The sequence below is a fragment of the Cygnus atratus genome, chromosome 7 (assembly GCF_013377495.2).
Source record: "Cygnus atratus isolate AKBS03 ecotype Queensland, Australia chromosome 7, CAtr_DNAZoo_HiC_assembly, whole genome shotgun sequence".
Lineage (NCBI taxonomy): Eukaryota > Metazoa > Chordata > Aves > Anseriformes > Anatidae > Cygnus > Cygnus atratus.
Window position 1 is genome coordinate 33,009,401 of NC_066368.1, and position 288,358 is coordinate 33,297,758.

Below are 288,358 nucleotides of genomic sequence, written 5' to 3' on the forward strand. Positions count from 1 at the left end.
AAGAAGTAGTGAAGGTGGACACTAGTTTAGTCTTGCCACTTGTGGCTGATAGCTTTATGCAACAACTAGCAGCAATGCACTTGCTGTAGTGTTGATTTATGAGATATGAGTTATCTGCAGAGATTGAGGTTTCTTTCCATAAGGAACCAGTGTGCCTACCTAAAAGAAAATTTAATTTTATGTTGAAGGACAAACACAATAAGAGGTGTTTAATTTAAAACCTTCACATTTTCCTCAACTACCAAGGCATAGCTTTGCACATAATAATGTAAAGAGATGAATGGTTTCTTCAATAAAAGGGGATTTAGAACAGAGTAGATATCATCTTTGCACACAGAAATAAGGGAGATAGTCTGGACCTATTTTACCTGGGGACCATAAATCCTCATGCTTTTGCGATACAACACTTCTCTGAAAATTCTCAAGCTGAGGTACCATTGCCCTCTCTTTCCACAAGTAAAACTACACAGTCACAATCGGTTTACATAAAGATGATATAGAAAACAATCAACAAATATATGACAATCTACAGTGTAGCAATAAACTTGCCAAATGTGGAAGCTCAAAAATATGTGTTTTGTTTGGAAAACAGAAGTATCTGAGAAATACTGCAGAACTAATTTCCAAAGTCATCATACACAAGAAAGGCAACAGATTCTGCTTTTGCGTCTAACGCCTAAATCAAGAAGAAAACCCTCATGCTCTGGGGCACATCTTCAGCTGTAGTAAGATAAGACAGCTAGAGGGCACTGGCACAGAGCTAACACCATTTTAACCCCATTGAGGATCCTGAATCCCCAAAATTCAGCCCTCTGCATCTGTTACTAAGAGACTTCCCACCAGTGCTCTGTATGTGCTCTATTCACAGTGCCAACAAGGCACCAAAACATTATTCCAAAGGTTCTTCCAGCCCACAGATGACTTCCGCAAGACAAGCAGGATTGTGCAGGACTTGCTTTCTTTTGAAGGAGCTGTCAGCCAGCTGAGGAAACAGAACTGGTCCATGTGGATGCCAAAACTCCTGTTCAGGTTGACTGACCCTTCCCTGACTGGGAAGGAAGCATACACAGAGCTCCTGAACCCACCCAAAACAACTAACTCTTCTACAGCCCCCATGCCTTTCTCTTTCTTTCCCAGTCTGAGTGTCAAGGGGTATGCACACACAAGCCCCAGGGTCAAGCAGCAGACCAGGAGCCTCCCACTCCTCTCGGGGCTGCACCTGGGGGAGAACCAAACTGCTTCAGAGCAGGCAATGACTCCTGCTGTGTTGGCATGGCTGTAACAATGGTTGCATAGGACCACACAGCTATAAATTGCTGATTTTTTCATTCTGAAAGATAGCATTGCAATGTTTACCAAGTACTGAAAAAAAAACAAAACACAAACCATTTTTTTCAGATGAAAGTCAACTTCATGGATTTCTTCAGTATCTTCCTCACACAACAATTAAAACAAACCAGAAAACTGCTTGCGTCTTTAAGCAAACTGCTGCGGGGGAGGAAGGGAAGAGGAAAAGTCATATAAACACTCTTTAAATGTTAATTCCAGAGTTTAATTGTAGCTCACTGCAAGCCTGTTAAACCCTGACTAAGTGCACCTGACAGACTGACAACAGCATAATGCTAATGCATGCCAGGGAAGAACAGTAATTAGCTTTTTTAAAAGGGTGAGGATTTGGGGGAAACTGCTAACAGAACAAAAGAAAATGGGAGAAATGGGAGGAGGGAGAAGAAAAGGATTTTTTTTTTCCTGTTATACCTTTTTACATAATATGCAAATTTCTCTATAGAACTCTATGTGATAAAAATTCTGAAATAGCAAAAACCCAACAACAACAACAAAAACAACACCAGCAAATCCACCAAACAACAAAAAGCCACCAAAACCAACAAACAACCACCAAAACCAAAGCCACAGAACACCAAGACTACAGGGGAGGAGACAAGGGCTGTTTACATTTTATATCTTTCATTTTCTGCATGGACTGTGAACAAGCTAAGGCACCACTGAAATGGATGTTAGAAAAGACCTTGGAAAGAACGTTACTTGCTAGTCTGAAATTTCTGCCAACTCCATAGAACTGAGAACGTGTTCAGTAAATAACCTTATCCAATGTAACCCCTGTCTTTGCTGTGCACATCAGAATGAACATGTGTCTGGCAGTACCAATCTCATTGTTGGTAATCTCCCTCTCTAAACAGATGCATTACAGTTCACTGGACATGCAAAGTTAAAATTTGTTCAATTCTAAACAAGGATCAGATCCCTTGTCCAGCATAGTGCTCCACAGCTTCAGAGTACAAAAGGCCTTGGGGGGTTAAGTTTTGATTTTTGAAACTATACTGCAAGTATATATAACACATTTACCTATACATTAGATTTGGCCTAGTGTAATGCCAAAAAGACGGCAGATTTCAGTAGGAGCCTGAGCTAATCTTGTTAGGTAAAACTGTAAGTTTTACTAAAACTTTTCCACTTTATCATTTTATTCAAAACTATGAATTGAGAATTCCATGCTATAAATCTGGTATTTCTTTTTCTTTCTTTCTCTATTGCCCTTTGCAGCATAGCTCTTAAGTAATATACTCCCAGACTATTTAACAATATGATAACTAACAAATAACAGTCCTGTGGAAATCAACACCACTTCTGAGATTCCTGACACAAAATGTCCTGTTGGTGCTGGGACTGAACTTTGTAAGGTGACGGCTCTGTTCTGCAGCAGCATGGCCATTATCTAACAAAGACATCACTCTATGGAGGAGAAAAGCTCAGACAACACGTGGCAGTGAAGGAACTCCAAAACATTAATAAGCTGAGACCGTATGTAGAAAGCTGAGCCAGATGGGAATATCATTTCTCTTTCACTTACAGCAAACATTTTCTTAAGATCTTGAGGGCACATATCTATGAAAAGCATATACACTATCCTAAACCACAGTGAACTGAGTGCAAACTGTAGGTTTACTTTCACGTCTGCTTCCTTATTTAGCTACCTTTGTGACATAATCTAACCAATCTTTAAATTAAAACTAAAGGAATTAGATTTCATTTTCATAAACATTTTTACTCTCATTTAAACTTGTTCCTAATTTCTACACATATCAAAACAAACTGCCAACAGTGCTGTTGTTTTTCAAATTATTGGTCTTACAGATCTCTGTTGGTTCCCAGGCCCTGAGGTTTGGAAGCAAAACGATAGAGCAATTAGCTCCCATTTCGTTGGAAGTGTGTTTTGTGCACCTGGTGGGAGAGATGTCTCTTAAATGGCTGCCCCAGGAAAGGGGGAAAGTCCAAGAATTAAAGTGTCTCCACAGCAATAACTGTGCAAGCTGTTCCCTTGGCTCTGTGCTTGCTCTTTGTTAGAAATGACCTTGCAAAGGTGGCAAAGGCAGCAAGAGAACACAAAGAAATGAAAACAAGCAAGGAAACAATTAGAAAGCAAGATGTTCTAGGAGATGGAATAAGAAGTGATCTTGAAGGCTCGTGAAAGGCTACCTCTTTTTTCAGTTTCCCCACTCCTCTCAGCCATCTAGTTTTATTTCAGTATACTGTAGGGTATGAAATATCACTCTGAAATATCAGTTTCTTAATTTGTGATTTCTTTTATCAGTGAGTAATACATTGGAGTTTTGTGTGACATGCACTGCGTATTAAGAGACGCTTTTTTTGGTGAATGCAGGTATCCTCTCAGGCAGTAAATTGCAGCTATAAGTAGCGTTGTAGGGGACTGAGGCTGCCTTTTGTTGCTATAGAGAAATTTCCTCTAAGACTGATCCTTTCACTGTTGTACTGTTTGTGTCTTTAATGACCCACTGAAACTTGGAAGCATTTGTTCGCAGCTGCCTCTGTCCCCATGCTGGATCACTTCCACCATCTCCAGCTCCTCGCGGGTGGCTGTGGTAATTCGCTTGATTGCGCCAGCCTCCTCGCTGTGCTGCCATGTGGCTGTGTTAGAGCAGCCAGTGGCTGCTCTCTCACCTTGTTCAGTTACCATTTGAGCCACCATGTGGCAAACTGGCAGGTAGGTAAGAGATGCAGTGCTGAGAAGCTTGCAGTACCAGGTCCTCTCCGAAGTACCTCACTTTCCTAACAAAAGCGTGTGCAGCCACCCTCAGCTGGGGCTTGGAAGAGGCAGAGGTTTGCCGCGGGGTGGCCAGGCTGCCCACTGCTCCTTTTGTTCCTAGCTATTGTTCATCACCATTATTACAATAATCCTCTCCAGATAGCAGCATTCAGTGCCCCATCCAAAGAGCCAGTAACCAGCTTCTATTTGTCACAGTCAGAGGGTCCGGTCAGCAGGGACACCCCACACCTCCAAATCCCACCTTTGCTGTAAATTGCAGATCACCATGGCAGACACAGCCAGCCTGCTAGATCTGCAAACCCAACCCTGATCCAGTCAGCTGTCTCCCGCCATGTGCTGTATTCGCATGTAAAGCCCCAAGCTGAGAAGTCTCACGATTTCTCATTTTCTGTTTGATTTTCCCATGACACCTGGGAGAACAGCCAGGGAAATCTCGCCAAATTTACCCAACCTGTAAGCGAACAGCACTGCAGAGTAGTGTAGATCTCCAAAACATGGCTAAGGACAACCCGTTACAGTTTTCTAAGCTTGAAAAACTTATGACACTTCATCCTTTCTCTTCTCATTGAAGAATTCTGCCATTTCCTTTTAAATAAGCAGATCCTTTTCAAGAAGCTGACTTCTAGCTTTAATTTTGCAATGAGACAAACCTGATCCCAGGGTAATATACACCACATATTTATTCAGCTTTGTACTTTAAAGACCAGGAAGGAATACTGAAAAAAAAAAAAAAAAAAAAAGACACCAACCAGAAAGTGAATATTATCATACTTTGCCATGTTAGAAATCAAAGTTTATGCTTAAAAAGAATAATATTCTCTGGAGACAACAGACAAGGCAGATGAGAACATGCTCAGTTTTGGGGGAAGGCGTCTGCTAGGACCCTTTAATCACTCTGCCTTTCCTTAGTATTGTTATAATGCTCTGGTGCAATTTGCAGACAGTACTCAATCAGAAGGAGTTGTGAGCACCAGTCAGAGCAGAGAAGTAACAGTGACAGAGCCACAGGCAACAGTGGGCAGAAAATGACAGTGTGAGTTTCAATTTAGAAAAATGCAGATAAAAAACACCTCAGGAGACAGGATTCCACGTGTGGCTGGCTGCTCCGTGGGTGGGAGAAATCTCAGAAATACAAACAAGAGAGAAGTATGGGTGACAGATACACCCGTGTTACAGCAATACCAAAGAACAACACAGGCTCAGTCCAGTTGTCCACAGAGTAAAATCTGTGAAGAAGTGCATCTCGGAGCACAGAAATGGTAACTGCCTGGCCTTTGGACAGCTTTCAGTGCATGCACGCTACAAAGGGTGAATTCAGTGCAGGACATAATGTTAGCAGTAAGAGTGACAAATTGCATTGAGTTAAGACGAGCAGCAAAACAGATTACAGCACGGAAGAACTGATTTGCTAGGGAAAATTTATATAATTAAATATTTATTGACCTGCCTAGCTGAAGCTGGTAACAGGACAGGAAGACATAACAGTCTGCCTATTAATACCTGGAAGGCTATTAAAAACGGAAACAGAAGATGGATTACGCATGCCCAGGTCTGCAATGTGCTGATGCTTGGGATCAAGTTCTAGTACAAGATTTAAACATGAAGTCCTAGGCTGTTGCTCAGCAGGACAGCAAGAAGAAGTGAATGGTCTTACAGGGAGAACACCACAATTCTCAGCATATCAAAAGTTTAAAACTAGCTTGGAGAAAATCTGAGCAAAGAGGGGTCCCACAATGGCACTGACATATTTAGCAGAGTTTTGCTAATTTGTAGTGAGCGGGGGTGACCGTGCTGTGATGTGCTAGTTATGATGTTACAATAAGTTTCTAAGGATCATATGGGACACACATTCACCTAAATGCATACTTAAGAACCTTCACAGAAGCCTTAATGTGTAGTGATGGTTCCAGAAACAGGGAGGTGCTCAGAAGTATAAATCAATTTGTTTGCTCAGCATATAATAAACTTTGCCCAAATTACAGCAGTTAAGGTATTATTTACATGAACCTGCAGCCTGTGAATCCTAACATCCTTAAGCTGTCAGCTGACAATATTATTTTGAAATATGAAGAAAAAATACAAAAATTTGCAATGTGTTTTATACAACAAAATAACCCAATGATCCGAACTTATGAAAAGTAAATGCATTAGCAGCAACCGAAAAGCATACTTTCATCCAAAGAGACAAATGACTACTGTCATGATGAATTAAATCCTAGTTCTAACCAGTACAAACTTAAAGAACTATGAGCAAGGGAAAGGAGACTGTGAGGTGCCAAGGGAATAGACAAGAATGAAAGAAATTCACATGACCTCTAGGGAACATATTCCAGGACTCCATTCCTTCTTATTTCATGTTTTGTTTCACCCTACAACAAGAACCTACACTTCCTTTGCTGATGCTGACTGTTTTTCCTTGTAACGTATTTCACCAATTCTGTGTAAAAAATATGATATTCTGCCTACCTCAACTGGTTAAATAAAAAGTTTTTGCTGTTAACAAGATCAAGTGTTGGGACCTTAATTCAACCACTTGTAAAACCTCAACTTTTCCCTGTCCCCAAAAGATGGCACATCAGGTCACATTGTTGGTTTAGTTCACCTGTTTGTGAGAGATCAACTGTGTGCACAGCATCACCCAAATCCCTTCCAGCAGGGAGATTGCTTACAACAGATTTAGTGTTGTCCATACAGCTACTGACTGAAGCAAATGTAGTACAACTGCATATTTATAAACCCACCATTAAATCTCTGATCAACTGATAGCCAATACAAGAAAAACAACTTTTCCATAAAACCTTCATCAAACATGTAATTCAACGCACTAAGGGTGCACAATTTAAACACTTCTGATACTGTATTCTGCAATATTTCAACCCTTCAATCATGCTTACACTGAGCATGGTTTTCTTTGATAATTAGGTGTAGTCTCTCAAAGTATAAGACATATGGCTGACTTCCTAGGCTTCAGGTGAGAATCCACTGCCTTTAGACATAGGTCTTGGAGACAATATTCCAAAGAAATTTTGTTTGTTGGAAAATCTATCCAGGGCTGATAATATTTACCTATGATTCCCAAAACTTTCCAGGAGACTTAAATGCAATATCTGAGAAAATCAATGAGACCTGATGTTATCTTTAGAAATAAAAGGAGATATTCCTTTTTCTTATAAAAGATATTAAAAGCTTTTCTCTACCCCAAGAACTCTGATGATGTTAGCCATCACAAGTAACATGCCTTCCTAATGAGTTATATGTACTTCTGATCATCTTGCTCACTGTACAGGGGATAAATAATGTCCCAGGTCGTAATTTCCATTTTTAAAGGTTCCCCACAGATACATTCCTAAACCATCTGTTCGTTCCCTGGACCCAATGGAAATGGATGTCTGCACCGTGTGCTACCTGCTGGGCAAGGCTGACAGCTATCCTTGGCTTCACAGCACTGTGTTGGCCTCCCAAGAGAAGCATTTTTCGAGGAATTAATGACTGAGAGGAACTATTACAGAAAGCTATAAAATCATGAATAATATAGAGAAAGTGAGTAGGAAATGAATATTTACTGCTTCTCATAATATGAGACACGCAGGCAAATCAGTGCTAGGCAGCTGGCTAACACAAACAGAAGACAGCTCAAACAAGTATATTTTGAAGCTCACTATCACAACAGCACCAAGACCCAATATATAGATTGACCCAAAATGAAAGGTGAGAAATTCATGTAAAGCATGTCCAACAGTACCTGTAAAACCAATAACCTGAATTCATATCTGAATCCAACTCAGAACTGCATTATTGTTTCCAGACATTCTTCTACCTTGCTTCCTCTTAAATCTTGACTGTATCTGTTTAGTTCTCCTCCTATACAACATCTTTCTCCTTTATCATCCTCTAAACCTTTTACATACTTAAGAATTTGCCTTTCGTTTATGCTGAATATCTGTAAAACGTCAATTTCCTGACTCCAGTCATATCCATTCACCCTTGTGCTTTCACCCCACTATTCTTTTGTTTTGAATAAATTTGGTCACTAGACAGTTCAGCACACTGAGGACAGGAAAGTGTACAAAGAGTATTAATTTGGCAGAAAATATTGTCATATAACTCTACTTGTGTCTTGATAAATAATGTCATTAAATCTGAAAATACCAAATGTTTTTAGCAATACATGTATGCAAATGAATCAAAAGAATGCCTATTGTAATTTATTAATTTGAATTCTTCAATCAGTCAGGATTTACTTCTGAGGAATACATTATTTTTAAAATTAACATTTAAAAATTACCGTATATGTGTATTCCTAAGTGATACTAGAGCAATACCCCAATCTTTTTAAAACAAAGGTCATATTTATTTTCTTGCCTACGCCTAGCAATGCATTTCACTTCAATATGGAGTTATAAGACAAAGGCATAACTCCAGTTTGCATTCCCATTAGCTGCAGATGCTGCTAGGTGAGTACCATCAAAAGATGAAATGAAGATGTTAGTGTTGCTAGACAACCAATTCTCCTTTTAACCCTACTGATGACTCAAGCTGAAAGAGCAAAGAGGAAAATTCACTGCCTCATCTTTGAAACCTCTTCAGATATATTTATAGTGACTTATATTATGCTATATTATGATTTTTCTATTTTTTAAATAAAAAATAAAGACTCATGATCAGCTTAAGTTACACTACAGATTTGGTGCTTACCAATGAGAAGTTACACTTAAGGTTTATTGTTAAAAGAATAGTCCAGCTGGAAGAGACCTTCAAAGGTTATCTGGTCCAACTGCCTGACTACTTCGGGGCTCACCAAAAGTTACTGAAGGCAGTGTCCAAGTGTCCCCTTGAACACTGGCAGGCACAAGGCACCAGCCACCTCGCTGGGCAGCCTGCTCCAGCCTTTCACCACCCTCATGGGAAAGAAATGCTCGCTCCTGACCAGCCTGAGCTCGGTGACGCCAGTGCCCAGGGAGCAGAGTCTAGCACCTTTCAAGGACCTTAACATCCGTTTCGTACTGCGGAGCCCAGAACTGCACACAGCAGTCAAGGTGAGGCTGCACCACCACTAAATATAGTGAGAGCATCACTTCCTCTACCCGGCTGGCTCTGCTGTGTTTAACACGTCCGTCAGTGCAGTTTGCCCTCCCGGCTGCCAGGGCACGCTGCTGGCTCACGGTGAGCCTACTGTCACCAACACCCCCGGGTCCCTCCTGCTGAGTTCCTCATCCCAAAGTCTGTGCCTGTGTCCGGCACTGCTCCATCCCCAGGGCAGCACCCGGCATTCTCCTTCGTTGAACTTCATGCTGCTCCTGATCACCCTACTCTCCCATCTATCCAGATCCCTCCACAAGGCCTCTTGTCCCCACAGGGAATTAACAGCACCTCCCAGTTTAACATCATCAGCAAACTTGCTGAGGATGCATTCCAATCCTGAATCCAGATCACTAATAAAACTATTGCACTGAAATTTTTCTTATGTATTAAATTGATATAACAACAATTAAAATGTATTGGTTTTTAAAGCCATTTAAAATATATTTTTATTAAAACATAGATTGGACTTCTAAACATGTTCGTTTTACATCTCTCTATATTTCCAACAAACTGGCTTGCTGTTTTTTTGTAGCAGCTCTTGGGAGTAGACTGGGAAGCACGAGGAATTCAAAGATAAATTCAAATCCTGACACTCTCCTAGGTCATCACATCTATCCCCGGCTCCCCTAAGATAAAAAGCGCTGATTGACAAACCAGGTACTTGAGAGCTGTAAATTTGTGAGGGTGGTCAAGATTATAATCACCATCTTCACTCATCCCCACTTGCGCCAAATTGCTACTGGTACTATACACTGTATAATCATTTAAACAGGGGTAAATAGATCAAATAAACACATAGTCAAGGCAGGGAGAAAAATTTACACATACTGTACTATCACAAAATACATAGGTGTAGATTTTTTTAAAAATCTCAAATATAACACAATGAAAGCTCATATTTATATTCTTAAGGCTTAAAGCTTACTTATTGTGCATGAGCAAGTGGAAAATCTTCAGCATTAAAGCTCAGCTTGATGTACTTCCTAATTTTTCTGTAGTACTCATCCAGAAAAGGATCTAACGGAAAATTAATCATATATTTATAACAGAGCTGCAGAAATCTTCAGCTCTTTACAGACTGCTGAAAATTATTTAGAAGTATCCTTTTTGCCCCATCTCTATCAGAATAAATACATCCAAAAAAGATTTCATAGTTCACTTTTAACAACTTTTTTTTTTCCCTGCTTATTCCAGACTTACATAAGTATTTTACTGATTTATGGTACTGAAAATATGTACAAACATCCCCTCTCCCATATATGCATAGACACACAAGGTAAACTATTTAGGTAGCTCAAATTCTAATATAGTCCAAGCGCTGTTTTAAACCTAGATTGAGCGGCAGGTTTAAAATCAAGCACATCAGTCTCCCTCAATCTAAGCCTAAGAATGAGAAGGATTTCTACCTCTTACTAAAAATGTGACTTGGAACTAACATGTTAATTTAGCAATTCAACATGCTAATAGCATGCCTTTTTCTACTGAACACTTGCATCCAAATTCACAACACAGAAAGCCAGAAATGCCACGTGAACTATCAGAGAGAGGACGCCCTTCAACCAGCTCTTAGAGAAGTCAGTCCACAACAGCAAGAAACTTTCTTTCTGCTCTTTGGATTCTTTCCACTCTTTCAGTCAGAGACTGATTGGAAAAAGGGTCAGCGTGGCTGCAGCAACTGCCTCATCCAGTCAACAAATTCTGTATTTCAGACAGAAGGAGTCAGGGCTCTCGGCTGCCTTGCCATGCCCACCCCAAAAGGTGATAGGAGAGCCGTGCATGCTCCAGAATAACATCCAAGAGATCAAGTGTTGCACAAGGCTTACAAGTGAAGTGAAGTGAAGTGAAAAAATAGGTTTTGCACTTGTGCCATGCCTTTCCTGCACACTTTTTTTTCCCCATTCTCATTTTCGCATTAAGAATGGATTTTTTTTTTTTTGGCATTTGCAGACTCAATCTAGCAAGATTTTATCATCCTTGCATCTCATCTATCCCATGAAAACATTGAATGTTCACCTCTCCTGCTGCAGCACGCAAACTGACCCCAACAAACACTTTTGAAAAATAGATAGAAAAATACTTTCATCGTGAAACAGTCCAAGCAAAATCAATTCTGCATGACCATGTTTATTAGGCACAGGGAAACTGAAAGCCTGTGGGTTTAATCTAAGAAATTATACACGCTCAAATGTGCATCTTGGATACTAAAGCAACTTTGGCAGAGTTTATAGCAAGAGTGTTGCAGAGCAAATCTTAAAGTTCTGTGCTCCTCTCTTTTTCCAGTGAAGAAGTGTTTTCAAATTAGAATCCCAGATCCATAATTTTAATACTTCATTGCAGTTTCCAGCCTATGCTACAGAGCAGTGCAAGTTTTTTTTTTCAGAAAATCAGCTAGGAAGGTTCCGGATTTCTGTTTGTGAAGACCTTTACTATACTTGGCACTACTACTCCAAGAAAGGAGTCAAAAATTTCATCCAGCAGAGACATGCATAGAAAAAAGAGATGAGGAGAAGTCTGTGGCATAATCATCCATCTACTGAACCTCCAGTTTTTCTTTTCTTGTGGAAAAGGAGTGAAGTTTTTTCTTTTGCCAAACCAGAAAATAATTTTGAGAGGCCCTTTTCAGATCTAAATCCTGGCTCAGCCTAGGTCACCAGGAGCTTTGCCAAAAGCTTTAATAAAACTAGGTTTCCAGCTTTTGTGTTTAAACTGATCTAATAGTGATAGCTAACAAGGGTCAGCTATTGAACTGCATGACTGGGAGGATTAATATTCCAGTCTGTAGAAGGCTTAATCTCCTAAACACCAAATATAATTTTCTTTAAATATAAATTGCCCTTTCAGTCTGGAGAAAGGATTTAGATGTTAATTACTAGCCTCAATATTTTTCATAATTCACAAAGTAGCTACAGCTGCAACAGAATCTTTAGGAAAAACAAATACCCAAATAAGTGATGAATTACTGCAGTTACCCCCAAGAAGTGTGCCACATCTGGGGAACTCTTTTGGGTAAATAACCACGTGTATTTGGAAATTTGTAACAACACGAACAGGAGCAATATTTATTGCAAATAGAAATCCCTAGCAATATATTAAAATGTGGAAAGATTTTCAAGAAAGTCAAGAATATTCTATATAGTTTTCATCATGTGAGAAAAATTCAAAGTTTCATCAAAAATGTTGGTCACCTTAAAAAATATGTAATTGCCAACCATATTCAGAAGTTTTATGCTATTTTGCTGACAAAGTGGCAGATACACGTGGCTAAATATATATACACATGGTGGCTGATCTTTTGGCATAGGTTCTTCTATAGATAACACAGATTTTGGAACAAAAACAACTTAATAAATGAGCAAACCAGAACTGTCTTTACCAGGTGACAGTATTAAAAATGAATGGAGCAGACAGGTATTGGACCAGGAGCAAACAAGAGGGCAGCAGAGTGAGGGGAACCTTGAAGTCTCTGGTTTAAACAGGAAAAATACTGGAGCAGAAAGAAAAAATACTGAAGCAGAAGACCAAGACACCCCTCCACACACACACACAGCCCTTAGTCAAACGTGCTAATCGTCGAATTGAGAAATCTTCACATAGGAAACAAATGTCCACTTCTAAACTAAACATCATTTGTTGAAAAAATTAAATTGCATTTAACTGAGAAGTGGCACAGAACCAGGTGAACAACATGAGCATAAATTTGAGATAAAAGCAAAGGTGATAACTGAAATGTCAGGGACTAGAGCACAGCTTTGAGATCACATAGGCTTCCTGGATGTTTTGAATGTGTCAAGGTAGAGGAAATAAAGAGCAAGGTTGGTAAACACTGTTTCAATTAATTTTAAAATGTTGTGCATTTTAAGTTGGTACAGGTCCTCTTTCTAAAAATGGACAGCCATATTTATTGCACTGGAAAATATGTCCCTATGCCCTGCTTTTCTCTAGAAAGGCCATTATCTACAAAATCTGAAATACTGATAATGTAGTATTAATATCAAGTTACATTAAAAAAATACCATTTACTTTATTAAAATAAAAATTATGTTGTAGCCTAGAGAAATATCAGCTTATTGGAAATTATAACCAAACATAAAAATAAAAAGCAGGATACTTTGGGGAAAAAAGATTTTTGATTATTCTTTGGAAAGGATATTTTTGGCTCTTTTTTTGAGCAAGAGAAATGAAACCTTAATTGTTGAGAAACTTTAGAATATCTCCTGAAATATACTTTCTGATAAGAAATTGCAGAATCATTTTTAATTCAGATGGACTGATTCTGGCATTCAATGAAACAAAAATATCAGTTAAGTAAAAAGCAATGAAGAGCAAAAGCAATGAATTCCCCCGAATCCTCCACTGAAAGGGATTAGCCATGCAAGACATTTAATTCACTTATTTTATTAAGTAAATTTACTTTTTTAAGTAAATTGGTCACAGCTACTGGGGTCCTGTTCCCCCTGGCATGCTGACCAGGGCAGCTGGGGTGCATGGAGCTGAGCAGTGGGTTGCTGCCAGCCCTGGGGAGCAACACAGCCTGTGCTTGCTAGGTCCGCTACAAGACCGAATCACTGATAGGGATGTTTGCAGTAGTGCTGTGTATAAATATCTTCAGTAAGGGTATTAAGAGTGGTGTCAGTAAAGGCTTCTTAGTAACCACGTTTTGCCTGTGGCTGCTAACAACTGGTTTACTGTCCTGGGTGTAGCTCTTTCTAAACAGTAAATTCCCCTGAGCATCTGCTGTCCGTTCCCTGCAAGCGAAAGACCTTCTGAGAACTGATCAATCCCAAAAGAAAAGCAATGAAATTCCAGCTGCAAACACGCCAAGTGAATAACTGTTATTCTCAACTATATATGGATTTAAAAATCCTACAAATCCAGCATTAACTACCTCTGTTAAGAACAAGCAATCCGTATTCATGCAGTTGCTATTTTTGACACAGCTGCAGTTATGGGACAAACTCAGGTAGTGGGACAGATATAGGGAACAGGCTGTAAATTCTCCAAAAGCCAAGACCAGAATTCAACTGAGAGCGAGGTCCAGTGCCTGGAAAGATCTCCAGCTTGGCCAGCTAGGATCACTCCTCAAGTAGCCCCAGTGCTAACCAACAGCTACTTTTGGCCCTACACAATGCCCAGATTAGGTTTTCTGGTCTTATTTGCACGATCGCCTCAATGTATGAAGGACACAGGCAGGACAGAAGCAGAGCTGGCAGATGCCACACCTGTTGGTAGTTTCTCACACTGGAAAAGAAAGTTAATTTTGTTTGTTTACTGCATTTTATCTGCAACAGCTATGGAAATACTAATATATATATATTTATATTAGAAGATATGAATTTTTAAAATTATATCAAGAACTTCCTAAGGATATCTGCTCAGATTTCAAGTTCTGGTGATAACATAGTTAACACAGGACTAGAGAAGATGCTCCAAGTTTCTCCCTTTAGTGAGATTATCTAGATTTTTTTTTTATCATTATTTATTTAAAATCCTACAATACTAATTAAAATATGGCTTGCAGTTTCTGCAGTGGGAAAACCAAAGCAAACAGCTGCAAACCTACTCAGCAGTCAGGAGAAACCATTTATATCTAGCACCCAAATATGCATGCCAGGAATACAGTCGTACTTAATTCTCACCCACAATTAGATCAGAAAAGTAACCGAAAGAAGCAGTCAGGGTTTATCTAGCAGATGTACAGGTCTGGTCTTGCTGAATTTGGAAAGACTAACACTACCGCTTCCACTAGCTTAAATCTGTGAAAATTAAAAATGACATCCAAATGTCATAATTGGGCAAGGCTGAGAAAAGCCCACTCAGAATTGTCATTATTAATGAATCTGTCACTCCCTGCACCCTACTCTCCATTTCTGTCATTATGTCTGATTAGAGCCCTGACACTACAAACCCTTTCTGACTGGCCTGTGCAACAGGCTGGTGTGAAACCTCTCTGCAAGATTCCCTGAATCACAGTAAAAATAGCTGCACTGCATTTGGTTTAAACACTTAATTGCATAATGTATTACTCATTTTGGCTGTTACTCATATTTATAATAGAGTCATTGGTTATTATAGCATATTTCAGAGGAAGAATATTAGAAAGAGAAAAAAAAAAGCATTCTCCAAAATTCCCCCTTTATAAGACTCTTCTCCCATTTTGTCAAAACTAACCAGGTCAGCTGTAAATTTCTATGCCACATATCCTTCTGACATGGAATTAAATTTGTGTTTGTGTGGGTGTGCATGCATGTGCATACATGAAAAAAGGGGGAAATACATTTTTCCCATAGAAAAGGTAATACAGTTCTGTTGCAAACATATTCTAGCAGACCCAGGATGTAGACAAGTGACTTATGTTTTTAATTTGGAAGGGAATACGCTGCTTTGGTAAATGACGTCATTAACCCTCTATAAACCCTGCTGCTGTTCAGTTACCACAGCTCCCTTCAGGTCTGCACGTGCAGTTCCTGAGCTGGGCAGCACGTGTCATTTTTCAGCCAGGCACTGCAGGGAACAGAATTCCTGTGTTTCCAGTGCTTTTAGCTTTGGTGCTCACCAGGCCATTTGCTGTGCTTTCTATAGGTTTCTGCATGTTATTAATAAGGCTAATCACAACAGCAGGAAATAAGCTGAGAAATGAAAGGAAAGCCAATGACTTCTAGAATAAAATGGAAGCAGTAAATTATTACATGGAATGGAGTACGTGGTGGAACCATAGACCAGTGATATTATTGCAACATAAGATACACACTGCAAAAGTCTGATTTCATTAATAAAATAAAAGTGCTTCATTTGCCACTGCTCATTTCAAAGCTACTGAGGACTTAAATCGAAATTATACTACATGCATACACTACCAAAAGAATACTCTTAATGCAACAAAGCTCTCATGGTGCAGAAGAACAAAGCTTTTCAATTTGCTAGTTTCAGATTGGATTTACTACCATATAAATCAAAACTAGAAGAAAGTGAATCATTCTAATTAAACAATTTATTGATCCATTTATATCGTTCTTAAAAGATATTTTAGGAGCATCTGCAAAGAAAATCTCTCAACACAAAAGTTTATTCAAGATTAGAAATGAACTTGTGAATTTACAATGAATAAAGATACCAAACAATTTTGACTTAAATCATAATGCAGAAAAACAAATGAATGTAAACTAATACAGATACAAGTTAATTAATGCAAACTATAGGGAAAAAAAAAAAAAAACCAATCAGCCTTTTATTCTAATGTTTCAGCTGAGGAAGAAGTCAGCCAACCACTGCCTGAGGATTTAGAAATTTTTTTTTTGGATGGGAAAAGGATGCCTTAACTAAACTTAATACACTCATAAACACTCATACAGCTAATGGAAAAGTTTGCTGAAAGTCACTTTGCTAAAAAAAAAAAAAAGAAAAAAGAAAAGAGAGGGACTACTGGCATTGTTCAATACTCTCTCTTTAATGCTCTAGGTTTTTAAAAACAAAACAAAACAACTTTTTCCCCATGCCCATCCTTCCTATGTCAAGGAAGAGTGGCTGTGCTTGAGAAGTAGCCTGTCTAAATTGCTATTTATAATCCTAACATTTATTAGATTTAAAAACAAACAAAACAAACAAAAAAAACACCAACATGACTGCTTGTGAGAGCTTCTTTTAATGAATACTTCTAAACTGGATTATGGACTGTAGCAAGGAACAGATAGGTATGTCAATGTACGAAGGTTAAAATAGAATATTGCCTAGGAGAGTCCAGCCAATGGTCCCATATTTCCGAGTTTTACATCATTTGTATCTCAATATCCTCATGCATTTATTATTTGCTACCCTTATCAGCAGGTACTCACAGTGTCCAAACACACTGGTTTTCAAAACCTATGTTAAAAAAAAAAAATAATTAAAAAAAGACCATTGAAATCCACACTATAATGATAACACTCATTAGGAAGATGTTCGCTAATTTACAGTTGGAAGGCACCCAACTATGGGAAGATAAGGAAAAGGACACAAAATCTTTTAAGCAGTAAATATTTCAAATCTTTTGATAGTTGATAGGAGGCAGAAAGAGAAAAAAAATGTGACAATGGATGCTAGGATCATGGCTGAAAGGATACCAGAAGTTGGAAAGAGGAGGCAGGAAGAAGAAAGACCAAATTAACCCCGGTGAGAACAGAGAACTTTGTACTGTTACCAGAGAGACAAACAGAACCAGTATTTGTGTTGCTCTGGAAGACTATTTTTCCAGGTGGAAAAAAAAAAGGCAGCTAATAGCAATAATCCAGGTATTTATCAATGTCATAGCCAACAAATTTCTTTGCCCTCTGTTAGACTGACTTTGGTGAAGAGCAGTCGTGGGTGGGGAAAATATTCTTATGCGGAGCAACACCAAGTTGCTTCAGACAACAAGGACACTTTGGATGTCAGAAAAAGTAAGGATGAATAACAAGTATTAAAAAATATCTGTAACAGAGGTAAGAATTGTTGAAAGCCAAGCTACTTAAAAATTTGGAAATGACATTGAAACAAATAGCAGTAGTAACACTTGGAAGATTACCAGGAAAAGTTAAACAAACCCTTGCCCTTTTTTCCATACAGGGCTGATGAAACCGAAATTGAAGCATCTGTGTACTGAAATGGAAATGTCCACATTGATGTGGAAGCAAAATTCATAAAAGCATCAGGGGAACTAGAGACTGAATGACCTCCAATCCAAATTGCAAAGGAATACTATAACACTCCAAAATTCCAAATTGCAACTCCAAAAACTCCAAATTGCAAAGGAACAATATGACACTCCAGCTGCATAAGCCAGGTTTTCTAATAGTGTCAACTGATCTAGTCTGGTACTGCATGACTGGAGAACAGAAAATATAGTAAACCACATTTAATAAAGGACGCGATAAGAAACTACAAACCACTTATTCTGGCTTCAGTAATATGCAACCTTCAAGGGAAAACAGATTTGGGAGTAAATTATATAACATTCAATAGCGTGAAACATTCCAAACTAATCTAATACTTCCTCCCCAAAACAAACAAAACCAACCACCACCACAACAGCTCAGACAAAACACCCCTCTCCCCCTCATATCACTCTGAATTCAATAAATCTGTTCAGTAGGGTTCAAAAAAAATCACATCTTTAGTAACTACCTGAAACCCATACACCAAACAGGTCTTTTCCCAGTCCTGTGCTCCCTGTTCCAAAATCAGAAGACGTTAAGCAGATAAAAATAGAATCATCTGACACCAAAAATTTTCCCTTGAATTTTACCTTTATTAAAAATATTGACCCTTGAACATGATGTCATGGTGACTAGGCCATTCTGCCACTATCCTGTATATAGGATGGGGTACCCAAAAGGAAGGCAGGAAATCTTTAAAAGAAGATATTGGAGGAAAAAGTCAACAGAAACGAAGGGCAGGGCAGAAAACAGGGTTGAAATTCCTTAATATTTTGAAAATAAGGTACATGTAGTTTCTCGGCCATTAAAGAGGAAAGGCTTACTTAGAAATAACAGCTGGCCCTAAAACACTTGTGGTATTACAAAAATAGAATTCCTCCTTCCATTGGTTGCCCTATTTCTGGCTTTAAAAAAAAAAAAAAAAAAAAACAGACCCGATTGTTCCTTATTGCTGTGACCTCGGTGGCTAGACTACAGTCAAATCAGGCATCCCTGTGTGATTTCTCCAAGCTCTCCCCAAGTCTCATGCAATTAAAAGCATCAGTACTGATGCACATTAATGACAAAAAGTTAATGCAAGGGCTAATTGAGACCATCTCCCTCACAGGCCATTTCACAACATTAATAGCACAGAAAACAGCCATTAATATGCAATTAAATTTCCGAGATGCATGGGCTATGAAAACCAGGTAGCTGGAACCTTTCTCCACACTTTTTAACCTCTCACTACCGCTCGAGCCCAAAATAGCTGCTGTGCCAGGCACTCCTTTCCCCTACAGCAGCAAACTGGCCTGGCACCAAGTGCCGCCTCTGCCAGCAACCAAGGCCAGCTCAGTGAAGCAAGGTGCATCTTCTAAGCTCTACCCATCAGGGAGATCAGCAAATGACAGATTATTAACTAGTTTTTCTGGGGTACAGGTACAGAAATGTTTTGCTAACTGCAGATACCAACTGCTTGGAATGTCAAGGCTTTGAACAGTTTATTCTGAAATATAACCATATTCCTCTCATGCAAACAAACAGGTTTCATTAACAAAAGAAGAAAGTCCTGCAATTGAATTGCTTATGAGTCTTTTCCTGCAGTGCATCAATGGAAAAAGATTCAAGATGAAAAATAAATCTAGCTAGCTGGGGTTGAAAGGGGTGCTTTCAGTGTTGTTGGGAGAACACTGAGATTTTGGAGAAAGGTTCTTTTTGTGTTCTCTGGATTTTATCAATTTGTGTTCTCTGGATTTATTTATTTATCACTTGAAATTTATTTGGGTTTTACAGCAATCTAAACCCAAGACGTGTTAGTAATATGGAATAACAGTTGATATGGCACATTTCCCAGCTCCTCTGAGTCAGGGACAGTCTCTTTGTCACTCATTAGAAGACAGAATTTTGAAAATGGCTTCAGAAAAGGAGTCTTAACCATGAATACTGGCTGTATCTGAATCTATCTATCATTCATTTGAAGTGAATTTTCATTCATTTGAATAAACTGTTCCAGATTTTATTTATTTATTTATTAACCAAAACAGACACATTTGCAAGAGGAAAGCAGGAAGGTGTGGGGGGAGTCCTGCTAGCCTAACAACTGAACCAAGTGGATTTTTTTCAGGAATTTTTCAGACCTCAACATATTGTTCCACAGTGGAAACTGCAACTGAACTAAGCTAGAGTATTTCAACTATGTTACAAAATCTGTTTTCACAGGTTCATCATGCAGTAAAATCATGTAGTACTTGATATATATCAAGGCTATTGGTTTAGAAACTGGAGATCATCTCCTTGATGCTCAGGGATATTGATTCACTGATACAGCCCTGCAGAATTAAGTTCACTTGAATATTCTGCAGGAAGAGAATCACTTCTAAAGCACCTTCTCATGTGAAGATACAGTGAGAGGGCAATGTTTTCGGAGACTGGCTGCCCATCTCATGAAGGTGAGATGTGGGGGGACATAAGTGCTGCAGAAGAAGAAAGGGATTAGTCTACTCCCTTCTTTAGGACTAGGACAAAAAGTGACGACAGTCAGGGTATTGTGATGAAGCACTGCATTAGGCATCAGAAAAAAAAACCACAACTTTCTAACAACAAACATAATGAACTACTAGAACAGGTTGCCAGGGGCAACTGAGAAACGCATACCAGCGGCATATTCAGAGGCAGTGCAGGAAAACCAAACATGACATCACTTAGCTGCATTGTGGCACAGGGATGAACTAGATATATTTTCTCAGTCCTGATTTTTTTAATTTCAATCTTTTCACATCTTTTTTTTTTATTTTATTTTACTAGTTTCCTATGAAATACAAATTTCAGCTTTTCAGTCAACTCCAGCAATCATGAAATATTCTTGGCAGTTAGCATTACAGCTTAGTCATCTGCAGACCAAAAGTCTGTTCTGTTTTCCACAGGGCCCTCAGGTTCTCCCTCAGTGCCATTCCCCATATTTAAAAGTAAGCAGAAACACAGAGCTCTGCCTATAGCCAGTGGCAGCCACGTCCAGCCATCTTTTCAACTCAGGCACTCATTCATACCATTCATTTCTCTGCTTTAAAAATCATCATTTTTCAATATGAATAACTTTATGGGCATAATATCTACCATTTAAAAATAGCGGCATTAGAGTCAGTTCAGATTCTTGAATATGAATACATTTCTAACACCACATGTAATATTTCTGACTGCAAACTGAGTATTGACAAAATAAATACAACTTTTGTAATGGCTTTGCACTCGGGAATTGTACATTGTAAATCAATGATTTCTGTATCTAGCAGATCATCACTGGGGCAGGTTTGTCCTTAACAGCCAAGGTTACAGTTTCTCTCAAGTCTATATTACTTTCCAGAACTTGAGCTCCATTACTTGAACTTCAAAACAATGCTTGTGAGAGGAGATACAGAAGGTCAAGCATCAGGACCAATGCTTAGAATTCATTACCAGAGTTCAAAATAACAAATATTTTCAGCACTTAGACAGAAGCGCAAAATTTTGACATAAGTGTAACTTCAGATGAAGTCTTAGCTGCAACTAAACCTGAAAGCATAACTGAAGAAAAAGACAACATTTATTTTAAAATATATATACATATATTGTTCTATCTTTGCAGTTAAAAACAAAGAGGTATGAAGGGATGAAACTGAGAAGCAATAACAACTAGAATGAGGAAGATGAAGACACAAGTGTATGCCTCGTAGTGCTTCAGAAGAACACAGGAAAAGCAGCGATTTCCAGAGATTTCAGTCATTCCTTAGAAAGCAACCAGCTACTTGAAAGATAAAGCTAAACAGACCAACCCAACAAGTGGTTCTGCACTCAGGTGGTTTTGTGGCTTTCAGTAGTAAGTCAAGGAAAAAGACCTGCTCTAAGCCTGCTCCACTCACATATCCAGAGACTGTTTTGCACATAGGAAAGAAAGAAAAACACAGCAGCTACATGCAGATTAAAAGTGAGTTCTTTCTGCTGGATGTCCGCTCTCATGTGCCTGGGCAGTTTCTGAATGCCGCAGTGATGCGGACGCCACAGCTTCACCAGGCATCTAGGGTGGCGTGGCAGCTGCAGGCAGATGTGCTCGCTCCACAGGGTTTTGTATGCAACCCTGCCAACTCCTGCCTTACAACAGCATTTAGTTCTTGACTTGTTTACTACCTCCCGAGTAAAGGCTTCCAGTTATACAGTTATATCCTGTGGGGTTGTATTTTGACTTTTTTTTTTTTTTTTACTAAGGAGTATTCTGGCACAGCCAGCGCCCAAGAAGGATGACAAGCAACCTCCCCAGCAAACAACCATATGCGTTAATGCTGTCATTAACAGACCACGAGTACCACTAAAAGGCACCTGAGAAACAACCTTATGCAGCTCTTGTGACACCAGGCTGTACAGGTGTAACTGAAATTAGAACTGACTCCATATTGCTACTCTGATGCAAACGGTTATTGCCAAAGCACGAGCAGTGTTCCCCCAGCCCAGCTGGGGACAGACTGGGTCAGCTCTTCCTCAGTCTCCCACACAGGCTGGAATCGCAGCGGAGAATGGAATTTGCCAAGAACCAACACAGTATCCCCTCGGGGATCTAAAGGACAGCGCTATAGAAAGAAAGATTTTAGGTGAGTCCTTCTTCCTTCTTTTAAAGCATTTTTCATGTTCATTTTGATATCAATATTAATGTCCTGTTGATAACACAAGTTAGTATATAATGACATTTCTATCAATGGGAAATGCAGAATGAACCGCACTACAGAATAATCTACTGAGTCTGTGGTTCCCTGGCCATGCACAAATCCCAGTTGTAGTCACTTTAATTGCTCTAAAAAAAAAGACAATTGATTATATCCACCTGCTTCATTTTTCCCCCATCAGTCTGGGTAAGCAGCCAGTTTCTGACTACAGAAACGTTAATTGTGTGAGCAGAAACAGGTATGTATGTGTTATTGTTTTGCCAAGTGATACTGGCAACGGTGACAAATGAGTTCAATTAACTAAAGGTCTCTTCAAAATGCACAGCTCAGGTTCACACCTGCAGGGTTCACGTGGCTGCTGAGCATCCTTGACTCACTGCCAAACAGACAGAAGGGGAATGACCGGTGTGGAAGAAATGACAGCACTTTTCCACTTTTTTTTTTTTTTGTGAGTACAGGTCCTGCACACAGCTGATTCTCCCCGATGATGCGCTTCTCCACACTAACTACCCAGTATTGCCGAAGACCCCTTTCTCCTAATGAATTTACGTCCATAGAGAGTTCACATTAAACACTTTTCCACATACTCCTCATGCTGTTCACACACAGGTAGAAGGAGAAAGCTCCTGTTCATGAGCCCATGCAACATTAGATAGGGAAATTTAAGGTTAAAAAAAAAAAAAAAAAAAAGGTGCTGTGGTGGTTCAAAGTTATAGGGAAAACACAAAGTAATATTTTGCCTCCCATCAGCCTCAGGAAACTTTTCATAAGCTCTTGGATCAGGGCTGCTGTTCTGTTTCATTATGAATGATGAGGGTGGCAAACCCCTAGTACCTTCAGCAAAGTCAGAATTATATATATAATTAAATCAGATATTTTAAAAAAAAACAAAGATCTGAAGAGCTCGTATCTCATTCTCAGAGGGCCCTCCACAGCCAATAGCGCCAGAACAGAAGAAAACATTGTTCCGTGCTCTGCAGGGGGGAGCAGGCCGAACTCCTAGTGGACATTTAACTGGTGCAATCATTTGGAGTAGATGTGAAAAATCAATTCAGTTTCTAATCGAGAATGCATGCGTATTTCAGCTCTTCCACCTTTATGCTGTTATGCCTTATTTCTTTTCCTAGTTTACTTTGGGAATTGAAATATGTGTCAATTAATCAGGATTAAGGCTGTTGCCATTCACACTGCAGGAAATGTAAATTATGAAATAGCACCCTTTCAGAAGGAGGTGGATTTGACGAATATTCAGAGCATCTGAACAGAGCTTGACACAGAGGTTGTAGCTCTTTCTGATATTCTTCAGACCCTACAGCAACTATTTTTAGCAAAGAGCCTCTGAAAGCCCATACAGGCCTTCCACACTTGCCCTGAGAGAGAGGCTAAGACCCAGCAGCAAGCAGCGGGCATCTCAGCATTTCCTCTTTCCCATCCACACGCGAGTGTTTTTGGCAAACACATCCCTGTGAGGCTACCTACTACATTTTGGATAAACACGGGTACAAACTTATCTAGAGAGACTCCTGGGTGAGGGGGTGCAGTGGCGGGGCTGAGGCGCGCTTTGCGGATTTAGGGTGGTCGGAGCCCAGCAGCGCTCCCACCGGCATCCCTCCCGCTCCGCCAGGGAAGGAGCCCGCTGCTTTTCCCTCGGGGATCCCGCGGCCGGGCTCCTGCCTCCGGCACCGGCCCGGGATGCTCAGAGCCACGCCGGCGGGCGGCGAGGCGGCGTTGCGGAGCTGCCCCCGGCCGGGAGCGCCCTGAGGACGCCCCGCTCCCCGCTCCGGGCGCTGCTGCGGGCGGCGACTTTGCTGCGGGCGGGCACTCGCCGGGCTCCCCCCTCTCTTCTCCTCTCCTCGCCTCCCGCCGCCGCTCCGCCCGCCGCCGGCTGCGGAATGGGCGGCTCTGGCCGCCGGCTGCCGGCAGCTGTCACACGGCGAAGGCAGCCGCAGCCGGTGCGAGGAGCGAGCCCACCCTGCCGCCGAGGATGACTCACGGGGAGCCGGCGCTCGTCTCCCTCGTGCTGGCCGTGGACGGAGAGCAGCCGGCGAGCTCCGCGGGGCGAGGACAAGGTAAGCGGATCGCTCACCCCAAACTTAGGCGGCGGCCGCAGGGGCGAGCCCCGGACCCGGGCATCCCCCGGGAGGCATCCCGCGGGGGGCATCCCTCAGGGGGCAGCCCGGCCCCTGCGCCGAAGCCGGGTTTGGGGACGGGTCGGGGGCTGGCTTGAAGGAGAACATCTCGCCCAACAGCTGGGGCTCCGTTTCTGTCGAGCCACTGCTTTCCCACCTTCAGAGGGTGACACCGTCACAGGAACCCAGCAGGGCGCTTTGCTATTTCGGTAGGCAGAAGAGCAGCCAAGCTGGTGCCCGCTGCAGCACCCCCCAGCCTTACCCCGGGCTCTCCGACTGCAAGGGAGGCAGCTGGGCTGGTTTACAGCTTCTCTGTGCTGTGAAGGTGCTGCAATCACGACTGGATGCACCTGTGCTTCCTATGCACTGTATGATATTTTTCTGCAGCCTCTTACCTGTTGTATCTGTTCAGACCGCCTATGTGCTGGCAATCGGCTTACTAAGAGTTGACTTTTAAGTAGTGTATCACAAATTGCACTGGAAACCCACAAAGAGCTGCCCTGACATTACTGATGTGAAAAGGCAGCTCTGCCCAAGGACGATGCCAAGTCCCACTCCGATCACATGTGTGGAGCTGACAGGACAGGCACCTGCAGCCAGCCCTGGACAGCACTCAGCCTCCAGGTAGCCACCGAGACCCACAGACAGTTGGAGCGGTTTTGGAATGAACTCAGTAAGAGGATGACAGTAGTAATGGGCCCTCCCCCTAGCTGCTGCCCCTCCATCCAGTCTTTTAAATGGGTTAGGGGGACACATTCTTATTTTAGAGAACTTAAAGCACTTGGTATGGATCCTCAGGAAGAGGTAGAACTGCTTGATGTGTCAGCATGGATCCTACCTCATTTTCCATCAGAATATGGTACGTGCTTTCCATTTGGTACAAATGGATTTACCAGCATTATGCTTTAAGATTATTTCAAATCATTTGGACCGCTACAGAGACTTTGGTGTGTATATATATATATAATTTTTTTTTGAAGTTACCTTTTTTTCTTAGGACTTGGGTACAATACCTGACTGCAAGGGTATCAGACTGCTTCCATAGAAAGTAACCCTGCAATGCCCTTCCCACAACAGATTCTGGTGATTCTGTCTTGAACCTCTTGGTACTCTTCGTGCTATTTAGTTTAAAATTAGTAGCTATTTATTGCATGCAAGCTCTTTTTCACTTGCTACAGTAGCACATGTTGTAATCTCTGGGGCCTGAACAGCTGTTTTTGACCCTGTCTGTCTGATGTCTAGAATACAAAATCATCCTATTTACAAGTTGGGTTTTTCTGTTTTCTTCTCCTCTCTTCAGAGACATCAATGTATTACCAGTTCTCTTCAGTATGGCTCCTCTAGGTGGAACCTTAGTCTATTTAGACAACCCACTGTGATCACACTTTTTTTTGTAACTTGGCAACAAGAGCAAAAAATCAAGTTACATCCATCACACATGCAAACCTTGCATTGTGCTGCCCCATACTCAGCAAATTAAACCCTCGAGATAAATGACACTGGACTTGTGGACAAGGCGTTTTAATATCATTAGCTTGGCTTGACGGTTGTCCTAATTACAGAAGTCAAAGACTGCGGGAAGCAGCTGCAAAGTCAGCACACGTGCAAGGAGCTGTCTGCAAAGCAAGAACACATGCTTTAATTTGAGGCTTCTTTGTTGCAACATGTGTTATTAAGGAAAAGTATGGCTTTTAATATGGTTGTTGAAAAAAATGGTCTGGCTACTGTTCAGGTGTTAAGAATTGCATGGCTGTGTGGGGTTAGCACTCACCTTTCTGTGAGGGCTCATTTCTGACATGGTATTTTTGCTGACGTAAACAGACATGCACTTCCAATGCTATTTAGCTGTGATCAAGCTCTTGGCTCATTTATTTACTGGGGAGGACAGTGAGGGGAGATAAGTCATGGTGCTAAGGAGAGGTCAGCACGGTACTGTGCCCATCCTCCCTACCTCCTCCCAGCTAGGCAACCCACCAGCACTGTAATTGTAGGGGCGAGGGACGTGAGATGACACACAGCAGCTACACAGGAATATCAGCAGGAAACTCTCCTAAGACACAGAGGTGCTCAGCTCCAGGCCTCTGACTGAGCCTAAAAAGATTAAGCCAGCCACAGACTTTGCTCCTAAATCTAAGCCCATAGGTATCTGGGGTCAGGCAGCTGCTTCAGTGGGTGGCAGGGGATGCCCCAGCTTTGAGACCCACGTCTCTCCTGGCAGCTCACCTCCACAAACTGAAGTCAGGGGAAGCAGAAGTTTTGCTGTAGTTAGTTAAATGGATTTCATTCCATAACTGGTGCCATTCAGAAAAGATTAAGGTTCAGCCAAGTTCTTCAGCTTAAAAAAAAAATCAGCCTAAGTAGAAGCTGCTTTCAAGAGAAATCCACAGAAATAAGGGAGAACTGAAGTGAAACAAAATCCCATGCAAAGATGAAGAGCTCCAAACAAATCAACAAGGTTTTTACACATCAGGAACATATCAACACATGATTACAGCCTCTGGGAAGGTATGTCCTTCATCTCAGCTATTCGATCAAGCATACTGTCCCTGCACACAGATGTGCAAAGACGGGTAAAATTTCATTCTCCACTGCAACAAGCACACTTTGCCCCTTTTATGGTTCACTGTTAATGGCACTGTAACTCAGGCAGCTGTAGCTCAGCTCATTACACACCGAACAGAGTTAAGGTTACCTCCTCCTCTTTGTGTAGTACTTTGTTAAAAGGTAAGCAAACAGGACCTACTGGTAACACTTCAGAGTTATTATCACTATCAGAATGGTATTTTAAGTTGGATTGTACACAGGCACTAGTTTTAGCATGGGACATTTCACACACTGGCTGTATTGCTTTCCAGCAGCTTCTTGTTACAAAGGCTCAAATTAAGTCACCAATTAAGATAAAATCTAATCTTAGTCCAACACTGAGGTGTTCATAGAGATGAAAGAAAGGTACACACACTATGCAAAACATGCATCCAACCCTTATGATCAGGCATTATATCCTGACTGGGCAAATCAGTTTTCTATGAAAAATTGTATTATTTTTTCTTTATTTATTGCAAAGAGTGCTCTTTATGTTTTCTCAGATAAAACACAGATGGTGCAGTTTCTGAGGCACCATTTTAGTCCATTCTTGCTCAAGCAAAATAAAAACAATACTGTGTTTACCACAAAGTAGCTTTCCCCATACTTTTGAGCTTTGCCATATAATTTGAATTTGTGGAAGCTGATGTCTTTCAACTAATGAAACAACAGAAAAATACTTTTGTCTTATCCTTCCTTTCATTAACATGTGAAAAGTCTTTTCACTCAATATCAGTTTGTCTGTTTTCCTGTGATTGTAATTCAAATTTCCAAAATGATAAGGAAACTAAGTATGCTAGGCACGTATTCCCTTTAGTTTTTAAGGCAATTTAGTTATTGAGTTATTGGCTAGCATAGGAATGCAACGCTAAAGAAACTGCATGAAGAAACTAACAGTTCAAGAAGGGAAACCCGAGAGCAAAGAGTACATTCTCTAGAGAGGTACCGGTGGATGACACATCTGAAATTGATCTTCGCCATAATATGAACTTTGGGCTTTTCTCTACAAACTATGCATAACATTTACTTACTACTTCTCCTTGTGTCTTTCCCAGCCTTGCCATATTAATGCTGTGCGTTTGAGAAAAACATGCTTATTCTGAGGGCACCAGAAATGCTGGGCAACATCTAGCAAAGCGTGTATCACCTGAGCGATTCGTAGGTGACAGCACAATACCACAATTCGCAGGCTGAAGCAACCAGAACGAAAGCCATCCAGGAGCAGTACACAGTTACTGAGACTGTTGGTTCATAAGGAGTCTGTAGCAATATATGACTTGAAACCATACAGCAAAGGACAGATTTGCATACTGCAGAGGTACAGGACAAGACCAATGCATCAAGATGCACAACGGCACAAGCAAAATGTGTGCTGGAAACAGCAGATGAGATGCACAACTCTAGCAGACTTCTTTCCAGCTTTTACAGTGAAAGGACTCAAGTTTTTTCTAGGTTCCAAACAATACAAGTTGAAAAAAAGATAAAGCACTCAAAAATCATATGAACCTGTGTGTGCCACGTGTATATACATGTGCATGTATTACAACATAACAGTGCCAGATATTAAAAGCAGAAAACAAAATAAAACAAACAAAAAAACCCACAACAACCCAAAACAGAAATAAAACTGCAGTTCCACAAATCATATGTGGTCATTCTAAGGCAAGTTTTCACGTAGAAATAATGAATTTAAATAGGCATCCTCAAATAAGTAGAAAAGAACACAAGCTTTGAGAATTCTATCCTGTCTGAGCTCCTAAAGCAGCTGCAAACTCTGCCTTGGTTACAAACACATCCTCACAACTTTACCATCACTGCTGCATCATATCTACTATATTGAATGAGAACATATAAAGCAGGTTTCTAATCTCTTTAGATACCTTTCTCATCTGGATGCATGAGGTCATCTCTTCCTTGCTGTTAATGAACATGTAACAAACCTACTCGTAGGTTATTCATGTGACAATTCCAAGACCAGAGTTTAAACATGGTTAGGAGTTTTTCACCTTGATAGTTCTGGTTACACAGAATAGTACAAACCTAGCTCTACTTTGTTCCCTGTGGTCTTGCAACCAATGAACACAAAAAAGCACTGGGTGGACCAAAGAGAAGACACAACAGAATTCCTTTCCCTGCTTTTTTGGTTGGTCAAATTTCCCTTTTCTCTTCTTCCACCTCCTCTTCATGGTGAGCCCAAGCAAACTCCATTATACCAGATGATTCTCAGCCAAATTACTCCATCTAGAAAATCACCCCATAAAACTCCAGGGCATAGTTCAGGTCATAAGACACCTACAGACCCTGCCATGCCCAGGCATGGTTCAGGTTTCCTTCTCGGGGACACCGCTGGGGTAGCACGCAGCAGAACAATGGCATGTACCCCCAGGAGGTGCTTGAACCCTGCATCCCCACCTACTGTCCTTGGAGGTTGTGCCCAAACAGAACTGCAAACAGACCTAAACATTAGGCGAAGAAAAGATAATGTACACATCACCGGGAACTGCAGAGAACACCTATCAGGTTATAGTTAGCTTAATTATACAGGAAAGGAAACAATACAGAAAGCCATGCACTTCTAAGAAGGCCAAGTAATTCTACAGCTAGTTTCTTCACCAGGGAAATGGAAGAAAGAGTTAATTAAACCTGTTATCTGTGGTCTGAAATATTAACCCTACAGCCGTGTTTATCTTTTCTGAAACAGCTTTAATGATGTTATTTGTGCCTTTACATTTTTCCTCATTGCTTTGCTCACTGTCCTCTGATGCTACTAGTATTATTGCACTTTCAGTATTAGTAATAAAACAATTACCGAGTCTCTCTGCTGTTTAATGGGTTTGAAACCTCAGGAGTTGAAAATAATTAAGTTGAATATTTTTGCTTGCAATGAAGTTTGAGATTTGATGAAAAAAAAATTAACAGATCCATAAATATTAAAGTCAAATGGGACTAGTGAATAACAGTCTGACTTCCAGCATACCACAACAACCATGTAATTTCATCCAGTTTTACCCACATCATATTTACCCTTACCTTGTGCAGATAAGTCTATTGTTAGAAAAACAGATTCAAGATCTTGAAAATGATAATACAGGCTGCTGGTGCAGGATGTTACAACTGCAGATCACACTTGAGTGGGATTGTTCCCTTCCGGCCCCACAAGTCACTGAAGCCAACCAACCCTACCTCTCAACATATCCACTGTCTAAGCATGGGAATTTAATCTCAAAATGTATTTCTCACAAAAAGCTAAGAGAAACTTAAAAAAGAAAGGGAAAGTGATGACAGAATATGAGCTAGGATTCAATGCAGGTGACTGGCACTTCTACCACCTGCTATCCAAAAAAAAAAAAGAAAAGTTATTATTTCAGAACTCTGAGGAGAATTGCAACAACATCCCATTATTACTCTTTTTTTTTTATGCCTGAATCATTTAGATTTTTCTTCAGCATATTGTTCTTAGATACCATAATGGGGAAAAAGGAAAACTACTAAGTTTAACATTAATCAAAAATTTATCGGTGCCGTAGCTCTAAAGGTAAATTTAACCATTAATTCTCTTTTTGCGCTTTTTCACAAAGGGAGAGAATAAAGTTGTCTGGAGCCAAATGCCTATGTACTGTTATGGATTCCAAAAACAAAAAGACAGCTTTTATGCAATAGGAGAGAGGGAGAGCAGGAGAGACAAATATTCCTGCACAGCACCGTGGTAGGATTTACTGACAGGGCAAACTCAGTTCCCTCAGCCAGCCTCTGCATTCCTTGCTGCAGCCTGAAAAAGGCATTTGCAGCATCACTGATGATGATGATGATGATGAAAATGAACCCTGCTAAGGAAAAAAGGCAGAGGTGGGTTGGCAAATGAAGGAAAGAAATGAGGAGAGAGAGAAAAGAAAGGGAAAAAAATATAAATAAATAAATAAATAAATAAGCTATTTGCTCCCCTCCTCTACTTCCAACATTTCCCACATTTGTAATGGATCTAGGGAATATTCAGTAAAGAAGTAAGGATTAAAATAGAAATGAATACAAAAGAAAAAGAAAATAAATGCAAATGGAATGAAATGAAGTGGCAAATAGAATATACAGGTGTTGTTACAGATGTCATCTCCCCTAAACAGGGTTGTCCAATTGTCCATGCTGTGGGTGGGAACTAAAATAAAAATCTTGAAACCCAAATCTTCCTACAGGATGTCTGCACCTTCAGCTTGCAACCCTTGTGCCATGAAAGCAGGTGTAATGCCTGCTGGAGACGGGGGGAGTAAGGGAGCAGATACCATAGCAAGAGAGGGTTCTCTCTGTCACTTTAGTTTATCATATGTTACAAAATCAATTCAACATCATTCATGGTCTTGTCAATCACTGTTCTGAGGCACTGCAGGACAAATGGATTTTTTTCTGTGGAAATGCGATAGAGAACATGAATTTTGAACCTTAGAGTGGACAGTTCAATATCCATAAAGTTGTCTTGTCAAGTCAGCAGAATCCACACTGCCTTTTAGTCTCCTAGTGCTGGTGCACGAGGGTGGGCAACCAGAAGCAGCAGAAACAGCGCATTTTGTGATGTGCAAAAGGAAAAACCTAGCAACAACCACTAAAATAAAAAATACATGGTGCTAACACCTCCTTAAAATACCCAAACTGGAGAAACCTGTAGTCTACTGAAGAAAAGGGAAAATGAAGGGAAGAAGTGTGGATGTTAGCGTATCACTAGTGTGAAAACTGAAGGCTGTAGAACTAGGTGGGGACTTGAGTTTCAACTGCTGGGACTCAGAGCCATGCTAAATTGTGCCAATCTCTTTTCCCTGAACACTTGGGATATGTGAGATCCAAGCCTTCTACATTAGTTAACTGGCTGGGGATGGGAAGCTGATATTTCTGAGCAAGGAAAAATAAAAGTCCATAGAAAAAACAACTAGATACCTATGATTTCATCTATCATCAGTCTATAGTTAACTAACAGCATTGTTTGTACCTTCAGATCTGTACTCACAGTAACTAATATCCCATTCATATACCACTAATTGATATGTTTTGACAGGCAGAAAATTGTTCCTCCACCAGAACTTAGGAAACAATTTATTTTATTTTCTGAGGTGAAAATGTAAATATAACAAGGCACTGCAGAAATATCCCAGTCCTCCTCTAGTAAACAGGACAATTAGTGGTATGAATGCTCAACCCTCATTCAGAAACCTCTTTCTGTGAGTAATAAAACTGCTTGGAGGGTAGGGCCTAAACGAGTTTACCTACTTCTAAGTTGTCAGTAACTGTTAAGACACCGTGTGTCTGAATTGTTTCTCCAGGACGACTTCTGTGGCTGTTTTTTTGAGAAGGAATGGGGAGCTGGTTGCTGTTTTACAGACTCACAAGTTATTTTATAAAATGCAGACACCATCTTATTTTACAACTCTTAATCAGCACAGATTTTTTTTTGTTCTCCCCCCCCCCCCCGCCTTTTTCCTCTGATGAGTAGAACCATGAAAACAGTTAATGAAGAATCTCAGTAAAAACCCTTTTTATTAACCTGTGATCACAGCTAGAAAAAACGCACGGTACCTTTCTGGCAGGTAGAAGCTCATTTAAAATCCGTAAATGAATTTTCCCTTCTCCTTCTCAGTCAACAACAGATCCTTCCAGGACAACAGCTCTAAACTGGGAGGCATGAATTTTGTCTTAGTCAGGAGGAAGCTTGAAAGCATATGTCATGTCTTACCCACAGACCAATGTTGACTGAGCTTGTGAGACCCCAGTGAGACGCGTGCCCATGGCCTGTGTTAAGCCCTGGCACTCATGGCATCACGGGCACATTGACACTTTGGTGCTATGCACAGACACAGGATGGGATGGGTGCAGGAGGGAAGGGAAGTGCAAACCAACCCATTGACAGATTGCAGGTAATGTGTACCAGAAAGAGGGTGGGAGAGGTGAGGACACAAATTTTAATGTCCCGTGCTCTGGAATGTGGACCGATGTCCTGCAAGTGGGATCTCAGCCTTGTGCAATCAGTGCTGTCTAATTGCATTTTGTCTAAATACAGGGCTTTCGCCACCCAACCCTCACCTCTGATCATCATTACAGTTCAGCTCTGAAAACTGCCAGCTCTTGCCTAGGCCTCTGCGAATACAAATAATTAAATGTCTGCAATAAGCCAGGCAGCTGACTCCAGGGTTTTAAAGGTCAATAATTTCTTTGTAAAAATCAATATATTTGTAACTAGCTAGGTAAAAGCTTCCAGCCTGAAAACATGCTTAAATGGACAATCCAATGGGGCATTTTTCCAAGCTGCATGAATTTTAACAATGCTCACACTTGTCAGTTTTCCAATTGTCAGAAGGCCTTTTATAAGGGATGGAGGATTCTGAAGATTAATTCTGCTCCTTTCTAAGAAGTCACCATTTCTTCATCCCCTATTCACAGCTTATCACATACAATGGATACTATTCAACAGTGACAACTCAGGTACATTAAAACAGGACAAGTGTGTAGGCTATAGCTGAACAATGGCATTTCACTGTGTCAAAGGGAGCAGGCATGGCACTGTGTGTAGCTGCCCTGAATGGAGCATTTTCTTTTAGCTCATTCTGTTCTCCAGCTGTTGCTGCTGGAATCATTGATGGTTCTTGTTCAACTTTTTTTTTTTTTTTTAAACGAGGGATTGTCTGTGATCTGAGGAAAAGGGCTGAATTTAACATCCCCCCATTTGCATAAATGTTTGTGCAACTTATAAGGATGTGAGTAAAATCACCTGCCTTTCCTAGAAACCATTTGGTTAGTTAGCTATGATGTATTTAATTTAATATTTATTGGCTTGAACTGTTACATCATAATGACAGCTACTCAAGCGGGCCTGTATTCTAGAATTCAAAACAAGCATGATTGGGAAATGCATTTGATTCAAAGGAATTCAGATTATTTGATCTCCCTTTGTGCGTCTCACTGTGACTTCAAGCAGCAATAAACCATGCCTGAACAAAGAGATACAAAACCTCAAGGAAAGGTTATGGCAGGGGACATCTTTCATGCAAGCAAGTAGAGCCTAGAAGAAAATAGCTGTACATGTTGCTGTTGCCTGTCATTAAGGTACTCTCAGACACCAAGGCAAGTCTTGGCTATTCCCTTGTAAAAGGGGCTCGCAGAAGATAGACTAGGGAGTCACACAGGCCCCACAGGAACCCAGCTTCCTAAAATTAGGTCAACAATGATATAAAATTAGATTCAATGTTCTGCTGACCAAACAAAAAAGGGGAGGAATGATTTTTAATCAAGAATTCTTCAGGGTAATGTTATAGCTTGCTGGAAGTCACCAAGTATGAGCCACAAACTTTCACACTGGTTAGCTCCTTTCTCTTGCCAACATCTGCTAGCACTCATTTGAAGCCCAAGCACAAATGAGAACTTTTAAATTAACTATGTTGCTTAAAGTCAAAGCATGCAGTATTATTGAGACAAATGATTACACTCTATCCTTAAAGGGCATTCAGCGTAACAGTTATCTACTGAAATTAATTTCTCAATTAAATTGCCAGATGAAATCACTCATGTTTGAAAGAACAAAAAAAGGAAAAAAAACACAACCACACACACAAAACTACAAAACCCAAACTCCAAACCAAAATCTACTTCAATTCTAATCAAAGTAAACATTCAAAACATGTCAGTGAAGTGGTGTTTGTATTTATATAAAGTATGATTTAGCATCCTTGGAACACACTAAACAATGATCTTGAACAAAAATTTCCTAAAATCAATTCTAGCCATCCACTGTCTTACCACGCAGTACCTCTGAGGCTTGGGAACCGAATGTCAGGGAGAAGGAAATGTTGCTCTCTAGTAATGAATGAACTGACTTTGACTTAGAGAATCCTCTAAGTAGAAGGACTGGACTAATGAGAAAGGAGAGCCCACAACAAACAACACTTAGTACTGCCTACTTAGTAGTTCAAGACTGTTTCAAAATATTGCATTATAAACTTGTTTAAACAATAGCCAGTATCATTTTGATTTGGGGTAGACTGTATACCTATCCAACCCAGCGTCACTCAGGTTGCATCCACTGTAATTACTGTTTGGAGGGTTAGGCGTACACAGACTGACCAAGAGAGGTCCTGCTGGCCTTACCAGCCCATACAGCAATTCAGAAGGACGTTCAGAGAAGCATCCAGTGCACATCCAATGCAGAAAAGCCCTTTTGGGGATTGCAGCAATGTGCAAGGATGCTGGAAGCTGCCAAGAATGATATAAAGCAGGTTTTGACAATTCTTTGACAGAATTTCTTTGTGTACCTGGGGAATAGGCCAATTAGCGCAATGGAGGATTTTGTTGTTTTGCAGACATAGTTACTCCAGAAGCTCAGCATAAAATCATCCAGCCTGAACCTACTGCAGAACCAGACAAGAAATTTGTCCCACTCCTTCAGCATCACATTCTATAGCAGAAAGCTCTATCCAGTATTGAAGTCTATAAATTATCTTCCCCAGGCCCTCCAGTATTGGCACAGGTTCATGGTTAAATAAATGAGAGCTTGGGAGATTAACTCCTGGGCTACTAGCCGGGAGCAAGCTGGGACAGAAATTTTTAATACTAGTATGAAGACTGTTTACCCAGAGCTGTAAATTGCAAGGAGTACCGCTCCGTCATTCTGCAGCGCTTGTACAGCACACCAGAAGGTTTATGAACACCAGTGTGGGAAGTACTAATGAGATACCTAACAACAGTGCTTTGAAGAGGACTGGCTTTTTGGAGCTAGAGAAACACGTATCTTCTTTTCATAATGATCACTGACCAGGAGCTTTGTTCCCAGTGAAGCTTCTCCTGGGGTGCTGAGTTATGGAGGAATTCATCATGCTCTGCCATCCATAGCATTTGAGGTTTTACCATACAACTTAAAATCCAAAGAGATAATCATGTTACTTTCCTTAGGGTTCTCCATGGGTGGTACAGTGGGCACTTGCAATGCTGATGCTGCTGCATCCAAAATCACTTTTAAGCTATCACAACAAACTTCTTGCGCAGGCTTATAGCCTGCTGCGCTCCAAATAGCATCTGTGAAACCAGAAACAAGCATTTACTTATAGAGGGGACGTAACTGATTCATACAAACAAGCAGCACTCCCAGGAATAGCATCATCATATGTATGTGCATTTATTGCACATGTGGCAGTCTTAATGAGTAATGAATTGCTAATATGCATGCTGTTTTGTGACAAACTGCTGTAAAGCATATTGTTCTCGTATGTACTGGGGTTTTGAAGTGCCAGTTGTGCTTATTTTCCAAAAGTTCTTGGATGAAGACCTTGCCAATCTGCATGCGGTATTTTGTGGCTGATTAATTTTATAGATTGTGCTAGGTAAGAACTCTCTGACTTGCTGAATTCAATATCAGTTTTAATCAACTCTAGTTGCTTGCTAATTTGGAGACGCAGGGTGCCACTTTATTGGTTTCTGTAGATTGCTTGCTCTCCCTATATATAAATAGTTCAGAGAATCCTTTTGGCATACCTATTCCTTTCCAGATGAGTGGACCAACACGATTTTTTCATCATAAATTTCATGGTTTCATACAAAAAGTAATGTAAGAATACTGCAGCTAATTGATATACATTAAAAAAAACAACAACCAAACAGAAAAAAAACAGCTAACATAGCAAATGGAAAAACAAAAATCAAACTGAAATATGAAATATAATACAAAATTCAAGCTTGACAAAAAGCCAGAATACTACTTGCAATATAGACCACTGACCGGGTCCTGGAGAGCCACAAACAATTCCACCCCACAAGCAGTCAGCAAATACTGAAAAAGATGCGTGAACCCATGCCTAACCCCACAATGAACTGTGGAACTGAACAAGGATTAGTAGGAGGTTCTGTTTCAGTATCATGCTCAACATGTAATACTCTGTGGGGTCCTGGGTCTGCTCCCTTTCTGTAATCTCCAATCTTCTATAATCTCATTGTGCAATTTGACAACAGCAGCTTCTGCACCCCTGTTCACAGTATGCTAACAGTAGCTACATGGATCCAGTGAATCTCTGAATATCATTCTCCACAGGATGATTTCCTTTGGCCGCCTGATGCTGCATCTCTGTGGCCAGGCTCATTTGAAGGTGTCTATTCTTAAAATCATACAAAATAACTGTACAGGAAAAGAGTTCTTTTATCCCCATTTTCAGAGTCAAAAAATTATTCTCTGCACATTGTCTGCACAAGACAAGTCCACAGAGTCTCAGGATTTTACCCTTTTTCATTTGTAAGTTTGAAAAAAAAAAAAAAAAAAAAAAGGCAAAACAAAACAAGATAACTGAATACTGCAAGTTGTTTTTTGTTTGTTTTTGTTTTGTTTTTAAAGGTTCGCTACTTTTTTTTTTGTGGATGTGTCAAAGACATAAAATTAGGTTCTCTGAGTTTTGGGTGTGGTTTTTTTGTTTGTTTGTTTGTTTTTTGTTCTTTTTGTGAGTTAGGCTGCCTGCTGAGGACACACAGCCTGGAGCTCGTGAAGTAGAAGAAAGCAGTTGCAATCCAGGACAATGATTATTTTTGCAAACCCGGAGAATACACAGCACATTAACAAAGGGCTTATTTTTATGGCTTAGGCTGCTTTGCCAACTGGCTTAACTAACCAGCTGCATGACAAATTTGTCAGAATCACCTTCTGGCAAATCGTAGTGGGTGGAAGGTCCAGAAGGAGTACTGACAAGCACTGATAAGCTGTGAAGTCAGTGGTGTTTGACAGACACACAGCAAACGACTTCATCTACTATGTAGAGAACCACAAGAGAAGGAAGGAAGGAAGGAGGGAAGGAAGGAGGGAAAAATAACACACTTTTTAGTGATTTTTCTTTAACACTGGATATTCAGTAGCAGCCTTGCAATAAAACTGAAAAACTTAGAAAATCCTACCAAGAGCAGTGGACTTACTGTTTTGTTGGTAAGCTCTGTAGAAATAAACAGGGAAAAGTCCTTGTGCTCATTAAAACTGACGGATATAGCTCATTAATGAGACTATGCCACCTTCCACAAAGTTACAATTTCCTGAACTCTAGGACTTTCCTTAAACAACACTATATGAACCGTGAATATTTTACGGATCATGACAATGCTTTAGAAACATTAGCTGATCTTCCTTGACAACTCCCATGAAACGTGCGGCTCTGTGATTGAATTTAGTTTAAAAAAAAAGTCCAAATGATTGAACATTAATTAGCCTATTTCATATTGTCATACACAAATGCATATTTCAGATAATTGAGGATAGGGAATTTTGTGAGGAAGGGTGCTGAGGCAAAGCACAAGTACAATGTTGCGTGCACCAGGAAGGCCCTCTGCCAGCGCCCCTCAGCAACCTCCCTCTGACAGCCAGCAGAGGCAGCTGGTGCACATTTGCCTGAGGATCTGATCACTCTGTTTTTATTTTAAGGAAACACTGTGAGCCTACAGGAAGCTTTAAGATGACACAGTGGCCAATATATTTTTTAAAGAAGCTCGTCCAGCCATAGGGGTGGCACGGAGAGACCCACGCATGCAGAAATGCGAGCTACAGGTCATGAGACTGGCGCTAGGCCCCTCAGCCATGTGCGCAGTGATGGCAGCGAAGGGCCGCAGGCCTGGGAGGCTTGGCTGTAGACCTGGACACGAGGGGCCGTACTGCCTTGCCTGTAGTTTTCTCTGAAAGCACGGCTAACAAGATCAAGTCATCAGGCTAATGTGTATTAGTTGGCTTTATGCAAGCGCTGGTAATGCGTGCGCTGGCTGTGATAAGCCAATTAGAGGCTTCTGAGGCCTGATGCCATCTGTCAAAGAAACGGCTGGCGGTCCAGCAGGTAGGAGTCTGTCAGCCCCCGAGTGGGTTTCACATGGTACCCCCTGCTCCTCGCACTTATCCTTCCCAGTACCAGAACGGGCAAGAAAACGAAGAGAAAAGCCTTAGGCATTGTGAGAAGAGACAGGAGAGACAAAGAAGGTGTTTGCATACGCGTAAAGTTGGTCCTTGCGCCTCCTCACTTGCCGCACTTCCCACTTCACCTCCAGGAGATGGAGGTTTCCTGTTGCTGTAGCAACTGTATTAACAAATATCAGCATGGACCTGGCACAAATGATGTGATTGTCAGCAGCTGGGGGGTAGTTAACAGGTTTTTATGAACCTTTTTTTTTTCCTCTACAATACATGCTTTCTGCTAACTTACTAGCTAACATAAATCCATCACTTTTCTTTCCTTACTGCACACTTCTCATTTTATAACACCAAAGGTTTTTATTTAAGAGAGTACACCTATATTAGAAGCTTCTAAATAGGATATACCTTATCTTTCATGTCTGAGAAAGGTGTCACACGACTGCAGCATTCTTTAAAAGGCATAGACTAATTTGCATTAAATGCTTCTCTCAGCAAGCTAACTGGGGGACTATAAATACAGCTCTTCTGTCTTCAGGATTACTTAGCATTTTTGCTCTGAAGGGGAAAAAAAGGGCAAAAAATATTCTGAGACAGATGGGAAGGGGGAGAGAAAGTTCTGTGCATTATCCAGAAATTAATGATGAATCCGTTGGTTCCTTTTCAATGTAAAATTTATAAAAACTGAATTACACCAACTTCAACACTTGAACATTTCTCCGGCATGGTTTTCAAGGTTCATACGCATTTTTTGAATACATTACTGATACTCCACAGGATTAAATATTAACTTTGGCAGACTTTCTTTCTAGAGAGAACAAAATTTAATTTTAGCTGAACTATAATAGTAATAGCCTTTTGCATTTCTGTACTCCCTTCCATCTTCATGCTTCTTTCAAAGCACTTCAAATACGTCAAAGCTATTAACTTGAAATATGATCACATCTTAAGGATAAAGAAACTAAGATCCCATCCTCAAAGGAACAGGAAAAGTCAGGGGCATGATAAACCACACATCACGGTTAACACCAAGAGCTGATTAACTATTCTCTATGCCTAAACATTTGCTCATCTTTCTATCAGCAAAATAAGACAGATGAAGTTTCCCAAATAATGTCATATAATAAGTAAAGAATTTATGGATCTGTTCAAACACAATCACAGTGTATGTGTACAAACATAAAGAAAAAAATTAACTTTGCCAGTTGAAGGCTTATTTTGTAGTCACAGCGAATTTCCTTAGCCAAAGCAATGGCTTTCATCCTGCACTAAATTTGCTTTCTACTTCACATAGGTATTACACTGGCTCCAGAACTGGCTTTCTTCCAAACTCTTAACTAGTACCATGTCAAAAACTGTTCAGCAGAAGTGCACTCTCATGGCAGCTGGCAGCCAGAATTTCAGATACCTACATTACACATTTTCACTCCACTGGCCATTCCTACCTGAGGAAGATGCTAATATACTGAGATAAAATTGTGTAGAAGATTCTTACAGAAGGTAGTTAAGAGAAGCCCTTAAATTCTGTTTTTCCTTATTTTGTATCAAACAGATGTGCTTCCCACATAGCTGTAACAGACTACTATTATCTGGAAAGACAGTGAGGTACTACTATTTCTACTTGCAATTTACTTTTACCTCTGCAATGAAGCCTGTTTCCATTGGACATCTTTCATCAGTATCTGGTTGTCTTGATAATGAAGCCATAGATACCCTTGTGTGCAGCTAGTTAAGCCCACAATTCTCTCTCCATTTTTTTTTAATTTTTTTTTTTTTTTTTACTAACACTGAAAACCAGGTTGAAACAGGTGCTGCTAGGAAGACTTCTAAGTGTTTTCTCTTTCCCTCCCCTATTAGCTTCCCAAGTAAAGGGTTAGAAAGATTATCTTTAACATGTAACAACTGTAGCAGCAAATATTCACTGCAAACAGAAAATGTGACACAGGTGCAATTTTCCCTTTTTCTTTGCAAGCCATATCACCTAGCTGGGATAAGCAGCTGCTTATTTCAAGTACCTTTAAAGGAGACTGAGCTCTTTATACCTTCCGTATGTCTGTGGCAGGTAGCACCTTGGAGAGCCTGAACCAGCCAGTCAGGCTCTGTACTAATTTCCACAGGGAATTCCCTCCCAATATCTCTAATTATGCCTAAAGCATTTATAGAACAGCTCAGTTTCAAAAATAGCTCACAAGATTTATATAACAGAGACGATTCACTTCACCTACCCCAGGCAGACCACATGGCAGTCTGACAGTTCTCAGCGCTACCACACTCCACATTTTAAGGAACGCTGTGCAGGAAGAAATACATGCACCTAACACTTCAGGGAGAATTTACATAGATGAACTACAACCGCATAGGTTGGGATGATATTCATACTCTAGGGTTAAAAACTCTCAGGGCTGTAAAAGCTATCAAAGGGATCTTAAATGTCCATCAGCTTATGCAGTATTGATTTTACAACTCATTATATATAGTAGATTTCCCAGACTGACATTCTTCACCAACCTTACTAAAAGATTGTGATTTTTTTTTTCTTCAAGAAAATTGTCACTTTTGATAAGACATTTCCTTGGAAAAGAGTGAGTCCGTCCCTCCCCCCCCCCTTCTGGTCAAGAAGGGATGTTCCCATTTAAAACAGAAGGGTCATCACGATATTTAGCAGTAGGCAAGTCCCTATCTCAACCCTCTAGGAACTATTTTGGAATCTGTATTTTCTGTTTTTGGAAAGTCCTCTGTATAACATGACAAGTGAGAGAGGTCTACTACCAGTGCCTATCTGTTGAGTGGCTCAGGTTTAACGGTGCTTTCTGAGTTCCCGAGAGTTCTCCCAGATGCTGAGAAGTGCTGAGATAATGCTGCAGGTAGTATGACCGAAGGTTTTTCCCTCTATTTTAAAAAATTATAAGGAAAATGTCTGAAATAACAGCTTACAGTGGCAGGGAAGGCAGACACAGTCAACACCTGCACGAAAAAGATCTTTCTGCAGCTGACTATTTGTCTATACTTGACCAGTCATGTGCAGAAGAGCTGCTGCCAGAGTTGCAAGCAAGACCTAAATAATCAGATTCCCAAGTTCAAGCACAGGTTGTCACACATTGACTAACATAGCTCCTTTTTCAGTAGGAAAGGAAGCCAGGCAAAACCACAAGAGGACCAAGAGTGTAGTCTGACAGAAAGTTACTCTTTAGAATTATCGTGCTCTGCCAGTACCACACAATGTAATGCTATGCAGAGATACCCAAACAAGCAAAAATATGCCAGCTAGCAAAGTAACAGACCTGCTTTAATGTAGTCCTCCATCCAGGCTCATTAATCCTTTTGAGAACCACCTTGCCACAACAGCAAAGCAAGTGCAGGCAGCTCTGCATGACATGGCATTATGTCCCAAAGATTTGGAATCTGCTAAAACTGCCTTCTACTCCAGGTTAAAAAAAAAAAAAAAAAAAAAAAAAAACAAACACAAAACTGACTCTTGTGACTAATTACTACTTGCCTGACCACTGCGTTAAATCACACTCTGTACAAGTAGTCACTTAACATTTTTTTTTTTTTTAAATTGAGAGATACTGTTTTGGTAATTAAGTAAAAGTGCACGTGTGGCATCTCTGAGGAATTTTTGTTGTGCTTGAGAAAGGTGCCAGACTAATACAGGCGTGGAAATTGAACCACTCCATTAAAGCAGAGACAAGTACAGCATGGGCAGTAGCAGTACAAGCTGCCTCCACAGCTTTCACAGCCAAATTACATTAATCACAGCCACGGGAGGACAGATTTAAGCATAGGGTAGTACTGAATATCCACAGCTAGGCAAAATTTGGCCTTCCTGAATGACTCCCAGAGAGTGCCAGCTGCATGGCATGGACAGCTGCCCACACACCAGACCCACCAGACTTTTGAACACAAAGAGCCAAACAGCTGTCAGAGTAATAAACTTTTGTCATATTAACCAGATTAAAAAAAAAAAAAAAGATTCTTCACGCCACTACTAATCTCATGAGCCACTCTTTTGTTTCATTATTTTAACAGACACTCCTGTTAACAGATATCCTGGCCTTCAGTATCGTAGTTTCTTGATTTCAGTTGTAATTCATGTGCGGATAGCAGCAAGTTATTGAATCATGCGTAGGCTGAATCTTTAGTGCTATTGGTTGCTCATGGGAAAGACATTACCCATTAGAATATTAGTACTGTCTGATTTATACTATTCTAGATTTCTACACTAAAAAAAAAAAAAGGAAAACACCTATGTTGTATGACTTCTTGCTGTGTTAAGAAGATACAAGACCCTTTGAACCAGACAAAAATGATATGATGAGAGAAAAATAAATAAATAAATAGCTTCCTTATCATATTACCATTTTACCCTTTTTTTTTTTTCCTTCTCATATGAGAGGTGTTCCTAGAAGAGTTCCTTTCAGAGTTTTTTTTAAATATGGATTTTAAGACCCTTGCTGGAGGCCATGAAAGATTCCAGTAATTTGGAAAGATTCGGAAGTGGAATTTGGCATGAGAGGCGGGTACACCATCCCGCTAGTTTCAGAGTCTCTCACAGCCAGAACTCTGTTGCAAGTTACCCCCTGCAAAATATTGTGATACTCATCAGAAGAAGTATCTTGAAAATGGGAAAAAAATTCTATAGGAACAACACGGAATGGCTGCAGTATTTGAATTATGATCTGAACAGCTAGGTTCAGTTTCCAGTTGCGTGACCTTGGGCAGAACACTTCTATGACCATTTCCCTCATTTATGTGGAAATGTGGCAAAACATGAATGTTATGCTCTTTTTATGCATTAATGCTCTTCTTATCTAGAGTGTCTTTGCCCTACTATTAAACTAAGTTCATCACAGGCTTAGTGTAGGTTTATCAGGCAGCACAGAAGTATATAATACTAACTGCCCAGTTAAAACTATGCTTGAGAAGCACGCAAATGTTTTTCTGCCTTTAAGCTAAGATCAGGCATCACTGCACAGCTGTAAGCACAACCAGCTCAAGTCACTGATCAGAAACAGAAGGATACACTCGTTCTCATTCAGGTCAATTTGGATGACAACGCAGGTAGACCATCAGTCTACAACTAATATATTATTGCAATATCTTAGTGCAGGCACCAGTGTTTTTCTGTTTGTTTGTTGGCTGTTGTTTTTTTGTTTGTTGTTTTGTATTGCTTGCAAATTACCAGTTAATTCAAAACAATTAAAAAAAGGAAGAGTAAGGCAGTAAAAATGAGTGTTTTTAACACTCATCCTTACCTAAAGTGACAGTAGTAAAGTAATTCGCATGACATGACATCAGAGAGATGTAACAGCTATAATCTAGGGGAAGGCCAGAATAGCCCCGTCTGTTGCTTTTTATATCTGGAAGAGAACAAACAATCTTAAGACAAGGAATATACCTAAGAAATTTATCAAGGTGAAGCCAGCTTCTTTAAAGTAGGTTTTGAAGGGAGAATGGAAGACAAGGGGTATAAATTGGGGAAAAATAAAAGTTTTAGAGCATGTATAAATAAATTTTTTCATCACAAAGAGAGACATATGGCACTGGTTGCCCAGAGACATTTTGCCATCTCCATCCTTGGAGATTTTCAAGACCATATCAGATAAAGCCCTCAGCAACCTGGTCTGACCTCACATCTGACCTTGCTTTGAGCAGGAGATTGGGCCAGAGACCTTCTGAAGTCCCTTCCAACCTGATTTATCTGATAATCCTGTAACAGACACTGCCAAAAATAACCCAGATGTTTAAAGGAAAACATTCCATGCACAGGAAAGACCAATAAATAATGGAGCCAAAGAGAAGAAAAACAGAGCAAAAGAGAGAGTAGGGCTTTATATGTAACTGTTTCAGATGCTTATGGAAATGTATTAACTTTGCTTTTGCAATCTACATAGGTTTCTGCATGCAGAAGAAATACCACCATATTTGTGAAGAAAATTATAGTGACAATATTTCTCATCGAAATTCTCATAGTACAATAACCTCCTTACAAAGTACAGTGTTAATGATGAATATATTATCGTTTTTATAGACCAAGACCATTTTTACTTCTTCCTCGAGAGAACATTTATTTATAGGGAAAATTGTCAAGTTTCAAGACTAAACAAGATGAACAATAGAAATCTTCTCTCCATATCAGCAAAAAGAGAAACTAGGAAAATTCTGTCCTACTCACTCAGAAATTTACTAGTTATTCTACGTCCCTGCAATATTCACCAGTCTTGTGGGTAAAAGGCAAGTTGCACATTGCTGTCCTGTGATTCATCCTGAATGCAAAAATACCCTTTTTGTATGACATGTGGTGTTAATCACTGTCTTCCTCTCACTTGATGTCAGAGTTGGCAATTTTCTAGCATCTTTGCTGGGTGGCCATGTGTATATCATTTCTGATTTTTTCATTACATCCAACAGTGGGCAGCAATTGCAACTAAGCTAAAATCTCTAAGAGATGTTTTGGACATATTCAGCATGTCTCATTTTTAGGCAGTGTTAGATATTAGAGAGATTAAACTACCCTCAGTCCCAGTGGATATAAACGAATGTTTGTTTTTTTTTTCTTTAAACATTTTTTCTTTCCTCAACTCATGTTGCTGTAACCCTCTCAGTTATTTATAGGTGGGGAAAGCCAAGTACATTTTTCTACCCCCTGCCAATAAACTGATTGTTCTTTGGCTCAAGCTGTTCAATATATTCCAGATTAGAGCAGGCAAGTTATTTGTCCTCAACAATTTGGCAGTGTTGTGCTATGTTAAACAGATGCTGTGTTTTACACCTCATCCGTAACTACTTATCACTGGTGGACGTAAAGATCTTTGTACATCAGCTCTTCTTTGTTCCCAGAGACCAAGATGCACATTATTATATCTCATTCTTTCCTCCATGTTCATACTGTGTGTTAATTGTATTAGAAAACTTGGTTTAGCTCAGTTTGCAGCATTAGGATTTGCATGTGGTTCTTGGAGTAGGTCCTTCTGAACCTTTAAGGTTTCACGGGCAATTGCACAAGTAAATTCCGTGTACAGTAAGTTTCAGTTCTCACCAAGATGCAAAGTCAGTAAGAGCTGTGAAAACTGCAAACAAGTAACAGGAATATGTCACATACTTGTGAAGGAAATTCTCACTGTTACAACAGTGTTTAGTTCATGGAAAACTGTCTGTGAAATGAATAATTCTACATTTCCACACGTAATCCTGCAACTAATAAATATCATCTTTACTGTAGCAGCAAGGGGCAATGCCAAATCTACCATTATGTCATAAATATTCTTCTACAATAAAAGCCAAATTCTAGAAGTGTATGTTGTTAGGTTTTATGCATATGCCACTCCTTTACTCATTCTTCAATTATGCAACTTCTCAACCACCTAGCTCACTGTACTCTTTACAACATCATACATTTTAACCAATTCATACAGTTCTTTCAGAATAAATAAGAGATAAAATAAATAAGATACCCTAGCGTTGAACATACCAGCCTAAAAAGTGATAATTATTCCTCAAGCACAGGACAGCATAGACCCATTCAAGATGTCCATAAATGCTAATCCCTGCCTACCCCAGTAAAACATCTAGCAGTACACACAATATGTTCATAATCAGCGTTAGGTTAAAATCACAGTTAATACAGAGTTATTTCCTATAGACAAGTTTACATAGGAAATTTAGAGTGTAGGTATTGTTGAAAATGAATGAACAGAGCTAAAAGATAATATGAAGGAGGCTGGGGAGTATGGCAGGAAAAACATGACACTGAGAAAATGTCAAAACAGACAGAACAAATAGTCAAAATATGAGCATTATTTGAATAGAATTTAAAAAAATGCACTCTTGAACTTATTAGAAGATTCACTAATTCCTAATGAAATAGCTCTATTGAAATAAGTATGATTCAGCAGAGAACCTTTTTCAAATCTGTAGCAATTATTTCTTACAGTAGGATCCCTAGCAATATATCCTCTGATCTTAGCAACAAAAGAATCAAAAGAAAAGAGTAATCGCAGAAAAACCTGGATTCTTCCATGCTTTCACACTAAATTTACTCAGCAAAACAAAACAGAGACGGTCCATCTATGGAGGAAAGAATAATTTAGGTAGAAAGATTTATTTATAGTATCTGATGAAAATCCATGATCATGAGAAAAAAATCCTTGGTCTGGAAATATAAGTGCATGCCGTAGGATCGAGATAAAAGTTATAGTAGGAACTTAGATGATGATCAAGCAGGTACAGAAATGATGATGAACGAAACAATTTTTTAAACAAACAAGTAACTAGTTACTTCAGCATTTAATAACATTTAATGATATAAAATGATTGCTAGCAGTATTTTTTTGTTTCAGACTGAAGTATAATTTGTGCGTTGGGGCTACTGTATCCCAAGAAACTGCTGCGTGTGTGTGCATGTGCAGGAGGGAGAGCAATTGCTTCAGTAGATGGCACAGAAGATACACACAGCACTGATGTTGTCTGCACGTATGTTAACAGGCACTTTGCAGGAGGAAAGGAGGCCAAAAGGGCAGAACGCAAAAATACTGGCATGGACATAACATTGGACCACTTATTTTATGTGCAAATGAGCATGTCTACTCTGACAACAGCTTTCTAAGTGTCAAGTTAGGGAGGAAAAACTATATATATTATCCAAACCCATTTTTTAGAACTAGCTTCTTGCCTTTATATACATTGCAAGATATACACTACAATATGAAATATGAACACTAGTGTACTCCATTCAAGCTAGCAAACCAAAAATAACCCAAGAACTCATTTCCAGAAAATGAGCCTTTAACTGGAGACTTTCAGTGTGACGTGAGCTCTCTCCTCATGTGATGGATAAGACTACACGACTTGTAGCTGGAAAATGGCAGGTCAGCTGCATGCCACGTAAGACATAAATTCAGTAATGCCCTGTCATTTCCCTTTTGTATTCACATTCAATCCAGAAGCATAATCACCAACATATAAAATACTTTAAAAATGAACTTTTCTATGAAAAGTTCATTCACTAGAGATGAATTCTGACAAAAACGATACTGGTTTTCTGAACACATAACCCTATTGTCCAATAGGCATGTTGAGAAAAATTCTCACGACAAAAGTTTCCGGTACACAACATTTCTATAATGCACAGTGGTGCAAAGCAATCACATTCTCCCTCCCCTTATCCTTCCCAAATTTATAAGCTCCATGACAAAAAAAACAATATAAATATGAGTGACTGAATAGCAGAAGGTTGCAAAGTCAAAATCGGGGTTAGAAATCTGTTCCCAACTTCAACTATTCACATTTTATCGTAGCAATTTAATGTAAACCACTACTTTGCTTTTTTAAAGTGCCAATCATGTGGGTGGCAATATCTTAGTTATTTCCTGCTATTGCTTGAAAAATTTATAAACATGACCTGTGTACCAAGAATTGTTTTTCATTTGCTGCGTAGAAATTTTCTCCCACTGGTGATAGATAAACTCTGTATTTTTGCTTTGAAAAAGTAGGTAGTATTTACTTGTCCTTTGTTTCCAATCATACAATGTATGTTCTACAACTAGACACCGTCTTGAATTAATAATTAGAAGTAAGTGTAATGAAAAGATGCAAATTGAAGTACACAAAAAATTACTGTTCAGAAGTATAAAATCTGCATCTACAAACACAACCTTTCAATTGATACCCTTTTTCATGAAAGCCTGGCAGAGCCACACGCAGTTGTCTGATGAGTCCCATCTGTGCTCTCATCTCAAACAAGGAGCTGACGGGTAGCATTATCATACAGGGTAATTTGCTTTCTTGCATGCATTACTTGCACTTGCACTTTGAAACCAAACCCATCAAGGCATGTGGTTTCTCAGAGCACTGCCCACAGAAGACGAACTGTCTCATGAACCAGGTGAAGAACCTATTGGCATATTCCTCTGCAGTCAGCAAGCAAAGCCTATTGAATTAATCAATAAGAGCAATTTAATTTCTCCTCAGAACACTTCATTTTCAAATAGTTTTATTACTCACCTAAGACTGGGAATAGTACTTGACAAATAAGCAAAGTAATAAAGACTTACTGCTTTAAGAATATATTTTTTTTTTTCCCTATCAGCTGTGTTGGGTAATTGTGACAACCTTAGACATTATCTAACTAACTCTATTTGCAAATCATTAAAATAGTTCATAGTTTTTTTTTTCTTTTTTTTTTTTTTCCCAAAGTGAAGTTACTTAAAAAAAATAGGAAAAACAGCTTAAGGATCCAATCCAGCTTGGAAAGAGGTATGGCATCATTAAAGAAATCCACCCAGAGAGCATTAAAGGGAAAAAATTACATTCAACTATCATCAGACATAACTGCACCATACAGAAGCTTTCCACTTGCAACATTTTTGTGATAAATATACATCACTATTCTCTTAACCCTAAATTGTGGCCATCTTGTCAATGGCCCTGCGAGCAGCTATACATAATAGGTGGAACAAGCAATCACAAAGGACAAAAAAAAAATGTACCTGGCTGACTTGAGAAAAGGTCTTGGAGAGCATACACACAGCCTATAATCTCTCTTTTTTATCTTTCCATTTAAAGATGGAGAAATATTGATTCCTCTGCTGGACTTTTGAGTAGTGATAGAACTGATCTGTAAAGCCTGGAAAACATCAGGGGTGTTGGCAGGGACTGTTTGTCATAGGCAATGCCTAATAATACAGGCAACATCTCTGTGCAGATATTAAACTGTCATTGGAAACAACAGAAGCTACAGACAAAGAGACACAAATAGTACTTTGATAGAGAGGTGTTATACCCAGCTTTTCTCCAAATGTTCCAGTACTGACTATTAAAGAGTAATTTGATGCCAGGCCACCGCCAGATTTTCATTACTGCTGTTTTAATGTCTTTGCATGGAAGCATGATCTCCTATTTGATAGTTGTCAAAAGTGTTATGAAAATAAGTAAAAATCTTGTTCCTACATGTTGAGCTCTACATTTCAGTGTAGGCAGTGTATTCCAACAAGATATGCTTGACAAGGAAACGTTTCTTTTGGCTTTCAGTTGCTTATTCATATAATACTTTATGTACAAAAGCAGATGCATTTTTCATGGAAAAATACATGGACCAGATACTTTTATGTATGTATATATATATATATAAATACAAAACTGAAGGGTCCACAGCAGATTTTGTATGCCCAAAGCTTCACACCTGCAAATTTTCTTTCCCAAAATGATCCAGCACATGTTATTTACAATGTCAGAAGAGGTTACGTGAATCCAGGACTTTAAAGCTTGCAGTAGCACTTGAATATAGACATTATTGAACCCAACAAAGTGACTCACGCACCAAGATTCTAACAACGTGTGATATCCCAAAAATCCAGCCTACAAGAGATTTATATTTTTATGCAGTTCCCTAATGTATCTGCTTTATTGCCTGCAACTATACCAAGCTGTGCTTTCATCCTATCACACTTTCCACACAAGCAGGATAAAATTGCCTCGTCACTGAGAAGGAAGCATAAAACTGATTTCCATATTCAAGGAAATTGTAGTTTCAGTAGATAATGAATCAATAATATGTTGTCTCCTGGTTATCAAAGTCCCATAACACTTTCACAAGTGGAAGTCAAGAGCCTGAGATCAGACAGTGTCCTGGTAAGACTGTAATTTGCTTACCTCTTTTCTTTCCTCTTACCTAGTTTTGTCTAAATCAGATACTTCCCCCAGGTAGAGCACATTTGTTTTTAAACTGGCCTTGATCACTCTTTCCTGCCAATTGCTTCCTAACCTTTGTCAAGCCCTGTAATTTCCCACCAGTGCTTACATCACCCAGTACTCCAGCGGGAACGCCAATATTAGGAATGCTGACCTACGAACAACACCATATGGCTGCAGATGTTCCCAAGTACCATGCTGTCTAACCCACCTCACTGTAAGCCCAGATATCATCGTAATTAAAAGCTGGATACAATCCAGAGGCTAGTCTACAGCACACTCCCATCATTCTCCAGTATGCTGAGATACTCTAATTTTATTAATAGACAATTTTAGGAAAACAGATTTAACAAGAGTTAGGGCAACATACACAAATATAAGCCAGGGTATGCATTTATAGAGGGGAAGTAACTGTGAGTCTTTTCTTGCCTCCATACTGTTGGTTTAGTTAATATTTAGATGTTCTCTAACTAGCTATAGTACACCAGAATATTCTTGCAGGTGTATTTATTTTCACTTATCTTTTACACACTGGATTCCAACTTTATTTCTGTAACATTGCCAATAAGAATTCTTAAAAAAATATATAAGCAGAAGTATGAACATTTATGCAGAAAAAGCTTAATTGCACAAACATTAGTACTAAACAAACCTCAAACTGTCCACTATCAAAGCAACCTCATTTAAACATTTAAATGCACACTCAAAGGAAATACTTCTATAACATTTCTCCTGTAGCTCTGGGAACCTAGAATATGCATCATCCAGGCCTTTTAATCAAGAATCTTCATGATCATCAAATTAAATTACAAATACTACAAAATGGAAGATTCCACACAGTAGCAAAAAAACACTGTGAAAAGCACAGTATACTAGTCATTTATTTTTTTCCCCCAAAAGTCAAGGCATATTTTCTCTGCATGAAAATATTATCCCCATTGATTATCAGTACATCTCCTTGAAGATTAAAATTACTAAATGTTGTTTCTGCATTACAGAACACTTATCTTTGACAGTCTATGAATACCCTCAACAGATATCACCAAAAAGGAGCGTTTACAAAGAGGGACATATCATCTCTCTCTTTGTAAAGACGTGGAACACACTGTCAACCTATAGAGAGCAATTGCATTTAACATATAATTAGCTAACTATGCACACCCTTCACTATACATTCAAGCTAGCCTAGAATGGCATTAAAAGCCTATGTGTTTGGACACAGGTACAACAAAGGACAAAGGACTATTATTGTTTTCAGTTTTACTGCTTCTTTCACTTGTATTTATTGCATAAAGATTATAATGTAGGAAATCAGAAGCAAGAAGAGTCTTCAGACAAAAGGATGATGAAGATATCTTTAATAATGTAGAAAGGCTGTTTTGGGCAGGCAACTATCTCTCTCTTTAATGAGAAAATGCCCCAGTGCTAGAAGAAGTATGTTCATCTTAACTAGCAGCTTGATGAGCGTAATTGTGTGCTACTAGGAAAAAGGACCGACCTAATGTATATGTTGCTTGACCAGTCAAAGCACAGCTGAGAACACAGCGTCCATAAAATGGCCTTGGAGGTCTTGGAATGCTTCCTCATGAGACTGAGTATTTTCTGCTTCTAAGAAGAAATGATCTCTCTAAGAGTATTCCGAATATTTCCACACATGAAAATAACAATGCTGCAACCATCATAGGTCTATGCTTGACCCAAATATATAAATGGAGCCCCTAGGTCACAACAGCCAAATTATCACCTATGTTATCTCAGTGAGTGCTTGGACTTTGATCCCTCTTTTGATTTCTATGGAAATAGGAAGCAACTCAAAAACAAAACACTATTTGTTCAAGGAAACGTAAGACAAGATGAAAAGGGTTAAAAAAAAAAAAGAAGTGCTAAGGACATAAATGCAAATTTTTCTGCCAAGCTTTGGTAGGTCCACTTGTTCCAAGCACCTGCCCTAATTGGGAGCAGGTGAAATGGCTGTCCAGAAACCTTCGTCTTAAACTGATTTAATCAGTGTGCATTCCTCTGATTTCACAGGCAGAGTTTCTTTCTTTTTGAGTTTTCTTTGTCTGTTATGGTAATTTGGAGCCTTGCCAGTCTGATTAGTTCATCAGTAAAGGTGCAGAAGACAAAAACGCACTTTTAAAGAAAAGAATTGGCCGTTTATTCAGCGCCTTAAGCTAAGTTAGCATCATCGCAACCTTCACAACCTTCAGGTAGGCCTCCTTTAGGAATGAATTAATGCTTTTTACTCATGTAGAAGAGATCATGAATAAAAATAAATAAATAACAACAACAACAAAAAACAGACATGCACTAGCACAAGTAATATTAAACAGAAATAAATACCGCATCCCTCACTATGGCACTAAGCTCCTTATGGAAATGGATATGGTCATCATTGCACATGAGTGTTGTATTAACACTTTTACAACACTTTGCAAATATCTCTTTAGAGTCATACACTGGCATCCTGGGGCTCCAGAGTCCCTGCCCCTGCCCCTGCCGTCGGTTACACTTTTTTAGTGACTCAGTGAAAAGGCAAACAACATAAGCATACAGGAGGTAACTGGGGTCACGATACAGGCTGCTCAGATACTGTGAAAACAGAATCCAGATAATAATCTTGGACAGATTCATTTGCCTGGACAGAAAATAATATTCTCCCATAAAGATGGACGGATTTATTAATGAGAATATTAACTAGATAGAAAAATAATTAATTTCCCTTTAAGCTAAAAGCAGAATTTGATCATTTATTGGAGGGCACAAGCCTGGCTAGCGTGAACAAAATAATAGGGTATCAACTTTGCAATTTTGGCACTGACATTTGGCTATGCTACGCACACAGCACAATCTAAAACAAGAATAAGAATAAGGAAAGCCCTTTCAGTGTTTTTCAGATCACAATGCACAGGTGCAGATGAAATCATGCTAGCATCATGGTTTGTGGCAAGACCATGACGGTAACCAAGACAACAGCACAACCGCATACCACAAATCCCTCTTATTAGGGCGTATAGAACATGGTAGCCAGTCTATACTTTACTCCATATAAAGCCCAGTCATCTGTATTAGCATAAAATCTCATTAAGAGCAAAGCTTCTCTTCACTTTGCATTTATCATGCCCAGATTTAGTCAGCTGCTGCACCATCAGGGGTTCAAATCGGGAAGGAAATGAAGGAATCCCTAAACCATACAACAACACTCAGCAGAAACAAATCTTAAATTCCCTATGGCAGATATCAGTACAAGGACGTGCCTCTACAAGTATATAGACCTACTGTCCATACCGGTCTGCTGCACTACACTGTAGTCACTTCAGTGCACTTCAGCATACATGCTGTTTCCCTGTAGTTAGACCCAGACACACAGCCAAGTGCTCCAAGTATGCAGAGTGCCATTGGACTGGGAATAGGATGCCTTCTTTACAGGGAAGGAAGGAAAAACTTTTTCATATTAACCAGTCTTTAGCTCTAGCAACTCCAGCACATCGTGAATGCATTTCTGAACTTTGAAATAGGTTCCATTAAATTTCAACACACCTCTGCTCTTATTGCTTTATAGTCAGTTGAACACTTATCTGTACAAAACCTTCTGAATTATGTTCATCATTACTTTCAGGTTCATGGCTGCTCCAGCTTCCCTGACAGGATCAGAATGACCTCATTCTTCACATTCATTTGTTCTTCCCATAAATAAATTTCTCAGGTTACAAAAGTTCACTTCAAAGAAGTGTTTTCTTTTGCTAAGCACCGTGACACGTCAGTCATCAGGATGTGTGATGGTCCTTAGTTGCCTACTTCATCATGGACTGTCTCAGCACACACCTTTCCTCTGCACTTACCCACAGGCTTAATCCAAACCTTAACGAAATCAAAGGGCTTAAGGGAGCCTTTTCCTTTTCCAGTGTCATTCAGATCAGCCCTATTTTCTAACCTGCAGTTCTTGATACAAAAAAATCCCATTCAACAAAACATGTGTCTGTCTGTTCAGGCCACCGGTCATTATCAAATGTAAACTAATTCTTCCCTTCTGAAAACATACGTATCATCTGGGGGGAACAGGAAAATAATTCCACTAGTTGTGTTTTGTTGTTTTTTTTTTTTCTTTAAGAATTACTGTTGCTAGTATCTTTTATTTAATAAGCTCTTGAATCACCACAAGCAGCATATTTCAGCAGAAAGGCTACAAAACTCACCCGTCTATGATTTATCACATGTGCACTAAGAAGACATCATAAATTTGGGACCCTTTTCTTACTACAGGTTCCACATTTTATTCAGTCACTGTGACACCACAAACAGCAAGAACAAATATCAAAACTCTGTTTCTTAGATAAAACCATTTCTGTTTACAGTGCCTAAATTTCTGTATCAATATCAAGTTATTATTGTAGTACAGAAACTCACAAGTGCACTTAACTTTTTTTTGCAAGACTCCATTTATTTTTATATGCTGGTAATATCTAAACTACTTAGTATTTTTTTAGATTTGTTTTTCAGAACTTCCCAAGCTTCTCAAAAAACATCTGCATTATCCCAGTAGGGTTTGTTTGTTTGTCACCGTTTTTGGTGACAAATGGTTGTCACCATTTTTGATGGTGAACAGAGGCAACAGTGAGGTTAACTAAGAGGCACAGAGCATCTTCTGGGGGAAATACAGGGTTGCCATTGTAACCACATGGCAGTACTTTTTTCCTCCTTTTATTTATAAATGAACTTTTAAACATAAAGATTAGGGTACAGAGCCTTGAGAACTCGCTGTTAGATTACTACACCTTTGAAGATTCTAATGGTGGACTTAGAAAGATGCCAGTCAGTAAAAAGCAATTACAGGAGTCGATTGGATACTGAATTAGAAATGGAGTTGATTTGTTATTTAACCAAGAAACCTGTTGCTTAGGTTTACATTTGTTTTCTCTCGTATTATTCTGCTGCAATTGCAATAAAATTTAACGGCCCAACTGGCAGACAAAATATAATGAGTTTTCACACTCATATTGCCTGGTCTGGAAATTAAAAAAGGCCAAGTCTTTCTGAGCACAAGTGAGGTTTTCTAAGAAAATCACCCACAATTCTTTCTGAAAAGAGAATTTGAATATCAAATACTCATTAGCTTTGAGTGGTGGGAACTATTTTGGAAAAGGTCAAATCCATATCCACTTTCAAATCCATTAAATGAAATACTTATAACTATACTTCAAAATAATTCTAAAATATTTGAACAAAGAATATCTGGCTGCTACTTGCAACTATTTAGCAAAATCTCCTGGGTTTAAATGTGCAATTTTGAACTTTTCCACGGATTGCAAGCAGATTGAGAAAGACACATTTAAACCTCTGCAAGACTACAAAAATGGAGTCAAATGTCAGAAAGGATATGAATAAAACCTTAAAAGTTAAATATGTTAGGAATTCCCAAAGATGACACAATAGATAATAAATAAATTTTCTAGATACTGTCTCAGAGAAGGGTATGTTGATGAAACTGACTCAGGTAGCAGGTAGATGTTTTAAGGCTTATTTAAAAAAAAAAAAAAAACAGGTCCCTCACAATTCACAGTACAGGGAAATAAAGCTGATTAAGTACTTTATGTGGGGGGTGGAAAAAGGCAGGCAACTTGTTGATAATGGCAACATGTTTTTAAGATAGCTGCATCCTTTGAAATAGCATTACATGAGAACGGTTAACGTCACCGCAGAAGAAAACTATGTATGCCTTACAGCAGAAATGCTGAGATATGGCCATTACTATGAGCAGATTAGATGCTTTTATTATGTCATTAAAAGAATCATCTTCCTCTTCATGCATCAAAACCAAAAGCATCAGACACCAGGTTGAATTGTCAGGTTGAATTCCCTTCTGCTTGTTGCTAAAGCTGACTCCTCAGCACATTTAAGGCCTTCACCACTTTCTGTCCTCCAAATTGTTACTGCTGAAAGTCCCCCACACGTCAAACACCTCAATACTGTCAGCCTTATTTTAGGGTATGTTAGACTTCATTGTGGAAAGTTTTGATCCTAAGAGACATACCAAGTATAAGATCTCTTCTATGTGCAGGTTCAAAATATGATTCACTAACAGCAGTATAGAAAGGTTGTGTATATGAACATCTACAAGTAAAAAGTTGTATAGATATGTACTATATGTACTATCTCACATGTATCCAGTCTTTACTTGGAAACTAGAGCATTAAGAAATGTGTTTAATATTTTTGCTCAATTCACTGCCACTAACCTATGTGGCTCTAGCTAAATTTCATGCCAACTTCGCCCATACCGAGCAACGGCCATAACTACTAATAGCCATAACTACAGTTAGCATGTATGGTTTTCTATACCCATTTTCTTCTTACATATTAACCTTTTCAATCAATATGCCACTGGTCTGTCAACAATAGTTTAAAGATCAATGAGTTCTCACATTGCTGTAACATCTTTATTTTTCAGTCAGCTGTAGGCTGGTTCTTTCCTTTGGTTCTCTTATTTCTTTTTCTTCCATCCTTGGCTTTTCCTCTGATATGCCACTCATTTATGATTCAAAACAGGCAAGAGTCTCCATATCAGCTATAATAAATAAATCTCATAATCATTCATTCTTCTATTTGCCAATTATTTACATCCCTTCCTAGCCCTTCCCCCCAGTTTATGTTTTTAAATGCCATTATATCTAATACTTGAAAGGCCACCTTTCTTCCAAGCTCAGGACTCTGTACCAACTGAATCAAGAGCCTGTACCCCAAACAGGATAAAAGGTCTTTGACACCAAATGCTTCTGTTATCGCATACATCAGTGATGGGGCTGACAAGGCTACCCGTGCTCATCCACAGCCTCTGCCTTTCTGAGCACTTTTGAAACTCTGTGTGCTGCTGCAAGATGCAAATAGGAATTGTGGAGGAGCATATTGCCATGGAGATACTTATGAACGCCTTCCTTTCTGACTCACACTACCACAGGGAGTTTCCAGCTTGCTGGGAATGACTCAAGTGTTTATCTCCCATTCGCAAATTATATCCCAATTATGTCTGGATTCTGAAAGTATCCCCTTTTCTCATGATTTTCTCCTTTGAGTTGAGCTTCATAGCTCCTGCTCCATTAAACTGTTGTGCTTATTTCTTTATTTTGCTTTTCTATTTTCTTCTATACATAAATCTGATGAGAAGTCATGGCTCCAAATATAGATTATTACAATAAAAACAGCCCCTTGCACAAGTATCTTTTGATCTTAACCGGTATCTAAAAAGGCTCATAAGTTTCAGAAATGTTCCCTGTACTTCAGTTCCTACATGGACACTTACAATCAGACCTTCATGAGAAATTATCAGCCACTTTCAATACACATTAATAGCAAGGCAACAGTGTGCAGCTCCATTCATTCCCATCAGCTCTCTGATGCAAATTAATCCTTTTGTTAGGACATACGTTACTAGATGTTATTTGTGCATTATTTATGGGTTTCTGTTCTATGCAGTAAGTTTCCCCCAAACTAAAGTATGCTTAGTACATTTCCTCAGCTAATATGCAATCAATTCCAGACCTTTCTGCAAATTCAGTGAGCACAAAATAGGAAAATTTAGTCTTGTTGAATGGATCTGCCCAAGAGAACTTATCTTCCTTTGTTTTCAAGTCTGTGAAATCTGGACTTTCAAATAGTTGTTCCATGTTCAAAATGTAATATATAATCAAAATACCTTTGTTTACATTAATCCTATCTACTAAGTGTTTTGAAAAGGAATTTGTAACAGATGTCAGTACAATATCATACTATTAGCCTTTGACAACTATTTTGTCATTATCAGCATATTTTCTTGAACATTTGTTTTTTGGGTAAGACATAGATTCTCTTCACTTCGTAATAGTGGCAATTGGCAAATGACTTTTAATATAATGAAGCAAGAATAACAATATAAAGGCTAATCCTTTGCAGATAGTAATGAGCAGCAGTACAAATTTGCAACTTAACCTTGGTTGTCAAGAGAAAATCAGACCTATAATTATGAGTTGCTAAGCAGAACCTATTCACTCTGTCCTTTGGACAAACTCTGATAAGTTATGCCTGATTAGTAAGTTCTCTAAGCAAAAAAAGAAGTGGCAATTCAAGGTGCAGCGGTCACCTTTACAAGATTATTGCATAAATCTTGCATCTCAGCTTGTCTCTGTAACACGTCAACCTAAATTCCCTAGGTGCTATCAAAGCAATTTCAATTAGAAGTACAATAGTTATCATTAAGAAAGGCAGGCTTGCATGCTATCGATCCACTCATGGCTTTGTCCTATCCCTTCATGCCAAACTGTCCCCCTCTCAGAACACTGTTGCTGATAAAATACTTGCTCACTTAATTACTTTTATAAATGATAAACTTCAAGCTTCAAAACATGCAACAAGGACAAGAGACTAATTAGGTATTGAGTTGTCTTTATCAGATTAAGTTCAGTTAATCCCCAACCATTCCCATTCAATTATTTCAGACCATACATTTTTTCTTCTCAGATGGGGATACTATCCAGTGAAAAAAGTCATCTTACTGAGCCCCAGTACAGTATAGTAGGTCATCTTATGATGAGATCTAGAGGAGATCTAGAACTGAAATGGGGTTTCAAGCCAAATTAGCAGGGCAGTGAGATGGGAATGTTCTCAAGCAATTTGTACCTCCTCCAATCTATGTGGGAAAAGTACAGAAATAAGGGAATAATAATAATAATAAATATATTAAAAATATATATATTATCTGTCCTAGGAATTACACAGCACCTATTGACATTGTCTGACAGCATCCTGTATAACTCAGTGCTCTGACAATCACACTAGGTTAGTAATTAGTAGACAGAATTAAACTCAAATTTCTTCATCTACCTTGGGTTAAGAGCATGACCATCTATCAGGCATCAACTCACTTCAGTCACTTACTGCATGTCTGCACTTTATCCCACTGCATTGCGTAAATGGAAAACCTCCAAATTAGTAAACATGATAGGAGCAAAAGGGCTTCCCTTGTGGGGAAGAAAAAAATAAAAAGGAAAAAAACGTTAATCAGGTGAAAATGCAGAATGGTTCCTACCATAGCCTCATCTAAATGTGGCTATGTGTAGTGCAGTGAAATCAGGCAGATAAAACTTAATTTCCCTGCATTTTATTTGTCCTATTATTCATATTTTAACTGGTCCTATCATGGAAACAGCTCTCTTTTCAGGGGCTACCCTACTTAAGGCATAATATGCATATGAGGCTCTCTTTAACCACCACCACTTAGATTACTCGTACTTGTTGCTATAAACACATCAAACATCTGCTGAAATTCTTCCAAGTTAGCCAATGTGTGGAGTTTATTTCTGCTATACTTCCGTCTATCCTGTTTTATAGTCATACTAGCAATAAGGCACCTTTTTGGCTTGGCAGCAATGGTGATTTATGGGAATATTGTTGCATAGTCTATAAAACACAGCAAAAATCACCTCTCATGAGCAAACATCTTAGAAACCCTCATCTGTTTTTATAGAAACAAAAAGATATGGTTTGTCAGTAACTGAAATCATGTTAGAGGGCGTAGCCTAAAAAGACAGCCTAGAACAATGTGAGTATAACTTAGGAGAGTTAAAGAAAAACAAAACAAAACCCAAAAGACCCCCAAACAAACAAAAAATGTCAAAAAAACCACAACTAAATAAAAACAAACAAACCTTCCAAGAGTCTAGTCATAATAAATTCAGGCAGCAAATCAAAAACTGAAAATGGGATACACATGAATTTTTCTTCCTTTCAACCAAAGCTGCAGGGAACAGTTCACCAGAAATGCAAAGTCTGGTGAATAAGCCCCTAAAGACTCACTTGGAAAAGCTTGAAAACTGATTGGTGTTTTCCCATCAGGCTTGGGATGAAAAGCAAACCTGAGAGCTGCCAATATTTATCCCTCTGCAGTTGGAGACTGTGGTTTTTATCTGTGGAGGAAACCAGCTGGGGAGAGGAGAAGCAGAAAGACTTTGTGAAACCAGAACAAACACTTTACAGTTCCATTTTTTTCCCCACAGAGATTTCTCTGCTGACATTAATTAAAATTTCTTAAGGGTTATGCACTTGGAGAGCTTGCTTTCTTTTCATTCTTAAATAGCTTATTCACCATGCAACCAATTCTGTTCTGCTTGGTGCACTAAATGCTGCAGGAGAGGCAGAAATGTGTATGGGAAGATGATGTTGCCAGTGGTTCCGAGCACACAGGCGAAGCCTAACTCAAAAGTCAGCATAACAACATAAAAGATCCAAATATTGTGTCACAGAATGAATCAAACCCGTTGCACAGGCAGGAAGCTCTTGCACAAGTCATTACAGTTTATGGATGGCACGCGAAGGAGCTGCACAGTGCACATGTCAATTCAAAGAGCACAGCTCCATCATCTCCAGAACTTGCTTCCCAAAAGCAAGGGCTATGACCCACCAGCTCTAGCACATTTCACTGTCACAGGTTAAAATGCTACTAACCCAGACATTTTTCCTGCTTCTCTGCTCTCTCACAGGGTAGCATTACAAGAGTGGTATATGCATAACTAGTAGCCCTATTTATACTAACTCAAGTGAGCTGTGCTTCACAGATCAATCCCACAGGTTGTCCTACACAAGCCAGTCCCCATCAACCCCACAACTGGCACCAATATCAAGCCTTCTATTGTAGATTTCATCATTTAAACAGAAATTTTTGACTTTACAAGATTGATCTTGGTCTACTCATTTATATTTTTTATTTTTGTCACTAGGTAGCCAAATTAAGGCAGAAGTAAAGATGGAAGCTTATATTTCTTCCATGCCATTATGACTTTATGAAGAGAGAAACACAGCAACATTCTGTCAGCATCATGTGCTGACAATAAGGCATCATTTTTTAATTTGTAATGAGACTGGAATGAATAGATTTTTATACATGATTCTCCTGAAAAGTGGAGAAAATTAGACTAAAATCTTTGCCTCATTCTCTCCCCAGCTAGAAACTTTGTTGTTTAGAAGTCCTGCTTTCCTCTCTACTCTTTTCTACATTTTCGCTTCATTTCCCTGTGCAGTCACAGAATTAGAATTCTATGGCTTTCTATGACCGACCTCAGAACCCCTTGAGTTTTGGAGTTATATATTGACTTTATGTAGGGTCTGCATATGGCAATAGAAAATAAGTGAACTTCCAGCTTAGATGACAAACCAGGTTTGTTATCTATCAATTTAGTGAGATTTCTGGTTAGAAAAACTAGATGCCTGTCTGGGTGCTAACCACCAAGAGTTTAGACTGCTGCTGGGAGTACCTTAAACAGATCATGTGTCTGAAGTTGTTTGGAATAAGTATTAAAATATAAAATAAAATCCCATGTTTCTGCAAGTTTCCCAAGTCTGCAGAACTTGGCAGAAAATCATGTGAGAAAATCTTTCTTAGCATTGCCACTGTTTCATATGTCCCATCAGATTGAACACTTGAGGATTGCCTTATGCCTAGCACAGCACAGCTAGTTCTTACAGCAACCTGCAGACACCGAGTTTACACAAATGCTAATGAAATGCAGGTTTTCCACAAGATTGGATGAACAAGGATGTTTTGCACTTCACAGCTGGGTTTGCCTATTTAGACATTAAAAGGAAAGCTGAAATACAATGAAAAGAAATCATGTCATTTGATTAGTGGGGGAATTCTAGCAGCACTAATTGTAAGGCTTACTGGCACCATAGCAAACCTCTAAATACGTGTCTAAAACTGCCTCAAGAATGACTAATGCAGCAAGACCTAGTTGAGCAAAATAAGTTGGGAGAGCAGTGTAAAGCCATCCCAGCACATCACAGGCAAAACATTCCAACACAGGTCTGAAAAAATAATAATAATATATTGTATTTTGAGACAAATGACTAACTAAATAGAACAAAAGAGCCTAGACTGAGAAACTAAAGTTATAGAATCATTCTTCTGCAGTCTGCCACACTAGTTAACTCATGCCGATTCAATCACTGGAAAGATTTCCCAGTCCAGTGCTATTTTTCTGAATCCTCTAATCAGAGGTTATTTGCATGTAGTGGGCTCTCAAATGATGATGGCATATCATATAGTCATTTATTTTTCCTTACTAAAAGGGATCCCTGAAACCCCTGTTCCACTGCAAAGTGCATTGAGCGCAACATGGTTAATGTCACCGCACAGTGACACCGTCACCACAGTAAGGAGCATGTCACACACAAATTAAGGTGTCTATGTATTGTTCTTTAAAACCTACTTTGATCAAACCTCAGGAGATGACAGATGAGCATTACTCTGCCCTGACATACAACACATCGAGTGGAGAAACCACCTTCTGCTGATTGTTAAAGGTGTCTGAACAGAACCCACCCGAAATGCCTGGAGACACAGAGCTCAGTGGAAAGCAAAGTTTGTGATTACTCAGTACGTGCCTGTAAATTCTAAACACAAATGCAATCTAAAGTCCGCTCAAGTATACTCTTAATTGGCCAGTGCTTCTTCACTTCATAACTCATTTCACATTCCCACAGCATCATGACAGTCAGTACCTATGGCATGCATGAACTGAGATGCGTTAAAGACAGAAATGCTACACAGTTCAAATTCTCATTAAGTATTATTATGCTGATACAGCTATCCAGCCAACAATAAGTGAGTTTTGATAGAAGGTAAACATGGTGATAGTTACTTTTCTCTAAAGGAGTACCAACCATCAATTAAAATGGAGTTCTGCAAATCAAAATCTGTAGAAAATCCAGATTTAATTCTGTGAGCTACAAGTGATTATGACTTGGGTATAACACAACCTAATTGTGCACTTAGGCAGCCAGCTCTTGGAGACGTGTTAAGGTATTTACTTAAATAATGTCAATGTCTTTATAAATCATTATTAGATTACCCAAATAGAAAAAGCAGATGAATTCTGTAAATTTTTATTTAATTTGCTTTTAATTTAGCTGTAACCTTCAGAAATGCAAAAAGCATCACTGAGAGACAAAAGAAATATTTTTAAATGAGTTTACATATTCAAAAACATTTTCTTCATCTATTGGCTCAAAAAAATAGAGAATGCTTAACTATATTATCAAATAAAGCTGACTTGCAAGCAGATTTTCTTTTACCATCAGTATTACACAAGTCACAATGCTCAAGACCTACTCACATACCAGCACATACCATTCTTAGCAGATCCAGGCTCATCAGCTTTCCCTTGGTATAACAGTGTTACCTGTTGTATCTGTTTTTTTCCAGTACCTATTCTACAGAATAATTGAGCTGTCATTTACATGTATAGCATAGTTATAAAAGTGGGCACGCAATCCCCACTGGAAACACTCAGTAGAAAGAGCTGAAATAAAACAGAGAATTTAAAATATCTTTTGCTGAGAGTTTAAAAGAAAAAAAATAATAATATCCAACTAACCAGTAGCAAACACACTCCTCCTTGTATTTTATATGTATTTATGCATTGGGCAAATACTTGTTTAACAAGCAGAATATGGAAAAGTACCTTTGGTGGGTTCTTTTGTGTGTTTTTTTTTTCTTTCAAATTTCAGAGGAATTTCACTATATATTATTTTTTAAATGCTTGTGAATTTGTGGAAGAATGACAGAACAGAAAATGCATGGAAAGCAGCCATCACACCAAGTGTGATCTGGGAGTACAACCCTAAGAAGAGACTCAAAAGAAAGCTTTCCAGGCTGAATGATAGATCAGGGGGATTTGGAGATAAGAGAAGAAAAAAGGGGAAAAATAAGTTACTATTGAATTAATTTCTGATATTTTTCATAAAACAGGATACATAGGTTACCTGTGAATTAATTGCACACCATCTAAGTAATATGTAGGTTTATCTTTTTTTTTTTTTTTAACCTTAATTGAGGTGGCAACAAAAAAAAAATGTTACCAAATTAATTATGCCACCATCTATATCAGTTGCAAAGTAGCTTACCCTGCAGAGACCAATCTTAGGTTTGAAAAATTATCGTCATCTAAATTATTCCCCTCCTGCATCAAACTGATGTGAAGGAGAAGGAGAAATCCATTCTAGAGAGGAGCCAGGCCGTGCACATTAATAACATGGTAGAAGAGGGAAAAATGTAAGAGCAAATCAAATAATAATAATTTCAAAAAGCCTATAATTTAAAACTTCCAGTGTAGACAAATGAATACCATGAGAGGATTAAATAACTAAGTAAATAAAATCAATTAAACACTTCCATAATATTGCCAAGTCATTTGCTTTTGACCAGCTATTTCTGTTTCACAGTCCCATGGTTCATAATTCACACTCACGTAGCATTTTATGGAAAGTGAAAAATTGAAAGGGGGGGGTTGCTCCATCATTGCTAGTGAGAAGACACACTGAATAAATTGATTTCAACCAGGAAATTGCCCAATCACGAACACAGATTACACAAAAAGTCAGTCCCAGAAAGCAGTTCTTGAGACCCCTGCATGATGAAAGTTGATTAGACAGAATCATTTTTGGTACAGCCACTGGGAGTTCTGAACATTCAGCAGCTCAAAGGGTCAAGCTTCAGCTAAGTTTTGTGGAGACAAGCTTTTCCCTGTATATCACATTAATCGAAAATCAGCATTGCAATCAGTACCATCACTACAGACAAAAGAACAAGGATAAAACTAAGATTAGTCAACACATTGTGCTAAGATACAAATTTTCTTCAGTCATCTACAACTATTTGTCTTACTTTTTTTTTTAAACTGCTATAAGTGGGAGTGGAGGAAAATCGCTGGTTTGTGAAGGCCACAGCCAAACCCAATTCCTTGTGCAAAATCCTTAGCTAAGCCCTTCTTGAGTACATCTACAGGACGTGACATGAAGGGCTTTTCTCCTCTCTGTTCCTGTTCATATTGTATCACTACTTATTTTGTGAAAATTATCTCCTGATTAGATGGCTTGAGAAACAATTCCCAGCTCATGTGACTGCCCTAGCTATCAGATGATGTTTGCGTTCCTATCAGCAATAATTAACTTTTCTTCCAGATCTTTATAGGTGAAAAAAAAAAAAAAAAAAAAAAAAGAAAAATCAACAATATGGCAGTCTAATAAAATTGCTACCACTAACCTTAAACATCTGCTTCTAAATAGTAAGGCAAGAGCTCCCTTTCTCTGCAAAGGCTGTTTTCCCATGATAAGCTGTTGTTCCTTCTACTGTGGTGGGTGGGATTTAGGTTAAAGCATAGATTTATACCAGTATTTCTGTTTTATCTTTCTCAAATAAATTCATCAAGCACAGGACTAAGGTAGACGTGATTTTTTGAAATTTTAATTACAGCAATGTAACTCTCTGTAGATCTGACCTGTGATTATATGGGCATGTTCTTGAGGCATGAAGTTAGACACTAAGCCTCTAACATGCATAGCAGAGCACTGCATGCTTGCAGGTCTTCCTTTAACCACAGGACCGGTTTCTCAGAGAAGATAAATCTGTCCCTGTGCAAATTAAATTAAGAGGTGCATAAATATCTCTTATCTAAATATTGATTTAGTTAGAGGGATTTTTATTTATCTTTATTTTTAAACAACTATTGTAAGCAGCAGTAGAGGAAAACCTCAGCATAATTTGTTCAAGGAATAGAGCTTTCAGACCTGCTGGTTTCTTAAAACATAAAAGCTTGTTGGAACAGAAAGACCATCCTGACATCAATAAATTGGGAAACACTAATCCAATAATCCCCTGCTTTGAAATGCTAAACCAAAAAAGAACGAAAAAGAAAATCCCCAAGCTCCACCCTCACATAAATCCACCAATCTGGAATGGAAACCATAATCCAGCACTGCTTTCATCAGTTAGCAGGTTTACACCATGTTTCTCTCCAGGAGTAAAAATCTGAAACTTGTTAATACAGAGAAATTAATACTACAACTGATGTAACTGAGATCTGTTTTCTCCTGATCTATGAAACTGATATCCTTCTCATTATTTTTATTTCTAGTCTTAACCCCACACTTGCCTGAACCTCCTTAAAATTAGCAGCCAGTTTGTGTGTAGTAAAGCATGTAGAAAAAGAGAACTGCCACTATACAGAGACAGCGTGTGATCACAAACTGTACCACATGCTTGTGGGATCATTTTCCACTTTGGAAGCTTCATTCTAAATCAAAAAGACTTGTGTTATTATTGAAGTCCTTCCTAAAATTTCAAGCTGTTTGGTTGGTTGGTTGGTTGGGTTCTGTTGACAGACTCAGGATTTCTTTGCAAAACTCAGGTCCTGCTGCCTAATGTCTCTGAACAAAACAAACAAATAAACAAAAATCACAAGTCAAATGACAACTTCTCTTCTGCTTTTCTCTCAAAACAACTTTTCAGAGTCCTTACAACTGGTTAGCATGAAAAGCCCTGTCATCCATAATTCTCTCAAATCCCAAGACAAGGTTGCCCCAGCTGCCCTACGTATGACCGTCACGATGAAGTAGCATGATAAAGCTCATAGTTCTAGAACATAAGTGACAGATACCATAAAAATGTATCTTCTTCCAAATTTCCTTTTCTAATAAGTTTCTGCTGTCCAAATCCCCAAAGCACTAACACACTGTCTCTGAAGCCTGAAGTGCAATTCCTAGTTCTGCCACTGCATTGATGGGTCAGCTGAATCAACCTCCTTTGCGCCTCAGACGTCACAGGGTTAATAGGAAGGAAAACATACAACTGCATGGATTTCAAGAGTGGTATACATAACATCAAGACTATTTTTAATTGTTAAGATTATGACAATTTCCTGTATTTTTATGGCAAACACTTTTCTATAAAAATGATACTATATTGTGTGGGAGACAAAAGGATATGGCCAACCTCTTTTCAGTAGTTTGTGGGGACAGGACAAGGCAATGGCCACAAAATGGAACACAGGAAGTTCCCCACCAATATGAGGAAGAACATCTTCTTGGTAAGGGTGACAGAGCACTGGAACAGGCTGTCCAGGGAGGTTGTGGAATCTCCTTCTCTAGAGATATTCACGACCTGTCTGGATGCCTACCTGGGCAGCCTGCTCTAGGGAACCTGCTTTGGCAGGAGGGTTGGACCCAACGATCTCTTGAGGTCCCTTCCAACCCTTACAATTCTGTGATTGCAAAATGCATGGTTTTGATTTCAGATACACTAGCTACATCATCAGCATTTGACTAAAATATTACTCTGTGGTTACAAACTGCCTTTACCCCAAAGGTTTTTTTAATAGGAGTTGATAATTACTGATAGTGCTTGGTAGAAAATGATAATTAGCCACATTTACATGAATGCTGTAAAGAAATTTGAGGGGAAAAAAAAAAAAAGAGAGAGAGATTTAGGAAGAAAGAAAAAAAAGTTGCTTTGACCTGCATAAACACTTAAAAAAAAAAATCATTAAAGGCTAAACATTTTGCAACACAACTAAATGTAATGAAAACATAAGGTTCATTTCTACTATACAGTTATCCATACTGTTTGATTATAAAAGGAACTGAAGTAAATCTTAAAGATGGCTAGTGAATTTGCTTTTAAAATTACTTTAATTTAACACTTATGGGAAATTCCAAGTATTAAACCCAAACATGCTTAACGATGAGCATTCTCTGAAACCAAATATAGCAACCTCTGCTCGAACTTAAACTTCATTTAAAAATTTCTTCCTAATTATTTTTCCATGGCATAGAAAGGGGGAGAAAGGAACGGTAAATGGGATCTGAAGAGCCATCTCTCCCTACCTCCTGCATAACACTGCAAGTGTCTGGAATAAACCTGAAAACCACTTAAAGATTTCTCTGCAGAGTACATAAAGATTGGCTACAGTAAGATTTGTATTACAGAGTCCCAGCAGAGTCTCTCCAGGAGTAACCCTAGGTCATGGACCAAATCTCATTAGCATTCCTCTATATCCCAGCTGGTTTTCAACCAGGACCACCCAGCTGTTCGCCGACTACTGTCTCCCAGCCAGACATACACGTGTCTCCTCATCAGACTACCTCCATGTTACACTTTCCCTGTCCAGAGTCTTTTGGGAAAGTATATTCCACTGGACGTAAAAGGTTTACTAGATGTTGCCATTAGAGTAGAACAAAAATTAGTTTTATTTCTGTTTAATTCTGGTAAAAGAATTGTTAAGTGGATTGAAAGAGTAAGAATTTCTTAATGAAAAAAATCTAAAAATATCAAAAGTCCACTGTTGTTACATTAAACTACTCTTATTTTGATTCAAACCCAATTAAAGAAAAAATAAAAATGAGGTAATACTTATTTTGAAGTGAAATATCTAACCAGTCCAGCCTGAAAGATGGAAACACAGAAGCACATTTTATTTGGGGTGTCCCCTCAGCAGGATATATTCCTGAATTTTTTGTATTTTAGGCCAACAGAAAAATGTTATGTCAGACCAATTCCATTGTGCTGGAATGTTCATACTTTATGGTCTCCGGTTGCATTTTTGCCTTCACATCCAAATCCTGAAAACTTTCATTTTTCAGCCACCTCTGCTGATCTTCACTTCCAGCATGAGATGTTTTAATGACATTTTTTAGATTAAAGACTTCACCAGAAAATTACCTTATCTTCAAAGCAGTTTAATTATTCTCTTAAGTCATTCTAAACACATAATCAAAAACCAGAAGAAGACAGACCACTTCAAACTTAGCCAAGGCAGACTAACTTTGTCTTAATAATAAGACTTTTTTTCCCCAGTGCTACTCATTACTACTTTAAGCATGAACGTTTTGATGAGTTCCTTCGTAATACACCATATTACATAGACATCCATTAGCACTTTCTACAAAGATTTGGATTAGAAGAATGGAGATGTTGAACTCAGTACAGTTTTTGAAAGATGAATTAAATCTTAGAGTAGATCACGTCATCCAAAATGTGGTAAAATACACAAAGGTACAATCAGAAACCGCTAAGAATTGATCTGTTGAATAATCAGGAATCACTTAATACCGTTTTTAATGTAGGTTACTTATTAAAATCAATTTAACCACCAAGTTATACATGCTCACTTTAGTAACCTGAGTAACTAAGCAGAAACACAATAAAAGAGTTCAAGTATAAAAGAATCAGCAGTAAACTTTGGAAGCTGTTCTGCTCCCTTCTCCCTCTATTTTTCTAGATACCTTTGAGCACAGTGTACACTAAAAGAATGAAGTGAGGTAGTGTTAGTTCTTCATCAGTATTTCATGTCTACATGTAATTAATTTCATGACTCTCTCTAGTGGCAGCAAATTGCACTACTGCTTGGTATTAGCTGTCAGTTTTGCTTTGGAAACGGTTTTATTTACAGGTTACTAGAAAACAAATTTATTTGCTCCTTATGTTTCTGCAGCACATTTAAAAGTTAATTATAAGATGAAAAAACTAAAGCTAGTGAAACAATAATACAGTCCTGTTAAACAATGGCAGACCATTGAGAAAAGCCATTTTTCAGCAAACTGTGATCCATTAATATAACAGGAACTGCAAAACCAAGGCAGCATCTGTCACCACTGATAACTCAAATATTTATATTGGGAGAGAATTCAAGAACTGTGAGGACAAACCATCACAAGTTTCTCAACTAAGTTCAGAAAAGGTGAGAGACCTGTGAAATACTATATATCCCCCTAATACTAGCTTTTAACATAAATCACACTAATACCAGACAACCGTTTCCTTCAAAGGACCACCCACACAATTCATTTTGCTATGTCCAGACTGCAGTGATGCAAATTAGGTTGCTTCAGGTTAAAAGCATAAAATGAGCGTGTACTAATAGAAATATTCCAGAGATCTGAGAGTCCTGATGACATAAGTACTTCTCTGGGATTCAAAAAACAGATTAAATTCCAAGCTATTCTCTGCCTCTTTTCCCAATGCTTACTTATAGAAGAGTGTAAATCCTTTGTCTGCTTAGATTACTGAACTTTTTAAAATGAGGGATTGCCTCTTTCTTCTATATTAAATCTCCTGAATACACAAGATAAATACTGAAATCAAGATAGCTCTAGACAGTGACATAACTAACACACATCTTCAACATCTATGAGTCCTTAGGTATTTGCAGAGTATCTCACTATTTAGAGTGCAGTTGGAAAAAACTCTTCTAGTCAACACAGCACAGGCTGATATACCTCTCGGTACTCAATAGCATGACAGCTGCGTAAAGTGTTCACAGTGTCTTCTTTCTAAGACTAATTCAGAAGGACAGGGAAAAGACTTAATTTACTAACCTCTTCATGACTCCCATTTAAGAGACTGAGCAACCCAGGTCACCCACTTGGTTTTCAACAAATGCTTGCTGACTTTTAGGTTGTTAAGGGATTAATGTGATATATCTGTGCTAATTGCATGACATGAGGCATTTAGCCTTATTCTTATCAGCTGCATAGAATATATTCTACACAGATGGATGATTTCTCCTGTCTGATGGGAGATTTGGGGCTGTATGGGGCTTTACTTCATATGGTATCATTTATTATTTTATTTATACCATTTATATATGGTATCGTTTATTATTTTGAATATGTCATGGGCAATGAGGTTTGCTTAAAAAACAAACAACAAATAAAAAACACCACACAACTAATTGCAACTTTCCTTTCTAACACTGCTGGGGAAAAAATATGGGGAAAAGTTGGGGCAGGGAGGGAGAAGGGACAACAAACAGCTCAGAACATTTAGCAATATTCATTTATGGCATGAAAGTGCTGGCTACACCAAAATTCATTTTATATTACAATTGTGCACACTGATTATCTATTTTGAAAGAACAACATGACCCCAACATCTTCTTGCCTTTATTCACTGCTCGTTTTGACATGCAAGCACAAGATTTAGTAATAGGATTTTATATATATATATATATATATATATATATATATATATATATATATATATATATAAAATCCATGATTGGATTACAGTTCCTGATCCCAGGGATGTTTTTCAGCCCCATTAGAGATTTTAAGTTCTGCACCTTTAATGACCAGCAATTTCTGTCTATGAACATTTTAGCTTGAAAAATAGCTACGATACAAGTAGATACTGAATAAGATAGCAGAGATTACTATAGCTTGCACACATGCTTATTGTACTAATTTTATGAGTTCTGTTAATATAATTTACTTTCTTTATATTGTTACTCTGTCTTTATAAGCATTATTCCAAGAAATTAAAAGCTACCTTTGGCAGGCTATTTTTCAAGAAGCATAGACAGGACACTCCAGAGATCAAACCTACAGCATCTTTTCCAATACTTGTGATCAAGAACAATTTGCCTCTTCTACATTCCTCATCTTGCATATTAAGACTTTATATTGGCTCTTCCTAAGAGGAGTTAACTTTTATTATAATCAAAATATGGTCTGAGTTCTGTCGCTGTCATATTTATGGATTTACCTGTTTGAGCCATGGAAGTGTTGTTTCATGGAGCATGGGGTGGCAAGAAAAGCCTTCACTATTTTAGTCTATATAGTTGAATAGATTTTACAAAGTAACATTAATATTCACTACATTCCATTAACATTCATTATTATAATTATATACTCTATATTATATAACATTATATATTAATAACAGTGCATTTTTATATAATTTATAACAACACATTAACATTATATATGTTATATATTAATATTATACCTAATATTGTATATATTATTATTTTATTAATATTCACTACATTTTAAAACCTCCTTGCTATCAAGATTGTGTTGGCAAGACAGAACAGGTATAAAACGTCTTAAACCTGTTTGGTCTGACCTGTCTGGAAAGCACCAGTTTGCTATAAGCATCCTATTGATCTTGCTGTAAACACAATTTTTACAATGCTGCAGCACAGTGATGCAGCATTGCAGTCATGTGATTTCCTTCCATTGACTGGGGTTACGGGAGCAATTGCAGCATGACTACCAGGATGGCTTTGCTTTTACAAATGACTATTTCATTGCTTTCATGGTCACCCTGAAGGAAACAAAGGGAAGGGATAAAAGCTGATATAAATCTCAGTGTTGCCCTTTCTGAGTCAGTATTGAAAATAGGTCTGAACTGAGGACAAGGAAACTTCTTGTTACACACCGTAAGAAGACTCACAATTGATTACTCGTGCTCATATTGCCATCACGCCAGTAGTTCCCCCCGTGGCTCAGACAGAAAGGTGGTGCAATTTCTCTTCTGTTAATTCCTAGTCAATTTATTGTGGTGATATGAGGGGAAAAAATAGAAAAAAATAAGTGCAGATGGTAAAATGTGTAACTTTTACCATCATGAATGTTGATATAGTTAACAAGTAATATGCACAGACATAAATAGTGACAGATTTCCAAGCTTATCTAGCACATTATGCAAACAGATATTCTCCTATTGTGGTACCCAAGACCCTCTTCCTTCCAGTTTTTATTAGGCTTAAATTTGACTAGTGAAAATGAACTAATATACTCTGGCAAACTTTGTCTCAGCCTTAACTTAAAGGAATACCAAGTACAATCTTCTCCTCCCTGAAAACAAGAAAAAACTCTAAAGATTTGTAAAATATTCAATTGTGCTTTACAAATTTTCCAACCTACAATAAGGATTAGAACCTTTGATGTTTCAAAGGTGTATCTATCAAGCAATCTAAAAGACCTATACTCTAGTTTCTAGCTTTAAATACCTGAAAGATAGTCTCATGGAGCTTATGCTTGAAATTAAGATGTATTTGGTCTTTGCTTAGGGCTTTCATGAGCTTCTTTACTTGACTGTATTACACAAAACTATAATACAATAATAAGTGTTACATAAATGCTTTTCCAGTATTATTTTTTTTAAATGCTAATCACTTGCCATTTCTAGTTTTGTCCCATGTAGAAGGGTTTTTATTTATATTTTTAAGGAATGTATATGTTTTGTCATATGATATGCTATGTTTTGTATATGTTTTGTCATATGTTTTGCTATATGATACACAGAGAGAAATAGTTCGTGCCCTAACAGTGGGACATATCCACACAAGAAGAGTTTGATTGAAAGTCTAGTGAAATAAAAAGAAGAGGGATCCACAAAAGGATTATACGCTTGTGAAAGTACCTAGCCTCTGCTGGCAGAGAAAAAACGGGACCAAATTTTCCCTGAGAGCAGTGTTCTGGCACTATAGTTAATTGAACTATTATAGCTCAACTTTTTCTTTAAAAATTTAATCACATAAAAATTCAGAATCCAGAATCTTCTTTTAAATTCAGAAGCATTTGTTTAAAAATAATCACACTGCTGATGAGATGCAGACTAAATTTGCAGTCACTGACAAATTTACCCATCTGATACTTACGACATTTTGCTTAAAAAACAGTAAGAAGTTGGTGAGCTGAGAAGTCAAAAAGCCTGCACAGCATTCTCAGCTTACGTCTGCTTCCCATAGTCTCAAGCTGTGAATTGGACACATGATGTACATTATAAGGTAGCAACTATAACTTGAGAACAGCACAGAATCAGGTCAACACATTTTGGGGGGAAAACTGCTTACAATGCAGAGCAGCCAAGTAGCCATGATGACTTGCCAGATGTGATCCTGCTCACTGTAACACATTCCCCATATCAGCACATATTATTAATCAAATGTTATAAGAAGCTGCCTGCTGCAGCACTCTGCAACCATGATTAATTAGTCAGGGGCTTGTACAGGGAACCAAGTCACTTTTTTTCACAGACTAGTCTCTAGATCAGAAAATTTAAGTACAAAGGTAGGACTGCAGCATGTCAGCCACTCAGCTGATTGCATGTGTCTTGAATGGCAGAGGTGCATATCAGGCAAATTAAATGTTCTTTCATTGCACATCCAGCAGTACTGTAGAGAAGCATCACTATATGGTGCTGAGTTGTCTCTGACCAGTCAATAAACAATGATAAAACTTGGTTTTCCATGAAGCATGGGCTCTCTACTGAGAAGGCAGGGCCAGAACCAGTAACTAGTGACAAATAACTGCAGTTTACTTCGAGTCCTCAGCTAAATTGTGCCACAGGAGAAAAAAACTTAAGTCTGAATAAAAACTCAAACATTTGCACTTAACATATTGCTGAGTAGACATTCTCCACTGGAAGAAATTGTTGGTAGTTTTGTCTTGTATACTGTAGGCAACAGCAATACACATGTTCTAAAAGTACTGCTTGTTAGTGAAGGATAAAACAGTTGTGCCACATCCAGTTAACTATTAGCCATTTCATCCCAATCTAGTTCCAAAAGTTGATTACATATCTACCTTCACGAGAAAACTTTTTGCTCTGGAATTATATTATTCAATGTTACACCTAATTATCATAGTAAATACTACCTATTTACTAAAATATCCAGGAGTGGTCAAGATTTTAATTAAAAAATCAATTAGAATTTGAAATAACTTTTAGTTGCTAAAAGAGAAAGTTACTGCAGTTCAAGTCTGAAAACGTTCCATATGTAATCAGAAAGGGGGAAATACAATGTGATCTGTATTATTGAACGCATGTACCAGGAACCACCAAAAGAGACAAAAACATAGAAAGATGAAATAAATGACAAGTGCAAACAACAAAACATAAAAAGAAGAAAGGAAGGGAATAACAAAGATAAAGAGTTTAAAACAGCAGAACGGAAGTGTTGTCTTGGGAAGCTTTGATTTCTTACTAGCCTTGACCTTCACAGCTTACGGTAGCCCATAAGCCCTTAGGTACTTCTTGAGTTAGAGCATTGAACATATCCAGGCTTGGTTAAAGTTCCAGTATTATTATTACTAAAATAGAGAGATGAACTCTGGGCACTGGACTACGACCTTCAGTATGCAGGTTTAATTCCTACCTCTGTAAAATACTCTCAGCAATAGGTCTCAGATTCCCCTCTACAAATAGAGCACCATACTTTCTTTCTCATCCTTTCATTTCCTTATCCCATTTCACTCATCCATGTACTACATCAGCCCTTAACATTTTAATATCCATATACCCATCAGCCCTTAACATTTTAATATCCATACACCAAGATTTGGCTAAGTCCACTGACCTAGAACGTGGTTAGGGTTTCCAGAAAATAGAAGTTTCCTAGGAGTCAATATGAGGTCCAACCCCACCATGCCGACACAGAGCAAACAGGCAGGGGCAGAAAAGCACCGAAGAGCACATGTACTAGTGTGATAACACACTAAATGGGTACAGAAGTGAGCAGCTACTGGTGGCAAGAAGGGAAGATATAGTAACAGGAATATACACATAAAATAATACTAAAATTCCTCTTCTACCGTGTGTGCAAAGGATGGAGGAACATATACAACTGCAGTAGTCTTGGAAACAAATGGTCTATTTTGAAAGCTCACACTTCTTTTTTAACAAGCCCCTGAGTGAATGACATGGCCCTGATTGTGCTGAAGGCAAACACTTAATGGTTTTGAACACATTTTAAAAAATGAGTAACTGATGTTTGCTTTGTAGCAGAAGTGTCAACCTGCATATGTTAAGAGCTGTCAGAGAAAGATATCCAACAGGCAGCACCAAACAATCTCTGTTTTTAAACCACTATTGATTGTGCTATAATCTTCGTACTTTCTTGATAATAGCTGTTTCCAAACTGGCAGACATCAATTATGACTCACATTGATGTAATGCAAAATAATACATTTGCTGCCACTGATTACAGCAACTTTAAATGTTTTATCTGCAAGCCCAGAACATATGGTATAAAACTACTTTGTAAAATGTATAGCAGTAGAAGTAGCTCCTATGTACCAGCAAAGAATTAAGCAACAGGAACCAGAAGACCAGAAAAACAATTACAAATTATCCACTTCCCTTTTCAAGTTGCAGTTTTCATTTATTAAGAAAATGTGGACATGCAAGAACCAAATATGTGCCCTCATTTTTTAAAAAAATGAACAGTACTTGTTAATTCATTGTTGCAGAATTCACTGAAGGGCCACCACCAGCATTTCTATGAAACCCTAAAACTAGAAACTCAGGTTGGAGAATGACTGCTGTGGGGCAGGTAGGTAAGCACAGCTTGTGCAAGCAGTCAAATAAAGGTGGCTTGCACTCAGCCACCCCCAGTCTCATATCCCCTTGCCCTACCAGCGCTGTGGAACATGTGCGAAACAAAAAACCTGCCAGGGTTAGGGCTGTATTTGATGCCCTCGGTGAGCTTGACTCTGGCATCAACGCTTCAACACAGAAGTCCAGGCTTTTATACTACTATCTCACAAATAGCAATCTAATCTTGTTACCTTTTTTTGGTACTAGCCCAGAGGATCCTTGAAGATCCATCTTTGTAATTATCACATTGAATTTAAGAAGCAGTGAACTATTCTGACACGTCTTGATGTAGTATCCTAATTGCTGCTTTGTAGCCCTGGATATTCTACTATCATTCTGTTTCTCATATTTATGTGGACATGTTCTTATACCTCTCAGAGTCCAGAAGTGTTTTCACCCATCAGAATTGCTTAAGAACATTTTGAAGGAGAGGGAAAATGACAAGAAAGATGCTTTTGCCTGCAAGTCATACTGCCTTATCTCTCCAGGAGTGGAAAAAAAAAATTCAACAGCAAATCCCCTGAATAATCTTATTCTGATACCCATACGTGCATGTAAAAAAAAGCATTCATTTTGACAACTGACCTCTACTCCATAAAAATGGGATCATCCCCACGGTGTGCAACTGCAAGGCTAGCAGCCTACCCACCCCTAGGCAACACACAGCACCATAGGCAGCCTCACTGACCTCGGTGGCAGTTGGTACCATGCTAATTGCTCAAGGCATTTGAAAAATCAAAACAATTAAGATCTGGAGTCAATCAGAACCCCAGTTTTTATTTTTTGGTGGAAATTCTGAAAAATCAGAATTTAGGTTAAGTTGATGTACATTAGGATTTTAAGACACCTTTCCTTATCAAACATACAAAAAATCTACTTCTCCCCTGCTTAGTTTCAAAAAAAAAAAAAATGTTATTGCTACTTTATCACATTTCACAGTAGCAGTGCATCATATGATGTGTCAGAAAGGACATCAGTCACCATGGTATGACACTGGACATATTTGATCTTTCCTTCATTTTCTATACAAATAAATGACAAGGGCTACATACAAGTTATATTTTCTAGATTCAAGTGTTTTGTTTTGTACCTGAATGGAAGGATTTGACATCAAAAAAATGAAACCTGTACTGACAAAGATATTCAAAGATATTTGACTAGCTCCGGATTAAAAAGCCACTGCTATTAATATTTCATTTTCATGGGAAGAAACCAAAACCCAACCCTCAGAGAAACACGGCATTGCATAATTTTTCTGTTCTCCTGCCCACTGCCAGTGGGTGTAGTGCTTTTATTCCCCCCATGCAGAAGAGAGCGCCCAGCCTTGGGTCAGCCCGGCCACATGCTGGGGGTTCTGGGGCTGCAGCGGGGTGTTCACAGACACTGCCATCCCCGAGTCTCGCCAGCGTGCTGCCTCCCTGCCCGAGCTGCCAGTGCAGCTAGTACCTTGCCTTACCCGTAGTAAAATGGCAATGCAATAATACGTGCAAACCAAATACTAAGCTGAACACACTGTCACCTGAAAAGAAAACCAAATCTGTGTGCTCACATCCTTTCCATCCCATATGCCCCCAGCTAGTTGCCAGGCAACCCAAAAACTTGCCTTGTGCGTGTGAATCAGGAGCGGGGAAAGAACACAAGTGCACAAAGGGAACGCCGCAGATACAGAGAACAGCCTGCATCTGAAGGGTTCCTGGGGCACGCGTCCCGAGCCGGCTGCAGGGCAGTGACACACTTCGGCTCCTGACAAGTGCTGCAATGGGCGTTTTTTGCAGTCACTGGTTGAAAAAGGACATGGATCAGGCAGCTCAAGTCAGTTAGGTGACCGAGCTGCTGCACGTGGCCAGGGGGTGCAGCAGCGCTTTCAGAGCAACTGCAGGAAGTCAGATAGGATTTGCTTTATTTCTCACAGGCAAGCAGCACTTTCTTGCAACCTGTCCACTCTGGGAAAGGATAACTCCTGTAAAACGAGCACTGGTGAATTTGGAGCACTACACCAATGCCCACATTCTGAACAGTAACTAATGTCACATGAATACTACACATGCTCATCTTGCATTTTTGCCAAAGGGAATTCTGTGCCATGAAACAACCCTGCCTACCAATTTGTTAAGTGGGGACATCTCGTGACCAAATTCCAGCCTGCTTTTAGAAAGGACACCGCAGTGGCAGCAGGCTGAAAACATGGCTCTAGGCAGAACCAGGCAGGGGAGAAAATGGCACCGGCAACAGGATAGCTGTTTGTGAAGGAGAGGCAAACTTCTTCTGTTAAAGGATGAACCCTAAATCTTCGTAAAGTTATTCCAAATCATCCATCACATAAACCAATGCTTTCCAATAACAAGGTTTATCATGGAACCGTAGAAATGCTGACTGGAAGAGACTACTGATGGTCGTTAAATCCAACCTCGCATTCAATGCAGGACTGTCAACAACATCACCATGAGTCAGTTGTGGCACTGCCCACCCGAGGCTGAAAACCCCCAGGGATGCAGCCAGGAGCCCCGCAGGCAGCCTGTCCCTGAGCGGAGCCGTGTGCCCCAGTAGGAAGCATGTTTCTCTGATGGCTTCTTCATGGAAGGGGCAACACGGCCCTATGCAGGAGCCGAAGTAGAGGTTTAAATATGAAAGGCACAGGGTCCTACTCCCAGTCTCCAGAGACACTGGGTTTATTGCATAATCCTTTGCAGCTGGTGAACAAAAAAGGCTGACTAGAAACATCCCCTCTCTAGACTACGGCAGTACTAGAAGCTGGCACGCTCTACTTTGATTGAGATGTTAGGAAGACCATAACAGAAACTGGCTTAATTTCCAGTTGGACTGAACATGGTTCGACTTTGATCTCTTCTGCATCTTTCCCTACACATACGCTGCATCTGGGGATGAATTTTGGTGATAAAGATCTCACATTCATGTTTCAGTAAGACAAAAATGGATTTGTATCTTGAAACAGGCCAAGCAAAATCAATTCTTTATAGATCAAGTTTTTAGGCACAGGAAAGCTAAAAGCATAGGTTTAATCTGTGAAATTATGCACAATTGAACATGCACCTCACATAATAAAATAACCCTGCAGAGCAGCAGTCCTGATTTAAAAACATTCATCCACTGTTCTTAACACTTAGCTGGCAAGGGGGAGGAATGATATATACTCACACATCCGTGCACAGTACTTAAAAGGAGAGCACTTTTTTTTGACTCCTGACCAAGAGAGAGGCAGAGTAAAGAAATAAAGCACCGTATGGAATTCTCTGAGCTGATCTTCACTCGCGTTCATCTTGTCTGTACATGACTCATTCAGATGGGTATCAGCACACCATTTTTGAGTATTCATTCCCAGAGAGCCACCAAATTATTACAGTCCTAGGCTAAAGCATCCATAAACGGCACAGGGAGCTTACACAGCCTGTGAGGATTTATGCTCCTATCTTTCAGGCCTACCCTAACAGCCCTCTGCAGAACCCCCTGTTGAAAACTGAACCCCATAAAGACCAGACCCAATCGTCCATGTTATAATCTTATCTACAGTAAAATGCATCTATGTTTTGCCTTTTTTTTTTTTTTTGATAATGACAATGGTTAAGCCTCCTATATAAGAAACATACGTAGATTCCAGTTTATCTGATTTTTATTTTATTTTTTTCTAACAGCAACCTTGACACTATAGCAAAACAACTTGCAGATTTCCTCTAGAAATCTATCTCTATTACCTAGAATCAATACCAGGACTACAGAAGATTACTTGCAAAGATAATTAGCTCCCATGGACAAAACCACTTGCAAGATTGTTTTTGTAAATATTGGGTGGCAAGCTCTTAACACCTATTAGATGCACATCAGTACTACTGGAAAGCTAACCACTACACAGCTGCTTTGTTTAACCACCAATTAATCTGCTGAAAGATTCAGTTGCCGCCAGCCTGGCTACTGTATATCTCAAAGTGTTTTGCTAAGCCAGAAGCTCAGATCCAAATACATTTTACTTATTAATTTCTTTACCTGAGAGCTACAGCAAGTATATGGAAGACATCCTTTTTCCCAGAGGTGACAGATTTCCTAGCAGCTTTACTTGCCAATTCTTCTATTTTAACAAACTTTCCATTGGGATTATTAAAAACATCTGACATTACCATGAGCTCAAATTGATTTCAAGGGTCTGGTTTACAACAGCTCTGACTTCAACACCTTGTTCATCCTCAGAGCAGATCTGAGGACTTTACTGCTTCAAGCGCAGCAGCCTCTTGTCTAGCCAGCTTCCAACACAGGCAGCAGCTTCTGGTTCCAGCCCTTAATTAACAACATGGAGGGGGCCTGAGTGTTGTACATACCTGACTTCTAAAGAATATTTGTTCCTTTCCTACTCATTTTCCAGATCATTTTCCCTAAGAAACATTTCCTCCCACGATTATAACATCTCCCAGCAAGCACTACCAACAGCCTCGTCTGTTTCATGAGGCTCCTCTCTCGAGCCAGCCCGCAGTCAGTTCTCATCCTCCTCAAGTACTGCGGAAACGAGAATCCCTTCCTTGAGCTCATTATCAGCCTGCTCTAATGCCAACAGCACCTTCACGGTTTTCAAGGTAGTCTACTCAAGAGAAAAGTAATTTGTCTTGCACACTGACATTTAACTCTCACCTCACAGGCAAGAAAATCATCAAGGCAAAAAACATGTCTGATGTAGAACAGATGAACTAAAGCACATAAAGAGAAGTACGAATTTTATGCCAAAATGCTGAGAGACTGAGAGAGGCAGAAAGGTTTTCTTCTTCCTATGACATCTGCAAGAGAAACTAGAATCAATTTCCAAGGAAAGAACATAGTATGGAAATCAACTTATATATAGCACTGTGCCCTCAATATAGCAGCACTGGTCGGGTACTAAACCAGCCTGGAAAAGCCACATCGCATTTTTCCTGTCACTCCTTGCTAGAAGTCTGAAGTGAATGATCAGAAGAGACAGCTCTGCTCCTGGGTCTGCTTTGTAGATTAATTGGCACTTAGTAGTTACCTAATAAATGAGGTGTACGAGTAGGTAGCATTGACCAGGGAAAGGGATTAAGTACAAGAAATAACTTTGAGAATGACAATGTGCATTTTGGGATTGTGTCATTTGCTCTGACAAAAAAAAAAAAAAAAAAAAAGACCTTTATTCAGAAGTACTGAGGCATGTTTCAATACTTTTTGACAACACCTTTTGTTTCTATTCTTTCAGGAATTTGTTGTCAAATTTGTAGTAGCAGTGGTAATAATAATAATAAAGTTTGTATTTGACTTAGCAAGAAATAACAGACTATTTCCCCTGCATCAGACAAGTAGTTTTGGGGTAATATGACAAGCAGGCTACCCTCCTCCATAAGGAATGGCAAATCTATGTGCAGTACTGACTGTGTAATATGGACAGGCTGCCAAAAGTGCTTGGCAATTCAGTCTGCAGTGACCCGTTTTGAGATCTGCTGAGATGAGGAGGGAGGTTGTCAGTGGGCTCATCTCCTTGGCAAGCCTGAGACAGACCCTCTTTCAAACAGCAAGCAGTGGGTGGTGGCATAGTTTATGTCTAGGAAAGCCACTGTGTGCTACGAATCCTCTGAAAAATAAAAGCAAATGTCTATCATCTTAAATAAGCCTACCTTGAAGGTAGCAAACCTAATAGTTTATAGTGCCTTTTAAGAGCTACAAAGCAATAACATTTTAGATCCTACTAATCTGGTATTTATACTACAGTATAAATAGCTACCATGTCCCTGTTCACGCACAGGCATGATTCATTTCAGTTCTTCCACTCCCCCTTCCTTCTTCCTCCCCTCAGCCATCTACTTTATTTCTGAATATAACTGTAGAGATGTGAAAAAAAAGCCTGGCCAACTAGAGAACTAAAATACTAGTTATGTAACAGAAAATGCAAACAAAAGGTGGAAAAATCCCAGGATAAGAATAAAACTGCCGTCTGTGACTTAGGTTATAATTCAAGTCTGCAACAGCATTGCAAAGACTCGAGGACCATAAAAAGGTAGTACAATATTTGCAGTACTGTTAAGAGCTGTTTCTAGTATATATGATCTACAGAATTACTTACAGCTTCTGTTCTGCAAAGCAGTTAAGCACGCAATTAACATTAAGCGTATGCTTAAGTCACAGTGATTTTGAAGCAGTTTAGACACAGATAGGCACTCACAGAATTGGAGGTGTCAGAGCCAGCCCATCAGCTGACTGCACAGTTCTGAGTGAGCTACTACACACTTCAGATGAAGATCTGCATTTAACTCCTTCGTTTTGGTCCACTGCATCAAGGAAAGCTTTTGTTAACCTTTTCTTGCACCAAAGGCAATCCATATCTTTAAAAAGAAAATCACAGAATGTGACTGCATGAAGCAGGAGAAAGCCGAGAGAATTCAAGGCCTTCTGTACCAGAATGACCCAGGAACTAAATTGTTGCAGCAACATTTTTCCCCAATTTACGTCACACACAAAGTATTGTGTGAGCCTTTAAGCACTAGTATACAGCCCTTACTGCTTGTTTCAGATGATCAGTTATTTCACTATTTCTACAATATACGTGGGTTTTTTTTTCCATATGTAACTAATATAGATTTATATAATGTAAATGTGGTTGTATAGATATTATGTAGGTATATAAAATTAACTGACTTCCTGCTGGTGTTGCTACAGAAGATAGTTATTACAAGAGATATTGAATAGGGAACAAATAATGAAGGGATGCAAGACACAGACTCCTGATGGCTCTTGAACAGGAGATATTTATTGCCCTTTTTCACTACTACATATATATACTTTCCCTTTAGCCCCACGTGCTGTCCACGCGCCCGAATCTGTCATACAATTGGTTAGAGACCCTCAGACACGCGCCTTGAGCCAGCCAGCAATTGGCCGCTGCCCAAAGCTCATCTTTAACACTGTAGCCAATTTACTTTATCTCGACCTTGCTCAAGTTTTTGTTTCTACCGCTTGGTTCCTCGTTATCTCTAATTCAGGGACGTGTGAAACAGCGCAAAGCCACCTGCGAATTCCTTCCCCACAAAATAACACCTTTGCAAATTCTGTAGGGGAACTCCCCACACACAACTGCATGAAAAAGAACCGGAAAACACTGGGGATAGATTTTTCAAGTCTCCTATACCAAGACAAACTGTACCTGAAATAAACCTCTAAAAGTTGTCAGTCGTGCCAAATGTTTGTTCCCAGGCATCCCATTAACTTTCAACACATGCTGTCAGTACAATTGCTGCAGAGCACCATTAGTGAAGGTCTCAATACCAAGCTACGGTTCTGGGTCAAGTGCCTGTTTAGCAGAAGTTATTAATAGAGCATTCATTTTGTGTATTATTACTGCCATACCAATTACATCGCTTCAATGTCACAAAAAGCAGGGCAAGCCAAGATTTCCTAACATGAACTGCATCCAGAACCTGCCCCTACTTTTATTGCTTCGGAGGAGAGATAACACTGAGCACCGTGCTTCCCTGGCTGTGCCATGCAGTTGAAAAGTCTGCAGAAATCATCAATTTACAGCCGCGGGAGCTGTGGGCAAGGCAGCAGCAGGAGGTGGCCACTTCCCAAGAGAGGCCCCTTCAGCCCACAGTATGGCAGGGGGAACAACGAGGGACAGGCAAAAACTGGGGATGGATGTCTGCTGTGTGCTACTGACTGCTTGCGGTCCCAGATGCATGCTCTGCTCTGGGCTTCCTGAAGCAGCAGCACCTGTGCCTGCTGGAGCATCGGCAGGCTCTGCAGAAGGCTGCCTTGGTGCAGCTCCTATCTGCCTGGCAGCCCTCTCTCGTCCGCTGGCTGTCCTCACACGAGCTACATGGACCCTTTTTTCTTGTAAATACATTTACTGCACTACTTTCCTGATGATAAGGGTTTTTATTGATGTGTGAAGTTCTAGTACTTCAATTATCAGCCAAAAACGGACATTTTAAATCCTACAGTATTAGGAGTCATTCCCAGGTGTGCAACACTGATCAAATGTGGACACCCAGAAACATTTGTGGCGATCGCTACGAAACAGAAATACAGTGAACATGCAGCTGATGTACCAGCAGTATCACAGACAGCACTAATAGGAAACAGTTTAGTAAAATGCAAACAGATGAGCAGTGCGTCCACATTGCTCACTCTCTTCAGTCACAGCCAAACTGATGTTGTCACAGACAGAGGCACAGCATCCTCATTTAGTCGTAGCTCTAACTGCATTTTCTGGTGTGATGCCTGTGGAAAGCAGAGCTCTGTTCTTTTCAGCACATCAGAAATTTACTACTGGGCTGATACTGACTTAATGGAGGAATCCTCCGAAGGGAACACAATAAAGCTTGATTTTAACTGAAAGTGCAGGAAAAGACTACTTCTGCTTAAGAGCCATCATAATCAGTGAAGACATTTCCTAAACACAATGGGTGGAAATCCTCTCCTCCCCTTCTCCCCAGTATCTGGGCACAGATCTCTCCTCTCCTCCCGCACATTCCTTCCTCCCAGCGGCACCAGCTCGCTTCTCAGTGCTCCAGATTACACTGGCAGAGCACGCAGAGCACTCGCTCCTATAGCGAAGGTGCAAAAGGTGCTGTGCCAGGGTGCTGCTGGAACCCCAGTCCCACCACGGCCGGGTCCTGGCAGAGCTCTTCCTCTGAAAAAAAAGGAACTCCTGGGTGCCTCTTCAGACATCTACCACAAACATCAGGGATTGAGGAGAAAAGCTAGTAAGGGAGTACTCCTTTCATGGCCCCCTCCTGATTTTTCTACCATGAGAAGGAATGGTTTGGGGCCCAGATACTGCAGGTATACGAATAATACAGCTGTGCTTTGGGGATTGGGCAGTAAGCATGTCTAATTAAAATGAGTGCAATAATTCTGACCATGTTTCTAAGGGGTTAAGTTTGAAAATGAGTGATTATGAAACTAAATGTATGTCTGCATATGAGAACATTAATTACGATATCTCAAATGAGTACAGAAAAAGCCACACATCTTTTAAAGAACCATATGTTTCTGCTTTTAAAATGAAAACAAATTAAAATATCCACAGGAGCTTCTCTAGTGATTAAAAACTGCCAACCAACTGAGCTAAGTAAGTTAATTAGCACCAAAGAAGCCTCAAGTGATCTGCAGTTTTAGGTACTATTCCTTTGTCTTAAATTTAGACAACTAACGTTATTTTATATATATTTATATAACTTTATATATATTTATATCCAGAAAGATTTAAGCAGCATGGCACAAAAGACAAAGAGTAACGTTGGAACAATTTTTACCTCATTTCTTTTCTACCATATTTCTTATGCTTGCTTAGTTACAGCACAAAGCTCACATCAGATAATAGGAGGCTTTGTGTAATCACTGCTGTATCAAATGCAAATGCCATGAAGAGGAAATTCACTTTTTGTAAACTCAAAGAAAATATCTGATAGAGCTAAATGGCTCAGCCATGGCCAAATTTAAAATGAATGCAAAAAACGTCTCCTTTTTGTGCTTTTTGGGTCTCAAACTGTTTGAAGGTCTTTGTACCATTTTAAATATATCTTCTAAAAGAGTTGATACTACAGCTTTTCCTCAAAAAAAAATAATAGCATGACATACTGAAAATCCCTGACATTAACTTATTAGCTGCTCTCTAGCTGTGGCTGAGAAATACACACAACACGAGTTGCGCCCAGTCATAATGTAACAAACAGAAAAAAATAATTTCTATTTTATTTTTGCAAATAGGTCTGCAAAAGTACTGAAAACAATTTTCTATGAATACTAGTTGAAATTTTAAATTAATGTGCCATTGTATGTATGAGCATCTGTGTTTATTTTCTCTGAATAGTCTGAATCTCACGAATATTTACTGGCAGCATTTCTAAATGAATAAAGTTACTGGCAGCGCAATTCATGTAAACAGAATTCACTTCTTGCAAGCACCCACAGCAATCCTGATTCAGCAAGGAGCTCTTCCAGTGAAAGAACAAAAATAATAAATGCAAAGAAATAAAAGGTGATGGGAGAAAATGAAGCACCTCCTATGTCAGCACAGGATCCAGGCCATGCACAGACGGGACAGGACATTCGGCCAGTTTTCCTACGACCAATATCTACAATTGCTTGTTAATGAGCTGATGAAATTATTTGATAAATTCCCCTGTGAAATGCATTTGGGAAAAATGTCATCCATCAGTGACAGTTTGTAGACATGAAAAAGAAAGAAATTAGTCAAATAATTAGTATCAAATTACAAATAAAGAATGAATTGAGACAAGCACTTCAAACAGGCAGTGTGCACAAATGGAGAGCATTAATGATCACTGTAGAAATGCAGTATCTGTGCATTGTGCAGGTGCAGTGAACCAAATGGTTTCTATGAACAGATCCTTTATGTTTTGTCCTGTTCTTCAGGACTAATAATAATAATAATAATAATAATATAATGGCCTGCAAAAGAAAACAGGTGAAGATGGCACTGCAGTCCTCTGCCCTTTGAATGCTGAAGTAAGGCTGCAGTGGGCACGTCAAAGCTCCCCCCGCATGCTCTCAGCTGCCGTAACTGACCGCTACCAGGCATTCCAGGCTGGTGTCCCCAGCTCACCCAATACCCTCAAATCCTTTGGTCAACTGGCATGCAACAATTCAACATGTTTGCAGATTTTCCCCCTCCCTTACAACTTCTCAACACTTAATACTAAAGTGCTGACACAAACCCTGTTTTTCTTGACAAAATGGGATTTCACTATCATACCCCAATCAAGCTGTACTTTTTTATTACTATTACACCACAAGGGAAGAACATATTTCTAATTTCACTGGTATCACAACTCCTTTTGCAGGGTTTCCTTTGCATATATATAAAATTGCCTTCTTCCTTATTGCAAGTCACATGGTATCTCAGCAGTGTAGCACCTCATAGTTCAGATGCATAACTTTTTGTTTTGTTTAAGTTCATGAATGGCAGAGCCTTGTGTAAAGACCAAAGATAGGAACAATATCCATTATTATGGAAACCTAATCAGGATAATAGCAGTCTCACAATTAGATCATTAAACCTGTGGAGAGAAGTGACAAAATACTTGACTAACTCCTACGTTTTTCTGACTGTACATTTGTTTTATGGATTTTCAGCAAGAAAGCTTGATGCTTTTATCACAAAGTGCTTCTGATGATCTTCAATGAATGATCTGAGGCTGGTGATCTCTAGGAACCTTCCATGGTACTTACTGTATTGTAAATTAGGTTAGTCTTGCATGCCTTGTGGGGTACTGTGAATATCGTTTTTTTTTTTTTGAAAAAGCTTAGAGACAGCTATGGAAGCACAGAGTATGGAAGAAAGAGTATAGCAAATGTGGGGGCTTCTTTTCCCAAGCCCAGCCTGAGATGCTGGCTCAGAGAAAGGGGCCTGTGTATGAGAAAGTGCAAAGTCTTCTGCCCCCAGAGATTTAGGGGTTTTGGTGTGGTTATCCACAAAAGGAAACGATTATGCATTTGGAAAACCTGGCAGTAATGGGCATTTCCTTCACCTCAGCAAGATTAGAGTAAAGTAAACAGTCTGTATTAGGGGTCACTAATGTCAGTTGTACAGTGGAAAAAAATGTATAGTAAATGAGACAACCTTACAGCAATACAGATCTATTTATTTAAAGTTAGACCAACAGATATTGCTGGGAAAAACAGGTTTTGTCCCCAATAAGTTCTTCCTCAGTCTGAAACTGAAGCGATAACTTTAAGTACCAGCTGAGATGAAATTATCCTGTCAGTTTGACTTGATTATGCTAACTGATCAGTTTGATAGAAAGTAGGTAGTAGCATAAGGAGATAGCAAAAGCATTTTTAACCTGTTACATTTTGTGCTTTCATGAGTTACTGTGCAGATGGGCAGACTGAAAGCTTTTCTAACCATGCAGCAACACAGCAAAACTAGTAAATCCTGGCTTAGTTCATCCACTAGTCAGTTTGAAAGAAAATGTTAACGGTAATTAATTTGCTTTGTTAAATCAACATCAGGGCTGTTACCTTTGGCCATCAACATGAGCTTAACCAGCATGTCATGAGATGCCAAATTAACAAATATTGAAAGATTTTGTTTGTTTGTTTGGTTGGTTGGTTGTTTTTTTTTGCTAACAGATTAGACTTTTTCTGATATTTGGTACAATAGATATTGGGTGTTCTTACTATTTTTTTTTTGTTTTCTTTTATAAACATACATAGTTTTTCTGCTTAAGTAGAAGGTCCATGCCCTGCCCCACAATATGACCATGTCACAAAGGTTTAAATCTTAGGCAAATCAAAACCAGTGCACCAAACTCTAAATTTGCCAGAAAGCATAAATCTGTGTATAACAGCTGCAAATAACAACTACAGTCAAGTCCACCTGCACAAAGATGTAGTACTGAGGGGATGTAAAGGTGGGGTTGCTATCAAGATGATAACACCATTTAAGTCCTACAGTAATGTATAACTTTTTCTGAACTGCTACTGTAAATTATCATAAGCCACCTTTTATCTACAAGATATGACAAGTGGACATCACAAATGTCCACTAACTTAATTTTTGGAAGTAGTATCTTTTTACAGTTCTCTCCTCCATCCTGGCCCATATTTCAGGACTGTCACCCAGCAGAGACCTAAAACAACAAAGACAAAATACTTCCCGAGGAAAGAGAAAATGAGGTTACAGAACCCGTTCTCCAGGGTAGAGAAGACATTCATTAATTCCGACACATAATAATTTTCCAAATTTGTACAGCATGGGCATGATTTTGGAACTGAAATGTGGATGTATGGTCATTTGTAGTTTGAGCTAAAACATTACATGATTCTGTCTTTGTGAGAATCCGTAATATTATTATAATCTACCTGTAGATCAATGCATCTTTTTCTCCCCTCACTCTTATTAAAGTCTAAACTGTGATTGCTATCCTATTGGAATCAAGAAAATAAATTAAATATTTCCTTTGTCTAGGTAGCAGACAAATGAGTTGATTTAAATGGAGAATGGATTGAAACATGGGAAATTTGAGAAAAAAGGAAGGGCGTACTAACATAAGCAAACATGCAGTCAAGTCAGAAGCTTTGCAAAAAACTAAGTACCTTGTGGGAAATACAAACAAACAATTTTCAAGAGTACAAGATATATATATATATATATTACAGAAAAGGAAAAAAGTGGAGAGGAGCAGCAGCACAAGTGTTTCCCCTTGGCTGCTGTAATTCTTTCTCCATCTTTGGATAAATTTGAAAAAAATCAGACAACTTACAGAAGTATTAACTGGGGAAGACCCAAGGCAGCATTTGAGCAACCTACATTCCCCAAATATTATGTGCTTAGGGTGAAAACAGATTGGAAACAAATTGCATACATTCTCCAACCGTATTCTGAAACTGCCCATTTCATTAAGAAAATAAATTGAAAATCGATAGTCAGTGACTTAGTTTGAAATTACACATTATATAGTAACTATAGCTCCAGTCAGCCTAAATGGGTCACACAGCTAAAGCTCACTCCATTTGAGTTCAGGTTGGTCACTTCAGCTTGTTTTCAGAATTATTCAGCTGAGAAATAAACACAATGAGTTTGATTTGGTTTTCTCCTGAGTTAAGAACAATGATTACATGTGAATTGCACTATTAAAACAATATTGAAAGCTGGACACAACAAGGGATGTTCAGAGTTTACTTGCAGTATAAACTCATCATTTCTCCAATTACCACAAATGAGTGTGGCAATGACATATGACCGGATATTTTGATTTGAGAAAATGGTGATGTAGTCAGCAATTTTTTATATCATTTACTTGTATCCATCTTCTGCATTTACAGCATTACAGTGTGCTCCAAATGTAAAGGAATCTTCATTCAAATCAGAAATTTATATACAGCAGTTTATGGCAAATACTGACTATTTCCAAAACCAAGAAATTAACCTTTATACATGTTATCAGGCATTACTTGCCTTTACTGCAGATATTTCTGATGTAAATACTTGTTCAGTAGAAAACGTGGGGAGCAATTAATGCTTGACCAATACTTTGAGTTTCTCCAGCATTCACTGTCACAATGTTGTCAGGTAACAGCCATTTACACGATTGATTTCCCATGGATTTTCTGCTATACTTTAGTTGCCAAACAATAAAACCAAATGCTTTGTCCCAGACAGTCTGGCAATACAAACTGCAATTTCACATAGCTTCATTTGGACATTGAAGAGAGCCACTCCTATCAGAATAACTAATGCAGTGAATTTCTTCTAAAAATTACAGAAATGTAGCAATGCACAACTGAAAGGGAAAGGTGAAGAGATGATCTAAGCTAACTGCTGCTTTGAATTAGTATCCTTACAGATATCCATCTAATCCATTTTAAAATATTTTCAAGAAAACCTATTTTGCAGTTTCATAAGGAGACAAGTCTACAGTTTATTTCTTAATGTAGAAAATTGCATTCATCATTTCTTGCTTAAATGTCCCTTGCTGCAGTTAAGTAACTTAGTATTTGACCTGTCCGTAGTGAGAGTTGCCATCCTTATGACAAGATTTTTCAATTGTTTCAAACACTGATGGGTTTTTTTCTCTAAACTCAGTCAAACTAGCTCCTCAAGCCCTTCCTCACAAATCAAATTTTCTAAAGCTATATTTTTTCTGCAGTTCCCTGGACTCTCTCCTATTTCTCTGCATTTCCCTTAAATGCAGTGACCATAATCAGATCAGCCTCACCTCCTGCATGCCCTGGAAGCAACCAGAGGCAGATGATTGCCTCTCATATTTTACACACAATGCTATTGCTATCACACTCAAACCAGACTGCTATTTCTCCATGCCATCACACTGTTGGCTCGCATTTAGCTTGTCATCCACTGTAAACTTCCATACTGTTTTGTGCCATACTGCCTTCTAGCCAGTTGTTCCTGTTTTTTTTGTTGTTGTTGTTTTGTTTTGTTTTATGAATTTGTGGTGTTGCATCTCAATGCACTACTTCACTACAGTCTTACTGAATTTCATCGTGTTGGCCTCAGACCGTCTTGCCATTTGCCAAGCTCTGCTCTCACCAAGCAAGTTGACCTCTCTCAGCTTGGTGTCGCTGCAGGTTTTGCATAACCCCAGTCACGATATCTAAGACACTAAGAAGTATAAAGTGACCTGGAAATACATTCATCACTTCTGGGAAATCAGGTAAAATGATCTCCCCATTGATGAATTTTACAGGTTGATATTTTGAAGTGCCCTACAGCCACTTGGTAATTCACCTCATGGAAAGTTCACAGATACCACCACTCTTCAAATTACAGATTCCTGTCCTAAATACTATTATAAGCCACTTTCTGCTCAGTCACAATACCATTGGTTTATTTGAAACACATATATGAAGTGAAGCTCACGAAGTAATCCTTGTTTTCAGAGGAAGCTAAATTGAGAAGAATGTGAGATCTGCCAACCTGAACCCCATTTCCTCAGCTGTGGCAACGTCATGTGGAACAGTCAAAACTGTGACAGAAATCAAAGCAAAAATTCAGCTAATTCACTTTCGTGCACTGGTCCAAGTTACCCTGTCAGTATAGAAAATTAAAAAATCTTGATTTTACCTAAGTGTACGACTTACTGCTGGATTAGTCTCCAGCTGCTTACCTGTCCAGACGCACCAGCAGGACGGCTGGGGCTCCCTGTGGTGGCAGGGCAGGGCAGAGCCCGGTAGCCAGGGCCCATCCCACCCCTGCCAGGATCTGGGGACACTGGGGCAGCCCCAGCACTGGGCACCTTGCTGGGGACAGGGACAGGCTGGGGTGACAGCCCGCGGGTGACAGCCTGAGACAGGCCTGTCTCAGTGTGGCCGCAGCCGGGCTGACGTGGAGTCCTGGGCCAGGGGCTGAGGTGAGGGTGAGGTGAGAGGTCAGTGAGGGCTGTGGTGCCCCTGGCATCAGCAACTGAGTGCTGAAACTTGCTCTCGTGGTTTTTTCAAGCATCACAGTTATAAATTATACGATAGATTAACAGACTTACAATTTTTTCTTTGCATCTTTTCCCACTTTTCAAATTTCTAAGCTCTATGTTTGCACTCTGGTTGGCTGGGATCCCATCCATCCTCCAACACCTCAAGAGAAGTCACTAACATTTCAACAATATTGTTGCAGTTAGTTCATGATTTGTAATTAACTAACACAGAAACTTTGTATTTACTAACACTAGTGATTACTTTAATTTCTTGCTATGTCAATACTATCATCTAAATTGCAGTCTCCCTAGTACCTGATTGCAGTTAGTCTTTTCTGTTTTTAAGACAAAATAAAACACAATAAAATCCATCAGACGCTTCAACCTTAGTCAAAGACCATGAGAGATCTTAGCCAAGCTTTCACATAGGCAAATTCAAATCAAGGATTTGAGAGAGTTTTAACAACTCTTTGGATTTAGACTTTTTTTACACATAGGCCTTTAGCCCTCGGTACCAAGATGAAAATCTTTAAGTCAAATTTAAAAGCAAGTTTTATCCTAGTATCTAATTCTTTCTTTAGTCCTTAAAATATGTAATCAGAAACATTCATTATTATAGCAGCCTACATTTTGTCCCCAAATATTCATTTTTATATACAGGATTATCACATACTTTCACAAATCAACTCCAAGGGAAGACTTTGAAAAACTTCTACTTTAGAAAAAGAGATCTTTGTACTTATGTTTATGAAAAAGTTTGTATCTTCACAAGGAGAAGGAAGCACAAGGAGACCATGCACGCTGTTCTGAATTAATTATAGACTAAGATAACATATTAGGACAAAATTGAATTATTTTGGAAGAGTTGTGTTGTTAGCAGAAGTGGCGAGTTATTTACTGCAACCAATCCAACAAAAGTAGATGTCTTCTTGTCTGCTCTTTATTCACCCTGAAAGACCATGCATGTCATATGATAATGAGAGCAGAAGAGGAGACATCTCCGTGTCAGTCAAAGCTTTTAACTGCTATATCTCTGAGGTCTAAATCTTCCTTAAACAACAATAATTAATACAAAAGAAAAAATTTAAAACATATAGAGAACAATAAGTAATTTTAAGGAATAAAGGTTGGAATCAGAATCAGGGTTAAAGCTTCATCATTTTCCCTACTGGACTGCTTCAGTTTATCTATATGTTTTTATTCCAGCTGCTCTTCTTACTAGAGCTGCCAGTTCCTACTTCTGGTTTATTAAAGACAGCACTATCAGAGGGTTTGTGCTTTATGCTGGGCTTTTTAATTTGCTCCACAATTCCTTCTTCTGAATCTTAAATTCACTGCTACCATTTAAGATGCCATCTAAATTCAGCATCTTTTTTATATAGAGAATTTACTTCCTAATATTCAGCTTCATATTTAGCTCTTCAAGAATGCTTCAGTATTATCTCATTTCTAGTTACTAGCAGAATCTCACTTATCTGCAAGGTAAATTTAATTTAGATTTTCCTGCTTTATTCAGAGCTTGATTTTCTACATCTGTTAATGAAACCACTTGATACAACATTAAGCCTTTCAGCCGACCTCCATAAAATTAATTTTGTTTCCTGTTACATACGTTTAAGGTTTTAAGATTTGTCACTCATCAATCTGCCACCAGTCTCCTAAATTTATGTCCCTCTCCCTTGTACAAAACGTTGTCAGTGGGGAAGGTAATATCTTTGCTAATGCTACTCTTGATACAGAGCTAAGTTGCCTTTTGTGTGTAGTAACAAAAGCAAAAATGTGCTTTGTGTCATTCTTTCTCATCACCTATTGACATTTTAATGAATTTTCCTGTTCCAGAATCTCTCTAGCACCATTCATATTCACCGGAGAGAGCTTCCTTTGGATAAACTTTTCATCTTGAGCAGAATGTTCTTCCACTTTGCTGTCTTTAGCATACCATTAGTTTCTACCCTTTACCTATTGTATTACTTCTTAATCATAACACTTATAGAAACTGTGCTTTTATCTGTAAGTTTCAAAGCACCTTAAAATAGATATATATTAATAGATAAAAGATCATATAAATATGCTGGAAAGTTAGGTGAATAAAAACTGCGAGAGGGCATGTTTAGCTCTGCTAAACTTCTAACTACCTGAACAGGTAACTCCATAACTTTGGACAGCAATAAAAGATAATTTTGAAAATTACTTCCACAGTTGTGGATCCTGCTAACTGAGTCACATTCATGCAAGCCTTCCCAGATTACAGAGTCTACCTTGCCTGTTTTCAAACAATTAAAAATCTGCACCTCTAAAAGCCAGGACAAAAAAAAAAAAAAAGAGTTAGACCAGACCCATTACCAATATATAAAAATATGTCCCACTAGGGGAAAGCTTCACATCACCTCAAGTGTTATAGGATTTGATGAATTATGCATAAATAATTACTACAGCAGAAGCTACATCTCAGCCTTCACTGAATCAAATATACCCTGAACAGGGTATGCTAAAGCCAAAAACTAAGACACACTTCAAGCTACCAGTCTAGCACTGCTGTTCCCTTGCACCCCTGCACAACCACCACTCTTCTCTTGTGCTAGCACAGGCACTTGTGTTGTTGCTTTGCAACTCCAAAGTCTGGTTTACAGCTAACCATTATGCTTGGGTTTTGTTCTGTGGGCTTGTTTGGATGTTTGGTTTGGGTTTAGCAACACTTGATTTAAAAACCTCTTGCTAGTATACATTGCAGCTTAAAATAAATAATTCTGGCTGATTCCGAAGGTTATGAAGATACTGAGAACAGGAAGCAATATACAAAGGTCAAAAAAATATTTGTTTTGCACACTTAATCACTGTTACATACGAACTTCAGTTTGACAGATAACAAACTATAATGCAGATAAGTTATAAAAAGTTTCTAGCAAATATTTTGTCCCGTGGACCACCCTTTCCAAAAGCCCACATTTTGGATAAGTCAAAAACTAATTGGTTTCTGCTCAGGGAGCTCAAAATAAATGCTATAGCAAAGACAATCTTTATCATCCCACTGAGCTAACTAGAATACAACATGGTTTAAAGCAGAAGAAGCTGAAAGAGTAATACAATATTTTGTTTTTTAATACATTGGAGTGCAATTCTTTTCCCACCCCAGTTGTAATTGACAAATGGCAGTGTTGCTCTAGTATAAAACAGAAGGAGGCAGAAAACCCTGTACTTTGCATAACTAATGGAACAGATTGCTCTAAATCAGAAATTAGCTCTTTGTAATTCATCTGTTAAACTTGCACCCAAGAAGCATTTTCCTTAAAAAAAAAAAAAAAAAAAAGCAGAAATCTAACTGCCATAGAACATTTGCTTCTATAAGTAGCTTCTTTTGCTAGATATTTTGGGGTTTTGATAACAGAATCAGAATTGATTCTGAACAAATGGGGAAAGCAAATTTTAATTAGGGAACTGAATATTGCTTCTCTTCCATTTTGTACAATCGGAATCATTCATCTCGGCAAGGTGAATGGATACAAGGAAACAGTCACAAGTTAAGCCAAGGGAGGTTTAGACTGGATATTATCAAGTATTTCTTCATGGAAGGGGTGGTCAAGCACTGGAACAGGCTGTCCAGGAAAGTGGTGGTGTCCCTATTCCTGGAGGTATTCAAGAAGTATGCGGATGTGGCACTAAGGGACGTGGTTTCGTGATGGGTCTTGGTAGGTCAAGTTGGTGGTTGGGCTTGACGATCTTGATGGCCTTTTCCAACTTAGATGATTCTGTGGTTCTAAGGCCCATACTTCACTACTGACAGTCTTTTGACTGAAACGAATGTTCAGTTTCTGCTCAGTGGAGGGTGTAAGCTCCATTCAGAAGTGGAAATCTTAGAAAAGAAGTCTAAGAAGTAAAAACAGCTGTGGACATGGCATTCACAGTGGCAGAGAAGAACACAGAATGAAGCAACAGAGTCAGTCATAAAAAGGAACAGGAAGATCTGCACTGTCCAACCTGTGGCTGCCTACACCTGATGACTCAATCTGAAGGGTAGCGGTGTTCAAATACAGCATGTGCACAAAATTAGTGAGAAAGCAGAAAGACAGAAAATGAGGCAAAGACCCTTTCATAAGCATTGGTTTATGACTAAAACCAAACAAAAATAAACAAAATCAACAACAACAAAACAAGGACAAAGAGGAAGATAATGTAGTCTGATTGAGCTTCAGCATGCTCCAAAAACTGCACCACTGTTATTTAGTAATATATTTATGAAACAGAGATAAAAGGTTTTGAGGGAAAGAATGGAGTGAAAACACCAAGCTCTAAAAAGAATGGACTGAAAATGTAGACAAAGTGCACTAGAGACTGCAAAATCAACATCCTTACTTTTACTCAGTAGCTAAGCACACATAATCTAATGGCGTCACCCTGTCACCACAAACACGTCTCAAATAAAGTTATCATCACTTTAGCATATCTATGAACTCTAAACCAAGGAACTTCAAAGTACTTCCCTCCCTGCTTTGGATCTCACTACCAAGTCAAAACACTGAAGCACATTCATATCTGGGAATTTGAGCCTGTCCGTCTTCCCACAAACAAGAACCTATTCTAAGAGGTTCTGACCGTGACTCATTTCTCAAGTGCACATAATGGGCCAGTTTGCACTCAAAGCTGGCGCATCCTGTTCTTGATTACACAAATAAAGGGGCCAATTTAAGTCATTTTTTTCCCCTTAAAGTGATTGCTGTACTAATGAAAGATGCCAAAATGACAGCTCCATAAGATAAGTTTCACCATTAATCACTGGGTGGAAACAGTTCAGCACAAAAGTCAGCAGAGCAGACTGCAGAAGCAGCCGTGGCATTTCTTCTCTTACTGTCCTGCCAATACATCTGAGCCAGCAGTGATTCCCCAGGCAATTGCTTTCCTTGCTTTGTCTTCTCAGTCTTCTCAGCTGATATTCCAAAGCATGTCAGCCAGGGTTGTTTCTTTTTTTTGTTGTTCAAGGTGGAAAGATACTTCAATAATTCCAATATCTCACCCCAAACTGATAATCCATTTCATGTAGATTAATCAGACAACAGTCAATTGTAATTACTTCATTTTCCATTGAAATCCGTATTGCATACCTATTTTCAGCTCTTGAACTGATTTCAAGTCAGCACTTCTAGGGTAGTGTGCCAAACTAGCTTGCAATCAGTAATAAATTCATAAACTAAACTTTTAACAATGCTCATGTTATTAAAATGGGCTGGCGATGGGAAGTGAAATTTGCTGATTTATTCAAATTTCATTGATTTCTCTGTAACCAATTACCATTGAAATTTCAACCTGCTTTTCAGCATCCCAAATGACAGAATTTTTAAGGGTTACTGAAGGACTTACTGAGAGCTCAGATGGAAGTCTTGTGGTCTGATAACACACAGGGAATCTACAACTAGTTGGAATGCAAAATAACATTAAACTGCAATCATCCTCTGAAGAAAATATATGAAGCAAAATGTTAACTCACAATCCATGACAAATTTGTCTAACTGATGAGCAGTTCCAGACCAACAGCCTTAAGCTTCCAAATTCTTTTTGCTCACAAAATTAAATGAGACATATGGAAATGGAAAGCAACAAAAGCTGCAAACATGAAAAATGGGAACAAACACACAATTAAAGGCATCTGAGAGTTCACGTCCTTTACTGCCTCCTCAGAACAGGCTGTCTGGAAAACTAGATAGATAGCAGTAATGACAGATCATAACTGAAGAGCTGAAAAATAACAATATCTCCCTGGCTGGGCCTGATGGTTACCCCAAACAAAAAATATTCTTTCCCTGAATTGGGAAATGGGTGCCAAATTTTAACCAGATCTTGAGATAACAGCAAGTACATTAATTTCTTAATATTAGAACACAGACATCCAGGAACTTTGCCTTGTGAGATCCCCTAAACGCAGGAGTTTTGCAGAGGTACTTCAATCTCAAGCGAGGTTAGCAGCTTGCCTGTGCTATGAAAAGCTGCTGCAGGCAGCCGGAGCATGGTGCTGCAGGCTAGAGGTTGCCAGCTTGCCATGGAGAGGTCCCACTGCCTGGCAGTGTAGAAACCTAGCACTGGGACTCACAGGGTGGAGACAGGGCACAGGAATCGGGTTCATAATTTTACCAAAGCATGTGAAGAGGCTCACTACAGAAGGACAAGGGGTTTGTGAAATTCCCCAGGAGCAATGCAGGTGAATTTCACTGTTCTGCCCTAGCAGACAGGCTATCCCTCTGCTTTCTCCTTCACCAGTCTAAAAGATACCTTGCTACTTTGAAAACGGAAAGGTTGAGTTTTAGCCAAAGAACAGACTCCCTTTGTTACCTCTAAAGGGACCCCTGTCATGATTAACCAAAATTCCCATTCCCTGTTTTCACATTCTTTCTACCATATCATGCAACAGTGCTGTGCCTGCTTACTTCTCCTTTTTGCCAAACAATAGCTGCATTTCAACGATGCTTTCCAAATATATTCTTGGACTGTGCAGCCCTTTGAATGAAATGCCTTATACACATGTACAATATGCCGTGAGTATTGTCAAGGAAACCCTAGCTCTGAAATGCAGTAGTTGCTAAGAAACACCACAGCAGAAGGGGAACAGGGCGGACCAGCAACTTCTTTACTGGAAAATATATACATATTTAAAATATTCATCATTATTATTTGGGGTATTTGTATCTCAAACCAAACCTATACATTCTTAACAACCAGTTCTAATTTAATTTTCTTCCTGAAAAAATCCATATGTATCTTAACATTTCTGAATCAACAGCCCCAATTTCCCCATGCTTGCCATAGCTCACCACCACCCCCAAGGAGCTGACAGACCTGCAGGAGTTTACTTCCACTCTCCATGGGCTCCAGCAGATTTTGTATCAAGTATTTTGAAACAGAGAGATGTTTTCCAAAAACACAGTTTCTGTTTACTTTCAACCAACAAATTATTTGTATAGCTGCTTGAACAAAACACCTAGAGGAAATCAGCATTCCTGAAACTTTTGAAAGCAATAAGCAACACAAGAATAGGACATACTGTATATGTAAGCTACTCAGGTTAATAAAAAAACGTTGTCAGAAGCCACACACTCATCCTCTGACTTTATTGCAAAATGGAAAGAATTTCCTCAATGTAACTGAGACAAATGAATAAATGAGATTCAAGTGCAGACAAAAAGAGAGCAATACAAAATTTTTACAAACACAATCATCCAGTTCCAGAACAACAGGAGAAAGCACAGATTAGGAAAACTTGACTATAGTTGCCAAGTCAAATAGTTAGAAAGTGCAACATAATATAATAGAAAGCAAATACCCCCCCCCCCCCCCCCCCCCAAAAAAAATCACCACCACCAACAAAACTATACCACTTGAATTTTGTTCTTTTCTACACATATATCATGTTAGGAATTGTGTGATAAAGACTGCAAGAAAACCATTTTTTCCAAGATGGCATTCAATAGCTTAAAACATTCCATTTTTCCATGCATTTCTCCAAGGCAGTAAAATTCCCAATTTGTAACACGTGAGCCAGAAGTTTCACAAAACTGCCATGCTCACTAGAAAGAGCTATCCTGTACCTAAATGAACCAGAGAACCTGAGGAAAACACTGCAGTAATTAAGGAGTAAAGAATAACACACAGAAAAAGGCAGAAGCTGCAAAAGCTATAAAAGCAACATCAAAATGGAAGCTCTCGATTTATTAACACTTGACATTGCACATCTAATAATATTCATGTAAAATACAGCCTTTGTGCATTAGAACAAATGGGAAAAAAAGGAGTTTTAGCATCTGGCTCTATACTGGCACCAGTGTGAGTCTGCAGCAGAATCAACCAGTTTGTTGAAAATGTTGATAACTTACTCCCATTGTAAAACTCCACAGAAACAATTTCAAAAACCTTTCATTCCAAAAAAAACACATTTCATTAAGATGAATTTTTTTCTCCAAAGTTCATTTTTAGACTGCAATTTATATCAAAGAAAGCAAACCGAAAACCCAACTGTGAGCAACCCTTTCTGATTTAATGGAAAATATAGCATTTTGACTACAAAGGCTAAAAAGGCAGCTAGGCAGCTAGAGCTGTTGTCATTCTTTCAAGGGGATAAAAATACTCTTAGCTGGACTCATATGTGGCCCCAAATGGGTTGGAATTGCGTAAGGAACATTTGGATTAGCACATGCCCAACATTTATTTTCTTGTGCCCAGGCACAAGATGAAAGTTTCGTACATCATGTGCATCCCACAGCCCAGCTGCAGCCACCCAGGAGCGGCACTGTGCTCCCAAAAACCACTCTGCAGCATGCAAAGTCCCTCTGTCACTCAGGCTACCCGTGCAGCACCTGCCCAGCAAACTCAGTGCTTTCTGCTTTTAATGAACTCATCAGGTGCAGGATGTGAACCCCCCGCCCCTCAAAAAAAACACATTTCCATCTGGGAAATCCCCAGGAAATATGACAACAACCATCTTCTTGCTGCATTATAGAGGCCTGCTACAAAGCACGCTAATATTGAAAGAAATGGCCACTTGAATGTTTTACCAGAAGAAAAAGCCTGTATTTGTTTCTGAATTTCTTATGCAAAATAGCTGAGATTAAAAGGAAGCACTCTACAAAAATAGTAACACAAGCCAGAGGAAAAAAAAAAAAAAAAAAAAAACCTTAAGAACTTGTAATAGGAAGTGTCTGTAAATTTTACTAATTCAATGGTGTTGATCTTGATATCAATGATACCCGTAACAACTATCACTGGAGTAGAAACTGTCCATTAGCAAGTACACAGAGACCCATTTGTAAAAACTCCACTTGCCAAGTTGAGATTTTGATGTCATCATAAAGAGAATTAGATTAAGAAAATTGTCATGAGCCCAATTATGACTCCATTCCATGTTCGTTTTCAACAGTAAATTAAAAGGTAAAAAAAATACAAATTTTCCATCATCCACTTTTTATAAGCTTGATGCTTCATCATTATATTGTGATTATCTACGCATAGAAATTTTATAGTGAAAAGGTTGCTTTTAATATTACTGGTCATAAGAAAGTGAGTATGAATAATAGGATCTTGAATAGCTGAGGAAAAATTCATTATATCTGTTGGGGACAGATAAGCATTCATGAACAGATTCCTAAAGTGCAGATGAGTTCCAAGGGAACGTGATCTGTCAATCACTCCGGTGGCTTTCGGAGACAAGTCTGCTGAATGGACATGTTATCTTCCAAGTAAGCGGTTAAAAAATGTAGATGCTCTTAGACTCTATTAGAGTTCACCGGGTAAAACCAAGATGACATTTTTAATGCTCCACAAGTTTGTATAAAAATATATAGTACGGATATCTACAACATAAAAATTACTTCTCATGTTAATAGTCATTACCCAAGCAATAAATTGGCATATCTGCTAGGACGGAACAAATATGGTCTACTGTGAACTAATTGAAGTTTCCACCCCAGAGCACAAACCAAACCTGGAGAAAAGAAATGAGTGATTTATCTCCACTCTTGTACGGTAAAACCAGAAGCAGAGAGCAGGAATGCTGGGAGGCTTTTAGTCAAGAATGAAGATGAAAGCCTTGTCTAAAATTTAGGGAAGTATCTGTGTTTTAGAGTCCTTCCCCAAATAATTGTGCACAGTTACTTGATAGTAACTTGAACACCTCAGAATTTCTGTCATTGCTTGCTTTCTTAGGAAATTGATATAAATCTTTGTGATTTTAGAGTTTTAAATGTCCAAGGAGGTCAGAGGTTTTAGGGATCAGTCTTTTCCTTCACAATATTCCTTAAATGTGATTTGAAAGAGTTCTGGAAGCCTTGGTTTGAACCATAAACTACATAGGAAAATGGTACATGCTCACTAGATCTAGTATATTAGATGTATTAAACCACTGAATTCATTTAGAGGCAATTAGGGACAGAAGACAAGAAACACAGGTATAAAATTAAGAAAAGTTTAAGTGACTGAAATTACAAGCTGTGTGTTATGGAAATTAAGGTGACACTATTCAAAGACCATTTGCTGATGCCTATCGATAAAGAGGCATAACAGATTTTCTGCCTGTGTGGATTTATCTTTGCATCACCTAGCCAAAAGTAAGCTATCAAGATAGTTGGCACATTAGCTGTTAGTTTTCTGAAAATTGCTTAAAAATAGGAATCCTTCAGTATCCAGCATGATCTTCCCAGCAACTTTCTTAGAGCTGTAATTTACTGATAAGAGCTACATGGAACCAGTATATTATCATGCCTCTTCATCAGTTCTGTAGCTTTAGAAACATTTATTTCCTGAGGCCACTGAGAGAATCTCAGCTTCCCCCAACCACGTCAGCAGTCGGAGCTGCAAGTTGTGTACCCGACAGCACCTGGGACATGGCCGCCTGTGTCAGCTCTCTGACTCCAGTACTCGCTCCTGCAATGCTGCCGTGGCCTGAGGCAGGCCAGGGTTGAGGGAGATCGCCCAGGGCATCATTACAGGCTGTGTAGTGACTGCTCTGGAAGTCAGAGAGCTAACATGGCTGTCAACGAAACCCTTGGCTGTTCTTAGGCCACCTTTGGGTTCCTTGCAACCTTAGTCAGAGCTCAGCATTTCTCAAATGTGGTAAATATATCTTATTAAAGTTCACAACGTGAGTAGGAAGGCTAGATCAGAAGTATGATCTGCTTCAGAGATGGACAAAATGTACTTTTTATTTCTGAATTCCTTTGAGCACTTTACTGCTATGGTTCTTGAACTGCAGTCACAGAAGTGTGACGGACCACTGGAGTCAGATATTCTGCTCTTGTCACGAACTGTACCTATGGCCATGTAGGCCCACAGAAATTGCTTCTGATTACTCAGCTAATTGTTTGGTACCGTATATGATAGATAGACTGACAACAGCATGCAGATTTAAAGAAATATTTCTCATTTTAGCTCTCGCAAGATTTCATGAAGCTGCCTAGCATTCAGATTATATATTCAATACTCTTATATTATTCCTCAGCTGAAGCATAGGGAAAGGGGGGCACAAAGTTTGAACCACCTACATGAAACCACACAAGAAATCTGGCAAAGCAAAGAAATAGAACAAGGGAGTAGGAGGCTGCTTGATGACTGCTTGAGGTCCTACCACAAATATCCCATAATCCCACGAACCCACCATTCCCATAGCCTTTTGTACTAGTCCTATACATAAGTATAATGCCATTATGGGAAACCTAGCTGCAGAACTTCTTTTACTGAAAAAAAAATAAAAATATAGACACAGCCTTGCTTTGTGTTAGTCATGTACTGTATTAGACTAGTATTGAATTCAAACTTTGAAATAAGAACAAAATCTCAGGGATTAACTCTGAGATTCACACTTGCTACCTGTATACTTCATTCCATAATCTCCTCTTTTGGACTGCTTTACTTGCATCCTACACAGCACTAACTCAGGCCAGCCAAAGCTGAATGAAGGGAATTGATGAACAGCAGGCACAGAAAAAGCAAGCAAAATAATCTCAGGCTTCTTAAACTCACATCGGCCAGGATGATCATAATGTCTGTCACCAATCTTGTTTTTCAGCCTTTATTAGGCAGACATTGCGTCCGCTGTCCAAGGCTTCAGCTAGTGACTTTGTTCTCTCATTTTATGTCAGACATGATATGTAGCTATGAAGAATGATTACTATAGCTATTTTTCAAGTGGATCTTCAGCTAATACACATACAAATCCTCAGTTCAGCAGCTAAATGATGTGTATGTTTGCATGATGAACTAACAGCTCAGAAGGGGGCATTATATACTGCAACACAAAGAAAGACGAGTTTCTTAGTCATCTGTTTACCTTTTCAAATTATTGCTGCATATCATGTCAGTATACAATAACGATACCATACAATGTTTTGAGATGGCAGGCACCCTTCTGAGCAAAATAACCACCTGCTTAGCAAGATCCTAACAAACACTGAACGTAAAACCTTTCTTAAATAGACCAGGCTAAAGTGTTAAAACATGCAACCATAACACACACATGTAAAATTTTATTTACACAGGGGGCAATTCCTTGCAGGCTGTGTTTCTTCAGCCACTCTGCAGGGGCAGCAAGGGAAGGAAGTGTTTGCAAAGCAGCTGTGGGGGAACAATGGGAGGAAGAAGCCTCCTGTGGGTGTCAGCCCTGCGGGATGTCTCCATTGTGTCACACCTTCCGCAGGGGTCGGGGGCAGGAGGAACAGCAAGCCTCTAGAAGCGAGGACAAGTTGTGCAGTCCTCACACAGTCTCTGGTTTCTTACAAAATTAGGAGCACAGCAGCCCACCCCCTGCCACCGCCTAAGTGGTGCCTGATGGCTTATACTGGCCTAAGCCCCTGTCAGCTCAACAAAATGATTTCCCTACAGTATTTACTGTTGTTGCCACTGCACACAGCTTACAGATGCTTAAACAATCTCAGAAAAGTTATCCTTCCTTCTGCAGACAGTTGCCATGGCTATTTAGCATTCCTTTAATACACATTTTTGTGGCACCTATTATACAAAAGCTGGGACTGAGCTGAAGCTGACTAAGGAAGGTGGCTGCTTGATGGCATTTTCACGGATTTCTCTTTATGGTAGCAATATTCAAGAAAAATAAATAAATAAATAAAAAGCAGCTCTCCACATATTTCAGCAGTTGATGGCTTCTCAAACCCTAAAATCATTCTTGATAGAAACAGAAATTATAGTGCAAACACGGAAACATTTTAGACATAAGTGCAGGCACAAAAAACAGAAATTACTGACGAGTAAAAATTGATTCCTTTTACTAAGGAAAGGCAAACACTTTGAAGAGATCAGATTGTGCTGTGTTATGCCATTGGAAAGCTGATGAAGTTTGAAGCTCTGCAGAGGCAGAAGAGCTAGTTCTGACAGAAACATGCTGACTAAGAAAAATCCCCTTCTATATTTAAAAATTGCAGCAGATGGTGCTAGCAGTGGGATGCTGCACCAAGTTGTTATGACTGTGGGCACTCTCATCTATCACGGGAAGTCTTGAAATGCTGTCACCCTACTGTAGGTCTCAACGTGAACTCTGCAAAATGCTCCGAGTATGTATATGATTTATTGGGTACCAGGTGCCTCTGGGTCAGGCTTCATTGGAAAAGCTTCAAAAATTACATTCCTATGGCCTGGGAGAACTTGAGATGTCTTTAGGATAGCCAGGATGCTGGAGAGCTGTACCCTGTATTCACTACACAAAACTGTTTCCCTCCTAACCACGTAAAGCCAGTAGCTTTTGGAGGTCGGGGGTATCGCTGCATGGCATAACAGAGATGCTGCAGCCCACAAGCATGCCAGAAGGTGTGCAGGGCTGCCAGATGGGGCCTGGCATGGAGAGGATGGTTCATGGCTGTGGAAGGTGCCTACCAGCAGACACAAGCTGCATCTTCAGCCTTCCTGGTGCCACGAGACACTTGGGTTTGGGGGCCTTCACCCAATGTGAGGGGGCATGAGCACGGGCTTTCAGACACATCAGCTAGCAAAACCATCCCCAGCCTGAATGTGCTGCCAGCCTCTCCTCCTCCTCCTGGCAGAGGGAAAGGCATGAGGGATGCTTGCAGCCTCCCCGCCTGCTCACGCCACCCACGCTGCCTGCAGCAGCACAGCTCCCTCCCACACCGCAGCCCTCCACCGCAGTGCCAGGGAGCTCAGCTCTCTCCGCATGAAGGTGTGAGCAGGCTCACGCCCACGCCAAGGCTCAAAATCACACCGTCATGCAGCTACCCCTCCCGGTCACCTCTGCTCTCCAGCAGCATCTACAATCATCTAAACAGAACGAGCCAAATCAGTGGAGAAATTCCCTCCCTGCCTTCTGAAAAACCCACAGTATTTTTTTATGAGTTATTAAGCACACAGCCCTGCTGAGTGATGATTTTGGAGTTACAAAGGTATTCGCTGCAGGAATTTTTTATTCTTTCTCACGCTTGCCATGGCAACCAGGGTATCGAAGTGCTTCAGAGTAAGACAGTGCCTCACAGTATCTAAAATAATGTTTGTGGTACAACTGACTTGTTTCTTTTTTCTATAATGGATTAAACATTTTTAAAGCTGTCTTAGAAAAGTGGCTGAAGAAAACAAAGCCTACAGAGCACTATTTTTTTCTGCCTACTTTAACAAAAGAATGTGAATATAGCCTACGTTAATAGAATTAGAGGACCAGAACTCTAATAAAGAGAAAGACTGCAAAACAGGACCCAGCGTTTTTTTCTTAAAGCTACAGGGCACCTAAGGGAACTGGCAAAAGTACAAGAAAAATCTCTTCATCTTTTAAATGTGATTTTGTGTAGGATTTACGGCAATGCATTCACTCAGGTTTCTCTTTTGGGGGGGGTGGAAGGGGGGGCAAAGCTCAAAGTTCAGGATCCTGCCCTTCTCATATCTTATCTGCACACCAGCAGCTGATGCCTCTCCTCAGGTGTACAAGACAACAGAGAAATACAGGGGAAAGATGACATACCTAGAATGCTGCACATTTGTGGAGGGAGGGAATAGATAGCTGAAGGACTCCCTTCACCAAAGTACGGATGAAGCCTGTAGAATTTATCTCGTACCCAATCACAATAAAGCAGGATATTTTCTCATTCCTAAAATAACATAAATTATTACTGTAATATTAAGAATTTGGTATACCTTTCAGAATCAGGATACAATTGATAGACATGTTTCATGTTTCTAGAGATGAACCTCTCAGATTAGAAACTCTTCTGAAAAAAGAGCTGTCAAAATCAGACTGATCTCCATGAAAAGAGGCTACGCCATTAGCAGGCACCATCTTGCCCTTCTGTTGGTATCCTTGTTGAGGAAACAGATCTGTCTCCATAATTCTTATTTGAGCAAAGATAAATTATGTGCCCTAGGTAAAATCTTATGACAGTGCTTTCAACCAGTTAGCTAGAGTAGAAAAGTGTTTCTATAAATTGTTTATATATACACCTTCTTTTGTCTCCATTCATTCCCATACTGTAGACCACAGAAAATGGGATGACTGAAGTCTCTTTTTCCATTTTAGGAAGCTCAAACCACAAACAGGCTCTTACTCACCAGAAAATTAAAGAATAAGATAGGACACATCTCCTCTCTCATCCTTCTTTTGGTGTTTTAGGATGAAAACTGGTGGTGAAATGAAAACAAAACTCTTAAGAATTGTCTGGAAACAGCTTTTAGGCTTTCTGAGCAGTGTGACAAAAAATTAGGGAAAGGACTCTATTCTCAGCTATTAATAAATGTAATTTCCAAGAATGAAAAATAATGAATACTTCCACTAATGAGCACTTCCCAAACACTTTCACACTAGCATTGATTCTATTATTCATTTGCTGTAGAACTACAGTTATCTACTCTTATGCAAATTAAAACCAAAGTGAAGAACAAATAGGCCATTTCTATACAAATCATGACAGATTCTTAAGTTACCAACAGTTATTATATTATCTGATACAAACAATTCAAATCCAGGGGCAAAAAACAAAACCAAAAAAAAACCCACCAGACAGTATTGAAAACAGATTTCTCACACACCGATTTTACGAAACGAGCCACAATGTGCCAAAAACAAAAGCAAATTCTATCTTTCTGTACCAACTAAATTTTGGAAACCAGTCAATATATAATCATCTGATAATTGTGTTACTTCCCATTGCAAAACAAAAGCAATTTTGCCATCCAACCCTAATATCTTGTTTCATTATCCTAAAAAACATTTATTATTGTCTATTGCTGGAATAAGTTCATTTACTTCTTTCTCTTTTCTTTTTTTTTTTTAAAATATTGTTTTAGTAGTCCATAATGTACAATGGGAAGGAGGCTTATTACTTCTGAAGAACAGTATTTCCATGGCAATACCAATCATCTATACTAACAATCTCCTACCATCTTTTCCCAACACCTATAACTGTTGGAGCTTTGCTTAAAATAAGTTAATAAAATACTCTACAAAGAATATATTCACAATAGAGATTTCATTACTTCCTTTATGTATCTTAGATATTCTTGTTTTTTATAAGAACATTTGGGTCATAACATCTCTTAAGCAATTAGAAGCTCTTTAATTAGATGCAGGTCCATGCAATGCCGGCACACTTTTTCAGAAAAAAACCTCAACTCTGTAGACTCTTACTGAAGCTACAGGGAGCAGAGGACCATATCTACAAGACCAAAATATTTGCTCTCACTTCTTTTTTATATATGTTAAAAAAAAAAATCCTGTTGTAAAACCAGTTAAAATTAGGGGTTTTGTTTTTGTTTTTAAATTCACAGTAAGTGTGAAGAATAGGCACATGGCAGGACTAGCACTATTTGCTAGTGCTTTTAACCTTAATACCATAATACTGGCCATAGTTAGAAACACATGCCCTATTCCCCTGTCCACAAGGCAAAATCTGCCACCAATGGCAAGGAAAAGGCTGAAGTTAAATTATTATGCTGTTGCTCTTAAACCTGCAGTTGATTTTCACTGTATCAGAAAGACAGCGTGACTGACATAAAAATGAAGATATTTTGACACAGCAAACTGATTATTTTATTTCTACCCCTCACTGATAATTATCCGACTTTCAATCTGATCCAGCGAAGAAGGAACACAAAGGCCCATTATAAACTCAAGCATATGGCACCGATCAAAGGAATTTAACTTTCTTTTCTAGGCTAAAATTATTTTCTTTGGTAAGATCAGAAAGCAGCATCGATCTGCTGCTTTCATCTTCATGTTTCACTTCAGCAGGATAACAGCAACTCAACTTCATTGTCAGCAATAGACATGGTCCTCAACAGACAGACAGCAGTAGCCAGTGAACAAAGTCTCAGACTTCTTCTGCATCCATGTGCTCTCATACATGCGTTTGCTTCCTCAGAGAACACAGAGATACAGAAGAATTGCAATATAACTTCATCTCATTCTTTCATAACACAAAAGCAGTCTCAGAATTCAATAAAAACAGAAATCTTAACTGAGAGCATCTCCCAGAATTTTCTGTACAGACAGAAATCTAGATGGAAAAGGAGGAGGAAGAAGGAGGAAACCTTAAGAGCAAGTTGATGAAGGAGGCTCTATGTGAAAGGAGCAGAAACGGCCTTGGAGAAGTGACAACTGTCCTGGCTTCTCTCCCTGCAAACTGGGGTGTAGGCCTCCCGTGCCCCGAGAATCCTCACAATTTTCCTCCACACAAGATGCCTTTTACACCATCAACACTCTCTTTTCCCCTTCAGATACAACTGGTTCTGATCCTTTGTAAAAGTTGAGGCTCAGCAAGAAATAAATCCCTAGCAGATAAATCAGATAGATAACCCTGTGGCACATCACAGCCCACAGAAGGAACCAAGTATTACCTCTCCCCAGAAGAAACTGCCTTTCCAGAACATCATACAGGCAGCTAAGAGTCCCTTTACTCCTGCCTACATGTAACTGTGAGAAGTCAATACAGAAATTCCAACCTATTAATACATATTCCCAGATATCAGAAACTTAAGAAAATAAGCCTAAAGTCTTGCATTGAATTTACAGTGCTTTTGCATGGCAGCTACAGCCATCAGTTTTCAGGCTATTCAGAGGATATCCTTCCATAGCACATTTTGTACGGGGAACAACTTAATATTAGTAGCCTCTATGTTAAATTGTTGGAAGAGTAACATTGCATCAGTAAGGACTGGTACTGTGCATTTATTTTTCAGCAGGCAATTCCAAACAACATAAACCATTAAACAAACCGTAGCATTTTGAAAGATAAAGACACTGTGTAAACTGATGGTGCATGCCGAAAAATCTCCTCCCCTGAAAAATGTGAGGAATTTGCATTGATGGCTTCCCAAATTACATATGGTTCAGTGACATCTCTCATTCCATAGCAATCAAAAGTTGTAGGGGGAAGGGGCTGAAGAGAGAGGGAGAAGACAGATGACTAATTACAATGACTGAAATAATACATACTAATGAGGATTTACTCTCTTGATCACTTGCACATGCAAATATATACCTGAATCAAGAATATATACAAATACTTCAAGATCTACTATAATTTTTGTATAATTTTAGTCATGGTTCCCTGACTACTTTTTCTTGCTCATTTAATTTAATTGGGAAATCTGGAGTAAGTTATTATTAAGCAAAATAGAACATATACCTTTGCATGTTTTGGATGAAGAAGAGATGGAATATAAAATAGTAATCAAAAGACAGTGTGCTAAGGAGAAGGTTATTAAGGCTGCAGAATGATTTGATTAATCATTGCATGTAGAAGTAAAGTATTCCAAAGCTAGGAAAGTCTGTGATTAAATAGGTCTGTACAGTCTTGACTTCATGCTCTGGAGTGTTATGAACCAGTCCTCTAACAGTGTAACCACACCTTGCTCACTGCGTACACAACCACCAGCACTCGGTGAACCAGTCGTCAATTAGCACTTTGGTTCAGTCTCTCTGTTTGGTGTAAACTGCCACATACTGATGTAAGAGTCAATGACAAATTGCATACTAACCAAAAGCTGCTTTAAGACAGAGCTGCCCCTCCATAGCCACCACTTCAGTACCCGAGTGCTTCCCCAAGTCTTTACTGCAGCCTGCTCTGGGAGGGGGCATGACGTTTCTTACTTTACATCAAACTCTGCACTGCAACTTTGAGATTCATCATAGAAAATCTCTTAAGGCTGTTTCTGTTACAATGGTAGCATCAACTAAAACATTCCACAAATAAAAAGCTTTTTTTTTTTTTTTTTTTTAATTGATGCTATCCTGTTCAACAGCTTCATCCCTAACTATTTACAGACCCTTTATAGAATCAGGGACACTGAAATCAGTTTGAACCTGCGTGACCCAATAAATCTTAACATGCTGTCTTAAATTGTCCTGTCTCAGACATCTGCTTCAAAGCTCTTCTTTTTCTTACCGGGTTGAAATTAAGAAGACCACACTGGCCTTGGAGGACAATCATACAAAATATCCTTGAATTTCCCCATAAGTTTTGAGTAACTTTTATCCTCTCCTCTTCCATTCTAAAAGGGTTTGTCATGCTTGTGTATGTTTCATAGTCCTTCCAATCCAGCAAGAATTAAGAAAAGAAAGAAAACAGCACATTACATAGGCTTCTGAAGGCATTAGGTTTAGTACTTTGTAATTCCTTCTTTTGCTAAATATTTTAATCAAATGGTTTGAGCATTTTTAATAGAAAACTGTTCCCTCTGGGGAAAAAAAAATCAAAAAAAAATCAAAACTGACAAGTTACTCCCAGTTTAAAGAAACAGAGAAAACTGCACAATGTTTCTTTAAGAAAAAATACCACAACCTTTTTACAGAAAAACACCTCATGACCAAAACATCAAATGTGGTGTTGAGAGACTAGGAGGGATGCAACTGCTACCTCAGAAGTGTACAGCCACACTTACTCAGCACATCTTCTTGTTCAGCGTTTTATTATAAAATCTGACTTTGTAAAGTTTGAATGACTTTGTAAAAAGAAAAAGGATAGGAAAAAGCTTTCTAAACAGAAAAAAGAGTTAAAAATCCCTTTGAAGGACGCAGAACTCCCTCTTTTGACACTTTTCCCACTTTTCTCTAAGTGACAATATGAGACATACCTTAACTTTTCTAACACCTCAAAAGAGCTGTAAAAATAACTTATTTACGCATTCATTCATTGCTGAAGGAAAGAAAGTCAAATTGTTCAAACCAATAATATCAGGGGAAAAAAAAAGAAAAAGAAAAATTGTGATGTGTTTTGTTTTATCCAATGCTCAGTTTCTCAGTGAGGAAACATTTGGGCAGAACATCTCCACACACTTAGTCTGTTTTTTTTTTTTTTTTTAACGAGGTAGGAATTCCACCTTTTTAACACAGGCACTAGATCAACCAGTTTTATTTTGATACTGGATGGTCACCAGGCCATTCAGCTGACATGGCTACTTGAATTCAGGGAGCATGGGCTTCCCTTTGCCTAGTGCACGCTACAACAGTTTAGTTCTGCCCTACAGGTCTTGCTGTTCCTGAACCTAGGACAGCAACATGAGTCAGCTGCTTTCCCAGACCAGGCTCTCTCTCATCTTGGAAGCCTTCTTTACAAAGTCAGGCTTTTCTCTTATGGATGACTTGACACACTGGGATGCATATCTCTCCAGCACGCACCACTACTGAGACACTAATTCAGACGAGCCAGGGCAGCAAAGCCAGCTGCAATGTGAGCCACAAGAACATTTAAAATAAATAGTGAGGATAGAAATTGAGTCCCTCAGAGCAGAACAATTCTTTGGTGGCCTCAGTCTGGTCCTGGAATTGTCTTTATGTCAGCACAATTTACATATTTCTTTTCTTTGTTTATTGCAATCACAGAACTGCTTCAAAAATATTTAGATACTGGGAGCTCAGAGGAGACATGTTTACATAGCTGACATTGTGAAAAGATAGAGATTTCTCTGGTGTACAATGATCCAAGAGGTTTTATCCCTTGAGCAGGAAATACTAGTACCCTAATCAAGATAAATTATGTTTTACTAATGTAGACAGACACTAAAGGATATTTTTCAAACAAGCAGTATAACACAAAGTCACTTGCTGATACACTACGCCATATAACATTTAGGCAACCAGGTATTTCAAGAGAAAGAAAGCAACAAGATTAAACATATTAGGACCAATTTTCATAGCAAGTTAAGCAGCAAAATTAGTCAAGTGGCTGCTAATGGAATACACTCACATTAGCAATAGATAATAAGCCTCCAAGCAAGAATTCTTAAAACCTATTTGCCCTTTTTCTGCAATTCCAGTGAAGTAGCAATTGTGTACCTGCTTGGTACTTTTGCTATCACAATTTCCCAAGGAAAGCAGTAAGCCAGACACTCCAGCACAAACTGCAATACATATGAGGTATTTTGTTAAAGGAATGCGTGTGAGCTTGAATGGATCATCTTTGTAAGGGATAACAACTCAGCTTCCAGATCTACATAATCTAATTTTATGATAAAGCTACCAGTTCCAGTGATCTATGGAACAAACTCCTAACCTTTCAAACAGTGTTGAGGCAATCAGCAATATACTTTACGGCAACAAGACCTAGTCATTTTGATACTGGGCCCACAAGCAAGTGCCTTGCATGTGAAAAATGCCATTCCTCAGCCACATCTGGCTCTTCAAAGCAGCTCAGCTGACCTCATACTCACATATACCTCTAACATGAATAGCAACAAAAAGTCATATTTATTTTACAACTCAGATTAAAACTAACCATGTCCATGTTACTACTTACAAGCAGTCTCTCTTGGAAGACTAGCAGATACCCCTAGACGCACCTTTAATGTCTGAGTTTTCCAAAAGACAGGAAATGCTGGCAGGTATAGGGTTTCAAAGCTCTGGAAAGAACACTGATAACTCCACACAAATGTTAGGATGGGCGCGCTTTTTCAAGGTTATCTAAGGAGGAAAAGATTTTCTGCAGATGAGGCAAAACATTCACATGAAATTGGTGTGACATTTCTGTGAAATTAATATTTTTAAAAGCCTCCAAACGTTCCCATCACAAGACATAAATTGCTTAACAAATCACTGGGGCTGAAGACCCACAGAGCAATTTTCTTAAAACTTGTCCAAACCCTGTGGTTAAAAATGAATAATAAATAAATATGCCCATAGCACCAGTAACTAGCACTGTCTAGAGCAATAACACAGAGCTTGAAAAGGCCTCTCCAAAAATAACTTTGCGGAATACAGCGTTATGAGGGATATTTGTGCCCTGGGGGCTGCTTTAACAAACACTGTTTCTGTTAAGGGGATTATTACTGCTGGGCAGTCATAAAGCTGATGGCTTCTTTAAAAAACTAAAGCAATCACTACACAAGTGCTGAAAAAGGTTTACTGTTGTCAACTTAACAAGGGGTCAAGAGCAAAACTAACACAGAAAAAAATGTGACTCAGAGTCTATCCAGAAGACATAGATAAGACTGAAGTCAGGAAGACTTGAAGTTATTTATCCTACAGTTCTCAAAGGACTGGACAAAGAAGTTACTGAGATCTGCGCACTTGGGATGTGGAGAGCGCAAAGTAAATTTGATTAATTGGATTAAAGGACAGAATGTAGCATCCATTTCTAAAATGTGGAGGAGAACTAAGACTTGCAGAGTTGTCAGCCTACACAGCAGCACTGCTGAAAAATATCAGTGCTAATATGAATCACAGCTGAGTCAGTTATGTAACACTGCACAAAAAAAAAAAAGCCATTCTGGGAGGTAATAAAAGGAATATTATATGCTGTACGCAAGATAGGAGAGGTAATTATGCCTTTCTTTTTATTATGTTCAAATGGGAGACTAGGCTCAACTGGAGTTCTTCCCATCAGAAAGGACAGAGACAACATGCAGTGCCCAGAACAGGCAAGCAGAAATGAAACGTTGTTTTGGGAAATGCAGCTGGATTGTTTTGTTTAAAGAACACCAATTCTAATTTGCCAATAAGTAAAAAATTTCCACGCAATCGACAACGTTAATTGTTCTCAATGGCCATGTACACTGGGGGTTAGGAAAGGGAGGAAAAAGGAGGTTACAAAGAATTTGCGGCAAGAAACACTGAGGCTAAATATTGTGAAACTGTTGACTTGTTCTTACTGAATCACTTGATCAGGCCAGGTGTTCATGAAGTCTTGGTCTGACAACAGAGTGCAAGCTTTGCACAATACAGAAATGAACTCACCACTGGACATTATAAAGGGGAAAGAGGAGTGAGCAATAAGAAGAGGCTCCTTGCAAAAAAAAACAACAACAACAAAAAAAACCAACAACTAACAACAGCCAAAAAAACCACCAGCCCCAAGTTAAATGAAAACGTTCAACAACATTTCTTAGTACAGTGCTTTCTTAATATTTGAAAATAGTTCAAAAAATATCCACCAGGAAATTTGCAGACAAATCTGATCTTCCTCAGTGTATGGTGTTGCAGTAGGTAATCTCCTGGGGAGAAAAAAGCCTTCCTTTCTATTATTCTATTTTTAGATGTAGGAAAAAAAAATCATTTTCAAGAATAAATTATAGCACCTAAAGCACAGCTTTAGCTGAGGTTATTAGGAAGAGAGTAATGAGGCTCAAGTCCTAATGAAACTTTGCCGTAACATGGAGACCTTAATGTGGTTTTGGTTGGTTTGCTTTCTTCTGATGACTAAATAATCTACATAATTTAAAGTATTTCAGAAATAAGACAGTCAAGCACCAACTACGGCTAACATATTTTCCCTTTTTGTATGGCTTAAATTTTACTCCTTACCTTGAACAAAACCAATCAGCTAAAGATTTTAAACCAAAGAGGAGCTAGTTTATTAGGTTAATCTGGCTTGCAGGAAAATTTAGCCTTCTTCTAAATTCCTGATTATCTCAAAGTATAGAAATAGCAGCAGATGCCAAACAGGCTGCATTTAAGTTGCTGGTTTCCCAGCAAGTGTGTTTCCTAGGACTGCCTCATGCTATGCTGCATTTCAGAGCCATAACAACCCAATCCCATTATAATTAACACATTGCCTATAGCCACAACATTTTTGTGCCATGAGGCAGTCACTTCAGCCAAAGAGGTGCCCGGTATTTCTGTGATCCTCAATGGCTTCCTGTCCAGCTTCTGTAAGAATTTGGGCAACTGGAAAAGCAGAGTGCTTGCTCCTGGCTGCTAACCCATGTTTCCCGCTTCAGCTTCTAAATGAACTTCTTGCACCTTTGCTACTTTAAAGTATCTCAACATTTTGAACCGGTCCTCATTTCCTACGCAGGTCCCCCAAGTGGTGCTGGTAAATTGGCTATCAGTGGCTCTCATGCCTCCCTGAAATAGACCTTTTCCTTTGCCAATGAATGAATGGATGGCATCCCATATTTTGCAGGAAAACACTTTTGCAATGATTTAATGAAGCTCTGAGAGGAGCAAGTGCGCCAGGAATAGCTACCGTTTGATCTACCTGAGAGTACCCATTACCAGGAGCGGTGAGTGACCTTCAGCAGCCCACTGTTGATGTGCTGCCTCCTTTGGCTGGTTGAAGCCGTTTTCCAATATGCCCTGACACTAAGAATTACAGCAGCACGTGTCATGAGTGGTTCTCTTGTCTATGCAAGTTATCACAAGTGAAGCATCAAGCTCCATGTGTTATTGTACTTATTGTACTCTGCTGCAGCTATTTTTAAATAGATCGCTCTGCAGAGAGAAAGTTTCTGTGAGCACCTGTTTTCATTCATATTTTATGTATTTACACACACAGTATTAGGTTTAACACTTATTTTATACCTTTCCATTTTTCATTTATTTTCAAAATAACAAATTATATGACAGAAAACAACAGAAAGCTGAAACACAGATGCAGTCAGTAATTTTATGTAGATGTTCAGCTGATGGTGATGCTTTTGAGATTTATGACTTCCGCATTATCTCTCATTTCCAATTACTGCTTTGTGTGCAAGTTGCAGGGTATGTGCTACGCTTTATCACTGCCAGATGGTTCTGAGTTTAGTGAATGAATCTGTAAGGTTTCCAGGCAAAGCACTGATGTTGGGAGTAACAGGGAAGACTCTGTTACAGATTTTTAAGCATCTCCCACGTTGTACTGATTCAAATAACTTGTATTTACTGTGGACTGCCCTCCATGTCGAAGTGAAATGCTTGGTGGGGAGAAAGCATTTCCTAGTCCACAGCAAAACACATGTCATTAGAGATGCATTTATAATGGAATTTGACTTAATAGAGGTGGAGGCCCACAGACACTGTTAATGCTTTACAACAGTAAGGCTGTAGCAAGCTTTTAGCACAATATAATGATTTGCCAGGCTAAAATTATACACAGAGCAGCGCTCGGTTGAACTAGCATATTATGTTTTCACTACATACTCTCACAACTTGGCAAAACACAGCTCCTTCAAATTGAAAACCATTTATAATAATTGGCAGTATCATCCAGCTATGCTGGCTCCAGAAGCTCCAGACAAAAGGGGGTTAAACTATCCACACTGTCATCGTGCAACTAGTTTTATGGCTCCCCTCACAGGGCTCAATATTAAAACCACAGATACTGTTGTTTATGGGAAATTCTTAATTAATAAAATCTAAGTATAATGTTGTTTTCAGTAGGAGACCATGTACAGAATACATTCTTATCAGCTCTGTACAAAATCCTTTTAGATGTGCTTATGGAATGCCTTTGTGGAGCAAGAAACACCAAAAATTACTATGAGGTTCCTTGTCAGAGTTTATTTTGCATTAGCTACAAATTTTCATTTGTAAAGGCATTACATAAAATTATCAGAAGTGGTTCTATGACATCTTTTAATAAGAGCAGAACATAACAAATTTTCTTACACTTCTCTCTCTTACACCTGTGGAATTTTCCAGAGCTGATAAGAATATTTTTGGTTGTATTTCAAGACGGATTTTAATATGCATAGAGAACGACAAACTGATGGCTCCTGGGAGTAAAGCAGCCTGTTTATCTGAATGACAGATGCAGCGCAGGCAACCCAAGGGCACGTTTCCCTTACACATGCTGCCCTCCCACTGCCCTGAAAGGATCACCTCTAAGTTGACAGGGGATATCCTGGATCTATGCAGCGTTACTCCTTGGCCTCTCTGCCAAGACTATGAGCAAAGGTCTCCTCCTGCCCGTGATGATAGGGACACCTTTCCACCCACAGGTGACTGGACCCATTACTCCTCAAACCCAGTCTCCTCAGATAGAAAAGGCATGTAGAAATCAATGTCAGACAGCAAATAGGCTTTCCAACCCAGAAAGTATAACTGCCTCACTGGTAAACAATCTAATATTTTCTTCTGTTTTAGTGCAAAATGGCAGCCAGACAATTTTTGTATTTGAAAATAGTTGCATTAGTTTGCATCAAACTGCATTTCTTAGCCTCTTTTAATTTACTAAGCTATAATATCTAATTCATCAGTCTGAGCTGAAGGAAAAATATGCTTCAAACTACAGCCAACTCTACTAGGCAGCCAAAAATCAGACTTCAGTAACAGCGAAGTCGGATATTTTCCTTTCATAAGTTTCCAAACAAAATATCTTTGCAGAGACAGTTAACAAGTGAGAAAGGGAGCTGGAAAAGCAAGCCAATAATCCCCTAGAATTATTGTGCATATCCGTGAAATGCACTGGTATAACTGGGAGCATCTAGACAAAAATGTTGAGGATTAATAACTGAATGGAACATTAGTATAGGACTGGAAATATCAGTATTCTTTGTCTACATTTCCAGACTACAGTCTTACTACACCAAAAGGCACATCAAGATTTACACACACAGGGACTGTACTAAACTCTCAGGCAAGCGGGGATTTGAGATACATCACTAAATCCCAATACTTTCCTGCCGTGTATTTTGTCCCTTCTTTCCACATCAGTTCCCAGAACAGATCACAGTTTTCACCCATCCATGTCAACATACTAAATCTGTAGGAAGCTAACCAAACGATCAGAAGTCAGACAACTTTCTCACAACGACAATGTGATGACAATGAACACTGAATAGATCTGAAAAATCATGCAGAAATCCCAGGTCAGGCATCTGAGTTGTAACTGCTGCAAGCTGTGCACCAGGGCTCACCCTTCCTCTTGGCAGGCTGAGCACAGGGCGATCCCTCCTTCCTCCTCCTGTCCACCCCACAGCCCCAGGCGCAGGAGAAGAGTGGGAAGCGCACTTACCTTGTGAAGCAGCTCTAACCAGAGGCCTGTCAGGTGTGAAGGCAACTCAGCAGCGAGGGTTTCTCTTATGGTATTTCCCAGAAAAGGAACTGTAAAAACAAAACTGATTGCTTTCACTCATTTTATTCCTTGGGACAGCTATCAAGAGCAGCTCAAAGCATCTTTAGCAACATCTACCCTTTGTTACTTGTTACAAAACATCAAAATAGGTACAGTAGCAGTACATTTTACAGAACCAAAATGCTCTCACAGCAAAAAGAGCACTTGTTCTTGATAAGTTGCAAGCTAAAAGTATACGTTGGTTTGTGGGTTGTTTTGTTTGTTTTTAAGCTTTCCTAATGAAATACACAGAAGAGCAAAGCAAAGTGACTGAGTCTCTATATTAGTCCATTTGCTAAAGGCACAGGGCATGGGCTTTGGGTTGGAAGACCAGGGAAACAGCAACAAGCACTACTCCATAAACACCCACCAAAGGCAGACACAGGAATAATAAGAAAATTAGCATTCCTTTAATAGAAATACTATAAGCTCCAGCTTGAATTCTGGATCCAGATGGTTTTCTCTGTACCATTTGGAAAATCGTTGCTTGATCCTTTGCATTGATATGTCTAGCAGAGAAAAATGGTTTCATGTATTCAACGTCATATCTACGTTACAGAAACCTTACAGTCAGAGACCACTACAGCCCCACAGCATGGCAGTCTTCAAAAGGCAAATAAGATCAGCTTCAGAGACACCTCTTATCCTGCCCTGCTCTGTGCCTCTTTATTCTCCCCAGCCTGCCACACCGCTGAGCTTGCTGGGACTGACAGAGAGGTCTGCAGCCTGTCCTCCCGAAGCACAGCCACGGGGCTGCTGGCAAAGAGCAAGCCAACCACAGGCTGCGGGTTATTTCTAGTGCTCGGGCTGTGCATGGTCCTAGAGAATTAACTTACTGACAGATATTTGCACAACTGGTGGTATGCTCATCTCAAGTTATGAGAGTTATGAAGTTATCAAGACTCTGTGAATACAAACTTTTCAGTAGCTATTGCATCCACTCTTCCCCTCCCCCATCCTAATCACCACCAGCATCTCACATGCAAAACCACTGAAGTACAATTAAGTAATCTAAATGAGATTATTGCAAGCAGTATACAGAGTTGTTTTTTTAATTAAATAATGCAATTACATATGTATATATATGTACATATAGACACAAATTGATATGCATACAATTTTCACAGAACTAGCAAGTCTATTACACCAACCTATCTAACAATCAATCTTCTGTATTCAAGGGGCCAGTCAGCCTCTGCTTGAGTGGAAAAGGCCGGGAGCAAGACAATATTAGCTGGTGCTATTGGCATGGAGGCACTACTTTATAGTTAGCAGCAGAGCTATTTGGAATTATTATTCCACCACAACCTATAATAGAGTATTAAAGAAGCACAAAGAACTGAAATCTTGCATGTTTTGCTCAACAGGCCAATGACAGCACTTTAACAGTGCTCTTGTTCAAAGTCCTTTCTAACTCTCAGATCCCAGAGCACTAAGCTGTTACTGTACCCCTACCATCTGTTAAGATAAACTGGCCACCTTCATACTAGTTCAGATAAGCCTGGTATCCCAGTTCAGAACCATATAGTTATAAACCCAATGGATGGCAATGCTTAAGATGCGTTTGTGAATGGGGATCTAAATGAGAGAACGAACATATTGACGCCACCTCCTGCTTTCTGAAGTATGAACAATTTCACCAATGACTTCTTCTTTTGGATTTCCTCAGCACATTATTTACAATTCAACCGCATCAAAATTGCCAAAGGTGACCAAGAAAAATATTATTATGGCTTTGTAAAAAATAAAAAATAAATAAAAGTCACCGTGAGCCAAATCTAAGAGTTAATTGAAAAAGAAATTAAAAATCTGTTTATGAGCTAATTGCTTTTACCTTTAAAGATCATCATTACTACAGCACAGAGAGATTAAGGTTTACAGCTGATTTAGCAAGCTAAAAATTCCAAACTGTCAAATAAACTTTTCTGAAATAACATATAATGGCAATTTCCATGGAGAAGAACATTGAAATAAATGCAGTCAAATTAGATTGCAACTATCTCCAAACAAATAATGCTTCTTTTCTAAGCTGACAAAAAAAGGAGAGACATTTAACTGTATAATTACAAAAAGCTTTATAACACAAAGAAGTAAATCTAGATCTGAACATATGGAAAGTTATACTTAGAATTGATTAAGTGTGAACTAAAGCAATGCTCCAAAAGGTTAGAGTGGGAATTTGTAATCTCTGAAAGACAAAAGCTTATTTGCAACATCAAGCACAAAATACCTCTCTTTATGCACAGTATTTTATGTAGTAGTTCTGCCAGCTTCCACAGGCTCCCCTACCCTGCCTTGCACGTATGGTGAAGGACCCATCCATAAATGTTCTGGGGAATAACGCACAGTGTATTTTTGCTTCCTAGCAAGCTCATCATTATTTTCAGAGTACTCCAATTAACTATTCATTTTTTCCTGTTAACACTAAAAATGAATTAGTACCCTAGAAAGCTTCCTCTGCTCACTAGATTTGGGAATGATGTTATAAAATCTCTGCAAACAAGTCATCACACGTCTGTTGTTAATGCCTCTGGTCATTATCCCTGCACAGAAAAACACTTACAAAAGAACAGAGATTGTCTGTGTTTAAATCACACAAACAGGCCAAGGATTACCCTGTTTAGCATAGGCTGATGGCATTTACATGAACTTTATTTAGTGCACAACAATCCTGCTAAATTTGTGACTATTAACAGGATCTGTTCATGAGATATCTGATGAAGTTTCCCTTGATATCAAAGCTAAACCCAAGAGATGAAAGATTAGAATAATTTGCTAATTTTTCTGAATCAGATGCTTTGTTGTTATGCCTCAATATTCAATGTAAACTGCTTCCCCTCTGGAAACAAGAGACCATGTCTCCTTGGCTGACAGGGACTCCTTAAAAATACACAATCTGAATGATAAATTGTACTTGTCTGTATTCAGGACAGGGTTTTTCACAGCTGGCTTGTAAGGTGCTAGGAAGATAGCTGATGGCTACCCTCTACAAATTCAGTTCTAAAATAGATTTGACACTAAATGACACAGATGAATTCTTTCTGCAAACATAACCCAAGCAGTTTACATCCAGAGAATACCTTATCTTAATGGTTTTACTAGAACTAATGCAGCCAAAGTGTCTTTTTTATCATAACTTGTAGCCCTGAGATAGATGGACACTGAGATTTTGAGGGTTAAAGACTGTGGGTGAGCGTAATGGCAAGCGAGAAGAGGGCGTACCAGCCCGAGAAACAGGAAACCCGAGTGGGTAGCAAAGAGACTCAGAGGGGTTTGCTTTCTCAAATGCCATCAGTTGAACTTGTGATAATGCTCAGAAGAAACATAACAGATTTGCTGGAAGCAATACTTGCAGTCGTGTGACTTCTTGGAAGTATGCTTAATGCTAAGCTCATGAATAATCTCTTTGACATCAAGGAAATTTTAAATGGCTACACACATATTTTGTAAAGATCTGCAAAAGGATGTCAAATACAGCAACAAATGCTTTGCTACACAATGCAGCTATGGAAAAGGGGGATCCCCCTGGATTTTGACACTTCAATTACACCCCTGGTTTGCTCTAATTTTTCTGCTTCTTTAGGTTGGAGGAATGCAAATGGATCAGCATCAGTTTTGGCTGTTAACCCTTTTTGTTAAAGATAAGCAGACATATTTGAGCAACTGTTGCTAAGGTGGATTGCAGGCATGCTTCTCTCAGGAGTTGTTGAAAGGGCTCAAGTGTCTATTTGGAGCAGGGCAGTTAGTGTGTTGGTGTAAAAATAGCAGAAGTTTTCCTGCAAACTAGCTGTACTGTACCAAGGATTTGTTGTCGCTGAAGTTTGTGTGCAAAAATCACGCCAAGTTTAGCATAATAGTATTGTGCATGACGTAAAGCTGAAATATCCGTTAGCTGTAAACATCTGATGTTTGTTCAAGCTAATTAATCCTCTAATAGCTGCAGTATTCAGATGAGAAGCTCATGAGAATAGACATGTAATTAGTTTTCCATTTGTGCCAACTCCGTAAAGTTCTGTTCTGTAAGCATTGCGGAGCATAGACGGGGAGACACTCGAATACTGGAGAAAGACAAATGCAGTATTTTAGGAGGTGGAAATGGGTAGGACTCGCTGTGTTAAGTACAAGGACGCTAATTGTAATGCTCAGGCAGACCCAGGAAGAAAATCAGTCAATCTGTAAGCTCCTAGAGCACAAAAAGCCATGAGAAATAGCCCACACGAACTTGTCAAGAACAGATCATGTCAAAGCAATCTAATTTCCCTCCTTGACAAGATAACCGGCCTGGTGGCTAGGAGGGAGCAGTCAGAGTGACGCATCTTAACTAGGTTAAAGCTATTTGCTCTGTCACAGAGGGCGTTCTTAAATGGAGCCAGAGAAAAGTTTCCTCCGCAGGGAACGACCGTAAGCAGGACGCACAATCAGCTGGAAAATCCTAATGGAGCCACAGTGATCAGTGTCTGGTTGTCCTATTAGCAAGCTGTCTCCAGTGGGATGGTACGGGGGCTGCGCTGTGTGCTGCCCAGTGCGTTCAGGAGTCCATTAACACCACCATCAGCGGCATAAACGACACATGAGAAACTTGGGAAAGTTACCAGGGTGGGTGGAGACGTACTCAGGAAGAAGGCATTAAAATTCAAAGTGTTCCTAACAAACCAGAACTTAAAAATAACAGGACAAAATTCAGATTAGACATGTGCGCGATGAGTGGAGAACTGCAAGCAAATGCGCTAACACAACCAGGAGAACTCATTAGGCAGGAGGTGCAGTGGATCATGATAGGAGCCAATAATGTGACTCAGAGCGACTGCTAAAAAAAAAAATTAAAAAAAAAAAATTAAGAGATGACAGGAATGTTATATGCAAGCAGTGGTGGCAATGATTCCACTAGTTTCAATGCTGGCATTTATCCAGCTGGAAAAGAGCCCAAATTTGAGCTCCAAACTACAAAAACCCAGGAAGTGCCTAGGAAAAAGCTAGAGAAATGAAAAATACAGGAAGACATCTTACAGGCAAACACCATGACTGTTTTGTTTACAACACACATACAAAGCAGAAAACAGAAGGGGTTATGATAGAAATCCCTCACTCCTTCATTAAAACTTTTCAAGAACCATTGCAAAACTATGTGCCAAGAATATTGGGCACTTTATCTTTGGTGGATTTTAAGTGAGAGACCTCACTTTTCAGAGACCTCAGGTCTCTTCCAGGCCCCATTCCTATGATGCTCTTCCAGCAAGTAAAACAAACCCCACCACTGAAAGCCTTTGTTGCATAAAATAGATGTCAGTCTCCTGACAGTCAGTCTCCTACCTACTTGGGAATGAAAACAATTTAATGAGTTTATCTCTACAATTCGGAAGTCAAAATGAAAAATCTATTTAATCTGTAAATATCTAATCTAAACTACAGAACATTCTTGTCAAGAGAAGCATGCTCAGTGATAAGATAATACAGCAAAGAAAAAAAAAATCACATAACTTCCACCCACGATATTAAGAGAACAACCACTGCTAATGTCCCTACATACTACAGTAATTGGAAAAATTACAAAAAATAATAAATAAATAAATAAATAAGATGAAAGAACCCTGTTAGTAATTCAGTTTTAACATCTAGTAACTTCTTTTTCAGTTACTGGGAAAAAAAAAAAAAAAAGAATATAAGTACCTGCCTTCTACATCAGCTAAGATGTATTTAGGATCAGAGAATGATGATAAGGGAGAACTTAATACTCAGAAACGTATTGGAAAATATTTTGGCATTCTGGCACTGACCTCAGTAGATAGAATTGCATTAGGCTCATTAAATACAGACTAATCAGGCTTCCCACAGGAGATCATATGCTTATGTTAACTATCTATAAGAAAATAGAACTCACTTTCATAGGGCTATGATTAATTATGAATAAGCTTTACAAGACTATTTTATTTTCCTTTATGAAGCCTCCTTTGAATTCAGTGCAAGTGAAGAGGCACCTGAAATGACTTCTTTTGTACAAACTAGTGTTATCTTTACTGGAAAGCTGCATGGAGAAAAGTCCGCCTACACATACCTGCAAAGCAGTGATGAAAAGCCAAACGAGATAGTTTTGCTCTGGGTTTCCTGGTGGGTTTGGTACCAGTAAATTGGCTGAATGGGTCACAGGACTGGGTGTCGTGGGAGCTGGGCTCTTCACCTGGCTCTACCTTCAGCCCCCGACACTTTCCAGGGACCAGGGCAGTCTCCAGCACTACTACATTATATGCCTGGCACTTCAGCTCATTCTGGCCACCAGAATTAGTTGACCAGGTTAAGTTTAAGCTAAATGCCAACACTGGCTTTCAAAGCAGTGTAATCTGAACAAACTCCAAAAACCCAAGAAGATTTTACCGGGCACTGTGGGGAATCCTAAATGCACGGAACTGCTAACAGTGCTGTTGCTGGCTGCAACAGAGGTCAAGGGACTCAAAATTGCAGGTCTTTTCCTCTAGGGTCAGATGCATGTATTAATAATCATTTTTAGCACCCAGTTGTGAATTTATTTTTTTCCTGTGTCTCTGTGGGGATGACTGTCATTTCTTTAATTATCAAGGACAACTTTCTTGCTCATTGCAGAAAGTGTGTGAGACATTTTTTCCAATAAATAGATGCTGTCATTTTTTCAAACTGTAAACTAGGATGGAGACATTTCAGTAGGGAGAAAGGCTCAGCAACAATCAGCATCAGATCACCAGCTACTGTCGCCCACCGGCTATGAGAAAAGGGAGGTAGAGAGATGCGGAGTTGCTTGAAGGAAAGGCAATAGGGTGGGACAGAGTTTCCTATTCTTTCTGCTTTTCTCTCTGTGTGATGTCCACACCCAAAGCACTGGAGCACAGCCAAACACTCACTGTTAAAAATAAATAAATGAAGCACCACAGTGGTGTGGGACACTAAAACTATCCAAAGAAGGAGAGGTGGCCTGCGCTTTTGGCAAAGAAAAACCCCTCCTTGTTAACCATGATGCTCTGAGCACAGTGTTCTTCTCTGGGAAACAGGATTGCAGGCACAGCATCTCATAGTAGATGACACCACTGTCATCTGCATTTGGTTTGTTTTAATGTAGGTGCTCACCCCCAGGCAACTGGAGTTTTCTCTAGCAATCTCTAATCTGTCTTCAGATAGCAACCACTGCCAGCCTTTATTATCGGATTCATTCCCTCTTAAAGCAATTCACAGATTTGGAAACCAGAAGAGAACAAAATCATCATCTAAACTAACTTCTCACATAACAGGGAACACACAATTTCACCCACTAATGCTCCCATCAATCCTCTCCACACTTGCAGCCACGGGAGAACAGAATGCCACGTGGCCCCTGGCCAGCACACCACAGCTCAGGGCTTCATCACTGCTCCAGTCAGCAAGTCTACTGCCAACACTAATACTGCCTGGGGAGCCCTCTGATATGGAAACACTGCTCGCACCTTGCTAAAGCATGCTAGCATTGGTCTTCTCCCATCGTCATGCTCTGTTCTGACAGCTCCATCCAGAAACTTGTGAAAAGCCAAGGATGCCTCTACCCAGTATTAAGTAACAAATGAAAACACGCTCAAGCAAATGCTCGGGAAAGAAAGGATATGACCAATAAAACAAACCAATGGTATTCTGAAGCCAAGTGTCTAACATTGCCCTTACCGCCACATCCTGATAAATGAGCCGTGGGCTTTCTTCTCTACACAGCGTGCAGCTGTGAGACAAGAACCTGGCGGGAGCTTCTGGCTGAGCCTTCCCTGGACGTTTTCTACAGAGTGATGTGACATGGTGACCAAGCTGCAGCAGGGCTGGTTTGTTGTTTTCTTTGGTCCCATTTGTCACAGCAAGCTTAAGTTATTCATTCAAGTCAATTTTCCGTAGAGCGCCCTTTTACATCTACCAAGAAAACGACATGTCACTGAGCAAACCAACAACACCACCATTCATTCCAGAAGCCAAGGTCACCGCCTGCTGGCCCTCAGCCCAGATCCTGGAGTATCCATGCTTAGTTTGTACGTCTGTATTACCAAAAGGGCAATGCTTTATGAGCAGAGAATTTCAAACTCCTAATTTCTGTCAGGCTTTTTGTGGCTACACGACACATGCCGAGCCCGAGCTTTTTTTCACTTCCTTTTCACCTAAATCCAATGAAGCATCCTGGCTACAACACCAGCCATCCTCTTTTTCCAAGAAGTATTGTGTCTCTCCAGCTCAAATTGCCTTTTTTCTTGGAATAAAGTCTGCTTCTCAAACCTGTTCACCTTTCACACGATCACTTTCAAACACCTTTTGTAACAACTCCCATATGGTGACTGTAGGAACCACTTTGCCAGCACAGAGTTTGGAATTGCCTGTAAACGAGAAAAATGCTGAAGATTTATGTGAGAAATCTTTTGGTGCTTTCCAAGCTGGATTTTTTTTTTTTTTTATTTTATTTTCAGCTGAGCTGCTGGGCATTTCCTTTCAGAATTAGGGATAGCTGTTTTTTCCGCAGCTTCTGCTTTGGTCACGAGGTGACCGCCTGAGGTCTCACACCCTTCTGAGGATCCTCATTCTATTCTGGGACCTATTGGGGGACATCAAAAGCACAAGACTGTGGCCATAGGGAGTAGCTGAAAACATCAGGTCATACACTGATGGCTCCCTTTGAACAGGCAAGCTACAGGGAGCTACCTCAATACCAATCAACTAAAACACTGCCCTTACAATAACACAAACCAAGGAAGTCCACTTCGTTTTAACACAACTTTTCAACCAGAGAGTGTTTAGTAGTAGACAAATGATGGTTCATCATGAATGCAAATCTGAAGTGATTCACCGGTTATGACACTTGTTTTTGGAGGAAAATAATCTTCCAGTGTGATCTGAGTATAAATATTTGTGCTAAGAAAGATGATCAAAAGTTGAGATAGCGTCCGCTGAAAATTTGGCTCAAATCTTGCAAACGTTGAGCCTGTGCCAGGCAATCCGCTTCACCAAGGAAATCCCCAGTAAATAGCTTATTTCCTAAAAGTGCACAGCAATTCTACAGCCAGAAGTTCCACTTCTGTTTTGCAAGTAGAAATCCCTTTAAACAAAAAAACAGCAGACTTAGTACAAGTAATTTAACCCCCGTATTCAACATCGTAATGACTCCTACATGATGAAACAGTAAGGCATAGCACAGCCTTACCAATCAGGTGCCCATTTCCACTTTTCAAAGTGAAAATGAAATCAAAATTTTCATTAGGACATGGATGAAGGTGAAACTGTTACTAAGAAATGGAAATATATATATATATTCCATCCTTCATTACTCCAAGTTTTCAGAAAAAAAAGTCAATGCCAACGTAGCCACACACATACCAAAGCAGAGACTAGGGAGCTGACACACAACCATACTGACCTATCCCATTCCTCAAAGGGATCCAGAATCTGGTCTCGGTCCCAATTTACATCTTCAGACACTCCCAAGATTACACTGCTGTAATCAGATTTATAGTACCGGTATATATACATAAACTGTCCGTGTGCATGTGTGCCTTAGTGTACGTTCTGTAATTATTACAGATAAACACAGCCAACCTTAATTTAGATCCCATTATCATGGTTATCAGAAGTAACAAAGAGGCTTTCTTTCAAACACAGATGCTGGTTTCAAGCTCAAAATCCCTCTTTCTCACCAAAACTCTCTCTAAAACAACAAGTTACATTGGGTAATCAAAGATAATATTTGGAAAGCCACAAATCAGACATCAAGTGATGATATTCTGGGCCTTTTTTAGAGTGCTTCCTCTTTCCTACTTTAAATAAAACTGAAGAGGAACAGTTTTATTCATCATGTACAAGAAATAGTTCAGAGGAGATGACAAACATTCCTCAAAATCTTCTCTACTAAATTAATCATTTGAAATAGAAAATACTAAAATTCCTGCATATTGAAAAACGCGTGACTGTTCTCTTTCACTTTTAACTCTCCCAAGCTTACTTTCAGAATAAGACACAAGTTTCAACATCAAGTAATGCCCAGTAAAAGCACTGTTCCTGCAATCCTGACAGCCCTGTTTTACAGTGATGGTGGAGCAGTAGAAGAACAGAGCAGCCACCACTTTCTGCAGGCTGTGTTGCTACCCGCCCCATATCAGACCGTGCTCCTGTAGGCAGGATACCATGAAACAAGCCCCATGTGTACAAGGAATGGCACAGTTCAGCCCAGCCACAAGAAAATTCTCCTGCTATAGGTACAGGCCTATATGTATCCGGACCTTTTTGAACCACACGTGCTCAGACTTCCTCTGGGCTCCTTCCAGCTGCTGGCAGCCGTACGCAGCAGCAGCCACCAGCAGGGCATGCTCGTGTCCACAGGTGCTCTGCTGCTCTGCTCCTGCCACCACTCCCATTGCTGGTGCTGATGCCATGGGCACCTGACAGTCAGAAAACAGGTGTAGCTTTCCTTTGTGCAATAGCATATACCCATTACAAACACAGCAACTCCATCACAGAGAAGTCTGTAGACTCTGAAGGTTCACTGGCTTCCCCAGTAGCAGCCAGACAACTGAAAACGTCTCGGCACCGTGTTCTGTGACCTCTCCATCCCTCAACCTGATGGACTTTCCAAGAACCCATACCATGACAGCTTCCTACACATCAAACTATATATCTTTTTTGCTAACCAGCTACTCACCGCCCTCAACTAGTATGGAACACAAAACTGTTAAGCTCCATGGATTCACCATCCCTTTGTAAAGCTTTGCCTTCTTTCCATTTTGCTAACAACAGAGTCAATGGTGCTGAGTGACAAAAACAAACTGGTACTGAGCAGGAGGTGACACCAAGACAACTTTTATCAGCTTAACAAACTATAAGTCAAAATACAGACACTATGCAGGTACAAAGAAGTGAAAAGAAATCTATATTCATACGTTGTTGTGGCCTTGACATTGCTTAAAGGTAACACTCCATCAAAACCAAACTGCAAGAGTAACGTTCAGACAGGGACTCTGCTGCCAAGCACTTGGAGCCGACCTTCGCACACGCAAACAGAGGGAAAAAGAAGCATCTCCTCCCAAAGGCAGTCACCTCCAATGACAAACAAAGGCTATCTCTGTGATTGCAACTCAACGCGTTAATCACAACCTGCCTCCAAAAGGCACCTCTTTTGTTCTACATGATTCTAACAGATTTCTTGGGAAGTAAAGCTCTTCTGATTTTAAGCCTGCAGCATGTATGGGTCTTTTATATTAGGAAAAAATGCAACTGTTTGCTCTCAGCAATAAGTAGTGCTAGGACATTTAAAAACTGTGTTTGGGAAATTATTTTTTTATCTTGCCATCATATCTCAGGAAGGAAGATGGAGCATAAGGGACATCACTATTGTATTCTCTAATGCCAAGTATGATCTTCAGTTCTTCAAAAACATCCCCCAAAATTCAACAATTTCTTTGGGACTTTATTAGCTTCTCTTTTTTTTTGGTCCTTTCCCCCAAAACAACTATATTCAAGTAAGTGGGTGGATGATGAGAAAAAAAAAAAAAAAAACACAAGAAATTTTCACTCCCACAGCAGTTTCCCACTTCTCCAAAAATAAACGCGCCGTTTGTTGTGTTTTTACACTTGCTGTAGGTTCCACTACATAGCACTGAGGGGGATGGGGGTTTCCATGCTCTGCACAGGGCTGTACTGCAGTCTGGGGCTGGCAGGAAGCTGCTCTCTTTACAAAAAGGGAAGCTGGCTGCCTGCGTTTTTTGAAGTCACAGCCTGGCTTAACCCTATATGGGCAACCCAGCTTCCTTCAAAACCGAGCCCCATCCAGTGTTTTCAGGGGTGAGACGTGGTTGTGAGAAGTACGGTAAGAAAAGACAGAGCAAGTGTGGATCGCAGCCACACATGTGCCCAGTTCATAACTCAGCAACTACAGCAGGTCACATCTCACTAGGGCTGAAGGTCAGGAACTTCACGTGGATCCCATTTAGGCTACGGTGTTATGAGGTTTTCTCTGATTCTCAGGCAATAGGTCCTGCTCTAGGCTTTTTGTCATCCTCACAAGTAGGCAGGAAAAGCGAGAGCTGCCCTTCCACGGGAAGTCCGTACGTGTGGCATTACAGCACTGCAGGCTTTACTGAATGAGAAATCTTGACAAGGCAGCTGCACAAACATAGCTGGTTTCCCAGAAACTGTACTTACTAATAATGCAACCTAAATACAGATGTGGGCTCTTAACTGTGTTAGGTTCTGATAGCTTCTGCAGCCGGGCTTAGAGAGGCCTGCCAGCAGATCTCTCAGTTACCTGTACGGAGTCATCCTCATCCTCAAAGTCCTTAGAGAAGCTCTCCCGAATCAGGAACATAGTTATTCATTGATTTTTATTTTATTTTTAAGTACTGCAATCAAAACAACATTTTCACTTCAGTTTCAGGCAAAATCTGCAGCTATCAGCATGGAATTGGAGCAACATTTTTTCACTGATCTTTTTAACAAGGAGAACCCTTGCATCATATAAAAGTAACAGAACAATACATTACGTCCAACTCAAAATTGCATTTTTCTAATTACTTGCTTACTTATATTTCCTATATTACCTATATTTCCTTATGTTTGGATAATGAAAATCAAAGAAATATCAAAGAAATATCTATCTATCAAAGAAAATCTGGTTTTGTTTTGAAACCAGAGAGTTACTTTGGATTAAAATTGCCAAAATTGAGACCACAGGAGCCCTAAAATTTTTGCAACAGTTGGTTTGAAGTAAAGGAGGTCGAACAAGTACTACTTGAAAGCAAAATTAATTGGTGACATCGAACTGCTGTGAAACATTCAGGCTTGAAGGTGCAAGTGTATGAAGATTTTGTCCTTAGTTTCTTATGGCTGCCAAGTCACTACCACAGCATTAAACCCTTATATTAATATGAGCAAATGTGCACTCAGTACCAGTAAGGACCACGCATACAACAGGCACATCATAGGCACAACAGGGATCATCTGACAGCAGCCCTCAATCTCCCTTTTCAGTGGTTGCAGCTATAGGCACAACCAGTTTGTGCCCTACTTAAAAATAAATGACGTTAAAACACATTTTCCTAGCTGTGCTTCCTTAAGAAGGGAAATTTTAATTTTTCAGCCACAGCAATTCAGTACCTGTCAGCTATTTGGATCAGGAGAGGACAAAAGAAAAGGTTATCCCTAAAAAAAAAGGCAAAAACCCTGAGATTACTCTGACACAGAAGTAAATTGAGCTTTTTTTTCCCCCTTTCGTCATGCCTTTCTTAAAGCTAAGCTATTTTAATTTCATTTTGAGGAAAAAATAAAAATAAATAAAAATAAAAAGCCTTAAAGCCACAAACAACAGCACCCAACTCAGAATCACAACTTCAAATTCACCTTAGTAATTCAGCAACAATGGATTTCCTGTAGAGAAGAAAAAAAAAAAAAAAAAAAAAGAATAAGAAAACCCAAGTCCTACTAAAAGCCTATGGGACTCTGCTCCAAAATTGGCCTGTGGCAAATTATCTCTGAATACTGTGTACTCAAATTTGGATTCTCTTCAGTACATTTTATCTTAGGTGTCAAGAGAATGGTTGCCAGTTTCTTTGTATCTTTATTTTTATGTCACATTGAAGACAGTTTAGTAGATATTAAAAATATATAGTTAATGATTTACCCATCATTCTGATGAGATATGATTGTGTTGTCACTTCCCTTTGTGCTGCCATAGTACTTCTCAAGAAGAAAGATTTATAATTCTTCTATCACCATAACCATGCTAAGGAACAGAATTTTAAATTCCAAAGCTTTTATTAAACACTTTTCAGCACATACTTTTATAACCAGTCAATTTAACAATGTAAATATTATTGATATTATTCTAGATAATGTTTTTCAAGGACTATTACAAGACTAGGGTGTTTTGTTGGTGGTGTTTTGTTTTGTTTTTCAGGGGCGGTGGGAGGCATTATTTTTACCCCAAACATGCTCCCAATTCCTTTCCTATTTCTCTTCACCTAGCATCTGAAATTTTGCCTTTATCCCTTTTTTTGCTATACCAGAATTTGTGCTATTTCCTCCTTCTTATGAACCTCACCTCTTTAAAGCTACACGTCAGATCTTATTCTGGTTCTAGAATGCATTTTCAGTTTAAAATAACAGTCTGTTCTGAATAGTAATCCATTGCACCCCTCATTTTAAGGGGAAGGAGGCAAGACACATGACAAAAATCATAGAGTGAAATAGCTGGAAGTCCACCCACTGGGAAAGGCTGGATGGCAGAACCACTGTGCAATGCTGCTGTAAAGAAATGCAAAGTAAGTATTATTTTACTTCTTATGATTTTTATGTAAAAGTTTCTTTCATATGTGAAAGCACTAGCGTAGGCTAATTTCTAGTTAGAGACTTATTTTGTTCAGAAATCATATCGGGCAGTCTTATACTTCAATAATTCCATCCAATTCCATAAATTATGCCATCCTCTTCAGCAATCGCCTTTGGACCTTCTTCCTCATTTCCTATGACAATTTCCCAGTTTCCCCATTTTCCTTATTTCTACATACTTATTTCTATATCTCTATACAAAATCCAACACAAATAAAAAACAACAACAAAGCCAATAGCATGCCATCATTAACTACAAACTAGCACCACCTATATAGAAAATTATTTTTGCTATTTTCTGCTTTGCCTCTTCTTGCAATAATTCACAATGTGGACATATATGTATACAGAGAATTCATTCTTTGTTATTATTTTATTTAGCAAAGATGCAATACCATGCAGGAAACCCATTCAGGTTTCCATCAAAGTACATCTAGTATTGTTTCTGCATGATTTAACTGAGCTTCTGAAAAGTACTGGGCATACTGCAGATATTACTGGGCAAAAATTAAGTACAAAGAATGGTCAACTGAAAATTGATTTTGAAAAAAAAAAAATCCCAACAAGCTTAATTCTAGAGTGTTGGTTCCTAGCTGCCAGATTTCCATGGGAAATACTGCAACTAATTGCCAGATAGATGTGTAGGAATTTTGTGTGTTCCCCCTAAAGACAATCAAATTGAAACATCTCGGAAATGTTGCTCTAAAATCACACCAAACCAAACCAAAGCCAGAGAGATTCTAGCAGCAATGATATTAGCAGTGGGCCAAACAGAAATTCCTGCCCCAAACCTTCTTCCTCTCCTTGACCACACTGATACTCTGCCCTACCCAGCATATGAACTCCTACGGACCTATGTGCAGGGCAGATAGTAGAGCAGCTGTGCCTTGGCTGGAGTTCAAGGGAGGCTGAGGCCAGCGTGGAAGTTCCCAGCCCAGCTATCACCAGCTGCAGCACATGACACCTACGTAGTGGAAGGCCGGGGCCGTCAGAGTTTCCTCTCACGCGCAACCCTCAGCAGCACTTTCAGTTTTCCTGGGGTATAACTGGCATGGAAACCACAGCACCCACCACAGCCAGCACGCTCTGCCTGAGCGCAGAGGGGACACGGAGCGGCGGCACGGCAGGGAGGGCCTCGGGCACCAGCAGAGGCCCAGCTGTGAGCAGAGATGCTCCTGCAGACCCCGGTAAGTTTGGCACAGTGCTCCTCTTACAGGGGACGCACACGTCTCTGGGAAAATGAGGGTGGGAGCAGATCCTGCTCCTGCAGTGATGACAGCAAGTTCTTGGGCAGCTAGCTGTGCATGCAAGTGTTTAATACGATGGTACAGGGAAAGCATGTTTAAAAATGTGATGCAGTTTGTATATTCACTGGTGGTTCTGTGTGTTACATCATGCTTGAATCGTATGTAATCACAGAATGATTCAGGTCGGAAGGGACCCTTGGTGAAGGGAGTCTGTAAGGATTATGTGGCATTGGCTTTGTGCAATACTGTTGTGGAAAAATGGAAACAGTGGTTGATATTTCGTGCTACTGCGGTACATGAGTATTTCTTCCTCTTGCTGCCAGTGTGGGATACCAGAAAAGACACAGGAGTGGTGTGAACAGACGTTCACCAAGTGCGGTGGGTCAGAATTGGGCGGGCAGGTTTGAAGCCAGGCAGTACTTCAAGGGGTGTTCAGCTCCCAGGGTTGCTTCAATTTACCTTTGGGGGTCCACCCATCCCAGACCCGGAGCATCAACCAGCAGGTTTCAGATATTCAAGTCAGAGTTAAGTATGTTGGGGCAAAGACTTCATTCTCAGTCCCACTTTTTCCTCTGGTTAATTAATTAAACAAATGAAGAGCAATAACAAGCAACAAAGTAATCCTTCTGTTAGATACTACAATCGAATAAATATTTTCCTTAAGACCAAAATGTAGCAGGTTTTCATACAATAAAATGAAAACAATTAGAAAGTGAGAGCTCTTATTTTCAGATGTGAGAATTACCATCCCCAGAAGATGTTGTTTCAGGGGGTGTTTGCAGTGCAACTTCTGCTAGACCAAAAATGCTATCCTAGTGCTTTACAAGGGGATGGTTCTGCTGCAGCCAGCAAAGTCCCACGTGGAGTTTCTCAGTCCGGTGAATTTAAGCTTTAAGTGGATTGGTAGGGACCTGATGCACATAAGCCATGCAATCCCTTGAGAAACGATTTTCAAATTAACTAATAAGATATTGGACTGCTTATAGCTTATTAGAGAGAAACAGTGAGCAGCAATACTAATAGCTACTATGCCTGGGATTTAAGAGCTGGATTTAGCTGTCACGTCCATAATTCTTATTGCACTGGTTGTGTAAAGGAGTAGGTGAGAGGAGGGTTTAGTTTCATATTAAGGAAAGTAAAAAGGCTCTACAGCAACGTAATTGCAGGATTAGTAAAAAGTATAAGGCAGCTTTGCTCCACTATTTACACATCAAGGCAATTTATGGAAATCCTCACACAGAAAACTTTAGTAATTGAAAATAAGAGTAAGCTGTTTCTGAATCTCAAGTTAAAGGGCAAGCAATATTATTTTTCATGTTAAAATATAATGCGTAGAGAAGAACGGTAAATTTTCACAAGATACTTTAAAGGTCATCTCCCCAAGGGAAAAGAATAAGATATGAGAGCTTCTTGACCAACAGTAATTGCTATGATAGTAATCGATCTGTAAGCCTGTAGATATCGAAATTACAAGTTCACAAGATTTCTGCACGAGACCATTTTAACACTAATTGCCCCTCATCCTGCAGTGGAAAGTTAAGGCCAAAGGGACAGAGCAACCAAACACCTTGAGAATAACCTGGTACAGGAGCATCACAGTATATGGACAACATGTAAGAACAGAGAAACCATAAAGACAACAGACAACATGAGTCAAAATAGGAAGGGGCTCGGCAGACCCAGCAGGGCAGAGATACTAGGCTGATTAGAAATGGGGGTAGAAATGGTCAGATTTGATAACAATATATAAAACCCTAAGCACAGAGAGTGAGGTTATCATAAAAACAATCTTTAGCAAAGCCATCATCTCAAAACTAGAAAAGCACAAGATTTTGAGATTGCACACTAGAATGCATCACTGAAGATGACCAAGGTAGCAAAGGGAAGAAACCAGGCAGCTAAATTTATGAGCAACTGGTGGAACAAGTAATCTAATTGCATGTGATAGCAAAAAGAGGCAATTCACAATAAAATAGAGCCATTACAGAGGACCAAAGTTACAGTGCTCTGCCTGGAATACATATGAGGCCAGTGACTACTGCTTTCTAATTCATGAAGCCAATTTCAGAACCTTACCACCTCTTCTAATACAGATGACATGTTAGAGGAGCTGAAAGATTAATAAAAACATAAACTGTTCACATGAAAATGAGGGTTATTAAAACAGCTATTTGATGTTTGAGGCGTAAGTAAGGAAACCTTTAGTTTCAACCTTTACCTGCGATCTAAATGGAGATGGATTACCCTTTTGTGACAAAGCCATCCTTGCACAAGCCCTTGCACAACTTCTCTCCTATCCTAAGGAGGCACAGATCAACCTCGCTGTCACATCCCATTAAGAGCAGAGCTGATAAAATGCGCTGGGATTCCAAGGTGACACAGCTGCTTTCGTTACATTTGTCACAATATTGATTAGATTAGGTCTGAAGCCCATCTTTGGCCTGCTGCTGACCCATCGCATCTCTAGGGAAATTCTGTGGAGTGGGAAACAGAATTGAAAACTACTACAACAACAGAGATGTTCAAGATGGTTACAGCTCATGGGACTGACATCGGTGTGACAAGTGCTGATTTTTACTAACTATGCATCCTAATCCATTAATCCCCAACTAGACAACTAAATATTATGTTAGCATCCCTTTCACAGTAGTTAGCTTTTGGGAGCTTAATAGCATCAGAATGACACATTAAATATTTTTCCTTCATTCACTGGAGTAAATATTAATAACAGTGCTGCCTCGCTCATTTTACCCACCAACCTTTAAAAAAGCAAATAAAAAGCACTAGGTGCTCTCTCTGTGGAGCTTTATAGCGTATCATTTGTCTTCTGCAGGATGTTCAGTTGTAGATATTACACTGCACACAGCATAGCTGGTGATGTTTCAGCTTGGAGAATTGTGCAACTGAGCTGTGCGGCACCCAGTTAAGCCCAGCAGCACACAGCTAAGCACCCTTACGTCTGTTCTCATGTTTTCAACAGGCTTTACTTACTGCCATTAAATATTTCTAATGTAACACACACCCTTTCATTGATGTAGCCTTTGTATGTGGCAGATTTGACAGTTCAGAAGGCACAAAGGACTACTTTGAATTGCTAAATATGCTTCATGTTTTAGACAGCATGGATACCAGAGAGAGATTTTTTATTTTTCCTTTTTAAGCATGAGATCATTTTTTCTTCCCTTTCACATGGGGACTACCCTTATAAATACCATCAGCAGACACGTCTGAACTACAAAGAGCCTGAGCAATAAGTTCAGTAAATGTCATCCCTTTTCCCCACGCCTTTACCTCCCACATGTAACATCCACTCCTCTGACAGCACCACGATGGTTTCGTTTTTCCTTTCTTCCAAGCATTCCCTTCTCATGATCTTCATACCGCTGTACAAAATACCGCAGCTAAACAGTTGGCACCCTGTAAGTAAAATAAACATTCCTATCTGCAGCGGGGAAATTGCAGTACACCCGTCATGCTCTGTAACAGAGTCTGAGACTAGCTGAGAGACAGCCTGCTGTGGACCACCACTGTCCAGAGCGACTTCCGCACACTCTGAAGGATGCAGCAACATGAAGCAGACCAAGCATTGTGCACTGTTATGTTTAACATAACAGGGTGTTACAGCTAGATCCTGCATTTATTTTATTTCCATGGGGGGGGGGGGGGGGAAGGGGGGGAGAGAAAAAAAAAGAAACCTGGGATTTTCCTCTACATAAAACTTTGCAATCTCAATGTACCTGTGACAGTACATGTTTCAGGTTGCTATTTTGATCCTTTTCAAAACTGTTAAACTTTCTTCAAAATTAAGTCCAAGAAATTGTTTTGCCCTGTTCTTAACCTGGTCGTACTTTTTTTTCACTCAGAAAGAAGGAGCATAACTTTTCTTAATAAAATCCTAGATTTTTTTTATATTAATATTAAATTAATATTAAATCTTCAAGAAGCTCAAACAACTGCTTTGCAGAATCTTGCCTGTTATTACTGTGCTGACCTCAATTAAGATTCTGTGAAAGCCTTCACAACCTCAAACTATGGTTTGCACCCTAAGAATATGAAAGAACCAAACTTCTAAGAATTGCCTGGTGACAGATAGGGGCTCAATTTTTTCCACTTTAAGGGCTGAAAACTTTGCAGGGTGGTTTCAGCCAGAATTAGAGTTTTCCTGAAAAGGGTACAGGTTATGTCCCAAAGAAATACGTTCGGAAGATCCTCTCCTGAATTGTCAGACAATATTCTCTAATTATACTAAACGTGTTCCACTTACACCTTTGCTCTCACTTTTAAACAAAAGCAGTAAAGCAGCCGCACCCCTTAAAAGTTATACATCAAAAATTTTCTGAGTGTAGACCAAAAGGAAAGTGACCGTCCCTTGATACAGTACATAATTTTAACATTCTTTTTTTGTTGTACGTTTTAAACAGTCATTTATTTTTATGCAGAATAGATCCACAATCTAAGAGGACATTGTCTTGAAACTCTTCGTTCAAATTGACATGGGAAGCACCTTTCTCTCCTCTGAGAAAGAAACAGGCTGATGTGTGGGTGGAGAGAAGAAGTTCTGACAAGGTTTAAATGGCCTACTTCGTCATCCTCTTTTCCGCATCCGCTCCTTACACACAATCCTTCCCCAGCTCATCCATCTCTCCTGCCGTTCCCCTCACAGCATGTTCCCCTCTCCCTGCCTCATCCTCTTCTCCATGCTAACCTGGACACGCTGTCTTGTGTCCCATTCTTAATTCCATTCCTTCCCTATCAGTCTCTGGCCCCCTCATCACCACCGCTGGGTCTGGTTACGAGAGCAGGATCTATCCCCACCCACTCCTTGCCCACCCCTCTGCTGGTCTGTGTGGGCAGGTCAGGCTGGAACCACGCACTCAGCCTTGACAGAGCTGCTCCTGCCAGTTGGGGGTCTGCATCCCAGGAATGAGAAATGTTAGTTGAAGGCAGACTGATGGCTTTTGCAGTTTGGGTTTGTAGATCACAGACTACACCAGAAATGGACTTGACGTAGTTGGTTCTGTTTGACAGTTTCTAACGGGGCTTTCCACTACAATAACAGAAAGCTAAGGCACCCTACAACTCAGCTGGCACTCCGCTGCATCAATTTGCTACTAGCATACTTCAGAAGGAAGCCAGAAAAAGAGGGTGGAGATGCAAAAAGCAATGTCATTCTTCTGGACTACAAGCAGCTCGCTTGTGTGGGGTGCCCTCCTCTCCCCAGTGACCATTTCTGCTGCACACAGTCCAAGGTGTAAACATGTCCCTGGCCCACGCTCCCTTCTCACCTGCAGAGAGAGCTTGCAAGTCAAGCTTAAAGAGTACAGCAGAGCACATGAAAAGAAGTGTGCAGGAACCCACTTCTTTGAAAGTGCTTACACTTTGGAGGATGAAAGAGGCTTGAAATCTCCAGAGTTCCAGCCTCACGGGCACTAAAAAAAATCCCTTGAAAAGAAAAGAAACAGGAGAAGAGAAGAAAAAGTGCACATCTCTGTATTTAGAAGTTCATATATTTAAAGTCTCTTGAGGAAGGAAATAGGTTAGGAAACTGACAGCGAAAAATACCAGATTTGAAATGCTGAAAATAAATCTGATTTTCTGATACAAGTTTTAATTCTTTTTAAAATGAGAAACAGGCCTTAAAATGTAATAAAAACAATTCACAAAACACAAACCCAATACGATTTAGCCACCAAAGGGCAAAAAGTTAGGAAAACACATGCTAGGAATAGTCTGGCCAAAATTTAATTTGCTTTCAGAGACTACATGCTCATCATCAACAACGGGCATCCCATTACTGTTCCTGCCACCAAGCAATAACGGGAATGAATGCCGCTCATTTTTTATGCAAGACACAGATGGCCTTATAGTGCAGAGCAACTGAAGCTTTAACCTTGTAACGCAAGTCTCTCGGTAACACGTACAATCATTTTAGCCAAACTGGATTTTTTGAGAATAATCTGGAAGAACAGCCATAATGCATCTTGGATAGCATTATTTATCTCATGTGCTGACGATGCCTGCAGAGATAGTGCTGAGTAACACGTACGGATCACTTTGATATTTATTTGCAATGAGAAGAGCAAGTCCGTGCTGCTTGCAGGGAGGGGGCAGTTGGGACAGGGAAGCAGCAGCCTCACACGTTTCATCCTGAAGGCCTTCAGGGAAGCGTAAGGATGCACAGTAAATAAATAGCTGATGTTTAAAGAACAGACTAGAAGCAACTAAAACTTTGCCTCCTGCAAAACAATAGCATAATTAATGGTTCAGGAATTATATTAGAGTGCAATGGCTTTTTCTGTAGACTAATGACACCCAGAAGAAAAGAGTCTCTGCTTTGAATGAGAACATCAAATTTGATTTGTGCAGCCTAAACAAATAAATAATGATCTCTTAATTTAGATAAATCTCTACAAAAACAGAATCCTCGCATTTTAATTGCGGATGAGACAGTATAAAGTAAACAAAGAAGTTGGGCAGTCCTCGAGCATATGAAAGAAGTGGAGAATCTGCACGAGGCAGACCTCTTGGGTAATCAGTCATGGCAAATTGACAGGCATTGCATCTGCTTGGCATCTTCCAGCATCGTGACTCAGAACCGCACTGTGAAAGCCGCTCGCAGCTCCTTTCTTAAGGGGCGGTTTGCAGTGAAGGGAAGGGCGACTTGTCAGCAGGCCGAGGGCAGGACTTAGAGCTTCAATTACTGCTGGACAAAGATAACATCTCAGAGACTTTCTGGGTATCAGAGCTTGCCCTAGCCACTTGGTACTTCCTCAGCACGCAGCAACAACCTGACGACCACGTCTGTTCTCAGGGAGCTGAGGCCAGCAGAGGGGAAGGCAACAGAGGCCACAAGCAGGCGCACCCCAGGACGTGAGGGTCCTGCGGCCTCCAGGCCTGGCCTCACTCGTGGCCCCGTGCCCCTGCAGCAGTGAGCCCAGCTCTCACTGTGTGCTCACTTAGCGGCTCTGTTCAGCACCACGGTCACTGGCGAATGCCCTGACCCCTGACTCGTTGACCTCTGCAGCAGCAGAACAGAAGGCAAAGGCTGGCAGAGCCCAAGTTTTAGATTGGGTTAAGCAAGGACCCTCCTGTATGGCAGTACGACACCTTGCAGAGCTGTTCCTGTGAATAAACACAGGCCTTTCCCCCCTGAAGATCCCTGTTAGCCTTTTCTCAAATTTAGGAGTAATAAAAAAGCAAGCAGGTAACTGATCCAACACACCCATATATAATTCAAAGGATAACCTGAAAATCCAGAGCAGCCCACATGGCAGTAAAAGAGTTTTAATCAATTCTAAAAGAGTGAGAATATAGAATAGAGATAACAGTAACATTTAGTTCAGTTTCTACTGGACAGAATTTAAAAGAGCCTGAACCCTTTTCCCTTAGAAAACTGAAATAGGAGAACAAGTTTTAACCACACTTCTGTGAACCGCTGGGGGTCAGGGATCCTTGAGACACACCAGTGCTGTTTTAGTTACCATAAGGAGCTTCGGCTGTGCCTAGGAGTTTTGTTCTTCATGGCGAGATAACTGGAAAAACCCTGAGAAAAGCACAACACTGCACTGTCAGGGCCTGAAAAACCTCTGCACTTTCAGAGGCAGGAAGCAAAGACAGACTGCAAAATGGTTGATGAATGCTGGGATGAAAGCTGGGGTTTGGGAAGCAAGAGGCAGCGGGTCAAAGGCCAGGGCCACCCATGCTCTCCTTCCACCCCGTGCGCTGTCCCTGCTGGCTCTGCCCACACACCAGGCTGGGGCTGCCGGCTGCCACAGTGATGCCAGCCAGGGGTGGGCACTCGCGGCCTCAGCACCTTGCTTGGAGTACAGGGGAACAGCAAGTCTATTTCAATGTGCTGGCAGTGCCAAGAGAGGAGTTTTATGCATCGTGTTTTGCAAAGGGCAGCGTATAGGCGGAGAGCGAGGCCGGGCGGCTGAGGGGCACACAGTCCCCAGGGAGGCAGGCGGCGGCAGCGGCAGGCCGCAGCTCACTCCTTCGGTTTGAAAGGACGGCAGGGAGTGAAAGGGCATTCTTTTACACAAATACCAGGCAGAGAAAGGTCCTGCAAGCAACTCAAACCCTGGTTGTGAGCACTCACAAGAGCTATTTAAATTAGCAAGCAGTCAGCACCCACAGGAATTAACACCACAGGCGCAGAAGCTCAGATGCACACCCTCTAGATGTTCTTTTCTACCAGGGAAATATTCACTGCATGCAGCTTGTTTTGACAAGTTATCTGTTTTTAATTCAAGAATTCTAGGTACTAAGATTTTCACTTTCAGTTACTCTGTCCTCAAGGTGTACGTACTATTAACATAAAATAACAAATACAGCTCAACAATCAAAATATTATTTCCTCTTTCTTACGTATTATGACTTTTTCCTCCTCACTCCACCAGGGAAACAAATGGAAAGTTATTCACTATAACACCAGAAAAAGTTAACTTGGAGTGGGATGGGTCTAAAGACCAACAGAAGCCTGAATTTGGCCATTCACCATAGCTGCTTGCATATTATAAGAACTAAATTGTCTGATGTCAAGGCACTATCAAAACCTAAGTTGATAGTCAGCTACACCCAGTCTATAGAGCACGCGTTCCTCATCAATTCACATTCCCACATACAAAGCATCTTCCTGCATACTTGTTGCAAGCAAAGTCATTTACATTTGCATGTGACCATAACAGCAGCGCTAACAAAACTCTGGTCCCCAGGCTAAGGTATTATTTATGAGATCATCCACCGAATAACAGCTGGGTACTTGCTCCTTGCATCTTGGGACCCAGCCAACAGAAGTTACACATGATGCCTTTCCTCACCGATTTGTCCTCTCATTGACAGTAACAGTTCCTTTAACATTACAGACATAGTTTAGACACAGTCATAGTAAAAATATACGTATATGTTTTGAAATCCTGACAAAGACTGCGTTTCCATTTCTGACAACACGTGACAATATATATAATTGCTGATGTGGTGGGGTGCTGAGGTCAGATTAATATTTATGATTAAGAATTAGTGGGGGGGAAAAATCAGCTAATAAATCCCCCCAAACCAAGCAGGTATCGTGATTCATTTAAGTTGAAACATGTTAGGCTAATGAGGTATTTACCAAACCAGGGCAAAGTTTCAGGAGCTAAGGATGATTTTTAGGTGGCAAAATAGCTTGGACCAAAAGAGACAACAGCAGCTCTTCCGTTTGGAGCTTTGCATTTCATTTTTCAGGGTTCATTCTAACCCCTAAAAACTCAAAACAAAACTCCTTGGGTGTGGACTGAAACAAGAGGTTTGAGTGAAAAGACCGGGCGGAAACCACTGAGCCTGAGAGCCAAAACAAGCGCTTGGACCTGTGCTGTGCACACGCCTGACGAGCCTGACGCAAACATTCATTTTCCTTGTCTGTAATTCTAAGCCCAACTAATTTACCCTAAGAGCTTTCACTGTAACCAAGGGTCTGGGGGCCAGGGACAGGAGGGAATTAACCTGAAGTGGCACCTCCTAATGAGCAAATAAAGATCAGAAACCTTGGGATCTACTTGCGCAAGAGCAGGGAAATTACCTTTGAGCGTTTGATTTTCAAGAGATGAAGGAGAGAAAGAGAGAAACGGAACTGTGGCCACAGGGGGGAAATTTATGAGAAATGCAAGTTGTGTGGTTGAGGCAGCCTCAGGGACCGCTGAAAGGTTTCAGAAGGTGGACAGACTCCTTTCTCATTAATGAAGGGGCCCTGAGTCTGGATCCACTGAGCTCTCTGCGAGTGGAGGGCTATTCAGCAATCTCCTTTGATTGAAAGCGTGAGCCTGCTGCTCGAGAGCTCCTGGAAGCTTTCCTTTTAATGAGGAGCTGGGGGAAGGGGGGGCGATGGCCAGAGGAGGGGAAGGAAAAGACGGGTAGCAAAAGCGCTGGTAGCTGGACATGGGACTTGAAAGGATTTGCAGGACGGGCCTCTGGGGGAAGGTTAAAAACTGACAAGGTAAGTGATGCCTTGCCCAGGCTGACTTTTTACTTGCTGTTCACTGAAAACTTCTCTGCATCTTCGATCCACCCTCAGCCTCCTACTTTCTCATAGTTTTATCAAATCAGTTATTCTGCTAGCACTGAACTTAAAAAGAGAAAAATGCTGATTTTCAGATTTTGCCTAGTTGATATAAGCTATTTGAGTAATGTTTAAATATATACATATATAAATAAAATCCTGATCATCTTCACTGCTGCAAGAGGGAACATGCAGCTTGCTGTTCTGACTTGTGCACAGCCGTGAGCTCTCATCAGACTTTGTGTGGGCTTGAAATGCTCTTTTAGTCCTCTGCAGCTGAAAGCTGAACACACATTATCACTAAAAAGGATATGAAAGATGGTGCTGGGACATTTGCCATAAATATACAGGAATGCTCCTCAAAGCAATGAGGAATGTGAACAGATTAGTAGCTACCGCAGTTCTCAGGATTGTAATGCCAGATAGCTGTTTCTGTTAAAGGTTACAATTTTATATTAAAAAATTACAAAAAACACTTGAAATAAATTCACACCTGTTGCATGTGTCCATGATATTTACTTGCTTGTAAGTGAGCTGCAACAGAGCAACGTGTTTAAGCACTGATGTGTACTTTAGAAGGACAGAATCTTAAGTCACATATTCAAACAATTTGGGCATAATTGCCTCAATGGATTTTAAGATATTTAAGGCATAAAAGAGCCTAAATTAAAAATAATATGAAATGTCATTATAATGACTATACCAGCAGTGCAAGTACTTCCAGTACTTCCTTTGTGACGCAAAGTGTAAAGTATTCAATTTTAAAGGCCCAATTGATGCTTTTACAAGGTATAATGTTATTAGTGTTTGACTTAGTATTCAAATCTTTCAAAAGCAATATAGCTACAGAAAATGCTTTGAACTCACTCACTTGTAGCCAAATCTGTTGAAGCCCAAAGTCTTCAGCTATTTCAGTATTTGGACCAATCCATAACGGGAACTTCTGGGAATGGTTATTGTCCTCCCCAGAGACAAACTGTACATTATTTTAACCTACTGTGACATTCCAAACCACATCTCAGACCAGAGTTCGCAAACCCAACTGAGGATACAATTTTATTTGCATTTATAAAACCAGCATGGATTTACCTCATCGGCTCCCCAGCTAGCACACAACAGTGCACTAAGTTAGAGTCTTCTCAGACACAGCTCTCAAAGAAAAGCTGAACTGTTAACTGCTGGAGCTCTGTGGCCCTACAGATGCTTGTGTATATAGGATTGAGCTCAAAGTCTGATAGAACCCAAGATGACACATAATTTACACGAATTAAAACAGTGTCACAGAAAAACTAAAGCTACCACTTTCAAAAGCATACTTGAGAACAGTTGAGCATAATTAAACATCCCTCCCTTTCCATTTTAACCACTTCAGTGCTCCAAAAATCAATTGCAAAAGATCTCATTTGACTCAAAATGAGAAACCAAAGTACTACATAGGAATAAGTAAACCTAGCTAATTAATAACTATTTTCTAAAAACAAGTAGGTGACTTTTAAGCAATTACTGCCCAAAAGGTATGGTAAAAACCATTCTTGGTAAAGGAAGGAAGAAGAAAAAAAAAAAAAAAAACATTTTCTATTATTTATTTATCAACAATAAGAAAAAAAATGAAAGGTGCAGAGAAGAGCTGTGGTACATTTATAAAGCAAGGGATTAAATTTTCAGTTATATCTGCTAATGCTACTGGTGTCTATAGATGTGTGAATTCAGTTTAAACAGCATTTTGCTAGCTTTTATCAGCTGCCAAGGAGGATATATCAGCCCCTTGCAGTCTGCAATCACTTTGTTGATTACTTTCTAAACTGAGCAGAGATCTTGGTGGGAAACTGAATGGGAAGTTCAAGATAAATCTAAGCACTATCTGTGTGTGTTGACTTGGGGTTCAGTGCTGTGATGTCTGGAGTGCTATGATCTCAGTTTGGTGGAGGTCCTAGGTGTGTAGAATATTAAGTCACATTGGCAGACAGTATTATCTAGGGAGTAACAAAATATGAGCAAAATCTGTTTTTTTTTTTTAATTTTATTTTTCTAGGCACATTAATGAGACGGTTTGTGTCCACATTTAAAACAAAATACATACAGAATCTGATTTTAAGAGTTGAGCATGTCATCACTAAGAGAAATGGTTTATAAGGAAAAATTGTAATGAAAAAAGATGAGGCCATTTACCTCAGTGATGAAAATAGTGACTTATGATTGTAGAAAATAATGATATGGGTTATTACTAATTATACAGTAGAGCACTTGAGCGCTTAATATGATAATCCCCCCAAACCAGTTCTCAACATTTCATACATTGCAAATGTTAGGAGGCAGATGCTAGTGAGAGGCTGCTCGTAACTGCCACTACCTTGCAGGACAACGGTGCGCTGTAACATTTGTGAGGTTGTATGAAGCATATAAATGAGTCAGGTTTTAACAATTGTACTTATAAAATATTTAGAAAACATCAAACAGGAATTAGGCACACAATGTTCTTGAGCCTCTGCAAGTTTCCTTCATTTGATGTGATCAAAATCAAACCAAGCACAACACAAAGCAGTTCAAGCAGCCATCCTTATCCCAGGTCTAAGCCCTGCTCTCCCCAAAGTTTCAGATGCTCGTTTATCTCCCATGCCTGCAGGAGAACCCATGCATCTGATTACTTTCTCAGCTTCTTGGGCAACAAGTGCTATTTCAAGCCATAAACTTTCTGCCCATCAAAGGCTAATTGGGCAAAGCAGGACCTCACACTCTGCTTCCTACCAAGCAAATCACTCAGCAAATCCCGCAGCTTGAAAAGCAAATATCTTCCAATTCTCGCTGCGCTCCTCACCAGTCCACCTGAATTTGGGCTGAGCTTAGAGAGGCAAGGAGGAAACAGGTGCATGCAGCAGAAAAACAAATAACAGATACGTGGAGGTGTTGATGATTCCTGCTAACAGTCTCGCAGCACCAAAGGGAAAGGAGTGATTAGATAACTCTCATGACCTACCTTGACTTGGGGCTTTACCTAAAACCTGCTTAAATTAGTTCTGTTGCCTACAAGGAGTTTTGGACCAAGACCCAGATATGCAGCATTGGACACGATAACCTAGGTCACCACTCCAATGAGATCATTGTGATTTTTTAAAAGTCATTTATTTTTGAAAGAACCGGGAATGTCCCAACATCACTAGCAAAAAAAGCACCTCCTCATGCTTTAAAACACACGCATACATACACTGCAAGAACAATGCTGTTTGCCGACTTCGCGCTCTTTGATGTGTGAACGTATGAGACAATTGGAGACATTCCAATTATCTCCAGTTCAAAGTTATGCCAAAATTAGAAGCAGTTATGAATAATGTATTAGGTTTTAGTGGAAACAGCTATGCTGAGTAGAACAAAGATGAAAGTTTAGCTTACCTGTGAATATGTGAAATAGGTGAATATGTGAAATAGGTAAGCAGCACTGCTGCCTTAGACAGAGCTGTTTGGAATTGCACATCCTCAGAAGTTCAATTAACAAAACATATGTCAAAACAGAGTTTTGTGACAGGTTATAAATTGCTTTCAAATGCACTTCTGATGTTTTCAGAGTAGAACTGGAAGCCTAACTTTCCAGTGAAACCTCCTCTAACTTCTTTATGTGGCTTTTCAGAAGAAATAACCAAGTCAGACCTATTATCATTTGCCGCTGCAGGCTAGAAGTTGTTTCCTGGTCAGAAGGTGTATCCTGAGAGGTTCCTTAGCCAGTACTGCAATACACTGAGACAGATCCTCAAAGGGTGCTAAGCAGTCTCTTTCCATTACTTTCAGCAAACTTAGTGATTTCCTAAAAATCTAGTATTTTAAGTAAGGAATAAACTACTTCCAGGTAGAAAAGCTTCTAGATAGATAAGCTGTTCTCGCTTGGATGTCTACATTATGTACCAGATAGATGTCCAGTAGGTATTCCAACATCGCCTTCTATTATAGCAATTCTACTTTGTGGACTTTGTGAAAAAGATTGAACCTCAGAAGATGATCACGAGAGTGCAGGCTGTAGAATGAGAAGATAAATATAGGTACTTCTTTGGTTTTGCATTCTAAGAAACCTGGTTTTCTACTCATTACCCCACATCCTCATGTTCTTTTTGAGTAATTGGAAGGAAGCCTTTCTGGTAAGGCAATGGTTACCACTTGAGCATGGTCAGCAATAAGGACCACACATCTTTGACAAGGGTATCTGACAACAGGCAAGAGATTATTTTTCTTTGTTTTACGTATAAAGTTATCTGTACCGTTATTTACAGATGCCCTTGCTGACATCCTGTGTTGCTTTCCTTCACTGACTTCAGTTTAAGTTTGCTAGTGTTTTGCAAACCATAAAAATGAAGTCATTGTATAAAACAATTCCACATTCACTAGGTTTTATTAGCAGTAAACAAGCTTTAGCAACAATAAAAATTGTATCAGTCAACACACTCACTGGGGATTACAAAACAACAAAGAACATATTTCAACAAACAAATTTGTAGTACATCTTACAAAAGTTAGTTAATGTACCAGCTAGTATGAAATATTTTCCACAAATAGCATGTAATGCTAGGGCAATTCTAGGCTTTCATTTACTTTGGAAAATAACTACCAATACAAACCATTAGTGTACAGAGTGTTTTTCCTCTTTTGTCTTAAAATTTCAATTCCATTTCCCAGAACCAAACTGTTCTACTTGAGCAAACCCTCCTTTACATCACCAGGAGTAGATGGTAGATGATGTCAAATGCCTACCCCTCTAACAGGAGCATGCAGCAATTCCTCCTGCATCACCCAATTTTTATGCCGATGAAACACAGCAGATCCAATAAGCAGCACGGAAGTAAGCACAATGCCATTTATCTCCTTTCTGGGCTTGTCTTGCACAAAGTAGAATACAACAAGGAATTGTACAGCCTACATATCTCAGTGATGTGAAACAGACTGGTGTGTAATCACAGGAATAATTTGCCTACAATGTTCTATATTATGCTCATAACCATTCTTAGAAAAACATAAAAGGGAATATAGCGTCTCCAGTTAAGTGGAGTTCGTGTCTATAAAAAACTTAGGTTGAACACAAAGTGTTTCTGCATCTCACTGATTAAGATTTAGGCTAGATTTCATTCATGAATTTGAAAAGATCACTATTCAAGTAACTTAATGCATTTGCAACACTTCATGTGAACCAAGTTGCATTTTTCACTTCAGGATTAGGCTGCCTGATACCCTTTCAGTTAAATCTATAGCACAACTAACTCCCAGCGGGATGGCTTGTCAGTTTAGAATTTCTAGCTCATCTTTGCCGTGCACATATCCTGTGGGAGAAGCTAGTGAGAACAGAGCAAACTAGGAAATGCTTATAAGGAATTATTCTCCTACACAAGGAAAAATAATCTGATTTTCAGTGTTATAAATCACTACTGCAACACAGTTAAGTCATTATTTTTAAATAGCTACATTTGAACGCAAGGCATCTGGACATCAGTTTCCTGCATATAGATCTGACAGAAATGTAAGAGTACTGTCTGATCAAAATTCCCTTACCACTATGAAAATTAAGGCTGTCCAGGAAATCTGCAATAGCACAGAAAAGCATACAAAGCTTTTACTTTTATGCCACCAGCTCAAGTCTCACTCAGACAGTAAGCAACCATGTACCAGTTCAGAAGACAAACCAGCACAAGGGAAGGAATGGAAAAAAATCCCTTCCATTCTTGCTATCCAAAGTAATTTAAAACTTACTTTTGGCTATGTTTATTATTATTATTATTATCATGCAATGTGCATGATTGTATGAGCATGAGTTTTACATAACATTTCATATTTTGCATGTATAGTGATGTCAATTTGTTTTGAAAGGTTACAGAGAGAGAACTAAATAACAGAGATGATAACTATATTTTCCCAAACTAGTGGAGGCCACTCTTCCAAACACCACTTCATGATTCTTCATGAAATTTATTTGCATTGCAGCCATTTCTTAAAGATGGCTACCCATTTCACAAGCCCAGCCTATCTCTCTCTATAGCTTGTCTCCCCAGACACATCCACGATCTGGACCCATTTCTGGCTTGTCTAGCTCTGGAGAAAAAAGGTAGTCAGGAAAGCTGCATCAATCACGGGAGTGTGCTGTGAACTGTACAGAGATTACAGATGCAAACTCAAGTTCCTGACTCTGATATGACTGTTTATTTCAGGGAGATTTGTCATCCCCACCGAAATGACAGTATTTAAAAAAGCAAATGTCCAGATAAGTTTAAAAAAATCCCCAAACCTGAGCTAGGAGACAGCTAGGAGTAAAACAGGCTCTGCTCATGCCATGTACAGGCTTTACACACCAAGAATTTTGTCTGATGAGGAACACCAGTGAGCACAAGAAAGAACAAGCTTCCTCCGGGGAAACGACATCAGCTTTATGTTTCCCACATGTTCATGCCTGGGGAATCCCCTCTGAAGTCGCTAGCTAAGTGACATCTGTTTCTCACCACTGGAGCGAGGCAAACAGCAGCAGTAAGGTTCAGTCTCGGGCACACCAGAGAACATACAGGGATCCTGAATTTACTCGATTTGTTTTATACTATCCAATCCTCCTTATTCTGGTGAGGGGGGAAATAAGAGGGAAGAATATAAATTATAACATTCAAATAAAAAAAAAAAAATGAAGTTCCCCAAAAGGTCTTTAGTGTTGGTGCAATGAATTTGAAAAGGCAAAGGAAAGGGAAACAAGTTTGATAAATTATTATCCTACTGACAGTGAAATAACTAAGTGTTCCACCTCACCAAAAAAGACAACCTATGAATATGGAGACTACTGTAACTAGGTAGCCTGTGTAATAGCTAACTTTTGGATGACTGCCAGTCCCGAATGGTAAAGCCAAAAAGTTCAAGGCGCACATTGTTTATTTGTTGTCAGTTATGTGATTTGTGACCTGGTCAATACAGAGCACAGGGAAAATGTGAGTTCCGGGGAGAGAATAAATCTCTTTTATTTGTAGTTCACATACATTTATTCTCTTATGCAGACATTGTCATAAAGGGTTGGGCACAGCAGCTCAGTCATATTAATTCTTGGACCAATTCATGTCAAGCTCCTTTAGCAAAACAGAAGACTAAGTAATTGTTCAGTTAATTTCACTCATGAAAGAAAAATATATAGTTTGTTTCTGTTTTACTTTCAACATTTATGCATAGATAGTAAGGGGGTGTTCACCAGCAGTTCAGTCCTCAGTTTTATCCAGTGCAAAAACTGACCACAAAGGGCCATCATGTTTCAGGGTTCCATGTTTGAAGTTTATTTTGGGATAGTCTGAGGCTGCATCCCATGATAAATAAAAAGGCTAAACTCACTTGTAGAAGAGACAATATTGTATATTCTGTACTACTCAGCATCAACTCAATATACATTTGTTTATTCACTATGCTTGTGATAAAATAGGACACGTCCTTCCCATGTGCCTCAAACTATACTGAAACATACTGTAGCCAGTCCATCTACACACACATTTCTCAGCAGGCTTGGGGACTCATCCATCTGTTTGTCAGCTCCCGTTGTTCATCAAAATGTTTTTTTAAAAATAAATCCATTTTTGAATGCTTAGTATTTTGGTGACAAGTTTCTAAAATCAATCCATATTTATTTTCTCAGTGTTTCTCCTTACCTTTTACTTAAGATATTAATACGCATATCTTGAGGTTCCTAGTTTGGTTCTATCCCAAATAAAGTCATCAGAATTAAACCAACAGCTGTTAACTGCCTGTACACTGAGTAGAGTTTAGGCCACTCTAAAACTTCCCTAATAATTGTTGCTGAACGTCTTATTGGTATCAGCAAAAAGAATCCAAGCAATAGATGTGCACAGGAACTGAATTACTAGCGGTAATTCAGGTAAGAGATACATTACGTGTCCAACAGAAATTTGCTTGCAGCAGTACCGATATACAAACAAATTACTGCAAGTGAGCTCATCCACCCAGCATTCGCACCATCAGCTGTAAAATCAGATTTGTAAAACCAAAGAGACTGAAAACAGGAAAAAAAAATAAAAAATGATCATCTCACTGACCTTAATAAATCTTCCAAAATACCTGTGGGAATGCTAACAATGTTGCTGTTATAGGTTCTGCTAAAGCAAACAGAGGGCTGACTTCTCAGATTGGCAGTTTTGATTTGCTAATTGTGATACCCCAAAGCCTATAGCACTAAAAATAAACTTCTTTTTTGTTGAGATGGTTTAAAAAAATAGCAACCCACGTGCATTTACAAAAATACCATATCAAGAAGATTGACATCAGCACACATGCAGATTTTTTCTTCCCCTGGGCACCAAATTGCTGATGTATGTACATGCTCCTTTCTTGGCATAATTGATTTTCGCTTTCTGCACAGTGGCACATTCTTGGAATAGCTGGTGTCGCAGCAAGCATGAATATGCAAGTGAAGGACAAAATAGCTAGGATTAGACCAAAACTCCTTCATTTTGAACCCAAGCTTGAACCCATTTAAAATAGAATATTGGCTGCCTTTAAAAATTCAGCTTAAAAAGACCCTAAAAAAATAATAAAAAGAATGCATACTACATTGACATGCTTCTGTTCTTTCACATTATAGTCAAAATCACACTGAAGCACTCACAAACATTAAAAACAGCCTTTATATGTTTTTTATGTCTTTTCTTTGTAAACAAGACACAAGCAAAACCGAGCAGATTCCAACATCTCCACAAAACATACAACAAGAATAAGAAGGGAACAAATCTACACCTGTAGTAGAAGCAGCTGTTCAGCTACACCCCAATTGCCTAAATTGGCATTTATGCATGACATGTTGTCGCAGTTCCTTTAAGCAGAGCAGGCTAAGCCAACTATCTTTTTCCGAGATCTTTTTCTGTCACTCACTCTCTGACTAGCTCTCTACGCATTTAAATGACCTGAGATCATCAGACTTGTAAGATGTTCCTGTTGCTACATCAGTGATTCAAGGAAGTATATCACCCCTTTTTAATCTGCTTTGTATGCGCGTGTGTTTGTTTTTTAAACAAACTTGATTCATCCGTACCACCAAGAACATAAGGACACCCATGATACGTTACAGCGATGTTTCCCAACTTGATGTACCCTAAATCTGAATTAGCAGGCAAGTTAATTCCTAAAAGGAACAGAATTCTAAGACCAGAACACGTATGAAAACTGGGAAACAAACTTACTATTAGCGAACTTCTTTAGGCGACTGTGCCAAAACAGCCATTAGCATCTCAGTCAGTACTGAGCAGCCACACCCCAGTATCATAGTCAACGTGTGTCACGTTATGTTAAGAGTCTGCTATGTTGGCACCAGCACAAACAGCTGGAAATAAGCACCATGCTCTCTCTGAATCCTGGGGAAGAGCATTTCTTTCAGTCCAACTGCAAGATCCAGGCCTGAGCATCAGCAAAAGATTAGTTTCACAGTGCTCAACAGTTATTCTCAGTGGTGTGTCACAGGGCTGACCTCATGGCAATAAAAACATTGTTCCCCAGATAGGTAAGTGAATTTTCACAACTAGCTTTCCATTTCCAGTAGCATTGAAAACATACAACAATGAAACATATCTTAAGTTGTTCTTATATTTTCAGCTTGGTTTGCTCTGAAAATTGCTGGATATTTCAGGGGTAGAGCTGGTCAAGACCTCTTCAACACAACATTTTTAAAATGGAAAATGCCATTTTCAAACTACAAAATTAATTGGCTCTGACAAAACTATTGTGTGGAAATATTCATCATGTCCCAGGTCAGAGAGAGAGAGAGAAGCGTGGTTAATAGTAACCACAGACAGATAGAGCTACAGCTTTCAATCCCACTTCAAGTCCCAAGCTTAAAAAGCCTTGCTGAGTTCAGAACCATGATTTGAAGCTCTTGTCTCCCACTCCCATCTGCTGCCAAGTTATTAATGTGCCATCAAATTATTCTGCAGCATGAATCTCTGAAATTCAGCAATGTTTGAATTCATCTAAAAGCTGCCTGAGAATAGGTTTCAAATCTTAAAATTTGTATGCGACAAGGAATCCTGGAACATCTGTGCAGCCCAACAAATAAGTCTAAAAACCTATTGTTCCCTAAAGACGTTTGCCTGAGGCTTTGAAGCTGCACCTCCATTCTACTCCTGAAATTGTAAGTTCTTACACTCCATACTAGCTTGTTTCCATGCAAAAGCCCCACCCGAGGCCGCTGTCATTACTGCTTGTAGAATTTGATGACATTTCCTGGACAAATTCCGTATTTTAGATCCAGATAAAATTGATTGGTCTATAACCAAGGCCACTGATCAAAAAAAAATATGTATAATAATGTGCATTTTTAATTCACCATTTTTTTTCCATGCTCTAAATGTTGATATTAGGCTATATTCACAAAAGCCTTCTGAAATGTAAAAACCAAGAATATACTGTTATAACTATGCTTGTAATGGGCATATCAAAATGGTTTCCAAAATCATGCAGCTCTGTAGGGGTAACACACTGCTGGAGAGGGACATAACATGCTCCTCTCTATACCCTGGCCACTCTCAACATCACGTAGATCCCCGAGTAACAGTTCACCCTCGGAGTAAGAAACAAGGCTATGCAGTAACTCAGGCTTGCTTCAAAAGATGAAGACGAAGGCTTTGTCCCATTTTGTTATTTAATCAGCACTGTGAAGAATGCCATGCTCAGTTAAGTCCCCTTTCCATGTCTTCTCCTCTGTTTTTGTGCCTCTTTACTTCCTTCACTGCAGATGCTGGGCCTTTAAATCAGGTTGGCATACTCGGTTACGTGAAGCCAAACAATAACAACTAGATCCCTATGCAAGGTGACCAACAAGCGTAGCTTGATAACGAAAGCTACAAAGACAGCATTTCTGGGAGAGTCCCTTTATACTTGAAGTTATAGTCTCAGATCAGCATTAATGATATTTGTAATTGCTTGCTTCTCTTAAGTACAGTTACATTTTAAACATACACAAAGGCACATTTGAGTCAGTAGTTTCCAAAACGCTGGTTTATAAGACCACTGAAGGAAAAATATAGATATTTTTTTTCCTTCCCTTACTCTTGTTTTATAATCTTAGCTCTCAAAACAGTTTCTCCTTCACTTTCACCCATTCTTCTTTGCTAATATTCCTTAATTTTCCCAAGTTATCAACTAACAGACCCCAAGAGAAGATGTGACTATATAAGGAAATTCAAACAGTAAAACAAGGACGTACTGTCCAAATATAAAAACGGACAAAGTAATGCAACAGTGTGAAAACACATCCTTATCGACATCTCACAGATGAACACCGAGGCTCAGTGGGATCAGACAATTCAGACAGCAAGTGTGCGGCACTGGCAGGAACAGAACCCAAATGGTGCAAATGCCAGTCCAGTTCATTGATCATTAGGCAGCAGAAGGTGTTATACTGTGTTTGCTGATGTTAGCTGGTATTAGACAGGCTGAAGCAGCCGTGGAGACTGAGACAGGCAGGCATTGCTCTGCTGACTCACGCTGCAGCAAGAGAATCCCCGACCGGCCCGGCTGAACCAGCACAGCGTCGCCTCAAGTTGTTTTTGCAGCGAGCTACAGAACAAGTACAGACTGCGCTGGTTCCCGTCGATCTAGGGTCCGCCCACCAGTAACATGAGGCAGTGCCTAATGAAAACATCTTCAAAATGCAAGCAATTTGTTCAGGAACAGAACTTACATAACTCCAACAAAACAAACAAGCAAGCAAACAAAATAATTATTAAAAAAAAAAAAAGGAAAAAAATTAAACCTTAGGGAGTTTCTGTACCTACAGGATTCCAACGTTCAGAATACAGATAGCTAAAGGTCACCATCCAGGCTTTACAGAAAAAGAAATGGAAATGAAATGATAAAGTGATTCATCTGTTGCATGCTACATGAGCTGAATTTAGGTCCTCAGCTTCTCTGTGTTGTAAATGTTACCTCCCAAGACTACGTGATACAGTGCTCCAAAAAAGAGCATCGTGCATGCTAGAAAAGGAGCAGTACACCTCCCTCAATTTGTTTTCTGACACGTGCCAATACATATCTACATACACATGCATGCATGCAAGCACACGCACGCATACCTACATTTATAAACATGAAATACGCAGATGTATGTCCTTTATACAGACGTACAAAAAAAATCTAAACTGTATCTGACTGCAGAAAGGAGTAATAATACGGAGACCAGAAAGAAGCAGGGGTTGCGTTTATGACTGCTTGAATTTGTGACGAGAGCCCGATTAGCTCCGCGTGTTCCCCTCACACGGGTGTGTAACGCTGCGAGCCGCAGCAGACACTGAGCAGGGCAGGAAGGCAGAGCAGCACGGACGCAGGATGACACCGGGTATTTATGTGCGTGCGTGCTTATCTTCAGACCTGCTGGCGCTCTCAGCTGTAGGCACCCGACGGGTTACCAGAGCGCCCCACAGCCCTCCACACGCAGCACCGCCTCACGCCCCCGAGTGCAGGGCCCGCACGCGCGCCCCGCTGCGCGCTCCCGCGGGCACGCGCACCGGCGGCCCCGCCCCCTGCCGCGGCGGTCGCCATGGGAACGGGGAAGCCGGGCCGAGGGGAAGCGCGGGGACAGCGCCCGGGGCTCCGGGCCCCGAGCCCCTCAGGCGGGCAGGCACCGGGCGGGCAGGCAGCAGGCGCGCGCGGCCCCGGCCGCCCCCGCGCCGTTGGCCCGGCTCCGTTTGAACGGGCCCCGGCTCGCGCCCAGCCAACGGGCGCCGCGCTGGGCGCTGACGTCACGGGCGGCGGGCGAGGGGCCGGCGGCGCGGCTCGGCTCGGCGCGGCGCGGCTCAGCGGCTCGGGAAGATGAGGGTGAGCGGCGGGACCCGCGGGGGGACCCGGGGCGGGCGGGCGGCGGGGCGCGGGGAACTTTCCCCAAGGCTCCGCAACTTCCCCGGCCGGGCTGCGGGAGGGCGCGGGGCTGGGCGCAGCGTGCGCGTCCCTCAGGAGAACCCGCACGAAGAGAACAGCGGCTCGAAGCGCTCCCTGAACCCCAGTCCTTGCGTCACGGGGAGTTGCGGGTTCCTAAAGGGGTTCCCGACGTGCTGCCCCGACAAGTGCGGCGGGAAGCAGCGGGCGGTTCGAGGTCCTGCCCTGCCCCGTCCCCTGCATGCACACCGGCGCCCCCCGATCGTGCGCCGCCGCCTTTGTTGGGGCCGGTCCGGCAGCGCCGCTTCACCTGCTGCGGCTCGGCACCGGGACACCGCCGGTACCGCTGGTCGGGGGCGCTTCCTGCCTCTGCATACGGCAGCAGCGTTCTGTGTCTAAGTTGTAGCCAGTTTCAAACAAATAAACAGAAAAACCCCGGAGTGTACACTCACGGTGGCGGCTGCAGGGGACCGATAGGGCTTGTGGCCAAGGGGAGGGAGGTGGAAACCCCAAACCTTCGTGTGGTTTGTGTGTTAACGACAGCAGGTTTGTTTCCTAAGCAGAAAGCTCCAAGAGACTGCTACCAGAGCTGCATATTTCAGCGTATATGACAGCACGCCCTTACACCCAGCCCGTGGTGTCACATACCAAAAACAGGCAGTTTTGTTCAAATGGTGTGAGCCCCCCAGTCCCAGTGACACCGACAAGCAGGAGATGCCCTTCTGCAGAGATCCTGAATCTCATCCAGCTACAGGAGTAGCGAAGGATTTATCATCACAAGTTCATCAGTATTGTGCCCAAAGATCTGACTTCAGAAAAGTAAAAAGAGGGGTATCAGGCCAGAGTTTCTGTTGTTTGGTCAGTAAGGCAGAATTCAGAAAGCATTTTACATATCATCCCTGTTCAGTTTTAAGCATAAGGAGCAGGGGCAAAACTGGAGAGAAGGAAGAAATTATGTGCAGTGAAAAGATCTCGTATAGCTTCTGCAGCTACAGCCTTAGTGACATAGTTTCACGTGCATTTCAAAGCCAAAAGCCAACTCCAAGACATGCAGCTGGACTCAGAGCTTAGCTCAAATGCCCAGGCTGCAAGCAGTCAGATATGTAATTGTGTGTAATGTATGCCTCTGTGATACCCGTGCATAAGACAAAAACAGAGCTTAACCCTTTTTCTTTTTCTCTCCCCACTTCTGCAGGAAACTATGCCCCAGACGCCAATATTTTCCAGTATGCTTGGTTCCAGTTGTAGTGGGCAAGTGCAGCCAGACATGGGAGAGAGGTGCATGGACCCTGTTTATCAGGACGGGAACATTGTTTCTGGATCGCTGGAGGCCTTGATAGAGCGCCTGGTGCCCACCATGGACTATTATCCAGACGTAAGTAGGCACTGAAGAGGGTTTTTTTTCTTCTCATGGTTTCCTGGCATTAGGATCCAGATTGATGCATCCTCAAGAAATTCTACCTCCCCCTGATTTGAGATTAAGATGTAGGCTAAAGATGCATTGATTTCCTTTGCAATATTCACTCCGTAAATATGTTGCTCAGTGGGGGATACTCTCCTTTGTTAATAAGGATGCCTGTTAGAAAGGTAAAGCCATGTTGAACCCAAATGGGTGCCTTAAGAACCAATTAAAAGCAGCATTAGCCATAATTTTCAGTCCTTCTAAGCTGCTTTACCTCTAACACAGCCAAGATTAACTTTTAACCAGCTCCTACCTAGAGAAGTAGACCAGCTCTTTCAGCTCAAATCAGCTCTGGCATTTTTTTTACTGCTTAATTTTCTATGCATCTCCTAGTTAGACCATCAGAAAAAAAAATAGATTGTGATTATAACACCGTCTTTCTCAACACGTTTAATGGGCGAGTGCTGTGATTATGTTTCTGAGCCTGAAAATGATTTTGCAACTGATTAAATGTCCTCACTGCAGTCCCCTGAAGTAAATGTTACTGATAACTGTAGGGCATGCGGTAAGATTCTGAACTTAGGATATCATTAAGAGATCACTTTATCACTTAAATTGACCCTTTGTACCCATTAATGAAAGATGTTATTTAAATCGGTTGCCAAAGATCTGAGAGGTTATATAGGTTATATTCCAAGTATGAAAAAGCAGCAGCTGTGGCAGAAGCAACCCCACTCTTTTTAAGACTGATAGGGCAACAAGAAACTGCATTCAGTACTGACTGGTATGTTGAACTTCCACTGTGTTAGTTGCCCATGCTAGAATCTATACTTTGCAGTATGTCTCTCAGTCTGATCCGTTTAGAACTTTTTACTCTGGTTTCACATGGGTCACGATAAAATCCCCTCAAGCTCACACATACACACCACACATCTTTACAGTTACCACGCACAAAAAAGGCACCCTCCATATGGGTTTAGTGGGTATAAGCAGCAGAATTTCCAGCAATGATCAGTGAGAGATTAAAACAAAAAAAGCAAAATGAGGATGTTTTAATTTTCCAATTCAATTCTAAATCTCTCATTTCAATATGCACTACCTTCAGTGGATGCTAAGTACCAAGTCCTTTATAAGACACAGAGGAATCACCATAGTTAGGCATTAAACCCCTGTTGCACCCCAGACAAACGCATAGTGTAGAGCAGATGCAGAAGTTCGAGCTTGAAGAGAACCTTGAAACATGGCATACCAATGAAATAGTTCCAGGCTGCAATTGCTAAGCTTTCCAAGGACTCTGCTCCTTGGATTTTGTTTAATACCAGAATGTAGTTATTTGCTGCTTGGATTTCTGGAATATAGCTAAGTTTTTTAAGTAGCTGCTAATGCACATCCCTTGTTGTAATATAGGATCTATTTATAACACAGCCACTCTGAAAATGGTTCCATAAAGCGAGCACTACTTAAGGGGTCTGTGACTTATTTTGGAATGCTGCTGGTTTCCATGGTGCTATCCCATACCCTGTGCAAGGGAGCATCGCAAACCACGCAGGCACAGACCCCACCCTGGGAGGCTGTAGTTTAAATAGACAGCAGCGAGCTGACAGCTGGGAGAGATACAGCAGAAGCAATCAAGAGAGCTCCTGGGAAAGGGAGATGAAAAACAGTATTAAGACAAGTACATCTCCTCTACAGCAGCACACATTCTTTTAGTTAAATCAGATCACCCAATTTAGCTAAAAGGATTCATTTTAAGACAAGTAGATAAATAAGCTTTGAATGACATGAAGAGGGAGCTGTATTGAGTCGGTGCAAGTTTTGCATTTCATTTCAGTTTCATGTTTATGCTTAATTTCATGCCCACTTCTATTTTTAGGGAAGTTGCCACAAAAGGTTAGTGTGATGGCCACTTAATGCCGATGTCCTGTCAGAAGAAGGGCCAACACTGTTTGTTCAAGAGAAAGGTATAAGCACCTCCCAATTGCCTGTCTCTGGCCACACAGGCAGAGAAAGGGGGCAAGGCATCACCCATTAATTCTCACCAAGAGAAGCTATAGGTTACGTTTGCAGAGATTACCTTTAGTTTCAGAGTGACACATCTACAAGTTGCTGTACTCATCCAAATTTTTGGATCAGTACATCTAAGCGCCATGCTTAGAAAGCATTCCTGTCTCTGTCGACCTTAAGCTAAAGATTGCAGTAACCTTCCAGCTGGAAAAAAAGGGAGTGGGGAAGAAAGCAAACACAGTATCTTTCTGTGCTGGTTACAGAGGCAAAATAAAAATGTATTTGCCATGTTGGCAGAACAAGAGACAGACACGGGAGGACAGGAAAGATAAGGGCCTACATTTGTGTATGCTCTTTTGAGGTTTGTTTGTGTACAGGGACTTGTTCAGCACACAGGAAAACGTATACTCGTGAGACAGAGGAGTTCGGGAGGTTAGGAATGGAATGTACCAGTCTGCAACCCTTGTGCCCAAGCAAGAAAGTGTTTCAAGAAAATGTTTCACAAACAAGAAGTTCCAGAATGAGCAGTGAGTGCACGAAGAAAGTATTTTTTTTCTCCTCCTCAAGACAACATCAGTACATTCTTGGGTCAGAGAGTAACAATTCCTTCTTTAGTCTTGTGTGCTTGCCTTTTTTTTTTTTTTTAAATATAATTCAGCTCATCTCTTAGCAACAACTTTAGGCACTAGAGGAATCTGGCTTCGTTTTCTCTTGTAAAGCACAAGACCCTTTTGTGTCAGCTAAGTTGTTCCAAGTACAGAAAGATTTTCATATTTTTTTTGCCTCTCTTCCCAAATACCTGTCACTTCTGTAGGATGAGGAGCTTAACTTTCAATCTCATAGCTTACAGAAGCATTTTTAATCATTTTTTGTCAAACCAGCTAGCTAAGTTTCCTTCTCCAAACCATCTTCTTCATGTGTTGGGGACTGCCTATGAGAGAGTGGGGGTCTTTACGCTGTTGTAACATCTAGCCTATATGGGTGTAGGTGTACAGGTGTAATAAATCACAGAAATCCTCAATCTGGAGAAAACATCTGACATCAGTGTGAAATATTTCCTATCCAGAAAAGCTATGTTCCTAACCACCGAGACCTACCGCTAAGCTGATGTGTACAGCTTAGTTCAGCCTTGATTTTCTCTATTGGACAGGAAGTGGTTATTAGCAGAGGCAGGGAGACAGGGCTCAGCACTGCTGTCAGACACAGAATTTTTAACTTGTTTCTTACTTGCATTTACTCCCTTGTCTATGCCAGCATAAGCAAAAAGTATCAAATCTATGCCAGCAGTATCAAAAAAGAAACCTAAGTAGTAAGACCGGACACTCATATATTGTAAACCAGCCTCAGTTAAGTGACTTAAGAAGTGGCATAAATACAGCAGATGGGTTCCAGAAGAATAATAATTTGTTTCTACAATTTAGCAGTTCAGTGTTGTCCGGAAAAGCATCGCATGGGTCCAGTACAGATACTGCTGATTACAGAGAGACACTAGCAAGCCTGAAATGGAAAGCACGCACTTCTACGGCCACGTATCTTCCTGTATCTTGCCACTTCAGCACTTTTTTGAACCTCATACAAAACAGTACCAAAGAGACCAAACACAAGTACAGGTCATCTGGGTCACTCTTTTCTTACAGTATAACAACAGGGAAACGATACTCTGAGTGGGGCTTTCTTAGAGTCGCTCTGGACAAACATTGTCCCACATCACACAGACTTCCACCAACAAGACCTACACTAGAATTAGTACGAGAAGCAAAATTATATCTTTCCTTAAAAGAATGTGTTCCAGCTTATCAGAGCGAAGGTCACCAACAGGGCAGCACAGCTTGCATTTTGGTTCTTTGCCACTTATGTGTACAGGCAACTTTCTCGTGGGCTTCCAGACTTCCAAAAAACAAGAATGTGGGGAAGGGATGAAAAAGTATCAGAGTTCTTTTTTTTTTTTTTTTTTTATTCCCCAGCTCTCTTAAATGCAAAATAGGGTAAAAGCAATAGCTGCTTCGCATTTCCAGAATTAAAATCTTCACACTACCCTGTGACAGCTGACACACCCAGCAGCTAAATTCCTTTCCCAGATGGGCCAGACTCAGTTTTAAGCTCAGAGACAGTGCTGATAGAAACAAAGACAGAAATTGGCTACAAAAAATAAGAGAGGACAACCAGGCATAGGTTACCCTCCCCCCCCCCGCAAAACCAAGAGCATTCTGTCTCATGTTTTAATTCTTAAAAGGAAGTGTGTATCAGTTTAAGGATCATTCTCATGTATATAAGCATACAACAAGTGATATGTTGTCCCCATAACATAACCAAGTCCCCTTTTGTAACCAAGTCAGCTCTTCAGCCCGTAACACATTGCATGCACTACTCAACATTTTATATATAAAGTTTCTCCAAAGCTAGCACAGTGTCATCAACTGTTTCCAGATGCAGGTGTAAGAGCTACATTAAATTTCTTGTTAAAATTCATAAACTTTTTTTTTTTTGTCATGTAACTCTAATTCTGAAAATTCTGAAGAGACATAAGCAATGTTGGGCAGAAGCCCAGTTTAAGTTATCACTATGTCCATTTTTGGGATGTTTGCAGCCATGCCACCATGAAGGGAAACTGTGCTGTGTCCTGCCACTGTCCAGGCCACCCACTTGAAGTCATTATGAATTATGAAGTCATTATGAAGATCATTAGGTGGCCCCAGCTGTCTGTCTCTGGTAGACAGTGGAAGTGCTTCTCAAGAACCCAACCCAAAGTGCCCATCCAGTTAACCTAACCCTTCTCCTCCTCTCTTCCTCTATTCATAAGCTGTAGAGGAGGCAAAACCTACAGATGAATTCGTTTTAATTGCACAGATTTAATACTATTCCTAATTTAATACATGATCCCTGGTGCTTATAAGGCCTTCAAATCATAATTTATATTTTAAATGCCTCTGCAGTGTCACACTTCACTCTGTTCCTTCATTAGCTTCCTCTGCAAGCTTGGGAAAGAGTTGGATTTTGGATTTTCCATGGATACATACTTAATCTATTATATACTTCGCACACTCTCAACACTCCCAACTCTCAGCACACTGACCTCTAGTTAACTTCATTTATATTTTAAAAACACTCCTTTTTCCCTGTCTGATATTTGGAAGTATTTTAATACTAAACTTACATTCTAGGGCACGCTGGATACTAGAGAAGTGGAAACATTTTTCATTAATAGCACATATTACTGTAATTAGAGAGCTAAACTCCATAATCTTTTTGGATTCGAAGATACCTTTGTTGTTTAGCTACAAGTGTTTTAGAGACTACAAGCGGCAAAATTCAGTAGCAAACAGTAAAGATGCCATATTTTAGACAACTGGTTTTAAGTTTTTAGATGTCTCAATTTACTTGCCCAATCCATGGTGACACGTGCACATCGACTATTTGTATGCACAGCCGGCTGTGGCCTGCCAAATCACATTTCTAAAAATATGGTGCAAAGTAACAGTACACACTGCAAACATAGCATAGGGTAATTGAAATCCATAGCAAAGGAGATCCCCTGCAATTTCCTAACTACAATTTTTGTCAAAAAGCCTCAAGGAAAAACGGAAGTCCTTATGAGATGCTAACAACGTTACTCTGGAGATTACATCCAAATACAGAAGCCAAGTTTCACACACCAAAGCAGGACCAGGGCACAAAGGCATTCTCACATCAGTGTAATTGCCCAGAGTATGATTTGGAATACGATGCATTACAGTTTTTACAAGGCAAATGGAGAGGCTCTTTCTAATGAGAAGTAATAATTGTTGACACATACTGGTAGAATTCATGCGAAAGGAGTCTGAAACAGGCCCACATAGGTAAAGTAAGCCTAAAACTGAATTACTGTCATATGTCCTCAATCTACGCTAAAGCTTGTGTCAGTGACTGTGGGAAAAAGGAAAGAAAAAAGATACATGAAGAAATTACAGCTGTGGTTTGGAATACACATGAAGCAGTTTTCTGCAGCTCAATGAAAAACAGTCGTTCCTGCAGAAACAAAGCAGCAAAAATAATAGCGTTCAAGTGGCATAACATCCTAGACCGGACATATTTCATTTGTCTTTTGGTGAGTGATGACTAGTTAGGCATATTAAGTTGGCCATTTTAAAGAGAAATAATTTGGCAATCTGGAAACACCACCACAGTAGCCTTAAAGCCTACAACATTTCCTCTTAACAGCGCTAGAAAAGACCACAACCTCTCTGGAGGAAGGAAGAATTACATAAAGTTTAAGAGAAGTAAAGCTACATTTATATTTTATAGAATAGTTTTTGTTATTAGTCTCCAGGGAAGACAGATGATTTTTGCCAAAGTTATTCAACTTGCTTTCTTTCCTCTCTGCTCCCACAGAGGACTTACATCTTCACTTTCCTGCTGAGCTCCCGAGTCTTCATTCACCCCCATGAGCTCCTGGCTAAAGTGGGGCAGATCTGCATCAAACAGAAGCAGCAGCTGGAAACGGGGGCTGAGGCAGAAAAGGTAAATGAACATTTATGTCCCGCACTTGGCTGTGCTGCTGTCATTTATTTCCCACTCTCCTTTTCATTAAAAAGCTAAATAGATGGATAAAGATTAAATTGAAATTACAATCAGCATGTATTACTGAATGTACTTTTATTTGGGTTGTCTTCCTTGAAGCACTGTTGCTTCTTTGCTGACTACAGCTGTAGGTTACGTAGTACCTTATCAGGCCGGTACAGTGGCCAGAAACACAACTTTGCTTGTGAGCTCCAGGTCAGTGCCGCGTGCTGGAGCAATGCTTATCTGCTGTGAAACCTGGCCAGCAACTCGCTTTGCACTTTTGGGCTTTCGCCAGGCTAGGTCTGTCTGCAATCTGAGTCCTGTCATCATGCTATCAGCTGCGAGCTCTGCTAGAGGTACACTAGGAACCTGTTATTGCTGGGGTGTTATATATAGCTTGGTGTAACAGTAAATCAGGAAATTTCCTCTCATGAAAATAAAGGGATGCGTTACTTGAAATGGTAGCCTATGCTTGCACATATGAATATGCAGTTTTACTACAACTAATTAGACATAACGGGGACAGATTATGATATGCACTGAAATCCATTTAAGTCTCACCATTATGGAAAACATGTATTGAAGGACTTGACTGAAAACAAAGTACCAGAATAGTCCCAGCTGGGATGCAAATATAAGCAGCAGAAACAAGGATGAAGTCAGCAAATACTTAAAGATCTCAACTCTTCAAATCCTGGGCATATTTTAGACCCATTCTTCTATAATGAGAAATTAGAGGCTCACATTCCTAATTCTCAGCACTTTGATAATCCCATTTCCTTTTCTCCTTGTTGCATCAGGAGTCCAAATGGGAGCACAAAAGGTAACCCTGTGCTTTGGCAACACAGGCTTTTTGACAGCAATACTGGCTTAAGGGCTTCTCTCCCCCTTTCTATTCCTGGTCTTCAGTCTCATATTATGTCACAACACTCCTCCACAGGGAAAGCTAACCACTTGGTGCAGGGTGACTTGCATCCAGGTCAGTCCCCTGCTCCACTCCCCAAACAGCTGTGTAACTAGCTGTGCTAGTGCTGGGGAATTGGAGGTTCTCAGGGAAGGCAGATGTAAGAACTACTGCATCCACATTTGTACAGAGGTGATAACAGTTCCCATCACCACCCCGAACTAGTTCATGACTTAGCAACCCCACGCTGCTCCTTTGTAAATTGTAGTGTTTAGTTAGACAGAGCTGAGGAACCATCAGAGGTAGGAACTTGTAAGAGATGCTGGGACTGAAACATGTCTGAAACATGGGGTAAAGCTGTCTACAGATATGTGATGAGTGACTGCTGTCAGTAATGTCAAAATATGTACGTGAAATGCTTGGATTTAAAAATAATGGAATATAAGATGAAACTCTTCTGTGAATAATAGTATACTTAGACGAGTGTTTTTTAAAACCAAAACAGTAGCTGGAGACTGAATCACTTGACTGTTAAAGATACGGCGCTAGTGGTAAAGTAGTACAATTCTGGCTTTTCAGCAGATGCATTTAAAAAATCATCATGACTTCCACACTGAAATGAATTAGCATTACATCCTAACAACAGGATGTGAAGTAGAGCTGCTCATATTCCAAACACCCACACTCTTACACCTTCTGCTGACAATTTGGAAATGGGCCTACAGGAAAACCAGCAGCAGGGTGACAATAAAACATGAGTGTTTGGGAGGCTGCTTTAATTTACATGCTTTTCTAGTTCCTACTACGCCCTTGATCCCTTCCATCCCCCTTCATATGAACTGTAATTTTTTCCAGCCCACTGAACACAACATTCTTGGTAAACACTACATAAAAATTCTGACATCCCTCTTGAATGACTACTTTGCAGACCTATACTACAAGCACCTGTATCTTTTACACAAAAACTTGGCCACTAGCGTATGCAAACATTTGTTTTTCTATCTGGCAACAAGTAAAAGCTCATTTTACAGGCAGCATGGAAATTGTCAACTTAAGGCGCTCTACCTACTCACACTCATAACCCGTCATCAGCTGTCCTTACCTTCTAATAGGGGACTTCATAGCAGGAAATAGCTGGCAAAAGTAGTTAAAGCAGCCCTGATCATGTCTGATAAAAGATTTGCATAAACAAACTCTAAGACAAGAAGCTGGCTGACTTGTTGCCTGGGTACTGTGTGAGCTGAAAAAGTGGCAAGGAGAGACGGGTGTTTAGGTTAGGCACCACAATACTGATCGTTCCTTTGTTTTTGACATTTCTGGCAGACAGAGGAATCCTGTAGAAAACAAGCCGAGAGAAAAGTAGATTAAGAAGACATATGGGATGTCTTAGAGCCCACTGAGAGTCTTTTTGGCCAATCATAAAAAGAAAGGGTTTCACGGTTTAAAATGCCAGTTATACTATAGATGCAAGTAGTTGAGCTTGACCATAAAGGATAAAATTTAACCTTCCAGAAGCACATTGGAAATTGGAGACCCAAAGAAGATGGCCACAGAAAAAAAGCACTTGTGTATAATGTAAAAGTTAGCTCCTATTAAGCTTGTCTTACCTGTCTCAGAATACATAAGTCCCTTCAAAAATACTAATCTCCCTCAGTTTCTGTCAGCAGTAAGATCTCCTTTTTAAACCAAAAAATGGGAACAGTACTTGTAACCAGGTCAATGTCATTAAGCCTCCCTTTCCTGCAGCCACTTTACGGCAGCTGCCCTCCTTTCTAACTGGGAGCTGGTTCTCAGGCCTGCCTGTCTTTTGCCTCATGTAAAACAGGGCTGACCCAAGTACTTAACAGAAGTATTTTTCTTCTCGAATACTTATGGGAGAGGTGTTCCCACTGACTCCAGAGAATTCAGGCCTTGCAAGGAGAGGCTGACATCTGGAGCAGGACTACAGAAAGAGCAGGTTGGTAGGTTTATTGCAAGCATGACAAAAAAGAGAACGCGTGTTGCTGCTGCCCACGTATCTGTGCAATTTCTATCTAGGTTATCGCAAACCACGTGCGGCCAGCCTGTCACGCTGCTCTGGGTTTCATTAGAGCACACATGAAACCGGAATCTCATGTTTTGCTGTACTGATGGTTTTTAGTGTTGCGCTCAAAGCATGCCTCCTTTTCATGAGCATTAAAGCATCAGATAAAACAACAGGTTTTTTACACCTGTAATCCCAAAGACAAAAATAGTTTGACGTTGTCTTGCAAAAGATGCCCAGCTTTCTACCAGAAAGAAAGCAAACACTAGTGACTCCCGAGTACAGATACATGTGATGGGAAGTCAGAGTTCACATGGAGCTGCTCACCACAGCCTAAGGATTTTGGAGCCTTCCTTCCCCCGTCCCTCCATGCTAAGTTTCAAAAGTTTTAAAAAAAAGGTCAGGATAACTAATACCAAAACCAGTTCTATAGCGGCTTTCGGTGACCAAAAGGGGAGTAGGCATGTACCTGTTAACTCTGATGGAATGGAAGCACGCTGCCTCGCTAATTAGTTCCCTCATCACCTGCAGGTTCTTCTTTTAATAATGGAAGGCTCCATGCGTTTCCTAGCAAAGAAGCCTAAATTGTCTTTTCCTCAAGGCAGATGACAGTGGGAGCTCCGAAGACAGACAACTGTAATCTGGAGCTGTGTTGCCCTCTGTTTAGAAAGACCTTGAAGCTGGGCTCCACAGGAGCGTCACCAGCAGAAACTGAACTGTCAGAGCCTTCCTTTCCCTATCTGTGTGCTTTGCAGGAATGCCAACTGCTGGCAAAGAGAATGTTTTCTTGTTGCCATCACTACCTAACTGTTCTGTGCATCCCGCACTAGCAGGATCAATTAAATACTGTCAATAAAAAGAGCTAGGAAAAGCATGCTAGTGGAGTGCAGTTTGCAACTCTGGAAAAAAGGCAAGAAAATTCCCTTCAGATTCCCTAATTATTTATTAATATTCTGACTGCATACCTGTGAAGTGTACAGAGTACAAAAAATAGTTCAGTTTGGTTGACTTTAGGTTTTGATTAAGTGATCCTGGGAGATAACTATGATCAGAGGATGTTTTGGGGCAGAAATTCCTATCAATTCTTGTAAAGCATCATCTGTCTTAAACTTCCTATAGCAATATTCCCATACTAAAATCACCTTCTGTAGCCCCCAAGCTTCTGATCGAGAGTGCAGTAAGGAAATTACATTGCAGATGAGAAGAATGAACAGCTGTTTAATGGGACTTCTTTAGCTTACACAAGTAGGAAAGTAAACAGATGAAAACTTCCTCATTTTCCCCTCAGTGCATCACAGGTTGGGTAGAAAATAAACATAACTCAAACTAAGTTTTGATTCTGGCTTGTTAAAAGTCTTCCTAGTACACCCACCCAGTTTTGCATGAGTGCTCCTTCAGATTTACTGATGCTGCTCTCTATTGCTATGATACTGGTGTAATTGACATCCAATTCAGGTCTAACCGATGAAAAGCCTTTGAAGATTCGTGAGTAACAGAAGAACTTTGAAAATAAAAAAAAGTGTTGGCCCTTACTCAAAAAGCTATCAACCACAGAACAGGGAGGAAGAGCTATTTTCTCCGTCCATTTTGATTTAGATGTCACGGAGAGAACACACACATCTTTCCTGTCATTCATTCATTTTAATACACAGCTCAATCTGTAGGGCCTGATAAATTCTATAGAACAGAAGCGTCTTTGTGAACATTTCTCATGAAAGATACCTGGTACAGTGCTGCATTTGGTATGCATTTGAATTGTAACAGTAAAGGTACTGCTGCTTCAGATGGCATAAATCAGCTTAAGTCCCACGGACTTCAATCAAATAAGACGCTTAAACTATCCTGTCATCTTCCTGGCTTTATAAAGCTAACCTTGAAAATATCTTCAAAGAGTTTGGTAAGAAACATTGCCAAGCTATCCTGAAAGGAGGGTAAGTCATCTTATTTAGGAATCTGGCTCACAGTTAAATATGCTCTTTTTTTCTCCCCTTGACCTACCACAGATGCAAAGTGTATTCAAGGGCATCTAGTTTTATGCAAACCGTCATCAAGTATTTACTCTGCTGTCAGAGAGGTCTATGGTCAGTAATTAACACACTGCTTCTTTCTAGGCAAAGCTGAAATCCTTCGCTGCCAAAATCATTCAGCTCCTGAAGGAATGGACTGAAACTTTCCCCTATGATTTCCAAGATGAAAAATCCATGAAAGAGTTGAAGGAGATCGCTCACAGGATCACACAATGCGATGAGGTAGGGGAGAGGGGAAGTAATATTTGTGTCAACCTCTACGTAGTTTATCGTATTAAATTAGAAACTGTTGCTCCTACATGCAGTATTTTCTAAACGGACTACAGCAGCAGTTGCTAAGCTGTCAGCATAGCTGCAGGACACAGGCTGAGGGATGAACTTAATGGTCTATTAGCAGAAACTATGTATAATCACCGAGTATAAGATGAAGAGACAGAAAATTCACAGTGATGAAAAATAGATGTATTGCAGAAGCAGAAAGAACAGTGACTATAATGGCACAATATAGTTAACTCTCATGATGACTTATGTCCCATCCTTCGTGCTTTGCTACTACTCAAAGACTATCAAGTATGTTGCATCAGTGTACTCTAGCTCAAGATGAAGATGCTTATGAGTGAATGGGGTTTTTTTGCTACATTTAAGGTGCCCCTGCAGTATTTCCACAAAGGAAGTTTGAGATCTGCTAGCTGGTCAGTCACCAGTTTTAGCCTTGAGTTTTCAGTCTGTGAAGAAAACTAGCTCTCACAAGAAATGTTTCTGAAGTGATCAGATAAAGCAAATTAGAAGATAACTACAGAAGTTACTCTTTTTTTGTTTGTTTGTTTAAAGAGAACACTGACAAAACCTACACTTCTTCCTTATTGAACAAGTCACTCTAACTACCAACAGACAGAAGGCAGGCTATAATTGAGAACTGCAGGGGAATTAACTGTGGGGTGTTTGTGTGAACATGAAGGGTTACTTATATACAAGGAGAAGCTTCTCCTTGTTTTGAAAGCCAAAACTTCAAGATTCTTTAGAGAACAACTAGCAGGAAACAGGAAGACACTTGTGTGCTGTTTTCATTGATTCGAGTACAGAGACAGCGAAGAATAACAGGTCTGACAGCACAGTGTGAATCAGTGATAGGACGCAACGCAATTAGGCGTTACCAGGTTGTCAAAAGGAAGTATGTCAGTTTTGTTACATCAGCAGAGCTGTTTACCTGGATGCTGCTATGAAAATGTCAGTGCCTTAGTAGGAGGGGAAAAGCAGATAGGATTATAAGGCGCCTTCTATTCCCTTTGTAAACAGGGCAGAGAGGTGTATGGTGGCAGAGATACTACTGTGAAAGGGGACTTGGCAAAATTGCAGAGGTTTTGTTTAGCATGTGTATCTTGGTATTTATTTTGTCCATTATTTTGATCTAGAAAGAAGTTGTGACCTTTCTTTCTCTTCCTCTTCCTCCCCACTCTTACATATGAATGAGTTGTCATTTGCGAGAAAACACATCTCGCAATGGCTCAGTGCTCTGATGTCTGAGGCTTCTGATGACATCTCTTAATTACAGCATCATAGTATTTATATCATAGTATTTATCCCCTTAGCAAGGCTACAAGTCAGGTTTGATCAGTGAAGAGATATGCCACATCTGACCCCTAGGAGATTTAATATGACACTGACAAAAAGCAGCTCTTGCTCTCAGTATTTGTTACCATCTTTCTGTCCTAAGAAATTACCCATGCCATGCTTCAGCAGGGGATTATGGCAACGGTTTAGATTTTTATTTTGTATTTTAAAGCTTTTCCAAATCCCCCTAGGACACTGTTCACATATATAAGATAGGAGTTAAATCAAGAACTGACACACAACAGTCACGTGCTTGTGCCAGTGATAGAAGGCTGCATAACAGATAGCTATAGCTACGGCCAGGACTAAGTACAAACATCTCACCTGAACTCAAACAAGGACGAGTTATTGTCAACTCACTGATGCTGGAAACCAAACTCAGAGTCATACCTCTCAGATAGCTGAAACTTTCACCTTTATTTTCCAAAGTTATAAGAAAATTTAGGACAAGATCACTAAGGAAAGGAAACTGCTAAAACTCTCAAAGAGCCTTTGTCTGAAAATTAAGATACCAATAAAATTACAATAGCTTAAGCAAGCCATGGTTTTTAATACCACTGCAGTTTCTTTGTACACCTTCAAATAATGTCTGATAGCCTCACCTACCCTCACATTTGATTCCCTGTGATCCGCATCTAGAAACGTAAGGGGGTAGGCATGGGTAAGTGAGGCACAGTGGCTTAAGTCAAGTGGTTCACAACAAAAAGCTCAGCATACTGGGGAGCAGAATTAGCTCTCTATTTTAGTCCCCCCACCAAGCTCCCTTGGCATTTCTAAGCACTTGTAGCACAATATCCGAAATGGCTCCAGCCAGCTGCTGTTCAGTGGTAATCTAGTTGCCTCATCAAGATGAGCTACACTGCCTTCAGCTTTTCATTTGATTCCACTTGGGAGTCAGATTATTGCCTTGTAAAGCAACATTCTGACACTATTATTGCTTAATTATAGCATGCGATATACAAGTATTTGGTAGTCATCGTCTCTCACATCTGCTGCATAATTTCAGTCATCACTGCACATTAGTGGCTTCTTTGAATGATCAGAGCCATTGCAGTTCTTTCTACTACATCCAGTTGACTGGTGGAAACCAACACAGTGTGCTGTAAACCAACAGTTAACCTTGTGGCTAACTTCAACAGAAATAATTTGCATGAAATCAAGAGAACAATAGCGTAGTGGAAAGGAGGACTGTCTCATAAAACTAGTTTTTTTGTTTTTTTGCCTTTTTTTTTTTCCCAGCAGCAGGGAGAGCAGAGTCAGAGAATTTGTATCGTTTCAAGTAGTAATCAGAGGGACTGAGGAATAGGAACTTGATCAAGGTAGCTCTTTGGAGTTGACCTCAGAGGGAAACATCTATAGGACAAAAAATCCATGGCAGAAAGAATTCAAATGCCTTAGTTGTCAAAAAAAAAAAAAAAAAAAAAAAAGACTGTGGATTGTATTTTTATTGGTTTACGAGTATAAGTGCTGGATCTGTAAGGACACAGAACCTGCACCTGGCAAATAGAAGGGCGTTTTAATTCTCCTAGAGCGTTTTAATTCTCCTAGAATCAAAGATATTGTGCTCTTACCTAGATCGTTGCATGCAGTGATTATTCAAAGCCACGCTATGGTATTTTATGGGTATGTTCCTGGATACAATGTACATTCCCTGGATTCTGTTGGGCTATGCGGTCTTACTTGGTCATCAGAGGGTCTGCTCGGAATGAGAAAGCTTTTGTCACTTGGTACACAGAGGATCCAAGAAGGCCTGTACAAGTAGCTCTGCCACCTTTCACTAAACTCACTTCTAAGCTGTTTACCCAAAGGCCTTTGAAATGGGGTACTAGTCAACAACTGCTGCAAGGAACAAACCAGCCAGGCAGTGAAACAGGGCTGCGAAGGCAGGCAGGCACAACATAGTTATGTGGTTGTGTAGGCTGTTCATTTGTCACAGGATGCCCAGCCCAGATAAGATGGAAGATAATGGATTTATTTTTCCCAGTCAAAAATTGTTTGGTGATGTGTCTGCAAGAATTAAAGGTTTTTAGCAATCATTGTTTCTGCCTTTTGCTTAGGAAAATGGCACAGTGAAAAAGATCATTAGCCAGATGACACAGAATCTCTTGATGGCCCTCTCCGCACGGAGCCAGTACCAGGAAATCAGAGAGAAATTCCGGCAACCTGTTACTGACAAGGGCACCATCCTCAAAAACAAGCCACAGTCAACTCAAAAGGACATCCTGAGCGTGTGCTGTGACCCTCTGATCTTGGCACAGCAGCTAACCCATATTGAACTGGTGAGACATCAATTTGTGTGAATTATTTCATTTTCCATTTACTAAATATTAATATACTCATCAATATGAATTTTGCTATAGGCTTCGCTGAAAGCCTCTGGTGTTCTAATCCAAAAATACAAAATGATGAACAAGAACAATAAGGTACACTCTGTAGAAATGTTGCATACTTATCAGTAAAGAAAGCTTAAGGAGATGAAAGTTACCAAAACAATCTCACACCTTTGGATTTATCGATGCATTTTTAATTGATCTCCCTGTCTGCCTGTACAGTGACAATCTCTCATCTCTCTGAACACAGGAACGGGTGAGCAACATTTACCCAGAGGATCTGATGCAGATTGTCAGCCACATGGACTCCCTAGATAATCACAAGGTACAGAGGGAAAAGAAGCTGTAAGTAGGATTTGAGTATACTCTGTGCAGAAAAGGCTGCCACTTTCTGATCTTTGTTAGGCTCATGCCTTAAGAAATATCCAGTAAGATTTCAATCAAGACATGAACGGAAGTTTATCCTTTGGTGTGTTGTCTTTATCATAATACAGGATAGGATTAATATGTGGCCTTTTCTCTTGCAGTGCCGAGGTGATGTTACCAAAACCTACAACTTGGAGGCCTATGACAACTGGTTCAATTGTCTCAGCATGCTGGTGGCTACAGAGATTTGTAGGGTGGGTACTAGTAGAAGATAATATAGAAAAATAATCCTGTCCTTAAGGACAAATGGCAGGCAGTGGTCTAATAGATTTAACCATGAGCATTCCAATTGAAGATAATTGCATTATTTAAGCATTAAATTATTTGCGTGCTTATGTGATTAACAGCTCACAGCTACATTTGGCTTTGCATATATTCTCTGGTTTTGTGTAGCTTCTGTAGTAACATTAGTCATGCCGTGAAATGGAAGTTGTGTGGCATTTCAGTTGGGAGTTGTTTTTCTTAAATACATCCATAAAGTGTTAAGGTACTCACTATTGAAGCACAGAATTACTGATAAACTGCTCTCCTTCCACTGTATTTAGAGATCATTACCACAGCCATACGTACAGTTTTGTTGTAGAAGAAAAAAGAAATAAGGAATAAACTTCTTCAGAAGTATAGAAGGAGAAAAGTTAAAAAAAAAAAAAAAAGAATAGCCTTAGTAGAGGCTAAAAGTAACTTCTGTCATACAACTAGCAATGAAATGGAAGATACCACTCCAGAAACCCTTTCTGCATGTGTAAACTGTCTTTTGAGATTACTAGTAATATGTACCAATTCTATCAAATGGTACATTTCCTCTTTATTCCCACACATTTGGCAACCTCGTGGTGGAAACCCAGATGCCCACAGCAGCTTCATGCTGTCCCGTTTTATCAACCCTAGCATCTTAAGATTTCCTGCTCTCACAGAACTTATTACAAAACATACTAAGTCATCTTCTTCTAGAACTGGCTGATATAACTAATACATTTATTAAAACAACCACACAAAAGGTTTCAGCATACTGAGGGCTAAGCTAACTTGTTGACTACCAAACCATTTTCTTCTGAGAGATCCCTGGTGAGGCAGTCTGCAGTCACCACTCAGAACCCATTTTGGATAAGCCAGACAAAACTTCTAGATGCAAAACATGGGAATGAACGACTGATCTAGGCAAAAACAAATAAAACTGATGGATTTCTGAAACAAAGTTTGGAGACGATGCTATATATTAATTTTGCTTCACTAATTATAAAAGCAAATCTGCAAAGCAGATGTCCAGTATCACTGCTAGATCCTTCGCATGTTTGCATGGATGAGGATAACGTATATTCACGTATCCCTATCTGCTATTAACAAGTCATTTAAGAGTATGCAGAGCATAATGTGAAAATCAGAACATGGCAATTACTCTTTACTCACATCCAGGTTACATGTCCCACTCTCAAGTCCCTCCACTACTTCTCCCCTTCTCTTTCTTTTTTTTTCCCCCCTGTAGTCTTCTTTCTGATAGCCACTTCATGTTTTCTCCCTTTTCCAGTAACAAGAAGTTGCTTGAAAGTGTCTGACTTGATCATACAAGTTCCCTAAGACACTGAACTTCATGTATAAACAAGAAGTTACACTCCCCCACAACTGAGCAGATAATTGATAGCAGCCCCAAATACTGCTTTTTTTTAAAAAAATAGATCTGAACAAAATATGCTCAGGCCTTCATAATCAGATTGCTTAACTGGATAACATCTTGAAATGTCCCTTCAATCATCTTATAATAATGCCTTTAACTGAACATCCTATTCAAAGTTCAGGCCACCCCTTCCCTCTTAACAATCTTTTTTTTTCAGGTTGTAAAGAAAAAGCAGCGTACGAGAATGGTGGAATTCTTCATTGATGTGGCAAGAGAGTGCTTCAATATCGGAAACTTCAACTCAATGATGGCTATTATCTGTGAGTATTCTCAACACAGATGACAAAAGGTACTTCATTTCACAACCTGACTGGCAAGACTGTGCTCATACTTGCCTTAAGTTGGCTGACCACATCAGCACTTCTACAGCAGCAGCGTGTTCCAGTGACAGATTAACGTGTGGGTGGGCAGCATTAGCTACCACTTGTGGCTGTCAAGCTGAACTGCCTTCCAAAGCATAAGCATGGTGCTGAGATACAAGCAGAGAGTTGCATTAGCCCTGTGTTTTTTCAGCTCAGTTGTTTCTGTTTTGGTCTTCTCTTTCTCTCTATTTAGCTGGCATGAACTTGAGTCCTGTGGCACGGCTAAAGAAAACTTGGTCAAAGGTCAAAACAGCCAAATTTGATGTTTTAGAGGTATGTATAAGGTTCAGACTTTATTTAGAAATCCATCAAATAGTAATTCCACAGCAGATGTTGGGAAGAATCAAAGTCAGAGATCACAGACACCTGTCAGTGGTCACCAGTAATATAAATATCAGGCAGAGCATTTCCCAGATTTCAAAATGCCTTCTTGCCTGAGAAGAAGAGCTAATACAGGTTTTCTGTAGGCTGTTTCTTCATTCCATATCTTTATTCCAATTCAACATCACGGTACTTTTCACCCTTCATGCAAGTAAATGCCTTTTTACTAACCATAAAACTGATTAGAGTGCGCCATCTAGTGGCGAACTGAATCAAAACACAACTGAAAGCAAAGACTGGTGACAGCAAGTTGGAATTTTTTTCTTCCCCCAATAGTCATTTATTATTTCCTTTCAACCTCCCATTAGCTGTTGAAAGAAAGTATAGATGTAAAGCCAGTGCAGAACCATCCTTTCAAGCAAGACAGGAATTAGATAAACCCTGAACCAACCTGATCAGTGTAAAGTACTCTATCTTGACAGTTTAAAATGGTGCTGAGATATTCAATATACTATATACTCTCTGATAAGATCACCGTTTAAAATGTTTTAAAAATGTGCATTACATGATTACCTTCCTCCCAGCACCACATGGATCCTTCCAGCAACTTTTGTAATTACCGCACAGCCCTGCAAGGAGCAGCACAGCGATCTCAGACTGCCAACAGCAATCGAGAGAAAATAGTCATCCCAGTTTTCAATCTGTTTATTAAAGATATCTACTTTCTGCACAAAATACATACGAACCGCTTACCCAATGGACAGATAAACTTCAAGGTAGGGCTTCAATTTGTTCAAACTGTAATGCTAGTTAAACATTGTACATTACAAACATTTGCCACTTTTAAACTTTAACTTGTTATATTGCTGAGTCCCTTAGATTCTTCAGCATTGCTGTAATTTGGCAAAGTGATATCGTTATCTAGGGGAAGCAATTTTAATGTCTCAATACCATGTTTTTGTGAAAGATAGTGCTTTTGCAATTGACATGTATATGTTATATATCCAGCAGATCCACACACAACTATGCATACTGAAGAGAGTCCATAAATCTGCTGGAATGTAACTGCCTTCAGTTAAAAGATTACTTTAAAAGTATACTGAAATAGAGATTAATTCATACGTTTTATGTGAAATAGAACAAACTGACTGCAAACCATAAAATGTACATAAGCAGAACTGGGTGTAATAACATTAACTTGTAATGAAAACTGACGCGCGAAAGGACAGACAAGAAAATAAGAATTTCAGAAGCCATAACTCACGCTTTAAAGTTACTTAAATAAAAAATGAAATAGTCTTATACTAGCCCACTGGAAAGGGAAATCTCTTCAAGGAAGGTTGTACTCACGCAAACTTGAAAATTCAGTAAGAACCTGAAAACAAGTACTAGAATTTTCATGTACCAGCAATGATGGCGGACAAAGATTTGACACCTCAGCCCTGCTCCTGTCTTATGTTCAAAAGGGACTGGAAGACGTGTGTGTGTATGGGGGAGAAAAGTAAGCCCTTCTGTGGCAACAAGCCATTGTATCTGATCAAATTGTAATAGGTAAACTTCACCCTAAATCTTCAGGGTTGCTCTCATCAGGTTAGCTAGCTACGAATACCACACACAACCAGCTAATGGTATTTAGCAGGTCTTCGAAGGAATTTCTACTCTCTGAAGAAATGCATGCTTGACTCATAGTAGGTGAACGAAAGGGAATTCATGCCCTATTTTTTTTATAAGCTGACATACATTTATGTTGTAAAGATTCAGTTATTCAAAGATTCTGTTATTCAGAGTCATTTTCGAATTCAGAGCTAATTCGAAGGTGACAATACATGCTGCTACAGAGAAAAAAATGGCAGAAGAGTAATGATCTCGCAGAGTTGGTAAACATGAACGGTTTTCACATCACCAAGCATACCTTATTTGCAGCAATAGATGGAAACATTTGGCCACCTGGAGATACATGAAAGGGAACGGGGAAGGGGTAGCACTTACAACAGTATGTCCTCTAGTGTTACATGTCAGATTTGGAGGGGCGGAAAAAAGTCCAAAACTTTCAGAGCTGTATAAAGGTCACAGAAATTCCTTTTTTACATTGAGTTCCTGAATATGAAGGTTGAAAGGCTAACAAGGAAGAAAATGGAATAAGAGATACTCAGAGTAGAAGTGTGAATGAGAACAGTGAACGAGAACAAGGCTGAGAGGCCCTGAAATTATACAGAATAACTAGTATTTGAAAGAAAAATAATTGTAACATTCTTTTCATTACCTCATGCAGAAATTCTGGGAAATTTCAAGACAGATTCATGATTTCTTGACATGGAAGCAGGTCGAGTGTCCTTTTGAAAAGGATAAGAAGATCCAGAGTTATCTACTCACGGCACCCATTTACAGTGAAGAAGGTAAAATCCCTTATTGAACATGATAGTGAGTGTTCCAACTCAAAGTGCATAGACCATACAGATGAAAAAACATGCAAAAAAATTGATAAGCATGTATTACCACTTCCATGTTGGCTCCTGATGAGAATAAACCTCACAAATTAAGGCTTAGGTTGCACCTGCTATATAGCAATTGTGTGTATTTTTTTCAGTTACAGAACCCATTTATCTGATTATTCTTATTGTATTTACTAGCTCTGTTTATTGCATCCTTTGAGAGCGAAGGTCCAGAAAACCACATGGAAAAAGACAGCTGGAAAACACTCAGGTATGAAGCTTCCTTAGCACATGGGGCTTTTGCAGACATACACAGGCATGTGATTGCTTCGTATGCACTTTTGTGCACTCAACTCACAGTCTTCTCTGAGCCCTGAGCACACAGGTACAAAGCTGTCAGCTTCTTCCCTCCTGTTTGCAAACCCAACAAGTAGCACCATTATGACCTAAATGTAATTTTTTTCCTTCAAAATACAAATGTGGAAAAAATGCAGTAGGATTCACATACAGCTTTCCCAGCCAGTGCAGGCTACAGGATCACTGCTGAGACTATTAGAGAGAATATGCTTGGTTTAGACTATGAAATAGAGTTAGAGTATCCACATTCACAGCAGTTCTCAGACATGCTTTTCTCAGGGGGACAATTAAATAAAGATACCAAGAAGGTGCTATCATTTATCACACTTATGTCCTTACAGACGTTATAAAAAGATGAAATTTTATACAAACACTCTTATTAAGGTAGAAGTTCTCAATGACTCTTCCTCCCTCTTTTAGAGTGAGAAGCACCTATTCCACATACATGAGATCAGTTAATTCAGATGAGAGATTTAGACCTTTGCAAGTCATTACAGATTTAGATCTGAGGTAACTGTACCAGATAATGAATGAATGATGAATCCAGCATGTCCTGAGCTGCAGTCAAGCTACATCGTGACTGCATCATGAGTAGACAGCAATCCCAGAGTCTCCAAGGAAAGCCACGTGAACTTCACGCTTAAGACACCTGTGCTCTCTATGTACCTTGTGCTAAATCCAGGGCTGTTCTAAGCAATAGTATGTTATTTGTCTGAGTGCATCCTAAATGCTCGAAGGTTAAAGAGGTTATATTTTCATTTAAAGGCAGCATTATTATTGGAATTTAGAGTTAGGCCAGCTTATAGCAGTTGAAAAGTCTGTCCTTTGAAGAAAGGCTTCCAGCTACTGATGCAAGATAGTTCTATTGCCAACCTCTACCAAAACTATGAAAAATGTGGTTGTGATAGAAATTTTTTTATTACTTTTTCTAGGACAACTCTGCTTAATAGGGCCTGAGATTTTTGGATCCGATCTGCAGACTTTGAAGCACACAGAACGAATGTGTTTTTACAACCTGAAAGAATTGGACTGAGCTAAGAAAGACCTCACTGGCTGAGGTCTGTTTTGTATATACAGTACCTTTTATGAAATAAAATGTGGTAAATATTTCACATGTCAACCTTGAGGCACTTAAGTGAAGGATTTTGTTTTTTTATTTAAAAAGAAAGAAAAAAGGGCAGGGCCCTGTTCTCAGAGATGAAGTGTATTGCGGGAGGTGGGATCCCTGGGGAGATCTTATTCTATCAGCATCCAAATTTTTATTTTTTATTACTTCCGCCAAAATAAAACAAAATTAAAACACATCCCAGCTACAGCCAGTGTTCAGGTTACATACTCCACTGGACCAATAGCCTACAGAACACTCAGTACGTCTCTCTATCCTTGTGGTTTTCATTCAAATCAGCGAGACTGATCATACATGTGAGTGTTTGTAGAGCCAAGGCCTTAGACATCTGCAGTAAGCCTGTTCCTCTCCTACATCAGAAATAGTGCCTTACAAGGTACTGGTATTGTTTAGTGTACCTTCTATTACGCTGGATTGGAAGCAAAGAAAATAAAAATATGGATGTCTCAAAACCAGCTACAATGTACTTTTTAAATAAAACAGAGAATATGGCACATGAGGTAGAGTATACCTGCCTATAACATTGACGGTGCAGCAAACATATTTTTGTTACGTGACTTAAAGAGAAGGTGGGGTAACTGCTGGGGGATGTGCGTTTGTGTGCGCGTATGCGTGTGCATGTGTGAAGATGCACACTTCTAAGTTTTAATACTTCTGGGAACTATCCTTTAAATTCTGGCTGTCAGAATAGTTTGTGTTTTCCTTTTTAAAATCAGGGATTTTTTTTTTTATTTTTTTTTCTTTAAGAGAAGAATGTCTAACCTAGATTATCTCTGCAAAACAGGTTCATTGTGTCTTTCTGCAAACAATTTATGTAAAAAAAAAATCATACATGAATTAGGGAGAGGGAAGTATACTCAGATGTCCAATTTGAAACTAAGGCTGAAATTTCCAAAGAGTTCATCTCTACTGACTCGGGCATTTAAATCCCTTGGTTCCTTTGAAAATGCTAGCTTGGACTTCAAGACAATTAAAGCAGAGACCAACTTGCATCATAAATGTTTTTTAGTATTTTGCAAGCCATGATTAACAGTCTGGACCAGAACCCATTGAAATACATCAGAAAACAACATAAGAAATTGATCAAGCCTTTGAAGCCAGGTCAGAATCAGAGGTGATCTGTAAATCCACTGATGCTCAGCATTTCTAACTTCTCCTTTAAACTTTGATTTTACACCTAATTTAGCTATCCAAATGAGCATATGAGAAAGTTAAGATTCAAGCTATCCATTTCAGGAAAAAAATTGATACATTCCAGGATTTTCTGTCTCCCCTGACCACGAAGTTCAGAAAAAGAGAAAACAGGCTCAGATTTAGAACTATTTTGTTTAATGAACTATTAGCCATGAATATTTACTATACTTTCCAGTAACTGTTCTCCTAAGGCACAAGGGCCAGACATTTGGAAAGATAGTGACTTGAGCCAGACAGTTGTATCAGAATTTTTCTTCCAAAGAAAGCCCTCTGAAGTTTGCAGTGGTTTCAGCCTCTCTCATAGAACCTCGCCAAGGACCTCTGCGCAAGTTTCTTTAAAAACAATCAACTTCAAGTAGACAATTTGTATCCTACTCTGCCCTGTGTTGAAGCCGAGACAAGCCTCGCTGGACTGAGCATCAGGTTTATTCCAGTCCAGCAGACTATTCTTGCTGAGTGCCTACAACCTTGAGCAGCACCACTGTTGCACGTAGCATCAACATTCACTTCACAGAAATTGCTAGCTGTGTTGGCCCTGTAGTACAGTGAAATATTAAAGAGCCTTCCCTCTCTCCCTGTTCTCCCTCCTGCTCCCTGACAAATACTTAAAATCAGAACAGTAAGTTGGGGTAAGGGAGAGAGACAATCAACATTTTGCTATTCCCATAGCACTGAAATCAAAGAGAATCAAAAGCGAGTTAGGCCATGGAGAAGGAGGAAGAAGTGGAATACTAACTGTTAACAAGAACAGCCCAGAGAAGGAGACGGGATAATTCTTATGATCTGCTGCTATTTTTCCTGTGCTGAAGTACAGACCTTCAGCCCTGAACTAGAGTAAGAATATTTATACTGTATTATTACAGTGTTTTGCACTTTCAGAGATGTTCTAGCTAGTAACATTGTTGGACACTATAAAAGGGATTGTATATCAGCTTTGTTTATGTAACTGAGATTTAAAAGGGATGCTTAAAATTTAAGAAAAATATATATTTGAAATGCAATTTTAGAACACTTTCTGTATATGTATAAAAAAAAGCTTTCACATGAATGTGCACTTCACTGGTCAATCAGTCCTAGTATATACTTGAAATCAATGCAGTATCCACATTGGTTCCTTTTTATTTTTCTTCCCTCAGTTTGATACATTCTTTAAATTCTGTGTTTTGCTATTCTGAGCTGAAATGCTAAATATAAAGCTGTACCATAAAGCAGGATATTCCGTGTTTGACTGGATGTGCTTGCATTAATAAAAAAAGTTGCTTCAACCAGGCTTAACTTTTTCCATGGTTATTTTTCGCTTGCAAACCGACCAAACCACAAGCCTGTGGCTGAACGCAGTGAACCAACCATAGAAGATAATGAAGTTGCAATGAACCAACCGGTTTCTTAAGTTTAAATCCTGACTTAAAGCTGCATTATAAAATATTTAAATATCTTCCAGCAAAAGCTGAGCATGACACTAAGCCAACAACATGCTGCCAGTTCTGATGTGCTATCTCTGTGCTAGTATTACAGATTTGATGCAGAGCATCTGCTCTGGAATATTTGAGTACCTCAATGAATCTGGTTAACAAATCCACTGAACAAAAGCATTTTGTGTCCTAGGAGTTGAATTTTGATGTTCGTTTGTTTTGTTTTTTGTTTTTCCCCCTCCCATACATTTACCTTTTAAAGAGGAAAGCACAGAAACATTTGCTGCTGGCTGCAGCACACTGTGGGATTTCCTGTAGCAGGTTTCTGTTAACATTTCAATACTCCAGGACCTTCGGTTGCAACTGCTACCCTTTTTCATTGCCCTAATTTACAGAAGCAAAGCCACTTCTCCAAGGTCACACTGCAACCAGGCCAAGCACTGCGCTGTGAGGTAAATCCAGCCTTCCTAACGCATTGTCCCAGGCCTACCCACGCTACCTCCTTTATCTGGGATATAAGCCTTAAAAAAAAAAAAAAAAAAAGCTGAGCCTTACAATTGTGGAAGCTCTGGAGATACCCTAAGCATTTTAATCAGTTTAAAACTCTGGGGACATTGTTTTGGTAACCAGATGTCCACAACAGACTCACGGAGTAGAACAGTACTACTTTCAGTCATCATGGGTCATTAGGAAAGATAACGATGCTTACCAGTGTTAAGAGGATCAAGCAGAGAAAAGTCTGATGGTCAGTTCACACTCATAATTAACACGCATATTACATCCTTGAAAACTCACTTCCAATTATGTCCCATCCAGTCATTAGGATAAATTACCTATTTACACAGGCATAAGAGTAAACAATAAAATTGTTTTCCATCTACTTTACTTCCATCAGAGTACAACCAAACTATGATAAGCAGCAACTCAATACCAGCAAGGTGTTTTTAGTGGTGTTAGCAGAAACTTCATTTATTGAGGTAATAGTTCCCAAGAAACAGTTTGCTACCTGAGAATTATTTGCTGAAAGAAAAGTTCAGTTGACAACAGATATTAGTACATCTTTATTGAAGGGAAATCAATAATTCTTCTGAGGACATGTACAAACAAATCTTTCCTCTCCAGCCTGCAACATATATCAGGTTATCAAGGCAACCCCAGCCTCCCAACTAATTGGAAAAACCTGCAAACAGCAGTGTATGGGAGCAGATTTCGCTCATAGCTTTCTCTCATAGCCATTAAATAAGGCAGCACAGACAGTGAGATAATTCACCAAAAAAAGTTTTGTTTCTTAAAATAAAATTGCAGAAAGACTTAATCCTAAACCATTAGCACAACTGAGGAAGTTTCCAGATGAGTGAGCACACAACTATTAGCAAAAGCTGCTTTCTAGTTCTCCCTTACATGCCTGTCCCTGGAAACAGACCTAACTGGGCACACTGAGCTTTCAGCACACCTCCATCAGCCTCCAACAGAGGTGCCCTGACCCTGCAGAGACTCCTACCCCCGCTTTCCAAAAGCCTCTTCTCTTTGCATTGCGCTTACATGTGTGTTCCAAGCTGAGTGTGGAAGAGACAACATCTGGGAGTACATTCTGGAGTAGTTTAGCAGTGCAGCTTAAAATGAGTCCATTTCTGAGACTTGGAATGCTGAAGGATTTGAATATTCCTATGATTTCTAACCTTGAAACCAATCTCTAATATCACCAGTTCTGTGGCTTCTTGACGCCACATTCAGCTTTTACACAGAAAATGGATGCAGCTAGTTGTTGCAAAATAATTCATGTTAGCCTATTTTTGTAATAAAATACTAAATAGGGATTAAGTTCTACATCACACAGAGCGTGCTGATACAGTTTCAGATAACTATTCCACCTTCTATTCCTCAGATGTTAGAAGAAAATTCAAACCACCAGGAAATGCAACGAGTTTAAAAACTGTAACCCAATAAATATACTGTTTCTGATTTACTAGGATACACAACTTACAGTATTAAGAATGGTTAGGCTTCTAACAAATAAGACACTTTACATAAAAGTTCTGATAAAAAAAAAAAAGTGTTTGGTGAAACCAGTACACATTTACTTGAAACTATTAGTAGCACCTACCAGAAATAAACAGGGCTGTTGACATGCAGAGAATACATGTAGTGTGTTTGATAGAAGCCTTTTGACATTTACAACACTCAGAAAACTTAAGATATTTAAGTATTCACGTTCATCACCGTTAAAGCTCAGTGCTGAAGAACTTGGCCCACTTTGAAAAATCTCTCATAAATTTTTTTGAAGACATAAAATCCAAGCAAAATAATGAATCTACAAATCCAAACCCTTTTCCCCATATACCTCGTTTCTCTTCTCAGAAATTTCACAGTATCCAAATATCCCAAGATGAATTTCACAAGAAGTCAATGGCCAAAAAGTTACTTTCAAGAAAGTTACAAAACAACCACAACAATAAATGGGGAAAACAAAACAAAAAAAAAACACACACCCCAAATCCTCCAAGTATTCACAGTCCACAACAAGATGCCAGCTGCCTCCAATAACCGCCTGGCCCAACACAGGTGCTGCCCATATTCAGAGTAGCCAAAGCTTTATCTGTCTCTAATATTGTTTCCAAAGCATACCTGAACACAAAGTAACCCCAAAGGCTTTACTTTTCATATTATTCCTTTAATAGTCAAAGTAACCCTTTTCCCCAAGGCCTATAATGAAGATGGCGGAAAGCCACAGTGGAGTTTGCATAAGGTCACAGGAAATCTGTGCAAGAGCTCAGGCTCTCCTGGGCTGCACAGCTTCACCTCATGCTTCCTCCAAATTCATCACACTCTGCAAATGCACACTGCTGTCTCTCACAAGAGAAATTCCCAGTTTGTTTCACATATTCTCCATCTTCAAGAACAGCACTGCAACAACCCTACTGCTGGGGCATAGCTGTTGCTGCTTTTAGGAGGAGCAAGGAAGATCTTACATCATATCTGTGAAAGCTGTTTATAGCCTCTACATCAATTCACAAGAGATTTTATTTTACTCCAGATGTGGTTTTGTTTCTTTTTGATGAGCTTTTTAAGCATAAGCCTAAGAACATTTATGTGATAGCAAAGGACATACATACCCTGATGGGCAGGCAAATGGCAACGCAATTACATAAAAAACACTTAGTTGCTATAATTTTTACATCAAACAATGTCACAATCATAAGTAAGATAATACTGGAAAAATGGCGGATCAATGACATTGAAAGTAGCAGGAAGAGGTTAACATGCTTGTTTACATACAATTCAGGTACAGTTTGCAAAGCATTCTGCCCACAGAAGAAAACAAATCTTAGATATGTTAATTTGCATTGCCAAAGGTGGTTTTATTTTCAGCAGTTAGTGAAAGCTTAGAAAACTTGAGTCAAGAGACCTCAGCCATACAAGTCCCATAGTTAAAAGGCAACACTACACACAAACCTACAGCAGCTCCACCAAATCAGCCAGATCACCAAAAACTCTTATTTAGGTGTTTGGCTTCAAGCTGAGAGAGATTTGCTTCATTTTTCACAGAACACAACTATGCTAACCCAAATACAGCTGTATTTTAATACAGCCCTATCCAAACATCTAGACTTAAACATAGAATCAATTTATTTAGCATTCCACCTTAAATTCAGACGTAGTTTGGCTCACAGTAATGCACCACATATCCCAGCTACAACACCAATTCCCCAAACCCAGCACAAGTCCTTCACAGAACCACACAAGATCCCCTATTAAAAAATGAAAACCATACCCTTTTTCTGGTATAATCCAAAAAAAACACTTACCTTAAATTAAGCCACAAAGAGGTAGACCATGTTGTCCAGAAGAGAAGCAGAAGACCTTCTCCAGCTTCAGATACCTACTGAGGGCAGCCCATTCCTCCACACAACCGTAACTACACACACAGCTGTCATCACTATGGCAATTACCACAGCTGTGGCAACAGCCGCCCATCATGGCAGGCTCAGGGCAAGGCCTCACCACACAGACACAAGCCCTTCTGGCATTGCTGCCCCCACTCCCGAAAGAGGTCTGGGGCCTGTCTCCAGCTGGTACAAATTCACCTGACTCTAAGAGCAATCCAGAAGCCATCATTTGGAGCAGTTGAAAGCCTGGTTCCTCAAGAGCAGGCACCATGTGGCAGGGGCTGGTGCCCTGCAGCCCAGCCAGCTCCCAGGCACATAGAGGCCTGTAATGGAGGCCACGGTTGGGCCTGAGGAGATGGGCCTCACAGGCACAGGGACCAGTGCTGCTCAGTTTTGGCTGTGCTGTGCCCTTGTGTTCCTTACTCTGCTGTGCCATTCAGTAAAGTCCTAAGTATTAACGTCCTTCAGATGGATTTGGGGGATCACGTGCACAGCTAGTGCACCCCAGCCGAACTAAAGCTTAAACCACCTTTGCTGAACAAAAAGCTGTTATCGTTACACTGACACTGGAGTCAGTGAGTCACAGCATTTATCTTGAATCATCAGCTATTTCCAGTTCTTTTCCTCTAATTTACTGATCTGACAAAGGAAAATGTTTCATTTTATTCTAAATTTAATGCACGAGCATGCAGTAAAACAGTAGCTCAGATGCTCATCCGCACTCACAGTGCTTCACCACCTTCTCTTTTTCCCTCCATATGCAATTCTTCAGTATTAAATGCTGAGAAGTGCTAACACTCATCAGCACAAGCTAACCAGCATTCAAAGATATTTCAATAACAGGTGCACGTATCTCAAAGTCCAAAGGATCACAGAATTTCATGTAGTGAATCAATACAAGTATAAAGCAACTAAGTATTTTCTCCTGGACCCAAGGAACCCGGAACTATGTATTTCCCTGTAGATTTTTGTTTTTTCACCTGTATTTTCTGATTATTTTCTGATTATTTATTTTTCTAATTCAAAACTGCGCTTGTACCATAGCTTGGCATATTTTAAAATGGATTCAAGTCTGCAAATTCAAAAGCACGTTCTGAATTCATCCTTATATGGGGTCTAACATGAAAGCGTGTCCATAGCTAATCTCAGTTTGACTTCCCTAATTAAGAACACTTCCCCTTCCCTCTGCAGATGCAAGTTCCTTGAAAATGTTTACAGTTAATGCATATAACATGTAACAGTTAAAAAAAAACAACCAAACAAAAAAAAAAAAACTATTACTTCTCATTCCAGCAGAGCATGTTGGTATTCTATATGTACTGCTCCAACAATAAAACAACTCCTCCAGGAAAACACAGCTGGCTTTCCACACTCAGACCACAACTTGAAAAAAGGAACCTGAGTGTCACATAAACAGCATTTACTATGGCCCAATGTGGCCCAGTGCAGGCACATGTCTGGCTCAGAACTGCATGCTGTGGTTTCCTTGGGTCATGGCCCAGCATTTGTGACAAGTCGACAATCCAGGTACACCGTTCAGCTTTAAGCCACCCTATTGCGGCCATCACACCTCAGTCACATTACATACCACAGACCCAGTTCATAGCCATGACCCAATACCGGAACTAGGCTAACAGTGGTATGTATTTGTGGCAAAAAAGTGCCGGAGAAACAGGCAGGTGCCACTACCACACCTCGCCCTCACCTGGCCCTGTCCGGACTGCCACTGGAGCCTGCTCACACCTTTGGCCCTGAGGAGAGGAGTAACACAGAGGCAAATAGAGCTGCAGTATAGCCAGGCAGAGGAGGGTTGAAAGCCCCTGTGGCCTCACAGCTTTGCTCTCTGCCAGGATTCAGAGCTGCTGAACCCCTAGGGTGCAAAATGGGACTGTGAAGCACACTGTAATGTTATCTCTTCAGTCCCATGGCAGGAGTTAAGAGGTTGAGACTAGACACTTAGCTAACATTTTCCAGCCATGTAGCCAGATGTATGCCTAAAGCAACATGCGGAGATTTCATGTTCGAAACATGACTAATTTCCTCCCCTTCTTGGATGAGGTTAAGAAACACCTTCAAAGAAGAGTTGCATGTTTTAGTGGGAAAGAGCAAATCTGTCTCATCTGCACAGCCGAATGCAAACACATGCACTCATATCACAGCCTGGTGACTGCAGAATGCAGCCTGAAGTTCAGTGTACTCAGATAAATGAAATAATACTTAAGATCACTTCATAATGAAGGAATATCCTACTATTTCTAGTTTCATTACAGAACAAAACCAGTCATGTGCAATCAAACTTTGAGCATTAACTCTTAAATTACTGATCTTTGCTTTGAACCACATGTTGTCATAATATATCTTACTGTATTTCAACATGAAATACTATGACAAATCAGAAATAAGAAAAGGTTTTAAGACAGATTTCAAAGCCAGTAAATGGCAGAAAGCAATTCCTGTGCACCCTTGCTGCTCCTGTCCTGCTTACAGGATCCAGACTTTCCTTGCCACTCATCACTGCTCTTCCTCCCAGCAGCTCAGTTAGCTCCAACTCCCAGTGGCTCCTGTGTTGCTCAAAAGCCAATACTGGAGCTTATAAAAGGCTGAAGGCTTCGTGGCACAGTGTTTTAAGAAATGAGAAAATCCATATCAAAGAAAAAGAGAGACTGGGCTAAAAAGGAAGGCAGCAAGTACACTACTGTGATGAAAAACAGAGGACAACACAATGCAAGGCAAAGTGGTGAAAAAATAAGTTATCCAATTTTTCAGGACATGGTATTATTTACACAGCACATACAATTTGTTTCAGGTACGCTAAGGAGTTGGGGAAAGCTATTTGTGCTCCAGAGTTGTACATTTTTACGCCTACTATTGGTCAGTGACATAGCATTATGTTAACTGCTCAGGAGCATAACTGAAGCATCACTAATATCCATAGCCAGATAGAAGATAGTCAATTTGTTAGCTTGGGATAACGCAGTGGTAACAACTTCAAAATCTGAGCCCTGAAAGGGGCTTCGCTCATTCATTTCCCTAAGACTAAGGCAGAGGAAGAAGTGAAGCACTTCTAGAGAATGTGTAGTCAACAGGCTTCTGTGGAAATGGAGAAAGACCCAAAGAATGACTAAAAGCAGAACAGATCCAGGAAAGCAGCAGGTAGATGGTGATCTGACATAACTGTACAACTTTAAGTAACTTTTGAAGCAACACACTGAACAGAATCATTCTCTCTGCAGTCCACAGGTCTCAACCTTTTCTCTTTTTATTTTGGGATTACTAGGGATATCTTGTCCTCTTCTGGAGAATCGTTGTTAAGATAGACAAAACAATCCATCTGTGCAATATTCATCAATCAACTCCATTCAGTGAAGGCCATTCAGTGAAGGTCATTTTGAAAAATGCTCATTAATTCACTGAGGAACAATCATTATCTAAAGTATAACATTGTTTAAGCTAACTACTTAAAAACATTGGTAAGTTCAATAGCAACATTCAAAATGCTGCAGAACAAAAAAAAGAAAAAGGCCTATTTTAAGGTTAAATTAAAAGCTGCAAGTTTAAGGCAGTTATTTATAATCTAATTCCATTAATGAGAAAAATTAAGTGATAAATCATTAGTGAACATGAGGTATACATGATTAGTAGTAATTCCCTGGAAGTACAAACTTTAAATCATAACAGCTTTTAATTTAAGTAACTGATTTAATTTCCGCTGTCACCATTGTTAATAAGCTACCCCACAAACTGTAAAAACACCATAAAACACTATTAAAGCTATTAGAATTGAGCATTTTCCTGCTGTAAATGTTCTACAGATTGCGAGCAGTAAAATCATCTTGCAGAAGGGCAGACGAGTTGTTGGATGTGTGTACTGTATCCACTATTTAGCAACAAAATGTATCTGAGGAGATTCCATATCCTTGTTATTACCATTGTAGAGCAAGTACCTTGCAATGACTTAACATAGCACAGAGCCCACACTAGTCTCTCTGCATTTCATAACACAGCACAAACACACTCTTAATGAGCTGATATGCCATAGCACATGTTCTCACACAAGCAGTTACTGCAGAGAGCAGAACTAATTGTGCAGAAGAGAGAAGAGAAAGGGCCAGGCCTGCAAGGGCTCCAAGAAGTTCACAAGTCCTCAAATCATTATTTGGACTGCTTGTGTCTATACCCAACCCTGACATGAACAAATTCTAGTAGTTCTGACTTCACTTAACTTCAATGCCTTCACTTCCACATTCTGGGGTGATGAACAGAAAAAAAGTTCAAGAGTAGTTCCTATTGATTGCCTTCCAGCATCTATATCAGACCAGTTTGAATTGCACAGATGCAGGGAGGTAAAATTTTTCTCCTTCCTCATTTCAGCCACTTATGATAAGCACAACCACCGGAAATAGAAGATAAGAGATCTGGCTATCAGCAGTCTGCTGTGTGCAAAACATGGGAACTAAATTGGTTGAGTGATAAAAGCTGAGCTGCAGCAGCATGAAACATGTTCATACAATCCCAGCAGTCATGCCAGTGTGTGAAGTGAGAGGCATTTGATGCTTATTCTTGCACCAGCAGAGCCAGAACAGCAGTAGCTAAGTGTTAAGGGTTGGAGTTTCAGTAGAAGTTCCTACTTAAATCTTACTAAAACTCAGCATGCCTACGTACTTACTCTTTTTCTCACTGGTATGTTATTTTGTAAGTACCCACCACCAAGGTATCTTACAATAAAACATCTGGTATATATGTAAGTTTTATATCTGGTCAGGGTAGATGCTCACTTGAGCTGCAGAAGTGTGCTGGTTGAACTTCTCACTGCAAATACTATTACTTGAATCTGGTGTGTCATCTACCTGGTAAAATATTATAAACATTTATTTCAAAGAAACAGCTTAAAACGATTTCTAAAATGCAGATATTCCATTTATTATACAGAGAATCAGTTGCAAGAAGTCTTGCAATACATTCTCTTCACTCTAAGTACAATACAGGAAACTGTTCTCCACAATAAGTTACATAAAGGCAAATTTTATGTACATATAAAAGCATCAGTGCCTGGAACTATTTGCACAGCATATCTGCTATTCAGAAAAATCAACCATTTAAATTTTTAATTGCCTTTAGAATTCTTGAAGTAAACTGAATTCATTAACAAAACTTAATTATCTGGTTTGAAAAGGTTTGAGAAGGGTTTTGGCCTAGTTTCTAAATTCTGTGGAGACCATGCAAATGGTATAACCACTGAATTAGCATTCTCAGCATTAATTTTAAAAACAAATGTATTAAAAATGAGGCATGCCATATGGTAGCATAAGACAACATGGAGAAAAGTGACCTGCCTGCATTTAAACTGCTTATGCATCCCAGAACACCCAAAAGGGGAGTAGGAAAGTAGTAGTGCCATTGTACAAGACACTCATGAGACTGCAGCATAATTCTGTTCACACATGCTTGACCCCTTCCACTCCCTCCTCCCCAAAAACAGAAAAACTGAAAAAGTGAAGAATAAGGCTACTGGGATAAATCAGTAGAACAGAAAGTATCCTGTGACAAAAGACTGTAACAGCACTTGCTCTTCCAGTCTGTGAAACAGCTAAGAGTATGTGACTTGCTTCCAAAAACACGTCAGGAAAATGACAGAAGGAAAGAAAGGGACAACACTGGCATAACAGCAAATGGGTCTCTAATAAATTTAGATGGCAATTACATGATGGTTCCTCAGCTTAAAGGCTGAGATGCACAAGCAGGGCCTCTGAATAAGGAGTGGGGCCAAAAATCCTTAAAAAAAGTTTAATAGCATAGCTCAGTTCATAGAAGAGATTCTATGATGTGGTATGTACTGTGGGAAAAGACTACATCCAGAAATGCCCAACTGTAACATTCCCACCTTCTTTGATCCATCACCAAGATAAGGCGGTGGTGTCTTTTGCAGTGTGAAATTATATTAAACACTCTAAAATTCCACTTAACATTATCATTCCCCCGCTCTTTCGCATCAATTTCTTTGTATTCAACAATGTGCACGTCTGTTAATACAGCAAATGCAGCATCAAGCTATTGCTGTGAAGTCAGCCTGAACAGACAGCGTACCAATTAGCATATCCTGTACATCTTTTACAGCAAGATTCTTTTTCACACCTCATTTCCACAATGGAGTGTAAGTATAATAGCCTTCTAACATCACAGTGCAGTGAGCCGTACAGACTGAAAATACTCAGCACAAGATTTAATTTAATTCTTAAAATAATATAAATTTAAGAATCAAAATGTACCATGTGGAGAAGAGTTGAGTTGTACGTTCCACTGATCTCTCCAATCGACACTGAAGACACTTTCCTTGAACTACATATACTTTCCAATTTCTTATTTGAGGTGCTTCAACTTGCAAGATATGTAGGTAATAGCATATCAGTCAAAGAGTTACTCAGAAAACAAATACCAGAACCAAAACACCCTAAACTCTTCCTCACTGAAAAAGAGGCACTGCATTTTTGAGCTGAATTAAGGCTGTAAAATGATGCTGGTTCATTGTGAACATGAAGTCATCAGTTTCACCCTGTCACAGGGCTCCATTTAACCCACGGCTTCGCTGTTAGTCCTGTAAGCCTGTTTACGGAGGTGAGTCTCAATCTCCTCCCTGAAGACCAGCATCCCAAGGTGCGAGTGAGAGGCTTCATTCATGGCTTTGGACTGGATACACATGCGATACTGCTCTGGAGTGAGTTCATCTGCACAATGTTTCTCGTGCCAGAGGTGAAACAGACCAGGGACTGGTGTCCTGATCACAATAAGGTCACCATGCAAGTACTTTCTGTAAAGGTGAACGTCCTCACCACCCCAGCCTTTCACTTCCAAGTCAAAACCCCCTATAAAAACAGTATCAGAAAACATGTTAGCATACAAGCTAGATCCAAGGTAAAAAGGAGCAACACTCCTCATATTAGACAATCTTCTATGCCATACCAGAAATTATGGAGCAATTAAATTAAACTACTGCATGCCAAAGCATGCCAAATTGAGGGAGAGGAGCTTCAAGCATTCCACAACTTTTACAGTGGAAGCTGTCCAGGACATAGATCATGCACTGCTGGCTTCAGAGAGTCTCTTACAAGAGGGCATCCAAATCACATTATGCATGACACCCCATGTGACAGCTGCAAGAAACTGTAGGCAAACCACACTGGGTATGCTTTTGTGTTTTTAGCAATCATAATGGATTTTAGCAGCTGGAAAATGAGGCAGTCATGTACCATATGAAAAGCCCTCTCTAAAAGCATCAGCAATTACTCCATAGGTCATAACTCAAAAAGCTTGATTAAGAAAAGTAATCTATTGCACCATTTTAAGGTCTCTCTTGCCTTTCCAGGACCATAGTGAGTATCAGTTCAGATTGGGGTATAGATTCAAAACTCTAGAATTATGAGGTCTTCATTTAGCATATAGCATACACATGCCAGGCAGTATGCCTGCTATTGGAAATCAGCCTGCATTCAAATCATCATATAGCACATGAACTATATCATATCTTCTGGCACATCATCTTCAAGAGAGTCTTCCAACTTTAAGTACATCAAGTTGTTATTTTTAATAGCATGCCACAAGAGGGTGCCAAAGCATATTTGTAAAACCTTGGAACAACTATATTAAACTTTCAAGCTTATTTGAAAGAAAGGATTTTAATGGTTTTTTTCTGCTAGCTGTTTACTTGAGGAACATGCTTCTTAAACTGTTCATTTGCTCCACGCAGTCAATATGAAATATGAAAGAGTAAGCTTTGTTAACACTAAAAAATATTGAAGCTTTTAACAAATGCTCATCAGGTGGAACATCAAAAACGTGTTTTCATTCATTGGTCCAACTTGGTAATCAGCCAGTTGGACTTGGGAAAAATAAAAATTAAAACATTACTTCCCTGTAGTTAGATAAGAAAACAGGGAACACAGGAAACATCTTTTGAAGACCTCCCCACAATTTTTATGGTATAGTTTCGTCTTACCAACAGTCAGGAAGTCTGTCCGGTATTGACAAGTCATCCCAAAGCCAAAATCCCTCCAGAAACCAGAATCCTTTTTGTGTACCTACAATTTTAAAACAATAGCTTTTTGAAATGCAAGATACACCCAAGGACATACATTGCACTTGGTTTAGTAGAACCCTAAACTCTTCTGATCATTTGCTCAATGCGGGATACAGCATATAATGTTTCCAGTATTGCTTTGACATATTGCACATGTGGCCTTCCTAATTACTTGCTCACTTTGCCCTTTTCTATTGGGCTTCAAGTACTTACTCCTTTTGCAGTTTGCACTTTTACCTTTCAGCAACACCACATCTGTTTTCTATGTCATCTACTCAGACCAATCATTGCATTTTTGATAGTTTATTGCGAAGTCATCTGTTCTTGGTAATCCACTTCCTACCCAGTTTCTAATGGTACGTTTGCCTCTCCTTATTCTGATACAGTAAGGAAAGTACGCTTCATTAAGTCAATCATAGAACTGTTGGATTCAAATAAGCAAATAGCATGGCCTTCAGACAAATAGTTCACTCCTCTCAGCTGTGACTACCTGAGGCCATATGCAAAAGCATCCCTCCTACAGCATTCTAGCAAAGAACTTGCAGTGAAGGGAGGGAGAATTACATTCAGTGACTGCGTTGCTTTTTGCTTTTGCTCCTTCAAACTTACATACTTCAACAGTCCCAGCTGCTAAACCCCAATTTCACTTACACAACCTCTTTAAAGAGCGTACTGCTGGATATTCAGTGTGGCCATTCCAACAAAGACTCAGAAATACAGCACTTCCAGGTTATCCTTAAACACGTTCTCTCGAATGTTTGAATTTTGTTTTTATTTTGCCTAAAAGTTCCCCTAGAAGTAGTGTTTTTCATTAAAAAAAACAAGATAAAATTAATGATATAGCACCCAATTTCATAGATTTGGATAGCAAAGGAAAATAATTTGCAGAGTACAGCTGCATACTCAGTCTGAAAAAAAGCCAGACATCTTTTCCTATCTTGAGTTACACAGCACACTTCTTGAACCACCATTTAGGTAGTTAGCAAAGAAGTCTACATTTAGAGAAGCTTAGTGTTCATAGTTTTCTCCTTTCACTTATTCTGTTTGATGGAGCACAGGATCAGAGTTGCTGCCATGTTATTCCCCATCCTCCTAAAATACTGGCTTTCCAACCCAGAATTTGGAATTAAGCAATAGATTAAGAACTGATTAAGAACTACCAACTTCATTTGTTTAGTTGCACATTTTTTAAATTTAAGAAGAACTCCAGGCTTATTTAAGAATGAATTTGGTACTGTTTAAGTTTGTCTTCCAAAATGCTTTGCCTATAATGGAGAAGAGTGTTTACATATACACTGCCAAAAGTTATAAGATATCCCACATAAGACTATTAAGTTACAATTAATTCTCTTTTAATAGAGAGCACAACTAATTCTATTCTGAATAAGTCACACTACTTACCAACTGTTGTTCTACAGGGGGTGGTATATCTTGGTTGGCATAGACAATGGCAGGATTATAGAGGCTGAATACCACAGGATAAAAAACCTTTTTCCCTAGAAGTCAAAAAGGAAGTTGTTACTCACTGCAGGCATCCTTTCTGAAGGAAAGGGGAAACTAGAAACTAGTCTAAGTGAAATAATAGTTATTAGCCATCTAATGAAAACAAATAAAGTGTCTAACCACTAGGATTTTCCATTCAGGTAACCCATGGCATCTTGTGGGCCAGAAGCTACAAGGGCAGAGGGAATACATACACAAACATTCTTAAACATATGTTTTATATATATCCACATTATATTTGTATATATTGACATGACATTAGAAGACAGTGAAAAATCCCTGCAACAATGTTAAGCAGAAAAGCAAAAAAATACTCAAGTCCAAGTAACCACTCGCACAGCTTGAGTTTTACTACCTTGCCTCTTTCCACATGCACAGAAAGGCATGTACATCCAGGATGCCCAGCAAGAGCATTAAGCATCTTGAATATCCTCATTATGCTGTGACACCAGTTCTATGCCTGTTCCAGAAGCTTGATAATGTTCTTGCTGTGCCAGTAGTGCAAAGGTATCAGCGATAGCCCATGAGAATACTCAGTATCTTGATTTGTGTATAAATTTGAACGTGTCAAGTGTTTTCAGATCTCACTTGAAGCAAAGGAGACAAGTTGTCAGCATGAACTGCTAAGCAGTCTCTCAAACTCTTCCTTGTACAAGCTCACAGAACACTCCTCTCCCAAAGTTTTTCCAATTACATACGCAACTCACTTCATGAAGCACAGAGACAGAAATAAAAGAAATAAACAGAACCAAAATATCTGCCTTATAGCAGTCTCGTCTGTTTATTATGTGAAGAAAAATATCTATGAATTCCAAATGAACTAATTTGAATTTGGAGAATCTGTTTTGGCATTTGGAGAAAAAAAGTTTCCTGGCTGCAACAAATCTGGAGTAAGAGTAAGCATTAAAGAATAAAACAAATGTTTGACAAAAGAAGGCCTTCACTAGCATGCTTGTTAACTAAAGAAAGCTTTATCCACTGTTACACAATCTTGTACAAGTAAGTTTCATGAGCTTGAGTAAAATGGTCAGAAGAACTCTGAGCTTGGCAAGTAAATATAGAACCCTAGCTCCGTCTCTGTGAAGAGCACACTGTTTAGCTCTACTGAAAACCATTCCTGTGATGCATCTTGGCCATGCAATCGCAAGTATGAGAACACACAAAACGAACTTGTTTGTTAGAGATTTTGTTACAACAAAAGTCACCTTCTGTAAAAAGTGCTGCACTGAGTTTTGTTACGCAAGTTTACATGGTTTGTTAAAACAATTAAGCTGTACAGCTTTCTTTTAGACTTCCAGAAGTTAAGAGAATGTGAAAACTGTACTTATTGTGCAAAAATACAGGTTCTTAAAACAAGTTACACTAGGGTAAAAGTTATTTCTCAGTCAAAATAGTGTTCTCATTTCCACACATAGAATTTCATTTTCCTACGTGTATGGGATTAATCAACTCCACCATTGAGATTAGTCTTCTGTATACACAACTCAGATCAATTTAAGCCAAACAAGAAGATAAGACTCAATTTCAGCAGCTTTAAAGGAACATACCAGGCTCAGCATTTAAGCGACAACTGTTGAGGAACTCAGCTGTGAAATAAACATCAACATCACAGAAGAACATCAGGACCTCGCCCTTTTCCCAGGCTCTGGCACCCATGTCAAGTCCCCGGCCACGGTTAAATTCCTCATTTAAAGAGACGAGTGTGTAATTGTGGAAGTTAGTTTCTCTAGAAGAAAAACAGAGCCAAACCCAAAATAAATCCGTGTGTGGAGTGGAAGGGACTATTTATACTCCTTCAGCATTTTACAGTAGTGTCGCTCCGGAAGCTTTTTAACATCCCATTATATCATCAGGATGAGAAAAAATATCAGTTCCACTTTGTCTATTTCAAGTACCGGAGTTTAGACATTGCAAAGAGGTTAACCTCAGTCTTATTCCATAACTTCACAATTAATCATTTAAACAGATCAAAAAGGCCTTCTGGCAACTGATATTAAAATCACCAGGCAATAGCTGTCTGCTCCTCTGAAGCCTTTATCAAGTCTGAGAAGATGGCACATGAAGCCTGAACACCAAACTCACATGGCAAAAGGTCAGCTGTATATTTATGCCACCATAATCCAGTCAATTGGCTTTTCTTCACTGTTTCACACCAGTAGTACACATGGATGTACTCACTGTAGAAGAAAGGAAGAGTAGCCAAGGAAGGTTGGAAATACACCTGAGGAATACCTTCAGGCAAAGTGTCTCATTCAGAGACATTACAGAGGACAATTCTCAAAGAGAATGGAATGAATATATCTAACAGTAGCACCACTAAGAAGATTCAGATAAAGACCCAGTGAGTTTGCTGCTCTAAGCCTGACTAGATGTTATGAGAACAAGTCTCACAGGGAGCACAACAGGTGGCAGAAAGTACCCCAGGAACAGAAGGCAGCAATCAGCAAGTTGTGTGTCACAGAGGCTTTACGGGAGTAAGACAAAAGCATTCCTTGCTTCCCAGAAGATTTCCATGCATGCCAGATCTACCAACCACGAAATTTTAAGCCAGCAGCATATCTGTCCATGCCCACTCCTGGCTAACCAATGTCATGGGCTCACAGGGTTAAGAACAAGGGCTCAGGCGGAGCATGAACTCCTTAGAGACTTAAAGACACTATTGCCTGACCCAAAGGTGAGCTGTTGTTTAATTGTGAGGTATCTGTTGTTTAGTTGGGCAAACCTGTTCCTGGAGGCAAAAAAGCAACATTTGAGAGTTTTATACCAAAGCTGCTGTAATGCTACTTGCTGTGACAGTCATAAAAAACACTTGGTTTCAAGTTATTTTTACAGCAGAGGGCAAGTGCTGGACTCACTATGTATTACCTAGAGGACAGAGGGCAAAGCTTAAACTCCTTTAACAGACTCAGCAGCCCACCAGCCTTCCTTGGCTATGGAAGCCAATCACTTCTCTTCCTTATCATTAAATAAAATCAATTCTCTAGTAAAACAACTATCAGCACATAGATCCCAGTTCAGAAGAACTTCAATTCTTATCAGATTATTAGCATGATTGAATACTCATGGCAAAGTTCACCCCTGTAAGTTTTTTTTTGGATTGTCAAACTGAAACCTCCAAACAACTACTGTTAATCTTTTTTGGCCTCTAAAATGATTTAGAGTAGTTTTCAGGAGACTTTTGCAACTTCAGCTGTAAAATGCCAACCAAAAAAACTGTATAAGGCTTACTTTTCCTTTTAGCCTGTAACTGACTGTAAGATTCTTCTTTTTATTGTTTCAAATTTTTTTTAAATAAAATTTTAAAAGTCAATCAATATTATTTGTATTGACTAACAGCATATCAACACACTTACCTAGCTACAGACTCCAGGATGTTTTTCACTTCTGATAAGCCATCTTGTCCAAAATATACCACTGTGAGGTGGATACGCTTATCCTGATGAATACACACATCCCTATAAACACAAACATAAGCTGATATTATTACTTGCAACATAACAGAAGCTTCAGGTACTTTAAAGCTATTGTGTTTAGAAGAAGTATTAGCAGATCTAAGTATTCTGGTCAGACTTCCACCAGCTTCCAAGGAAATCTGAGAAAATTTCCCCACTTTTCACATCTTTCTGTTTGAACCAGAAGGCTCCAATACTATGTGTCTCCATCACACACCTTATTTTGTAAACAGAAGCTCAAAAGCTCATGTAAATAGAAAGTTTTCAACATCATCTGGGTCCAGACTCACAGTTGCCCTGGCATTCACTCTAAAAGGGATGGTGTTTGAGAATCTCTCAGTTCCTTTTAGAAGGAACATCTCCAGACAATTGGTTGAAATGACAAACATCCCAAGGCAGCTGCACAAAACACTGTAATTAGTTTTGTCACAAGTCCATCAGAACAGCAATTCATTCTGAAAACAAATCAAAATACTAAGTCACCAACATAACTCACTATATTATCTCATGCACCTACCTAAAGTTTTGCATAAATTGTGCAAATGCCTCAGTTCTTCCAGCAAGAGGTACAATAATGTTTATGATTGATCTAGAAATATCAACCGTTTCACTCTTCACTTTCATGAGGGGTCCAAAAGGTCGGAACAACGTGACATGTCTGTATTCCATGCCATCCATCTTCTTATAAAACAGCTCATACTGCGTCCCCTTATCTCTTTCTGTACGATAGTAACCTGAAGAATAAGTCACACAAGTAATTTATAAAGTCAAAGATGCCAGCAGTTGTATTTCAGAAACACTTTTTCCTGAGAACTCTGAAGTGAAAAATAGAACTTTTGAGAGCATTTGAGAGCAAGTTTCTGCTTTTTCCTAATACAAGCAAAAAATATCATGCTCACCCTCCTAGCTTCGTAAAACAGATCTGAAAAACACTTAAGTAATCTCTGGGTCCCTCTGTTTCTTAGAGGTCACATTGGGCTTTATGGCACTTTATCAATTTCTCAGAGCCCTCCTTCAGAAACATCCTAAAATTTTCATATCCTTCTTCTACCATGGGGCCCAGAATTGCACACAGCATGTACACCATCTTACCCCAACTTCTTCCCTCTATACCTTATGCTCCCTTTACCTCCCTCTCAGTTGCCTAAAAGCTTTCCCTAAACCTTCCTCTATGTTATTCTACCCGTTTCCCTCCACAAACGGAATCCAGTTTCATCCACCAATTCCCCCTCCTGCTGCCCTTGTTCTGTATTCACCCAGTCTTATAACAAACTCCCTATTCAATAGTGATTTGTCAGACCCCTTCAGCTTTCCATTAGACAATTCCCCTTCAGCTCTTTGTAAGATGCCTTCTTGCAGGTGTACATGGACACTGGCAGAATTCACAGGAAATGCCCCTTACTGTGCTAGAGGGACTGTGGGAAATAGGCTGTAGCAGAAGTTGGTGCTGCAACTGAAAGTAAATGGTAACTGAATCTAACTTTTCTAACCTTACAAATTAAATGTTTTTCACTCTTTAAACAGAGTTTGTAAAAACTCCTTTAAGACACACAAATCCGTATTTATTCCTTGTGGAACTGAGCTATATAAAATATGCACATCTTAACGCAGAACAAAAGTATGACAGCTTCAAGTCAATATTAATTGGAAGTACCAAAAAGGGTGGTTTAACGAACAAGGAAATCCAGTGTTGACTGTTAGAAGCAGATAGGTCACAAATCCCTCAGTCTTACTTCACTCCAATCCTTTATGCCTGGTAGTCGAGCAATGTAGCCTGAAAACAGCCTCCTGGCTATGAAGCAGCTGAAGCACCAGTATTCTCACATCACGTTCTCACATGATATGCAGCAAATGCATTATACCACTATTCCTGCATATGTTAAAATTCAGTACTGTACATTATATACCTTTTTCTAGCATCCAATAGCTACGTAAAGATAAGTACCCTATGACTGGTAAGTGAAGTATTTAAAAAGCAGAGTTGCCAATAGCTTATCTTTAATCAAAGGATAAACTTGTATGACACTACAACAGAAGGCTGGGGTAGGGCAGAATTAAAATTTCTAGATTACAGTAGCTTGATCAAGTTACAGCAGCATTTTTTCAGACTCGAATGAGAGTCTAAATTTTGAGCATTGCCTTTTCAGCATTTAACAATTTCATATTCCAGCAGTTGACTTTTGAATCTCATCATCTTACCAGTTCCATAATTTTTTTTTAATAGTATGTGATTCTAGAGTTACTCCTCTTGCTATGAGCTAACCTCCTTTGGCAATCTACTAATGTGAATATTTTTATGGGATTAGAACTTCTATACACAGAAGTCAGAATTGAGATCAGCCAGAAAAAAAAAACGACATCTGGTTTACTACTTAGTTTTGATTACATGAGCCAGTCCTGGGTGTTAAAAAAAATCTGAATATACTATCTCACCTTCCAACTAGCATATTCTGGCTGCCATCCAGAAACAGAGCTTTATAAGCAAAGAAATAAAAAGCAGCAGAAGTAATTTAACAGTTGCTTTTCCTGGTCCAAGAAGCTTTATCAGCTTTGCAGAGTTCTGTTTCTCACCAAACCTAATCTTACGAATATTGGGGATCAATTGTTAATCAAAGTCAAAAGGTTTTCTTCAATTGCCTTAAACTCCCTTACTTGTTTCGCATCTATCAGGAAAGCTACCAAGCATTTGGTCTGTGGAATGCAAGATATATGTCTTGGTTTTTGTGTATTAAAGTTACCTGTTGACATTACCTGGGTGCGGGCCTATTTCTGGTCTTAGAATATACTAAAGGGGTTGTTTGCATGACAAACAGTTCAGTATAATAAGGATTCCCAAGGAGTTTCAACTTTGAGCTTAGAGCACTGGGATAAACAATTTTTACACGCTGAGGACATTTTGGGTAGGGAGTCTTCCCTTGAGTTTCAGATCAAAAGACCATTTCTGTCCTTGGCCCTGTCCTAACCAGAAACACAAAAACAAGGAAAGCAGGCCCCAACAGCACTCGGTCTGGCAATCACACAGTAGCAAGACCTCCATTAGATACTAACAAAGTGCTCATTAACTTCTGAAAGTATGGTAAAGCCCCTGTTTTCCAAAGGCTATTTTTAAGTGGCTATTCAGTGGAAAAGCTTTCAATCTGAAGCACTCCACATAAACTTCACTGGTTTATTTGTGATGCATCAGATCGCACACTAAAGAACAGATGACTACGAAGGCTTAGTTTTGCATCACCATTCAAGATTTAAATACCACAGGCTCCTGAAGAAAGGGGATGGACCAAAGTAATACCATTATGCTCTTCCCATCTTACTCACCCCGTGTTCTCAACCATATTCAAACATGGATCTCAATGAAATTGTCTATTTTAAGCACTACCTTAGAATTCAGCACTTAGGTTCATTGCTTGTAGTTGCAGACCCCTTCATTTGTGAACATAGGTGTACTGCAGCTTCATCCTCTCTAGGGGTGCTTTGCATGCAAAGGGAATAGCATACTCTTGGTTTTTCTCATACTCTCAAGAGTTCAAAGACCTAATAGCAATAATAAGAAAAATACTTAGATGAAAGTGTTTCTGAAACAGCAGCTGCAGAAATAGTTTTTTTTTTTTTAAAGGTCAGATCTTTGTTAATATTAGAATTCTAGAAGTTTCATTTGGGGTTTGATCAAAGCAAAAAGGGTAACAATGCAAAAAAAAACAAAGCTCTATAGATCTGAGAAACTTACTGTTTTTCTCCTCAAAAAAGTCACTTGAGCTTTGTGCAAAAATCATTTCAAACTTTCAGAAAGGACCTCTATAGTTGCAATGCATACTTGCAACTTCTTTTATTATTTTGTTTTTAAACTTCATGTTACTGCACTAAGCTGGGCAATACCCATGTCTTTGTAGACACTCTGCGTAAGCACAGAGGGGAAAACAGCAGCAACAAGAAAGCTACCATCCATCAGCATGTATTAATTTTTTTTTTGTCGTCCTAAACTTGCTAAAATTTCTCAAACTTGCAGGCATTCCTCAAAACTTCAGTAAAATCAGCACACCTACATTAAAATGTGATGGTTATGTATTAACTAATGCAATATCTGTTTTCTCTTCTTTTGCCCTAGAGCAAGAAAAATCCAGTTTCTCAGCCTCCTGTTTCAAATTGCATAAAACTCTAGTCTCAGTCATAAATCATTGATTTTCAATTATTCCTATCAGCAAATAGGATGAGAATACAGTACTTAAATGACATATTTGTTTAAACTGAAACTTTAACAAACTGTCTTTAAAGGAATAGTTGCTTGATTAGCATTGTTAAGTTGTGCTCTTTGCACATTTACACAAATTGTTGTGACAACTTCAGTCAGCACACTAAGTTTGCAACAAAATTTGAACCAAGTAGTTTATGATAGCTTAAGGCAGCAGTATTTTCTAAATGGGAAGGCATCAACTGCCTACCTGGACTTCTATCAGACACGGTAAGTAACACTAGAGCATTGGTCACAGCTCTACAGTGCAAGGGACCTGTAGGATGTGCCACCAGCTGGTTCCATTTCTTAGCTCTACGTTTTCAAACAGAAAACACAATTAACATTCAGAAGCTTTTGTTTTCCTGGCCCAGTGTCTAAATTAGCCAGTAGTATTTTCACATACACGAACACAAAACACCCACACAGCCCACAGCTTGTCTGAAACAGTACAGTGGTATATAACACTATAGCTAGCTGCTAACACACCCATGAGCTACAGCATGAAAATCTTTTCATTTAAGTACACTAACTGCAGAAAAGATAGGCAGAGTAACCTATGCTTGAAGGGACCGCCTTTAAAACAACAGGAAACTAGTTTGTTTTCCAAGAACAATTCTAAATACACTGGTGTGAACAGAGGCCAAGGTATGAAGTACAATTCAAAGGTCCTAGATCTGCTTGCTTGGACATCTGCAGCCATGAAATGCAGTACCCTAACAGAAGTGAACATTCATTTCAGTACTGGTTAAAAATCCACTACAGACTATGCACTGTCCAAAACAAAGGAAAAGCTGCTGCACACTTAAAAATAAGACACTGCAAGAATAATTTCCAGACAAAATAAAGTTTTAAATGAAAGCCCTTATAAGAGCCTAACACTGCACTGGCTTTGTTATACGGCGAGTGAAGTAGATTCTATACCCAGCCCCACCTTCCTGAACAAAGAAGAGCTTGGCATTAAACTTAAAACACAGTAGCCATCAAAAGCAGAGACTGTTTCTGAGCTACAGACCAATTACATCATCTTAGACTGAAAGAACTGATTATTCCAAGGCCAACAGCACCTTTCTCCAGCATGTGTTTGCTTAATAGTGTAGACATCAGTACTGCTGATATCCAGAGTCCCTTTTATAGTAATGTTCTCTCATTTATAACATAGTCCAACCTATTTTTATGGCAGCATGAACTGTATTTAATATTGTAAACAAAAAAAAGGTACTGGGCAGTTTTTGATAACTCATCTCCACCAGCATTACACTATACCTTGAAAGCCAACTTCTACAGGAATTATTGCTAATGCATTTTTTAAGCGTCCCAGTAACTGCTGAAAGCATAAATGCTATTTGTTTTTGCATGTTGTATAATTAAATTTACAAGCACTGAAAGAATTGATGAGAGAACAAGAGAACTGAAAGAAGTGCTGGTATTAACAGTCCCACGTTTCAGTGCAACTTTGTTACATGCGTTTCCCCAGTAAGCCCAGTTCAAAGATGCACAGCCTGGCATACCTCATGACTAGTGTATCACAAAAGGTCTCTTCAGAACACCACATTCTTCAGCTGACAATCTTACCACATTAATCTACCTTCCAACATGAGTACGCCAACTTGATGAAAGTCCGAAGCGTGAATATTAACTAAAGGTGGTAGTATATGGATGTGTGAAGAAAAGAACCTGTACCTTCTTAACCAAGTAGCTTAATTATACTGGAGCAAGAGATTCAATCAGTTTCTCCGCAAGTCTTTCAGTTATTCAAAAACATGCAGTTGCATCACAGACTTGAGCCAAAATCTATTACGAAGGCCTCTATTTTAAGCAGATACAACTTGCCCTGCACACTTCTTCTGAAAAAGATGTCTTCTGAAATGAGTATCTTGTTCCCTACTCAAAAAACATACGAGGTATTACTCTCATCACCAGAAACAGAAGCTCTTGCTGTATAATTACTGTTTCAAGACTATCTTCAAATAGGTAAAAAATAAAAATACAAACATCATTAAATGCCCATTGTGATATTGTTCTATTAATTGGCTGGAAAGCATCTAATACACATACCTTCTACAAAATCATTTTCGCTATACAGCTGCCTCTCTCCTACTCCATCATCATCATCTTGACCATCTTCTTCATCTGGATTATTGATAACTTCTAGGCCAGCCTCAATGACTTCCACCAATTCATCTCGTTTATCCTTTCTAACGGGTTTCTCTTCTGGATGCCGAGTGAGACCCATCTCCAACTGGAATACTTTCATGGACGTAAAGCTTTCGAAAGGAACGACGCCGTATTCACTAGGCAGTTTGGCCCCCATGCTCACCTCAGCTTTGTCAATCTGGGAATGGAGGAACTCTAGGAGATCATTCGATGCTTGTTCTTTGGTGCCCTGGTAGTTCATACCATTGACCTTGGGGCTCTTTTTTTCCTGCAGGGTTTTCAATTTATCACTCATCTCCTGAAGCTCTTGCTTTAACTGGGCAATCTGACGTTTCAGACTGGTAGCTCGGTTTTGGTAATGCTCTTCTTGTTCCTGCAAGAGAGCTTGATAGTACTCTTTACCCATGTTCTCACCTATAATGCCAGGTAGAGATCCATTATTATCTGTTTGTGGGGTACACTCGAGCAAATACATGAGCAAAACTAAACTGAATAGAAAGGCAAGGCCCACTAACAGCCAGCGAGTCCTGGCTTGAATTACTAAGCCTCTTCTGGGCATTCTCGTATTATTTCCGTTTCCAAACAAAAAACATAAGTTATCTGCTCATGCCTTTTTGGGAACATCACCTCAGAATTCAAATCTCAGGAAATGAAAGAAAGCATGACCTTAACTGTTACTGTAAGCTCTGACAAAGTAGCAGATAAGCAATTTTCAACCTCTTCCTTAATCGGGTGTCATTGGAGAGAGAAATCTGAAGTTCCTGCATCAGCCATGACCATCAACTGTATGTTTGGCTGACTCCATACAATTTGTTTAGGATTTCCTACCCCAGACAAAAAAAATGCAAAGGGGGGGGGGAGAAGGAAGACACCAGTGACAAATCATATTCCCCTTTCCTAACAGAAAGGCTTAAAGAGTTTTTAGCCTACTTGAAATTCAGCGACGAAAGTCTGCAAAAGTCATTTTTATAAACTTTGAAATCAACAGCATCTCATTTTCCCACTGTGAGAACAGTCTACTGTTTAGTAACAGTAATTGTCATTGGCTAGTCTGACATTTTCCTCTGGCACTTCAGTATTTTATTTCACTTCTCCCTCCTTTCCTTGGAATCTGTGGTTTGAGTCAGCAAATTGAAGACAGAACCTAAAATTAAAAGAAAGGTGCATATTAGAACTACAAAGCAGCTGATCATTTCAAAAACACATGAACGAAGTTATAACATATGAGTACAAAGGATGACAGTGGGAAGGGGTAGCAAAAGTGAAAAAATATTTCTTTCCATTGCAATACCCAGTGATCCCCTTTGACACAGGGTCTGGAAAACAGTAGTAGAAACAATCCAATGAAATGCATTTTTCACATAACTAACTGCTTTAGCTAGCTCAGAGCAATGGTTCTTCTAGTCTCATCAGGTTTTATTTAATTCCCCTGCTACTTTTTTCCCCTTCCCACTGTGGGAATAAAAAAAAGGGAGCATACTCTTCTTATCCCTCTAAATAAAAATCAAAAAAACCTTTAAGGCAGAAGTTTGCATTTCCATCTGCTTTTACTTCAGTAAATATATTTTAGAGAGTACTTACTTATTAATAAAGTATTGCAGACTTAAACTTTGAAGTTCACAGAAATGGCATTTCAGAGTAGTACACACAACAGAATTTGTATTTCAAATCTAGATTCCCAGGTGAGGAAAAGGAGCCTCAGACAACTGGACCACTAACATTTCTACCTTTCAGTTTGGATAGGTAGAGTAAAGAGGCACTGACATTTTGACCTGGTCATCTCCTTACAGCACTGACCGAGCAGACTACGAACTAAAGACCCATGAAAAGGTCACAGTTATATAAGAGGACATCCAAAATGACCATCAGCAAAATGGTTCATGGGCCTATTTCAGTGACAGTACAAAGAAAAAACAAACAGGAGGGATGCAGCAGAAGCAAGCTTGAAGCAGGTTATTCTGCTTCCTAAAGCTAGTAAAACACTCCATTTAAAATTTGGTTGTAGAAAATAAGTGAAGTTCATTAAAACTTATCCAAGGGATCTATTAGTTCTACCTCCATTTTGAACCATGTTGTAAAATTGTCTTGGGGAGATTCTGGAACTTGACTAACTTCAAGTTTTTTTTCAGTATGCTTATTAAATTGGAAAAAAATGCTTACTCCAATCCTCTTTATACATAGGTTGACCAGATTGCTATCTGACTGCCACAAACCAGAAAGCCGGCCTTCTACCATTCTTCCAAATAAAGCCAGTGCCACAAAGCACTTCATGCATTTAGAATACAGCTTACATCCTTGCAACATCTTTCTGATATGTCCTTGTAATATTTCTCACTTTCCATTCAGCTTCCAGCACCAGGATAGTGCTTCAGTGAGTATCAGGTACCATGCATCAATGGTAGCACGATATTCAGCACCATCATTTGCAAGCGAACTCCAATGACAAAGCCTGAAAGATTAAATAATTTATTTACACCACCAATACTGGTGATCACTGATCCTAAATTTGCATGCATACCATGCACACCAAGTCTTGCAAGAGCTGCACACCTTGTAGTCATCCAGATGAAGCCTATGGTACTGCTTGAAACCATTATAGTACTTCTAGTGCTAGCATCCACATCTGTGACCCAGTCACAAGTATAAATTAGATACTTTATATAACGATTCTATATAAGCAGTTTAAAAGCAACAGTTATCTGAAACCAGAGCTTGTTCTACTCATGTGAAGCTACTGGACACTTTGGTACAAAATAAGCTATGTCAACTGAACTCCAGAAGACATTTTAAGCCCAAATAAGACAGACATTAGTCACTTCTCACTGAAGAAACATTAAGGCACTTTACATGCATTTATGTAAAGTGACCAGCACCAGATGTATCCTCAGACAGGTCCAGATGTGGTAAATCAAGGCAGACAAAAAAAATAATCTACAGGCTAAAGCTAGTTAACAAAAGTGATGCAATTTCCTACGGTTTCTTTAGTTGCCCATATGATGTTTTTGCACATTTCCCCGTGAATTCTTGTTCTGTTAGAATGCAAGAGGTGAAGCCACAATTAGTAACATGAAGAACCATGTATTTCTTCAAATATACAGAAATGCTAGACTAGCAAAGCCCTTCCATGCAGAAGCTTGGACATCTTACATCAGTTATTGCATACTGAGTAATTGATCAATGCAAAAAACACTGAAAAATCCAGCTCCAATTATTTACAGCACAGCCTTATTACTATTGTCAAGAACAACTGTTTGTATATACAGTGATGACAAAATGCTATCACATCATCACAGCAATCAGGTTTTTAAGAGATGCTTTTGGTACTGGGAACAGGGTAGGCAACAAGGCTAAGCCTTACAGCTCAGCAGAACATGAAGAGCACTTGCCGATTTTCCCTTTGCATTTCTCTTCCCTTCCACAGGATAATTAAAAAATGAAGGCATGCAGTAGAAACTAGATGCTAGTATTTCTAGTGAAGAGACTGTCTTAATCGCCTACCATTGTGCAGTTCAATGATGGGCAGTGCAGGCAACTGTAAACCACTGCTAGATTTGGTTCATCACAACCCCTAGCTTCAAACTGCTTAAGTCATACGACCTCCTACCACCACAGGCTTTGAATAATCACTAGTTGTTGTAAAGTGATATGCAGAAACCCCTGAAGCTGGGGCATTAGCATATGAGGCCTTCATTCAATTCTCTGATCAATAAGCTGCCTTGTGTTCAATTTTGGCGAGTCAGTAAGTTTCTTAGGTCTTATTCTTCTTTTAGAAGAAAGTGAAAACACACTGCCTGATGTGGTGGCAAGAGGACAAAGTATACTAGGAGATTAAGACTCCCTCAGACAATAGCAAGGGGCCATGAAAGAACAACTCTAGCCTTAATTAGTTCCTTTACTTTGGCCCAATGTACATCATTATGGCAATCATGAATTGAGTCATCGCGCCTACACAGGGACTAGCCATTTCCATTGCATCATCAACACAAGAACAAAAGATTGAGTAACTACAAATTTTTGAGTCTTACCTACTGGCACTAGACATCTGTTTCATGGAGCACTGCCTTTAGGGGTATTTAAAGCAGAGAAACAATAAAGCCTTTGCAGCAACAGAATGTACTCATGGTGGGCTGTAGAGACCTCACCAGTTCTTTTCCTTATTGGTTTTAATTATCCCCTCATTAGTTGAAAGCCTTTCCTAGTGAGCTACTGACAATCTTATTAAGACAGACTTTTGCATAGAGATGGACTTCGCCTATTTGTCTTCAACAGTTTTAGTGCAACACCTTAAAGAACAGGCATCTTCCACACTATTGCTTCCCTGTGGCCTTTAAAGGCAATCAATGTTTGTGCAACTGATTGTCTTAAACGTTAAGATTTTAAACTGCACATGGAGAGCTGAAGGTATAAGTTAGTTTGCTAAAATGGTGGGGGACTGAGCCTATTCAGATATCTTGTCTTTTTTTTGGTACTATTACTGCTCAGAGAGTCAGAGGAGTCAGATATTGAGATTTTCCCCTCAAAGAGCTTGAATTTTCCTCATTTACTACCTTCTAAGTGTGCTGCCATCTTTGGAAAAGGTTCCAAAGATCTAATAGCTACCAGTAAGTAATGGGACTGAGCCCCCACCACCACCCTGTCTTTGTTGTTTCAGTTGTAACATGGTACATTCTAAAGTTTAGAAAAGAATAAGATACCCGAAAAAGTAATCATGGTAGTTCCTGTGATCAGCATCCTACCATTTAAAGATCAAATTCCAAAACTTTAAATGGCACATATTGGTATTTCACTTCATTTCAATTCTTCAAAAGAAGAATATTTGCAATAGTCCCCATGATCTCCAAAGAACAAGACCTCTGAGGCTTATGCAATGCTCAGGAAGATTTGCAAGTTCTCTAGAAGCCACTGGTTGTTATTCTTCCTGCATTTCCAGGGCCTTATGTATATTCAGCTATGGAAATGCTTCTGTTCCTTACAAGAGAGCTCATTGATTCTCTAAGCACAAGGGGATAGACCTGCATGCTAATTGAAAACACTTTTAAATTGCTTTTTTATTGTATTAGCACTCTGTTTTGGTTCCTTGTTGCAGAGGATGAGTACTTCTTTCTAAACAGGGGAAACATTCACACTTGGAGCAGCGGCCTAATTCAGTATGCTTCCTTCATGCTAGACTGTACAGACATTCCTCATTTTAACATGTTCTACTTCAGACATGTCCTTTTCATTCTGCATGCCCTAGATGGTCATAGTTAAGCTGCTTAGGAAATTCCAGCTGATTTTCATAGTTATTTTGTTTGTAACTTCACCAGATGCCACAGACATTGTGTCTTAAATCCCTCCACACAAACACTTTTCTCCTTGGTGAGTTGTATAATGAAAACTTCAGGTCCAGTATCATCCCCTGAATATTTTTTTCCTGTTCAGTGACACCCTCCTCTCAGCATTGCCTGTGAACACTGGAGAAACACTGCACAATCAGTTCATTTCTCCCTTGCTGAAACCAACAAAGTTCAATGTTTCTGCTGTCTCAGAGAATCTTTGCATAAAACCCTAAAATGAGAAACCTCAAACCATACCTCCAGTATGCAGAAACACATACTGTGCGCTTAAGTCCACTGAGGTACAACCTCAGAAGAGACGGAGGAAGTTGTTCAAAGGCTGCGTTGTACAGTTCTAGTCAAATGAATACCAAAGTCAGGCTTTTCTGCTGTTGGGAACATTACTAGGAAGGTAACAGCAAAGAAGAACACATCCAAGAGGAGTTAGTGGCCAGTTTCCTGAGAAAGGTGAGAACCAATCTTCAATCTGGTACCTCACTCACCCTCACTGGACTAACTATGGCCAACGTTACTATCGTCTGACTTGCTTTCAGCTACATTTCTGCTCCAGGTAGCCCGAAGACAAGAAAGAAGCTAAAAACCACTGTCCATTTATGGAAAGAAAGCCAGCAGGAAAGTGAAAATAACCACAAAGTATTTGGAAAAAGAATTTGGAAGTTGCACATATCATAACCACTGCCCATGCACATCACAGTCACTTGCACTGGGCAGCAGCTCATTTGCAACATTTTGAAAGCTTAGTGCCTAACAGTGTTCCAATCCACCACAACAGGCAAACTTAGTTAAAGTACAGACCTTAACCTTTGCAACTCGTTATCTGACTGGAATTCAAGTGGTTTTTCTTCACATTGCCTCTTACAATCACCCAAGTTTCCTAGTGACTTCTCATACATCTTCCAGCACTCCCACTGGAAGTCACATTACCTCGGCATGCTCACATGGATACTACTGTATAGAACAAAACCTGTAAAAGCACACACCACTGTTCTCTAAACCAAACAGGACAGTTACTGCAGAAAGTTGTTTTCCAGACACTGCAGATCGAAGCCAGAAGTCCAGTCGAACTCCAACCTAAAAATCAGTCAACCTTAACACTTATAAACTCATCAGCTCCACTTGGCTGATAAATAAGAAGTGGTTGCATTCAGCTGGAGGCCATAAGCCATGCCACAGACCTGCAGCAGTAATAGATACCTAACCTTTGAGGTACTGCAGCCTCACCTGGCTGCTCATCAGCTAACAATCCAGGATAATGCTGAGCTGTACGTTTAACACCACTCATTCACTCACAGGTGAGTTATGGTCTCCCTTTAATTTCTTTGTTATGAACTCCCACTGGCAAATCCAGAGTCCTGCAGGGGAAAGATGACAGTTGCACACTGATCACTGAAGAGGATCTTCCTTCATTTTTAATTGAAGATGTGAAAAAAAACATCCAGACAACAAAAGCTACTGCATACATTATGAAAAGCCTGTAATGAATAATTAAGTGCTTGAGCATACCTGCAATAGCTATCCTCAGACATTTGTTTAGTTCCTAAACGGGAAGGAAAACATCAGACCTTTGGCACAAGGATCACAGTAGTACTAGCAGCATACCTGCAAAAAGTTCAGACATGGGAACCACTGGGAAAAAGTTACTTCAGTGATGCATGACAATCACAGGATTTGTTACTGAAAAATACAGGCTTAAGGAGAACATCTGCATGGATATTCCTTATGCTAATGGTTTACTTGAACAAAAGCAACACCATGTTTTGTGAGCAGACACTGATCTGAAATAAAATTAAGACCAGCCTTCCACATGTTTCTACTTCCCTATTACAGAAGGGAGTACACAATGAGGATGTACGGGGTCTCACTTCCCTTCTTTCATACAGCAGATAAACTCATGTCCAACACACGAGGCTTTATCGCTCGGACATTTTGCCCTTACCCACTTATAAACAAGGTTCTGATGCTGTATCTTGGTTGCATCTTTTTAGGAGATGCAACTGAAGCAGGGCACTTTGTATTAGCTAGAAGCTTCTTTAAATAGAACAGAATAGAGTATGGTTTCATCTTAATAGCAAGTTCAATCATCATAGGATTGAGAATACTTACATTTATCCTACGAAGGACAAATAAGCAAGTCTTACTCATCACACATTTCAAAAAATCTCTTCAATTTCTACTTCAGTTTCAATGTGTTCAATTCCATGTATTTTCACAATTGTCTCAAGTCAATACAGAAATCACAGCTGTGAAGTTCCTGTCCTCTACCACATTCCCCCCTTCCCATCCAACATGGACAGACAGAAGGACAGACAGAAGGTAAATCAGCATGCCAGTCCAACAGAACAGAAAATCTGTTTTCCATAGTGTGAGTTCTCATTGCTACAGCTAAAGCATCAGAAAAAAAACAAGCAGAAGATAATATACAATCCAGAAACGGTGCTACTTTTGCCACAACAGTCCCTGGAAGAAAAAAGAACCCTGCTGTCACCCTCAGATGAGTGATGTGCAAACTGTATTGAAACCATTTAACCCAATTCTTACATGACTTGCTGTGAAATGACAAGGAAAAAATGGCCTCTTGATAAAGTGGTTTTATCTTCCTTAGGTGTGATAGAAGGAAATGAATTATTGTTTGTCCTGGCAGCTGCTGCTCCTACACAAAACAGAGTGCATTATATAGTTAAGTGGACAATGAATGAATTTGATTCATATTACTTACTTTATACCTAATCCAAAATAAACAATGAACTCATGAAAGTGAGTCCTATTTTGGCTTCAGTGGAGGCTAGAACAAGCCCATTTATCTGGAAACTTCTGAATGGAAATGAACTCAAAACCCAAACAGCTACACCTTAAATGACCTGTTCATTATTATCCTCATTGTAGATTACACCACGAAATAGAATCAACTCATGGCTGCTTAACTGTTTTAATGAAGACAGGCATCTTCTTGGCAAGAAGCCAGTGACGAAGCATCCCATGTAAGGCTAGTTGAAGGGTATGGGTTTTTTCCTTAGTTTTAGAATATTGAGTAGCTATCCTGAAACAATCACTAGCTCCCAAAACCTAAGTCGCTTATTTTACACAGCTTTTCCTATAGTTGATACTAATTTGTTGGCTTTTGCATTCCTGTAGGCACTATTCCCCTTTTTAAAACTGACAAACTCCAAACTTGGGGAATTGAATCTTCTTACTCTTATTGCAAGGGGATTAAAAGAAGAGCAGCACTAATATGACTAGACTCATTTTGCATACCCTGTATTATTACACTTAAACCTAGAAATAGGAACAGAAATAAGTCATAACCTTAGTACAAGTAGCAGTGAAGCACTTTATCATCATTCCTAACATCTTAAACAGCAAGTCATTTTTTACATGAGCATTAAGCAATACAGGCCAAGAGCCTGACCCACTTGTACCAAGTGCTTTACAAGAACCTTGTTAACAACCTATTCTCCATGAGGGACTGTATAAGCTGCATGGGAAACTAACATTACAGCAAGTTGGTTTCCAGGTCCAGAAGTGCAACTTACTCAAACACAGCGCTCAGGTCTGCTCACTGAAGGCTGCCAGTTAGAAACAATATTTTGGAACACAGATTCTGGAAGCTCCAATGGTAAGGGCAAGGCTGGGAAGGGCTGTCTGTCTTCATTCAATATTGATTATGCAAGAGCCATCAAACATACCCATGGCAATTCAAGGCAGTCTGTCCACATAAGGCTTCAATATAATTTTTTACTGAGTTGTGTGCTACATGAAAAATCTACTTTGGTTCAGTACCCTCAACATTTTCTAAGCATATTGAATTGATACCTACATAATTCATGAATAAGTATTACACTTGACCAATAATTCTTCTAAGTAATACTGTATATAATTAGAAGAAAACACTACAGAAGTACTGATGCACCTGTTAATTCTTAGAATTTGTAAAGGAAATTATAAGTAGAAACATTATTCTACCAGCTGAAAGTTGCCATCCTTCACAGTCACTACCTCATAACAGTACATGCAACACTACAGTCAATCAAGGATGAAGAGCCAGGTGCATTACCAGGAAAGATAGCTCAAGCAAAACTAAGTCACCTTTTTTTACAGCAACTTCAGCTTGTCCTCAAAAATGCATAGCAGTCTGTTAGAGTACATGCAGTGCAACCTCTACACACCTTTCAGTATGATGAAGCAACACATGTTGCAAGGAACATCAATAAAACTTCCAACATTCGGTAGTCTTCAAAACAAAATGCTGTAAAAGGCTTGTTGTACAGGAAAACAGCCTATCTGGGGAAAGAAAAAACAATTACTCTCATCACATCATCTTACAGTGAAGAAGGAAAAGTAAAATACACTGAAAATGTTGCATCACTTCAAGCATCTAAGGCAGTGACAGCTAAGCATTCCTCTCATACAAGACAAATATGTTCCAGCAAGTGCTACGGAGCCCTAAAAGGGGCATCTAACCCAAGAACATAGTATTGGCACAGCATACCTATATAGAAAATTGCATCAATACAAGTATATTAAAAAATAAAAAGACACAACAACTGAAGTTGTTAGTTGTGCGAACAGTAGCAGACAAAGTTGAAAATCACGTGCTTTCTGGAAATGGGGTATGCTTCGGTAAAAGAAATTTGTTATCAAAATCAAGCGTTCTTCCATTTTCTCAGTTCTCCTAATCATCAACCAGTTCTCTCTGTGTGGAAATCTCGACATGGCAGTTATGATAGCATACGCATAGTAAAATGTATGTATTCCAACATGTGAACTCTTGTGCTATATTTAAAGGATAGCTGTCATCTGAGTTCATACACAGAACCAGTGGAACGTTTCCCACCGTGGGAGGTAAGGAGAGAAGTCAAACACTGTTCCCTTACAGTTGTAAAACAGAACTAAAATGCTTTAGAACAGACCAGATCCTCTCTGAAGCTCTCAAAGACAGTTAACAGGCAGTTATCATAAGCTGTTTTCTTTTTTCCCCATCAAAAGATGAGACTGAAAAGGACAGTCCTCAGCCAGGCTTTCCTTTCTGACTGTTACACAGCTGATTATAGCCAGCATTTAAAAAGACAAAAAATCCAACTTGTCCCCAGGATTGAGTTTACCTTCAATATTTTTTCCACAGTACGAGCCATATTACTGTTTCCACAGAGTTACAAATCCAAGTTATGATGAAGCTGTAGCAGTTAAAAGGAAGAGAGTGAAGTTAAGTTCTCAAGTGCACCTGAATCTTGCTTAAAAAGACTTTGAGGCTTCTATGAATACCAGCCCTAAAAGCTGGAACATAAAGGCATTGATTTAAAGTTCATCGTAATGGTTTAATTGGAAAACTGAGGGCTAAGTAGTATCACAGAGGTGTTCCCAAAGTTACAATTTATTAGTGAATTTGTGCAGTACCCTGAACTAACTAGTATTTACCTAGAAATCTCTCCACTGTGAGTCTGAAGAGGAATAAAACCACTACAGCCACCCACTGGAAGACACTTATGTCCATTCCGTCCAACTGCTCTTAAGACATCCAAAACACCTAAAACCTGTTTAAAATGCAAATAGATACAGAAATTGAGGAAAGGAACGATTCCACAGGATTTTTGTTTTTCTTTTTAAATAAATAGGATCGGCTAGCTTAAGTTGACATGTGGTATCAGAACTGGGACGACTTCACTATTCCTCAGCCCATGGAACTAAGACAAGGGGAACACAACCTACAAATATTTTGAAAATAGCTCACAACTACAGTGGTTTAAGTTCTGCTTTCAGCACAAGTCAAGCATGAATATGTCACCAGAAATGAAAGCTGGATGCCAAATGACTGAGAAACATCTGGTGCATTCCAGAAGCACAGCTACATGTGCTTATACCATCTATCATTTCTCAGTTTGACATTACAACTGAGGAGAAACTTACTCTCAAAGGAGTTGAAGCAGAGAAGCTAGCAGCTTGTCAGAGCTATTTATCTTGGTGTTTCTTCTCTAAAATGTTGTCTTACATTGGAAAAAGACATCTGTATGAAAAAATAGAACTCTCTCAGCACTTAACATTACCCTGCTCCTTCCCCTTTTACTTATCAAGTGCCTGAAATCAGCTTTTGGGACATTTGAACCATCTTTCCTCCTCTTCCCATCAACAGAGGAAGACCACCATTTAGAGGGGAGAAACATCAGGAGTTTCTGAAGTGTTCTCTAGTTTTTGCATGTCCTTCGTGCAATTCTTCTACTGCACTGATATTCTCCAATTATTGTTGCTGGTTTTGTTGCACAGCAGGGAAAGATTAAGATGTTACTACAGACACTTATCACAATGTTTATTCAAAGTGACATTTGACACATGGTACCACTGGCAACAACTTCTGTTAAGCTATTTTAACACCTCGAGGGTTTTTTTTTTTTTTTTTCCTCTCCTTTCTCTTCTGGTCCCTTCAGAGGGTGACTTAAACCTCTATCACTTCTCACCTCTTCATCTAGCAAGGTAAAACTAACAGAGGCTCAGCAACTTGCAAGACTGAAGAGCAGTACTGAAAGGTTAAATGGGAAAAATTCAAGGTCACTGGATTACGTCAAAAGAAACCTGCAGGACAAGCTGAATAGCACCTACTAGCAGAATCTAACAGAGCAATTTGGAGGCAAAGCCTCAGCCCTGCTGCCAGCAGGGGCAGGAGGTGGCACCGTGCAGGCTCCTTCGCAGGGCAGCACCAAGCCAGAGCCACCAGCTGCCCAGCACATCCTTCTGCTCTGCAAGCCGCGGGTCTGAAGCCTTCTCTCTGTATCAGAAGCTCACACATCATGGCAAAGATGGACCAAGACTGCTAAGTGATAACAGCTTCATTTCCACTTTAACAGAGCACCAGCAGCACAAAGATGCAAGCCCTCTGCTGCCCACAGGGCTGCAAGAAGCAGAGACTGCTGACAAGTGTCCTATCATTTCTTACACCACTGCTTGGATAAGCCTTTTACGAGACAGCAGAAGTGCTACTGCAACTCATCTGAAAGCTACCACCCAAACCACTCTTCCAGGACAGACTTCATTATAGAGAAGCTAATGACTTAGCCCTCTGTATAACTCCAGAGCCCCTTAGTTATGTTCAAGATGAGCATTTTGGATTTTCAGAGTTTGCTCTAAAACATGAGTTAGCTTGCCTCATATCCTCAGCTTTAATATACTTGCACTGCTTTAATGCAGCATTCCCTGTTGTTTAATTTGCACTGCTGCTGAACATCTGCCCCGCAGCAGCAAGAAACTCAACCCAGACAAATCACCCACCTATTACTGCTGTTTCTCCACAGAAGATACAGGCATGCAAACTCCTGAGACTGCATGCTGAATTAGGAGAAAATCGGCCTCGTTAGCTATCAAGTTGTAACCATAACAGGATATCCCCACAAACCAAGTGTCAAACATCTACACACACGGTTACTTACAGCACCTCTGTGTAACAGCACCTCACCCACCAGTTTTAAACTCACACAGCTCTATGTAGCTGGACACCTACAAGCTGCAAACTGTCCTTCTTTCAAAACTGGCATCTGAAAATTTATTAGGGTCCTTTTTCCCTATGAGATTATCTGGGAGCAGTCACCCTAATTCCCAAATACTAATATTAATACAAAACTAGCATAGCTTCATGTACGACCTTCTGAATGTATCCTACAGTTTTGATCCTTCATGAATGTGCTCATCTACTGTCTTGCCAAAAAACATGATTAATAGTGCAGCCACATTAACCTCCTTCTTGGGTGGATATTCATTAGCCACCAAAATTAAATACAAGAATCCAGTACCTCAATAGGGACAAAAAATCTGAAGTGTTTAGTGGTTTTACTTGGAAATATTATGTGCTAGTCTTGCATTTTAAGTTCACCTTTAGATCATAGCTGTCCTGCACTGTGTTGTTTTAACTTCGAACACACAAAGACAAATCTTACACAGTGCTCGGCTCCATGACTTCTTTCTGTGACAGCCACTAAGGATGTGGCAGGATCCATCTACAGCGGATTAATTAGCCATGAAAGAATTTTATTTCTATTCTACAATTGGAATATCCATTTCATTTAAAAGCAATTCCTTACAGTAAGCCAGAGGAAGAACAGTAGAGTTATCTCCCATGTTTTGGGAGAGAGGTTCCAAGTGTTTCTGCCCACCCAGCCCTCCCCAGCTTCAGTCCCACCACCTGTTGCCAAACACCCCACCACTCCTGCACATCACATTTTTTAGTCACCTATTGGGCACCTGCACTCAAATGTGAAGCCTCTCACCCCTCCATCTATTGAAACAGTTAACTGGTAACTTGGGTCACTTCTTGCCATAGTAGAGAAGTTACTGGGGGCACCTGCTGCAGACACCAGAAGCACCTGTACACTGGCCTCAAGGTGCTTTCTGGACAGCTGCCCTGAGGAGAGCCCATCAGAAACCCCAGTACCATAAAGGACCATAAAGGAAATTGACCCTCTTCCAGAAGTGGCTTTACCAGCAAAACAGGACTGCTTAATATGAAGGAAGTAGGGGAAGAGAAAAACAGACAAGCCCTCTACCATCCACCTCACCAGTGAGACAGCCACATTTAATACAAAGGAGGAAGACAGTGAAACAAAAGCAGGGACAGACCTGCCCTTTGTGTCACCTGCCAACACCACTGCTGGCAACAAAAGCCTCCCATGTGTCTACTGAGGAGATGCCCAGCAGCCATAGCAGGGTGAGGAGAAGCAGCAGAGGGCTGAAGACCCCGAGCCCCAAGGGAGCGCAGCGGGGGGCTAGGCCCAACATGCGTGGGGCTGGGTGGTGCTTGTGCCACAGGCAGAAGTCAGCCAGTAAACACACCAGTCACCATGGTTATTTTAAATTTCGGTTGGAGATGACTGAGGCAGGAAGTGGTTAGATTAAAAAAAGTATGTGCAAGATTTCCTCAAACGATAGCTTCCTCACCTAAGGTCTTATTTGGATACTTGGCCTTGAAACAGTGACACGCCATTTATGCTCTTTCCAACTCTCATATTTGCATTCACAGCACCCGCAGTGGCTTCCCAGTTTTACCAACACACTAAAACAAAGCTTTAGAGAACTTGGTGAATGGGATAAGCCTTTAAAAACCGTTAGGGTAGAAGATGGATTACGTATGTATGAGTTCCACCATACTCCACCCTGCAATAGCTATCAAGCAAGCATCTCCTGCTGGTCTCCCAACATGCGAAATACAAACAGTATGGACAGCATAGTGCCAAGGAAACAAGCTTCTCACGTCTGCTCTAATGTGCTGTATTTTCGATGCAGCAAAGTCCTCCAGGATTAGGAAAACAAGCTCACTTTTCTTTCCCCTTGAGCATTTGATCTATATTGATTACATACAGCTTCCATCGACTATTAGTTATTTTTGCTTAAAAAACATTCAGTACGACATTTTAAGACACACACAGCCCAGTTTAAGACTCCCAAGAACTATTAAGCTAACTGACCTGTCCACATTTTTTAGTGGATGCAAGATACCAGCAGGTCTACTTTAAAGGTGGTTATAACAGGCTTAGATGACAGAAGCAGCTAGATGGCCTCAAAGGTTCAGTCCGTTCACACCTAACGACACTCGTGACACGAAGAACCACAGGTTGCTGAACTGTTCCTACCTTGATTATTTTTTCAAGAATAGGTTCACAAAAAAGAAATTAAGAATACAAGTCAGCTCCTACTTCCAGACTTTTCTAACAAACAATATTATTAATGGGAGTGCCGGGCTTTTTTAATCATACAAAATGAAGCTGGTCTGGCAAATAGTTACAAGTGCCTTCCTGCAAATGCTTCTTATAAGCTGCAGTCATAACTCAGAAGTAATATTATATTCCCACTCTTCTACAAAAGCATAACATCTCTTTGCAAACATTTTGTGATTTATGATTTCACTTTCCCCCCCACTTCCAGCACCACGCTTGCAAGAACGTAAGTAGTTGCACAGATAAAACCCAAAAATATTTTTTTAAGAAAACCCACTACACTCTTGAAATGTTTTTTCATTGTGCCCTTTGAAAGCTTTTTCTTTAAGAAATATTTAAAGAAATAAGAAAATCTTGTACTTGAAAACCTTGTCTGTTTGCTATTTTATCTCTCCAGAACCCAGATCATTATGCTCTCCTCCTGTATGTTTACTCTGGTGGGCTAGTCCTCTATGAGAGCAGAAGACAGATGAGGTAACTGAAAGCAAAACATATTATTAGTTCCTACACCACCCAAATCCTTACCCAAAATCTGAGCACCATCCCACCTCCACAGCCCTGCTCCAACATTATTTAATGAGAAAATACTGCAAGTCATGAAGTTTGCTTCATAATGACAGACTGTTACAGAGTTAAGAAAAACATTGTGCAATTCAGTTAAAAAATGGCATCGTATTTCCCACACCCTCCCTCCCCCAAGTTCAGTTTTATTTATTTAAGATCGTGCCATTTTGGTGGTCCATTTTTACGTAGAGGTCAATTGAATGCTTCTGACAATTAAGAAAATAGCTGACTGTGGTGAATGGGTAGAAACTGTTACACCAAATATGACGTGGGTTCTCTTGGCAACAGATCACAGCTGCTTATCATTCAGCTATGCCCTCAGATGAGGTTTTTCACTCACTTGGGAAGACCCAGATCCCAGGGCTAGAATTCAAAAGCAAAGAATTTAAATTCACAAATCACTTGATGCAATTTATACCATGATGCAGCAGCCTCTATAATACCTTTGGGGTTTTCTCTTTATTCATTTGTTGGATTTTTTGTTTTTGTTTAAAGCCTGAGAAGGACACCGAAGCAAACTCACAGATGGAAGAGACAAAGAACCATTCAAGCTCAACAGATCTTAATCACAAGTTTTTGTGGGTTTCCTCCAGGAACAGGCAAGCCAAACAATTCCTATTTGTGCCGTGCAGCCCTGCACTTAATAAACGTGTTCCTCATCCTACCCTCAGGTTATCGATGGCTCAGGACAGGGGTCCCATAGCACCACCCAGTGTGGTCTCCCAACGCTCACGATACAGACCTACCAGCCAGAGGCTCCCATAAAAGCCTGCGGGTGTAACTGAGGCCCTCAGCTAACAACACTCTGTCAGCAAGAGCCATCTACCTCCCCTGACAGCTGCTGGGAACACATCCAGGCTGCTGTCTCTGCCAGTGCCTGGGGACTCGCTATCTCACTAATAAATAAAGGGAGGCCAGAAATCTCCTTCTACCACACTGAAAGAGAACTCCAACTTAAAGCCAGCACAAGCTGGGAAGTCTTGCTCATGGTAGTTACAATCTCTCAAAGGAAAAAGAAAAAGTTCGAGTACACAGCCTTAGCCTGAGGACACTGCCTCTGTGCTAAGCCGCCCTCACCTGCGCTGCCCATGGGGCAGGATGGCACACGGCTCTCGTCACTTACCTACAGCTCCGCAGAGAGCCCTGCATCTCAATTCCTACCTGACAGAGAACTGGGAAAAGAAAAAGCAGCCCAACAAGCCACAGAGCCACAGATTAAAGTAAGTGCTAAAGAAGCAGATCTAGATGATTCCTCACCGATGTAAGTTCAACGTTTTGTATGCCCAGCTTTAACAGTTACCTTACCGATCGCAACCCCCCCGGCTCTGCTTTGTATTCCTGCGATGCACGAGCTGGTTTCAGGGTTAACAGGCGCTAACAGGACTCGAGGTGACCCGATGCCGCCAGGCAGCCCCGAGGCGCCCCCCCACCCACCACTACCACTGGGGTTCCACGACCAGCGGCCGGCCCGGAGCGGAGCGGGGGGCACCGAGGCGGCTGGAGGGACCGCGGCTGGAGCCTGGCACGGCGCCACCGCGACAGAGCCACCGCGACAGAGCCCCCGCCCCGAGCCCCCAGCCCCAGCCCCAGTCCACCCGGCCCCAGCCACCGCGGTCAGGGCGGTGCAGGGCGAGCACGGCGCGGCGGGCTGCCCACTGCTCCTGCCCAGCCGCCGGCCCCGGGGCGCCCCGCAGGGAGCGGGGCAGGTAGGCGGTGGGCGGGTGGGTGCCGGGGGTGCCGCGGTGCGGTGCCGGGACGCCCCTACTCACCCGCGGGCCCCGCCGCCGAGCCGCGGCCCCACTTCCTGTGCGCTAGGAAATGAGCGGGCGGAGCGGCTCCCGGCCGCCCTTAAAGGGGCTGGCGCCGGCCCCCCGACCGCCTCCGGGGCGGGGCCGGGCCGCAGCCGCGCTGTGGGGGCGCCCCAGTTCCGCACGTGGCGGCGGCAGCGGGCCAGGGATCCCTCCGCTCCCCGCCGCCGCCCGGGACCCCGCCGCGGCCCCGCTCCGTTAATGCTCCGCTAATGCTCCGCCTGTCATCAACACTGCGCGGCTGTGAGGTGGCCGCTGCGGACAAGGCACTGGTCTTGACAAGGAGACCTGGTCGGAGTCGTTCTCCACTCGCCCCGGTGTTTAGTTACAGCTCTGTATCAGTTCGTTAGTTCTTTAGTTCATCAAATAAAAATAATAATTATTAAAAAAAAAAAAAATTTGTAGGTCTTAGCTTAAAAGGATGCCAGGTTTAGGATCTTGGGCACTCTTCAGCAGTCCGTGTGGAGGGTAGTCTGTAACGACTTGAAAGGGTACAGCCAAAACCATGAAGCGGGTGAGATAGCAATCATAGAATAATAGAATCATCAAGGTTGGAAAAGAACTTAAAGATCATCTGGTCCAACCATCACCCTACCACCACTGTCACCCACTAAACCATTTCCCTAAGCACCACGTCCAACCTTTCCTTAAACACCCCCAGGGACGGTGACGCCACCACCTCCCTGAGCAACTTTTTCCACTGCCTGGCTGCTCTTTCTGAGAAGACATGTCTCCTCGTTTCCAACCTAAACCTCCCCCAGTGCAACTTGAGGCCATTCCCTCTAGTCCTATCGCTGGTTATCTGCGAGAAGAGGCTGACCCCCAGCTTCCCACAACTTCCTCTCAGGTAGTTGTAGAGAGCAGTGAGGCCTGCCCTGAGCCTCCCCTTCCCCAGACCAAACAACCCCAGTGCCCTCAGCTGCTCCTTGTAGGACTTGTGTTCCAGGCCCTTCACCAGCTTCATAGCCCTTCTCTGGACACGCTCCAGGGCCTCGAAGTATTCTTGAAGTGAGGGGCCCAAAACTGAGCACAGGACTCGAGGTGTGGCCTTCACCAGAGCAGAGCACAGGGGAATCATCACCTCCCTGGTCCTGCTGGCTACATTCTTTCATAACTATATATGAAATATCTCTGGCCCTGTTCATCATAATCGATTCATAAGTGACCAAGGATCTGTTCTGTGAAGATCCATGCCCCGCACTCTGCTGGTTTGCCCACAACACCGTGGCGCAGCATCACCCACATGAGGGAGAGGCAGGCATCAGCACTCTGTGGAGCAAGGCCTCGCAGGCTCTCGGCAGCGGACACTGCCATCCCTGGCACATTGTGGGTGCATCAAGTTCCTACCCAAACCAGTACAGAACAGCCCTTTGTCTTCAGGCAGGCTGAAACTGGCCCCTTCATAAATAGCCCTTTGCCCTGTGCACTGCACAACCTGAGGAAGGGCTGGATGCTGGGGAGCCTGATCTGCCCGGCCTAAATTCCAAACAGTGTGAACAAAGAAGGTCTTTCCAGAGAATGCCTTGAATATGCTGTGGTTTTAAATAGGCAGGGATTTTCCATGCAGACTGGGAACTCTCTCACTACTCTTCGCTGTCAGGCATTCACTTCACTGCTCTGTTCCACTAACAGCTGGGCCGGACCTCATAGCAAACCAGCATATGGGGAAAATGTGTGAGGCTGGTGTGACTGGCAATCAGCGGGGGCACTTTCCTAAACTTTGAAGGTTGTCGTGAGGCTGGATCCTTAAAAGATATCTTCAAAATATCTTTAAAGAAACTCACAGAGAGGAGAGCAAGTTTTAGATTTTCATATATGCGCTCCTGAAACTAGGTAAACGTGGGTTCTATCTTTCAAAACTATATGTAAATATACTGCTATTTTAAATCTGACCTCATACAGAGTTTCAGTATTGCTTATTAGGGATGACTCTCGAGTACCGCCCCGCTCCCGTTTGAGCTCTGTGTAGTGATAAATGCGTCGGAGTTTACTAGATGCCCGTGTTATTTTACTGAATCTGGAGACTGCAGAGTTCTGCAGACATAGTATTATCTGCAAGTTCAAGAAGATAACGGAATGGAAATAACCACTGCCACCCAGCCAATTTCATTAACCAATACTGTGAAGTAGGTCTCAAACAAATTGACAGCCCTGTGTCACACGCTGGTTGGTCTACAGAGAGCAACCAGACTGAATATTGTCCTTCGAGCTTCCCGGGTGCCCCTTTTCTGTGCGAAGGCTGGTTGCTGCTGTGTGCTGAGATCTCCACAGAGATGGACTGGTGATTGCACACAGAATGCTGCTTCTTCTTTAAGGGATGCCTTCCTCTACTTTAGAGTTTCTTCACTTCCAGAAAGATTAGTTTCTTTTTCTTCAGCTTGAGAGAAGGAAAGAATAGGTTTCTTAAATTCTAGTAAAAACAACTTCGGTATTCATAGTCATATCTGTATAAGAGGTGTACCACAACAGGAAAAAACGTTTTTGCAGTTACATTTATATATAACTTCCTGACTCTTCTGTCAAAATGAGCCATTCCAAGAGTAGACGTTCCTTCATAACTCAGACCTATACTCATGCTGACAAATGTTGTTGTTTCTATTTGATCTTAGTCTTACAGCCCTACAGAGGAATTCCTGTTTTGTTTGTGAATAAATAATGCAATAAAACATTAGGAAATGTCTGTTTTAAGACAATTCATTTCAGCTGGGGGAATTTTCCTTAAGAGAGGTGTTTGGAGACCTCCTAATACCTGAACGCAGTAAGTGTGTTTATATGGGTGACAGCTTTGAATTTTACTAAAACATTATGATAGGATGATTATGTTGGAGACGACGAGACAGACTTTTAAAATATTTTGCTAAAACTTTGGTAAATGGTGTTCTTAAATTGGTGCAGCTAGGGAAAAGGAAGTGGCTGGCAATAGCTGATCTCAAAAAGAAGTTTTCCAGAACAGCATTAGCTCTAGCGCTTTTTGGTTTTTCTTGTCTTTGTATTTTTTTAAGCATATGTGTGGGCTGGAGGGGAAGAAACAATAGAAAAAAGAGAGGAGCTGATCTGAGAACATGATGCCAAAGTGAAGGAGTAATGCAAATGAGACCAAAGGGGAAATTAAAAGAGAAAAAAAAAAAAAAAAAGGCAATCCTTCAACAGTAGATATTTTTGTTCTCTTATCCTCTCGAGCTGAAATGAAATGTGCATGTAGAATAAGAAAAATGGTCTGTTATTTTGCCTGAAATTTCAGAGCTTTAATTGCCAAACAATAGTCATTAGTTTGCCGTGACACAAGGCTTTTTGTCAAATACTACAGCTCAGCCTTACTGCTGGCACAGTTCCAACACTGATCCCATGTGAAGCTGCTTTTTCTTTATCCTTGTTTTAATTGTTGCAAATTATTTGTAACAGATACTGAGCAACAAAACTAAAAGCTTAATTGTCTTGATTTGTATATTTTCCCCTGAAAGTCCTCATTTTGAGCTTTTATGCCAAATTATGTTCCATAACCTTTTTGTCACTCGTCCCGTCCAAACACATCTTGTGCTATGGGCTATGAAATAAGGGGTCATAGAGGAGGTAATTCATTACCGCAGAATTAACAACGCGAAATTCTACCTCAGGCGCAGATAATGATGCTGTAGCGTGAGCCTCAGCCAAGTCACCGAGACACTAACTTAGTGCTCTTTGTGCGGGTGTACCTCCCAAAGTAAAAGGGACACCATTACTGTTTTATCGTTATCACGGGGCATCTGTGATGAATATTAAAGGTGCTTTGAAGGTCTGCATGTTTCACTTCACTGCTTTAGAGGCTGAAATCATCTCTTGAGTTATGATAGGTTTAGAAGAGAATGTATGTGCAAAATTACTTTGTACCAACACACTAGAGCAATTTACTATGCAGTAATCTTCCTTTATTTATTGTTATTGTTCCCTTATTTTGCATTTATTTGACCTTTGACTTTGCAAAGCTCAGGCTTTTGGCATCTACTTCTTTGAATGTTGAAGGACTGCCTATATTTATATACTGTTTTAGTATCAAATAAATGCTGATTTTTTGGTACTATAATATAACCGATTTTAAACCCACTGTTTGGGATTGTTTGGGAAATGAACTGCTATAGATTGTTCTGTTTTGTGTTGCTGCTGCTCTGGGATTGCTAAATTACTTCCTTTTAGAAATTCCCATTAGAAAATAGAGTTTGTACAGACTGGCTACAGCATCAGCCAACTTTAAATTCATATATTGTCTCCTTCCAAACATTAAAGCAGACAGTTTTTATACTCATGAAAACAGAAGGAATTCTCTTAATTCTTATTGGAAAAGATAACCAATATAATCACAGTAAATTAATATAAATCAGATTTAATAACCACCTCATGTCTGAAAAATATGGTGAAAGCAATTCTTATTTCTTGTTTCTCCTTTGAGTTGTGACAATTTAGTTTAACCTTATCAATGGCATTGGCAACTATCAAAGTGTATGGAACAATGTATCAGAATTGTTGGGATTTAAAAAAAAAGTGTATATTTATTTTGAAATTAATATATAGTCACTGTTAGCAAGAAACGTTTGCTGAGCTCTTTAATGATAGAAAAAGAATTCGGAAAATGGTACTATACGGGAGCACGCATTTTTGGTTTTTGCTGCAGAGGAACAGGCATGAAAGTGAATTTCAAACAGTTAAGTGCCCAGACTCCACTCCTTGCTCCGGCTGAAGGGAGCGTGCCGTATTCCGCAGCAGTAGCTGATCATTTTCCTGGCTGCACGGCCTTATTTTTTCTGGCAGGCACCACGGCTCACATGCCCACGGCTCCACTGCTCATTTGCAATTGCGGTGGGATGGGGGACCAGAATAACCAGTAGTGACATCGTGGAGCACAGCAGTACTGAATTCTGCATTGGTTTATTTCTGAAGACTCCGAGGCACCTTTGCTATATGGCTTCTTTCCAGTGTCGCCAGGAAGGGCTTTAGGCATTCTTCTAAAAAGGGATGACAATTTTGTCACAAATCTGTTGACTACAAAGCAGCTCTGAAACAAGGTCCAAGCAGCTGTATTCTGTACCTAGAATGGAAAACAGATAAGGAGGACTTTGACTAGAAGACATAACACTCTATTTTGTGCAAAACATACAAAAAAAATATTTTTTTCCTATCTCCAGTATTGCAGAACAGAAACTCATTAAAACTATGAAGTAACATATTTAAAATCAGCCCTATTAAAGTACCTTTTAAAATGTAGAGTTCACTCTCTAGGATGCAAAAAGAAACATTAGATCATTCTATATATGAGGCAATATTGGTCGCATTTAGAATAAAACAGGATATATTAAAATAAGATATAAGCCACACAATCTTTCATGAGCACTCTTTGCCTCAGAAGATAACTGTAAATTATCGAGGTCTTTTGGTTATTTATCTGGTTGGGTTTCTTTTTGTATTTAAGAATCTCATTTACCAAAGCTTAAGTTGCTGAGATAAGTATTAAGTATCTACAGTAAATACAGTATCTTTAGCGAGGGAATTATTTAGGCTTCCTTAATCTGAGATGTTTAATGTTTTATTCAGTATATCAGTATGTAATATGCTTTACTGAATAATCTGTTGTACCCTTTGTTCCTGTCCTGCAGACAAAAGAAAACAACAACAACAAACCACAGCCTTCCCTACAAAATAAAAACTGTAGAGAGGTACAGTATGGAGATGATCATCGATGTTGACAAATTAGCAAACAGCTAAGTACAGAAGAGTTGTTCATTTCTTTGTACAATAGACGGGATCAGAGACAAACTTCTCATGTGCTCACTTGTCTGTACCATGCTGGCCCATTTTTAACAATAACTATCTACACCAATCTTTTTTTTTTTTTCTTTTTTGGCAAGTGTTAGCTACAGGCTTGTCTGTAACAGCCACAAAACCTTTCCCTTCCTTTGAGTCCTAACTCCAGTCAACTTGTAAGTTATTTTTGTTTCCCTTGTTACCATTACCCCTCATGGTTGCGCATACATCATTGAAAAGTTTTTAAGTGCAATGTTTCTGGTATTCGTAAACTACTCCTTCAGTTGATTGAATCTTTTACTCAGTCTTGCCCATGACACGTAAGGAAATGCTGCTTAATTGCTGGGAGGAAAGTGAGATTATTGTGCGCTTCCCTTAGTAATGTGGGTTACAGGGTCAATATGCAAGGTGCACTACTGTACCTGTTCCCTCCGGTCCCCTGATCCATGTTCAAATCTTGTATGACAAGGCTTTTAACCATATTCTTGAATCCTTTTATAGCAAGAAAGATATTATGTGCTATTCATATTAGTGCATTTTAAGGTCTAATGTTGCTACAAGCAGAGTTGTTACGTGTTCCCTATTACGTATATGATTATCATTTGAAATGGTAACTCTTACAAATAATCTCTAAATTAAGGCTTAGCTTTTCAAACCATTTATTTCAAATTTCATAATTTCAGTAAATCATCATGGAGACTCAGTTAAGCAACTCAAAATAACTGGATGAACAATTTCTACGTGATTAAAAAATTGTTTCTGATGACAACTCATTGCAAACCAATTTGCTTACTTTATCTTTGTGCATGTAAAAATGGTGATAAATATATTTCAGTATAAATAAAAACATTCTCAGTATTTTTTTTAACAAAACCCCACATCATCTGTTTCTGCTCAGTATTTAATTGTCACAATTCCTTTTAACAAATAATCCTGGAAGAGCAACACTGGATGAGATTTCCAATTGTCTTTTTTTTTCTTTTCTTTTTTTAATAAAATCCTTATAATCCACATAAACTTAATACAATTCTATTCACTATGTGTGGACCAGGCCCCTGTTCAGAAAGCCTTCCTGCACAGGAAAACCATTTAAGTGAATGGCTTTCTGACTCAAGGCTAGAATCTCTCTCTCAATTATTTATACCCTGTAGCAGAAAGATTCGTTCTTGTCTACCGCTGTCAAATCAATCACTGACACTCCTGACCAGAAGAAAAAGAAAAAAAAAAGGAAAAAAAAACACCTTGGGAAACAGGGAACTCTGCTTGTATCGTGCTGGCTGTTTTTTGAAACTGTGCACACAGCTATACACATGGGTAGGGAGGTAGGTGTCTCCTGCATCTGAACCCACACTGGATGTGGTTCATCTCTCTGAAGCTCACATCTCTGACACAGAAGGTTTATTTTGGCATTTCCGAACCTTCTTTTTGTTGCTGGGGATTTGATAAAATTAAAAACCCAGATGTTTCTGGCTAGCTATAATTGTGTGTTTAGAGAGCATCATGTAAACCCATGGGTTAACTGTGAGCACCCAGCATCAGGTGTGCCAAGGGCTTTTAATAGCTGTTGGCTACAACCCCCTACGAGCCAGGATAATTGTCTGTTTTCAAAACATCACAGCTCTGGATGTATACAATCACCAACCATGCTATGCTAATTAGCTACTAACCCTATCTTAACATCAGTGGGTACCTGTAAATTAACTTTTCAGTTCAGGTCGGGAGGATGCTTTTAATGTGAAGCTCCTTACAGTCTCTGGATACCACACTGCAGTTCCCTTCACGGAGCAATCCATGGCAAGCCAGGTTGTCTGCTGGCCAAAACGTAAAGTGAAAACTAAGCAGTATTTACTACGCCCCAACGACTCATGCATTTTCACTCTGTAAGACTGCACTTCGTCTTATCTGAAGTAAAGCACACACTCAACTTCAGATTGCTTTTGTTGCAGTGCATGCATGCTCTGCGGGTGTAGGGGTTGATCAAGAGGGGGGGACATGGGGCTGGGCTGGTGACTTGCAGTTGCCTGGCTGTACCATGCCTCTGCACCTGGCCAGTGGGACAGAGGGCTTCTGCCTCTTCCGCCCCATTAGGAGATTCTCAAGTCGCAAGCTTAGAGGGTGAGAAGGTCAGGGAACCCATCCTGCAGGACATGAGTGAAAGCAGGCGTCTCCGTCTTCTCACCAGCACAAATCCTTTTGTCCCTGCAGGCTGCAGCATATGGAAATCTCTCCCATGGGCACACGCATTTTCCTCCCCAGATCAGATCAAGTGGTAAGGGAATAGTGGGGTGAAAGCAGAGAAGAAAAGGGAGAGACCACACATGTGCTCTTTGCACTTTTCTGTTGACCCCTTGTCCAAAAGACATAGTGCCAGCGTGGTATACAGTAATTCACACCTACTCTTAGAATCAGCGTTGTGAATGATTAAAATCATATGTCCCTACAGTGCTCAATAATAAACTATTCTGCAAATATAAATCTAAAACTAGGTCTCTAGATGTGTTAGTTTACATTTTCTTCCATCCTCCACTTACAGAAGATTACTAAATATGCAAAAACCTTGTCCCACTACAAAGGACATTTTCCAGCAGGGCAGCACTATTTCCCATCTGAGAAATGCCAACGCATTTCTGAAGAAATAATCGTAAGGTCTGTTAATAATCATCTCTTGCAGAGAGCGGTAAGAAAATGACTTTTTTTTTTTTTTGCACAAGTCTCTAACGTTTTGCTTTATTTGTATGTCAACTTAAAAACAGAAGAGGAAATTCACACAAAATACTTCGTTGAAGTGACTTTACATGGGGACTTGAGTGGATACAGGGCTGACTGGACCGGCCCCGTACCTACAACCTAGGTGGCAGCAGTGATTGCTGTTACCTTTATGCCCCACTCACATTTTAAAACATTGCATCTATGTACAGACATATTCAGTAATTCCAACCATGCAACTGGTGGTTCTTTCCACTATATCAATATCATGATGAAATAAGCATCTTTGATATTTTGAGTCAAGATTTGTCCATTGGCTATACTTTCTCCATTAAAATAAGCAGAGGTTTATCAGGGACATAATTGGAGATGACTGAGATCAAAGCTGAGTGTTTTTTGAAAACACAATCTATTTTTATTTTTAGGAGCAAACAAAACTAACAAACACGTACTGCAAAAATGACTATTCAAAATATGCATACTGCTTGCTATCAGTGTAATGGTTTGAACCTCAGCAAACTTCTGTGCTTAGCTGAATAAGTGGAAGGATTTTTTATTGTGGCAAGTTAAAAATGACACTTAAATCACTTATCTGGTATGTTAATGCACTTTTGCTTATATCAGCAAGGATATAGTCACTCTCATTCTGATACCTAATGATATCGTTTTGTCACTGATTTCAAAAATCACTATTTTTTTTCACTACCTTGGAGATGAACACACTTTTCTTGCATTCTCTTTTCTAACAGAGAAACTTTGATGGTTAATTCTTGACATGTCAAGTACAACTGCACTACTTTGAAACTGTTCATATCATTTTCGATTGGCTTGTAATGCAAATGAAACAGCTTCCAGATGAGGTGAAGTTGGGTTATATAAAATGTACCTTGTTAGTACCTAAGTAAGGAACTAATTATTTCAGATGAGCTTAAGGGGAAGTGTACTTGTCTGTAGTCAGCTGGGCAGAATGATTATACTTAATTTCAGAACATTATCGGTAAAATGAACTTTCATAGCAGCTCAAAAGAATGTTTTTAGCAAGAAATTCGTTGTATTAAGATATCATACAGCTCTTTATAAAACCAGGTGAAATCAAGAAACACACCATGAAAAGAACTATTAATCTTCTCAAAATGTATCAAGAATATATCTGTCTATCTTAACTGGAAGACACAGGTTGCTGTCCCACAGGATTAAAAATGAAAACAAATGCAAAACACAGGTTACATGATCAATTCATCTTTACTGAAAAACTTGATAAATACTGAAAAATATTTCATTCACTTTCACTTCTGGGTATACATAGAGGTATAGTTGTGCTTACTTGCCTTCTAGTGTATAGTATAGTACCTACTTCTAAATATTGCTTCTAGACAGATGAGTTACAGTATTGTGCTAGGGATGGGTAAATCTGTGTTACTGCTACTTTGTTCATTTTTTGATAATCCTTCCACATTTTTGCTAGCAACTACTGGGTTATTTGATTTTAGATTGGCAACTATTCATGAATAATTTATTCATGAACGATCCCACTAACTTCAGAGAGGTACTTACAAAGCTAGATCCAACAGACTAGAACAGCTGACCACTTATGTTTTCTAATTAATATTTTAAATACTTTTATACCTCTTTAGAGAATGAGGGGTTTTTTTGTTCTCCCCCACCACCGAGAAAAAAAAAAAAAAGATAACTTAAGCAGAAAAGGTCAAACCATTCATCTCATTATGGACAGTCTGCACCTTTTTTATGGGGATCACTGCCTAGTGCTACCTAGGATTTGGTGCTGCTAAAATTCATCTTTGTTTTACCATACAACTGTAGGTGTAGCTGCAGTGAGAGATAAAGGGATTTTAGGTGGGCCAATTTTTGAAACAGCATTTCACAATCATAAGTAACTTTGTTTGAATTTTCTAAAAAAAAAAATCCGTAGAAATACCCTTTTTGAAATATAGTGTGAGGCTTGTATTATTCATATAAGACTATATATAAAATCAAGACATAGAAATTTGCTTTTGCTAAATATTTTTGAGAACTACTAAAAAAGGGCCATTTTAGTGTACAATAGAGATTTATGCACATTTTGCATGAGAACTCAGGTAAAACCAAATAACGGCAATATTATGTAACTCAATTCATAGAACTTTTACAATTTGTATTATATTAAACAGGCATATGTCTGCACATTAAAATATGCAAGCTCACAGTAGATTTTCTGAGAATCATACCTCTGGAAAAGTTTGTAGAATTAATATTAAAATAATCTCGTGCTGCTAAAATTTTCTTGTGCTGACTACAATGGCACACGAGATTGACCCTCTCCTTCACCTGTCACAACACAAAGCACAGGCCAGGTAAATCACTTAAGCTCTGCTGGTATTTAGAAAAGGCTGGCAGAAACTTCCAGAAATATTCCCTCCAACCTGTACATTTAGATTAGTCACTCGTTCCCTTTGAGTTCACATTCCTCAGGGCAGCCAAGTGCCTAAGTATTTCTGGCACTGATGGAAATAACGGTCTGCATATCACTTTTTTCCCCATGTAGGAAGTATATTTACTCATGTAATTGGGAACTGAAACAAGATTGCCACCGTTCTGACTAATAGAAACACAGAACAGGAAACACTTTAAGGGAAATTTTTACAAAACAATTATTCTGAACCCTGTATGTATTTCATATGCAGAATCTGTCAGGTGACATAGGTGGCAGTAGTTATTAGTGAACTTTTTCATGGGAATTAATGGTGAAACAACTGTGGCTTATGCTGGAAGTCTAAAATAAAATATGCCATATGCTGTGCATTCACTGGTTATTTCAGTAGCTCTGTCTCACTCACCTACCGTAGAACAATGTAGCTTCACATCTCCCAGTTGAATATTGTTGCTGGAAATAGCTGATAAGAAGAAACTTAAATTAAGGAAGAATTAAAAAAAAAAATCTTAGTGCCTTGATTGCTTATGGCCAATAAAGAATTCCCATTTGCAGACATAAAACACAGGAAAAGAACCAGACAAAAAAAAGTTACCAGAAATGCCACTTTTTTTTTTCCATAATCTCTCAAAAAAAAAAAAAAAGCCCATATAATGGGCTTGTCGGTGCCATTTATTTTACAAGTATTCATTCTGACAGTGTTCTGAGTTGTGTCGTGCCACTGAAGACCACCATTACATCACAACTGAACCCCTTTTGTATATATAGCTGTATCTGTTTGCAAATTACACAACACGGTAATCGTTGGTACAAAGAAAAACTCACTCTGCTTAGTGCTTGTCTGAAGCAAGGACAGAACAGAAGATGATATCTAAAAGTGAAGTTGTCTAAATTCTAACACAGCACTTTATATCCCACTTCTTGTAACATGAAAACCTGTGTTAGGGTTTTGGCAGTCTGACTCTCTTGTTTCTGAAATCACAAACTTTAATGGAAACAAAGTTGGTACACAAAACAACATCTGAAAACAGCTAAATTGGATTGTAAGTGACAGGAGTAAGCTTTGGTAGGATTGGATTATTTAGAATAACCATCACAACGTTAACAACGAGTCACTCGGGATTTACATCCCAACATTTGTAGCAAACAAAAGTTATCTTTAACCATATTAGATTACAAATAAAGACAAAAGTAGTGCTGATCATTTACTCTTCCACATAGAACACATGACCCATAGTCCGATCATTCTCCTAAATATCAAGTCAGTGTTGTAAGAACATTTTTATATTTCACCGTAACAAATTCAGATGACAATTCCTTTGTATGGGTTCATTAAGAGTATTGGACCACTTTTGCTGTGCAAGTGTTGCTTACTCGTACCTTTCAAGATAACAGCTTTATTTGGAACTATGTCATGGCAGTGTCCTGTGCATGGCAGTGTATCCAATTTTGAGCTGAGAGGAGGGCTCCAACCCACTGAACGTGACTGCAAACAAAATCTCTACTTTAATTCAATCTAAAAAATCCTGTACAGTCCAAATTGAACTCGTAAAAGGAACTATGATTGTACAAGACTGTACGTTTTAGCATTCAGCTGTGTATGATGGAAAGTAAACCGTCAGATGAACACTCTTGATTGCCATCAGTCTATACAGCATATCTCGTATCAAATTTATCTCCATTGTGCTAAAGGTAAGAGCAGTTAAGAATAATAAAACAAACTCTCTTCTCATTAAGACAAGACGATACATTTTACAAGACTTCAAATGTTGAATCTCAAGTCCTCTATTGAGTTACTAAATGTTTGCTTCCAAACCAAGATACAGGCTTCATTAGTGCCAACATCATTGTAACACTTCTCATCTGATAGCAAGCTCAGTAGTTTGGGAGCGTTATTTCCCCCTCCCTTCCATAAATTTGTGCTTCCTGCTTAGATCAAGTGGTCGTATGCTAACAGCCACTATAAAAGTAGCAGTTCGAGTACATTTTCCCATCCAAGAAAGCTGTAGTATAGGATGGTTAATCTAAAAACAGTGAGAATGAAGTGCAGAGCCATTTGCAGTAACAAGTTGCCAAATGGAACCATATGCAAGTGGCAATCTAAAAAGAAGTACTGGAACTACAACTCTTATCCAGCCTGATATGTTTTCTGAAAGGGGAAATCACCAATTATAGCCTTCAGCATGAATAACACACTTCAGAAACTACCAATAAAAGTTTGCCAATCGAAAAGTTGTTGTTTGTACAAAGAACGAGCCAATGGACTTTCCATTCTTTGCATGTTTGTTCCCCTCATGAGTCCATTACCTTTCACAAAGAAAATTTTAGCTATCAAACTTGTCCATAAATTTTGCCGCTGAGTGTGAAACCATCCAGTTAGCATATACACTATCATTTGCATATCTTGAAAACACAGAGTTAGTGCCATCGAATCTTGTGAGTGGAACGGGGCTCTCCTCAGGCCAGTTCGGGTATGACATGCCTAAAAATGAAAACAGATAATTTTTTCTGCACTGAAGAACCATAACTTCACGTGCAGACAGTAAGGCCCTTGGCAAAACTCCCTTCAATATTTCAAGCCAGTCCACTGGATTTTGTCCCAAATAATTAATATAAATGACGTTTCACAATCCCTGAAGCATAAATTCAGATGTAGGCAAAATTCTGAAAAAAATAAAGTGCTTTCTTGATAAAAAAAAAAAAAAAGTGCGCACGCACACGTGCATAATAAAAGCTAATAATTTTTCTTTTGATAAGCCTCCAGCTTTCCGTCATTTTATTTTTTAATGTTCTTATAGCAATGTATTGCTTTGCAAGAGGAAGTTCTTGCTGTACAGAAAGTGCTCCAAGAATTAATAAACCTATTTGGGACAGGATCCAAAGTCCATTTCAATCACTGAGAGTATTTCCACTTTCTTAAATAGGTGTCTTTTTCCTTTGCCTTGAATGAGTTTTGGGGGAGACTCTCATACCCTTCACCAGGGATCCCCTGCTTAATTTTATAAAATCCAGGAGCACAACTGTGTAAAGTCCAACAAAGTCCTGAGCACTCTTGCATTGATTCAGCATTTAAGCGTGTATATAAAGCATGTAATTATTTGCATTGAGTCCAGTGATGTTTCTCAGTTGAGGCACAGGGGATCACCAAATCGGAAACAGAGTGCTTAGCACCATGCCAACCCAGCTGTGCAAGGAGTCAACTACACCGGGGTCAGGATTTTCAAAAACAGAAATCTTTTGTTGCTTATTACATATTCAGCATCTGCCATCAACCTCAGTGGCAGCTTTTCCTGCTACTGCATTCTTTTTACAATCTGGCCACTGAGCACCCCAAAGTGAATGTGAGTTGGGGGAACCTATTAAAAAAAATTATAGCTAGGGTACAGATAAAAACAGACCAAAAGCCAGGTATTAATGGCAACTTTTACGCTACAAGACCCAACTTTTCAGAAGTCATACTGCTTGAAGAATAAAAAAAATATCTATAATGTTAATAAATGTCTAAAAACATGTAGAATATTTAATCAGGAGACAAAATGTAGGAGTTTTGGCAAGAACCATTTTTACTGTCCATCTCACCATCACAATATGAAAGCATATGTTCTTTTTAAAAATGCTACATCATTCAATCGGGATTTAGTACTGACATTTTTGTAATAAATCAAAGGACGTGAAAACAGCTGAGTACTTTCAAAATGCCTGTTGTTTAGTCATTTTTTAAAGGGCTTTACATGTCGATTTAGTCTTTATATAATACTTATATAGGTATTTCTACCTTCTGTATATGATAGTGATTTCATTCACATTATATAGACATCTCAGCTTACAGATCCAGAATGCATTAACAGCAGCTGAAATTTAGAAATCCATCTCTATAAAATAAAAATGTTGCAAATGGGTCCTATCATTTAGCTGTGGCAAAAAAGAAATATATATATATTAAAAAAAGTCTATTGCTTAAATTAGAGGTGCAGATTCTAACATACTTTAAATGTTCCTAGTCCCCCCCAACAGGATAGTTGAATTAGATACTCATAAGCATTTCGTATTTCCCCTGAGAATACTTCCCTGATCTTTTTTTTAAATGTATTTTACTGTATGATATCTAGTCGTTTTACTTATTTTCACATCCTTTTGAAAGCTTTTATTTTAAACACAGCTGCAAAATGACTAAAGGATGTTCTTGATGCAAACTTCAACATTTACCAAAAGAAAAAACAAACAAACAAACAAAAAACCCAAAAGAAGCTTCCAAGCAAATTTTGATTGGCTTCATTCAGACAAGAAACACTGCAATGGGGTTACAGAGTCTGAGAACAGTGCAGAAGAAAAATCATTTTTGTGTTGCTAGAATCTAGTAAATGCATGTGAAATTCTACCATAGAGTTTGTTTTCAATCCATGTGGAAGGGAGGGTTCGAGGGAGGGGAGCATTATTACAGTCCACGAGAGGTGTCTCCTCTTCTGAGAGCCCATCATCATAAAGTAAGGAATCAGAAGGGGTGGAAGCCGCAAGATCTAAGTAGTCCTAAGAAGCGAACACACAAAAAGCTGGGTTAAAGTACATAGCAGTGTGGCTGGTTGGGTATTAAGGCTAAACGTGCATCTGGTTTCTTTGAATCAAGTAACTACGGACCTCACTGTATTTGTCTTTGGATCATACTTCTAGCACCAGACTAGGCTCTCCCTTTCTGAGGCACCTTTGGAAGTAACCGATTTGCCAGCACACTAGACATGCTATGTACATATTAATACTTCCTTTACTTAATTCTGTGTATCAGTAAGACAACCAAGAAGTTGGTTGTGCCAGCTGAGTTGTCTGACCTTCAGTTTCTCTTATGCCCAATATCTGTGTATGCCTCATATATATATGCTTGAAGGAGAAGGTACTCAGATCTCCTCATCTTTGTACACAAGGTAAACGCCATCAAGTTCCCAACTGTCCTAACAGTCGGTGCATTCACTCTGTTTCTCATTTGAATCTGTGGCCTACACCCCAAATCCATCACATAACTAGTAGATTTAAAAAAAAAAAAAAGTGCGTACGTACAGGTAGGTATATATATATATATATATGTATATATATATATATGCTTCTTCTACACATATGTAACTTGGACTTATTTTCAGACCTCAGCATCCATTTTTCCACAAAAATCTCTACAGGGTTATAATGGTTTTAAAGTAACTCCAACTGGTGGAATCATACAGCTTTCATATCTCTGTTGCTATCATCATATCATTAAACCAGATTCACAGAAATACTGAATTCTTTTAGTTCTAGGCTTTCTGCTCAGGGTTATTCATCCAACAGTGCAATTTAGGAATAATATTTTACAGCAATTTGTTTGTTCATTAAGGAAGCTAGACAAACTAAGGATAAGTCATCTTCTATACAGGTTTGAAATCAAAGCCACTACATGAGGTAATACTGCTTTCAAAAATTGGGATGCATTTGGAAGAAACTGATTAAATGCTTTAAAACTTTTGAAGAGTAATCGTTTTTAAAGAAAAAACATGTAATAAATTCTGTATATTCAAACTCTCATGATCAGAAAAAAACTCAGAGTTATGCTTGCTCACACTTACCCTACTCTTCACCATCATTTTCTCTAGTTCCTTGCTGATCTCAGCAAATGTTGGTCTTTTATCTGGTTCTTGCTTCCAACAGCGCAACATCAAGTTGTACCTGTGATTCCCACAAGGTAGAAAAAAAGTATTTGTAAGAAGTGGGTCAAGCTTCTGCTCAAATAATTTATAGTATTCAAGTTCAACCACACCCTGAAGGCCACACACAATTTACATCTTTGTTTTCTTTTGTCATGTTTTCTGTTAAACATTCCCCTGAATTAATGACTGACATTCACAAGAATGGGCTTTTATTTTCATGAGCCTTTGTAAGTTCAAATGATGATGCACTTGGCTGTCCTTGTAGGACTGCAGTCTGAGGTTTCATTATTTCTCAAAGAACCACCTCATGTGTAGGCAGCACACCAGATTTCTAAGTGATTTTTTTTTTTATTTGCCAACAACTTTAAAGAAATTTGTGTATCATCACTGATGTGCATCTCACAACTTGGAAAACTGCTGTTATGTCAGAGAGTTGAACTTTGCTGCTTATGCACAGCTGTGGAGAGGAGAAGATTGGCTTTGCTGTACACAAGAGACTGCAAATTATCCTTACTGTTCTTGCAGAAACACCCCCCTCAAATGTTTACCATCTTCATTTATTTAAATACTGAAAAGTTTCTGTAAACTTTACTTTGAAGTGAAATCTTGAGGAAATACCATACCTAAGACAACTTGTACAAACTGATGTTCTTTGATTGCCTTTTTTATTATTATTATTATTATTATTCTGCCTTTATTTCCACACCAAACTCTATAGAAGGCAAGTTAAAAGGAAACAGAATAGTCAACTGGCTATTGGACATATGCTAAGTTCTGGACGTGTAACTCTCCAACCCAGGGTGCCATTCTTGTTATTTTTCTAGCTCAAGTATTTTCAAGACTAACAGATCTACATCATCACAAAACTGTTCTGAGGAAACAGTTGACTGCAAGAGCTACAGAAAGCTCTTGAAAAACACTACATTTTCTGCCTCATCCATGATTTCTTTTTTACTTGACTGTTTGAGGTAGAGAATACAATTGAAGTAAATGGTCCCCAAAGTGGGCTCAAAGACGATCACTAAAATTTTCTAAGAAAACAAAAAAAATAAAAATAAAAAATCTAAACGAGTCAGAAAACCATGATACGGCTTGAATAGAAACTTAGACATGGTCAAGCTCGCCTAACATAAGAAGCATCAACGCTGTAACATATGTTGGAAGCATAAGGTCTTATTCCCTTCTGAGATGGAATAAACAAAAAAATTAGATTATATCCTGGAGGATATTTACCAGTGAAACTTGTAAACTTCTACTCTGTTCTAGGTTGAGAAGTTCTTAATGTTTTTCTCCATATGCAGTATTAAAAAAAGATAGTTATATTATTTCTACTGTATTTTCTTTTTCATGTGGCCAAAGCATCCTTCATATTAAAAATCAGTCAAGGTAGACACCATAATGATTATAGGTTGGTAACTTCTTCAAAACAAAACAAAACAAACAAAGCAACAAAAAAACAGACCACGACCAGATTTGCAGGCTGAACATAAAATCATGCCTCATCTCCAAGTGCTATGTGAAGAACCAGCGAGAGGAGGTATATCACACAGAGAATTTTAATAAATCAGCCAATAAAATGTGAATTATCTCCAAACAGAAATTGTAATGGGCTTATCAAGTCACAGAAATATTATGTAAAGACTTCCAGGCCAGGATACTTTTTCTCCCATGTAATGCCAGGACATTCAGACAATTAATACCAACAATTGTGGATGGAATGTTTTTGTTATTTGCTGAAAAGTACTCAAATGTTTTCCTGAATATTTTAGCTAGCACTGATTTATGAAAATCTCCTCTTTACCTCAGAAGTTTTGAATATTCAAACTGATTTCATTGATTGGCAAGTGTTATTCAATAGGCCACAGATATTCGGGAGGTAGCTGCAAACATTGAGTTGGTAATTCCTTTCCTGTGCTTTACTGTTCGTTAATTTCATTACCTTCTTTTGAGTACTCCGTATTTTGATTATACTTCTGAGATATACAGAAGAATATTTATGTGGTGTTTATTCAAACCATTTTTTTATATATATTTTTTAATTTAATAGATGTTTAATGAATCTAATCAAATCAAGAAGTACTTACATTTCTTCACTGCAGTTTTCTGGTCTCTCCATTCTATAGCCTGTTTTTAGGAGGTTAAAGAGTCTTTCAGGAGCAATACCTGGGTAGGGATTGCCTCCCAAAGTTACAATCTCCCACAGTAGAACTCCAAATGACCATCTGAAAAAGAGAAAATGAGCTTTTATATACAGCAGTAGGTTTTAAGAGCTCGGTGTGGCTTTCACCCAACAGATCTCTTTCTAGTGTTTTAAGAAACCAACCAAATTCAAGATGTTGCTGAGACAGAGGGGCCACACAGGGCCATTGTTTTTCTCCAATACCATTCATTACAAAGATTAGGAAACCAAGAAAGTAGAAATAAGGGCTGTCCCTCTTTTATCCTTTGACAAAAGCTGTGTCCTGGGAAGTCCCATCTTCAGCAGAAAGTCCTCCCTCCACATGTTGTCCCAGCTCAAAGGCTGGTTCTTGTTCTGTGCAGTGCTCCTGGAGATGCTTTTTCCATTGGCTATCCCCTAATTAGCACTTACAGTCCTAATCAGACATGATTGTCTAAATTTACAGAGGCTGGCTTAACCAGTTACCAAACTGAAGACAGTTTGCTGTCTTCACTGTGAGGTTGTTTTTCTTTATATGTGCAATGAGTTTATTTCAGTCACAAGCAACACCTTTGATGTCAGCTGCTATGTTTGGCCCATTCACTCATTCAGGACTTAATTTACTACTTGGAGATAATGAAAGAAGAGGAAATAATCCATTGTGGAAATAACAAATGACTAAAACGTAGTTTAACATAGAACAGAAAACAGAATAAGCTGTTTTCCAAAATGAACAGAAAAAGGAATGACTTTTTTAACTCATTTTATTGATGAACTCGAAGAAAATATTTTTTTTCAGTGGGTTGGAAATATTTAGATAGATTAAGTTAGTCCATCTTGGAGGACAAACTATGAGAAAAGAGGCAAAAGTATTTTTTCTTCCTTTAGTGGAAGCCTTATTCTAGACACAAAGAAGCTACAAATTACTGGGAATCTGCTCGACTGGGAGAACTTGCCAAAATTTACATGTTCAAAATGAAGGAAGCCAGCCAACACTGTCTGTTTCACTCAAAGGGGATACTCAATTGGATGCATCTGGAAGCAAAATTACATATAATTTATGACAAACGTTAGCTTTTGTACTCTCATTGGGTAATTCCTCTGAAAACTGCACTTTCAGTAAAATTTTGGGAAAGGTTACACATTGAATGGCAAAACAAGGGGAACGTCTAATTCCCTTTGAAAATTCCATCTCAAAATTTTAGGAGCAGAACTCACTTCTTTGTGCGAGGACTACAGTCCAACTGTACTGCTCACATTTTGAAGAAAAATGGTAACCCAAAAAGTACAGCAAAAAAAGGCAGAGAATCCAAACTACCAGTTTCACGCAGTCCTAAATGGTTATGCAGCAGCTATTCTCCTTGATGCCATTCATTGAATTAATTTTTAATCACTCTGCACATTCTTGAAAGCTAGTGAATATTTATAACATTTTAATATACTTTATTAATATACCACCTCATACCCTTTTTAAAGTCAATTATGCTCTAGCATCAGGTTGTAATACTGTCCATGATTAATTCAAATAAACTCTGTAGCACGGCAGGTTTTATTTTTAAAATCTCTCTCTTCTGCTTAAGAGGAATTTTTCAGAATGTGGAAGGAGGGATCACAATGAGTACCTTACAATGAGTAATTTCTTAATTAGCTCATGTTGTTTTTTGTAAATGGGCACACTAGAACAGAATGCTGTAGAATGCTGCAACGTTTTCAAATTGTTATACAAATTGAGCAGTATGGGAGGAGAAATATGATATGAAAATTTTCCCGCTGTGCTGTATATCAATGAATAAAAATGTGATCAGAAAAAGCCAGAAAAGAAAAAAAAATAATGTGAACAGGAAGACAGTAAGCTAGCTTTCCGCTGATGTCACCAACCTCTGAATCAAAAAGGGATTTTGTGAATGCTGGCAAGTGGTACTGCTATTAAGCACTGCTAACCACTAACTACATAGAAATGCTTTAAAAGGAAAAAGCTGGAAAACAAATAGAGTATGAGAAAAAAATAGCATACTGGAATGGCTGTTGAATTTATTAACATATGTTCACCTCAAATATAATTGCATCACCACAAAGACTAAGGAATATTATAAAATAATCTTTGCAGTGAGTGTGATTATCTAAAACTAAAATCAATGCTGCAAAGAAGTAATTAATTTATCAGTTTGCTATGCTGTTGGAATGGCAGTCATGGAACCTTGTACTGGAGATGATTTTCTTTGCAGTTCTGTCTCTCTCTCAGTAGGGAATTTGCTAAATTAGGTGCTGCTATAAAATAGTCTTAGATTACTGACATGTATAATGCCATGAATAATGAAGGTGACCTCACCAGTGAGTCAAAGCTGTGTGTAAGTGTGGCAGCTATGTAGACCTTTGGTGCAGTTGCACTGAAAAGGAATTACAAAGCACAATGCACACTGTTAACACCCAGCACATCTCCAAGAAAGCTGCTGCATCTGCATAGCAGTGCACAGAGGTAAGATCTGAGAAGTTGTCCAGTTACACAGCATCACTAGGCTACCCTGGGCTCTGAGCTAGCCTGTTTGAGACCAGGTGGGCATCATCTGTAGAACTGTTCTATCATGTGTATGAGAGAGGTACTCCTGAGCTTGATCACAGCCCATCAGGAAAACAAACAGGGAGGTTTGGGTGGTGAGGCACTGGAACAGGCTGCCCATAGAAGCTGTGGATGCCCCATCCCTGGAAGTGTTCAAGGCCAGGTTGGACAGGGCTTTGAGTAACCTGGTCTGGTGGGAGGTGTCCCTGCCCATGGCAGGGGGGTAGGAACCAGACAAACTTTAAGGTCTCTTCCAACCCAAACCATTCTGTGATTCTATGAATCTATCAATGGCAGTGGATTCAGGAGATCAGTCAACAGTCCACAAAAAGGCAGTTACATTGCAACACAATCTCTTTCTGGCCCTAAACCATAATGCAAATTGCAGAAAATGGAAAAAAAAATAATGTATGCTTGGAATTTTTAAAAAGAATTTTTTAATTGTCTGGGAAAGGTCACTGTAAAGAAGCAGGTCAGCACAACCAATACTCTGAGGAGGAAAAAAAGAAATCCAGAAAGACCTGTAGACAGGCCTTAGTAAAATTCATGTTCTCCTGAGAATTGCACCTACTTTTTTCTTACTCCAAATGAAACAAAAAAAAATGAAAGTATTTTGCTAATTCATTTTATAGGGAATTTTCAAGTTAAGCAAAATAATTCATTTCACTAACACTGTTCTGACCTGCAGAGAGAAGAGTAAAAACTGAATAAAATTATTTTAAAAAGTAAATATCGAAATGTTCTGAAGTGAAATGCCCTTGTGATCAGTATGTTTTATGCAATTTGAGTTTAATGAAAATATTGCTTTAGTCAGATTCTCTTTTAAGGGGTGTTTGGAAGGTATCCAAAATGCCACCTGGCAGAAGATGAGGCATAAGTACTGCTGCTTTTGCAATCCCTTAGAGGTGTTTGGCTTAAATAAATAATACTTGGTTTTACAGTGTCTGCCTGGTGACTAGCCACAACCACTATTCATCCCAGAGAGAAAGGAATGTGAAAATATGTGTTCCTGAGTTAACTGTATAGAAACACTCTTCTGCTGGGCTCCTTCCTCATCAGGAAGTGAAAAACAGCTTTGCTGTGGTAGTTTTGCAACCTACTCATCACAGATGAGGTAGAAGCACATCTTCAGAAACTTAGTTTCCCTAATGCTGCAGACAAGCTTGCATCTTGGCACTGGAACCAGACTGTTCCCCTAAGGTGTGAGCTGGCTGTCATTAAAATTAATTGGAATTATGTCATTGATTGCAATAGGAGTGAAGTCAGACATAACATCACTCCTCTCTTCCCACTCCATCCTGTATCTGCCAGCAGGTGTTATGGACAAGTGATGAACGAGAACTGGGCACTTTGCGTACCATCATTATCATTAGCAAAGGTTAATGATTTTTGTCTAGATCTCCAAAGGCAATCATCTCACATTTACAGATCCAACCCTTGTTGATTTCAACAGGAATTATGTACCTAAATACCTCTCAAAATTTTTCCTTCAGATTTGATTCAAGAGCAAAAAACTCAGATATTACTGCCAGCAAATTGTGCCATCCAGGTTGTGTTCTTTACATCTCTGTCTAAGCGTAACAGCTTTGACTACTATGTAGACTATTTTATTTCCTCCCGTCACCTTAAACAAATGCATAAAGTGTAAAGAAAGCCAGAATTTAAACTTACACATCACTTTGTGTTGTATAGATATGATCAAATAGGGATTCTATGGCCATCCATTTAACAGGTATCCGACCCTAGGAGGGAAAAAAAAAAAAAAAAAAAGGGCAATTACTGGTCAGAAAATTAAGCTCCCAAGTGGAAAAACAACTTTTTTTCCGGTAACGGATACTCTATTCATACTCATATTCTAATATTTTCCAATGGACTGAATGATTTAGCATTTAATAGGAAAAAGTGAAGAGAATAATTGTAAGAATTTTTTTAAATCACTGAATTTCAGACTCCTTTCTTTCCTTCCAAACACTTCAATAATCTAATTAAGTACAATACTACTTTTTTTTTTCCCCTGGATTGTTATCAGCTTAAGCCAGATAAACTCAACTCTCCTCTAAAAAAAGTTTCATCCAAAAACATATGTTTTTCAAGCATGAATGTTTTTCTTCTAACAGAAAATACTCCATTGCTTTTAGGAAATGGACAAATGCAAAAATGATGGGAAATGATGATTAAAGAAGAAACCTTTGGTTTCAGAACCGTAGCTGGACAATCACAGTCAATTATAGAGTACTAAATTGAGTCTGTAAGTTGCTACTTTCCTTTGGTAGGGATTCACTGTTGAAATCTGAGACATATCCATGAAAAACTCAGCTTTGAAAAATTTCCTAAATGTTTCATAACCTTAACAATATCACTGGCATTAATATGCCATACATTCTCCTTATTGTCATGAAATACATATACATATATATATACATATATATATAACAACTGTTTCAGTAGGTTTTAAACATATGCTTTTTCCTTGCTCCCGATTGCTCATCTTTTCCTCTTTTCCCTATGCAAGAAGACAGATGTTCTGTTAAACTCTATGGTGACAAGTGTCTCTGAAGTAAAGACAAAATATCCATTCAGTACATCAACACCCCACCAAATAAAACGGAACTGCATTTAAGTAAATGCATCATTCCTAAAACATCGAGCAACTGGTATGTAAAACACATGCATCATAAGACAGCTAATGCATATGGGAAAGACCTTTTTATGTATGATCATGTCTTCCAAAAAGTCTTTTTCTTTCCAACTTATTTTACCTTATAGAACATTCACACAAACAGCACTACTGGCCTAAAAACAAACAAACACACACAGAAAGCTAAACTTAAAATTCACAATATTTACACAAATATTTTCATAAAATTGTAAGTTTAAAAAATATAGGTATATTTACAAATGAGGAGAATGAAGAGAGGAACTAGTAGTGACTTAAATATGATTATTTTTACATACATTACTGTCCTGCTAGTTAAGCTTATCATTTTGTTTCATCTTCATTCTTTTAAATTTAAGAGAATTATTCATAGCTAATTGTTGTCATTATTCATAAAATTAGCTATTATCTTTTTCTTCTGTGCTTAGGTCCTGCAGTATAAATTCTCTCTCTTGATTAGGCAATAATTCTCACAACTCTTTTTAACATTCACTCTACCTTGCTCCTCTTGACATATGAATCTTCTTCATATACATCACGGGATAGGCCAAAATCAGAAATCTTCATTTTGCGCCCTTCTGCCACCAGTACATTTCTGGCTGCTAAATCACGATGAACAAGCTTTTGAAAGAAACCAACAATAGTGTTTATGCTTCTTGTGGAGGAACAAACTACTGCATGTCCATCTGTCACAAGGACATGCTCAGATCACTATTACATACTCTACCTTCATTTCCGCGAGGTACTGCATTCCTCGAGATATCTGCCATGCAAATGATATCAGATCTCCCATTGTTAAGGCTCTCTCATCAGGGTTATCCAAATAACTTGAATTTCTGTTACCATCACTACCCACATAGCTTGGTCCCACTTTTCGACTTTCCCTGAGAAAACTGCGCAAGGAGCCATATTTAGCGTATTCCACAATTAAATACAGAGGGCCTGAAAGAAGCACACACATCGATAAGCTTGCAATTAATAGATAACCATTTTTGATTTTTTTCAAAACAGTCTCTTCTAATCAACATGTTGTTTTTAATAGTCAGTGGCTCCAGAAACCTTTGTTCTTCACATAAATGGCACTGAGTCAGCCACAGAATTTTTTTCTAGCTTACATCCTCTATGCAAAGCGAGTGAGTTTCAGCCTAAATCAAAGCTAAATTCAGGCTCTAGCCTATTCTCTCACCTGGATAATTTGAGACTGAAGAAATACAACCTTCTTACAAATCAGACCTGTGAAACAACCTGAGTTAGAGAAGCTTTAAAAAAAAGCAACCCAAACCCAAAACACTTTTCTGTAGTGCATGATACTGAGCTCACAAATCATCTTCTAATTCCAGTGTTGTATTTAAGGTGCCTTTTCAGAGCACTTAAAAACATTCTGACATTTCAATCCATTAGCTTCTCCACCCTGTTACCCACATGAATAATATCCACTCAGCATGTTAATGCTAAATACATTTGTCTGCTCTATCAAAACCCTCCCACCCCATACACCAATGAATTAGCTTGATATTTATTAAAAGCCTGTGACTCAGAAACAGTTCACTTCCTTAGGGATGAAAAGATACATTGTACTGAGAAGAAAAAAAAATCCTGCCCTGCTGGTTCATTACCTTACTAAAACTCAGAGATGACTCAATCCTGAGTTACATTCTCTGTCTACAACTAATAGTGCCATCTGCAACAGAACTGGGTGAGCAAAGAAGGCAGGCCTTAGCGCAAGGTTGCCACATGTATACTGTAATTTTAGGCTGCAAAAATCACAAACTCTTTAAGGGAGAAGGACCACAATTAGAGACACAAAAGGAAGAGGATGTTGCCTTGCATACCCATTTAACGTGAACAGAAATTACCCAAACTGATTCCTATGCACAGCAGTGAAAATTTGTTCCACTGGAAGTTTTAATACATAGATCTGAAAATTTCTTTCCCCTTAAAACATACCTTTCAATGACTATGGCTTTTAACAAATATCACTGTAAGAGAGAGACAATAGTTTTGTGACAGAACAGGAAAACTGTGTGTCAATCTAACCATCAAGCTCTACTTTAACAAAGGGATCTGTAGTTGTTAAAAAAAAAAAAAAATCACCTCACTCCCTGACTCAGGCCTCAAAGCACTGTTATAGTATGAATAATAGTAAGAATAATGAAAGCTCCATTAAACTTTAAATATAGTCCGTATCTAAAAGGTTTACTGAGCAATAGTATTAGGAAAATACATACTGTTAGGAGACAACTAGTAGTAGAACGATTAGTTTCCAAATAGTTTCAGAATCAAAATGAGTATAGAAAATACCCTTGGGAAGAATGTTAGTTACACTGAATTTGCATTTCCTCATCCCTTCAAAGTTGCTTGTCGTATATGCCCTCATTTTTTCAGTCAGAAGCATATTTAAAAGGTGTTCAATGTTTTTAATCAGTAGTCCAAACCCAACAATGAGCTGCTGTTTATTTCCTTTTTTGAAGTTTTCATCTTAATAATGAGTTTCTAATATTTACCATCTTGACTGCAGGCTCCGTGAAGTTTGATGACATGAGGATGGTTCACCTGTTTCAAAAGGTTGAACTCTGACAGCAGATCTCGCAGCTCGCTCTGGGAAGCATTTTCTGCAGGTGTCCAAAAACATAGTTGTGGTTAGGAAAGCATTATCCGAAAGTTCTCTTCATACCATCTGAATTTTGAGATGCACCATTTATCATGGAGTTGGCAAGAACTTAGAAAACTCTTTCCCACAGGAGAGAAATGTCCACCGTCCTGCAGTCACTCATATCGGAACCAGGCAAATGAGACAGCTGCTGTTCTGGCTGGGTGAGCTGCCATCATCACCCCTCTGCCCTGATACAAAGGGCTACACAAAGAGCAGGTCAGCCAGCAATCAGAAACAAGAGTCTTCAGTGTCTTGCAGATGCCATGAAATTATGACAGATCTTTTCCTGTGTTCTAAAGCTATTTCTAGGGTGAATCAGAGCAAACTAAGAAGCATGTGAAAGCCTTTTTTTTTTTTTTTTGGCTGAGCAAGCAAAAAAGACTTGCTCAGTTATCTCCCTAAGATTTAATCCTCTTTCTCCGAAATAAGTTTTCCAATGGAGTGAAAATCCACTTATCTACTGGCTTATCGTTGTAGCACACATCCAGATTTAGAGTTCAGAAACTAAATGTACAGATCAGATTGATTTTACTGGGAGACATATCTGCAGTCTTTGCTGATGTCAGTGACAGTAGTATGACATTATGTAGCCCCCAGAGATTTCCTTAGTCTTTCAAGCATTTTGTTTTTGCCAAATTCATCTTAAAATCTTCCTCTCTGAACACACTGGGGTTTGAAGGAGATCTTACTTATAAAGAAACCACAGGTCAGAGCTAAACCTTTGTGTGCCTCATCCTTAATGTCCTTGACACAGAGAATCTCCCTGTATTGTTCCTATATAGTGTTATTATCAGGCAACTTACAATTATGTACTGGCCCTTACTTTAAGTTAATTTAAAAAAAAAAAAACACGTCACTTTCTGATTTTTGTTACCACACTGTTTGCTTTCTGTGAAGGTAGTAAGCACCAAAAGGATACATTTACATATCCATTTAAAATGTGTGTGCTCATAGTTTGCCCTGGTTACAATAATATTTGATTCTGTTCTACTGTATGTTGGTATTGGTCTGCTATATCGTCTGCTTATATTATCTTACTGAGAACCTATACTCAGACTTGAGTCTTCTGCCTCACAGGAAGTGCAATATTAGATGATCACTCACTACTTGTAAGGGGTACAAAAAACATTAATTTAGCTAAACCAAAACCAAACAATATGAACATTATGCCTGTGAAAAATTTATTTTTCTAGCTCTGGGACTGCATAGTATGTGCAAGAAGAGAAGTTCCCTGGGGCCCCTGCTCGTCTGTATTCTTGAAAAATCACCTTCTATAGTTGACAAATGGACATTATTAGCTCTGAAGCTTTATGCCCCTTGTTTTTAGGGAACAGTGAATGATATCTATTTACTTGTTTGCAGGTATTGCCCACTTCAATTTTATTCTGAGGGCTTTCATTATCATGCAGGATCCGTATGAGTAAAGTGCTAGAAAAGGACTGAAAAAAATTCTCCCTCTGTTCCTTTAAACCTCCATCCACAGCTCCAAGACTATTTTGGCTCAGCTAATTCCTTACCTCTCCTTGTTCCCTCCCCAGAACATAGCACCAAATTGACAAAGTAAGCAAAGTCCTACCTCGTTATGTTCTTAACCACAGGTTGTGCCAAACTACACAGTTAGGAGGAAATACCAGGAAAGAGGTATCTATTATGAAATAAGCAGGAGGCTTTCTGTGCTAATTTACTGGCTTAAGATCAGGCAACGTAGAGTCCCTAATGCTAGGATAAGTAACCCTTTGCATCTGAGTATAAATCTGGTTCTACTATATGTAACAAGGATAGGATGATCGGTGTTGGCCTGATCCAAAATAACTGTCCCTTATCCCTGGCAGCATTTTATAGACCACTTTGGACTAAAGCAATATTTCTTATACTTGTCATGTGTTAACAGTAAAGTTAAAACAGTAATGGATAAATATTTCCAGTAATGACAAATGTTCTCCACAATCAAGTTGGAAAATGTAATTTCAGGTGACTATGTTCAATGTAATTTACATTACAAAGGGATTCATTAGAGCCCCAAGTATTTCTGTAAATGTCAGACCAATTTATTAAAATAAGGTGCTTAAAATAAAGGGTTACTCCTTCCTACTGTCAATTCTGTACTTGGTAATAGCTAGGGAAAGCTGAATGTTAAATCATCTGCAAGTAAAAGCAACATTTTTACCACTATGTCTTGGAATCTTAACTCAGTCACATGTTGTTGTTGACAATGTGCTAGAAAATCAGTAATACTGAGTGCACAAATAAATATGAAATAACGATCATGACAAACCCATTTACAATGATATACAGGTTGTTACTTGAACATTGCAAGACTTGACTAATCTTCACCTCTGAAAAGACTTAGTTCTAAATTTTTTCCATATGACTTATCTCCACTGAACCTCTTGCAATGTGGGCATGCACTTCGTAAACCATTTACTCTTTTGGTAAAGTAATGGAATATAAAGCATCTTTGCTTTAAAGCAGCAGAAGATGGATTTTTTTCTCTTTAACCATATATATATATATGTTTTTAATAATAAGCAGCAGCAAATAGTTGAGGTCATTCAGATAAAGCTAGCTACTCAGCTAAAGGAATCTTCTTGTATCCATAAGCCTTTCTGAAGGTTCTTGTTTCCTATCTTCATCCTCTGCTTTCCTAGGTGCCTGATACGTAGGGACTACATGCACTTATGGATTAGCACACAAAACAACAGAAAAGGATACAGCTGTGTGAATAACTGACCTCCTTCACCACCACTGCGTATCTAGTGAAGTCATCAGGCCCAGACATTAGATATGTAAAATCTACATTCACATTTAACAGTAAAGGTGGCAAAATGTATGGATTACAAGCCACAGATTCAGCCTCCGCCTGAAATGTACACTAATACTGGAGAACTTCTACTTCAGAGACCAAAAAACAACTAACCAAACAAAAAAAAAATCATCTTTTTCTTTCAATATCATTTCTTTTTCTGTACGGCAAAGAAACAAGTATAAATGGGGCTTAAAACTAAACAGAGACAGGGACAAGAGCTCAAGGTCTCATATTATCATCCTAACATAACATAGGAATACATTTTTTCCCTATCTTTAAAGTCTTAGGCAGAACTGAAGACATCACAAGAAAACATTAGGCTCTTCAAACCAGTTTGGCAGAACTCCTGGTAATCGAAAAGTAGATCAGAAAGTACAAAAGTAGATGGAATTCTCAATCAGAAAAGTAACTTAATAGGCCTATTCTGTCTCTTGCCTTGCTTATAACACAATTTATTTTAAAAGCTCTGCCAAAGATAACTGCAGGAGGGGAAGGGAGCATCAGAAAGCTTTAACATGCCCTTGCAATATTTCCATCAATGCAAACCAAAATTAAATGTATTTGCCCTGTTAAGACAGAGGATCCTTGCACATCATGAATCAGAACCACTTGTGGAAGTCACTTATTTGTATCAACATGATGCTAGCTGCTAAAGTCAGAAATCTGTCAGAATATAACAGACTGCTGCTGGAAGAAATGAAGGCTGTGGTACTGGTTGTTCATAGCTGACATTTTACTTTCATGTTAGCCCCTTTTCAAATCCATGCAGAGGTTACAACAAATAGTTTTCAAAACATTTCAGACGCAGATGGGAAGGTACCTTTTAGCATTTTCACTGCCACAGTAGTATAGCCAGCTCTTCCCTTGAGTCTGAAAGCTGTTGCCTTGACAACCTTTCCAAATTCTCCCTCTCCAAGAGTTTTACCAAGAACCAAGTTCTTCCGAGGGAATTCCCACTTCGGATCTTCCTGCAGGAGAGAAAAGGAACCCTATAAGACAAGTAAGAACAGAAGTAGCTAGCTACAAGAGAAGCATTAATGTTCAATAGGAGATTATTCTTCAGGAATAGGTATACTTTGGTGTACAATTTTGGTTGCTCCCTTTTTTGTCAATGAGTGCATTGCTATGAAAGCTTCTGAATCTCTAAGCATTTTGCAAGTGTTTTTACATTACCTTAAAATCACCTCCTTCAAAAAAGGCTGAAAATGCAGCCTGTGGATAATAGATTATATTTACAGGACTTAGAAATTGTGTACAAATGAAACACGAAGTGATACAATATAAATACTTGCTTTCAGAATAACTGTGAATATGTGACTGTAGACTTCACTGAGAAGTAAATCAGTTTTACTTGAGGAATAAGGCTTTCCCTGAAGAGTTCATCAGACACAACAATCCTCCTCTTAGGAAATGAGCGTTATTGAGCCTTACAGCTGCAAAATGGTGACAGATGTACAAACCAGACCAGAGATGAAAGTAAACAGAGCACAAGGTCTGTGAAGATGTCAATATCTAACATGCAAATAGAGCTGGTGTTGCCACATGTCATACAAAATGGCAGTGTTTCTTTACTATATTGGTCCATGAAAACACACCAGCTGGCAGGCATCCTGAATGGTATGTGATTTACCAACACAGAAGAAACTAGATTGAAGGTATGATAATATGACTGGACAAAAAGCATGGGCACAATTCCCACATGACCTGACACCTACAGTGTGTCTGTATAATAGAAATCAGGAACAGATCTCAGCTTCTTTTTTTTTTTTTTTTTTTTTCTTTTTTTCCACCCTAAACTTATCCTCTGTGGAATACTATGGCTTATCACAGAGATTACAAACCTGCTGATTATTAGACTATTATTTTATTTTAACAATGTTAAATGTAACAACTTTAACAATTATATTACTTTAAAAATGTTAAAATTAAACCACACCATCAAATGTAGAGTTACATTTAGAAAAAAATGGCTTAAATTTGACCCATTGTTACAGTATATTAAAATGGAACAAAAATGGAAGAATACACTGGCCTTGTGCAGTAAGTTATATGATTTATTCAATTACTCATTAAGTATCTGTCCCTCTATACATCACTTCTGTTTTAATCATTTGATTTGGGTGTTTCTATGAGCAGACTGCACTTCTGTAACATTTTCTGCATGCATAAACACCATGCTTTAGGAACAACACAGACATGAAAAAGTATATGCAAAACGATATCAGACTTACTGGTATTTTAAAGGTGTCTACAGACACCTGGTTCTCCATAGAATCTAAAGAAGGTCGACGGACATTAGTAGAAGAATAGCTGATGGGATAGGACTGGGCTGGGCGCCGGAATGTCATTTCTGCAGAGGCAATAGGTGGCTTTGGAGAATTCTTGTGGTAGCGATGGATGAAATAGGAAGAAAGCAGCACAGAGATGATGAAGGACAACAGCACTGCCCCTGCTATGACAGTCTTGCACACATCATCACATAGTTGCTCTGTGGATCAAGAAGAATTTATTAGAACTCTGTTGTTTCCTATTTCAGCTTGGGCAGTTCACGTGACACAGGTATGACAAAGAGAATTCAAAAACATTTTTAAAAGCTACAGGAAAACCTAATAGCTGATTTTCTCTTTTGGGCACCAGCAGGTAATCAAATGCTTAATTGCCTGTGTAAAATGGAAGGATAGCTAGCTTGAACCCATATTCCTTGTCTTTATAGAAGTAGCTACTTCATAAGACTCTTCTTTAAGGTTCAGCCTACCATATACTGATCTTCTGATACTACTTACATCTCCAGAGACCTGTGACTAGATTTCACTTGTGGAGAACAGTTTGTGTTAGAACCATTCTGTCCAAATAAGATCATCTTCACATGTTAATTTTACTTCATTATGATGCCAATTGTTGGACATAAGAAAAATACTTCTCTTCATCTTTTTGGATTCTAAAGAAAGAGACTTAGAATATTTCTGATTTGTATTTAACAAAATTTTTTTTGTGAAGGTATTTCCTTATGCTGCAACTGCATGTGTAATATGCATTTTTTCCTCCACATTTACTACTTCTCCTTTTCCATAAGGACTTTTAGTGTCTTTCTTTGGAAACCAAATTATGTAAGTGCCCCTAAACATCATTCCTCTAAGGTTGCATGTTTCTCTCTGAAGGAACTGAGAGATTCAACATACTGTCCTTGCACTACTTATCATGAGATAATTCCGACCCCAGATACACAGTTAAGTTAATTACATCTGCAAGTTACATCTGCAAGCTGTACCTCAGAAGTAAGTGAAACAGCATAATATTTTTCTGGAACGTAAGGGCAGGGGGAAAATTTATGCTTCCTCTTTTTCTTTTTATGCCTATAAAAAATTTACTCAAGAGTAAATTGGGGTATATTCTAAACAATTTAGTTTGAGAGATGTAAAATATTTGACTTTATGTTTCTTATTAGTAATAGTAAAAACAATTTTAAAATAATAGTATTTAATCCCCATTAATCTGCTTTAAAGAACTGTATAAAGCTTTTTATCTTTAAACACAGCTCACTGAATAAAGTAATCCACTCCTCTTCCTAACACTATGGGTGTAGGCTATATGACATTTTAAAGCTGAGATTTTCAAAAATGATTAGGAGGCTGGAATTACTTGAAAGTAATAGAAGTCAGTATTCTAATTCTCCTAGGTGTCTTTGCAAATATCAGGTGAGCCTCACTGAAATGCAAATACTGCTGAAAAGCAAAGGATGGCCAACCTGTTTTTCATGTAGTAATGAATAAAAATGAATTTTTGCCAATGACAGAAACAACCCCCTCTGGAGATTCTCAGTCTCCATAGCCAGAAGTCAAGGTGCCTGCTCTTAATTAATTTTACATTACCAATAATTATAATTATCTGAAGATATTTTTATTAAGATATCTTAAAGATACAACAAAGAACCAAATACATTGCTAATTAACGTGTCCACAAGTTCAGATTGTTGCATGTATATAAACATGGAAGATGGAAGATACAAACAGAGGGAAAGATTAATATGAGAACAGCAGATAATGTTTAGACTTACCTTTGATATCATCTTTCTCACAATAACAGTTCTGTCTTGGGAAGCAGTAACAAATCCCATGTCCTGACTTAATTCCAAGATTTCCAGTGCCTTTCCCATGACCACCAATAATGTTTCCACCTAATTAAATACAGAAACAAGCTAAGATTCGCATGTAGTTAAAGAAAAAAAAATAAGGTTCAAAGTTTTCCATGGGTTTATCCCCATATGCATCTGTAAATTGGCAGCACAGCACAGTGCAATGATAATGACAGGGATTCTTGAGAATTAGGGTAGATTCTAAATGCTGAAATTTCTGAGGTCCTGAAATGAGGGGATCTTGGGTGGCCTGAACATCAGCCCTGATTAGCTGTTCTTCCTGTTATGGAAAACTCTTGATTAAAATTGATCTTTTATACAAATAAAATAGTTCTCTTTGCATTCCATTGTTATAATATGTTCCTAATTTCATGTACACTTTAAAACTCTATGTAAAATCCCATTATTTAGTGCCAAACTTCTACCTCAAATGATCATCTCGTGGCTGTCCTTAGTTTTGTCAAAAAACATTATGGTTCTGTATCAGTGAGGTCTTCTCACATTTTAAAATTCTCCCTAAAATATCTTCTCTAATCTATTTATTTTAGTTTTTCTCTACCACTGTCTTCAGGTTTTTTTTATGCATGAGATGATGTACAGAGCAGTGTTAGAGCATACAAATCCAGCAGTCTACAAGTTGAGTTCTGTTCCTGGTTCTGATGCCAATTTCCTCTTACCTCGGAAAAGTCAGCATACTGTTCTATATATTATTTGTTCTATTGCAAATGTAGATAATGATACTGAATCACTTCTGTAAAGTGCCACGAAATAATCTAGTGAAAGCACTAAAAATAAGTGTCAAGTGTTTAAAAAAAAATTTCACTACTAAAGAAGGCATTGTTTAATAATAGGAAACACTTACAGAACTACTTGATTTTGAGCAGGAAATGATCATGCAGAGTAAATGCAAGGTCAGGCCCAAACTGTATTTCCAATTAAATATATATTTTTTCTGTATATAGTATCAAAGTGACCATTAGGTGTCACGTTTTTCATGTATAAGCTGCCTTTAATCACAAACAGCATTGCATTAAGAGATATAGAGAGCAAACCAGTCAAGTTCAACAAATTTAGCTGCCGTTCAGAAGGATTGTCTAAACCATAAAGGGATTCAGAAGGTTAACAAGATATGTTCCATACAGTCTTATTACTTCAAATCATTTTCCTCCCTCCTAATTCAATAGCAGAGTGAATGACTGTTTCTTTTCTTTGGATACGTAGCAAAAACTGAGGAGGAGGATATTTTGGCAAAAGGAAAGCAAACATCCTTCTTTAAAAAAAAAAAAAGTGAGACTGGGACTTGGGTATCCAAGCAAAATAGACAGATTTTGACCATCTTTGCAGAGAGACCTACTAAAATGTACGCATCTCAGCACGTTAATTTGGGAAGAGACTCTGCTGAGTCACTGCCCTCTCTGCTGACACTTGTTTTGAGAAGTGTGGGTGTTCCCAAAACTCTGGCTTATCCCCCCAACCAGCCAACTTTCTCTGTTGTGAAGAGGTGATGAAATAAAGTTTCCATTAGCCTTAGAAAAAGCATATTCTTTTATATATATATATATATATATATATATATATATATATATATATATATATATAAACTGTATCTATCTGTGTTTGAGGACCTGGAAGAAAGGGGGAGCAGTAGATCCTACCTAAATGGCTACTGAGCAAAAGATTTGAAGACAAAGGTTTTTTACACAGCAGGGAAAGAAGGAACACATCTTTACTGTGGTTGTACACTCGAAACACGGAGCTTCCTATATGTATTCCAGAGGTCCATAAATGTATTTTTCACCAATGTACTGCTGGTAGGGAAATTCCAATACTGTTTTGAATTGTGGGGTATTTTACGTATTCGCATTTTAAATCATCAGCTGTTTCCATTGCCTTGTGGTGGGAAAGAGCTTTCCCTGCTTCAAGATAATTTGGAAGAATGAAAAACAGTAATCCTATCCCACACCACATAGAAACTCCAGAAATTCAAAAACTAAAAACAATGATTTTCAGACAAAACCAAAGGCAGTGAACAATTACTGCCAAAAACATAGCAAGGTAGAAGCCTAAGAACTGTATTTTCTTCCATTATCAGAAGGTCAAAGTTCAGAGGAACCTACAAAGATAAGTCATTTACAAATATTTAGTTAGATTCACACACCCAGCCCTGAAGCAGCTTGTTATGACAAAAAAAGTGCCTCATTTAGAATGCAGTTAGGTTGCCTCTATTTGATAGGCACAGCCACAGCACCAGCTGTTTCAGCTGACTGCCCTTGAATTTAATATTTACAGTGTTAGTGTGAGAAAGCAATTCTGGGACCCCAGCACGCAGCTATCTTAATGACAGATGAAGTATAAAAACAAAGTATTTTAGCAACTGTGTGTACTTAAAGAATATCCTTGATCTTAATGCATCTGGGGCTTTTCTATTTATTACTTGCCGTTTATTTCCAAGAAATGTCCTCTGCCAGGAAAAGCTGAAATAATGGTACTTCTGCACGTCTGAGCTCCTAAAACATGCTAATTTCTCTGTCTGTAAACATACTGGTTTTGGGCACTATCCCAGGCTCTGAATTGCATCAAATTACATATAAAATTATCCAACTCAGGCATTAAAAAGGCATACATAACATCTTGAAAGCTTGTCTTGCTTGCCTGCTGCTATTATCTAATAAGACTATTTCTTTCAGGCTTCTGTCACAAATATTTCCACTTCTGGAATGGCAACTAATTCCAGTTATTACCAAAATAAAAATAAAAATCAGATGATCAGAGTAGTTACTTGCGTTCACTTCACTCATTTCTGCCACTTTACAGATTGTTTTTTATGCACTCTAATGAAATAATGTCATAAAAGTCATTTAGAATACACAATCACATTCTTTCATGTGAGAAATACAAAGGTGCATATTTATTAATTCATTTTTATAGAATAACTTCGGTTCTAGCCCGTAATATACTAGTAGCTCCTCAAAAACTTTTTAAAATTTAAACATGGAGTATAGAATGCCAGAACCAGGAGAATTAATCAAAAAAACAGTAAGGTGCTTACATATTTATTCATTCATTAGATACTGAATGCTGTATAAATGGATCAAAAAATGATCATCTCATAGAAGACTGAACTTGCTCAAGTATAGTACATTATTTTGCTAACCTTGGTATCTTCAGGGTGATTTGTGACCCTGCAGGTATGTGTGTGTGAAATGCAAATAAATGTGTTGAAGAAAAACCTGTAAATGTATTTCAGTTCTTCTTTTGTAAATGCTGTTCATGTGAGTCTCTGCCTGTACCTTCAAATAGATAGGGTGTTGGATCACTTTGATGGTTACTTGTCAAATAAGGCCAGATGCATTTCTGAAAATGATCCTTCTTAAGCACATGTAGTTTGAATTGAAATTTATTTTTTTTACTTATTTAGTAAATAGTGAAATAGTTCAAAGAGACGTGGTTTCTATTTCAATGTGCTACAGTTTGGAAATACGGCATTATCCTGCCTAAAATCAGTTTTTGTTTCAGCAAATATCTCCAATGAAGAACACTACCTGCAAATTAACAGAGGGAGCAGAATGAGAATTACTGAGAAAACCTTATCTTGCCATCACTGAGAGCCAACAGGTGTTAAGCTGACTGGCTTCAAAAATAACAAGTCTTCATAACCATAACGTTCTTTCATGATTCATCTGCAGGTATGACAATGCATATATGGTAAATATGTGGAACTTGTAAAAGTATCTGGGCTTAAGAAAGTAGAACTTGATGAACAGCGATCAGCTGCGACACAGAAAAAATAATGCTAAAACATTTCCATACTTGTGCAGTCCTGGGGGCACACAGCTGGATCTTTGCTCTCAACCACATCACAGGTGCCATCTGGGCAAGTCTTGATACTTGGGGTGCATGTGGAATAGTTTGTGGTGATTCCTATTAACAGAAAAACAGAGTTATACAAATACCACGAGGCTTTGAAGGAAAACTTACTGCATCTGCTCGGTGCATAGTGACACACCAAAATACAGGTCAACCTTATTTTAAAAATAAACATCTGTGAATAACTATAAATACTTTCCCATATTCTAATGTAATAGGACAGACAACAGCTAAAAGCAACTGGAAGGAATATAATTTTCATTGTGTTTTCTGATTTGTGTCTTTGATAGCACTTTGGGTAGGTCACAGTTACAGTGAGAATTACTTGAAAAAGAGGTAGGAGACCATTTTGAGACTGACAAGTAGTTTTTAAAGCTAAGGACATTCCTACACAATTTTACACGTATTTGACTACAAAGGTTGTCAAAGAGAATTTGAAATGCTCAATGCAGTTTGACAGGATAAAGAATCAACACAGAAGCATTGTTATGAAATAACCAAAAGTACTGCCACCTATCAGATCTGTGTCCAGCTAGAATAAATCAGTTTATAGAATTCCACAGATCAGTTAGAACTAAACACAAACTTGATTTCAGACAACAGAAACGTACCTTTCCCACTACCCTGTCTCCACTGGCATCTTCCTGTTAGGACTCCCAGGCCACCACACTCTTCACATTCAGCATAGCGCTTACTCACAGCGCAAGAGTCTGGGCAGTCCTCTTCTTTTTTTAAAACTGTTGGGGAGAATGTTTGCTGTCAGTTCAGTAAAAGGGAGATGAATACAGAACAAGTTAGCTCAAACCAGAAGGAAAATTCCTTTCTTTGGGGTAGGAAGAAAGGAGAGATGAGGGAAGAGAGAAGACAGAGTGAAGACTGACTGACCTGACTATCAATTTGTTTAAGTAACCTTTTAAAAGTCCAGGCATTTCTCTTCTGTGAAATTAAATAGTAAGAACATGATGGCATAGTCATTTTTTCTTGATGGCACACTGTCAATGCCTAGAACTGTAGAAATATGCTAACGTATTTCTGGTAACACAGCAATAGGGACCATAGGTCACAGTTTCATACAAAACTTTTAATTAAGCAAAAATATTTTGTACTTGGGCTAATGCAGTAGTAGCCCAAGAGCGCAAGTTAGGAATGTGTGATTTCAGACAGCACGACGCTCTCACAAAAAGTAAAGTTGAGGCTTTTGTTTATTCTTCATCAACCCATTCCCTCCTGACATAGGAGCTATGATACAAAAGAAGGAAACTGAGGAAATTATGAGGTAGAAGTTTCAGGTTCTGCACAAAGTGAGATAATGGTTTGGAGAGAAATGGTTACATCCCCTGTGTAACCCTCCTCTGCTGTGGCTGTTAAAGAATATTTCTAACACTCTGCCCTTACGGCGTTTTCAGTAAAATGAGACGAATACAATTGTGTCATTAATATTGAGCAAAATGTAAGACCAAAATAAATAAATAAAAATGGAGAGGAAAGTTGCGAGAAAGATGATTAAATATACTCAGGCCAAAGAATTATGGTTTCATACACATATGAGTGTGTGTATAAGCATTAGAAATTACACATGGTGCACCACTTTATCTGCATGACGTCCTCAAATAAACTTCTGTTGCAGTTAGGTCTGAATCAAAACTAATAAAAACACAAACTGCAGTCTGTATCTTGTAGCTCAACTTCATGCTTATTGTTAATGCCATCAGTTTATGGATCACCGAACTAACTCATGACCTAATACCAGTAACACATGTTAAAAAGGAGATTGTTTTAATTGACTCAGGTACTTACGAGTTCCTTCTAAAACAATAGTGAGAAGTGTTTTGGTATGTTTCCTGCTCTGCTTGTCTGTAGCTTGAATAGTGTATTGTATTTCTTTGCATTCAGGTCTGCGTAGTACAGAGGAATCATTCACATAAAGGCTTCCATATTTGTCTTCTCGCCCTTGAAGTATGCTGACAGCGTAGCAGCTTACATTGGGGGACAGTAACTTGTAGGTGATGTTCACACCACGGAATTTCATGCAGTTTTCAATACAGATTTTTCCTATCTAGGCTCAAACACCAACAAAGAAGTCACAGACAACACAAACAAAACTGTACATCAAAAATATTCTGTTCTTCCCCAAAATATCTTAAAGAAAATGGAGAATAGTTTACCTTCCACAGCTTAGCATTTATACATGATTTGATATTTTAACACCAAAACAGAACCTGAACCACAGAATCATCTAGGTTGGTAAAGACCTTCAGGATCAAACACAACCATCCACCAGACCTGCCAGGTCCAATCACTAAACCACATCCCTTTGTGCCCTGTTTATACGTCTTTTAAATACCTCCAGGAGTGAGGACTCCAACACTTCCCTGGACTGCCTGTTCCAATCCCTGACCGCCCTCTCCATGAAGAAATTCTTTATAATATCCAATCTAAACTCCCCTCACAACTTGAGACTGTTCCCTCACGTCCTATCACTTGTCACCTGAGCAAAGAGACTGACATTCACCTTGCCACAGCCTCCTTTCAGGTAGTTGTAGAGAGCAGTGAGGTCTCCCCTCAGACTCCTCCAGACTAAACCCTCATTCCCTCAGTCCCTCCTCAGAGCTCATTTTCTAGTCCCTTCACCAGCTTTGTTGCTCTTCTCTGCATATACTCAAGCAACTCAAATATCCTTGTAGGAGGGGACCCAAAACTGAATATTTGAGATGTGGTCTCACCAGTGCTGTGTACAAAGGGACAGTCACTTCCCTGATCTGGCTGGCCACACTGCTCCTGATGTAGACCAGGATGCCACCGGCCTTCTTGGCCACATAGGCCCACTGCCAGCTCAAGTTCAGCTGGCTGGTGACCAGCGCCCCTGGCTACTTTTTGTGATGGGCACCTTCCCAGCGTGTCTTCCCTGAGCCTGTCCTGCTGTGTGAGGTTGCTGTGAGCCAAGCACAGCACCCAGCACTAACCCTTGTACATCATGCAATTGGACTGGGCCTGTCCATCTAGCCTATCCAGATCCCATGCAGAGCCTTCCTGCCCTTAAGCAGAGCAACACTCCTACCTAACTTGGTATCATCTGCAAACTTGCTGAGGGTGCACTGGATCCCCTCGTCCAGATCACAGATAGAAATGTTAAACAAAACTGGCCCTAGGACTGAGCCCTGGGGAATGACACTGGTGCCCAGCCACCCTCCAGACTGAACCCCATCCCCTATGACCCTGAGCATGGCCACTCAGCCAGTTCTCCACCCAGCCAACTGTACCCCTGTCCATGCCTTGGGCAGCCAGCTTCTCCAGGAGACTACTGTGGAAAACAGCACCAAATGCTTTACTAAAATCCAGGCAGACAACATCCACAGCCTCAACTACTAAGCAGGTCCTTCAAATGTGATTTATCCTCAGTAAAAACAAGAGGAGAAGGATTACCATTGTCTTCTGGTTAACAGTGGAAACACTAAAAACCTTGGCCCAGGGACTCAGCAATATTTGGTGCCTACTGCTGGTAGTAGGTCATGTTCAGTGAGAACATAACCCTATGATTTGGGAAAGTCTAGGTTCAGTCTCTGCTCTGTCCCAGGCCGATCTGTGAGAAAAACTTTGTATTTGCTTAAGAAAGCAAATGGTTCAGCGTGAACAAAGCTGAGATTCTTTTCAAATAAGACAGAAATAGAAATTGCTAATGCATAACTTTTGTAATACTACAGTCAAAACTTTCTGGCCAGCAGAGCTTTCTGAAAGCCTTAAAAGGAAAAAGGAACTCATTGTTTCCCATTTGCAATTTTTTAAACATTTTCATCTAAAAATGAAAATATGTGGATTTGCCATACATGAACTCCTGCCTGCCAAAATATCTATGCTAGAGCACCCGTCAATCTGAAACAATCTATCTAAGCAGCACAGGAATGTAAAGCCCTGTCTCCTGTCCAGCTCCTATAGGAACTGATCCAAAACACTCTTTGTTTTTTCCATTTACTAGAGTGGGATTTGGATCAGATCCAGACAAACTGGCTTTCCTTGCAGAGAAAACCACAATGTGAAGGGTGGGGTATTATTTAAGGAGACTTGGTGATGGATTCTTTTCAAAGGCTTCAGTTAAGATGTGTTTTCAAGTAGCACTACTGCCGGTTAAAAAAAAAAAAAAAGTTGATGGACACATCTTGTTTTTAGCATTTTTATTCAAGAATGTAAGAAGAAAAAATGTTTGTTTGTTTGTTTTTAACAGTAAGCCCTCCTCCTATGAACCTGGACTATTTAGTCAGACAGGAAGCTCTTGCAAGTCCTAGAAGCATACTCTGTCATGGGATAATCCTACTTCATCCAACATTTCCCTTCGCGTGCTAACTGGTCACTTGGCACCATTTGTTTTGTTGCGTTTTTTGTTTTTTGGCATTTTTATTTTTCTTTGGTGGCAGGGTAGCATACAAAGACTACTAAAGCAAGCAGAAACTAGGCCATTACTGGTAGTCAGCTTCCATGCTGTCTTCTCCTGACAGCATGCTGGGACTGGCAAGAAGAAAAGGAAGTGAAGACAGGACTGCAACTGTTCATAAATTCTGTCTAAACAGGCTCCATCCAGTACCATGTCATTTTAGGTTTGGTGTTGTATTGCAATTGGCAGTATTTTGCAACTGTTCCCAGTGATGCTTCTTTGATGCAGTAGAACATAGCTACATCCCATGACATTAACCTTTATATAGACCAGATAAAAATTGATCTTTCTTGCTGTCTACTCTGCCATAACTGTTTTGTCCAAGGACCCTTTTACCAACAAAAGTTTCCTGCAAATGGGATGGATGCAGCATAAATTTAGAGCTCCTGAAGAACAGATTTTCTCTATAGTAGAGCAGGGGCCAGTTTTGCTTTTTTTTTATCACTTAAGGAGAAGCTAAAAATGCCCCTCTCAAACGTTTTCTGCAGGAAATAGAGAAAGACCAAGCTTGTAATTTTGCTCTGTCTCACAGGTTCTGGAGACAGCACAGATCTCAAATGCAGCAGGGCACAGCCCCAGGGGAACGACGTAGAAGCAGGAAAGCTCCTCTTTGTCATGAGGAAGGTGGAAAAAATCCTGATAATCAGGGTTGACATCAAGATACAGGGAAGGAATCTACAAAGACGCAGTTTTTAAGACACACAACAGTTAACGCAAAAATATCATTACCAGCAATAGGAACGGAAAAAATCTATCTTTTGAGCTCCAGAGTTTAATAAAGTCTGGATAATGACAATGTTCCTCTTCACTGAATTCCAGGGACATTTAGACATATAAGCTCTTTAAAAATCTCAGCCTATGTTATTCATCATTTATCTCAGTAAATGTCAATAGGGCTTTAAGTCCTTTGATAAGTTAAATGCCACTGGGCAAGCCTGTACCATCAGGCCATGCTTCTGTTATTCAATTCATTTAGCTGCTCAAATAGACAAATGGCATCAGCCCAGCAGTTAATCATTTCTTCACGCTCTTGTGTTTTCCTTAGGGCAAGAGACAGTTCAGCCTTCATATTGATTTGGCTCAGTACTTTTTCTCACTGCTCTGCCACATCACAGCTAATTATGCAGCCAACTTTAATAATGTGAAGTGCTGGGGACTAAGCTGCTTACATCAACTTGTACTCCAAACCTGACCACACTGTAAATTCAAATGCAGTCTCAGAACTAAGTGGATGACACTTTAACTGATCAAGAAAACCATCTTCAGAGCCAGAATAAGTTTTCCATTTTGCTGATTGAGAATCAGAACAAGATCTCTTTGTGAATTTGCATGTAGGCAACACAAAGATATTCCACAGACTTAGAAGTTCTTCATGGAAGAAACAGTTTTTCCCAGCTACTACTGCCACCCAGTGAAACTGCACGGTTACTGTAAAGTGTAATTGTTTCCAGAAACCCTAAAAATCCATGTCAAATGTTCGACTGTCCTGACAAAACACACGTTTTTGTTCTGCTGTTCTGAAACTAAAAAAAAAATATATATTTTCAGTCTTCAAAAAAACACATTCAGACAATTTAGGGCATGCACAGATAAAAATGGTTTAACCAAATTTAATTTGGACAACAGAGAATTAATTCATTAATTCCTAACGTTATTGTATGTCTGCTTGTATATATACATGCACACACAAAAAAGAATTATTTCATACATATTCATGCATACCTAATAGTCAACTTTCGCCCCTTTTTGCAATTACAGTCATGTTGTGACATACATGCAGTTAGGAGTCATTTTTAAATGATAAGAACTAGACTGTAAGTATCTTATACACCTCATGTTACTTCTTTTAGGACGAAAACCACTGGTTTCATCTTGTCTCCACGCAACAGTTTTCTACAGTAGTGAGAATAAATCTTTCACAATCTAGTGCTACAAACAAACAAGCAACAAAACCCTCCTAACATCACAATTATTGTGATCTGTGCAAAAAGCACAGTATGTGTTCTGAAGTTTTTAACAGGCTGCAAATTTAAAAGCTGCAGCAACAAGGAATCACAAAGTGATTCACAGTTGTTTTCATAAGGAGCCCGCTATGTGATCACTCGGAGGCTTTGTCATATTTAGACTATTCATTGCAGACTGTGGGTAAAATCTCTCTTGAATAAGCAGCGTTTTTATTCGTCATGTAAGGCCTATTCTGTACTCTCAAAAGCTACCAGACCATAGTGCATTTCATCAGATTAAATATAAAAACGTGATTTATACACAACTTTCCTTTTTCCTTCTTTTTACAACTAGCCAGAGGCTTCAGGATGAGTAAAACTGAGTTCTTCCTTAGGAGACTTCTAATGAATTGGTTTTCTCTGCAATTAGGATTATCATATTTTAGTCTCAATCCTTCTCTCTGTTGCAAATACAGCAGTGGTATTACAGCTTTATATAGTAGTAAGATATACTTCTCAGCAGCTCCCTCAAAACAGCTCATCATTGATGTCTTTAATATTCACTTTCATAAAATTAATTATATTGAATTAGTTCCTTATTAATGTACATGTTCCACAGGAATTACATTGCAATTTTCACCTGATTAATGTCAACCTGTTAGAAGGTGTTTCTGGAAGGCATTATTAATGGCAGTGGTAGTGATTAAACTAAAATGAGGGTTAAATTAGGAAGCACATTAATTACTAACTAGCCATTATCTAGAGAAAAGCCATTAAAAATGCTAGAATATGTAGAGCTGGGACTCAATAGCTAGGACAAAGCACTTTTTTTGCTGTTGACATTTTCCCACTTGTTTATGCCTAAGACGCTAATGGCTGCTAGTACCTCTGATGATAATACGTCTCTATTTCTGTCAGTTAATATTTTCACATATGCCCTCTATTCTGCTATTATATGGTGAGAGCTGGTGTCCAGTCTACTCGATATCCACTGTGTCCACATCCAGCAACTCATCTTGTCATCACATAAAACAGCTACAAACAATGCTTTAACCATATGCCTATCGGAGAACACATTTGTATGTCAATTCTTGAAGAGTTCCTGAAAGCTATGCGCATGACAAAAAAAAGTAGAGAAGAGCTCAGCTGTTGCACAGAAGCAAGCAGAAATAACCATGTAATTGCAGAAAATAAACAATTAGGAATGAAATACTAGCAACAACTATGCCAGTATGTAGCTAAATCAGTAGGGAGAAGCCAGAAACAGTTTTAGAATTCTCACATTTCATAATCTAATATGTAATTTCATAGTGTACCATGAAACACATATAGCTAAACTTCACCTGCATACAAATGGGAGCTGGAATCAAGAAATAGAGCCTAGATTTCCTGCATCTCACCTACTAGTGATCTACCTACTAGCTCCGACACTAACAGAGTGGAAGTATAATTAAATCAGTTCTTACCTGTGCAAAGCGTTCAGCATTTCTGTTCACTGTGAACTGGTAAGTTGTGTTTGGAAACTGAATGCTGACAGGGAGGATGGAGACATTGAAATGAAGCATCACCGATCTTTCCGGGCCATGAAATTCTGTGTCGTTCACCAAAACATCCAACTGGAAGGAACGATGCTCTGTGACTGAAATACTTTTATTCAGCACCAGTTCTACAAAAGATAAGATTAGTCTATTATAAACCAACATTATCTGAGAATGTATTTTTTGATACTGTACTCCCCCCCAAGTTATAAATATCAAAGTTACTCCTAATAGGAAACGAAAGGAAATTAAAAAAAAGAAAATGCAGTCCCATGGATTTATGCTCTGTGCTATACAAGATGTTTGAAGAGCTACTGAAAAGGTGATCTTCCATGCTAATGACCATGTTGAGAACCCAACCGTGGCTTAATCAAAACCTCTCACCTGTCTGTACAATGAACATCATCCCATATAATCCCTATCCCAGAAATACACCATTTTTTCAGCACATGCTTAAAGCTCAGTGTTTTGCTTAATTTGAAATTTATCAGCTTTCTTTGGGTAAAATTTACAAAATGCTTGAAAAAGTTAAATAGTAACTGTCAATCATTAACAAACAACTTCTTTATTTGAAGAAAGAGACCTTACTGTACTCGTGTTGAGTTCCCCTCACTTGGCTGCCATTTGGGCTGAAGTGGATTTCATCAAAAATGTGCTCTACCCGAAATGTTTCATTTATCCACGGATCATCAGTAATGATGGTTCCTGTGTATTTCTTTCTGCTGCTTTCAAGAGGATAAATAGGTGTGGTGTCTGCATCACATACAGTTAGTGTTGCAAGGACAGTTCCCTGGAAGGAAATCATAAATGACATTGCTGACTGACCTTGAAGCTTTCTTCCCTTGACATGTGTTTGGGAGATTAAAATATTGGTCATATAAAAATTTTCAACTTTCACTTAGGCCCACTTTTATTCAAATTAATTTTAAATTCAGGATACCAATATTTCACACTTGTTTGGTTTTGTTTGTTTTTGTTTTTCTCCAGAAAATATGTAGGAGCATTTTATTAAGGCAGGTTAGTGTTCAAAGTCACGTTCAGGGCCCAGGAAGGGAGAGTGTATCTGGCCTTAATATTATTGTCACAGCAATCTTCACTTAAGTAAGTTTGAAGTTTGACACTTGGATAAATTAGTGAGGAGCCACATGAAAACCTCAAACTGGACTGTCCCCAGTTGTGCAGCTAGAGTACGCAATCACTTTTTTTTTTAAATATATATTTACATATACAACATACTAAAATATTTATAGATTCATAACATATTATATATTTAACATATATTAATTTTTATATTTTATATATGTGTGTGTGTGTGTATATATATATATATTTATATACACACACACAGTACATCATTATATTGTAATCTAATCCAAATACAATCCTAAACTTTTAAGGCAGTGAGTGCACATGCACAGCTCTTTAATTGTATTTTTGAATGTACTATATTACAAATATATTTAATCAGTGTTATTCTACAAAACTACTAAATAAGCAGGTAAGTAACACATGTACTTAAATGACAAGGAAATTCATTCACTCAGGTCAAGCTTCACTTGAAATGACAGAAGTGGCCCGAATTCTCTGTCTTCTGCTTAGCTTACTAGATTGCCATTTTCTACCCGGACACTGAATGCACGCAGCCTTTAAAATTCTTTATTAGTAATGCTGTTATTTCAAGCTCATTTAGTTGCTAGAAAAGATTGACAGTTTCCAAATATAATGGTTGTCTTTCTACTACAAACTCACAGTGAAACTCACCACATTCTGAACACTTTGCAGGCACATAATTTCAAAGATAATATTTCAATTTATAACACAGCTTTATGAGACCTTCCCCTTTTTCATCCAGAGCTAAGTGAAACAAATACAGAATTCTTCCAAAAACGTGAAAAGGAAATGCGTTATGTCCAGGCAAACATAGTGTGTTGTCAACGCTTGTTGTAGTCTGGAGGTGGCAGCAAACTCCCCAAATTACTCTTTTCCCTTCCAGACACAAACATGAGCAAAACATACTTTGAAGGGAAATTTGACTGCAAAAAAAATAAGGTTGCTGTTCTGAAACAGAAGTCCTGTCATGACAGATGCATCATTTAGGCCCATAAAGAAGTGCCTTATCTATATCACTGATGTATTAAGTTTTCCGACTGGAAGAGCCAAAAGCCCGCTTGTACTCTTCTCTCTTGAAGCAATGTGTGTACATGTACAGGGGCACACACAAAGACATTCAGGGATTCAGTCCATTTGAAAGATCACCTTGGCACAGTAAAAGAGAATTGGGAGGAGACCATTAAAGTAAGATCCTGGCGCTCTCCTTTAACAGCCTAAAACTGGAAATGTTATCACATTTGCAAGTGCAAAGTTTGTCTGCAGGGACAGAATCAACACTGCAGAAGATGAGCACCTCTCCTCACTTTCTGACACTGGTACGGCATCCTAATAACGGTTCTGAATGTGTTTCTTATATCTTGTAAGGATTCTCACATGCACCTGTTCTAACAACACTCAATTTCAGCCGCTTGGTGGAAACAACCCTATAACAAATACAGGGTAGAGCACTATATGGAAAGATACAATAACCCCGACCACAGTCTTGGCAATGGCCCGTCCTGACCTCACAAATTGCTCATGTTTGTTTACATTGTTCTTTCCTGACCCAAATTGTTGTTATTTTGGGGTCTGAATAAGATATAACAAGAGAGGTGTGGAAGAATTCTTCAGAATCACCATTTTACAATCACGGCTCTGAAGAGCATGGTGTGACCATGTGCTTGATGCCAATAACCGCGCCTACAACCCCTGTGCTCCTTCTTCAGAGACCAGATCAAGGAGAGTATTACCTCTTTTCTGTTGAACTCCACGACAGCATCTGCAGTATCAGTGCCATTAGGAAGGAAGGGAGGAGAGTCATCTTCATCTAACACATTTACCAGGAAAGGCACCTCAACCTGCATTTCCCTGAAGCCCTCTCTCACAGTACATTTGGCAATCAGCTCGTATCTCTCTCTCTCTTCTCGGTCTAGGCGCTGTGTGACGCTCACGCCGGTGGTGTTCTCATTGTATCGAAAGGGCATACCTTCAGCTGAAAAACATAGCCACAGTATAAACGGGGACAATCACTTCCCATTATAGGACTCTGCTTTCTTCTGTAACATTCTTTTACATTCCAGTAATCTACTTGGACATTTTGACTGCATGATAAAAGGCAGAGTCAGAAGTGAAACAGAAGAAAGTTGTGGGGCTATATTAGGGTAGACAGAAAACATGGAAGATCTTACACTCTAGAAGAAGCACAATTTAAAGCTCAGCATATTCCAGATCTGCTCTTGCCAGGTGAAAACTACTAAAACCCATCCTTTCCTTAGGGAAGGAAACGGTCCTCCTTCCCATCCTTTCTGTATAATTCAAAGGCAAAATGCTTAGGCTCAGATCACATTTGCAAGGGAATTTCCTTTAGAGAATCAGTCTAGCAGATCTACTACAAGAGAGATCTTAACAGTGCAGCTGTTTTCCTTTATTGCTGGGACCCGAAAGATTCAGTTCCAGTTTTACCTGCCAGCAGTTTGTAGGAAATGCTGAGATTCTGACACAGATGATGAACTGAGGGTAACTGGAGCTGATGAAATGTGCCAGGTGGTTTATTTTCCTTGATGTGAAAGGAGAGATCCATTTCCGTGAAGCAAAGCTGCCTTGCTGTCAGTGAACTGCAAGCTGGTGCAGTAGCATTGATCAAGGAGAGGACAACTGTCGTACGAGTAGCAGAGTCACATTCCTTCTCTTGGAAAGGGTGGGATGAAAGGAAGACATACAGCATCACTTTTGATAATGTCATCCAGTTTCCTACAGCTTCAGAAAAAACACACCAGAAGAAATATTTTATGGACGACAAGCTATTTCTTTTACACCTTCTAATGTTCTAGCCCATTATTCCACAAACAACCACATAGTTCTATTATGTAACAGAAAAATTCTTGGATATATAATCTGCTGGTTCAATGACCTTAAATTTTAATCCTAATAACTCTAGAAGGCCAAAAACCTATAGGTGTTACTACCCGTTTTATTATATAGAACATCACTGAATGGTGTCAATGGTTCTGCCTGTAAGACACTGACATACAGTAAGCCACTACTAGTGATCAGCTTTATGATAGGACTGTTTTCAAAGGGACTAGAGTAGAGCGGGGTTGCAGTAGGGAAAAAGAGTGTGCAAAATGGTAACAAATATTGAGGACAGACGCACAACTACTAACTGTCATTTAAATAACAGTGTTTTGTGAATTTATACCAGTTGAGGATATGGATCAATTTGCTTATGTTTAGTGGACAATCTACTTCATTGTTCTGAAATAGAAAGAGCTGGTCAAAAGATAACTGACATTAAAATCAACCCATGACATCTACAAACACAGTTACAAACTGCTATCTGGTATACATGAACACCAAGTACCAAAAATGCAGTGAAAATGGGTAAGATAACAAGCAATAAGCATTAAAAAAATAAAACAGTAAGTGCCTGAAGTTGAACATTTAAACATCAAGGGACCCAAATCAAAGGGCAGTGTTGATATATGGCCCTTAAACTCGACAGTTACTACAGACTTTCCAACAGCAGAATTTCTGCAAGTGATCACAGCAGTTGGCCATTAGCTCCTTACCCATTTCCTCCTCCACCATCTAATGATATCTAATTTCCTCATAGATCAAAATCACCAAAACCAATTTACTGCTAGAACATAAAAGAAAGGGAAAAACCTAGGGTAACTCATTTCTATAGTTCAACAATAAGCTTCTTTAACTAAACCAGATCTCAAGAGAAAGAGAGCTACACATAACTACTTCTTCCAAGAACTATTTGGTGTTACGTGCAAATTAACTCTGTGAATCCAAGTTACAAGACTTTGAGGGCTGTTTATATGAGAGTTAGAAGTAAACTAACTGCATTGGTTTGGACACTAAGCACTCAACACTGACAAAGTGGAATTGGCTCAGTTTGCACCAGTAGTTGAACAAATTGCAAATCTCAGTGTAAAGCTGGAACTTATTGCAGCTGTGAAATGCAGGAAAGTGATTTGATGTAGTCCAACATTCCTGCTGTACTGGAGCCTGCAGTGAAAGCAACTGGATCCGTCTCAGGTTAGCATTTGATTTAGTATGCATCTTGTTGCATTTGCTGTGGGTTTTGTTGGTTCTGGTTCCCCATTTTTAAAAGGTATGTGTTTTTTTCCTCAAATTCAGTGGTCATAGGCTGATTGATAAATCTCATGATCCAAACAAACTTTCCTTTAACAACAGATACTTCAACAAGGAAAGATAGTCTTGTACTTACACAACATGTTAAAGTCTTCTCTATCTATGCTCCTGCTGAGGTAGAGAAGTCCTGTTTTTTCTCTAATTTGAAACCAATGATTTTCATGGGATCTTGCTCGAGAAATGACAAGATTCTGGCACAGATGAAAGTGAGCCGCTTCTCCGTGTGAATCCCTCAAGGCATGGATGCGCAGGAGCGGTGTACCTGCTGGCTGATCAATGTAGACGTTCTCTGAGTACTCTTTCCTGGGGAAGTACAAACCAAAGGAAGCTGCAAAGGAAGGAACACAACAGGAGAGTTACTTGAAGTTAAAGTATTTTTGCATTGGCATTTTCTTAAGGGATGCATTTCCAAAGAATCGAAAGCTTCATTTTCTAAGGATTAAAGCAGCATTAAAAAATATGAGAAAAAGACAGATCCTCATCTGGTGTAAATCAGTCTAGTTTTGCTGCACTCAAGCCAGGGACATAAACTTCAGGTTTTTAGTGGTTACGTTCAAGTTACAAAGTCATCTACTTTTTCAAAGCAAAACTGCCTTGCTGTAAACATGGCCCAGCTTAAGCGGAACACTTAATGAAGCTCTGCTTGCCAGGTTTTACTTAAGTTCATATCTGTAGCTCTCATCTCTTCTTCCATTATCTCACAGATGATATTCAGAGAAGGAAAAAACCTCTGATGAAATCACACATGAAGTAAAAAAAACTGAACACTTTTTCTGCTGAGAGAAAACACAGAAATGCATCAGTGGCTTTCAAACCTTTCCTCGGATTACATAAAACCTTTCTTACATGACAGTCCTTTTCTGGCACCTTTCTAAACAGGCCAGCATGATACTTTCCCCACAGAAAATAGGACTTGTTTAAAGAAAACTAACGTGGAAATTATATAAAAGTACTTAGATATTACCAATAGGAAAGCTCAGAACTGACTTGCCAAGTATACACCTATTGGTAATACAATGAATGTGACTGACAGATTCTTCTTCCATTTTTTTCCTCTGTCACATTATAGACATTTGCATGTAGCAGGACTCAGCTGCCCTTGATGCCTATTTCTTCAGCTGGTATCATTTTACCAGATCACTTTGCAATGGCTTCTCCACCCCTTTCCTATGCCTCCGTTCCGACTGTAAAGCTCGCAAAGCTGATGGCAGTAGAATGGGTGATACGCATTGAGCGAACAGTCATTAAAAATAAGCATTAAAAGCACAGCATAAGCACGCTCTACTGAGGTGTCAGAAACACTAAAAAACCTGACAAAGCTCTGGATTGTGTAATGGTCATCAAACAGGACTACTCCAAATTCTTTAAAAAAAAAAAAGAGCTCTGTTATGTTAAAAATAAGTAAGGTTGAGGTGAGATTTTTGGAAATATAAGAGACAGGCTAACAACTGTATCCACTGCAGCTGGCTGAAAGAGGGCTAGTATCTTCTTTGGTTGCACAGGCAGACCAATGATGGAATTAATCTCAAAGATTTCCCACCTGTATCTTCTGTACACAGTGATACTCATCTGCACTGAAATACTGGACCTGTCACCCTTGTCCTTCATCTGCGCTGACAGCCTGTACTTGCTCTCATACAACAGAACACTTGCACTTTGCAGAATTTTGCAGCATCTAACGTGATTTGATAAGGAGTAAGGCATATGAAAGGCTCACACATCTGCTGAACAAATGAAAATAATAACAATCTCCATATGGTACAAATACAAGACTATCTTAGCTAAAAATCAAGCCAGATACAAATGGAAATAATGGTAACACAGCAGTAAAATTGCGAGTATAAAGCCAAAACATCTTCAAAACACCATCAGGCTGTAGCACTTACTTATATTATTATTATCACACCCATATAGTATTCTACTGAATGAAAAGGACCACAAACAAACTGCAAATGAGAGGCATCTAATTTCATTTGGAAACACCACAGAAACCACTCTACCTTGCAATGCTTCTTGACATCAGTATGCCTGGATGCAATTACCTCCATGTGATTTACAGGGCCCCATTCGTCATTCTTCATATACTTTGCAGTATTTGAATAAAGTGGTAAAATGATGCAGTAGATGAATTTGCTCCAAAGTAATTAATTCAAAGAAAAGCCAACAATAATTTTGTGAGAGTTTTAGAAAAGCAGTTTAACCAGTGACTCCTGAAGCCCCCTATCTGGAAGAAAACAATTACTTCTGATTCTGGCCCCATTACCACCTTTTTTTGCAAGTTGGATTCCTGAACATCCTTAATATATTTCAAATCTCTTTCCAGTCTTGCTGTCTCTCTCAGTCTTTTTGGGTGCAGGAAAGGATGGGCAATCTGTACCACTAAAATTCCTAACAAACAGGTTCATTAATGAGAGGGATAAGGTGATACCCAAACAGCAAGCCCAGCCCCAGTCCAAATGAATAGATTTCCTTGAGGTATTTTCTATAAGATCGTGATTCTACAGTTATGAAAATAGGCTTATAAAGAATTAGCAACAAGATGAAGGAATTTTATTTCCTTATTTCTACAACTGAGGTGAACGATTCTAATGTGAGTGAGGAAGGTGTATCAGAAACATCGCGTGGTGCAAGGACTAGCACTGTAGCAGAGGCAGAAAAGCATCTCCAATAAAAGGAATATATAGAGAGTATATATAAGCAGTATTGATCCATAAAGTGTGAAACTATACAAAAAAAAAAAAGGAAAAACAGTTGTAATTACTTCCTCACCTTAAAGGAGCGTGTTAATCTGTACAAGCACACAGATACAGTAATCTTGACTGTCTGTCTATACACTAAATGTAGACTTTACCTGCTATTAAGAGCCTTCACCAAGACGTGTGCACGCAGAGTCCTGCAACCACTGGTGCACATAATAGAGAACAGTTACACTGGAGCAAGCATTTGGATCACACCGAAGCTTTTGAAGTGAATCCCAGAAAAGACCCCACTCGCGTGGCTCTGGCTCTTCTCACAGAACCTTCTCACAGAACAGTCTTGGAGCACCTGAACTTGATTCCTCCAGCCACATTCAGCCACTGGAGCCAGATGAGAGCTGGTCCAATGTAAAAACCTCTGCAACATTGACAGTGTAAGCATCAGGTTGTTGGCACTGCTGACTTTGCTCTTCAAATCTGGGTCTACACTACATGCCAGTGTGTACACAGTCATGTTTAACTTAAAGTACCTTAATAATTATTACAGAATTAAACGTCTAAAACTTTTTATACAAGTACACCTCAGCATCCTGACTGCTTGGCAATTACAAAAAAAAAAAAAAAAGAAAAGTATTTATGCTGCAGACTCCTTGAAATTCTTTGGTGTGTGTTCACATGATCGGTCATCTCCATTCTCAGAAAAACAGGGAAAAAATCCTGTAATATAAAAAATCTGATTTCTCTGTAGGTAACAGAAATGCAAAGTAGTGCTTTGTATTTTGAAAAGAAAGGACTCTGTCATAAAATAATTTAAAATTTGCTTCAGTAATGTAATTAATGTAAAGTAATTAATTTGACTTTTTTCACGAATATAAAAAAACACTTTAAGAAACTTGCTGCCACCTTGCTAAGTAGAAACATGATTTTTTTTTCTCCCTTATTCAAACCTAAAAGCTGAAGAAATGGAATTCTATCAGAAGTGTTAGTTTTTAGTACAGAGCACATTTCTACATTCAGGACAAGACCTTAGGATAGTTTTAAGTGACGCCAGTGGATCTTAAATACTATCATGTTCTACTTTGAGAAAAGGTAATTCAAGTGAAAAGATTTTACAGCAGTGTAGAAACTTAGATGTTTAAGAAAATAAAATAAGGAAGTTACAAATTTGATTTACCATGTCACTGTTATTGTATTCATCCAGCGCTGCTGATCTTGAAATTACTGGGATATTGTAAAGTGGTTTGTGCCACTTTCTAGTTTCATTTCAAGCACTGGAAGAGATGAGAGGTATGCAACAGACCGCCCAGGTCCCAACCACGCTCTGCATATAAATTTTTGGGGAGTGATTTTGCAATAGACTTTTGAAGCTGAAACGTAGCACCCACTTCTCTGAGTGGTGTTCATTCCCTTAAGATCTAGCAAGTTAAAACCAGATTCAATAAACTTGCCATCTGGTAAATACACTACAGGAGGCAGAGGTTCTGATCCTGGCCCCAGTACCTCGTGTCCTGAGAAGAAATCGATTCCGATGAATTTGTGCAAGCTTCCTATGGAAGCCAGATGGAATTTTTATTCAATCTGCCATTTAAACAAAGGTGAATTTAGATGGTTAAGCTCAAAACTGATGGTTAAAGTGCTTTTGCTTAGGAATTAAAAGCAGAGAAACATTTCACATCATAACCTTGAAATACACCATGGGAAGGTTTTGCTGTGTAACATATATGAGTAACATGCTATGTATAGGAGAGAGAGAGAGAGAGAGAGAGAGAGAGAATTATTGGAATATTTCGGCATGTCTGAATATTTTTGCTAACACAATGCTGCATCTGGCCTCTGTTCTGCAATCGGTGCAGAAAACATGGCAATCTCTGATAGATGAGCAATATAACATGATAATAGCATATCAGTAACATACAGATGAGAAAAGTGATCGCGTTTAAGCGGATGTAATGCTGCTGACTAATAGCTCCTACAGGAAATAGATAGAGTTATGACAGCATTTTTGCAGTTCAAGGAGAGAAAGCAGATAAAAATGAGAGTGGAGAAATCTGATTATATATACTTTGAAGCCTTGATGTAAACAGAGCTTTTGAAATAAGGCAATTTTTCATGTAGCTTTTTTTCCCAATCACAAATGATTAGGTCAATAATGTCTTTTTGGAAAAAATTGTGTTTTTTTTTTTTTTTTTGTACAAAATCTGTTGAAGAAAGATTGCATATTTTTAATTTTTTTATGCCTCCCACTGTAGACTTGAGTAGCATAGGTAGACAACTCTTGATAAAAAATATGAACACTGAATATAGCAACGTTATACTATTACCAATCATGAGGAGGAAAAACAATTTTTTAGTCACAAAATGAGGAGGCATGAAGTTTTTTTATTAGTAAATAGAAGACTTCAGTGTGAAAGTCTTCCAAACAATGTTTGCAACCTTATTTAAAGGTAAAACTGCTAACCTTGGATAACATGTTTTGAAGTGAATTATCCCAGTTACAAGCTTTGCTCTGGGAAAGGACATACTTAGGCCACTGAAAAACCATCTCAAGTCCATGTGGATGCTTGTATGTTTTCTACTGAATGAAAACCTTCACAATCTCACAGTGTCTGGTGGATTAACAGACGCTTAGAACACAAGCACTAGTTTGTGTCCTTAAGAAAATATAATGAAAAAAGTAAATCAGCAAAGTGGAAATGGAATGAGGGTTGGTTTTCACTCACCAAGTAACAGACATCTATACAATCTGTGTCTTGACAAAGTTTGCTCAGAGTTCCCCAGCATTTTGGAGGACAACATGACGATTTATTAAGAATGGAACAGACCTCATGCAATCAAAATCCCTCATCAAAAATTGACATGCATGTCAAAGAAAAAAGGCACATTTCAACGTAATGATAGCCCTATCATTGTAATGTATAGGAGATAATGATGTAGATGAACATAGGAGTCTGCTGCTAATAATCCCCCATTTGCTGCACAGCATCAGATTTCAACAAGCAATTACCTGGCAAGGTTAGTTTTGTGTTCCTGAAATAATTACCTTTACTTTTGATGAGTAGCCATTATGTTCCATTACTAGTATTAATATACCCAATGTTTGATACATCAGAGAACGAGAGCAGCAATGCACCGGTATATTTTAAATTAAAGGATTCACCCATTTAACACCATTCCAACCCCTACAGAATTAAGCAGTAAACTCACCCTTATAATCCAAAAAGTCAGTCATTTAGAAAAAAGTACTGTCACTGAATGGAAGGATAGTATGAAACGAAATGGCTGAAAACAACACTACGTGGACTACATACCCTGGGCAAGGTATTCAGGACACTATGTGCCATTTAACAGAGGCTGATCAATCCCACACAAATAAAAATGCTCCCGCCAGCATTTAGATGAATGGCTCTTCAGCCAGAGATGGTTTAACAGAGAGAACAATCTCCACCTTTATGCAGGGAATCGCTCCAACCTTTCCTCTGGTTCAGCAGCAGGGTTTTAAATGAAGAACTCCTCACTGCACTATCCATCACTGCACTGGGACTCATTTAAAACGTAATCACTGGAGAAGAACTATTTCCAATAGACTGGGCGAAACATCACCAGAGGTAACTGCTCAGAGAAAATATTCACCAGGGCAAAACATAACAACGTTTTGTTAATAAATAATAATAATTAATAAAACAAAGCACCCTGAAAAGCTGTTGGAACACATCTGAGAGGGACCAGCCAACAAGGAGCATCTCGGGAGCTCAGCTAACATCTGCAGCTCATGCCAGAACACGAGCTAACAGCTTCCTTTTTTAAGCCAGGGCGAGAGTCTCAGTGCCAGAAACTGAAGCGCGTGTGGAAGAGCTCAGTGCACACACTGCCACTCGCTCACCCATCTCCCCAGAGCCAGAAGGGGACACAGCAACAGTGGGGGGGAACGCAGGCTGCTGCAAACCCTCCACGTGCTTGTGCAGCTAGGTGTCAGGGTGAGCCCCCCGACCCTGCCAGGTGTGCAGCCACCACTCAAAGGAGAGTATTTTGCACAAATACAATTATTAAAGTATTTGCCTGGTATTATACATACAGAGAAGTACAGTCAAATTCTGCCCTTGCTTCACTGAGTTTGGGCTGCAGCGTTACTGCCCTCAGTATAAATCACAGCACATTCGAGAGTCACCAAAACAATGACAAATGGGATAACTGACAAACACCTAATTAACTAGCAAGCAATTAATGCAGCTCAGCAGCATGACGTTATTTATTTTTAGGTATGTTATTTTAAGCTGATCATTACAGAAATTTTAACAGATGTGATGTGAACCAGTGAACACAGGAAACTGTTCTAAAGTGAAAATGAAATGAATTCCTGCTTTGTAAAGCTGCTCTTCCAGATCCTAGGTTAGAGGGGACTGGGTAAGGATTGCTGTAATGCTTCATGCACAATATTCTGAAAATATATTCAAATTTTACAGAGCTGTGTAATTGCTGTTTCACCTGTTGTGTGCATTTATTTGTAGCACAATTGCTACAGAAGGACAGAACAAATTTAAATGGCAGCAGTATCAGTGGAATACATGTGTTTTACAGAATACAATACCTCCAGAGGGAGCAGGTTCTTGCAAAGTGATGGCAAACAGAAACAGTACTTAACCAGAATATATTCCAGACCTGAGAAACTGGTCTGCTCTAAGTTAATTGCCTCTCGGGTGATTTTCCTCACCAGATTCCCATGCTCATACTGAAAACAAACCTGGTTTTTGGACTGAAAACATAGAAATTACGTAGATACAAATATCAGATAGAAAACCTCAGTTGACCACCTGTATGAACCTACCAGTAAGGAAAAATGAGAATTCTACAAGACATTAATAAGATAAATCTGCCAAAAGCCAAGAGATTATCTGACAAGAATGGTTTCTTACAGCATCAGGTATTTTAAACATAAATTTTTAAAAGTCAGGACAAAAAACTGACCCTAAATTTGTCAAAAAGAAAACTATTCCAACTGAATTTCTGAGGATTGTCAAGGTTTTGATTTTTTGCATTAATCCATGACTGACAAATGTGTATTTTTCGCAAAGCAGGACTGTGACTCTCTAAAGTTCTACAAGTTCTCTCTGATGTCCACTTCAGACTGAGGTCAAACCCGTGCCTACACTTTCTTGTCAGAATCTATATTTCAAGGTAAGCTTTAGAGAGTCACTTTTCAGCTTTTATAAGCACCAAAAATAAAAAATAAAAAAGCTTCTTTTCTCTTGCTTTCTTATGGTTTGTTATTATTTACTTTAGCAAGAATGCATGTCTTTGATGCTGCGTTGATCTAAACACCAGTGATACTAAAACTTAAACCATTCTTCATAGAAACAAACATGCACAAAAAGCTTCTGTAAGAGGTTGCAGGGTTCTTGCAAATTCTTCAGATCCTGATTCTGTCACACCTCATTACTTATGTGATCAAATAATAACGCTTTTTAAAATGTGGCTTAATTGCTTGAGAATAACTGGATATAATTTGGCTCAGTATGTGTATAAAGCTGAAATATAAGACAAGAAAACTGATGACTGTATTGCAGCACCAGTTATATTAATAAATGGTTAATAGAATTTATTTCCATCAGGATGCATTTACAAGGCAGTATAAAAAATGAAGATGACTTTCATTTTTATACCATTTCATTTCAGTTCTGTATGGGCACAATTTGTCTTGTTACATACATTTGGACATCCAATGACTTCTCTGTATTTTACTTTGTCAACTAATCCTGAGTTCAAGAGCACTGCAGAGAAGATCTTACGAAGATTTCCAATGCTAAAAGCTGCAAAACTTGGGGCTTTGTTTGGCTTTGCTTACAGAAGGTGACAGGTAAAAATATTCACTTAATGCCTGTGAAGGTAGAGTGTATGTGCATACATACATAGATATATGTGTATCAAGATTATAATAAGATCCTAAAGAAAATATTTGTTGGATTATGAATTTGTGAAAATATACACAAGTACACAGAGCTGTATTTTCAGCCACTTTTTTTTTTAAAATTGTTCAGCTAGAAAAATTTGCAGGACTACCTAGAGGTGTCTCAGTCCGTTAATATACGCAGATGCAAAAGGAAGAAACAGTTGCACTACAATGTCCCTATAAAAGGCTTTCCATACAGCTCAGCAGTCATCTGCAGGATCATAAAGCTTACAATTGTAAACAGAAAAGAAATATTGATCCACAAATCCATAATGTCGATACATTATTTCTTGTATTACCTGATCCTGAAGTAGCATCTAAGTGTCTAATAATTATACAAACGATAAAAGAAACAGGATTATCAATAGGTTCAAACTGTATCCCCATGCAAAAGCTATATAGCCTTTTCTAACTTAAAGATAGAAGGCTATTTTAAAATATTTTAAGAAATGATTTTTCTTTTTTTCCATGAAATAATGCAAATCAGTTCTGTAACTGAATAGCACCTTATTCGGCGTGAATCTCTGAAGGAAAAGGAACACTAAGAAGAGAAATATTTTTTAAAAGACTGTCTCAATCTTGGGAGGTATACAAAGGCTTCAGGCATCAGAAACAAGGAGGCATCTCTACTGAGATTACTTCAAGTACTTCCTTATCACCGGAAACAATCTTGTACAACACTAAGTACTGTTGTTTGTTTTTTGTTGTTGTCATTGCCTTAAAACCCATGTGTTGGAACAGTAATGGTTCTTAACTTACTCTCCCTAGAGCAGGAAGTGGCTAGAGCTAGTGGCCAAGCTAGCACCACTCAGGACATACAAATAAGAGATCTTACAAGCAATCAGAAGTTCTTCATTTTAAATGGTCCTCTCTTTTCTGTAGCACATAGATTTATTTATCTTGAGATTATCAAGAAGAAAGGCAAAACTGAGAATAAGTGCTCCAATGCCATCACACTCTCAGCTCCATCAAAGACGGATTCTGCAAGCACCGATACGTGGGTCCACCATTTCTTTGCTTTTATTATTTTCAATGAACCCCAACAACCCAACACATCCCAGGTTCATTCATGGTGCTCATGTTTCTTGCACGTGGAATTATTCTACATCGTATTTTAAGAAATGCCAAGATAAGAAGGTAGACTCAGTCTGCTGTTTTATTTGCAGTTTTCAAAATAAAGAGCAATTTTCCTATTCACCCTCCATATGCACTCTCTAGTGAGTTCCAGAATGTGTTTATATACGACATATATGCGGAGGTTGTGATGCATGAGAAGCTAGAGAAGACCAGTGATGTATGTATGGATCACTGTTCTGTGCTAAGAACGGCACACAAGTTGTAAATCTCAACCATAAAATCCTTAATTAATAATGTAGTGACATAGAAGTGCTCTAAACTGTTGTTATATTCCAATTAGCTTTCTCATATATTTGCTCCAAAAATGCTGAGCTCATATGCAGGGTAAATATTATAGCACTCATTTGGAGAACAATGTACTAAAAACTAAATACATTTAAACTGTGCAAAAAAATAGAAATAAATCGCAAGACAATCTCATCCATAGAAATTGTTCAGCACACTTGATAAGATGAAAGGATCATTGAGGATAAACCAAATAAGCTTAAATTAATTATTTTAGTCAGAATGACATCAGTATCACAGTGCATTTCCTGCATTAAGGATTCAGATCACTGCTGCTTCTTTAATAAACACAAAAAATAGTAAATTTTCACAATCCCAAGTCATGAAAAAGAATGAAAAATAATAACTGTTGATTTATGACAAAGATTTGTATATGCACAAACTCCTGAGCTGCATTACCACTTTATCTCAAGTTTCCCCATTTCCTTTCCTCCAGCTGCACTTGATTCTGTATCATCAAAATGAATGCAAACCTTCCTGTCAATTATAAATAGATGGAGTCAAGGCATCAGGGATCACTTTCTGACGTTTCAGTGCAATTCAGCTGCTAATGACCACAAACAACTCCATTTCCTACTCCTAAGCATCTTCATAGGGTAAGTACAGTCAAGTGAAATAAGTAAAAAGACTTCTCACAAATAGCTTTTTTGCCTCATCACCACTCAGTCACAACAATTAACAAGTGGTAACTTGACCAAATGGTAATAGTATGGCTTTGGGATAACTACATAATGCCTAACTCTTCTGAAGGGGATCAACAATGGTGGCTTCTCTACCTCAGCATTGGTAAAAAGGGGTCTGATTTTCAGAGAAAAGGTGTATGCTTTCTTATTTTCTGAAAGGTGGATGAGTTTACTGCATCTTAATCAATTTTTACTTTGGATTCCCCACTGTTGCATTGGAAAAGCTATTTTCTATATTTAGAACAGACGTGTAAAAATTATCCTGCTAGACCTTATACAGTGACATGGGAAATAGCTCAGCCTGAATTGTGTTTTATCCATATCTTATACCGCTAGCTTCCCTCGTTTTCTCCAATTCATGCAGTTCATGAAAGAAAGAGACAGCAGTATCATTACCTCCTTACAGTAGGAGGCAATCAATGAAAACTTTTGCTGCTGGTTGTTGAAAATTTGCCAGAAAAATGCTAATGACATGAACGTGCCCCTCTCACAGGAAAGTGCTCTATTATTAAGAGCTGCTATTCTCTTTCCAAACACTCAAGGGAGCTATGAGCTTGCAATTCAATTTCTCAGTCCAGGAAGTGAAATATCAGTGTAATTGTTAGCTTTATTTATTTATTTATTTAAAGTTTTGTCATGAATTAACAGTCCATTTTGGTTTATATTGCTATATTTTAGGTTATCTTTGAAATGGAATGCAGGAGGTAAGATGTTGTCAATTTGCTACTTTTCAGTTTTAACTTACATTATTTCCATCTGAGGAATATACATATGCTTCAAATTAAAATAATGACTTAAAATAATGTTACAACACATCTGCGCTTGACCTTTAATATTTTCTTAAGTGCACTACAGACCTGCTTCTAAAATAGAATTAAAAAGCTGTATTACACCTGCCAACATAAAAATATAAATAAAATAAAAAAGACAAGAAAACATCCTATCCCAGCTGTGAACATCACTGCTTAATAAGACAGAAGAACTTTTCCTCTGGGGACTTTTAATCATGACCGCACAGTAGCTAGTCATTATGCTCTTGTCTTAAAGCATAAGTGTTGTCAGCAAAATAGCAGAAATTGTATTGACAAGGCTTGGAAACAGGCTGACATAACACTAATGATAAGCATTTGACAATGACAGGTTTTTTTAGACAGCTCTTATCAACTAGCTTTAAGACAGAAATGAATTACTTCGTATTTCTGACAAGTTACAGGAATGAACCAGAAAGTCTAAAAGAAATCAAGAATGATATTCAGCTGTCGAAGGAAGTGCCTCTAACTTTCCAAATCCACAGTACATTCTCATACCCTGGTACTCAGTTCACTTTTACAGAGCAGTGAACCTGGAGTATCAGAGGTCTTTATTAGAGTTCACAAAAGCTTTGTTTTCCTATAAGTGAACTTCTGGGCCTTAGCCCAGACCTTTTCTGCTGGGTACGCCAAACTAGCACACATTGCCAAACAACCACAGACACTATACATCCCACCTTTATTTATTAAAGACTGATTTTGCTTATTTCATGGGTATCTCAATATAGGCATTTATAGTTTTTGCTATAAAATTAAATCCTTGCCCCACACTTATATTCTCTACTGTTAGAACAAGAGATGGCAATTCCTTTCTCTATCATACAGTCAGTTTTGGTACAGGTTTCACTACCGAGAAAGAAGCAACATTTCTGTTGGGAAACTTCTGATCACTTACTGTCTTTAATCATTACCAATGTCTACTACATACAGGTCTGAACTGAGTCCAGGGTTGTACTGATGCACACAGATAGCCCTTCATATTGACATTTATTCTGAACTATGTGCAAGACTACCAGAATAGGCACTCCGGTCACACGTTTTCACTGTAAAAGCCAAGTGTAAGTGACAGTCCCAGAGCTGAAGAAAGTACTGCAGTAGTTCACTGACTAGCCCCTGGGTAACCCCACACAAAACTAATATTTTTGACAGATTTTTCTCAAATGGTGAAATCAATGCTTTCTCTCCATTTTTTCTGCTCTTTTTACAAGCTGAAAAAACCTCCAGTGGCATCTCAAGTCACAAAGAAATACTCAAGTCTCATTTCAGCATGGTATTTCCATGCCCAATGTATCACGGCATTTAGATTTTTCAACTCCTTTGCAAAGGTGCTTACTGCACCATTTCATCTAGAGCTCACATTTTTAATTTAAGTGTCAGCACAAGATCTCATTTCCTCTGCTTCCCCTTTTCCCCTGTCAAGGCAGTAACATTCACAGGCTAAAGGACTACAATACATAACAAAAATAGAAGTTCAGACTTCAACTGAATACCACAGAAATATAAATTCGAACATGCATGTTGAGTC

At 39.3% G+C, this 288,358-nt stretch overlaps 3 protein-coding genes across 56 annotated transcripts in view; 1 reads left to right on the plus strand and 2 right to left on the minus strand.

Annotated features, from left to right (window-relative positions):
• The first annotated feature begins 24,203 nt into the window (after positions 1–24,203).
• On the plus strand, positions 24,204–183,881 carry RASGEF1A (RasGEF domain family member 1A). Of its 5 annotated transcripts, none has more exons than XM_050712056.1 (14): positions 24,204–24,574; positions 133,547–133,661; positions 159,077–159,256; positions 165,656–165,784; positions 170,865–171,002; positions 174,449–174,670; positions 174,972–175,046; positions 175,249–175,341; positions 176,977–177,079; positions 177,375–177,454; positions 178,087–178,278; positions 179,775–179,898; positions 180,133–180,205; positions 181,224–183,881. In XM_050712056.1, exons 2-14 carry the CDS (start codon positions 133,620–133,622, stop codon positions 181,246–181,248), a joined length of 1,476 nt encoding a protein of 491 aa, XP_050568013.1. In that variant the 5' UTR covers positions 24,204–24,574; positions 133,547–133,619; the 3' UTR covers positions 181,249–183,881. The 5 variants fall into 5 exon arrangements, with proteins under 5 accessions (XP_050568013.1, XP_035398710.1, XP_035398719.1 ...); XM_035542817.1 differs by lacking the exon at positions 24,204–24,574 and adding an exon at positions 116,482–116,581; XM_035542826.2 differs by lacking the exons at positions 24,204–24,574; positions 133,547–133,661 and adding an exon at positions 134,681–134,915.
• A 10,234-nt stretch (positions 183,882–194,115) lies between these two features.
• Positions 194,116–224,789, minus strand: CSGALNACT2 (chondroitin sulfate N-acetylgalactosaminyltransferase 2). 50 transcript variants are annotated; one of them, XM_035542389.2, is made up of 15 exons: positions 224,677–224,731; positions 218,067–218,182; positions 217,754–217,825; positions 216,818–216,932; positions 215,193–215,304; positions 214,158–214,253; positions 213,876–214,006; positions 209,610–209,767; positions 207,220–208,462; positions 201,454–201,670; positions 200,838–200,939; positions 199,032–199,210; positions 197,383–197,477; positions 195,901–195,982; positions 194,116–194,770 (listed from the first exon to the last, which is right to left on the minus strand). In XM_035542389.2, the coding sequence occupies exons 9-15, from the start codon at positions 207,875–207,877 to the stop codon at positions 194,478–194,480; spliced, it is 1,626 nt and encodes a 541-aa protein (XP_035398282.1). In that variant the 5' UTR covers positions 207,878–208,462; positions 209,610–209,767; positions 213,876–214,006; positions 214,158–214,253; positions 215,193–215,304; positions 216,818–216,932; positions 217,754–217,825; positions 218,067–218,182; positions 224,677–224,731; the 3' UTR covers positions 194,116–194,477. The 50 variants fall into 50 exon arrangements, with proteins under 50 accessions (XP_035398282.1, XP_035398659.1, XP_050568029.1 ...); XM_035542766.2 differs by lacking the exons at positions 209,610–209,767; positions 215,193–215,304 and having other exon boundaries at positions 207,220–207,732; positions 208,249–208,462; positions 224,677–224,711; XM_050712072.1 differs by lacking the exons at positions 217,754–217,825; positions 218,067–218,182 and having other exon boundaries at positions 216,818–216,928; positions 224,677–224,740.
• An 11,685-nt stretch (positions 224,790–236,474) lies between these two features.
• RET (ret proto-oncogene) overlaps positions 236,475–288,358 on the minus strand; it is an 83,106-nt gene continuing 31,222 nt past the window's right edge. The window contains exons 2-20 of the mRNA XM_035542914.2: positions 275,356–275,607; positions 273,579–273,872; positions 272,867–273,108; positions 270,615–270,816; positions 269,955–270,154; positions 263,917–264,175; positions 262,731–262,856; positions 262,063–262,173; positions 258,175–258,294; positions 256,352–256,608; positions 254,941–255,088; positions 251,166–251,273; positions 249,389–249,603; positions 249,160–249,282; positions 247,677–247,747; positions 243,375–243,512; positions 241,210–241,309; positions 240,001–240,148; positions 236,475–238,103 (exon numbers count right to left, since the gene is read on the minus strand). Coding sequence (XP_035398807.1) covers positions 237,946–238,103; positions 240,001–240,148; positions 241,210–241,309; positions 243,375–243,512; positions 247,677–247,747; positions 249,160–249,282; positions 249,389–249,603; positions 251,166–251,273; positions 254,941–255,088; positions 256,352–256,608; positions 258,175–258,294; positions 262,063–262,173; positions 262,731–262,856; positions 263,917–264,175; positions 269,955–270,154; positions 270,615–270,816; positions 272,867–273,108; positions 273,579–273,872; positions 275,356–275,607 — 3,272 coding nt within the window. The 3' untranslated portion in view covers positions 236,475–237,945. The remainder of the gene's footprint in view (positions 238,104–240,000; positions 240,149–241,209; positions 241,310–243,374; positions 243,513–247,676; positions 247,748–249,159; positions 249,283–249,388; positions 249,604–251,165; positions 251,274–254,940; positions 255,089–256,351; positions 256,609–258,174; positions 258,295–262,062; positions 262,174–262,730; positions 262,857–263,916; positions 264,176–269,954; positions 270,155–270,614; positions 270,817–272,866; positions 273,109–273,578; positions 273,873–275,355; positions 275,608–288,358) is intronic.

Excerpts from the sequence above, each read along its gene's own strand:
- RASGEF1A (XM_050712055.1), top strand. The coding sequence starts at position 144,811 with ATGAGGAGCTGGGGGAAGGGGGGGCGATGGCCAGAGGAGGGGAAGGAA. Across the intron at positions 171,003-174,448 it reads GGATCACACAATGCGATGAG|GAAAATGGCACAGTGAAAAA; the intron begins GTAGGGGAGAGG and ends CCTTTTGCTTAG. Across the intron at positions 174,671-174,971 it reads AGCTAACCCATATTGAACTG|GAACGGGTGAGCAACATTTA; the intron begins GTGAGACATCAA and ends CTCTGAACACAG.
- CSGALNACT2 (XM_035542608.2), bottom strand. The coding sequence starts at position 207,877 with ATGCCCAGAAGAGGCTTAGTAATTCAAGCCAGGACTCGCTGGCTGTTA. Across the intron at positions 201,671-207,219 it reads CGAAAATGATTTTGTAGAAG|GTTACTATCGTACAGAAAGA; the intron begins GTATGTGTATTA and ends CTTATTCTTCAG. Across the intron at positions 195,983-197,382 it reads CCCCTGTAGAACAACAGTTG|GTACACAAAAAGGATTCTGG; the intron begins GTAAGTAGTGTG and ends TTAAAATTGTAG.